The sequence below is a fragment of the Coturnix japonica genome, chromosome 4 (genome assembly GCF_001577835.2).
Source record: "Coturnix japonica isolate 7356 chromosome 4, Coturnix japonica 2.1, whole genome shotgun sequence".
NCBI lineage: Eukaryota > Metazoa > Chordata > Aves > Galliformes > Phasianidae > Coturnix > Coturnix japonica.
Genome location: NC_029519.1, coordinates 12490661 through 12779018, shown reverse-complemented (window position 1 = coordinate 12779018; position 288358 = coordinate 12490661). Strand labels below are relative to the sequence as shown.

General features: G+C 43.2%; 4 protein-coding genes across 11 annotated transcripts; 1 reads left to right on the top strand and 3 right to left on the bottom strand.

Moving 5' to 3' along the window:
- Positions 1-18628: 18628 nt before the first annotated feature.
- Positions 18629-54626, bottom strand: CHRDL1 (chordin like 1). Its single transcript, XM_015860692.2, has 12 exons — positions 54259-54626; positions 51649-51796; positions 49639-49751; positions 46368-46461; positions 31305-31450; positions 30288-30381; positions 28718-28785; positions 27303-27477; positions 24240-24434; positions 23054-23221; positions 22283-22372; positions 18629-21157 (listed from the first exon to the last, which is right to left on the bottom strand). The coding sequence occupies exons 2-12, from the start codon at positions 51743-51745 to the stop codon at positions 21027-21029; spliced, it is 1371 nt and encodes a 456-aa protein (XP_015716178.1). The 5' UTR covers positions 51746-51796; positions 54259-54626; the 3' UTR covers positions 18629-21026.
- A 15426-nt stretch (positions 54627-70052) lies between these two features.
- PAK3 (p21 (RAC1) activated kinase 3) lies at positions 70053-155082 on the top strand. 2 transcript variants are annotated; one of them, XM_015860616.2, is made up of 15 exons: positions 70053-70165; positions 123225-123421; positions 128009-128109; positions 131877-132030; positions 133361-133398; positions 135327-135458; positions 136488-136650; positions 140807-140870; positions 142385-142433; positions 143775-143887; positions 144367-144484; positions 145298-145397; positions 145770-145966; positions 146737-146874; positions 148697-148846. In XM_015860616.2, exons 2-15 carry the CDS (start codon positions 123247-123249, stop codon positions 148784-148786), a joined length of 1632 nt encoding a protein of 543 aa, XP_015716102.1. In that variant the 5' UTR covers positions 70053-70165; positions 123225-123246; the 3' UTR covers positions 148787-148846. The 2 variants fall into 2 exon arrangements, with proteins under 2 accessions (XP_015716102.1, XP_015716101.1); XM_015860615.2 differs by lacking the exon at positions 70053-70165 and adding an exon at positions 102081-102197 and having other exon boundaries at positions 148697-155082.
- A 279-nt stretch (positions 155083-155361) lies between these two features.
- On the bottom strand, positions 155362-203848 carry CAPN6 (calpain 6). 4 transcript variants are annotated; one of them, XM_015860613.2, is made up of 14 exons: positions 202743-203848; positions 194182-194266; positions 193164-193334; positions 177055-177186; positions 176485-176693; positions 175943-176135; positions 173708-173901; positions 171541-171618; positions 170139-170334; positions 168673-168795; positions 166719-166921; positions 165953-166074; positions 159534-159670; positions 155362-158977 (listed from the first exon to the last, which is right to left on the bottom strand). In XM_015860613.2, the coding sequence occupies exons 3-14, from the start codon at positions 193326-193328 to the stop codon at positions 158795-158797; spliced, it is 1935 nt and encodes a 644-aa protein (XP_015716099.1). In that variant the 5' UTR covers positions 193329-193334; positions 194182-194266; positions 202743-203848; the 3' UTR covers positions 155362-158794. The 4 variants fall into 4 exon arrangements, with proteins under 4 accessions (XP_015716099.1, XP_015716096.1, XP_015716098.1 ...); XM_015860610.2 differs by lacking the exon at positions 202743-203848 and adding an exon at positions 200884-201101; XM_015860612.2 differs by lacking the exon at positions 202743-203848 and adding an exon at positions 196256-196408.
- A 4444-nt stretch (positions 203849-208292) lies between these two features.
- DCX (doublecortin) lies at positions 208293-286728 on the bottom strand. Of its 4 annotated transcripts, none has more exons than XM_015860655.2 (7): positions 286485-286728; positions 284522-284912; positions 274951-275291; positions 234983-235085; positions 231807-231944; positions 222427-222524; positions 208293-219896 (listed from the first exon to the last, which is right to left on the bottom strand). In XM_015860655.2, exons 2-7 carry the CDS (start codon positions 284883-284885, stop codon positions 219840-219842), a joined length of 1101 nt encoding a protein of 366 aa, XP_015716141.1. In that variant the 5' UTR covers positions 284886-284912; positions 286485-286728; the 3' UTR covers positions 208293-219839. The 4 variants fall into 4 exon arrangements, with proteins under 4 accessions (XP_015716141.1, XP_015716143.1, XP_015716142.1 ...); XM_015860657.2 differs by having other exon boundaries at positions 231822-231944; positions 286485-286727; XM_015860656.2 differs by having other exon boundaries at positions 222430-222524; positions 286485-286726.
- Between the last annotated feature and the right edge of the window lie 1630 nt (positions 286729-288358).

Below are 288358 nucleotides of genomic sequence, written 5' to 3'. Positions count from 1 at the left end.
ATATGATGTAACAGACCTGAGGTCAGTGCATCTCCTCCCAGTGTGTGGTCTGTGAATAATATCTGGGCCTGTGGGTCCTAGAAGCAGTGATCTCTTTGTGAAAGAATTTCTTTAAAGAAAGAGTAGTTGTATCACAGTTAATACTCCCATTTCCTCAAAGAAGCCATTCACTGTGAAGCAGGAAGGAATATGCCTTTTCAACATCCATCTTTTAAAGAGCACTCAGCAGTGCAGGCTCTCTGAGGGCTGGAGCTGAGTACAGAACTCAAGTGGAGACAACTTAAAGTCTCTATTTGATGCGAGTGCTTGCAAAACAAAACATTTTCATTGTGATGCTTACAAGTGGGTTTAATTGTAGTCTTTGAGCAGTATTAATGACAGAATATAGAAGATTATGTTTAGAGAGAAGCTATTGTTTCATAAGTTTAAGAGTATTGTTTTAGATGTTGCAGATTTTAGGATGCCAGCCCTGGCGGCTTCTTGCCTCACTTCTTAAATGTGTTCGGTAGAAATAATGGTAGTTTTAAGGGGAACCTAGATGGAAAACTAACCTTCCTGTGTATGCTTCATTCCCCAAAATGTTGTTCAGATTTGATATGTTAAGTACCAGAGTTTAATAGGCAAGTTCTATATCTGTCCATGATACTGTCCCTACCGATGTAGAGCAGAATTTTTTCTATACTTATCTGGTGCTTTTGTTTACATGCTGTGGTTTCAAGTCATGAAGTTAATTTGTGAATTTAACACTGTAAAAATTATTCTTGACTTAGGTGGCTGAGATAAAGCTTGTGGATGGCCTCACAATAATATCAGACCTGGGATTTCAGATAGAGGTTTTTCCAGTGTCTCAAATGGGAAAACATTTTATTGAAGCTGTAGTGATCTCCTTTGCTTGTGCCATGGCTTTAAAAGCTCTGGTGGGAACTAGAGTGCTATCGTGTCAAGGCTTAATGTAAGAAAGAAGCTGTGAAACTGGCCTGCAGCATACTTCAGAGTTTCAGAATAGGTGCCATTCATACACATTCAGATAGCAAATGAAGGCATGTTACATGCCATCAACATACAACATGTAAAGTATTATCCCATAGATTATTATTTATCAGTATGTCCCTAGGAGTGACTGGCCAGGCTTTGCATTGTACCAGCCTACTGTGGTATAATTGATCCAAAAGACAGGCAGGCAGACTGGTCATTTTGGCATGATGTTATGTTTCTGTTTTGTTAGCAGAAAGACTCTTTTACCAGAGGATATTTAATCTTCTTTCGTCTCAGGTATATTCTTCCTAATGTGCCTATGAGTGCTTGTGTCTATAAGTGTATGTTTGCCCGTGCCTAGAATCTACTATACTTAAGAACAGTGTCCAGTTCTATGTATAGGAGTTGAGCATTAACCAATCTCTGCCTAGAAGAGAAGACTTAACTTTTTCCTAACCATGTTTTCTGAAATGAAGAGCATATTTTCATTTATTTTCCCTGAATCTGGTGATAAATTTGATGCACTTTAAAGTATGATGATGAAATACTAATATTCAAGCTTTTTTCCTTTGCTTTAATATTTCAAAATACAGCCTGTGACACAGGGGAAAAAAATAGCACCCCTGTATTTATGCACTTAAGATGATTTTGGCAAGCTAGATCTCTGAGGAGATAACATGTCTGAGTAAGTATGGCTTACATATCATAAAAAATAAAGTGGTGGTTCTAGGTATTGAAACTTGGCAAGCACTGAACTGGAAGTGGGAATGCACATAATTTTTTAGAGGTATGGATAGATTGGTCTGAGTTACTTTTTACTAAAATGATCCAGTAATGCTTAGTCTTACCTTAGATGCAGTTACTGAAATGAAAGTAGATTATCCTCCAGAGGTAAGAATCACCTTTATTCCATTAGTGCCTGTGCAATGAAAACCACACTGGAGGGATCAAATTGCTTTAATTCCATTGGTACAATCTTTGGACAAGGCCTTCTCTGTGTTATTGAGCAAGGAAGCCTTATCTCCTAATGGCCAAGACTATGTGCCATTTTACTGTGGGTAACCAAAATGTGCTTCTTGTAATTGTGTTCATTTATGAGTCTTAATCTGGTCAATGACTACATTTTCCAGCAGTTGTTCCTTGTGAATATGAAGAAGGGAGAACAGTCTTCCTTTTTCTCTGAGTTGAATGCAGCTCCAAACCAGAAGCTTTTGCATAGGCATCTTTCAATTATAGAGTAAAATCAAATTTTAATGAAGATCCCCAAATACACACCTGCCACCTCAGCAATGGATCCCAAACTAGAGAGGGCTTTCTTATGGGTAAATCCATGAGTCTTGAAGCAACCATTTAGAAATCCCTTGAGTGGGGAGTCTACCAGGTTCTGTGAGATTTCTGCTGTGCAGCAGCTACTGAGAGTTTGCTTGTGCCAGGCTGAAAACACAGAGCTGCCTCTCCTCCAGGATCGAACGCTATCTTGGAGGAATACGAGTCAGTGAAAGTATAAGGAGATGAATAAAAAGTATGGGCTGCAGGCAGATTCATTTTCTTGCATTTTACATTACAACCAGGCCAGTTGTATTTTCACAGAGGTTTTTTCATATTGCAGTAAGTAAAACTGACCTTAAACTGGAAACCAGTATAACTGTAAGTTTACAAGGGTTAATATGGTAAAGACTGTTAATAACCAATCAATAATTTGATTCTTTAAGCATCTTAATTTTCAACATAAATTATTGAACATCTTGTTGTGAGAAAACCTCAGAAACACAAACCTCAAAGACTTAAATCCTATTTAATAAAAAAAAAACAAAAAAACCTACATTTTGATTTGACTCCTCCTTTAAGCAGGTGGCTGATTTCTTATTTTTAAATGCTTGAGACTGACAGTCCTTAGTTTTTCTCACACTTTATTGCTGCTTAATTATGCCCCTTCTAAAGTGGTAGGACAGAGTCAAACTGTAGCAGAACTCAACCAGTTCCTACCAACACACGTTTTTATTGGCTCTGCAAAAAAATCCTTCCATATATTGTTACCAGTTGGTGCTTTCCTGGAACAGGACTGACTGATAGAACTGAAACCTGTTCTTGCAGCTACTGAATGTGAAGGCATATAGCTCCGTAATACAGCACCTCTTCTTACTGGGGTTCTTCCAGCGTGTTTACTGCCAAGAGCAATAAAGATCTCTTTCCTGGTAGACTTTAATTGAGCCAAGCTCTCTTTGATTTGAAAGTTAGTTTTGCCTCGGCAATGAGTACAGAACTAGGCCATACAAATAGTTCCTGTATAGATCAAAAGATTGTTGTATGTAGGTATTAACAGCTAGCATTATTGCTATTAATGAGATGTACCGTTCTTACCATCTGCAGATGCTGGAGTGGGTGGATTATATTTGGGTTTTAGGGAATTGGAAACAACCTGATGTTTTTTTTTTCCATTTGGCTAATTATGAAATGATTCTTAAAACAGATAAGTGTGACTGATTTAGCCAGTGAATGTAATGGGATGAAAGGCAAGTACAAAAGTGAGGCAAAGAAAGGAGGGAAAAAAAACAACACAAGGGCTTAGTGTGTGTTTAATGATGTGGAATTTCTGTAGGTACCAGAATGAATTTTTTTCCCATAACCACTCCGGTCGTTTTTTGGTTTTTAGAAGTCCAGAATTCAATTAGAATTTGAACACAGTAAGTATCAGTTGCAGAGATCACTGTTGCTGGCTTGTATATAGTCTAGGATACTTATATATCGTGTGTCAGCAAATAGATCTGTTGTTCACAGAAGGAAGTGTATGTATGGGTCTTGTTACCTGCCCTGTTATGTAACTGATTATTACGTACTTTCTGCTTGTAGGGAGCACATCTTAACTTTTTAAAATAGAAAGCAAGTCTCCATATTGTATTTAGTTTGGAGAGTTGCATGGTTTTTGCTAGTGGTTCTTTCTGCTTGCTGCTGTGAGTAAAAACCTTCATTATCTTATTTATGTGCTGACTGTGGCAATGTTGCTTTTCTGATGTTTTGCTTGTTTTAAAGAATGGAAGAGGCCACAAGCGAAGGAGTGTGCCTGTCAGCTTTGGCTGCTGCTATAGCAAGTCCTTGCTTTTAAAGAGAAAGCTGACTGTGAGTCAGTTACAGATCGTTGTTACAGATCACGTACTGTCAGCGATAGCAGATCTGTTCAAACATGAAGTAGAATACGCTAATATGCTATAAAGTAGATTAAGCTAATTTGTGGTGATTTCTGGTACAAAAGACCAATTCACCCTTATAGCCATATAAGAGGAACTTTTTGTGGGTGCAATCTACTTGTCATCTTTTCTATGATTCCTCTTCCACCATTAGTCCCCCATCTCTTATGGACAGATTCTTTCTAGCAACTTTGCCTCTTAGGCTAATTATCTGGTGTGTTCTCTTTCCTCCTTACAAGATCTTGTTGTAACTGTGCATCCTTGGACAGAAAGAACACTCTTTGTGAGTGTAAAGATTGCTTTGCTGTAATCTGCAGAGAGCCTGAAAGCTGAAGGAGAGATGCCATGCTGTGGTAACACATTCTGTGGTAACAGGGCAGCACATCACGGAGGTCTCATCTGCAAGGAGCCCTTCATGTTCCAGAAACAGTGGTACAGCATAGTGCAGTTCAACTTCAGCTAGGTTTTCCACATTCAGGGAGCTAGTGGGGGGGTTTATGGGGGAATTAGTTTTCATCTTTTAAGACTCACATTGTGTATGAGGTTTCCTCTGCTTGTGCCTAAAGATGAATTGCCACTTTACTTGTAGCTGCCCAAGTATCAGGTAGATTTATTTGATATTGCATGCAGGCCTTGACAGAACAGCAAACACAGCATGGCCAGTGCTGCTGCTGACATGCTGCTGGCGTGGCTCTGAGGAAATGGCATCTCTGCCTGTGTTTGAGGACAGCTGGGAGGAGCAGGCAAAGAGCAAGTCCCACACAGTACCCAGCCAGCAGTATGACAGAACTCCTATTTTCTTATCACAAAGAAGATGCTATAAAGTCAAAGGGGCTTGCTTGAGGCTCCACTAAAAGTCAGTGGCAGCACCAGCACTGAGTCTCCTGAGTCAAAGCCCTGCTTGGGCTCCAAACCCAAGCAGGGTTTGTGCTGCTCCGTAGGCCTCCTATCAGCGCATTACATAATGTTAGCCTGATTAACAATGATCGTTTTTATCTAACCAGAGCCAATGAACCTTAGGCTGCTTCGGAGAGGAGGGTTGCATTACATGGTAATTACAGGATGCAAGAGCTCTCCAAGAACATTTTAAGTTGAATGTATTTGATATTATGCAGATATAAAAAGGCTGCAGGTGGCTGCTCTCTCAGCTTCACCTCTTGACTTTTGGACTGTGCCTCTACAGAGGATTTTCAAACGCTTCTATGCTGGGACAACAGATGATGGAAGGCTGCCCAGATACAACTCGTATCCTACTGGGAGGAGAAGGAATGGCCATCCTCATGTTCAGCTTCTCTGTGCACGAGTATTTCTTCCTGGCCAACAGACATAGAAAAGAAATAAACAAAAGAACTGCACTTTCAGTGAAAATTCCTTCTTTAATAGTTTGGTAGAACAAAGGGCTTCAAACAGGCTTGGGAATAAGCAATCAGCTACTGATTGACTGTACAAAAGAACTTAAAATAACATGGGAGTATCTTACTGTATAGAGAAAGGCTTTTTAATTTGCTCTACTTTTAAAAAGCAGATATTGCCCTTCAGGTTTTACTTTCTTTAACATGTTAGGGACTGAGGAAAAAATGGGTTGGTGGGGTTTTTTTTGCACTGTATTAAATGATGAATCTCATCAATAGTGTATGCTCTTATCATAACTTGTTGTAGAGATAGCTGTAAGTTTCATACCCAGATATCACGTATTGGGCTCATCTTGTCCAGGCATTGATTTCAGTACATATTGGAATGTTCTTTAAAGTTTTCTAAAAAAGTTTCTTTCATTGCTACTAAACTTGGACGGCAGACAAATGAAGTGGATGAAAAATATTTGTTTGGATCATGGCATGTAAGAAAGTGATCTCAGTTCAATAGCCCGTCCCATGACATTTGCTTTTGATGTAGCTATTTTCTGGAAAATCCTTAACTTGCTGTAAAATGTATGATTAGCAAAGAGCTTCAAAGCAAAACGTTCTTCCCTCCCACTTTTGATTATTTGATAGATTCCTAACATGATCATATGGTTAAACTGATTATGCAAAACAGGTTTTTAGCAATTAATATTTGAGTGAAAGCCTGCTTTAAAGTGAAACCATAATGGATCGTTGCTACACTATCAGATTTCATAAAGAGGATGTTTAGCTAAGCTTATTCTGTACAAACAAAGAAATAAAAAACAGGCATGAAAAACTCATCAGTTTAAGACTTTTCTGCTGTGGAATATCACTGTCTTTCCTGATGCTACGGCAGCTTTGTCTGCAACTCCAAATCTTTTATCTTGGAATATTTTAACATAATCAGTGCTTTTTCACTGTGATCATAAGGTTTCATTATTTTTCTTAAAGCTGTTAAAAGAGAGAGTGGTACTTTGGCATGGATTCACAGCGAGCTTTGATGAGTTCCAGAGAGGTGACTGTTATACAAATACAAGGAATGAAAAGAACTTGTTATCTTTAACAAGACCTTGATTGGATGTAATAAAAGTTCCTTGTTAATTTACTGAAGTTAGCAGCTATGCTGGTAATGAATTTATAATCAACAACATTTGATCTTCTGCGGAAGCTTTTGCCCCTTTCTCTCCCCCTCACCCCCCCCGAAAGAAAAAGTTTCTGGAGAGAGTCCAGATAATTTTCTTTAATAGGGATTAAAACTTTAAAGGAGCACTGCTTTATGGTGACCCTTTTTGGCCGTTTATCCGAATACTTATGCAGCTGGTGAATGTAACTGCAGAATTCTGCGGAGGGATGACTATTTTTCCTTAAACAATCTGTGGTCTCCCCGCCCTGCCATGGGCAGCACATTGTTTACAGCAACACTGACAAAATAAAGAATCACAAAAATGAGTTACGTGAACAGGAAAGCTTTGATTGTGCAGGAATAGCTCCAAAAATGTCTTCTGTTTAATGCATGTTAAGTGAAGTCATTATCCTAGAGCTTTCAAGTAATCCTACCCAAATAGACATCACTTGTTATTTTAACTAATTATGTTCCATTTAGAGTTCTGAGAAATTGTCTGTATTTTTAACATAAATTAGGACTGACATTCACACGAGTGCTGCCACAAACGCCGTTCAAGTATTGTGCTGTGTTTGTAGGCAAGCTTTCCTGTTGACTCACTTGGATTTTACAGTCCTTTTTACGAACTAGCAGTGCTGGAATTCAGGCTTTTGGTGGGGAGGAGGCTGTGTAAGTGCTGTTGTTTTATTCCTTTTTTTTTTCCTTAAATGTCTCCAAATCAGTCCTAAATTCCCTCAAGTTGCAACCCCTGCTATGTACTATTCTCTTATGCTGAAATGAGCGCCAATAGCATGGTGGCAGATGGACAGGGCAGACAGGCGGCCCATATAATCCATCCTATGCTGTTTTTATAACTCCATAAAAATGCAATAAAGAAAAAGGTCTCATTAGGTAGAGGCAGGGGGCTGATTGATTTGCAGGCCACACTCAGTTTATAGCTGCCTTCTGTGTGAAAGTCCATCTTGCAGTGTGACTTTACCCTGTTTGCATGGCTTGTTTAGTCAGACTTAATTTACTTCTGGTAGCATCAAGCATTATTCATGTTTTCTGTGGTCATTTCTACCCCAATTTGGTACCTAAGTATGGACTCATTCTCAGTTTATTTTGTACAAAGGAAACCCTTAAGCTGGAGGTCAGGAGGAAAGCTGGATGACACACTTCTACAAGTGTGCTATCTGCAAAGGCAGGAGCTGGGTAATTGAAAGGGAAACAAAACCATCAGAGCTCTCATTTCAGTATGTGTGTATTTTTCTGCACTGCAACAAACAACACCTACAAATGCTGAGAGAGGCTAAAGGGAAAATGCTCTGTACGTGGCCAGTCTGGGTGATTCTCAAAGCGTTCCCCTTGGTCTTTTATCGTGCAACTGTTTCTATGGAACAGGCTTTTTGCTGGAAAAGAAATAAAAGTGTGTAACTTTAAAGTTGTACAATGAGACGGACTGAGGGAGCGGGCTGCATGCAGCTTTCTCAGGCCATGCCCGCTGTATTCGCTGTTGGCCAGTGTCACTGCCCAGGCAGGACTGAGGAGATGGAATGTCTTGCCACACTGGATGTGTTTTTGGGAATACAACCTAAAGAAATGATGGCAACTTCCTACAGTTGTACTGGTGAATCAATCTTAAGGAACTGCTGTTGCTATTATTCATTGAATTAACATTTCAGTGAATCCAGTTGAGCTCTTCTTCAGCTATCTCCTGTGTCTATGAGTTCTAGGCATTTGTATTTGGTGTTAATTATTTTCCTTTTATTTATTTTTAAATTCCTGCTTTTACATTTTATTGGATAATAGTAATACTTAATAAGAACAACAGCTGAACATTTGTAGTAATTTAAAGGAACCAACAGTCTTCAATTAAAAATATTTGTTTATTTTAGTGGAAATTATTTCAAAGTATTTGGTATTATTAATGTTCCCCAAAATTTCCAGTCTTCATTGAGTTCTGTTATTTGGTGAGTTCTGTTGGAAGTTCTCAGAACTTAATAGACGACATTTCAATCCATTTACCCTTTCTTTCTGGATATCTAAAACTTCTCTTCAACCTTAAGAGAATAAAACGAGAACACTGGCAAACTTAAATAACTTTGTTCTAGCCAATAATTACTTGCTAAATTGTATTATCATGCCAGAAGAGATTTGAGTCTTGAGTTCAAGCAAGGAATTCCAGTTATCATTGTAAAACCTTCAGGGTCCACTGGAAAAAAAAATCTGTTTGGGTATTTAGGTTAATCTCAATATCTTTTTCCTTCTTCTTATTATTATGCTCTTTCTTCATTATTGCTGTTGTTGTCTACCTCTCCTCCACTTCCTTTTTATTCAGAGAAACAAGCAAGCAAACAAATGACTCCCACTTGATACAGTTAACCTCCCAACTCATCCTTACCCTTTGATACTATACATCAACCCCCAGAGTTGGTTCTTCAAAGCCATAGACTGGATTTGAGGAGCCAATTTCTGTTAATTTTAAAGGAGATTGGACATCCATCCCCTGAGGCAGCTTTGAAAAATCTCCACCAGATTCTTTATGGCTCTTCTTAGAGGCAATAAGATGTTTACCCAGTTATGTAGCTGCATTTCCTTAAGCACTGCTGACATAAAGTTAGAATCGTCTTACCTCATCTTCCCCAAATGCAAAGTGCACCATTTTTCTCTGCAGCTAAATCTGTTGTTTTATTTCTATGGAGTCCTCTATATTAGACAGTTTCAGAAGGGGAAGGCAGTTTTGGAAAGGAACTAGCAGATCATTCTTCTTGCATGTAGGAAAATAATACCTTTTTGTTTGACATGTACCCTGTAACAACCATTTCCATTCTTTTCTCCTCTTCTGGATTCTCCATTGACAGCTTTCTTCAGAAAGCTGAATTCTTTTTGTCCTGCTCTGAATGATGTACTTCTAACATATTTTATCTTAAAAATGTCAGCTTTCAAAACAAAATTAATGAACCAGGGAAGGGAGAAGGAAGGAGAGAACTGTGTATTCTAACAGATCTGTTAAGCAATAAACTTGAGAACATTTTCTATTCCTTAACATATGTACCCGGCAGTAGTGTGGATTCACCTTCTTATGTACTGGTACTCTTCCATCTGAACTGATCAAACCTCAGCTCTTTGTTAAGCCAGTTTCCTTAGGAGTATCTGTTCTGCAAACATTTCCTTTGAAAAAGCAAAAGTTTGCCATGAATATAAACGGAAGTATCCCTAGTTATAGCAATGTGGACGGCTGCTAAATTGCATTTAAATTGTCCTTGTTTAATATATGTTCTGTGCTGTCTTCTATGTGTATATCCCTTAGTTATGTTTTTGTCAGATTTGTTTTTTAAAATGTATTATAAATCTGATTTCCCCCATAAACCAGTCTGGAAAAGGCCATCTGTACTGGAAACTGTTTTTAGTGACTTGACACTTTGGCTCTTTTATGTCGTGAAACGAGTTTTAATTTTCTTAACATAGGCCAGGCATGGTACATAAACCTCTTCCCCCCAGGGAGGCTTTTATGTTTGATTCCTTTAGTGGCAAAGCTTTTGAATTTCTCCCCTTGATTGACTTGATTATGATCTTACCAGTATATATCCTTCATGTTGACGAATTCCTGGTAGGGATCCTCAAAGGAGTTTACAAGCCTCAATGCTAGATGAAACAGAAGAATTAAATTATCCTTGCAAAAGCTGCTACTAGTGAAAATAGGAAGTTGAATATTAGTGCTGAAGATTTATTTGTTCTTTGAGTATCTAATTTGAGAGACTGGGGAAAGGCTCCTTTTTTAGAGAATCAATGCTCCAAGGTGACTCTGAAGCTGCACAAACTCAGAACTAAATTTGGAAACATGGGCCCCAAACCCTATAAATATTGTCCTGGTTTGCTCTTCTCAAAGTGACTACAGGGACTCTTACAGTGACTCCATGCTTCATCTTTCCACTTACTTATACAGAGACAGGCCAGATATCCGTTCTCTTGGAACACAGTAATACCAGGCTTGTACCAGCTTGAACACCATGGAGCACATTGCCAGACTTGGTTGGACTGTTTCATAGTGTGGATTTGACGCCTTCTGTCTTCTTTCTGTTCAGGCTGATGAAGGATGGACTGTGTGGGCAGCGTTTTCCTAGCAGTGATGGGAGCAGCTCTGAAGCAGTGGGTCACCTTCACTGGTGCTGATTTTTACAAATGCAGCATGCAGGCTCCTGTTTATCTCTGGAAAAAATGCATACCTAATGCTGGTGACTGTGTTGAGAAGTAGTGTTTTGTAGCTGATAATCTGCCCTATCAAATAATATTATTGTGGTCTTTGTATCTGTTGTAGTTTCCATGGAAACAAATGGGAGGTATTTTTTTTTGAGCCACCTACCTAAGTTGGATGCTGCTAAAAGTCTAGCAGAGGCTTAAAATCTGATAGCAAGTGATGGTAAGTCTGGATGCTGCACCTTTAAGCACAGAACGCCTGCCTGAGCAGGAAGGAGTCAAGAGGCATTTCCAGTAGGACACTGGAGCCAGACTGACCTGCTTCTTCCCCTTTTGTGCTTTCACACCCATATAAGTAAACAGTGATTGGAAAACGGAGCTAAGTGGGAAAAAGCAGGATCATCATCGTATTTTTCACATCCTATTTTTTTTCCCTCCTCACCAGACAACTGTAGCCTGAGAGTTACTGCAGACTAATTCACATAGATGGGAATTAATGGCAAAGATCTGGAAGGGTGAACAGGAGAAGCATAGGCATAAGCAGCTTGAACACAGGTTTAACTTTAGATCTGAACATTCATATATATAAATTATTTTCTAAACACATAAAACATAAATACTGAAGAAATGCAATACAGGAAAGCAGGAATGCCTCAGTGCAGAGCTTCCCATCTCTCGCCATACATTGGCTGTAAGTCTCTCAGCTGTCTTGTTGTTAAAGCTGCCTGAAAACATTCCAGATTTTATGACAACTGTCATGACCTCTTTTCCTGACTTAACAAATAAAAGGATGCTTTTTCAGGGTGGAGAGAAGTGTTATTAGCACTAGTGAAAGCAAGTTTCTTTTTTTAAGAACTGTTTTAATAGTTGTTTCTATTCTGGTAGATCTGTGTATATGGAAAGTGATGCCAGAATGCTAACAGTGCATACTGCCAGAAATCAGTTCTGATTTCCCTCTTTCTTGCTGTCCTTTTATAAAAGTGAAATGATTACTGTTTTAATTATTGCTTCTCCTATTCTTGTAAGTTTCTCATCTATTTTTAGCACTCTGGACAGTCTCCTGCAGTAGTTTTTTTTTCAACGATTCTGTTCTGGCAGAAGATAGTTTTTGATCAGGTTTGAATTTGCTGCAATTCAGTAGAGCGGAGGAGGAGGACAGCGGGGCTTTGGTAAGGGTTTGGGGTACAGCAGGTTCCCAGGGTAACTTTTTTGATCTTTAACCAATAATGCTCTTACATTCCATCCAAGCCATTTTTTCCCCAGAACCTTCTATTGACTTTTACTGTGTACTTAGACAAATCCATGCTGCAGATAATTGGAATTGTTTCTCCCAGAAACCAAAGGTTACTAATTCTGTAAATAGTTCCAAATGAAGACTGGAAAGTATTTAAGACAGAGATGCATTTTCTGATTAGAGTATTAAGAAATGAATGTGAATAGCATAGAAACAATTTCAGTCAGAGAACTCCTAAGTTAGACACAGATTTTGTAATTTGTAGTAGGGAAAAATATTTCTCCTTTTGATTTCCAATGGGGTGCTAATGTTTTCAGATCTCTGTGGATGCTTTCAGCCCAAAAGAAATCTGATTACATCAATAAGTTCTGTGATTTGCACTTTCTGAGCAAGGCTGCAAAGAAGGTTGAGATGCTGTTTGTTTCAGCGTGTACTGGGAATCATTTGCTTGGTGACACTGAGACGTGAGCTGTAAAAGATGGGGTTGGCCCAGTATGGCTCTGACAGGTCAGACCTCTTCTCAAAGAGGTCTATACCACATAGGCTGCCATTTGTGAACAATTTAAGGACATCATTTTTGTGCTGTGCCCAGGCATGTAGCTGTGAATGTTTTTATAGTCCACTCCAATGGCTGTGGTGGGGAAATACGTCTGGAAATAAGGTTTCTCCTACAGAAGTATGACAAAAATGGCAGCCAAGACCGCAGCAGAAAGGCTTGCATGCAGGCAGGAGCTGAAGAGCCGCAAGGAAGACTGCTCAAGATTCTGCAGTCAGTCAACAGTAGTTACCCAGCAATGGACAAGACAAGGCGGATGTGGTGGTTTCCTCACCCTTTCTTTTCCGTTGTACATCCTTTCCTCATGTTTGCCTTCTGCTCAAAACTCTGAAAGACCTTTTTTCTCCTCCTTTGCTTCCTTCCTGCTTACCATCTCCAGCCACAGAGCGGAGGGAAATACCAGGGCCTGTTAGCTGGAGTGAAGGGGCAGGGAGGAGGACTTGGGTATAGCTGAGCACAGCAGAGAAAGGAGCACAGAACAGGTGTTAGTGCCAGACTGGAAGAATATCTCAGAACATCGGCATATAGTGGAAGTGAAATTGTAGTAGCTGCAGTGTTGAAGTGGGGATGACATAGTGCTATAGCTTCTGCTCAGTTAGATGTATGAAATATATATTCTTGGTCTGTGTGCAAGTACAGGAGACCTCCCTGTTCTTTTAGTAAATCTGCTTCTAATGTAATAACTAGGCAGTTTCTTAGATCTTACTAAATCTTCCCTGCTAGATTTATCACCAACATTTTGGCATATTTATTTAAGGAAGAGGGAGGGAAGGCTCCATTTTCATTGAGAAAGTGGATATTTGAGGAATTACTCAGCACAGAAATATGTAAATGCCCACCATGATGTTCAGCAACTTGTGTGGTTCTCTTCCCCTTGACCCCCAGGTGAGCTGACCCACTCAGGACACAGCAGGGGTGATTCTCCATGTGCCACGGAGCAGGCTGTGCCACTGGGAGACACAAATGGGATCATGAAGTGCTTAGACTTCAGTTTCTGCAGGGTACTACTCCCTAGCTGTGATATGACTGTCAGTTTCCTTCATGAGCTTAATGTATTTTTTGTGGAATTTTAGTAAAGAAACAGTCTGCACAACTTTCTAACATTCTTGGACACTCTTCTGCCACGTACTTGGGTAGATCTGGAGTATGTGCATAGTCTGATTCCCAGGGCTCACTAGAATGGAGTGCACTTAAAAGCTCTTGGCTTCTACTGGGCAACGGAGAAATTAATGACAAATGCCTCCAAAATGTGAAAGCCTTAAACTTTCAGTCTTTTAAAACCCAGTTCCCATTGGTGCTAACTTCCTTTTCATTGCCAGATAATGAACCTTCACTTCTGTTATGTGTCCTTGCCTTCAGCGTGGTTCTCTGCATAGCTCCCGTCGCGGTCAATTAGCTGGCAGGAGAGGCCCACAACAGCAGAGACTATTGCTTAATTGTTACTGTGGGATCCTTATGAAATGTGCAATTGCTGGGGCTCATTTACAATTCTAACACATCCAGCGTACCCTGCATCAGGAGTCCTGTGAACTGGACAAAAGCTAGAAAGTGGCAGCGCTGTTCCTGGCCAAAAGCTCATTAAGATAGACGTCTCCTGCTAGTGAACATCACACAGATAACACAGGCAGCTCGCTCCAAACAAGAGACATTCTTTTGTTCTGCCATACGAGGGCTTTCAGATATAAAGAATTTGAAGCTACTCAAAGGGCCAGCTGTGATATGAAGGGAACAGGTTTAAAATAGCTCTCCAGCAGTAAATGCTTAATGATCAGATCTTTCATTGGTCTCAGAACATTTGAGGAAACTCAGCCAGCTAAAATATTTGTTGATTACTTTAACAGAGGCCCTTTGTTCGCATTATCATGCAGAGTAATTAAGCCAATGCAAGCTAGTCCCCTTAGCTATATACATAATTAAAATGTTAGACTGATTAAATAGACTGTATTGGCACAGGGAGCACCTATTTACTTCATAATAGAGTTCCATCACTATGTTAAGCTTGTTTTCACCTTATGTTATTTGTTGTTATTTTGGAAAAATCAGTTTTATACAAGACAGATTGTGGTAGCTGTGCTTCCATTGAGGAACTAATCAGATCTTAAATTGGAGATAAGGGAGTTATCCAGAGTATTTAGTCCATGGAGCAAAATGCAAGAAAACCACATTAATCTATCTAACCTTACTTCAGAGTTGATTTTGCAGAGTCTATGTCCAGTTTTCTCTTTTCCTCCTTGATTTTGGAATCTCATATGCTCTAGTCAAGCCTCCAAAGTGAAAAGTTGATGCTTATACTGCAGTTAAAGCTTTGTCTGAAAGGCAAACTCTTTGATCGTTAAAATATTTTAATTCAATGCATTTCCACCTTTGTTAATTTGTTTATTACCCTTTCTAAGTCAAAAGCTGATTGTCAAACATTACATCATCCTGAGGTCTTCCAAGCCTAAAAACCAAGTTTCTTTGGGGATTCCCCTCAGTTGACAGTTCATGATGATAAGTTACACTATTGGCAGCAGCAGACTGGCTTTTCTCATGCTTTTGCAGAAGAATATTAGGACCCTTTTTGATTTCCAGGGCAATAGAGCTGGAATTTTTCAGAATTTCTCCTAGCAAGGACAACAGAAGCTCTTAGGAGGTAGAAGTCATTTCTACTGCTTGTTTTGGTCACAAAGTCTCTTTTCAATGAAAATTTCCAAAGCAGAATAAGTACAAGAAGGTATCCTTAAGTCTAGGATTAGGAGAAAGCTGAGATGAGGAGACTCTTGATAGAAATCAGGTTATTTTGATGCAAGGGCATTGTCTGTATTGGTTTTGACTTTGTGTGTTTGTTAATATGTTTGGTAAGATAGTCCAGATCAGTAGAACAGTGACTTTAAGATATGTTGTCCATGGAAGCGATCCCAGACTGCCTGACATGTATGAGACCAGAGACATCTTCAATTACAAGTGAGTTGAAATCCTACTTGGTGCACCTTTTCTACTGCATTTCACTGAAACATTCTGAGTTTATTGTAACTATGATGCGGATTTACAGGGAAATACATCTTAAGAGAACAGCAGCAGGTACTGAGTTTCTGGTAGATCTGAGCTGTGTAACCAGAAATCTGGAGAACCCCATTTGCTTGTTACTATATTCCTGGCTTTGGGAATCTTCCAGCAGACCCATGTTACTGGAGATTCATTCTAGAGGCACTCTTCCATTGAATGCACCTTTCAACATTTTAATAATTAGCAAAAAGATTAAACATCTCTTAAGAAAAATGCTACTTGATGGAGAAGCCAGACTACAGTGCTCCAGTTTTCAGTGCTGATCAGTCAAGTGCAGTTCTACAGTTGCCACGTGTTTTTTCTGCTCCTCTGTTTCTCCATGGTTTGCTTAACTTCTTGCTTGAAAAGTGAATTATCAGTAACTATGCTTTGTTAGGCACTCCATTTATTAACATGAGCTATGATCATCATGAATGCAGCAGTTATCACAGCTTTCTCTTAATAAGAGTGATCTCATCATGGGCATAATTTTGATGGAGTAAATATTTCTCAACACATGCTGACGAGAAAGAAACTGGAAGCTTGTTGCAGGCTGATGTCATGGGAAGAGCCTGGTCTCTTCAGCAGGGACTCATCAGTGCAAAGAGCTCTGAAAAATGTCTGACTTGGATCTAAGAAGGAAATGCAGGGTGGGAAAAGCTGTTTTAAGTTCTTAAATAACTGTGTAAAAAGCAAGGCCTTGACAATTATTATCAATCGAGTCTTTCACTAATTTATGACTGCAAAGTAAAAGAGACTAGGCTGAATTTTCCTTTAATTCCTAAGTAATCTGCATTTTTTCCTCTTGCTTGTGAAAACAATCCATAATTTATAAACTAAGTCTTTCAAACAAAATAGCAGCGGGGTTTTTATTTCCAGAAATTTAGCACATTTGCTGAAGCTCAAAGTAACTTCTCTTTTTTTTTTGTAAATTTAGACTTGTTTATAGTCATGTACATGGTGCGAAGTGAGTGAGAAAGGCTACTGGTAGGATTTGCTTGCATGATTTTTCAACTGTTTTGTGTTAATGAGTGGCAAAGTTAAACTTACTGGATAATGAGTCCTGATTGTAAACATCCTCTAATGTTCTTTTTAGAGCTGTCATTGGACCATTTTTTAGAGGACTCTGCTGTCTGACTTGATCTAACTGCAAAGATTTTGTGAGACTTAGTTCATGTGTATAGATATTATGGTGCTCAAAGCAAGGAAAAGCTTTCTACTAGCACAGACTTAAGCACATGAACTCAGGCACCAAAGTACAGCTTTGGAATGTATTGTCACTTGGAGCTACACATAGATATTTTAATGGGACAGCCTGAATCTTCCCACTTAGAGATGCAGAGCAAAAATATTCTCCAATACGCAAACCATAAAGCATCACTTGACTCCTATTTATACCTCTAGAATTAAGACCCAGAATAAGGCTAAAATGATTTGACCCATCTTTTGAGTAGCAGTGTGGCTAAGAGTCTGTCTGTGAAAGGTAGAAAACGTACCTTCGGTATGCACAGATCACTAAAGCATGCAGAAATATGCTTAATGCCTGTATAGTGTGTGTCAGTATGTGTTCTTTGGGGACTGAGAATTCTTTAGGGACTTTTTCCTGCAGAGACTGAGAATTTTTCTATTTACTTCAGTGGTTGTAATTTTTCTTGACCTAAATTTTCTTGGTGTTGCAATTCTGAAATAGATGAAGAATGACACAGGAGGAGTTCATCTTTAGGAGATGAAATTGACCTTGGTGGAGAGATAAAGTTATTGCTGGTGTTGTTCGAGAAGCAGTTAGCCGCTCTTAAAGCTTGGTGTGCTGGACTATCAGTCTCTAGAGCTGAGGTCAGATGAGGACAGAGTTAGAGATTTTACTTCGAGTGGTAGTGGAATGAGGCTCATTGCTTTTTTCTTTTTTTGAACAAACTGACCTAGCAGCCGGTGTGCCTACATTAAAAGATGTTTTCTCGGGTTAAACTCAATTATTTGTTTTTGCTTTGGCTGCTTTGCATTCTTGCTCACAGTTGGGTTGGTGTTATGTGAGAAGGGCAGGGTTGTGGGTTCATATTCATCTACTCATGTTGTTACAGACATACTTTACCCAAGAAGTAAAATAGTCCAGAATCTCAGTGGAGAAGATGAAGACATTTTTCAAACCCCAAACAAAAGCAATAAATGGAAACAAGGATTAACTTTGTCAATTTTCACCCCTCCCACAATAAATCTCCCAAATCTTGGCTTTTATCTTAGATGGATAACACAATAGGCACCAGAGCACACCAATGTTACACAAATACTTCATGTGCTATCAATTATTTTGGAAGTATTCATCATCTGAATTGTGAAATGGTTTGACCTTTCTTCCGAATGGAGAGTGTATGAAGATGCGAGTCTTAGGCTGTCACATTCTTTCTCTTGTATGGGTATCCTTTAAAGTGATTTCAGAAGAGCGCGGCTCTGACTAGGCTCTCCCTCGGTACCCTGCCCCTCTCACTGCTCTGTGGAATGATGTCAGATTAGAGATGATCTGTTATGTGGCAGGGGAATAGGGGTGAAGCAAGAAGAAAAACTGTTTAGTTTGGTACTAAAAAATGGCTTAGATATTATGAAATCAAGAGGATACGCTCAGTGGGAATGCAGCTGTGAAGTCCTACCTGGTAGTGAATCCCAGCCTTCAGACAAGACCAAGTGGGAGCAGAGTGGGTGGGCATGCCTAGAATGTGTTCTCATGGAAAGGACTCTTGTAACATACCCAGCAAACATCACACACAGAACGGCTTGGTTTATTAACAACTTTAGAGTTTATTAACTTATAAAACCAGGTTGAAGTGATACAAGTACATAAATAAGTACTGTAACAGGCATACGTCCCATGAAAAGAATTGAAAGCATGATGACACTGTGTTTTTTATTTCCCTAAGTGATGAAAAAACTGTAAAAATGCAATGCTGCATTTTCCTAAATGGTGCTTATGATTTTTAAAATTTTTTTATTTTTTTGCTTTTCTTAGAAAGTGTTTATTATAAAATAAATACACAATCTGGACTCCACCAGTCCTGTCACAAATACAAAAAGCTGATTGCCACCTTTGTAAAAACACAAACACTGTATACTTTCCCCTCAGTCTGTGTTCACCAGCTCCTGCTACACACTATGCCCATGAGGTGAGAAGGCCACTGCTGCTCTTCCCACCAAATTGCTACAGTTCTCAGTCTTCCTTACAGCATCTTCACCAAAGGAAAGATCAATATAATTCATGGCTTATCAGGAGAGTTCTAGTGAGATTTAGCACTTCTACAGCACATTTGAACTCGATGCCACGTGCTGTGGGCTTTGCTAAGACAAAGCTGGTGCTTCTGCAGCTACACTTTGGGGAAAGGGGACTTCATAAAGTGTGAAACAGGGCCAGCAGTGATGGGAGAAATGTGAGGAGTGGCCCTGCAGCAGATCAGGGCAGGAGGGACCCCGGGCCTGGGCTCCCTGTGGCCTTGCTGGAAGGACTGTGGCTGTGCAGGACCCATGCTGGAGCAGCTGTCCTCACTGCAGCCTGATGAGGTTTGGTTCTTACTGACATCAGACTGAGTTTTATTATTGCAAATCCGTTTTTAGCACGTTTTCCTTACACGGTGGACTGTGTTGAGCACTCAGCAGGGAGGGAAGTGTTCCTCTATGTTAGCTACTCTGCATCCAGGCCTAGGGACAATGTGGTGATTTTATGCAGCATCCTAGAGTTACAACGTCCTGGATCACTCAGTGAGTTATTTTCCCAGTTCCCTCAAGCTTTCCCACCCCTTTCAGCCTGTTTTTCTCTTTGCTGGGAAGCCCCACGCTGCAGCCTGGCTGAGAGGAGCTGTGGGAAGGCTGTCCCAGTGTGCTCGGGGTGGTGAAGCTTTGCCTGAAACCTGCTTTTGGCATTCAGCGCTGAGTTCTCCCACACCTCCATCCCTTTAGAAATGGGTACACCCCTGCAGTGCTTTTGCTGGCAGAACAACAAACCTCAAAATCCTCGCAGTCACTGTGACTTCACTCCTGAAGCAGGCCCAGCCCCTGCTTCAGACTGTTTCCATAAAGCTTTGTTTCCTAGTGTGTGTTTGAACAGCAGTGTTCCTTCCTACTTGTGGAGCAGAAAATGAAGGCAAAGCAGGCAGAGTCATTTGCTTCTTGGGAATTCACCCAACACTGCAGCCCCCAGTGCAGCATTATGGTGACTCGTCAGAGAAAATTCTTTTTTTTTTCAAAATAGCAACCTTCTCCTTCTTTTATGGCAGATAAGAGCCATCTTTCTTGAACACTGCAGATGTGCTACACTAAATTTAACAGAGTATCTCAAAATGCTTTCTCACAAAGATAAGAGTTTTCATAGGGCTACTGTGTTCTAAAGGCTTGCTGTAGCTGTTTGGTATTTGTCACGGGAGAAATCTGTCCTTGAAGCCTGAGAACTGGGAAGTCACCATCCGAAAAAAATGCAGAAGATTAGCTTCGAAACAAACCAGAACAAATAAATTAAGCTCTGTTGCAATGAAGGAGTTATTAATTGGGAGGTGCAACCCCCTAAGAGTTCTGAAAGTGCTGCAAGTACTTCACCACCTTCTTCAGCATGGCTTTAGAAGGCAGTCTATCAGCCAAGACCATGTGTTAATCGAGCCCAGAAGGATGAAGTTATTAGGGCTGTGATTTGAGAGATAATACCTTTTTTTTTTTTTTTTTTTTTTAAGAGAAGTGGGTGGTGGAAACAGTGAAAACCACTTAAAAGCGAACATTTGCTCAAGTTGCTACAAAAATATAGTGATTGCCACTAACACCTGCTGTTCAGTTTATGGACTCTGTTTGCTCAGCTACAAGACATCATCCCAAAGGCAGGCTGCTTAGAGTTTGTTAGTTTAAATCCGTTTTTTATGCCTCCAACACAAGTATTGTAGCACTTGTATTTTTCCTCCACTACTTAAAGAGAAATCCACAAGCCATTTCAACTCCAGAAATGCTATGAGCTCGGTACAGGAAATAATGCTCTCCATACTCCTGCACATTTATTAGGTGTCCTTCTTTTCATTAGTTTGAATAACTTGCCAAATAATAAAAGCGTTCTGTTTTCTCTTTTTAACTTGTAAAGAAATGCAACTCTGGGAAAGTACAGTCTCTCTTTCTACTTCCCCCACCAGTAACACAGAGCCTCCTAGTCTTTTGGAGGAGATATTTGAACGATTGACACAGACCACTACACATAAAGCAGCAAATTTGCTGTGCATGATGTGAATAATTACTGCATTATAGTTTTGGTTTTTAGGGCAACTGTTGACTTAAGCAAAATAAGCCTGCAGTCCAGCTGCAGATCCAAGTTTTCATAAGTTTTCTTGTGTTTCTCCCTTCAGTGCTGTCTCTCTTAACAGTGACCCTTTTCAGACTTCTCAAGGTACAAAACCTTTACCAAATCCTCGAGCTCAGTCCTGCACACTCTGCTTTCACACATTTGGCTGATCTGAGCTTCTCCTTCGCTAAATATTTTCCACTGGCCTGAAAACAAAAACACAAAGGAGAAAGACACTCGCTTAGGAAGGGCATAGGGAACTTTGGCATCACTTACAAGCATTCTCCAGACAAACTGATTCACAGTGGTCAAAGAGAGGATGTCCACTCCTCCCATGGAAAACATTCAAAGTATCTTACAGTCATTTAATATATTCCATGAAAAACAATTCTGTTATAAATGATAAACAAGAACCTGAATATCCTTTTCTTTAAGCAAGTAGTACTATTTCCTTCAACCATTTATGAAGTCAGATCCTCTAACTTAAGACAGTGATATAAAAATTTAAATGTGATGGTAAATGACTGCAATTAGAAGTCAGCATTTCATGCAGTATGAACTCTAGCTACCTTCGTATTACACAAACTGTGTCAGATAATAGTATTCTGGTATAGTTTTGCTAAGGTTAATAGAGTTACTCACAGGCCTGATAACTAGGATGTGATAATAGAGGTCACAATGACAAGCACAGAGAAGGCTGAAAGGAACAAATTATGAAACCTAGATGAAAAGGTGTCTGCTTCTCACTTAGCCTGTATTATGAAGAATAGATTGTTCCTGGGCAAAATACTTCCCTGCCTACTTGGAACCTCAGAAAAAAATGGCAATTCACAGTGCAAAAGAACTAGTAACTAAAAATGCCTATACCTTAATTAAACTGTCAAATTAGGTGTCATATCCCAAGCTTGGTGAAATACAAAAAAGAAATTGAAGCAAGAGTGATAAATGAGTTGGGTACCTTTTCAAAAGACAAGTTTTAATAATAAAAAATATTACTAAGGACATAGAAAAGGCTTCTTTCAAGTACAACACGTGTATGTATATAGGCTTAAATAAAAACAAATAGTGCAGTTGCGCTGACATCAGTCATATTTCAGACTCATGGCATTATAAGCAGAAAACAGCCAGTTTGTTTTCTCAGAATGACAGGAGACTATCCCAGCATGCTATATGTACCTACATTTTAAATTGCTGTATTTTGATTATTTGATATTATACAAAGCCACATACTGGAGGAACATGAGGCTGTCTGACTGCGCTGAGTAAAATTGGCGCATTTTTCAAGGTTGTGTAGATGGAGAAAAACCTGAAGAGATCAGAATTTTACTTACTAGAGGTTGTCCTTGTTATCTGTTTGAAGTAGGGAAGCTCTTCAAATTCCCTCTTGGACATTTTCTCAATGTAGAAATGACGGAGAATCCCTTCAACAAAGGTACAAGAAGTGGCTGTTACTGGAAGCATGCGCATTGCTCTAAGCCCAGGGTGCTGCCTGGCCTTTATGTAGAATTACTGCTGTTTTGAACTACACTGTGAAATAATCCTTACTAAAGTCTCAGTATCTTGGAAAATAATAAAACAGTACAGTTTTGTTGTTAGCTGCCATTTTGCCTGTCGTGAGTTAGAAGACATCACTGACAAGTCATCACAAGGCTTTGTGGCTTCCTGAACACATGAAGTAATTATTAACCATCAGCCCTCCTGCAACTTCTCTTCTGCTCACAGCTGGGGTTTGGCTTTGTGCTTTATAGTGCATTCTGGAGATCATTTCCATGAAAAGGGCTGCACTAGATGAGGTTGTCCTAAGGGGATTGCATCCTTTTTGCTTAAATTGGATTAAGTAGATAGGATCTTTAAGGAGCTGGAGATAATATTTTTCCTGTACTAACTGTTGAGAATTTGCACTAGTGCAAATCAGAAAGCTTTTCAGTTTTCTTCTGATTTTAGCAGTTGGTCTAATAAGAGATATTGCTTTCACTCCTAATACAGTTATTGTCAGTATTCTAGGCCACCATGAATGCAGTTGCATGTCACTAAAGGAAGACATTCCTGGCATTTTAATGAGAGATGATATACTTTTAAAATACATAACTTGTTCAACTCACCTTTTCTGATTGTCCACACGTGTATTTCTATTTGTGGTGGTTTTTCAGTCTCCACTGCAATTTTCCTGATGGTTTCTCCTTCCTCTGTGAAAATGGATTCATAGACGGGAAAGGTCTCTTTCCCACAGAAGTAATCTTTGTTGTCAAAGCTTTGACTTGGCACTTCTTCTGTTTAAGAAAAAAAGCCCAAAACACATTCTACAGCTGTAAACAAGTCTTCCAGAAATTACCTGGCACTAAACCAAGCAGGTTTAGTTTAAAATTAGAGTTTTCATAGAGTCGTGGAATATCCCAGGTTGGAAGGGGCCCACAAAGATCATCTCGTCCAACTCATATGTTCACTCACGTAATCTTTGAAATCCATCTCCAGCTAAGCCGTAGGCATTTAATAGTGTTACATTCTGCTAGGTTCCCACTGCCTGGCTCTTGTGGCAAGTAGGTGTTTGTATTTATAATCCAGTTTCATGAAGCTATATTTGTCTGTGAGAATCCTCAGATTTTTCGAACCACTGTCCACTTTCCAAGCATGTTTGAAATAAGAGTGGAAGTCTCAGAGGTAATTAAACAGTAATGAAAATCCGTGGTTGGAGAGAGTGAAGAAACCCAAGCTAATGCTTTGTTCAGGGAAAGGTTGGGGGGAGAACCTACATATTCTGCATTTTGATTAAAAGCAGAGACCACGTAGGGATGTGGCCAGTCAGCAGCTCAGTGCAAGCCTGGGCTAGGCACAGGGAACGTTATCTCATGACAGCCCAACGTAGTCACAGGACATAGAAGTAGAAATTGTAATTATTCTAATGGTAAGTTGGAAGCTGGACAAGAATGGGGGAGAGAAGATGAGATGGTTTGAATGTTTCGTGAGTACTGCAGTGGGGAAAGAATGGGAGAGTCTTCTGATAGTGGTGAACTGTGTATTCTGTTTGGAAATGAGCATCAGGAAGTCATGCAAATAGTGGAGAGAAAGGCAGGGATTGATAAGAACATACGTGCCCCATGCAACAAGCCCTTCCTTGGAGGAAAACAGTTAATAGGAGGGCTAGGTAGGCAGCTCTGTGTGTCTCACATGGATTTCTCTGCACATAAATCAGAACCATGGGCACTGCTATGGCTATTTCCATCAGATCTTACGAGCAGAGCCCTTGACATGCACAGAAAGCAGTAGTTTAAGATAAACTCTTTATTTTACCTGGACAGACTTTACAGCATTTTCCTTCCACTTTCTGAGGGTATTTGCAGGGATATTGTTCTGGACAATGAATTTTCTTACACTCTTGTTTGGTGATGTTGCAGGTACACAATACACACTCTACAATTCCAAAGGCCCGGAGATTAGGATGCCAAGATTCACCGTGGGAGTATGTTTTGCCATTTGAAACACAAACTATAAAAGAAAAGGAAGAAAAAGTACAACTGGAAAAGGTACGTTCACTGGCTGCTCTGCCATGAATTTTCATTTGATTCTTGCACATTTGTTTAAAGCAGTGTCTCTATACCTAATTTGTTAGTGACTCTGGCTTACTTCACAAACTAACTCCTCCTTCCCACTGCTGATCTCAGTCCACACACAGGGCATAGCCTGCTAAATTGGCTCCGGCTTCTAGTTTTTAATCTGCAGTGGGCAAAATCACAACATTTGCTACAGGTTATCTATACAACTGTTCCTAGCGTTAGCTGAATGTGGCTTTTTGCAGGGAGAGATCCGTACTATCCACAGGATGGATTAGTGGCACCTGGGCCTTTAGAACTCCAGTCACACAGAACTTCTGCTACACAACACAGAGCAGAAGCAATAGAATGCTACAAAAAGAAGTCTGATGTCAGTTGTGGAGATATGTATGTCTATAGGTACATAGGGAGATTTGGCCTTTGCAATCATGAGAAAACATTAACTGGAAAGGATGCCTGTGGGGCTGAGATTTAATTCCAAGAGCATCTAAGCATCTCAGAGTATTATTTTCATCTGTGCCCCTGAGAGACGGAGAAATACAGCTGGCAAAAGGAGAGTGGAAAAATTCCTACCTGGTAGAAGCCAGTTTGGGTCACCCTGCATTTAATGGGGATTATATCGCTTTACACCATGTTTGCATTTGTCCTATAAACCTTACTTCTTTCTTTTTAAATATTTTATAAACACGAAGAAAAATGCAAACTAATCCTAACAAGGTGAAAGAAAGGGCATTGCCTGGATTCTAAAAGCAACTAAAGTGAAGCTAGGGTATGTTGCAAATATTTCCAATTCTTCTAATATGCCATCATTTTTATTAATGCTTTTATTTGTAAAATATGTTTCTATTTTGCCTGTAACTTTCAAAAGCAATTTAATTTTTATCTGTAATCTGAAATTTACATCTAACTGGTAACAGATGTGATCAACTGGCTTATACTTTACCAAGTTGCTGAGATTTATGGGGACTGTTCTTTGTAATGTATTGTCTTTCATGAGGTTATGTTATCATTTGGCTTTTAATTTGCTACTTTTTAACTCCTTCTTCAGACATGGCTTTATTTTAGAGATGGAAAACAGTTTTGTTTCTCACATGAAAGCAAATAATGTGTTATCTGTATACTGAAGATGAGAGAAAAAAGAATCTGTTTAGCATAGAACAGTTCAGGATAGCAGATGAAGCCTGCAGTAGATCTTAATATATGGCATATAACTTCTAGCTCTGAAATGCCCTGATTTTTTAGTGTTTTTCACACTCAGAATTATAAATCTGTATCCATACAACCTAATTTTCTCTGCATGTCAGAAGAATTGCTATGTATTTATTCTTTAGTTTGTTGTGTCATAAGGGGCTTATACATTAATTAATGCATTACCTGGTAACTGGGGAAGAACAAAAGAAAATACGTGGTCAGCATTCTGGTTTCCACCAAGGGGAACTTAGACACACTCCAGGCAGTGAAAGTATGAAGTAGTGGCAGTTAGTATACCGCATTCAGAAATATGCTATTCATCTGCATGCTTTTTATTTGCTGAAACAAATCAGTTAGAAACTGCTTTGATGATGTCTTTATGTGTGAATTACATGTCAGAGATATTGCACTGTGTGGAGATTCCTACTCCTAGATTCAGCATAAAACACTGGCATGATCTGAATGCTTTTTCATGGTTGTTCAGGTGGATAATAAAGATCCTATGGCCAACATTCCTTCTGTTAGTTAATACCTTGAAAGATTAGTTGGCCCTAATACAGGGGCTTTTAACTCTTTGTGGGTAGTTTCTGAGTGCCTACTGACTGGTGTTTGTGGATAACTGCTTTTCTGAATACACATTTTTACAGCTATATATTTTATGGCTTCTTAGACCTGTTCCTTCAGACCTCAGCTGGCTTATGTACACCCACAGCAGGAAACTGAGCATCCCGCCCTTTTGGTCATACAGCACCCACTTTCCCAAGAACTGGACAACTGATATTTTCTCTTTATTTTTGTCTTTACTACAGTGCAGCAGGAATGTCTTAGTCATGTTTGTATAAGGTCTGCAAAATCAGCTCAAAGTTCTGCTGCCCACATAATGTAATATATTATCAGAAGGCACTAAGGGATTCATTGCTTTGGTTAACTTTGCCTGGTTACAGCTCATACATCCATTCTAGGCTAATTACCTGCTCTGCATCTACTATTAGACTTGAGGGAGGAAAAGGACCCCCTGTATCTCAGACAACCATCTTAAGGTGGGGGAAGTCATGATATTTTCATGACTTATAATTTGCTAAGCCTTAGAGGCAGAAAACTTCCAATCCTACAGCAAAGTTTTACAGCCTGAGATTTGTGGAGCAGTTTAAATACATGCAGTTTGCAGCAAGTAAAGTTATAAAATAGGAGACAGTGTAGAGAACAAAACCACTGTCTATTTCCTACTGGACAAGTCACTGTGTAAACCAGTTAGCAAATCTAAGGGCATCACAGTGTCCTTTGAGGAACTTAACACTCACTTTGCTGGTTACAGCAGTATGTTTTTTCTGAATTATGTAGTATAATACCACAAAGTAATTCAGAGAGCAACACGATAATGTTGTGCCCACACAGACTGAAATGCACTGTTGCATTGGCAGGCACAACTGATCTCACTCAAGAGCTTATTTCATATCTTTACTAGTCTGTTGCTTTCACTCTCTGATTTGCTTTAGGTCTCTTGATAGCAGTGTGAATTTCCAAGATTCTGCTGTATATTTTGAGAAGACTTTTTTTTGTAGGTGTTAAATGCCTGACCCAGAGAAATACCATATGAAATGCTGTTCTTTACCTCGTCCATGCTTGTGCTTGTTGTTGATAACAATCTGTACTATTGTTCCTGAGGCTTGCTGGGGATCTGGTAGGACTCCACGGTTACTTCTGGCACTTGGAAATCGTGGAACATTGACTACCTGCCTGGTGGAGCTGGGTGACAGCTCATAGTGGGAGCGGTGGTAAGAGTGTCTCTGGAGACAGAAAGAGAGCAGGAAAATAAATGTATTATTCCAGTGAGTACGAGGAAAGAGGATGTGCTTGAAGCTCAATACAAACAATGACTTGCTACTATCAACAAACAGGCCTTAAGCATAAGGAATGGCACCAAAAGGCCATGCAGATTTTGCAGGTACTTGCAGTTAAGTCAACTACACATACACAGAACTCATCTCACCAGACTATATATTCAGTGTAGGTGTCTACATATAAATTGATTATCTGAAGTCCCTAGTCAAGTACTTCTTGAACATGATCCATCTGACCTGTTGTAGATCTCAGGAGATGAATCACAACTCGGAAGTCTCCATTTCTTTCAATTTATTATAAGCAGAATTCAGAGCTAGACACCTTCTTTACTTATGTCTGCTTTAAGAACAGGTGAGCTTGTCTAGTTTTCTTCATCAAAACTGCTTTCTGCTTGAGCTGCAGTGGCAGAATACATGTGCGGGATGACCATCCAGCTTCTTGTTTGCATGGAGCTGTTCTGAACTCCTGTGCTGGACCAGGGCTAGCCAACTTTACATAGACTGAGCAGAACCTTATTTCAATCTGTCTTGCAGACTGGAAAATCTCATTTGATTTGCAGAGGAAAGTAGTCTGTGTGTTTTCTATAGCAAAAGAGCTGGCTATTTTCAGAGAATTATTTTCCAAAATACCCATGGGCATGAAGGGATAGTGTGTACTACAGCAGATATTTTATGAGGCATGATTCTTCTCACTAATCCAAAGACCTGTTGGTTCATGTATTTGGGTAGTGTGCCTACTGCTTAAAAGCTCTTCATGTTCTCTCCAAGTGCTGTTACAGAAAGCCTCTCTTGAGTAAGTTGTTAGTGGTTACTGTTAACCCCAGAGGCAGTGAAGTCCTTAATGTAAATACACATATGCATGTGTGTCAACTAGGAAATAAGAGTTTGTAATTATGATTTTGAAGTGTTGCTTGTATAACAAACAAAATGCTGTGGAATTTTATTCTCATAGAGCACACACAGTAAAGGCCAAATCCAGAGCCTACAGGAGCTCATGTGAGTTTGTAATTCAGACTTATTCATGAATTCAGGTTGAGTTTATTAAGGGGCTTGCTGCAATAGATATTCCTATATCTCATCAGACCTGTTAATATCCTCCTTTTTCTTTCTTCTCCCCCACCCCCTCCGCCAAAGTACTGGCATGCATGGGCAGAAAATGTGTCTTTAAATCATAGGTCACACTTACGGCTTCCCTGTTGGCTGGCTGCCGGAAGATATCTCCATCAGCCTGCTCCCAGGACAACTCTCCATCTCCTGGGCATGAAGCAGAGCAATATCAGTTAGGGGAGTCATTGTGCAAGGATTTGGGAGATACCTAGGGGAAAAGTCTCATCCAGCTTTACAGCTAAATTTGCAAATCTTTAGTTTGACTTGGAGTAACAGGAGTAACATCCAGCTGTTTTCTGGTTAAAGACAAGCTCCATAAATACATACACAACTAGTATGAGCCATGTGAACATTACAGCAGGGAAAAATCAGTTTCAGGTGGCTGGAGAGAGAATGTAGCTATAAGAGTTGTTAAAGACATATTTAGAGGTGTTCCTTGACAGGACGAGCCATGGAACTTGAACTGTCTGGTTCTTGGAAAACTTGTTCAAGAGCAGGAGAAATCATTTAGTGTGGAGCTGACCTTGGAATTTATCCCAGCCTTGGAATTCAGATATAGGTACCGATAAAGTTGTTTTGCTAGTGGCTTGAAGCCTACCTCTATGTGTGCTAAGCTGGAACACAGCACAGTGCTGCCATATCACGAACCTGCTGGGTTACATGAATGGCACACAATAGTGCCAGGCACAAGTTTGGGCCCCTGTGACAGACCAGCAGTAGGATGTGATCCTGGTTTGGGAGAGCCATGGTGCTGATGCAGCTGTGTTTCTAGTTCTGCAGTTAACTTGATTTCATTCAGTCAGATCCATCATGGTTCTGCTACCTCATGGCATTTTTTTTTTGAGAACTTTAAATTTAACTTAAGGGAAGGCTGGATCCTGACATAGAAATCCTCATCCTTGCTCTGACTGGAAGGACAGTGACAGCAATGAGCTCACAGCACAAGATGGATGCAGAGCTGTTGGACTGAGACCAGATAAGTGGCATTTCTGAAAACCAGAGGCATTCTGAGAACTGGCCACAGGTGCTCAGATTCTTGAGAAGTGGCGACTCAAATGCCACAATACCAACAGTAAGATACAATGCATCTAGGAATCTTCAGATGTTTAGACAGGCTTACAGACAGGTATTTAAGTGTAGACATTCGAAAGGGCTAGTAAGGCTGGCAGTACACTTCCTCATAACCAAGTTCTCCACGCTTCCAGGATCCAGAATGGAACTGCCAATAAAATACCAGTGTTTGCTGAATGTATATAATTTAAACTGAATGGAAACTAGCTTCTGAATTGAAATTCTTATGTCTTGTATAACTTGAGCAGGTCTGACAACTTGTCTGATAGAACCTCATGTTTGAATTCAAAACCTGTCTAGCCAAAGCAACGGCAACTATTTAAATTCATCATTTGAAGCCCTGATTGTCCTCATCATTGGAATGCAACTTTATCATCAGTGCATTCTTTCCTTGTTTTAATTAAGGAAAACAAAGCTAGTAATGTTGCCCTGCTGGAATTTGATGTTTAATTTCCCAGCATGGTCTGGGTTTTGAGTAAATGAGAAACTTGCAGACAACATCCTAAGTGCCAGTGCTGGTGCACAGAGAAGGGAAGGAGTACATGTTGATCTGCATCCTGTGCATGTGTAACACTTACCTCTGCAAACTGGACAGCAGGACTCTGGAACAGAAACTGGGAAAGAGCAAGTTAATTTGGGACAGGTCTTCAGCCCACAGTACACATTTCCTTCCTGCCAGTAAAACACAAGGAGTATTTAGGAGTCATCAGTTCATATAGTACCATATATGCATTTTTATGGACATATTTAAATCTAGTATGGATGTTTACATATATGCCCCTTGAGTAGCCAAAAGCAGAATATTATATCAATGAAGAATCTGAATAGCAGTTCTTAAATGTATTGTCATGCAGAGGGAGAAAAAGTGAAGAAGTGGGGAGGGAAGGAACTGCAATTGCTATAAGCCTAAAATCTGTCTAACATTTACATCTGGTGTAAATTCTTCCCCCTGTCCTCCCTAAATCATGTCATAATGCTGATCTGGAGGAAGAACTTGGCAGTGACACCTGCAGTCACAGATTTGTTCAGTAGCTGACCTGTTCAGCTTGTCGTTAATGTTGAATATGGCAATTAATTGATCAGAAGAGATCCTGATTGGGTTGAGAAGGATGTTACAGCTCACAAAGTGCCTCCTAAGAGTCACTGGGTGACTGCACCAATATGCTGGATTTAAATTGGTGGCACCTCAGGAATGGGTCTGGGGCCTGTTGCTGTCCAGTCTCAGCTCATGGGGCTCTTATCAGCTCAGCCCAAATGAATCCAGTTTCATTCTGTGACTCAGTGCTGCATATTCCAGTCAGGCTGAAGTGAAATGTTCCATAAATGCCAAGTCGCAGTTGTTTACCTGCTGCCTTGCACTGCATGCTTACCTATGGTAGATGTCTGACAGGGTGAGAGCTTTGTCCTCTGTGTTTGAGCAGGAGGCAGCCTGGCATTTACCAGGTGCCATGGACTGGCTTGTGAGTTTCTGTGTTACCTCCCAGTTCCCAGCCTCTACTGTGTGCTACGGACTGCATGCATTTCAGTGCCATGTCTTCTGGAAAGGTGAAATGAAGCTCAGACAGAGAAGGGCTCTGACAAGCTGTGGTACTTACTGAGCAGCTGCACTGGGCGCACTGGTTTGCTTGCCTGTTTTGGAAAAGCCCCTCTGCCACAAACATTTCGCCATGATGGTAGGTGGTGCCATTGTATTCACAGGACTTCCCAGTGATTTTGCTGCTTACTGAGAACAGCGAATCTTCTGAAAGCAACGGGAAAGAAACACTTCATGCAAATTGTCCTCACAACTACCAATATCACAAGTACAGGGATAGGGAAGCTTCCCTGCTCCCCCATTTCACTTTATTATAAAAGGACAAGTTTTGTCATGCCATAAAATATGAGTGAAATTCTCACACTGCTGAACTTTCATAATTCACACTTTCGAGTTGACTGTCTCAGTTAATCTTTGGATTTTGATTTCATCACGAAGGCCAGCACAGATTGCCATCTCATGTGCTGCTGTGCTTTCTCTTGCCCTGTCTTCCACAGCATTTACAATTAGGATAAGCCGGTGCAGTTACATGCTCACTTGTTAAATTTACATTGCTCTTTTTGTTTTAATGTAGAAGGCATGAGGTCCTGTACACACACAGAATTCCACTGCCACTAACACATTTCTAGCATTATTTCCCCCTTCTTAGATCTGGTATTATTGTATTAATGATTTGCAGTGGGAGTTAGTTGCAGGTTAGTGTACCACATGGCAAGCACAGAACTGCTTCTGTGCCATTCACAGCGCAGACCTTCTGCTGTACAGGAAAACTGAAACTGATGATGGAACTCTGTTAAGAGCAAACAAGCCCAAGACTAACTGTACTATGTTCTATATAAGTGTTTGTTCCCAAGGACTTTCACACTTTGTTGCTGTTGTTGTTTTCAGAATGGCAAAACTTTTCAAAGGCAGGCTGCAAAAGCTACCCAAAAGCCACTGTTTTTCTTACATGCATTTTAAGGTGAGTTGTGCAAATCAGTGCATTTTGTTTGCAGAACTGAGTGCGTACAATGAAGCACACAAGATGTCAGTGTCCATTCAATCCTGAAACCTCTTGTTTCACTCGAGATCACATGCAGTTCTGCACCACATGGGTAAAATTTTCTTCTTAGACTCAAAATTATTTATATCTTAAGTTAAAACATTCCCTACACTGTTTAACTATCACACAGCTGACAAACTCTGCAAAGGGATTATACTTTACCTATGAAATGTAAGTCACTTGATACATATTGGGCAGCAAATCTGACACTAATACATTTACATTTGCATGAACTTAGCATCTCAGCATGGAAAGAGGCATTCTGAACAAGAGCTCTATGGAAGTAACAGTGGAGTATTTGTTCTCTGAAGCCAGAATCAGTGCAGATTTCTAGGAACGCAGCTGAAATTTCATTCAGTGGGTTTGTGCTTTTATATAAAAGAAACCTGACCTGAAAATTCAGGTCCTGCTGTAGTCCCTTTTATTATCTATCAGATGAGAAACTGTGCTGCCTCAGAGCGCAAATTTCTCAGCTGAGTTTTCTGGTGATACATACTGGCATTGTAAACACCAACATTCAGAGTTTTTGATAAAAGCGTGTATTTTGTTACATTGGCTTCATCAGGTATCAGTTATCTGGTAAGTGGTAAACGTCAAATCTGCAGTATTTGAAAATCTAGTGGGTCAGCAAAGAACCTGTGGGAGAAAAGCAGAAGTTATCCATTTAGGGGCCACTTAGGACCCCAGGCCTGATATTTGATTTCTCTTCAGAGTGAGCATTGAAGCAACAAATGTAGCATTATTTTGGCGCAACCAAAGCTGTGTAGTGGTACCTTTCCAACATGTTTCACACTCATGCTTAGCATGAAACACAATATATGTCAGTTTACTAGTAATGCACACTCTGGAACAGCACGATATAATCATAATGTACAGCCCAAAACTCTTGTATGCTTGACTATCTTTGGAACATGGGAGGCAATTCTGTTGCTATTTGGAAGTCTTATTTGATGTAATAATTATAAGAAAAATCAGTTTCAGTACCAGGCAGTAAGACCATGTTTTTGGTCCTGATGCTGCACATACCTGTGTGTGTGATTATCTTAGAGTGCATTAAATGAATGGGGCTACTTGGTTGCATAAAAGAAGGTTTAGAAGTTTTAGATCAAGATCGCATGATTCTTACTGCAGAAAAATACACCCCGTCGTATAGTGGATAGATATGTGATAGAGACCATATTGATGAGTGCAGTTGATCTCCAAACACAGCATCTGAAGCTGCAGGAAAGGTCTGTATCACATGCCTGTATGTAGCTTCTGGAGAGAGAAAGTCAGCCTGAGAGTGACTTTCTACAACTAGGGCTTGCCTTGGTTTCTTTTCTAGTGCTCTTGGAATCGTGGCTAATTAGAGGAGTTCAAACTCCCTCATATCATATTCTCTTGTAGAACGTGAAATTGTAGACGTTGTATATACTTGTAATAAGTACCAGGTTGGAACTTTGAAAAATCATGCCATTAATGCTGATATCAGCATGCTTTACTCAGTGCGTCAGTTAAGGTAAGAACTGGGTTAGCTAACTGCAAACATGCAGCATTGCTCAGAGCCTTGTCTGTAAACCTTGTTTCTTAATCACAACTGTTCCTGTAGTTTTACCTGGCATTTTAACGGTGCTGACTAATCTTGCTTCAATTAGCTGCCCCCGTAAAGTGCTGGGCAAACCATCGGTGTGAGTCCTTTTAATTATCTAGGTTCAATAGTGTCATTTTTGGCATTCATAGCATGTCAGTGGAAGCAATATAAAAACAAAGGCTAAGGATGTTACAGCAGCAATGGAAAAGGAAGTATCTTTGTTTTTGTGGCTGCCATTTATTCTCCAAGGGCACAAACTTCAAAATAGAGGTTGACAGTCCATGCTTGCATTGCCTGTGATTTTAAAAGGTTCAAGATAAGATCACGAGGTAGCCTGACTTATCATGGCTTTATCATTAGGTTACAGCAAGAAGCTAAAATGTGCAGCCAAGACTGAGCACATGACTTGCTATGGATTTGAACTGACTCTGTAGTCATCTTTAGAGGATGAGTCTGGCTGAAGGTTTCAGGGTTTACAAACAGGCAACAGAATACAACCATGATTGGGGAGATGGAAGCTTGTACAGGGAGGAACAGTTGATCTAGAAAAGAAGATTTTCTGTCTGTTCAGATCTATAGTGAAGCCTGAAATGAATGTTCACTCTGAACTAAATCTGCGTATACCCATAGCTTGCTTACTGTATGAACTGATTTCCGTTTGACAGGATGCATCAAGAAACAGTATGGGAAGAAGTTTGCCATGAAGGGACACTAACTTAACATGAAGTGCGGTGTCCATTCTTTCCTAACATCCTTTTCTCTGATGTAATGGAATTAGATATGAATTTCATAAACCATGGAAATCTTCTGGCTCAATGGAGATCTTCTGGTTCAATCACAGATTTTTCCTGGAAACATGCATCAGATAATTGGGGGTGGGGAGTGTTTGTATGCACAATGTGGCCAAGAATTCCAGGGGCTTCTTGGCTTCTGGAGCTTCCAGTCTCCTGGGAGCAACAGAACAGTGTCACATAGACCACAGACAACTTTGGAAATGGCATCATTTACCATTTACCCTTTTCTGCTTACATCTGTATTTCTTCCTGGATTGTTATAAAAGCTTGCTCCTGAGATGCTTTATCCTTACTTGGATATGAAGCAGAAGAGCATCAGTTATCTGCAGCTAATCCCTTGAATAGCTTAGACAAATTCCACTGGCAGTTCCTGCTCTTTGGATCAGTGGTAACATCACTGAAAGTATTTCTGTGTAGGCAGTGAAAAGCAGTAACTGGCTGTGGGCAAACTAATCTTATGGGAAATGTTACCAGTGGATGACTTGCTTGAGGTGAGGAAGGGCTTCAGGATCCAGTCCTTCCTACAGTCAACGAGGCTTGCAGCTTGGATCCTTCTGTACATACAGATACACTTGCTAACAAGCTGGCAAAGCAAATTTGTAGTTACTATGGACAGGGCTTGACAATCAGTGAACTATTTACATTAAGTCTGATCTGACACTAATATTAGACTGAAATGGTAACCAAGTGTGCTCCCTAAGAGGAGATGGTACAATTGAGACAAGGAAGGTGTGCAAGCAGAACTCTGGCTTCTGCATACTGCTTAGCAGGGTCTGAGAGCACCCTGCACAGCACTCAAAAATGGTCTGTGAGCTCTTTTTGCACCTCCATGAGATACTTTCTAGTACAATACTCCGGCTGTTCTTGTTGCTGCTTTCCTTAACTCTCTCACTATTGCTTATTTTAGTATCAGAACATCTGGCAAAGATCATTTTTTAAAAATCCTACAGACTCTTGGCTTGCTGACTTAGAAACTATTTTTAAACTGCAACATTCAGAGTCACCTAGTGTCATTTACTGAAAAAGATGGGCTTTTAACATCAAGCAGAAATGCTGGGCACTCAGCCTGGCTTGGTTTTTACAGTTTGTCTGTTTTATTAACCACCCTTGTAAAAACAAGCAAGTGCTAAACAATTGGAAATTAATCAGGAGGTTTAATGCCTTAAGAAACTTAACCATACTGGGAACTGTTTTGCAGATAGTCTCTCTAGTCTGTTGTAAGTGAATAGATGATAGATAATGGATTTCAATCCAGAGAGGAGTTTATGAAACATGTTTTCTGAATCAACATGGAGCAAAAGCTTGTACAGACCAAGAATATGCAATTTGTTTTGGAGCCCTATTCGCTAGACAAGAAACTGAATCCTGCTATAAGTCAGCAGCCACTGTTTGCAGTGGCATCTCTCCTGCCTAATCACTTGTACTCCCATTGCCATCTCTCCTGCACAGTCACTTGTATTCTCAGTCAACTTTAACACTTACTGAACAAAACTGGAGGAATTAGCTTAGTTGCATCAGCTACTTCAAAGTTCTCTAGGCTGTATCCCAGTGCAGGAAGCTGTCTGTGGACACCAGCTAAACAGCCAGCACACACTGTGCTTCCGTACAGAAATCATCAAGTCACCCCAAATTGCAGCATAACATCACACGAGGGCATATTACTTGCCTTGACATTTAAAACTGGCATCAGAATTGCAGCATAACTTTTCAGAAGCAACACACAAAGAGCAATTATGAAGGTTCTTAATCAAAATGAAACAATTCTTGGAAGAATGCCGACTGTGAGCATTTCTAGTGCCAAAGGCGAGCACAACTAGAGTATAAGAGTACTTCTCGCTATTTTGCTTATTGAAAAATACCTGAAACCTGACTCAGCATAGTCCACACACCGTCCAACACAGTGGGCAGCACTTACATTGACCTCAGATTTGTTTTCAGAGCATTATTTGCTTGCATAGAACTTGCACGTAGCTCTAGGTCTCCCTCATAAAAGTTTATTGTTACTTCTCCACTCTCATGGAGTCAAGGTCTGTTCCCTATAAGCAAAACCATTCTCTAGGGTAACTCACACAAGTGTCAGAAGAGACATTCAGGGCTAATTCTTGCTTATTGAGTCTTTATACTGGTGGTGTTTTACTGCAATGCTAAAGCTGATACAATGGCGATGTCAGGTTCCACTGTGAAGAACAAATCCCAAGAGGCCCCAAAATATGAACTGAAGTAGTTCAGAAAAACAGTAATGAGATCATGTATTCATGTGCAGAGAACTGTATTTCTGCATAAAATCTTGCAGGTGAAGTTGCAGATTACAAAATGAACTGACAAAAATCAGTACATGGATGGTTGGATCAGATGACCTTAGAGGTCTTTTCCAACCATGACAATTCTATGCTTGTGTGTTTTAACCTGTTGCCTACAGAATCAATGCTCTCAAGAAGTGGTAATGAGTACTTTGACCCCTGCTTGTTTGGTGTCTGTGTTCCAGTGGGTTCAGCCAAAGCACTTCCCAGTCCTGGAAAGAAGCTAAATGCTAATGATGTTCCAAGCAGAGGATGAAGAAACCTGCCTCCAGGCAGAAATCCTCTGTACTAGGCTCTTCCCTCTGCTACGCAACAAGCCAACGGAATATGGTTATTATGTATATGAAACAGCTATTCACTATGAAGCACATATTTGGAATAGAGGAATGAATATGTGTTGATAATCTGATCCTTACAAACTCAGAATAGAGACTGAGACATAAGTAAGTGAGGGAAGCATCCTGCAGAAAGGGATTATGCAGCTTGCTGGGAGGGTGACAGTCAAATAGGTTTTGACATACTTACATTAAATAAATCTGGAACAACTCTGTTGATTGGACTAACCTTGATGCCCCATCCAATCCAAACTATTTTTAATATACTCTTTTCAAAAAGATCATCATGTTTATACAGGAAAAGGGTAACACAAATAATATATGTTTGTATTTATGCATTGCATTTCATTCACAAATAGCAGTGCTTTCATGTAGCACAGAGCACTTGTCTATTTTACTGCAGTACCAGCAAAACTAAATGACAGTAGTAGGTTTGCTTTGTACACAGAGATTCAGTTAATGCTCATCTTCTGATCCAGATTCTGGGAATCAGGATTTTCTTATTCTGTCAGGGTGGTTCATTTCCCCAAAGAGGCCTTTAGTGCAGGAGATGTTTCATAGTCATGTCTTGGCCACCTTAGCATGTGTGTGCTTTTCTAGGGCTTCTTGGTAAGAGAGAGCCAAATGGGGGATAAAGAAAGCAGAGAAGGCAGGGGATTTCTTTTATAAGCAGCACAGAGCATTGTGAAAGACAAGTGTCATGGTGACCTGGGATAATGCATGCTTTCTCTTTTTTCCAGACACTTGCCAAACTTCCCTTGCTATCTGTGCATACTCTTGCCAAAGAAAAGCACGATACCTATCAGCACTACTTCTTCCTGATCTGCTGCTAGTGAACCTTCAGGGCTGCACAGCTAAACTGACAGACTGCCATTGCAAAGTGGCTGTATAAGGTCAAAACCAACAGCTGCTGAAAGAGCAAGTGTTCTTACCACTATCATGTCAAGAAGGGTAAAGAACACAAATACTGTAAAGCTATTCTATTACCAGAACTAAATCCTGATCCATCATCTCATGAGAATACAGGAACTTCAGAGAGAAAAAAGCTGCCCACTGTTTCAGTGCAGGGTTACCTATCTCACCTAGCTATTTGGTGGCTGCAGGTTCCTTGGGGGATTATAGCACAGTGTAAGACAGCAAATGGATTTCCTTTCTATAAAAAATTTCCCTACTTAATTTCTTCCCTCTACTACTATTGTTCCCACTCCACATGAATGTGACACCTCAAGGTCTGATCTGAAGTCCATTGAATGAAGTAGATTTGGAACTTGGCCCAAACACCTACTCTGTGTAGTACAGCAGAAAGGCAGTTTCCTCTTTGATCTTCTGTCTCATATTTCTAGCTTGCCTCTTAGCATTTCTAGAGAGGGGATTGTATCACAGTCGACAACCACATCTGTTCTCATAGAAGGCTTCATCAAAAAACTATCAGATCTAATGGAAACCTGTTGATTGACTACAGTAGGCCGTGGATCAGCCTTTTCCCTCAGCAATGCATCACCATCAAAATTATTATAAATCTAAGATTTAAAGAAATGTAGATGATGTGTGAATGTCCCTCTAAAAAACAACAAAAACAGTGCAGTGATATTGTTTTTAAAGCAGTGGCTGAGGCTGACAGTACATTTGGATTGGAAAGTTGTGCACTATCCCAAAACTGCAAACACAAGTTCTAAACAAAATCCATATGTGCCTCTCAGAGATGCAGGTGTCAAAGATATTAAGTCACAAAATGCTTTACATTAAAATAACTTCAAGGACTGTGTTAAGCTCTAAAAACTCCAAGGTAATTCAGAGGTAATGGCAACAGCCAGTCTTTAATACAGCCAGCCAGTAGAGAGTGTGTGAAACTCACTGCTTGAAGGAACTAGTAGCACCTTATCTAGACAGCATAAAATTTCATACAGATTCAAAGAAAAGATGCAGTTTCACTGTAAACCCTCAAAAGGCTGTTGGATGCTTTTAACTTTCTAGGGTTAAAGTCAAGCTCTTCACATTATTTTAATATATTTTCTGCAGCTTAATTTCCTGTGTTTTCTTTTATAGTGGCATAAAGAAACTGCTCAGCAAAACTCTGAAGAAGTTATAAAACACTTTCTAGGTTGCTCCATTTTAATTCCTGGTCTAAAGCTGAACTATTATATGACTCTATCTGTCATTTTCCCAGCCAAGGAAACAAATTGAATTTAGCTTTGCTGGACTTAGAACCCTCTGTGAAGCATCTTTGAAGCTCTTGGAACTTGTCTTGGAAAAATTCTGAGCAGCCCACCCTACCCTATCGTATCTGTCCAAAGAATGGTAGTTCTAGTCTGGTCATCCATGTGTGCAGATGGTTTTTTTTCAGTGCATTTTGGATGCTGGTTTACAGATAGATTTATTCTTTTTTAACTTCTAAGGTTCAAAGACACAGAATGGGAACTAATCATAATCTCAGTCTGGCTGCAATAGCAAACATTCCTTTATGAAGCCAGTAACAAAGGCAAATTACCAATCAAACAAAATTATTTGAGCCCAGGTCAATATGAAAAAATTAAATGCCTCCCAAGAATGCTTATACTGTTGTATTTCCAAATAACATTTATTTCCAAATAAGTTCTTTATTTGAACTATCTGGCAGTAGCCCACTGTTGGGACCCTGCAAAAGCCAGAACATCTCACTATTCTCTGGCACTGTGCAGCATTCTATGTGTCATTCAGATTCCAGATGTGAATATTGTTTCTCTATGTGGAGTAACCATACCTAAGCCCAGGGGAACCAAATGCCAAATGGAGAAATTATTGATTGATTGGCTCCTATTGATTGATAATAGCACTTCTGCAGTTACTACTGTCAGCTCCTGTGCATGTTAGCATAAATATTCTCTGGCCTTCTGCTCTATGGCTAATGAGAGCTTTGGTCACAGATTATTTCTGATTTCATCATCTGAAGAGTGATCTAGGTAGTGAAGGTGGTGGTGGAGCTTCAGGGCCTGCAGGAAGTGTGAAATCATGGATTGAAGGTCTTAAGGGCTTCAGATGCTGAGGTAAAGTAACAAGGGAAGGTGGAGATGAACACTAAAAGGGAGCTGAATATGCAGTGTTTCTTCCATGAACTGAAGCTTGTGTCAGACATGTGACAAGGTGCTGAGAAGCAGGCAGGATGCTGAGAATGTGGCCAGTAGTTCTAAAATTCGAGATGTGCCTGCAGCTCCAAAGAAACAGTTTTGCCTGCTGAATGTTATTCAAGTGCCAGTTGGTGTGAGGAAAACAGCTGTAGTAGGACTCACTGATAAGGTGGTGATGAACTTAAATATCCTACATATGCATCTGTTGCAGAAGAATTAGATGTTATTCTGTGGATAAATAATTCAGACAAGCATGGATAATGATTTCAAATGGTCAAAAATTTCAGGAGTCACACAGTCGACATCTCAGACTTTGGGTGGTCTGCAAGGTGCTTTTTGTTGCCATTGTCTCAAAATACAGCAGATATCCACTTTCAACAACTACAATATTTGTTGCTATCAGATTGAAATTGCATTAAAATTCATTAAAGAATGAAACGTTATCTGCATATCACTTTTCTCATGAGAATCTCCTTGTAGCCTTCTTCCTTAATCCTTTTACTATTGCACAGAGGAAAGGAGGTCACAGGCTCAGAGATTCTTTACACATCTGTGTGACCAGTGGTCTCAAGTTTCTTTACTGGATAATACAGAAAGCAAACTTCCTGGCAGAACAGTTCCTGAAGAAATTCTGCCCAAGGACTTACAGGGACAGGTTAACATAACAGATAAGGGTTTCTGTGTTTGAAACCTGTCAGAGATGAGAACCTTGAAGATCTTCTATGGTAGAGTAGAGTCTGGATTGGACAGCGGAAGGTTCCACAAGTCAAACATGAAGTCTAGATCCATCTCCAAATTCTCAAAAAGCCCTTTGGTATTTGAACCATGCATATTGGTTCAGGCAACATTAGTAGTAGAAGGATGATATGTAAGTTACTCATAAATAGTTTTGATTCTGAGTACTGCTGTAATAGTTTGTGTTTCCAACTAATTTCAGATGATATAGCATTAGTCAACAGACACACATTTCGTATGGGAGACAACAACAGTTTACTAACTGTTTTGACCACTCCTGTAAGATACCTGATTTGGTTTGTCTTTGCAGTTGGTCAACTCTTTATAGATGCCACCTGGCACTTTGTTATTTCAGTATGTAGAAAACAACGAGAAGTATATCAGAAAAGTGGTTTGAATTCGATACAGAAAAATCACAGTACCAAAGGAGCTCAAACACAAATGTGTTACTAATCATGAGCGTTCCTGGAAGCCTGTGTGTTTAGTTGGGGCAGCAAGCTTAAAAAATACTCGAGCCAGACAGTCTGATTCATACCTCAGTGTGCTGCCTTATCTGCTGAGAAATCAGACTAGCAAGTGGAATATAGAAACCCTTTCTAAATCCTGCAGTGTGTATTTTTACTTCAGATGTCAGCATTCTCCATCTTGTATTTACATCTTCCAGAGCGTAATCAATTCTTTAAATCTAAGCCTAGACTCTAAATCTCTGAGTTGCAATTGTTCCATACAGAGGTGATACAGTAAATGTTCATTTGTAAAGGCACTGTCCATAGTAGTGACAGAAGGCAGCTGCAACTGAACACTTTCAGAAGCTGTTCGTGAAGTTTACTTTCATGGCAGAGGGCAGCAGGTGTGAAATCCCCTCTAGCTCCAGAGCCCTTAGAATGGCAGTGAATTATCTCCCTGAGCCTCTAAATCACCTCTCTCCTGATGTGCCAGGAGCAATCCTGACACAGAAGGAAAGAATTCAAGCTCTGTTGCTATGATCAGATGTATGATTTTAAATCCACCTACATGGATAACTCTTCAGCTCAGCTCAGCACTCTGCCTGTGGGTTGTCAGAAGGTATACCTGAGCAGGTGATATCCTTCTGGGCCTCACTAATGTGTTAGAGGAGTCTCAGTGAATGCAAAGCTAGTTGTTTTAGTTCCACAGTGTGATAATAAAAATCTAGTTCAGACAGTAAAAGAAAATACTTTTCAGAGCTGCAGAAGGATGGAAGACACAGGGTCTGGATTTTGGCAGTATTAGTAAGATAAGTTTTGAAAAGATACAAAAAAAAGTTAGCAATGAATCTGTGGTAGAGGCTGGTAGGGTGAACCTCTGGTGAAAAGTAGAAGATGCTTCATAATATATGTCTGACAACTCCTTAAGATTCGTGGTGGCTGGTGCCAGGGAGACAGGATACAAACACTGCATCTCTTTGTGTCAGCAAGTCCAGTGTCACTATGGATGCAGGAGACATGAATTCCAAGGGGAGAGCAGTGCCAACTTTTCTCAAAGGAATCCCTTCAGCAACTCCTCTGCTTAGGTGCTTAAGAAGGTCAGTTTCCAATGAAAGTTGCTGCCTCCTGGCATTACCTCTGCTTGATTAAATAAGGAAGCAGTTATTTGTGCAGTTCCACTCTACAAGGCCAGCAGAAAGCAAGGAGGAAGAGCCCAAAGTGACTGTGACTAGTGCTACTCATTGCTGAAACGCAGCTTGAGGAACTGAGTGGAAACACAGGTGACAGAAAGTAATGAGTATTCAGGAGGGCAATTCAGATGAACTTAGGCACCTTCAGTTATAAACTAACTGGGGAACCAGAGAAGTGAAACTCTTAGGTAGCAAGGGATGCTGCACAAAAGGCATTGTGCGCTGGACACTCAGAAATGGAAAGCTGGCATGGGATGTGCAAGAATGCTTGAAATTCCTATTCAGATCAGGCATGAACATTTATGACTGAAGACAGAGCATCCAAATATGAAATGCGTAATCACTGCAGAAAGCAGAATGCAAACAATCCCTGAAATCACAAGAGATTCCTGGACATCTTTTGCTTAATTCACTGGTGCAGATTTATCTACATTACAGGTTCAATTAGGGAAAAAATAAAGCTTACTTGCACTCCTATTTTGTAGTGAGCTGCTGCCAGCTAGAAGTTTAGCAACCCATCACATGTAGCACATAGACTATAGCCAGATTCTAAGAGTGGAGATAGTAAATCACAATTCAGGAAAAACTCATCCTTACAATTTTCTGGATTTATCAATTTAAACATCTACATTACAAAACTGTAGATGAAGTCTGTGACGAGCAAGAATTTGATTGTAAAGATGTGAGAGTTTGCAGGGCCCCTTACTCTTACAAGGTTATTGAAGAATGTTTTAAAATCTTGATTGGTATCAGGTTTGCAGCCCCACAGACAGAAAAAAAAAAGACAAACAGTTCACTGCCAAAGAGCAATTGAAGCAAAAACAGTCAATCCAGAATCATTTGTGTTTCAATTCTAAATACTGTACAGATATACGTAAAAACCTCAACCAGCAGTTGCTGCCCAAAACACTAATTGCATAGCAAGAGTGGGATTTCTGGTATTTAACTTCAGTTGTCAAAAAAGTAAGCATCTAGCATACTCTAGTTGCCTGTGCTCCCTCCATAATCAGCAGAGGCAACAATCAGACAGGCGTCTCCAGGGAAAAATTCTTCTTCTGGATAACAGGATGAATCACCCTCAGGGGACAGTGTGCTTCCAACAGCTATAAAGACTATCTAGATGATTCCCTTGCCAACTGGAGGTTGAATTAGTTCGAAAAACAGACAAGGTTTTGGGCAAGCCAGTTCTGCTTTTGATCTGCAAACAGAAGCATTGTTCATGTTCCCAGCATCTTACTATTTTACCTAACTGCATTAGTTGGGCAAATAAAAGATATTATCTTACAGCTTTTCTTTCCTATGCATTAGACCATCATCACTAAAATGTCACCATCAGCTAGATGCTGAAATATTTTATCTAGAGTTGGACAGGATGAGGCTCACCCCGGAACACAAGAAGAATGAAAATACTCAAGGAATGTACAATAATTATCTCAACCCAAAATGATAATATTACATCCTAAACAAAACGTGACTGCCAGCTTGCCTGAGTAACAGTCAGCCTGCCCATAGCAAGTGCAAGTGCAACCAGTATCCCAGTAAGTCAGAAAGATGAAGTCTAGCTGCAGCCTAAGTTAATTTAAATCTCTGGGGGACCTCTAAGCTGCTCCTGAGACTTAGCTGCCCTACTCAGCTGCCAATGATAAGAACAGTACAGCAGGAGAAACAGACCAGAGGTCTCAGGCTCTCTGCTGGCGTACATCAGTGACTCAGAAGGTCGCTGTTGAAAGCCCTGTTCTAAGAACTGCTGGGAGACTGGCCTTGTGATCAGAAAGCTATTAAGGTACAGGGACTCTAATTATGATGTATGTCTAACTCTTTCCTCTGTAAAAGTGATCAGGTTGCTTTCCATGACTACACGGAGGCATAAAGGAAGACATACTGCTTGGGATTTAAATGTGAAGGAAACAGAACATGAGGAAATGTCTTAAGGGAAGCAGTTATACGCTGATGAGCAGGAATTAATCATGTTAGTTTAGGAAGCTGCTGCATCTCTTGAATGAATAACTGGCATTTAAAGGCACAGGCAGCTGCAATGTGTGTTAACACCAGCCTTGTGGGCTGACAGCTACTATTACCTCACAGTGCATGCACTCAGCACTCTGGGACAAAGGCAAGAATAAATGACAGGAAGGACAGGAGTCACCTCCCTGACTTTTATACAGTGATGGTGTAGATCTCTGTGTTCAAAGCTGCATTCTGATTATGTTTACAGTCTACGGAAAGATAGCAGCACTTCCAGGGTAGAGCTTATCCACCTGTTCTAGATTTCTGTCATGGCATACATAGAGCACAATAACACTATTTGATAGAGCAAATTCTTAGCTACGAAACACTACCTTTCAATATAGTTACCACCATTAGGTAGGCATGTTCACCAGGGATGAACAAGAGACTGCATACTGTTCTCACTCTAATCTGCACCACCAGAGGTGCCCCGCTGTCACTGTCATCACTGCTGAAAATGCACCACCCACACCTCACTGTGCTCACACCATTTGGCCTCCAGAAACAATCAGCAAGCGTCAGTGAATGGCAATGGGTGACGTTTTCCACATGAAGGACTTCAGTGACAAACTTTTGCTTCATCCTCATTTCCATGTCAGACGCCATTCTGTCAAACTGCCCCTCTGCTGCCATCTGTCACATGGGAGCAAAATGTAATGGGAAATTGGCAGGAAGGTTCAGCCTCTACTGCTGCCCCTGCACCCAGGTTTTGGTCAGAGAACAGCTGTTTTCCTCAGACAATGAAACTCTCTCTGGAGAAAGTCAAATAAAACCCCTTTCTGTGATACTGCATGAATACTTTCTTATAAGAAACGAGGGGTGCCACTAAGAAAGACGTTTAGGGAAAAGCTCCAGTTAAATCTACCAGCCATTAGGCCATGTCGGGAATGCTGTAACAGCCTCATGAAAGGTCCTGCCTAGTTTCTTTCATACAGTGGCTCTTAATAATGAGCTTATAATAAGTGTACAGTCTGGAGGAATTTACTATACAGTATCCAATTGGATTTATGTAGTCATAAACTTCCACAGCACTGCTTCTATGATTTACAACAGTCCCTAATAATGAAGCTATGCCTGAACATGAGATGTGGAACACAAATTTTACCATGCTGGTTGTACAGTGATACTATACAAATGCATGTGCATTAGTGCATGTTGCCACAGCAATTTGTAATTGTTGGTTAAGAGAGAACCACTGCAAATAACCAGGTATTTTAGCCTGGTCTTATGAAAAGCACCAAAAGCACAAACTTAGGAAATCTGTGGGATGGGGTTTTATTGTGAGAGAGCTTAGACATAATGGAAAGAGTGGGGAGCAGATAGTCCCTAGATCTCATCAATGACAATTCTGCTTCCTTCTGCCTCAGCTGTAGAGGACTGGGCTTGGTGGCTCACCCGATTCCTTCCCAAACCTTTCTCCTAACAGAAACCAGCACAGAAAATACTTCAACTTACTGTAGGATAAGCTTCTCATGATCTAAATGGTTATAGAAGGAAAAAAACTTCACAGAAGTTTTCCAGCACAGACATTTCACGTTGCTGTTACTGAGCATGATAAATAGCTATTTCAGAAAGGACTGCATGTCATTAACATAAATTACCTGGACATCGCGGGCAGCACAGCTGTGGTACATGCACAGGGGAAGGACAGTGTAGGCTTGGACATCTTATTCTGCTGCACAGTACATTTCCATTCTGCAGACAGAACATAACACAATACTTTAATGAGATGGGCTACCTTAGCAATCTGTTATCTATTCCGCATTTGGATATTTTAAAAACAAATGCCATTTTACAGCATTCTGGTTTATGTCACACCATGGTAAGCCCAGACTACTTCAGCTGCCTATGGGTTTATGCTGGGGGTCAGAATGTAGCAGAAACGCATACATACCTTAAAATCGGAATTGCCTAAAAATAGATTGCAACTACCTTCATTTCTGTCTTCTTTTGAGCAGATTGCACTTAGGAATTGCATTTCCAAAACTAAGACAAGATAATGAATGGTAGGTCTCTGAGATATCCCCTACTGAGGGTTAGTTCAAGACCACAGGAGACAATAGTGTCTGTAATTTTTCCTGAAAACTGTGGAGAGTCTTTTGTTTTCATTTTATGGGTTCCCCGGTAGACAAAGAACACCAGTTGGTAAGTAGCCATTTTTCTAAGAAATATGAGCAAGTCTTGGGAATACTGCTCATTATTCATGTCATTAACATAATATTTTATTTGACCACATCTAAGTTTGATTTATAATTAAAACACTGGGAATTTTTCTTCTCCAGTGTCTGTAACCAGAAAAGACTATCCATTTCAGATTCCCATTTCCCATCTATAACTCATCCTCCTAATTTAGCTCTGAGTTGCTCTTGTTTATAGCAAGAAGAATCTTTCAGCATGAGCATCGATACTATACTATGACAATGCTACAACTATGCAGGTTGACATGGTGTTGGGAATAAACTCATTTCATTTTCATGTGCCTCGTGGAGCACTGAAACGTTCCCAGTGGAGGTACAGACTTCCTTAGCTTTTGTATATGTAGGCATTTCTAGCCAGTTTTTGCAGGATGAGGGCTACCCTTGGTCCTTGCCCAGCAGATCATCATCTGAGAGCCTGTCCTGTGAAGAAAGGTCAGCTCCGTCTGCTGGTTGGCTCCACACTGCTTTCCTAGTCCTTTGAAATCTCCTAGATGGAATGCTTATTTCCGTGCATGATCAGCTGTGATAAAAATTCTGCAGACCTCCTTTACTGACCTTATGTTTAGACTCACAGGGACATCCAAGGGAGTCCAAGCCCCTGGATTACTCTGGGACTTCAGCTCCTTCACACCTCTGTGAGTCAGGGCCACAAAAGCATTTCTGTGTCAGACACACAAAGTAACAGGGCACGTTAGGTGTGTATTGGCTGGCTGGCTGGCTGAACTGTTGTTCAGAGATGCACCACAGGTCTGTTTCTGGTTCCTGGCTGGTGTTACTCATTCTCTGCGGAGATATATGGATCCTAATGTTTGAGGCCAGAAATGAAATGCTGGTCACTCTGGCTATGCAGACCTCTGTGGATTTTACTGCATTTCTCTGAAGAGTGCAGCAGTAAGTTGTTGCTCCAGACTGTCCATACACATACTTTACCCAACTGATTTCCTGCCTGGGAATCATAGGTGAGTGCCACTCAGGTTTCTTTTATTTGCTGTCTTTGTACACTGTAGTCTCATTTTTTAAATGCTGTAATACTGGGTTTAGGGTCTGTGCTTATGTTATGTCATAAGATGTTTCCTAATGCTTTATGTAGCTTTAATTGAGTCAAAATTACTAACTACTGAGAGTTCTGCGATGATCTGGAGCCTTTACTATAGAGGTCAGCATTCTTATGGCAGTTCTGCTGGCTGGGACAAAACCAGCAGGAATGGCTGGACACTGCAGTTGTCTGGAGTCTTCCTTCCGTGCAGCAAGAGATGTGTCCCAGAGATCCTTCAGCATCCTCACTGCTGAAATTGGGTCTACTAATGTTTTGCACCCTCACAGTACAACAGAGGGCTATACAGAGCAAACAAGCAAGTAGAGTGCAGAACTACTTGGTGAGCTGTATCTACTGATCATTATCTCAAGCACTTTTCCTTTTTACTTCCCTTGTTGCCCTGTACTGTCACTTTGGTTTTCCATGGCCATGTGAGAAGGGAAGAGATAAAGCACACCCCAATTTGTTGGAGCCTGAAAGGGTATGGGTCTGCCTGGATCAGAGCAATGCTGTTCTTTAGAGAAGCCTTCCGTGTACTTCCTCATCTCTCCAGACTAACATCTTCCTAAAAACCACTAAGCAATGACTTCCATCCAGATCTCTAGGGCTTCCAGGGAATTTCATCCCCACCCAAGGTACAGCCTTCCAGCAATTCAGTGTTTTACCACACACTGGCTACAAGGGAGTTTGCAGCTTTGCACGCAGAACAGCAAAAGTGAGTAGGAACTCCTTTTTGCTATAACCAGGGATTTTTATTCATAGTACATTGCTTTTGCTCTTACAGATGCACTCTGCTGCACAGATGTGAGATGCAGCCAAGCTTGCGGGGCTACTGTTTGTGCATCTCTGTGCAAAATTGTAGTAGCAGATCCCCCAGAGCAAATGCTGCACAGGAGCCCAGTATCTTACACTTGCAAGGGAGGAAAATAGCCAAGAAAAATGTATTCTACATTAAATACAGCAGCATCTGGAGTGTCTCATGTGTTACTCATTATGAACTACTCCAAGGGATGTATTCTGCTCCTTCTTCTGTCCCTCCCCAGCACTATGCAACATACTCAGAGGGTCTGTGACAGATGCATCCTAGTGCCAAGCACCAGCTGATGGTAAAACCAAGGGCCCGTGCTTTCATCTCCCAGCCAGTTCTCTCTCTTCCCTGTGCCCCACTCTCATTTTCCATTCTTCTTTATCCTAGAGTTTTACAAATATCATTTCTTCAACACTTTAAGGCAGGAGGTACTTTGACTATAGAAATGCCCTTTGCAAGATGTGGGCACTGTAGACATCAGAACACAATGGTTCAACATGATCTTCTACAGTGATGGGAGTGCAAGGATTAAATGTCATTAATGGCACCCAGTTATTTGTGGTGTATCATTCAGCATTGTCAAAGCCTGTGGCTTGTTAAGAATCTTTTGTGGCTACCCCATACAAGTATTTTTGCCAGCACTGGCCTCTTCTGTTAACATTTTCCATTCACAAGGATGTTTGCCCTTCACTGCCTCTATTTCCCCCAGCATGATTGCTAATCCCTAGCAAAAACAGGCTTGAGTTTTGTCAAATTGTAGATATGACATAGAGGATTCCAGTCAATTCAGCAAAGTAGAAGTTGTAGGATCAGTAACTCAATGGTCCTACCTCTGAGCAGAGACAGTTAACACAGTAAACAAGTCCGTAGGGTTCTAGGTAAGGATGCCATCTTTCTCCTACACGGTACTTCTTGTCTTGAAATACACAGTATGTATCTGAATCTGTAAAACAGTGAACAGTTGAGTTACGAATCAATGATCCCACTCCATAGATAAGAAGAGTATTTACAGGTACAATATTTTCTGTAAACTATCTTTGTGGATAGTACAGAACATTTTGTAAATAATTATTTTTTATTCTCTCCCTGGAGAATGACACTTAGGAGCAGAATGCTCTTAACTTCACACACTGCTGTTTCTTATCTCTCAAAATGAAATAAATGAAACAGCGTCCCATCATTCCCAAACTACAACTCCTGAAATAGCTGAAAATGTGGTTCATACAGGGTGGGTTTGTTGTCGCACCTACTAAGGCATAGGGTCGCATCCCACTTAGGTAACAGAACTGAAGTGCTTGATTGCTCAGGCAGGTTGATAGGCAACAAAACCTTGTCATTACAAAACCATAGCAACTGGCTGCACGCAGAACAATCTGGGGTTGTACAGTAGAGATTTGTAAATAGAGGGACTTACAGGAATATACATGCACTGAACTTACACTGTATGTTCAGAATCTCCATATTTTAAAAACCTGATAAAAAGAAGCTTGTCCTCATATTTCAAAACAAATTGAGCTGCCTTACGCGTGCATCAGCTTCCAAAGCAGTCATTAAATGCTCATCATCTTGTAGGTAGCTTTGCAGATATCCATCTGCCTATCAGCCATTACTGCCCTTCCTCTCCCTGTCACATTACAGTTGCATATTAAAACTCAAATCTCTTAAATAAAAGGATGCAGTTCTCTGTATTTCCACAAGAGAAATCCTTGCTGTTGCTTTACCGATGTTCAAATTCAGTTTAATTCATTGCCCTCTGTATGGATCATACTTCAGCATATCAAACACAATACCTTTCTTCCAAGAGATAACCTAAGCAAGAACATCCTTTACATGTGCTGGGCTAAGAGAAGGTAACAAGAGGTAGGGTAGCAACTGGGAGGTAAGAGGTAGAGTAGCATCTGGGAGGTAAGCTGTTGGAGAAGCATGATAAATGAAAGGCAAGACCCGAGAGTGGCTGTCTGAAGCAGGGGCTGGTCCTTTCTCACCCCACACTTCCCTTGAACAAGGATCCCTGCACACCGGTTTCTCTAAGTTCAGCCCTTTTGCACCGAAATCTGTTTATTTATTTATTTACTTTAATCTACATTCTTGAAAGCAGAAGCTGCTGACATTGAGGCCAAAATGGTAACAACTTCTCAAGGGCAAGCGACGCACTTTGTAAGAAGGCTGAAGCTCATTGGGGCAGATGGGCAGAGCCGCACACAGCGCATGGCACGGCACAGCAGGCCGCGGCTCCTGCACACGCGCTGCTCCCTCCAGTCACGTTTCCTGAGACGTGCTAACATCTCCTACAGATGACAGGCTTTGTAGAAATACTCCTTTGTTTTGTTTGTATACTTTTCAGTGCTTCTCATCAAGTTTCTGACTGTGCTTAGGCTCTTAGTTTTCTCAAAAGATGTATCTAATCCGGTTCATATGAGATTGTTTTTGGAACAGAGCGGAACAGCCCTGGACAAGATTTACACTAACTGAAAACCTCAGCACAATGGCCTTACACAAAGGGACAAAATCCAGATAATCTGTCAGATGTTTACAGAGGTCACTAAAATAGAATTAAGCACTCTCTCGATTCGGGGCATGTGAAATAAAACAGATTCTCCAACCGATGCGTTATGGTCTTTATAAACCTGTATGGCTTTAGGAAAATGTGCCCCAAACATGGCTGTGACCTGATTCGACTAAATGTAGGATTAGGAGGAGGAAGAACAGCACGAAGCTTTGAATGCAGCTCCATGGTTTAGGACATTCTTGCTTAGAAATCTTTTCTGAACCGCATTTGTCAAATGGAAGGAAAATGCCAGGTTTGGGGGAATGCAAAAGCTTTCTAAAAGTCTACTTACGTTTTACTTGTTCTAGTTTAGCTCCATCTATGAGCAGGAGACAGAGCACACCAAAAAAGATCAAATGAAAATCCTCCAATCTCCACTTTCTTCTCATTTTTATCAACAAAAGGGAGAGAAAGAGCCTCCAAGGTAGAGAATGTTTGAGCTGTTGGAAAGAAAAGATGAATTCAAGTCAAATCCAGCACCGCTCCTAGATTCTTCAACATGCTTTCAGCCGGCACCCAGAGATCCTGAGTTGCCCGAAGCAAACAGTCTGTCTGTACCAGAGATCTTCATTTTGGCTTCAAATCATTTCATTTTTGGGAAAGAGACCACACTCCCATTCATGAAAGCTGAAAAGTGGATACCCCATCTCATAGAGTCTTGTTCTATTCCAGAGCAGAATGCTCTGCCTTCATCGTTAGATTCCCCTTGAACAGAGCTGGTATGTTGGCTCTGCAGCGTGGAAATCCATGTGTAGGGAGAAGTGCTGGCCAGCCTGTGGGCAACAAGAGTCCTCCTCATGCAATCTCAAAGGCTCCCCCAACTGTGTGATTCACCCCTCCTCCCATCTCCCAGCTACTATTGTTCTGTGATTGGGTACAGTTAATTTTTCTAGCTTTAACCCTTTCATTGCCTTGAAATGTGAAAGTACACTGCCAACCTCATACTAACAGATCTTAGCTATCAACCCCTTGCACATGGAGCAAAGCTTAGCATGTTCTCTGAGAGGTGCAGAGACAGTATTGTACTTGCTACAAGCTCCATTCTGTTTATCTTTTTTTTTTTTTGGTGGGGCTCTGAAAAGATGAATTATTTTATAATGAAAAAAAAAATATATGGAAAAAATAATTAACTACAGTACCATTTATTTTTGATAGCCAACTTAAGATTCTAAATTAAGGAACCTGTAGATACGTTACTGCTCATCAGAGCTCATTGTATGGAGGACACTTGTCCATAATTTACAGTGCTGAAAGATTTGGGTTTGATTTCAAGAGACTTGGTAGTGGTTTCACAGTTTTATAAAAGACTGAAAAAAAAGATCCACCACTGGAAAAACAAACAATGTGCTCTGCAAACTGATTTGACCTCTTCAGATTTCATGTAAATAGCAGAACGGCACACGAACGTGCTTTAGTTTGACAGATAACCAAAGCAGAAGTAATAATTCATATATGTTTATTCAGAAGGAAGGGGTGGATGGCATAGAGAAATGGAGTAAGTTTTTATGTGAACTATGGGGAAGTCAGTGAAGTTAACAGCCACTTAAGAAGAAAAGCCTCCTATTAAAACTGCTGGTGTGATCCAGGATACTTCAACAAAGAAAGAGAAGATGACCTGCTCCTATCAGAGCTGTTTAGGGTTTCTCTACACAGTCCCAAAGCACCACCAGAGCGGACATCTTCCTTAACACATGTCACTATTTAGTGAGCTCTGTCTCTATTCAAGGGGCTCATTCAAAATAATGCAAATTGCATCTGAAAACATTCAAAAACATAATGCCTTTTTAAAAGCACACTCCCTATGGCAGTAAGAAAACAAAACTTTCCATTTATTTTGGAAGCCGAGAATAATATTCCAATTTCACAAGAAAGATCTAAGTCATTTTTTCCTTTCAACGTCTTCAAATCACATAGGGCATTTCGAGGCCAAACTGACTTCTAACAACTTGTTTAAAATGAAACCCTCGCAGCTGAGTCCCGGGACATCGTGCACGCGTGGAGCACAACAGCAGCACATCCCTGGGACCGGCAGAAAGGGCAGCGCTCAGTGCTCCGGCCTTCTCGGGGGGTGCGTGAGCAAACCGTGTTTGTAGAGGGAGCACAATCACCCTTTGTGCGGCGCTTTACCTGCCGGCCAGCTGGGCCGCCTCGGTTAGAAGGGGCTCAGAGAGCCGTCCGCTTCAATGCCACATCTTCGGAAGGAAGACTATTATAAAACTCGGGCTGCTTACGCTCAGAAAGGCTGCACGCGGTGAAATGGAGGAGTTAATAACTGTAATGGGATGGGGACTTTTGATGTCTTCCTTAATTCTCTTTAATTTCTGCATTGTTGTTACTCCAAATATAAACACATACTTTTCACTATTAGCACACTCCCTTTATTTCCCCAAAGGGCAACGTCCTAAAAATATTCCTAGATTTAAATAATCACTTAGGATTAACCTGTTAATTATTGCTGTGTTTTGTGCTTAGCAGAAACAAGGAAGGCGATCTCCTCGCTGCACCGAAGCGAGGCTGGGGTTCGGTACCGCTCTGCCCCAGCAGAACCGGCTCCGCGTGCGTTGCGCTGTGCGGGAGCGGGCTCGGCGGAGCGGCGGCTGTCCAGCAATGGGCACGCACCGCCGGGTGCCCGCTCCGCTCCCGCAGCCCCGGCCCCGCAGCCCCTCGGCCGGCCCCGTCGGGGATTTCGGACCGCGGGGCTCCGAGCCGCAGGTCCCGGCCGGCGGGGCTCGGACAGCGCACGGGTCCCGGGGTCGGCGGGGACGCGCTGGGGAGGCTGCGACCGGCAGCTCCCAGAGAGGCAGCGGCGTTCCCGGGAGCGGGACAGCGGGGCGAGCCGGGGCGAGCCGCCATCCGACGGCGGCACCGCGCCTTTTCCCCGAGGAGAGAGCGGCTCACAAACCTGAGGGGCCGGGGGCCGCTCCGAGCCGCGGCGGTGCCGGGGGAACCTCTGCGCTGCGCCGGGGCGAGGGGACTCGGGTCGGGGGCTTCGCTACCGCTCACGTCGCCATGATCTTCTCCAGCCGTTCGCCCGGGCTCTCGTCTCTTCCCTTCGCTCCCGCCGCGGAGATGGGGGCGAGCTGGGGACCGACGGCCGCCGGCAGCCCCCGGACCCGTGGAGTGCGAGGCGAAGAGGCGGCGCTCCGCTGATGCCCCTGGACTCCCTTGGGGCGGGCGCTCCGCGAGGCCCCGGGCCGCCCCGGGACACCTGCCGCCACCGGAGGCCCGAGGATGCTCGGCGGCCGGTCCTGCCGCGCGGCCCCGGCGGCACTGCGGCGGCGGAGGCGGAGTGCGGCCGTGGGCCCGGCGGTCCGCCTCCCGCCCCGGCCCCCTCCTCTCCAGCGCCCCGCTCCCCCCGCCCGGCCCCGGCCCGGGGTGGAGTTTGCTTCGCGCGGGGGGCAGCGCTCGGCGGGGCGAGAGCCGCGCCCGCCCCCGCGGTGCCCCGCTCCCCCCGCTCCGGTCCGTGCGCCCCGCCGCTCTCCTGCGGCCGCTCGCACCCCGGGAAGCGCAGTCCGAAGTGTCTGGCCGACACCCTCTGCTGATCGCCCCCGCGCCGATCCGGTGTGTTAGAAGGTTTTGGGGTCACACGGGAGATTCTGGTGGGACTAAATGAAACCCGTGACTCATGACATTATATGCTCGGTCAAACATTCTTGTTCCGTCTTGTTGTAGCCCCTGTAACTAATAAGAAGAGATCAGCGAACCCTTGACAAATGATCTGAGAAATAGGGTGAGGTATGAAAAGACACCATGTGGAGAAACAAATTACAGCCCATTTCCCCCGGTTTGAGAGCGGAGAGCCGCTGGGAGGTCACAGCTCACACCTCCGGGAGCGGCGCTGCCTTCCCGAGGGCCGAACGCTAAAGCGGAGCTTCCATCTCTCCCCCTTAGCTGGGCGGGGGGGCAGTGGTGTGAGCACAGCGGGTGGCTTTCGGACGGGTTTCTGGTGTCGTTCCGTGAGTTACCAGCGCTGCGCGATAGGGAAAAACAACTTTGTAGCTTTTGAATTACAAGAGAAAGAAAAAGAAGTTGCGTTCTGGAGTTGAGCTTTTTGAAAACACTTGTCTGCACTTAAGTCTGTGCTGCTCTGTCTCTTTTTGCCCGCTACTTATAGGAACAACCCACGTTCATAAGAAATAAAAGGAACGTTTAGAGCTCTTAGACCTGAACGTGGTGACCTCTGCCACAGGCTGGTGGCTTTGGGGGAGACACCACACGACACAGGAATGGGCAAATGGGAAAAAGAAAAGGACGCCGAATCGGAATCAAGGTTGTCATTGGCACTGGAAGGCAAATGATCCGGGCAGTGTGAGCTCTGGTCCTACAGAGGTACAGCCACGCTCAGGGACAGGTATGGGAATGCACACGTCCTTCTGAATTGCAGTAATTTTAGAAGCAGAAAACCACATACAATGTTTAAATCTGCCTAGAAAAGAGACTGCAGATCTTTGTGAGCAGGATATCATCCTCCTTGTCCATCATCCTGTATCACCATCAAGGCTGAAGAGTGTTTTCATAGCATCGGTGTGACCTCAGTATTGCAGCTTTCTGTTAGAACAGAGCTCAGTTTTCTACATGAACATCCCCAAACAGCCCACCTGCCCCAGCACCAACCTGTCACACATCCTTTGGATTCGTGTGCATTGCTTCTCTGTGCCAACACAACGCCCAGTGCATGTGGGTAAAGACAGCAAAAGTTCTTGTAGAACTCTTCATGAATATTCAGCATAGGAGTATTGAGAAATTAAATATTTTCTATAGACTGTGACCTGAATTCTTTTGCAGAGAGGTTCTTTGAAGAGAAATTCCTTATTTGGCCTGAAGTGTGCCTTGAGAGAGTTGTGTTAAGGTGCCAGTGCTTCACTTTGCATGCTGCAAGGTTGCTGCAGGAGTGGTGCTTTCTGACAGTCTGTGGAGATACTGATTCGGGTGTGAGACCTTTGATGAACACAGAAAGAGACCAAGGGGAGCCCTCCTCCCACACTTTGGCAAATCTAGGTTGGAGAGAATTGGCTGATGGAGCCTCTCCTTCGTGTTTGGATTTGGGACTCAGTGGACAACATGGTGGGAACCTTGACACTGGCAGCATGCCCTGCTCCTCCTGCTCACCCAGGGCTGTGCGTGTTTAATTGTGCACAAAGGCTGCTTCTGGATTTAGCCATACAGGGCACAGAGGCAGCAACCCCTGCTGAACCCACACCATTGAGTAATGCTGCACCCGTGCCTGAGCTCTTCTTCTTTTCCCACCTCTGCCCAAGTGCCACTGAGGAGCAGGTACAATTAAACATAGTCCTCTCTGCATCTCAACACATCCTGCTGTGCTTTGCCTCACACTGCAGCTGATGCAGCCCTGAGTTAGGGAATCTTCTCCTATAGGCTGCAGTGCTGTCATGGCTGAGGAACCACCTCTCCCTGTGCTCTTGCTCAGTGCTGTGACTGAAGCTGAGTTCTGCTGCACACATGGGACACAGAGCTCCAGAGAAGCTGGAGATGTGGCTCTTACCCATCATGTTCTCAGGCAGAGATCACTGTTTCAATGTGCTCCGTGCCCTGCTGTCTGAAAAGGAAAAAATGGCTCCCAGCAGCAGGCATTAGAAATTTGAGGGTGCCGTAAACTCTTAAGAGCACGGAAATGTAGCCATGCAAGTCTTGTTTGAGATAACAGACCTTATGCAGCTAATAAGCCGTGACACTGAGGTGAAGTGCATCTCCTTGTGCTGTGCCTCACAGCAGCCGCTCGGTACGCAGTTATCCCACTGTTACTCCTCAGCTCTTGTGAGGGGAAAAAAAAAACAAGATAAAAGATTCCTGCCAATGCTAACATGTTTATACACCATGTAAAACTCTCTTAATTGGATTAGATATGGAGTTTTGAGGGATGGCAAACACGTGACACAACTGCCATTTACCTCCCTGTCTTTTACTTTTTTTTCCCCATTCCTTTCAAGAAAAAAAAAATACTTATGGTCAACTTTTCAAGTTTAAGAAAGTGTGGAAGGAGGTTCTTTAAACTTAACGAATCTCTTCATTTTTGTGTTCTTATAAAATCTGCTATGCCCTTTGGAAAACGTATCTTAAAATGCTCCATATTCTTCCCAGGATTTTATAATAATCTCTAAATTACTTTTTGTGGTTTGGATCAGCCCTGCGACTGTCATACTGGGAATACAATCTGGATGTTCATCAAGCAGTCTTCGCATACGCTATTAAACAAAAAGGGCTTCAGATGTGCATGATTTAGTGATTATGGCATAGGATGGTCATGAGCATTCTCCACCCTCCTGCTCATCCTGTAGCACTGACTTCATCTGTGGTGGGGTTTCAGTCTTCAAACACTGGAAATTAATTATTTAGCAGAGAGACAGATGGATTTGGTAAGCTGGAAATCCTTGGGTATGGCTTGCTAGAAACAACAGCAACGTTATGTAAGAAGTCAAATTGAGGCCCAGTTCTTCCTCACCTTTATGCAAGCTTATTCATCTGAAACTGAAGAGCAGCTCAAAGTCTTTCATTGTTCTACCAAAACAATGCAACTAAATTATATACTCCTAAATCCCACTTCCAAATATGTAAGCGAACAGATGGTCCTAAGAGTTAACAGATACGAAAATGCAGGGGACCAGAATTGTCCATGTTTTATTCTGTCCTAGAGCAGGTAATGCTTTGTGAAGTGAGGTGTTGAGAACACCGCTGGATTTTGCATTGATCTCAGAGTGCTCATCTGCAGCTGTTTCTTATCAATCTAATCTAATCTAATCTAATCCAACCCGGTGTAGATATTTATTTCTATAACCACAGCAGTGTGTACAGCATTAACTCTGATCCCACAAATCTTTCTCATACCTTTAACATCAAAGAAAGTCAGCAGGACCATTGGTAGAAGAACAGGATTTGTGTCTATATAAGCTACATATAAAGCATCCTTCACTGCAGTGTGTCACAACATTCATACTCAGTGGCTTACTGACAGAGAAATAGTAATAAAGATGTATATGGTGATATCACCACAATCTGTACAAGCAATTATCACTCAGCCTTTCACGTGAGCCCAAGGAAGGGGCATAAATGACAGTGAAAATGTGAGGGTTGATCTCAGTGATATTCCCAGCATGCGTTCATGTCTGTCCTCTCTTGAAATTTCCAGTTGGGAAATTCTTGATCAGATACACGTTGCTGTCACTTATGCACTGTAGTAAGCAGTAACAAGTCCTACAGACTGTCTGTACCATGATAAAAATCCACTTGCTGATGCATTTCTCTGCAGCATTTCTCTCCACCAGAGAAGCCCTGTTCAGTCATTTTCCAAGGCATGGCAGAAGGAGTCCAGGCCAACTGGATGAAGCTCCATTCGTGATCCAAAAATACTTTTATAGAACTGTGATTAGCACTGCTAATCTCGCCTTGGTGAGCCAAAGACAATAACAGTGAGGTTACTGAACACCTCGGTTATTATGTAATACTGTTCCTCAGAAACTCGCTGGTGTGAGTGCTTTTGAAACCCATTAGTAAAACTGAATTTGCCAAATGAGCCTTCTCTGGGGGGAACAAAGTCAAATGTGTGCCAGCATGGAGTCGGCGCCTGCTGGAGGCTGAGTAGTCTTCACAAATCCAATGGCTACCAGCAAAACTTGAGGATGCCAAGTCCTTCACATAACTGACCCCAATTGTAAAATGGACCGATGGCTGTGGAGCTGCCATTCCCTTTGATAACAGCACTGAGTGCTTACTGCTAACAGGCCCTGGTGCATTGGGTTGACACCAGCCCATGACAGTGAGCTGTGGGATGGCACTGTTGTCTTCCTACAGCATCCAACAAACCATGAGGGGACTGTGGGACCCAGAGCACGGGGCTGCTCCTCTGTATGAAGCCTTTCTTTCGCAGAGGATGGTGATTCTTCCTCACAAACAAAGTTGCAGAAAGAGGGAAAAAACAGCTGAGCTTCCACAAAAAACCACAATGAGTTTTCAGCAGAGGATGGGTAGAGTGGAAATTTCCACAAGGATTCTGCTGAAATTGGAAATAACTTGTTGAGAACAATTATCTGTAGAAGTTTGAAGTAAGGAAAAGGGGGGATTTCCCTTAATTGTTAAAATAAAATCGGTATAAAACACATGGAGAAAATAAACAAACAGTGAAGACGCTGTTGCTAGTGGGCTGGCTTTGTAAGTATTACTGGAACCTCGCAGAACAAGAGTTTCTTTTATTCTTTTTATCCCAGCTCCCCACTTGCACAGTTCTTGTGTGAACATGCAGCAATTTCCAAGGCTGTGAAATTATCAGACCTGGACCAATGCCAGTACAAACCAATTTATTGGGGTCCAGCAATTAACTAAAACCTAGAAAGCCTGATTAATTGTGGCACTGCTCAGCAGGGAACATTCAGAAAAAAGAAAGAAAAAAATCAGGACTGAACTCTATGCAGTGTCTCTGTTCCATATCCCAATTTACACTATATGTAAAGAAAAGTTTCCTCTCTCTAAGTACACTTATTTTGCATCGTGCACCAAGAATAACTACGGTGCCACTTGAGATAACATGTTCGTAGCTCTCTAGATTATCATTTCGTAATAGCTTTTGCCCACTTATTATTTCCTGGTGTAAGATTCATATCTTATTCTGACCCACACAATAGGGTGTATTATTTTAAAACGTTGTTTTGTTAAGCTTCTCTCTGGAGGGACATGGGGAGCATCCAGCACTGCTCCATTTCTTTATTTTCCCCCAGCTGTTGACGTGTGTGAGAAAAGTGAGGGTTTGGTGGTTGCTTGGAATTGTTTAGGGTACAAAACCCAAGCAAACAGAACAGTTGAGCTAAGAACCGATTTACCAGGCAGAATATGTTGCTGAAATGAAGTCCTATGGACTGAGGGGACAGTCAGGAGCTTTTGCAATTGGGATGTCTAAAAGCTGAATTAGGAATGTCTTACACGCTGTAAGAAGCGGTTACAAGGTGTAATTAAGGTGTTAGCTGATTTCATTATGATAGTGTTAACAAACAGTGTCCACATAAGGTGTTTTACTGCAGGGCTTGTCATAAAACCCTATATATAAACCAGAATTTTAAATTCTCGTTTCTGTTTTCCTCACTGGTACATTAATCACTTTTAGTATAGATTTTATGAGAAGAAAGTAAATATTACGGCTCAGTGTAATGCACTGCTGCAGTGTATTATAATGGATAATACAAAACACTGGGTCTAGCAATTCATCTTAATGCTTCTTACATCAAAATAATTCAAGGACTGGTAATGGAAAAAAGCTGTCTGACGATAAAAAGTAGTAGTAAAAAACCTGTTACTCCTACCCAATGAAAAGGAAAAGAGAAATACATGCAAATGTTTTTAGCTTTTCAACATCATTTTATATCCTAATCTGCATCCAACTGTGACACTGTCACATTCTCAGATTTAAAGAGTGCAATCCACAGACAGGGCTAAATCACATTAGGCAGTGGTGATAATAGAGCCCGTGCATGCATGACATCCAGGCAAGACATCTCGCTGGGTCTGTAGGGTGATTTGGGACATCCAATGAGGTAGGAAGGGCTGTCTCCTCCAATTTCACTGTATTTATTGGGGATTTAATGTATTTTTTTCAAAGATATTTGCAGTGGAAATCGGTTTGTCGGAGGTCATCTAATTGAATCTCCAGCCCTGGCAACCCTTCACAAAGGCTGCCAGAAATGACCGAGTTGCTAATGTTTAACTGTGAATACCCAGCAGGGGTCCTCCGCAGGGCTGAATACAGTCAATTATGTTATTTTTCTAAATATTAGTGACTCAGCTGTCTCTGCTTGTGAAGAGTTGCCAGGGTCACAGATACAATCAGACAGATCCTCCCCCCCCTGCACTTCTAAGAGATGGGGAGAAGCTTTTAAATAGCGTGTTGAATCACCCCTCAGCAGAGGGAAGGGTCCTTGCAGGGCTGTGCCTATCCTGCAGCGGCTCATGCACAATCTGGAGATCATTCCCATCTTTCCAGTGGGCCAGGCAGGGTGATGGGTCATCATTTGGGGGCATTGCCCTCGGTCAGTGAGGAACCCACTGAAGTGGGGAGTGCAGCATAGGTCTGTTCTGAGCAACAGTCACTGACCAGAGGGCTCTTCATTTGAGATGTGATGATGCTCCCACAGCCCATCTCCTTTGCCCTTTACACAGAACTGCAACACAAAATCTCTTTTCAAAGCCTGGCCTTCTCTAGCAACAGCATCCTGTTTCTGTGGTCCCCAGCCCATCTCTTATCTGATCAAAAGTGTTGGTAAAAGGGAAAAACACTTCCAGAGCATTTGAGTGCCAGTGTGTCATTTTGACCCAAGTTTTGGGTGGTGCTTTGAATTTGGTGAAGTTTCCTAATTTACTGCTGCTAAATTTATCCAGCTTCAGGAATATTATAGGTTTGTGGCAAATTCCCAGCTATTCTAAATCTATTGCATATACTCTTCCAGCATGCATCCAAATATAATCTAGTTCTGACATCCTTAATGTTAATGCATACAATTTCCCTGTACCTTCAGGCATTGTATATGAACTGCTGTGGATGAGTTCAGCAACTGCCCACTGGAGTCAAGCTCCTGCAAGGTGAAACCTTTACTCCTTTGGGTCCCTATATCTCTTAGTGCTGGCAAAACAGCCTTAGTCTGTAACGACCACTGCCATTGCATTTCTGATGTGTTGAATGTATGCAGTATTGGTGTGGGATGTTGTCATTTCCTTGCAGTGAGCACAGAATTAAGAGTCACTAAGTGTATTTCACTTTTTGGTTTGACATAAGTACCTTTTGGGCCAGAGTGCTGATGTGCCAAGCGTGTTAGAAATGCAGGAGCCAAATAAAATTGCAGTGAATGCAGAAGCAAAGTTTAAGATGCAGAGAATTTGACTTTGTAGAGCTGGACATCATCGAAAGGGTGCCTCTGTAGCTTGTTCTTGCTATAAAAACAGGGAGGAAACCAAGCCACCTTCTCTTAAGGCTGGAGTTTCCCGGGCTGGAGCTCTCCTAGGGACAAAGAAAATAACCCAGCAAGGGAGAGGAGGCTTGCTGTGTTTAGACAGCCTTTCCTCTTCTGATCTGCATGTGCCTCTCAGGAGGAGGAATTCCCTAGGAAGGTTTTGATGTCTGGCTAATAACCAGCCGATATCTCTCTCCTGTAGGAGGAGGTGGTTTAGGGCAGCAGTGGTGGTACTGGAAACCACAGAGGAGATGGTTTCCTGGATGTTTTGGTTTGTTAATTCTTCATCTTCTCCCAAAATTTCTGTTGGGATGGGCAGATACACAGAGATAAACAGATACACAGTGAAAAACTCAGGCTGTACATGAGGACTCCATCATGTAAAACTGGAAGCCCGGTGTTACTAATGCTGCAAAATTGCACTTGACCTATTCTGACTGCAGAAATGATTGAGTCAACAGCCATCTCTTCTTGCACTCCAGCTCATCCAAATATTTATTAGTGAGAACTAATACGAATGATGTCTGTTACTATAGGCAGCTGAAGAGCATGCAATGGGGAAAGACAGTATTTCCAGCTTCCACCTCAGCAAATGCACCTTGTCTTTCTGTTGGCACTGGAGCCAGTACTCGTACTATTCTTTCTTTGTTATTACTGTATAACATGCAGTCACTTAAGCTCTTAGCTGAATTGTATCAATACCACATGAGTCACCAATCAGTGTGTTCATCTCACATTTTGAGGGAAGAGTTGCCTGCTGATTCCACCTCCAAAGAGCTTTATCCTCCTCTGTGCATCCAGAAGTTACCCATATTTTACTGGTGAATGGTTGTGAGAAGTTTTACATTCCAACTCTGTGGTTTGTGTTAATGGGTAGGAAAATCTTTTCTTCAGTTTACTTGAAGTCACTAATGTCAGCAGTGGATTGCTTTTTGGTTCGTCGGTGCCATGGTTTTTTACAGGCTGACAGAACTGGCTTAAGGAATATTTAAAGATATCTGATTGCATGATGTAAATAAAGAACAACACTGTCTGGCAGTAAAGTGAGGACAAAACAGTTACTTGCTGGTGTAGCATCCAGCCACATTGTGAAGAGGGAGAAGGGAGTGGGAGCTGCAGCAAGAACTAGAACTACAGTAGATCCTGTCTCCTGAGTTCCAGCTTGGTTTACTACTAACAGAGTGATGTTTCTACCCGCTCAGTATGCTCCTTCTTGTACTTATGCATTCCTTTAGATATTTCAGGTCTCAGGAGGATCCAAATCTCCTTCTTCCTGTGAAATGGGACAACCACATGTGAGCTCACAGCACTATTTATTCTTCTACCTTGAGCTTTTAAAAGAGAAAGGAGAAGGAGGCGATATTAAAACAAAACAAAACAACCAACATTCCTCCCCAAACTGAGGAACGGTTCTAAAAAGAACCAATCCACTGTTTGCTTTACTTTTACAGGCCACCTTCCAAAGCTACACAAGGGTAACTGCATTACAAGGAATGGATTAGCACAGAAAGGTTCCCTAAAGTAGACCTGTTGGAATTATCTTCAATATTAAAAGCGGAGTGTTTGTTTTCTTTAATATGGAGGGCAGCACCAATAAAAACACCAGCCAAAGAGGCCAGTATTACTAGATCACATGTCTGCTTTTATCTCAGAGTGGAGTTATAGTAGAACGATTTCTGCTTGGAAACTTTAAAGCTGAACTGCATCCTTTCATGCTGAAATCATATCTCCTGCAAGGATTACTGGAGGCTATAATGTTTCCTTCAGCTCCTTATTTTCTCCGCTCCTGAACTTGGACTCCTGACCTTAACTTTTCTCTGGTTATGACCGAGCATTGGCCTTCAGTTGAATGGCTGAGCTTTTTACAATCAGATCAGATCCCGCTCTTGTAATTTCAGACTCATTTTGTGACATCGATATTGTAGATCTTAATTAAAAAGTCAAACATTTTATATCTTGGGTAATGGCCATACAGGAACTGCTGGGTTGTGCTTCTATGCGCGTAACCATCCAAAACATTCAATGTGTGTTAGTGAAGCCAGAGGAGCTGAGCACGGTTTGTATGTGGGTGCCCCTTTCCTCTTTGTGTCCTTTCTCCAGTGCGTTTCTGCACCTGTACTTTGCTGCGTGAGGCCACAAAGGCCTCTCCATGAGTGGCAGGTAATTCAGACTTCATGTTGCCTGAGTCTGGAGCCTCTCATTAGTTGAAACAGCTAATCAGAAAGAAAGCTGAGGGGCTCTGCAGTTAATTACAGGGCAGGGTTAGATGGCGGGTAGTAAAAATATCTGTCGCTTGGCTGTATCATTGCCTCTTGCTAGCACCATTGGGGGCTAATTGCAATGGATTATCTGCGTAGATAAGATTAGATATATTGTACATTGGAGTACTGAATCTAGACATCCTTCTCTTCACGGCACTCATGATGTGCTGTAGTTTTCTTTTGTTTTAACTTTTCAGTTGCTCTGTATTAATTGGGTGTGATGTGCCTTGTGCTTTCTCTCACAGAAGAGACCTCAAGGAGGCTGAATTTTCACAGAATCACAGAATCACCAAGGTTGGAAAAGACCTACAGGATCATCCAGTCCAACCATCCACCCATCACCAATAGTTCTCACTAAACCATGTCCTTCAACACAACCTCCAAACGTTCCTTGAACACCTCCAGGGTCGGTGACTCCACCACCTCCCTGGGCAACCTCACTACCCCCAAGCAGGTTGACGCTCCCAGCCAACTTGGTATCATCTGCAAACTTGCTGAGGGTGCACTCAATGCCCTCATCCAGGTCATCAATAAAGATACTGAAGAGAACACTTTAGCTGTTCAGATACAGTATCAGCACGGTTGTACAGCTCCTGATCTTGTAGCCATCATATTTGATTGTCTTTGAGTGAGACTCCAGACAAAACGTCAGAATGTGGTCTTGAAATTGTACAGCACTGGGCTGGATCCAGTCATGTGTTGTCACTAACCACTGCTTCATGGATATTTCTCAGTTGTGTGAGTGTGAAAGGAGGGGAAACCAGGCACCTCTGCTGTATCCTCCTATAAAACCCTCACTTCCTCCCCGTCAGCCACATGATAGTAAATGCATTTCCTTCTGGTGGTGGCAGGACTTTAGCAGTATTTTTCAGAAACACGAATTCAAAAGTTACCTGATGGAGTCTGTCAAGTTGCACAGATTGTTCCCCAGAACACAAGATATGCCTGAAGGAATGGAACCAGCAGCAAAGTTTTGTCTCTGGAAATAGCAGACAATCATTGCTCTGAGTAAAGGCGATGACAGAAATGCTGTAAATGGAAGCAGAATCAGTACCTATCACAGAGCACTGGTGTGCAGTACTGATACAGATGAGGGCAGTTTGAGATTTTCACAGACACAAATCATGAAAATTAAAAAAGGAAACAAAGTGATATGTTTTGCAAAGCCATTTATGCCTTCTGATTAAAACCAGACTGAAAACCAGTTATCTTAGACTAGCCATTCTCTCAGGCTTATAATTCCTCCTCATAGGAGGAATTACTTTGACTAGTACACTTGTTTCATTTACTAGTGTAGCCTGCTGGTGGTAGTGAAAGCATGATAAATGGGCCTGTTATTTATTCACTGTCCTGAAAAAGTAACTTATTAAACAAACATAACATAGAAAATGAAACCCTTCAGGCACTGAAAGGAGGCATTAGCCATTACTAATTAAAACTGAACTTGCAGATAAGCTGCTCGTATTAGTTTAAAAGTAGGAAACACTGTCCCTTAGTGGTGGCAAGGAAGTACTGCTCAAGAACAGTACCACGATTAGACGTCATTTTATTGTGTATGTTGTGGATATCGTGGTTGCGAGCAAAGTCGTTTTCTGCTCCTCACTCTAATGGATCTTATTGCTCTGTGTTAGAGAACACTAAGACTATTTACATGCCTGTTTGTGTAACTTCTTGTAGATCTCAAAATTACATTTGTGCCACACAGTGTTTTCTGCGAATGGTTGTATTTTCTGTTTCAGCCCTGGTGTATGACAGACAGCTGGTCGTCATCAATAGAAAAGGAAGGGTGTTTGGTGGGAATGCCACCAGAGCTTGGCTACACCATGCTCCCTTTTCATACCTGCTCCCAGGAGGTCCCAAAGTCTCTGTTCTGAGTTATACTGGCACAGTATGTGGAGCTAGTGTGAGCTTAGGGCCTGGGAGACAGGGTGCCTGGATTCTGTCTGCATGACAGCAAGCTTTCTGGGGATTTGTCTTAATCCTGGATATACAGGATTCAGTGTACTGGGATGTATTTGGTATAGCTGGGTTGCCTCCTAAGATTTTTTATGCTGTACAGAACGCATGCACATAATGTTAGCAGGAACAGGCTCGGGAGGTGTAACTATAATAATCATGATTGATTTTCCTCTCTCTATAGAGAGAAGAAAAAGAAACAGAACCTTTTAGCAGTACACTGTCTGCACCTTACCGCTGCTTTCAGCCTCATTTCCTGTGCTCACAGCTTTCTCTAGGCACGATGGCTTTTTCTGTGCTCGGTGTAAATCTTGCACTCAGCTGCCTTCAGCTGCAAACTCATCTCAAGTCATCCGATGAAGCTTTTTAGGGGAAAACTTGAACCTGTTTGAACACTCACATGGATGCTTTGTCATAGTATTCTCCAGTCAAAAGTGCATCCTTACAAAGCTTTAGAGCAGGATTTCCTTTGGAAATGGCTGTGGGGATCTTTGGAAACTTGTACATTACGAACCATCAGCTTACTCTGCTAACTTAACAAGCAGATGTTTGGCTGCAGCATTGGCCAAAGTAAAAGAAGTGGCAGTGAATAAAAGCACCATTTTTCATTAAGAATATCAGTAGCATGATATAAAAATTGCCAAGTTTTGAAGAGAAACAGTCTTCTTCGTTTTTCTCTTGTAATTGCTTCAAATGCAGCAGAGTGGTTTTTACTTCAAGCTTGTGGTTTTTAAGAGCATTCCCCTCCTTAGGGAATTTGTCTCCGTTTTATTAACAGCAGACTGTTTTTTCATATTGTAACATTTATGGGGGGAAATATGTAATTTTTATACACACTGACAGCATATTACTGTTAAAATACTGATAATGAAGGTGAGACATCACTTACCAGTGTCTAGAAGACAAGGAAATAAAAGGAAAACAGAGTAGCACTTGAAATAGTAACCAAGACGTGAGTTCCAAAAGTGAACTACCACTGCCAACTTTGACTTGTGTTTATTTGCTCATGGCCATCCACGATGCCCACAGCCACCAGGCAGCCTTGTGTTCAGTAAGTGCAGTAATACCTAGTGAGGACTCTGTTTAGTGGGGGTCCAGCTCTTGGGTACTTCTTCCCAAGGAAGATTAACTGAGCACACAGAGTAGTACAGCAGACGCTTTTTCAGTTAACGCTGTTGCTGGGGCTGTTTGGTAGCTCCCTGCGGCCTGTGGGCATCTCTGTGCTTTTGCTGAGGAATGTTTCAGGACTCAGCCTGTCCAATCTCCTTTGCTGCCAGTTCCTCAGACTCTTACACTCTGGTTGCAGTGGGGCATAGAGATTTACCCAGAGGAAAAGCCGGACTGAACATGAATCGCACGCACTAAGATGTTCTGTGATAAGGGGAAGGCAGCAAGGCCTCTGGAAGCAGAACCTGCCTGCACATTCCATGGGAAGCACTACCAGGGATTCTCCACCAATCTCATACAGCTCAATAGCTAATGCATATTTGCTTTCCCACTTATTGGCTCAGCTTACACTGCTGGCAGCTCTCAGAACACAGCAGCGTGTCTGTGAGCTGGTGGCAGGTACATTGGCTGCTCAGGGAGACTCTCCTGTGTGGATTTTCCTGCTTTATGTTTCACCATATTCCCTGTTGTGCGGGATCCTTTGGCTGTTCTCCATATCTGTCCCCTGTCTGCACTGACACATGAACATCTGGAACAAACGAAAGCTGGTGTAGATTTGTGGTCTATCAATGAGCCACTGCTGTGGCTCCCCTGTGGAGAAGTGGTGTGGAGGTGTTGCACATCTTCACTTAAGCACCATCTGTGAGATGCTTTGGGATCCCTGGGAGTGAAGAAGGGTGGCAGTGCACGTGGATGCTGATGTATCATGTGCATGTATTTCGAGGAGTCTGTGTTAGATTGTTAATGGCAATCTGCATTAATTACATTGTGGATCTGTTTGCATCAGCTTCATGCTCAGTCTTGCTCCTTTTCCATTCACCTCAGGGATAGGGGGTGGTTGATTTCCTACAGTGGTGCACATTTGAGAAGAATCTGAAGCACTTGGAAGTATCAATAGCACTTCAGTGCTTTCATGAAACTGTCAATTTTTTTCTCATTGGTTTTCTGAAACTGCTAGATTACAACAGATGGATTCATTTATCTAGCTGTGTCTTCATATATATTTAGATGGCTCCCGTCTCTGTGGGACTCGTGTGCCTCCCAAGTGTTTTAAAATAGAAAAAAGCTGTTTCCTTCTCTGTCTTGCTTTCAATCCAGCCTGTAAGTGGAATAGCTTGATTGGCTTAAATGGCTTGGGGTTGTTGGACTGGCATTCCCTGCGTGTTTCTGCATGAAGAAAAACTGAAGAGAGAAATTTTGCGTTTACTTCTGAATGCTATGGGATCTGGGTTATTTATATCTCCATGGGGTAAAACCAGCTCAATAGTGGAGAAATACTGCCTGGGAAAAGCTAAACCCTCTGGTCCTACTCCTTTGCCTTTGGCTGCCGTGTTCCACTGCTTGTGGAAGGTTACTAAAGGCTCTGAATATCAGAACAGAAAACCAAAGTTCTGAGCAAGAAACTCGTGTGAGCAAAGCACCAGGCTCATCTCCATTGCTAAGCAGACATCTGCTGTGTTTTACAGCAGCTGTGCTTTATTCAAAGCATAGGGAGTTGCAGTAATTAAGCTGCAAGACACAAATTCGTGCATCAGCGTGCCCTGATGTGCACTCCTCAGGATGAGGTACAACTTTATGTCTAGTCCCAGCTGCAGGAGGGCACCTCAGATACCCTGAGGCTATGGGGCATGTACAGGTAGATGTGCTGCTCCTGTGCTGGTGGGACAGTGATGAGATGTTTAACATCACACAGAGATGGAGCTTTAGAGTCCAGAGCTGCAGTTTGGCAAGCAGACGTCAGCATCACTGACCAAAGTTTCCCTTTTCCCACATGGAAGAAAGGGGAATGCCCGAATTTTACACAGGATAAGTTCCACCACATTGCTGTTAGCAGGTCGGGATGCCTGGGACCCAAGGGAAGGGCGTCCTGGTTATCTACTGAACGTCTGCACCGCCTCTTGGGAGTTTCTTCTGCACTACAGCAGAGAACCTTTTCCAGCCCCCGTACCCCGAGCAACGACAGGGTGAGCCGATCGAGGGCCTTCCAGGCTGGCGTCCATGTCAACCCCGCTAATTGGGGCTCGGCCTCCGGGCAGTGCTGCCCCCGTGCCGCGGGATGTCACTGCGGAGCCGCCGGACACTCGTGCCTGTCTCGGCCAGGTGTGCCCGCAGCGACGGCCCGACGAACAGCGTCTTTTCGTTCTCGTCGGCGCCACCGCGGACTCCTCGCCGGGCTCGGGCCGCCGGGGCTCCGCGCTTAGGGAGCGGCCGCCCCCAGCCCCGCCGCAGCGCGGAGGGAGGAGGGGGCCGAGGACGGGTTTCACTTCCGCCGCTTGCAGGAACCACAAGCCCCCAGAATATATTACAATAAATCAGAATAGCAGGGTCCCGCCGGCCCACGTTTGTCCCCCCCTGGAAAGGGAGGGCGGAGGGGCAGAGGAGGCAGGGCGGCGGGCAGAGCCATGCGGAGCGGCTGAGGGCGGCACCGCCGGCCGGCAGGAGCAGCGCGGCCTCCGGCGCGGGAGAGGCCGGAGAGCAGGTCTGTGCTTTGCTTTGTTCCGTCCCGGCCGGCAGCGGGAACGGCTCGGCCTGCGGCCCGCGGGGCTGCGGCCGGGAGGAGCGGCAGCGCCCCGTTGTCCCGGTGCTTCCCGGCCCGGAGCCTCGCGCCGCCCGCGTCCTCCCGTGCCGGGCCGTGAGAAGGGCTGGCGGGGAGCTCACAGCCCGCTGCGGGTGTCTGGAGCCGCTGGACACGCGGCTGGCTGCCGGCCCGGCGCTGGGCTGGAAGCTCCATGCGATGATGGGTCGGCTGCCTCACCGGGAGGCGCTCCCGGCCACCGCGGTGGGCTGCATCTACGGCCCGTGACGGCACGGAGCTCCTCCTGCCTCCCCAGCCGTCTGCCTGCCCAGCCGGGCTGCGGTGGGTGCGGGAGCTGGGCCTCAGCTGGAGGGTACAGCGCCCAACACGAGCGGCAGTTTGAGATGCTGAGAACACAATGGTAGAAAGGGAGGTGGGCTGCGGATTTCTGCTGCGGTGAACCCTAAAGTTCACCAGCTGCGGCTGGGTGCAGAGCTGGCCTTTACCCTTGGTGCTGGACCTCCAGTGCAGCACGGGGCTTTGTCAGACTGTGTGTGCTGTGCAACTGAGCGGGACAGCGCTGACAGCAGGTGAATCTTTGCTGCACGAGGTCATTAGTGCTGGGAGCTCCGGCAAGGATCACTTGTTGGCTGCTGGAGCGCATCCCAGCTGCCACCCCTTGTTTCCTTTTAAGAAGTAGCTACACTATTGTGCCCATACAAATTGTATCACTGTGTCATACGCGTACTGATTCTGGTGGTATTTGCCCTTGTTTGCCTCATACGATTTGATGTCTAGGAATGCCGAGCACCTTGAATTCCAGAGTGCCTGAAGCCTATGTACTGCTCACTGAGCCTTCTGTTTTGGAGGTCTTTCCAGAAGCTTGCTCCACTTAATATTACGTGGATGTCTAGCAACGTGTAAGGGAAGGGATGTGCTTGAGTTTGTGGTGAAGACCTTGGCTTGGCATTGCCATTTAGCCATACTTCCCATTCCTTTCCAGTTGACCCTTTGTGCCAGCCCCACATGCAGTGCTGGAGCACATACCCTCCTGCCCTTTCACAGAAACCAGTTGCAAGAGGGAAGAGAAAGTGCAAGTTGTTGTGTCTGCATGGTCTAGAGAAGTGAAAATACGACACAGCGTGCTCAGTTCTGGAAACAGGACAGGAGGAATAAGAAGCAGTGAGGTAATGCGAACTGAGCACTATCAAACTGAGTAAAAAAACCTGGCATGTCCCCATGCCATGAGCAAGAGTCTTCCTGGCTCCATTGGGAAGTGTGACTCCTGGGTCCTCCTAAAGTGGACATGTAAATTCCACCACTTTCAATGCAGCGCTTTGAAAGTGAGGATAGCAGCCCCCAACCCCCCAGAGCAGCAATGTTGTTCGAATGGTATTATATAGATTTTTCTTTTTAACTGGGTTTAGTCTGTGGAGGCCAGGGGAAATGTGAATATATATCTGCATCAGCAGAATGGCATTAAGTCCCAAATCCTCAGCTGACATGAGTTTTTATTTGCATCTTGGCTGGTTCCAAACTGCATCGCTGGCTGATGGCCGTTCCCAGGGGTTATTTCCGCAGTGCTCACACACCGATGCACCTCTAGATTTTGTGCTCCCTGATATTTCCAAACAGATTGTCATTGCTTGGCAAAACCACTGTACAAAACAGACGCTCTGCAAAGAAAGCTTGGACCTGAAAATACCTCTGGGCATCAATAGACATCACTTTAAATCATCAGATCATAGCTATTGCAGTTAATGTAAGTACTCAGTCTCACACAGTGCTCTCTGAGGTAAGGCTCTAAAAGTTGTCCTTGTAGTTGAAGCCTTTGCCCCTTCAGATAGAATGAACTTAATTTTGAGAATCTGTGGGATTTTTTCTTCCTGTTGATCTCCCCAGTAAAGTTTCTTCCAGCACATCACGTTCCAGAAACTTTCCCTGTGACTGAGATGAAGGAACCCCCAGCAGGGTGTCTGGAGAACCTCCCTGAAGGTGGCGATACCAGGAGGGATGTAGTTTTGGCAGGGTGCAGAGAGAAGGTTTCTGAGTGTAAAGCTCCCCAGTGCAGGTGCTGATCACTGGGGATGTTCCAAGGGGAGAGCTGTTGTTTGTGCTGGCTGAGCACCAGCACTCTGCTTCCATTCTTTACCAGTGCACTGAGTCCGCTTGAGGATTATAATAGTGTCTTATCATTGACTAAGGTCCTGTGGTATGGTTCCAGATACAGCCAGGACTGATCATAGAGGAATGTAGGATGGAAGGGTCTCTGGAAGTCACCCAGCACAGCCTCCTGTGCTGATTTATAACTGGTCACTCAGGACTTTGTTCAGTTAATTAAGAACATTAAAAAAAGATAAAAGGAAATCCCACAGCCTCTTTGATCCCATTTCGCTGTTTGATTGTCCTCATGAAAAAGCCGATATCTAATCAGAATTTCCCATGTTTCAGCTTATGTCTGTGGCTATTATCTTCCATTGTGCACCTCTCCCAAGAATCTGTCTCCACTTTTTCCAATGCCATCTTGTTAGATAAAGGCATAGAGAGAGTGAGACTGGGAGAGACGTGAAAGGTTTTTGTTTCATAGCTGCTGCTGGTTGCAGGCTCATTTTTGGAGCCAGTGTTAGCAGTGTGAGATCATATGAAGTACTCTGAGGCTCAAATGGGGTTTGCTCTGAGGTGAAGATGAGCAGGGAGGACATGTTTCTGCAGGAGAGGTGTTGTTAGGTTGAGTAGTGTGTTAATGACATCTTTTTCTATAGGCTTCAAGCAGGTTAACACACTTTGACCTACATGTGATGATGTGTTATAAATCAGTTAACAGTGATTGAATTTTCAGTAATAATTTCTGTTCTAGTCCTTAATGTCTAATTTATGCAGAGGTTAGCAGAGGGCAGTAATCAAACAGTGTATCTTACATAATAAGACAGAGGATCAGCTGGAAAGACTGACCTGCTGGCTGGCATTTGGTGCAGACTGTTTTATTTTAGTGGAAGCCTAAGAACTGCCATACTAGGGGAGGTCTGAAGGTCACCTCCTCTGCTGCCTCAGTCTGGTACCACTGGTCCTGTATGGAACGGGGGACAGCATAGGAACCGTGCTGCAGGACCTTGGGAGTTAGTCCGATCTTCATGCCACAGCTCCTTTTTGCCTTCAGAGATCAGCATGAAGTTTGTTTTGCTGAAATTTATCGTTAGAAAGCAGTGATATTAAGTCCTGGGACAGGCTGCCCGAGGAAGCTGCAGCATCTCCACTGCTGAAGATTTTTAAGGAGTAAGAAGTCAAGTATTTCTTAGGACAGAGGTGCTGAATCGAGGTACTCGGGTCTGCACCATCAGCTGAATGTTGCTGAGAACTTTCATTTCTTGCATGCAGAGCTGCTGCTGCTTGCAGGACCACCTCTCTTCCTCACCCTTCTCCTAACTCTTGCCATCAAAACCATCCCTTCCACCCCACCTGTGGGTTCATGCACAACATGGGCAGAGCTGGGCTGGGGCACAGCAGCCCTTCTGCTGATTGACAGAGCTGAGCAGCACAGTACAGGAAGGTTGGCATGGGCTGAGCTGGCTGACAGCTTGCTGGGATTCCTTGGTGGACAATCTTTGTATGCACTTCTGATCCCCTCCTTTAATCTTGTTGGGTTCTTGATCCAGCTTCAGGATGACTGGCTGGTTGATGAGTTCTGGGTTTTAGTTATGTAGGCAGAAGATACATCTTATTTACTTCAGTCTGCCCATTTATTTTTGTGAGCTCTGGTTTTGTAGGATGTTGAAGCACCAATGTGAGGGCACAGTGCCGCAGCCAGAAAAATGTTTCACGGCGATACTAGCAAACAAAGAGAAGCTAAGGAAAGCATGGGAGGGGTTACCATTTCCCTCTGCCAAATGTAGTTACACAAATACACTAAAATACAAGCTAGAGCAATGGGAAAAGATATGCATAAAAACAACAGTAATCATTCCATTGAACTCAGTGGGAGTTTTTGCCCTCATGTTCACTTTTGCTCCACACCTACCCTTTAATATATCTCATCAGTCTTTCCATTGCACAAGGGTCTCATCAAACTTTAGTCAGTCCTTTTAAGAAAAGCAGTTTATTGCTAAGAAACAATGAGCCCAATCTTTCAGATTCAATTAAAAGCCAGGAAGAGCCTAAAGCAAAGTGGGCCGTGAGACAGCTGCCTCTGGAAGCAGCCCTTTGCAGAAGGCTGGGACTGAAGCAACCCCTCTGCCCTTCCAGCTCCGCAGAAGGAGCTCACAGAGCCGCGTGGCCCCTCCATCACATCGTGTGGACAAGGAACGCTTCTCCAAGAGAACACTGTGAGTGCTGGAGGGTCACAGGACTGCAATCAGCTGATTTGGATTCTGTCCCCAGCTCTCCCATTGCCTTGCTGTGAGAGGCCGGATTGTTCAATTAACCTCTTTGCTCTTGGCCTTTTCCAGATAGAAACTTATTTTTATTTATCTCTTTGAGATCTTCATAAAAACGATGCTAAACGTCTCACTCTGTGCGGAGACATCCGGAGGCAAATAACATAAAAGCTCCTTAAGTGCAGCACATTTTGGCTCCACAGATCTTTAACTACCGTTTCACTGGAACCCCTTAATAACTACAGGGCCTGAAGGGGGAACGTCCTTCTCTTTCATATTCAGCAAGGCGCTTTGGGCAGGCCCTCGCTCTGCTGGTTGTCCACCACAGCATGCGCTGGGCGAGCACATGCCTGTGACAGATGACTTGAGGTTTTGTCGCAGCGTGGGGTTTCATTTCTGCCATACCACCCGCAAATCGTGGCAACCATGTGACAAACGGGATGGAAGCCTCCTGCCTGTATCCTTGGGTTTTCCCATTAGGTCAGAGAAACTGTCAGGTTTTGTTTTCAGCCTGCCGTATATGTTATTAATTAATGAAGGGAGGAGATAAGGATTTTACTGTGTTGTATTGTTTTGTTTTTCTTTTTTGTTGGGATATTTTTTCCCCCTTCTTTAATATTAATCTTTAATTTTTATTAAAACTCGTTTAAGATTTTTCCACTGCTAACAGCTAACAAGGTTTGCCACTGATCTCAGCTGTGATTGGAGTATCTTTGGCTCTGAGCCTGCATGGGAAAAATAAGGGAGGAATAAGCTGAAGGGCTGTTTTTAGGGGATTTTTGTCTGTTGTTTGCTTTCTTCATAGCACATTTGGTGCTTGTTTCTGTCAGAAGGCTCCAGGTAACCACAGAACTAAGGAAATTCTGGGATCTTGGGAACGGAGGGGTGAAAGATGAGACATCTGAGGGAAAGAGGAGATTTGCAGGCAAGAAACTGTTTATGTTTTAACAGAACATTCAACGCTTGCCTGCAGTGCTTCAGCTACAGTTCTGCTTTGTGTTTTTTTCCCCTGTAGACCACCCCTGCTTGGCTACTAAGTGGAATCTGAGAAGAGTAAATTAAACTTTAGAGATAATTGTTAAATAATGCTTTTAGGACATCATCCCAAATCTGCACAATAAATATCCATCTCAAATGCAGGATAATATCTTCAAACACAGTGCTTTACTGGAATGTTTGTGTTTGTCCTCTTCCTTTCTCTCATTCTCTCTCTGCAATGGGTGTGAGAATCTTAGCACTGACTGCAGAGGTTGACAGTTCCCCTCATACGAGTGTTACCACCCCTCTGCATCTGCTCACCTTCTGGAACCACTCCCAAGGAGATAACTGCAAGGATGGAAGGTTCTTTCCCCAAAGGTATTGTCAAGACACACTGCTAGATACATGCTTCCCCTCCTTTAAACAGTGCTGAGTGTTGTGTTCTTTTCAGTAGGCTGCATTCCACCGGCATGGTTGTGAACTATCGTTTGTTATTGTGTCTTGAACCTCCATTCCTGTAAGTACCTGACTGGCAGGAAATAGAATGAGATTTGATATTCTTGAAGATCAACAGTTCTGAAAAGTAAGCCCCGTGCAGCTTAGTAAGCTCTCAGCCTTCCTTCCAACTCCTCAACCAAGGGAGGACACTCATAATTCAGCAGAGCCCAGTGACTTGAAGCATCCTCCAGTTTGTGTAGTTGTTCCCAATTCTAAAATGCTTCCAGAGATCTCATAATTTTCAAACAATTTGTTTAAAAAGGGTTGTGCTGAACAACATACAGAAATCATTGTGTTTTCACTGCCCAGGTATGACTTCTTGAATATTCCAGTCGTGCTCAAGAGCTCTTGGTATTTTTTCAAGTGAAATGATTATATGACTTATTTTCAGTTGGCAATTAGTGCCTTGGCTTTAGGGAACAAAAACCATGTTACACGAGAAACAGCAACATCAGCAAGGGATTTTTTGTCTGTTCCTGCTGCCAGTTTGTGTTGTGTGTAAATGTGTAATTCTCAGCTGCCTCACCATCACCCATGTCTGGAATCTGGGGTGTGCCTGTGGTGTGGAGCGACTTGCCTTTGCTAGCTCTGTGTCAGGGGCAGGCTTGTTTGAGGAGCACCTTGGGGGGCTCAGGGCTCAGGCTGCCTGCTGGCATCCATTCTGGCTAAATCCACAGCATGGTGATCCCTGGATGTTTGCACTTTTTCCTTGGGATGAGGTTAACCATCTATTTGCAGTCCTACCAGTTTTTAACACCCGTCTTCACTTCAGAATTTCCCATGGTGGAGATCTCAAGAGCCACCCAAGGAAGCGAAGCCATGATTGCAATTTTGCAGTGGTAAAGAAGAGCTGCATGGGCACAAGATTTCCACGTGGATTGGTTTGGCTCTTCTTCTTAACCCCTTCTGTGGGAGAGTCGAACTTACAGCCTTCCTCTTTTCTTCTTCCTGATTCTTGGATGAGGAAAGAAGAAGTGAGCTGTGCCCCTCTGTGCCTTTCATGCAGAGCGCCCGTGAGGTGTAGGCAAGCTCTGAGTTAATTCACTTCCCTTTTTGGATAGACTGACTTCTCACATAGAATTTATCAGTTTTGATGTGGCTGATGAGTGAGGTTGAAACGTTCTCTTGATGTTTAATAGCCAGCTAGGAAATTAAACTGGCTTAGCAGCCCTGTCCAAGGGGCACCAAGTGTGAACTGCAATATTGTATTTTCAGAAATTAGAAATTAATTATTAATTAATTGCTCCGGAAACCCAAATTAACTCACCTTGGAAGACATCTAAACACACAAAGCTCTGTCCGTTATTAGTAGTAAGGTAGCAAGCACAAGATAGCAATATCTCAGGAGGGGTGGCACAGGATGCTCCGACTGCTGGTCTGAGCTTCTGCCTGCAGCATCCTGGCCTTGCTGCTTTTTACTTAAAGCTGAGGCTGCAATCAGGAGTGGGATGAAGCTTTGCCTTTTTTGCGATCTGGGAGTTGTATTTTTAAGTTCAGGTAAGCACATGGATTTCATTCCGTTTTAAGGAATGTGAAGCACAGCTTCCAATTTTGTATTTGGAGTGTATACTGGTATCTCTAAATGCTGCCATTTGTGCTTACAAGCAATTACAGCTGCGACTGATTGCACACAAAATAAAAGGCGATTTAAGGGGAAAAAAGAAAAACAACCCTCTAATTTTAAGAGCTCTAAGCCATTTGACCAGATATGTTTTCACGGATCTGAGCAAGAACTGCTCCTTTCCTTTTGTTGTGTGTCTGAAGTTAGAATGAGGTGCATGAGGAGTGCACTTGTTACAAAGGAGGTGGATTTCCTTCTTGCTCGGCTCGCCTCTGAAATACATTTTACGTAATGAGGCACTGATTACCTAAATTAGAAAAGCAAAACAATGCTGTTGTCTCATTTGGTAGGAGGCAGAGGTTGTGTGGACAACTGAAAGCTTGCTTAAAGGCAGTCTGTGACCCACTCCATGCTATTCTTATGCTAATGTGAGAATGGGTATCCTGGGCACCATCTGCTGTCCCTGAAGTCCCGGCCTTGGGCATTCAAAATTGGTTTGCTTTATTAATGCTAGGCCATCCAGAACAGCAGCAGTGCATTTGTTTGTGCCTATGAAATCAGAAGTTCCAGTTGTAAGCATACAGAGATAATTGTCACTTTTAATAATACACTCTAATGTGATAGCTACCCATTTTTCCACGCCCTTAGACAAAGATGCCATCTTTCAGGCTGTGGTTAGCTGCAGCAAAGCCAACAAAGGCCTCTCTGGCTTCTTGGGGAGGTGGGTTTTGCATCCAAGGAAAGTCATTTCCTTACACGCGGGATGGATTTATTGGCTGGCTCTGCATTTTAAGTTTTGTAAATGCCCCCTAGAGAAATTGAGGCAAGTCTTGGTATAAATCAAAGTTAATAAATAGGACATACCATGTGGTTATTTTTAGAAATGCCAAAGTGATGGGGTATCAAATATCCCCAACTAGTCTAATTAAGCCAGTCAGGGTTGAAAGCATACAAGGCTTATTGGCAGAACAAATGTCTGCAGTCTCAGTTGTATCTTAATAAAGTCTCCTCTAATGATGATTCTCTTTGTGCTTATTAGCTGTATAGTTCTTTTGGTGTCTGTGGCTTTAATTAGAAAGCAGTTCCTTTTGTTCAAGTATCTGAGTACTTAAAACTGCTGGTTCTTAGCACCTGTGAGGAACAGGGCAGGATGGTCTAAAGGTAGCCAGCAAACTGGATCCATCCGAGCTGTGGCCTTTGCTCTGTGGCCTCAAAGGAGGCTGAGCCTATGGAGCAGAGTCCTGTTCCATGCTCATGACTGTACCGGGCAGGTCCCAAGCTGGCACCCAGCCCCCAGCAGGGACCAGTGTGCTTCTGCATTGAGCAGGCAGGGTATAAGGTACTGTGTTGGGGTCCCCAGGCCCAAAGGCACTGCGGCTTGCCTGCTCTGGACCCACACTGCTTGCAGGGGAAGCAGAGCGGGATGGAAGAATGAACAGGAGGCAGTGGGGAAGCAGTGTGTTGGGCTGCAGTCTCTGCTGAAGGCAGGTTTGTAGTATCCTGGTGAGAGAGCATTTTGTGGCAGAGTGGGAAAGGATAGGAACTGATTGCCCAGGGCTATTGGTGGTCCGGGGAGAACATAGTTTGAGGTTTGTGAGTCTGAGTGTCCTTATCTCCTCATTTCAGCACAATGTGTGGACAGAATTTGTTTCCAGTGACCTCTGTGATGAAAAAGAATTAGCAGCAGACAAACCATCTCCAGTTACCTAAACAAGCAGCACACAGCCAACAGGGAGAGCAGCTTTCATAGCTGCTTTTATCCCCTCCCTTGCCCCTAGAGCTTTCTGTTTTTGTTTTCAGTTATGGGTGAAGGAGACAAGCACTCCAGGGCCAAGGAAAATGAGAGTTAATTACACCGTGGATGGGGATTGTTGCACAATGCTGTTCTTTCCCATCCTTGTCTCAGATGCTTGAGAGAACAGCAGAGCTAGCACAGGTGTTCTTCAGTCCTGTGTGTTCTTTGCGGAGGAGCAGATATGGAGTCGGCCTCTTTCACTGCAGTGAAGACAAAGAGGAGAGAGGCTTTCAGAGCTCAGTGCTTTGTGCCATTTGTTCCAAGGACGAGTAAAATGTAATAGAATTGAAGTTAATATTTTAATGACTTCTTTTTAGCAGGGGGGAAATGTGTGCACGCTCATTAATGTTCTGGGTATATTTGCATTTATTTATTATTATTTTAATCTAAAAGATAGCTGGTTTTGCTTTGGGCTCCTTGTTGTAAGAAGCAGAAGGAAGTCCCTGGGACGTGCACAGAGGAGAAAATATTTGTTATCCAGAGCTTTGAGTTGAACAGTGGGAAATGAAGGGCAGTTTTAGAAATCAGCCCAAGTAATATTCACCCTTGGATCCCTCATCATCGCTCTCTGGGGTTACTCCTATGTCGCTCCTGCATTTGGCACAGGAAGAGTCCTTGTTTCAGAAGCCCCCTGTCAATGGAGTGCTGGTCTAAGACAGAGGTGAGCACGGGGAAGGTGTGACTTTCTGCAAAAGAATGGAAGGGATGTAGATGGGAATGTTGTCTTTTGATCCTGTAAGCCAAGGTGTTGAAGTTGTGTTGAGGTCTGAATTCATAAGAGAAGCTTATGGGTTGCTGATAGCCTGTGGATTTCTCATGGATGGAGGAGGCTCAGCAGCTGCTAAAGTAGGGCACTGCCTGACTGGAGGTGCAGCCTGCTGGCAGTGGTACAGTCAAGAGGCACATTGAAGTTGTTCGGTGTGTAGGTGCACCTCCTTGTGAATGTGACACTGCAGATGCATATGCAGACCTAATGCAAGCGCTGAACCAGGTATTACAGGTTCAAGGTCTCTCATCTGTCAGGGCAATTTTGTCTCACATCAGGGCTGATACTTGAACCTGTCACATTTCAGCTCACTACAATAATCACTGGGTTTGCATGCCCTGATTGGAAAGGCTCCCATTTAAATGTGGATGATGCTTCAGAATGATTTTTCTACATTAAAAGGCTGGAGTATGTTTCATCTCATTGTAGAAGGCACTGAAATACTGAAAGCTCAAAAAGTGCCATCAAGTGAGACTGTTGTCTTACCAGAGCTTAGAGTCATGGCATTGTAGAGTGTCCCAAGTTGGAAAGAATCTACCAGGATCAGCAGGGAAGTCAGGAGCAGCCAGAACCAAGTAGTGATAGAAGGTCTGAATTGGTGACATTAGAGTTGTGTGCCTTATGTTTTTCATTGCTGACTGGTTAGGAAAAATAGTACTGTTAGCTTGCTGGTGCTCACGTGAGATGTAGGGATTCCTGCTGTAACCTACTGAGATGCTTTGGGAAGTTGTTTCTATGAAGGATGCCGAAGCTCTTGAAGAATCAGCAGGGTGCTGGGCAGCCTTGTGAGCCTTCCATTGCAGCCTGGCAGGCTCTGTCTTCGAGAAAGTCACACACATGCACAGACAGTAATAAGAGGAAGTGTGTATCTAAAGAAGCTAAAAGGAAATTGTGAAGAGATGGCAGGACTGCCATGGGTAAGTCCTGGTTTTTATGTGCAAAGCTCTGTCAAGTGACAGCTTTAGTTAAATGTTGTGTAGCAACTTGGTTTTGGAATGCCTAATGCAGTTTCCTTCAAGCTGCAGTAGTTTTCATTCGGCAGCACAACGTATTTCCTTCGTCCCCTGTCAGCAGCTACTGGATATTTTCTGCTATGGTTCTAGGGAGGCCAGAGGATGGGGTGGCTCCTGCTGTCTGCTGCTGCTGGTCCAGTGTCTGTGCCTCCGACTTGATCTGATCTCAGTCAGGTTCTTGGTTCCTGGGCAGGCATTTTAAGGAGCTGAGATGTGTTAAATGAGTGCTTTGGAAAGCAAACCTCTGCTCCTTCCCCCTGCACATGGTGGTGTTACTGCTACTTGGTGCTACACCCGAGCTGGGTCACCTGTTCTTACAGACCCCACTATATGCACCAGCAATGGCTGCTTCTCAGCTTCTGCGTGTACATGAGACAAGCCATTTGCAAGGCCTAATTTAAACTGGTAGATCAAAATGCTTGCAACTCTGCATACGCTTCCTCAGGAGAAAGGAATGTTTTCTCATTCCTGTCTTATTTCATATTTCACAGCTGCAGTTTGTCTTGTTTTTCCCCCGCCTCAGGCCCAGCAAGTGCTGCAGTGCATAGGGGTTTAAAGGATTATTTACTTTAGGGCATTGATGCCGCCTTTGAAAATTTATGTATGTTTAGTTTGTTATACCAGAGACTCTTATTAGAGCAGCATGGGGAGTTTGTGGGGAGAAATGAAAGGCAGTCAGTATGCATATTTCTTCCAAAAATGTGTTGTACAAAGATAGGCCTCTCCAGTTATTTCTTAAGCAGGACAGCTTATGATGATCTTTGCTCCTGCATTCATTTTTCCTTCTCATTGTCTGTGCATCCCACTCTGTACCCTTTCTAAGTCCGTCTCTGATGGCACTGATAGCTGAGTGTCCTGATGTTACCCAGTGCAGGTGGGATCGGTAGGAAAGTTAACTCCTGTTATCTTCTGTAGGAGTACGATTGGTCCTTAGCTGTGCCATCTCTGGCCAAAACTGATTCTGATTACAGTGCAAGGTGTGAAGCATCTGTGAACAGCTACCAAGTCCTGCTCCCTGTCCTGTGATTCCCTCTGTCGTTATGACAATGGTGGATTTCTTCTCTGCCTCTAAGAAAACACCTTGGCAGAGGAGGTAGGCTTATATGTTGGAAGAGTATCTTGAGAAAACTCATTCTGGCTCTGGAGAGCTTTCAGGCTGTTGACTTGAGAGTCTGACACGTTGTGTCCCAGGGTGATGGCAGCATCAGAGCTTTTGGGTTACTCAGGCTGCTGCTGAGTAGTGTTGACTTACAGTTGCTGATGCCAGCAAGACTGTAGGTACATGGCTTTCCTCCTTAAATGGGAGCTGGAGTGTTTCTTCTCAGTCAGTGAGGGAGGAGATGGACATGTCACCTTCTTACCAGTCTGAGGTCATGAGAGGATGGGCTGTTTTTTCATGCCAAACTTTTACTTGATTATTCCCACCAGTAAGCATGTTGTATTGTCATCCCCCTTCTTCTACCAGGAAAGAGGTCAGCAATAGAACTCAGAGTGTTGCAAATACACTGATACAAGCAAAAGCTCACTCTCTAATTCAAACGGGGAACAGAGAAACCCATTTCTGTTGTGCCACGTATCAACCTGCTTGATGTCTTTTACCAACTTAAGGCTCAGAAATATACTGCCACTGGTTTGCTCTGTGGTGTATGGGGATGCTGGAGGGTTAGGTTGATTTCAATATAATATGAGATATATATTTAGTATTTCGCCCTCCCCTGTCTGCCACTCTTAGAAGAGTAAGATTCAAAGCTAAGTCTTGCCTTGAGCTTTCCCCAGAGCTTTGGCTTGAGGCCTCCCAAAGTGCCAGACCTGAGGCTGCTTACTTACCTTGTGCTGAATGTGGGGAAGATATTATGGGGTTGATAGAGCCTTGAGGTCTCTCATGCAGCCAGCAGGGAAGAAGTCTCCTGCAGTATCAGAGGCTGCATGAAATGGGTGCAACACAACTTAAGAGTTTCCTTCTAAAATATATTTCATAGAAGTAAGTCTGAAAATTCAAGCAAAAATCTGTTTGGTTTTTTAGATGTAGGTGTCCACATTGGGTTAATTGGGAGAGACTGACTGACAAATCTATCCAATAGCATCTGCAAGGAGAGGAAAGATATCCATACCTTTTTTTTTTCCTACAAGAAACTCATACAACAGAGCCTATTTCTAATGGGGATGTGCATCCTCACTCATTTCTGTGTATTATCACAGATCTGATGATATTTGTCCTGAAATCCCAGTGTCCAGCCTCAGATGGTTTAGGGAAGGATTCTTCTCATGTAAAGAGTGCTTCTGGTTGACCTTACTGTGAAGGGAAAAAAAAGGGGAGACTTGAGCACATAGCAGCAAAATGCAGAAACACCATAAGGCAAATAAAGCGTGTCGTTTCTAAAAACATCTTGTTTTCTAAGCCAAACTCATTATTTTTTAGGATCTGACTAATGGTTTTTGAACACTCAGGTTGGCTTTGGAAACAAGGCTTGATTTTCACAAGTGCTAAGTACTGCAGTACTGCACTCCAGCTGTCACACCTATAAAAAATCACCCATTAAAATCATGCCTGGCATCCAGTAGTCAGACACACACACAGCTGGGGGGTGGAGGGAAGACATGCAGACACCATGGCATGCCCAGAGCTTTGCTTTCCCTGCAGTGTGCCATGGCAGGCATGGGCTATATTAAGTAGTGACAAAAACTAACAGCGGGGGCTTCTTCATCCAGTCTTATAATGTCAAATATTAAAATAAGAAATGTTATGAACTAGTTGGGAAATCCACCAAGCTGAGATGTACATCTAAAGAACAAATCAGGTTAAAGGGAGGGGGCAGCAGAGAGAGAACACATGGTAGCAGTGGAAGCCAGAAGGGACCTTTCTCTAAGGAGGATCTCGGACTGAAATGTGAATCTGTTTGAGCTGCTGGCAACAAGTTCATACATCGCATGCTCAGTCTTTACATTGAAATACCTTTTATGCTTAAAAGATGGTATAAAATAAATATGCTTTCCATCAGGTTCTCGGGGCTGCGTAGATCTTTTGATGAGAGAAGATGACGGCTTTTGAGTGGAGACGGGAGAAAGCTGAGTGTGTGAATAGCAGTGGAGGAAAGAGAGCCCTTAACATGGTTGCAGGAGATACATTCTACCCATTTGTTTTTCCAATAAATATATTTACACACCAAAACCAAAAGTCTCTATGTGAACAGTGCAGAGCCAAGCCTCCCTAACAGAGCGCTCTCAATGAGCTCCTTGCTCTCCACACTTCTGCTTTCACTTTTCAGTGACATAAGCTGCTATTTCCACCTATCTGTTCTCCCGTTGTATGAAGCCTCTCTCTGTCTCTTGGGGTTGTTCCTGAGTGTGGAGGGTTCACAAAATCCCCTTCCCTGAAAATAGGAGATTGCAGTTTGTACAGCACTGTGGTAAATGGGCAGATGAAGCTGTGTACACAGAGAAAAGTATTCTTTCTTTCTTCTGTATAAAGGGGCTTAAAGTGGGTTAATTAACGCTGACCCCATTTAAAGGATGGCTTATGCGGCTGCTTGATGGAGGGGAAGTCAGATTCTCCATGTGTTGGTGGGAGCCTGTGTGTGCAGCAGGGTGCTGGGCTGAGCAGGCAGCGAAGCCTGACAAATTGGGCAGCTGCTGGCCCCACAATGAGCCAGCTGGTTGGGAAGCTGGGCTGTGTCACCGAGCCTTGCATATTCAAAACCAGGGCAGATTTGCTCCTTTAATTACAGTGTTCCCCCTGGCCCTTGGAAGATGGGTTTGTGACGGGGGGCTCGTTAAGATCAGGGAAGATCTCCTGCTTCTGCCAGCCACCAAGGGGACAAGGAGGTGGAGAAGGACAGCTGGGAGCTGCTCGCTGCATGGAGGCTTAGAGCTGGGGTTGCACACGGTTGCTCTCTGTGTTGGGCAGGAGGATGGAGGTGATGGCTCTGGCTCATGGAGGGCAGGGTTTGTGCCAGGCTGGTGCTGCACATGTTGAGCTGATCCTCAGAAATGTTAAAAACCAAGGGAGGATTCTGGTGTGGAAAATGCGGCCTTTAATTTTTTAGGCTTTTCCTTGGGCCCATCTCATCCGGTGCACAGAGAAGAAGCTACAAAGTACAGTTGCCATGGTGGTGATGTCTGTGCTGCAGGGGAAGCAAAAGTTCCAAAAGTTCCATCCCGTGCAGCCACAGCAGCGAACCCACACAGATGTGTGCTCCAGGAGCAGGGGAGCTCTCCCTGTGACTGGTGGACCATAATCAGGAAAGCATCTGCAGAGTGGCTTTCATAGCAGAACTCTTCCTCTGCTGTCTTTTGGCCCTGTGGCTCTGAGTGTTTGTTTCCCAACAGGGTGATGTGATCCTCCAGCCTTGTTGGTAAGCCCTGAGCACTTCAGAGCACGAAGGAACTTACCTGGTGTGCCCAGTCTCCCCAAGATGTATTGCCTCTTTGTGTCCTTTATCAGGTACCGTTTAGGCAAACCACCCAGCAGGATATGAAACAGTAGTAAAACGTTTGCGGCGCTGGCAGCTCTGAAGTTGGTGAGCAGGGCAGATGCTTGTGAGGATCTTAGGCTGCAGCATTCACTCCTGAGAGAGGATCTCCCTTTGCATGGATTCTTTTTTCCTTCTGGGTCCTGGACCTGGCCAACAAACAATGGTTAACCAGAACCAAAGACAGGATTGCAGGCATTGTTTAACTAAAGGAGAAACAAGGTGAATCTAATTTGACTGGATAGGTAATCACAAGGAATATTTTTCAAACTCTTTCTGAATCGTTACCTGGAGGAGGGGTGTAAGAGTTGGGAGAGGAGCTCCTATTAGAAGAGAAGCCCCTGCTGCTCAGGAGTGCTTGTTGGCTGGTGCAGGGAGTTGAAACCAGGTAGGATCTTGATCTCATTTTGAGCTGGTGCTCAAGATGCAACCAGATTTTGGGTGATAAAAAGATGATCTCGATGTTCAGCTTCCCAGCAGACTTTTGTTCCTCAGTCTTGTGCTGAGACAGCTGCTGTTCTGCAGCTCAAAAGCACTCCTCCTCCAAGGTCTTTGTTTCATGAGGCAATCTACACCCTGAGTTGTTAAGGATTTCCTTATAATGTCTCTTGGGACTCTCCTGGGCCTTTGCAGTAAATAGCAGGAAGAGCTGGGGCAGGAAGGGCAGCTCCCTGCTGAGCTGTCTGCCCGGCACTTTTTTGGTTTAGTTACTTTGTGAAAGGTAAATCCACCCTGAGAAGGGAGAAGAGGGATTGGTGGAGGTTCTGTCCCACCTCTTTTCCACGGGATTTGCCTATCAAAGTACCAGGTTGTGGTGCTGGGAGAAAGCAGAACCACTCTTAGGGAGCTCTTGTTTCAGGAGTGGGTTCTCCATTCTGCTTCTGTGTGACAAGTGATTTCCTCAGTCTGGTTTTGTTTTGGGAATGTGGTGGAGCTGATGAACCCTGAAGGATTTTAAATCCCATCTGTATTGCATTCAACAAAACCCATTTCGTTTTTGGGAAGCAGGTTTTGCTCTGTGATCTGGCTGACTGTGACTGTCCAGCTGTGCTGCTGGGTAGCGTGGATAGTGATGGGTGCCATCCTGGTGGTTGTGATCCTTGAGAGGTTATTTCTCGTTCAGTGTGACTGATTTCAGGGAAGGGATTAGTACAGCCAACTTCTTGTAGTGGAAGCTGCGGCAGCAACAACCAAGTAGATTGGCTCAGCAAATTGCTTAGGCCTAGCAACAGTTTGTTTTGCTTCGTTAATTGGATGAAAATAACTTCTGGAACCAGTTCTGCAGGGAAATAGTCATCTCTGCAGATGCAGCACTTACTCTCCAGTACCATTATGATCTAGGTTTGTTTAGTTGTTGTTTTTCTTCCCAGGAATATCATGTGTGCAGGAGATGCAGGCAAGGGGAAGGCAAAAGAGGCATCTGCACCATCCAAAAGATTGTGTCGCTGTGGGCATTTGTGTACAGCGTTCTCTTCTGGCATAGATAACAAAACCAGGGCCTGGATTCAGCATTGCTCTTGTGATACCAGTTATGCTGGTGTCTGCTTTGGTTTGAGGTGATGTACTGTGTGGTGCATCTGGAAGAAGCAAGATGTGCCAAAATTAGATCCATTTATCTGCCTGCCTCAAGGATACAGCTTTCAGCTAGAACAGGGCCCTGATCTAAACCAGTTCTTCTGTTCTTTTCTGGTAAGAAAGGTAAAAGTGTAGGATGAACCGTAGCTCCTTCCCATCTTTTACCACTCTTTGGGGTTGCTTTGTGTTGCAGACTGAAACGTGCAGGACAGACTTGATTGTTCTGTCCCAAGGACTGTCCTTCCAGCCCCAGGATCCTGGCCTTGTGATGCACGTGGCTGCAGAAGACTGCTCCATGGCTATGGGACCGGCTGGGGGCATGGCTGGGCAGGGTGGGCTCAGGCATGAGGGTGGTGTAGAATCAGTTGGGGTTATTTTGTCCTGATGGAAAAAAAAATAACAAAAAGTGGGAAGAGGCAAAGTAGAAACCCTTCTCATGCCACAGTGAAGTGCTGCGGTGACGTGTTGTCCTGCTTGGTTGCACTGCACACGACTGCAGCTTGAAGCCAGCCTTGTCAGGGGACTGTGTGTGCGCCTCACTAACTCACAGTGTATTTAGCCTGGCAGGGTTTTCCCAGTTTGTTAGAGTCATCTGAGGAGGAAGCTGGACGCATTTTGCTAGAGCATCATTTTGGATGCCCTGGTGGTCCTCAGCTACGCTCTTAAATCTTCGAGTAAGTTCTCTTTACTTGTAGGGCTTCATTTTCCTTTCACAAGTGAGCAAGCACAGGGCCAGGGGCAGAGGACATCCTACCCTCATGGACTTGGGGGCTGGCTTCTCGTGGCCCCGATGTAAGTTCTGCCCAGCATGCTCTTCCTTCAGTGCCCCAATAGCATCCCCTACTTCTCCTTAACCTGGTGTACCATGAGCCAGCATGGGAGCTGCTCACCATCCTGTTCTGCAGGGTGAGGGGTGCCACAAAGCAAGGAGTGGAGATGTGCTGATGAGTCCAAGAAGGCAGCCTGGCTGTGCCTGGAGTGAGCCCCAGCTGGTGCAAAAGATGGTGTGCTCCTCAGGGAAAGGTTTTTATCGCATCCACAGGGATAGGATTCCTGCTCTTGGACACTACCGCTACGCAGGTGGTAAAATATGCACTACTTCTTGCCTTAGGCTTAGGCGTGGGGCACATAGGTGGCTGCTGCTCTGAGGGCATGGGTGTGGAGTGGGTCTCACACCTCTGCTCTACCAGCTGCAGCATGGCAGCAGTGGTGGGACCTTGAATTCTGGCAGTGCGGTTCCCAGAGCCAAGGTGGGTTATTTGAACTGCTTGCGTGCTGTGTCTGCAGCTTGGCTTACCTAAATAGATCAATCCAGACACTTCTGGAGGTTCTCTTTCCCTGGGTATGCCATGCACAGTTCTTAGTTTGGCTGTTCGCAGCTGACTAAATCCTTTTAAGAATGAGTCACTCCCGAATGAGAGGTGACAACGGATATGCAGGCAGCGAGAAGTCAGGAGTGAGATAATGAATATTAGAGAAAGGCTAAACTAAAAAGGGAAAGAGCAGTGTGAACTGCAGCCCTTATAAATAGCACTGCACTAAAAAGATGGGTTTTATGCAGTTCTTGGGGAGGATTTAGGTTTCCAGTCCCATAAGTTTGTCTGTGGGCTTGTCCTCACCTGCTCTGGGAAAAGAAACTGCTCAGCATAGGTACTGCTAGAGGGTGGTTCCCAAGGCATCGTCCTGCTCCGGGTTGGGTTGCGATGGCATGGTGGTGCCTCATGAATTGGTTTTCCACGGGGGTTGGGGCTGGACATTGGCACGAGGTTATTGCCTAGGGCAGAGATTTTCAAGGAGCTGAAGGGAGGTAATTGTCCAAGTCTCATTAAAATCACAGAATCACAGAATCACAGAATCACAGAATTACCCGGGTTGGAAGGGACCTCAAGGATCATGTAATATAATAAATGCAATATAATAAAATCCCAGCAAAAGGCAATATAATTGTATAGCTTTGTTTTAGTTTTATTTATATTTTGTGTAACACACAGTGGTTTTTTTTGTGTTAAAAGCATTCAGCAAGGCTAATGTCTTTCCTGATGCTGACAATTAACCAAGTTACTTTTTCTAAGCAAATGACCTCTGCTGATTATTTGGACTAAAGATCATCCCAGGGCATAGTCTGAATCCATGGTGAAATGCTTTCCAGTTGTTCCCCAACAGGACCTGGGAGTGCTGCAGTCCATCCTCGTCCCTCGGCAGCTCCCCCTCGGAGGGTGATGCATTGTGACAACTTGTCAGGGGATGCCAGCAGTGCAAACAGTCTCAGGAGCTGGAATTCTCTTTCTGATGGTTTTTAGGGATATTTTTACCCCCATTTTAACTCAATTGAGCAAAACTCACTGCTGGTGAAGAGGGTAAGGGGAACGGGGGAGGGTGTTTATCCTCGTTACAATAGTGATGGTTTGGGCTGTGATGATTTATTTCCATAGGAAAATGTAAGGGATTAAAATGAGGAACAAGAACTCTGTTTCTTCACACATTCCGATCTCACTGACCTCAGAGCAAATTGCGTCACTTTTCTTTGCTCGTGGTGTTCTGTCTCGATGAGTGTGGCCCTTTGGAGTTACCTGATCTGTTGATGCCGGCTTTGACTCCATTACGGTCTGTGCTTGGGCCATCTGCAGGCATTTTTGTTCAGTTTGATGTTTTTGCCAAATGCATACGGAGCACATGGGGAGGATGCTGCTGCTTATCTACTTTCAAACCTGGGTATAAATAAACCTCTTCCACCCAGGTCCTCTCCATCTTCTGTCAGCACCACACATCACCCTTCCCCGAGCAAGTTGTCAGGTCTCATTTCAGCTCACTTCTCTTGACACTGCTAAAGTCGCAGCTCCAACCTGCATTTCCTGCTCTCTGAAGATCTCCCCAGTGCCCTTCATTTTGTCCCTCCTATCCAATGCCAGCTGCCCACTATCCCTGTCCTGCTCCTTGCTGCCTGCCCTGCAGCACTTCCACCTGGCAAGGGAGGAGCAGCCTTCTCTAAAGCAGCAACTAGCAAAAAACTGTTGGAATGTAGCCGTGCATCCTTCAGTCTAGATTTCCTTGTTTTTCTTAATGGAGAAATGCAGGTTTTTGGAATATTTATGCTCAGGCAGCAGCTGGCACTGCATCTCAGACTTGTCTCATCTCCCACACGTGGTGCAGAGCAAAGCCCCAGAGCCTTGCTGACCGGTGCTTCATGAGGTCCTGCGCTGCTTGGAGGTGATGGAGAGCTGCTGCCAGGCTGCTTGACCAGTCAATAACTAATGCTTATTCATCTGTTTTCTGCTCCTTGATGACAGCTGTGTGATAGCCTGATCAATGTTATCATTGCCATTCATGTGATGGCCTCCTGCTGCTTTACTCCATCCTTTTGTTTTAAGAAAAAGGAGAGCAAAAATCAGGGAGCCTCTCTTTGCTTTCCCCAGCCTGGGGATGAGGTGGAAATGCCACAGATGTTTGGATTTATTGTGGCTTTTTTTTATATCTTGCATCAGTTTCCAAGGTCAAAATCTCTTGTATTATTTTGTGTGACAGCCCTGCAAGTATAAATAGAGAAATCACAGACAGTTCCCTGGTGACTGAGGGCTAATATGTGAATAATCTCACCTCCTACTTCATAACTATTCTATAGGAAGCAAGCTGTATTATGCGCACCCACAGCCTTCCTTCACCGTGTCTGGTCTGGTGCATGAAGTGTGCATGTCAGTATTTTTAGGGTAGATCTCCAGTCACCACTGTGGGAGAGATGGTTTGAGGAAGGTGATGGGACCTTCTGCTGGCACCTGGTGTGGTTTGAAGCTGCCTGCATGCACAAGCACTGGGGCTGGGCTCATGGGCATGGTGCTTGTTATGTGCTGATGGTTCTGGAGAATACTTAATATCCCAAGCTATCTGATCCAGTTGTTTGAAAACTCTGCCCTCGGGTTCTGCTCTGCCCTTAGCAAACATCTCTGGACAGTGAAGTGGCAAAATCCAGGTAGGCTGCCAAATCATTAGGGGAATTAGGGGATTGAAGGGGCTCCAAACTGCAGAGGCTGAGGCTTTTGCTCACTGGTTTATTTTGCTTAAATACACCTTAACATTAGGTGTTTAATGGTAAATAACATTAGTTTAGCAGAAAAGCCTACCTGCTTGCTGCTGCTGCTGCTGGGGAGGAAGCCATGTCCGAAGAACAAATCACTCCTCTGGTGTGCAGCTAACTGGCACATTCCAAAGTGCTTCAGTGAGGTTGCTTTCCTCATTTTCCCTTTACAGCTGAGGACACTGGCACTGTGCGTGATGTGGGGAGTTGGTGGATGGACCAGCGTGCAGCTGGGACCAGAACTCATCCATGCAGGATGAGCTGGAGGTGGCAGGCTGTCCCTGAGGCCTCCTGTCGCTGAGTCCTGTTCTGAAGCTATGGCTGTGGCCTGGGGAAGGTGCTGGGGAAGTGGCTGTGGCATGTCCCCACGTGCTGTCTCCCTGCAACCCCTCTGCTCACAGTCCCGGGCCCAGGGCTGTGGGCAGCTTTGCCAGTGTAGCTCTTTTGGTGCTCTACATGCTGTGCCTTTCTGAAGACTTTTCCTCAGGGGGACGTGCTCTGGTTTCAGGGGACCACATCACTTTGGAACTGTGAATGGGACAGGAGAGCAGATGTGTGCTGAATTTGGCTTCCATGTTGCATTAGGAGTCCCTGGCAAAGCAAGGACCCAACCCAGCGTGGGCTCACTGCCCAGCTTGACCCAGTCACGGCTGCACTGGCAGCCTGCTCAGTTCTGCCCCCAAGCCCTGAGCCTGCCCCCCACGTCTGGGATTTAGTGATTGCATTTCAAAAAGTTCTGATTGATGTCAAACCAGAAGAAGATGAGAAGATCCTTCAGCACATTCACAAATCACCCAGTTGATTTATTTACCATGAAAATCACCCTAACCGAAATGCTCTGATTTATCCAACTTTACTTCATACTTGTAATGGGGGGGACTGATTTAGTGATGCTGAGCCCAGCCATTAATGTACCATGTCCATAAATTGTGGTGCGCATATGTTAAATGGGGATTTGTAAACCTCGGTCAGACTTTCTGATTTCATCCCACTGCTGTGATCCTGAGCACCTTGAAAGTTTTCCCAGCTGAACAAAGCATTTCCAAGCAGAGGAATACTACCAGCGTAGCCTTCTGGGGATCTCCTCTCTTAGAACCTGGGGATGCTCTGTGCTTTGGGGTCTGGAGATAACACCGATCACCTGCTGTTCCCCTTTCTCATTCACAAGTCAGCAGAAAGAAGAGAGGATGGATGTGAGGAATCACCAGGTGGGGGAGAGAGGAGCTCTGGGCTGTATGCTGCCCTCTGCAATAGCTGGTTCTTTTATGGCTTGCTGCTTTGTGTGTAGTGGACTCACAGGAGATCAGCATGGGGAAGAGGGAGACAGAATTTAAAGCGAGAAGGCCTTGCAATAGTTCTTCAGTCTGACTTCCTGAATTATTCAGGATGTGGTGTGTTGCCTTGCACTCTCACAATGGGGCTAATTACTTTGTAACTGAGCTAGGCAAGTGTGAAGGGATTTCAGCATCTTCTCATCCCACCCCCAAAATTTGCTTTCAGGTCTGCACTGCACAGAATGAGTTCTGTCAGTATGAAATACAGCTGTGCCTTTGCCCTGCAAAGCTTTCCACCTGCGTCATTTTTTATCTTACAGCAGTACTGGGCTGTAAGGAGGCAGAATTGGCAAGCTGTGTGTGAGAGATGTCAGTAATGTTTTTGTCCATCAGGACATCTGAGGGGCAGGAGTTTCAGCTATGCGGCAGGTACTCAGTTCACAATTGCAAGTGGGCACTTGGTATATGTGACCTGTGGAGGCACTGTGACCTGGGCTGGTACCTGGAAGGAGTGGGTAGCTGAGAGCACATCACCCTGCCCTACAGTTTGCAGAGACCCTGGCACTGGGCTGAGGGATGAGAGACATGTCAGCCCTGTTGGAAAGCTGAGGGAGAGAGGGAAGAGAGAGAAGGGACAGGAAGGTCCTGAAGGGCTTTCTTCAGCCTGGCTGGATTTGGAGGTGACACTTCATGTGTCAGCTTGGGTTAACCTGTTTCACACAGGGCCCATCCCAGAGCCTCTGATGCACTCTGAGGACAGTGACTGTGGGGCACGTGGTGGCTGATACGGATGGAGACAGCAGGATTGGGGCTGCTTTGTGGCAGGGCTGCTTTGTCCCTTGCTGTGTGACTGCATGCAGCCACCAGCTCACCTGCTTTCCCTAGCATGATTGTGCTCAGTGTGCCAGTGCATCAGCTCTGGTGTCGTGTACTTAAACCGTGCTCCTAAGCTGAGCTAGGTTTAAATGGGAATCTTATCTGGAAGCTGAATGGTTAACAGAAAGCCATAGCACCTGTCTGCAGCCCTGCTCCCTCCAATGCTACTGAACAGCATTTCATGATGGCAGAGAAATAATTCAGTACAGCCAGGCCCTGCTCTGTGGGAGATGAATGGAGCACAAGTGGAGTGGAGGTCACTTGTGTTAATCTGAAGCAAATAGGATTGTGGGACAAGGGGAAGGGGGTGAACCTCCTTTTATGTACAAATTCTATAGCTCTGAGGCTTAGGAAACACTTTATAGTAAACATTTGCAAAGTAGCCGTGCCATTAACCTTTTCTGGCAGGAGAGACAAATGGTTTTCCTGCTTCATTTTGTGCAGATCTCACGTTTTGGTATGTATGCAAATCCTGCTGGGTGGCGGCGTCTCATACAAATAAGGCTGAGATGCAGAGGCAGCTGTGCAGGCAGGATGGCTTGTGTTTCCCTGCAGCTGCAGCTGGACCTCTAGCATAGGAGGGGCAGAGAGAGCCTGGTGTGTAAGGAAGTGTCAGGGAGAGAGGAATAAACAGAAAGCCTCCTGAAATGCTGCACAGTAACAGCAAGCACTGCATCATTTGTTTTTGGGAACCCAATGAGCATCCAGCAATTCCACTATTTTTCTGTCTGTATCCTAACTTCTCAATGCCCGGAAATATCTCAGCCAGGCGGTGGGGAGGTGACTTTTGGGGAGAAGGGATGGTCAGCACCTTTTTGAGATCAGAACTAAATGAATGAGGAAGATGATACTGCGGTGGAACACAGGCAGGCAGTTTTGTAGGGACATGGGCTGTGTGTTGTAAAGATACCCTGTAATGCTGCTGGTGTTCCCTGTCCGATAGGCAGGGTGGGGCTGCAAGTCAGTTTCCTCGTGCTGTTTCACATCAGTGACTGGTATGCCTGTATAGCACTGCCCTACTTACAAGCCTTCAGTGTTTCTGATCCCTTTGCGGTGTTTCTTCCATGAGCAGGCAGGCGTCAGGCACTTGCACTTTCAGGATTAAGTCCCCAGTTCTCTCTAGCTTTGGCTTGGCTTCAGGTAAGCTGCTGGATGCTCACTGCTGGCATATTGGAAGGTGAAGTCCTTGTAGTAAAAGCTACAAATGTGCGCTGTTCCTTGGTTAACTCATGTCTCAGTATTATCTAATAGTATCCTCCAAGCAGGAGAAGAGGCTGTGTGGTTACTTCTGCCTCTCCGTGGTGCACACACAGGCTCCCTGCTGTCAGCCTCTGAGCCAAAAGAAGCAGAGAGTGCAGCTGCAGGGCTCACACATGCCTCGCTGGCTCTGTTCCCTCTCACTCTGTGGTCCCTCTGTCACACCAAGCAGCATGGCTGCATGGGGTGCTGCGGCTGCAGACTGCACTGTATTTGAGAGCGAATTGCCTCAGAGCCTTCAGTCTCTCCAGGGCTGTTTCCTGCGCAAACAAGGGAAGCTGGGATTTCCACATGCTTTTGAAACTCAGTTCTGGTGAATATATCTATAAATCCTGTTTCTCTCTGTTCATTCCTTACCACTAAAACGCTTTGGGAAACTCCATCTTCAAAGCGATATGCCATCTCACGGGCCACTGCTCACTCAGGTTTGCTTGTTTGGGCATCACTGTTTAGCAGGAAACATGACATTGGTTTGACATGCTTGGCAGACGAGACAGGGAGAAATACATCTGTGAGTTGTTAACTGAGAGTAATGCTTCTTACCTTTAGAGCACGTAGAGATTTTTCCCCTTCTCCTCTGCCAAACACTTGGGCATTTCAGCATTGCCTGCACCCAGAGGGGATGTGACTGGGCAGGGAATGACCTGGGCTGTGCATGTGCTGTACTGTGCTGTGCTGGGCACCTTCTGCATACTCTGCCTCTGTGGCTCAGCCCCTCTGCACATGTGGGCTTGCATCAGTTCTAGCACCTCACCTCAGGCCACCAGTGACCTGTGTTGTGAGAGACTGGTATTGCACCTTCATGTGAACCCAGGGCTCAGGAGAAACCTGGGTTGGTCCCTTTGGTAGCAGGAAGCCCTTTCCCCAGAGCTTTCTTGTTAAGTTTTGTGTATGGAGGTCAAATTGTTATTTAATGTGATGTTTCTCCTGAGCTTATTATGTGCCATGCTAAAACCTCTGGGATTCCTGCCCCCTTGTGGGGCAGTTCCCCTCTCTTTGTGGTTAGAAGCAGTACAGTTTGAACTTGTGGGCAAACTCTACCGAATGGCCACATCATCAAGAAAGAAAGACAAGTTGAAAAGGCTGTATTTTAATTAGACCATGATCTAATTAACACAGCTGTGAGTACAGCCAGGCTGCACACTGATGTTCTTGCTCATTCCCACACCTTTGGGGATTTGCTGCCAACCTTCCTCTCTCTATGGGAAGAACCTGGAAGCCAGGGGTTCTGTGCTCTGTTTCTGGCAGTGCCATTGATTCGCTTGTGACCTTGTGTGAGTCCCTTTGGGTTTCGCTTGTAGGGCTTTCGTTAGTAGGAGAGAGATGAAAACGCATCCCTTGTTTTTCAGCACTTACTGTGAACCCTAACCCCTGCTGGGGATGAAGGATCTAGGCCTCCTATTGAGGTGGCTTTCTGCAGGGTGAGCTCTTGCTTCACACACCAAGTGTAAGGTTGCTTCCTGTGACAGGTTGAAAGAGCAAACAAGAGGAGGTGACCAGACAGGGAGAGGAGGGAAGGCTGAGAGGCACTGGGAGCTGTGGTCTCAGGTGAGGTTGATGTCTGTCTGTGCTAGGAAATAGGGAGAGCTTGCCCTACAGGGCATTAGCTGCAAGTGTGGAAGGATGAGCTTGGCTCACAATGGGAGGAGAACACATATTCTGAGCCCCCGTGGCACAGCATTGAAGTGGCTCTGCTCTTCCCACAGTGTGTGTCCAGGAGACTTCTCCATCTGAGTGTGTTTCTGGTGTGCTTTTGGATGTGTTTCATTCCCTGTGCTCCAGTCCTTTGCTCTTCATCTCCCAGCAGCCTTTGTCTGACAGCCCTGTCAGTTAGATTGGCATGTTCCTGCAGCTGCCAGCTTCTCTCTTTTTGCCAGGCTTCTCTCATAAATTCCCCATGAGTGTAATTACTGTCCTGATGAGGTTAGGTGCTGCAGGGCTCTCCTTCAGTGGGCTGAGCTTATGAGTCCCCCTGGGCTCTGCTCATCTCCTTGCCATTCAGAGACTGTTGTGTCCAGCAAATGCTTCTGACTTGTGCCTCTTTATCCTGCTGTGCAGGCTCTGCAGATCTGAGATCCCCTTGCTGCTCTCTCCTAGGAAAATCCAGGTAGCAGAAGCATCATGAAGAATCCATTATCTCATTTACTTACTGTTATCATCTGGCAGGAGCCAGCATGCCTGCATGTGTACATCTGGAGAGCTCTGCACCCCTCCAGGTGGCTCTGTGAGGTTAAGTAATGGAGAAGGTGCCAGCAGATGGCATTCCTGAATACACAGCATTGTCTCAGCATTTCTTGGGGCCTCAGTCAGTACTTTTGGATGCATGTAGCAAGAAGTGCAACACAGTACAGCATTCCCACACTGTATACACAGCCATGGCTGCAAGCCATTAGGGGCCAGCAAGCCCAGGTAGCAGGGAGCAGCAGGGGCTGTGTCAGAAAGGCTGGGCTGAGGTGCACCTGGGTATGAGGCCATCCCCACTCCCTGGGTCCATTCAGAGCAGATCGCCTCCCAGGCCTGGGTATGCAAGGACCCAGGAGAGAGGTGCAGTAACTCAGGCTCTGCTTTGGCGGTGGCAATTTTGAGTGTGCAGTTTACTGCAGAGACGAAATGATTTTTGCTCGGAAAATTACAAAGTGGAACAGTCATTACAGGGAGTCCAAAGTACAGCAGGTTATTCTGCAATGCTGACGCATCTGTGAGACTGATGGTGCGTCCCCATTTCCCATGTGCTGCTAAGATGGAGCTCTTCTCTTTCCCTTTGTCTTATTTACAGGAGGGCTGGGCAGCCTGTGGCTCAGGGGTACTGCAGGCTGACTGCTGCCCTGAGCCAGCATCCCCAGGGGAGGTGTGGTGGGATGGGACAGATTTTGTCCTGCAGCCTGTCTGGGGTAGACCTTGCTTTCATATTTTTGGAGTCAAACGAGAGGGAAATTCACACTCTGTGAGAGCTCTTTTGGTTTGGGGTTTGCCTTTTTGCACCCCAACCAACAGAATTCTAAAGACCCTGAGGTGCTGTCCCTCCTGACAGTCATTCAGCTCTGCCTGGCACAGCACACGACCAGGGCTCCCCTCTGCCAGCATGCAGCCCTGCTGGGAGAGCAGTGACATTCAGCTCCCGTTAGAAGACAAAAATGGCATCACAGGGCCATCTGAGGGCACATTTGCAGCAGTCAGGGTGAAGGCAAGGTATGGGCTCTATTTCTGAGCCAGGAGAGCAATCTGTTCGCAGTCCCTGGGACTTGTCAGCCCAGGAATGATTAGTGAGGCAAAACAGAAAGCCACAGAGCTCCTCCTGCCCAGCTATGGTGAGAGATGGAGATAAGAGCTGTGTACCCAGGAGATAGCTGGCAGCAGCAGGGCAGAGCAGTGCCAGGCCCTCTCATCATAGCAGTTGTCCGGGTGCTGTGCTCACAGCTGTAACTCACCTGGTGTGCAGTCCTGCACCATGTGCTGCTGTGAAGGGAGCATAGCTGCTCCTTAAGATCGGGTGGGATGGCACAAAGGCAGCGTGCCATCGGGTCTATGATGGGTGGAATCATGAACAGCGAGCTGTTAGCTTGGATAAAGCCACACCACCTGGGACTTCACATCATCTGTGCTACATCCCGCAGCCTGCTCTCACTGCATGTGCCCTGCGAATGAGGAGTGGGTGTGGGGCTGCCTGCTGCTGCTCTCCCCCGATGATGAGGAAAACATCTGGCATTTCCTCACCTGCTTTTCTGAGACTCTGTGAACTTGTGGCATTTTCTGCCCTTGCTGTGGGGCAGCAGTTCCTCCTGCTGGGGTGGGCACCCATCGCCTCCAGAGCAGGGCTCTCCCTGGGGCTGAGCGAGGTAATTGGCCCGTTTCCCTGGTGTGAACCAACGGCTGTGCAAGGCAGCTAATGAGGAGCAGCCAGGGTAGCAACGAGATTAAAAATATGTATGAACAAACGTCTCGTTTTGACTGCAAGGATGCGCTGAAGCATAAGAGTCTGGGTCCCGCAGTAAGCCAGAGGCACATTGGGATGGCATGCAGACTGGCGGCTGCAGCACAGGCAGCAAGGAAAAAGGGAGGGCGGGAGTCTGCTGTACGCTGGTGTCATTTGGGGTAATGCCATGCTGTCACCTATTACATTTAGCTGTGCCCCTGGAGATGGCACCTTTCTGTTGTGAAGGTGGTTTGCATAGGGCCTTTATCCGCTCACCAGATGCTGAGAGCAGGGAGCTGGGTGCTGAGCAGAAGCTCATCCCCATGATGAAGACTCAATTCCCTGGCCCTGTTGGAGTGTCTTGGCTGCCCGATGCCAGCAGAACTGAGGTGAAGGGCCTCTGACCTGGCACTGCAGCACTAAGCTGTCCCCAATGGCACTGAAGTCATGTGTTTATCTTGGAAGTCAGACCTGCCAGCCCCATCCTGTATATTAGCAATTCCAATAAAAATAATAATTGGATTCAGTCCATTGAATTTAACATTTAAATGTCAGCTGGGAGTTTCTTCCTGATCCCGGCTCTTGCCTAGGTGACATCAGATTAATAAGCCTGATTGCATTCTCTGAACGCCTGACTTCCACGGTCAGAGATGAAGGCTGAAATGCAGTGCTTTCTGCACAGCTGTGCCTTATGGACTTGACTGAAGCTGGTCAAAAGGTCATGCCCGTGATTCCTGGAATATCATTCCTTTTTACATTTGATTTTGATCTGAACTGGATGGAGAGTAAAACTTTCTTAAATTTGCCTTGAATTAAGTGCTCCTGTAAATGCAAGTGAAAATAGTACTTTGTTAAGTGTTTTAATGAAGCTAATTGCTGGAGCTGACATTAAAAAGGTCCTCTAATTCATGACAGATCTCACCCTCTCCCTGTGGACCAATTTGGGTTCAGGGTCTTATGAATGTCTCTTTCCTTAGTCTGGTTCAAAGTTCTTTCTCATTCTGTCTCCAAACCAGTGCTTGGGACTGTGTGCTACATTGGAACAGATCACAACTTCTTCAGTAACATGAAAGATAAATCTGTGCAACAAACTTATCCATTGTGCTTGTACATTTGTTTGGTCGGACTGCCATCCTTGGCAGTTCCTTAGGGAGTTCTCTTCTGTGAACAGGTCTCCCATCTTACTGGCTGTGTCCTCATGTACTAAGAACCTGATATGAAAGCGCTCCAGAACCACAGACAACCTTGTCTCTGGTCTTCCAGCTGTTAGAGGACACTGCCCTGAGCAGCGCAGTCAGAACATCTGGCTGTCATGGGATGCTTTTTGGGAAATTGAGTCTTTGTTTGTGGTTAGGGAACCACGTAAAGATGTCTCTCATCTCCAGGCCCTCTGAGCTGATGTTATCGGGAAGCCTGGAGTACCTTTGCCTTGCAACATGTTGGTAATCAGATCTTTATGCTCACAAGCTGTCGTGCAGTGCCCTGTGTTTGCTGTTCATAGCACCTTTCTTTTGAGCTACCCGTGGTGGAGTTCCATTGCCAGCAGTAAACACACCATAGCTGTGAAATAGAGCTCAGTGACACTATTGCATACATGCTGCTCCTTTTCTCTTTCTGAGGCACAGCTGAAGAACAGTTGCCAAAAGAGAAACCAAGTTATTGGTTTTGGCCCTGATTTTCATTGGTATTAAACAGCAGTGACTACCAACTGTATGTGAACAAACCGTGGGTGAATGTGCCCAAAATCAGGCCTGTGTGCTCTTCTGTTGAGGGCCTGAGCCAACAGTGATGTCTTATTTTGAGCTAAGGAAGATAGATAAGTGCAGAATGATCTCTATATGGAACCACTATAACCACATCACCAGCAACAGCTCCGTATTGTGCTCCTAGGAAAATGGATCTTAGTCTGCAGCAGGCACTGGCCCAGTATGAGATTAGTTCTCAGAGGCACAACAGTTGTAGGAAAAGTAGATCTTTGAGAGAGCTGAATGAGCAGGAGGAGCCATTTGGAAAACAAGGATCTGGTTTCATTTGTGGGGACAGGAGAAGGAACCATCAGAATGAAAGCAGTTCAAGCTGCTTGGAAGGAGGAATTCGGACACTCCTGTGTGGAGGCTCTGGTAGAGGGCTGAGGGTCTGGGATTTCTTCAGGAAGCAAACCAATGTAAGCTTCTGTGTGCTGGTTGTTTGCAATGGTTGTGAGCATCCGGCAACATTTTAACGAGGCATTGCAATGGTATGTTGAGAAATGTATCTACCGGCCTTTAGTCACTGATCCGTAGGGTGTGTTAATGTTCTTATTACATGCCAGTTCAATCCATGGCTGAAATTTTGAGTAGGAAAACGATTTGATGCAAAGATATAAATTAAAAGTACAGCTGCTTTTATTAATAAATTTGTACACTGACTTCTGCAAATGTCCATAGCACTTATTTTTAGATGAAGATGACACAAAGGGAGCCTTCTGTCAGTTACTTGCTCTAAGGCCAGCTACCTGCAGAGGTGACTTGCGCCTCCTCTCAGGAAGGATTCAGCCTCTTCCAGGAAGCTCTTCATTGCAGAGGCCCCATCCCCGTGGCTGGGAGCTGTGCTGGCATCGTGCCGCTCCGTGTGTTGTTCCGTGCCGGCTCCCAGCAGCCCAGCTCCTCCCAAAGGAGCCCGTGTCCCCTCTCTGTCAGTATCGCCGAGGGTCCCCAGCACCGCTGTGTTACGAGACAGCCCCGTTGTCAGGACAACGCTCCGTGCCGAGCTGCTGATGAGGGCTGAGCCTGCCCAGCGCCAGCCCCGGCGCCGCAGATGCTCGTCTGCAGCCAATCGGCAGGCGATGGAGAACCATGACATCATGGCCGAGCAGGGCCCGGCGTTCAGCCTTTAGCTTTCAGCATCCATCCCACCGTGTCCCTTCTCGCCCCAGTCGGGGCAGCGCAGAGAGATGCTGAGCCACGTGCCTTTGCTGAGCGCACCCGGGTCCCCTCGCACCTCACTGAGCTCTGCCCAGCCTTAGCACGTGGCCTCCGGGATCGGGGTCCGGGAGCTGTTAGAGCTCTGAGTTCCTCCTATTGCTCAGGAACACTCTCCTTATCCCCTGCCCATCCGAGCTCACTGTGCGTTTTGTTCCTCTCCTACTGAGCCTCACACCCTCATTCTGCACAACGCGGTGTATGGAGGGATGCAGAGCCGACACTTTGCTGGTGCTGTGCCGTGATGCGGAGGCAGCACAGCGCTCACACGCCAACCCAAGGTGCAGCAGAGCGGGGCCAACCCAGCGCAGCCCGGTGCTGTGCTCCGCAGCCGGTGTTGGGTGGCTCCGCAGCCGGTGCTGGGTGGCTCCGCAGCCGGTGTTGGGTGGCTCCGCAGCCGGTGTGGCGCAGCCAATGGGCGCGTAGGGCGGCGGGCTGACGCCAGGCCCGGGGCGCGGCGGCACGTCCCGGCGGCGGGCGGCGATTGGAGCGCGGTGGCGGCGGCGCGAGGGGCCGGGCGGGCGGCAGATGGGCTGCGGCGGGAGGGAAGGAAGGGAAGGGGGGCGGCGGCAGCGGGGCCGCGGCGGGGGACGGCGGAGCAGCATGACAGCGCCGGGAGCAGGTAACGGGGCGAGGAGGGGAGCGGCACCCGCTGAGCCCGGGGGTGGCGGCCGCGGAAGGACGCCGGGTCCGTAGGGCCGCGACGGGGCCGAGTTCTGTCGTTCTGGGGCCGCCGAGCGCTGCCCGCCGCCCAACAATGCCGGCCGCGCGGCGGGGGCTCGGCGCTATAAATAACCGCGGGGCTTCGATGCCGTCATTGACAGCACGGGCCCGGTACCCGCGGAGACACCCGGGGCTGCGCCTTTGTCCCGGGCTGCGGCCGCCCGCGGGGCTCCCTCACGGCTCGGCGCGGCCTGCGGGCTCGTGGAGCCGAGGGCTGGGGCTGCCGCGGCCTTGGAGCGGGGAGGAGAGGATTGAGTTTCCAGGCTCGTTAGGCCGCAGCTGCGGGGAGCAGCGCCCGGGGCGCGATGCTTCGGCGGCGGCGTCGCTGCGGCCCGGCCTCGTGCCCTCGTAGCGCCGGCTGCCAGGTGAGGCCGGGCCGCGAGCTGCTACCGCTGCGCTTGGCTGGGGGATGTAGCAAAGAAGGTTTTTCCTCCGTGCCCGGGCTGTTCTCCGTAAGGGTCTGGCCAAAAGGCGGTATTTAAAAGCATCGGGAAGTCAGAATCCTAATGATATTTTTGTGTCCTGAGCCAGTCACATGATACAGAGGAATGAAATCTGCCGTGAGGTCGTTGTCTCGGTGCCCCTCGTGTTTCTTTGTAGCTCGTGTGCGCAGCTGCAGGACAGGTGAGCGCTGATATGCTGCTCGCTGTTAGGAGCCTGGCAGCATCGCTCCCATAGAGCTGCTTTGTTGTGCCAGTCCTTCAGCTCTGCCTTCTGCTCCTTCGTTTCCACTGTACACAGGGCTACTTGTGAGGGGCACGTTGCTGCTCTTGGCTACCAGCCCTGCTCTGGCCGAGCTCCCCATGGCTATGGGATGTTAACGCTGCTGTCAGTCTGTGCCTCGCTGGGATGAACGTTGGTTTTTGTTCCTCGCCTTTCTGCACAGGGCACTAGGAGCCTCTTGTCACCTTTCCCTTTCATTACTTTCCATAGCAACTGCAGAAGGTGCTTGAAGCTTTATATTTTTTTTCCAGGAATTTAATGGACAAGGGGAACAGAGTGAGTGGGTGGAGAGGGCAGTGGGAAAATAGAAAGAAAGACATAAATTTATGTTCACCTGCAGAAATAGGCCTTTCTACTTGTCAGTGCTGTTTTATGTTAGTTTTTTACCTGCACCTGTCCTTTGCTTTTTACCTTTCAGACAGGGATAGTTGAGCTTACAAGGGATGAAGCCTGTTACTTCTGTGCCTCTTACTGCTCCTCCAGCTGCCATTCTCATTTAAGTGATTGCTTGCTGTCACTGGGGCTGGGCAAGCACAGGTGATGCTGAGCCTTGTTGCTCTGCTGGATGGTGCCTCTCCTTGAACCAGGGCTCATTCTTTATGGAGAAACATGAGGAAGTATCTGTGGTTCGTTAACACTTGGAGTTTTGAAGATCTTTTCCAGGTGTGATTGGTGATGGGGTGTGAACATCAGCTGTGACTCCTGTGCAGTTGATAGCAAATGTGTGTATGCTCTGTTGGGCATAGCAAAGATGTTTGATTTTGTGTGGTAGATTGGACGGGTACACCTTAGCGATACACTCAGATATCATCACTGTGTTAAGGGCATTGGGGGGATTCTAAGGTTAAAGATGTGCTTTCTCTGATAAATAGAAGCAAAGTTGTTGGCTTCTGAAAGGGATAGATTGTGTGTGGGCCAGTGGTAGGTGTGCTTGGATTCAGCTTGCTGCACACCTGTGTTTTGTTTAACTATGAAACCATATATTACAGCACAGGATTTGTCCAGCTCTGGGGTACCAACCCACCACTTCAGCACCATGCAGATCCCACAGCTTGGATGTTCTCGTTTGCTTTCTAATCCAAAGCATTACAAGTTTTCTGGCCCCTCAGTGGGCTCACCACTGCACTGAGGTACCAGGTGGGTGCTGCAGTGCTGCCTTGCCACATCGTATGTATTCAGGCTCCATGAGTATTGCTGGAGGATGGGTGGCAGCAGTAGGCCCCCTTTATTCCTATCCTGGAGTAGATCAGCGCTCTTGCTTTATTTGATAAGGCCATTCAAAAGTAATTCCAGTCAAAGAGAGTGGAAGGCCTTATGGTTTCCTTCCTCTGTTCCCAATGGTGAAGGAGAAAACCCTCCAGATGAGAAGTCTCTCAGTGCTTCCCTGCAGAGCGTGTTGGTGTGACCTGCAGCACCCACATGTCGGCTCCCATCTGTCAGGTGCACCCAGCACTGCCAGCTGCAGCACGGGGTGCTAAGCCAGGGAAGGAAGAATAAAAGTAGCATGATTAAAATCCCTTTTTTTTAATGACTTTTGCTTCCACAGGCGAGAGATTATGGACTTGGATTTGGGATGTGCTTATAGTGTCACTAGAAAAGCCGTCAACTGTGTGTTTGCAGAAATGGAGGCTTGGAAAGTGTCTTTAATTGCAATTCTGCTCTGCACAACACAGATTGTCATGCTTTGAGCTCAGGTTTGTTTGTATCAGGGACAGACATTGATACCACAGCTCCTATTGGGGCATGAATATTTCAGCGACTGAAACGATGCCTGCCTGCTCCAGAAAAGAGCTGCTTACATCTGTGTTTGATCTTCTAGTCAGCCTTGCCGCCTCAGCTTGGCACCCTGGTTATTTATTTCCTGCAGATGTGGTCCCTGTCACCATACTGTTACTTGCCCCTCTTTGTTGCAGAGCCGAGATGGGAAGAGGTGAGATTTCCAGCAAGAAAAAAACACTGTAGCAGCCAGAATTTGCTCCTTGTTACATTGCTGAGAAAGCACCTTGCGCTTTGTAGGATGCACAGACCAGAATGAAGTGGGTTAACATTTCTGCAGTAGCAATCTGAGAGAGCAGTTCTCTTCTGCCCCACATCCCGCACTACACCAGCCCTCTGTGCCTTTCCACGTTCTGTCAGTTTCTCCCTACTTCTTCCTGCTCTGCAGGAATGCACAGTCCTCCTTGCCAGAGACATTAATAATGAAAAATGACTCCAAAGCACCTAATTAGGGGCACTGCCTTCCATGATCTGTGATGCGGGCAGTGACAGCTTTGAATAGCTTCTTCTCCAGGCCATGCTCTGTCCTCTCCAATGGTCCTGGAGCACTCTGCACTGGTCTGGTAGTGGGGGAAAAACAACAGGGATCTGGATATGGGGTGGTATTCTGAGAAGGAAAAAGGTTAGTTACCTGCTGTTGTTTCTTTTGATTTTTTTCTAAGTTGTATTTGATGTTTGCATTGCTGTTCTCCAGCAGATTGGCAGAGCTTGGCCTTTTGTGCAGCAGCTCCTGTGAGCAACTTAGTGTGTCCTTTCTGAAAGCAGAGCTGTGGTGCTTCCCTCTGGCAGTGCCTGCTGGCCTGAGCCCCACTGCTTGTCTGGGACACGTAGCTGAGGAGTTGTGCTGGGTGATGGACTGCTGCTTGTGATGGACTGGGTGTTAAACGTGTCCCATATGAGGAGCTTGTTGGAAGGGGGTTGTGCTCGTGTGTAGCAGGAGTCTTGTGTTTTGTGACTCCCACTTGCTCCTGCTCCTGCAGGCCGCTGAGATCGCTTAGTGAGGTGGTTGTGGGGTTTGTAGGGAGAGATATGGGGGATCTTTCAGCACTGGGGATTTGAGGGCTTTTTAGATGCTCTGTGTTGCATTTCACTTGCACATGTCTGGGAGAGGTGTCCCTGTATGCGTGTGTCTCATATGCAAATGCATTTCAAGATGCTGTGCCTTTTATCTGTATTTAGAAAAGGAACAATTTGGAGAAAGAATCGTGCAGGAAATGTTGATTTTTGCAGGCACACAGGGCTCCTGGCAGCGAATGGGGGGGAGGAAGGGGTGGGAATGAGGGGGCGGTTCACTGAGGTTTTTCTCTTGTAGCATTTTGGGAAAACTCCAGCCAAGACCCACATACAGTCAAATGAATCAGCCTTCCATTTTGCTATAAGTAATTGGCAGCTCTAGCTGCAATGCAGTTTTGATGTACGTCTAATACACTTTTTCTAGGTTGATGGAGGGGAAAGCCTGCAGTAGCTGCTTGATACCGAGCTGGCCTTTGTATGAAGCCTCTGAGCTGGTAGGGAGACACTGTGGGCTCCTTGAAAGGCAAGCATTTGCTGCTCTGGTCTTAAGGCTGTCATTGATGTTCGTCAGCTATAGAAAAGACATTTCTTGTTGCATGCAGGCACAGTGGGCAGTCTAAGCTGGCGCACGGTACTGTTGCTTGGCACAGGGTTTCTGTAGAAGAGTCTCATTTTATAACAACTTCAACAGAATATTCATGTTCTTAGAGGAGTGACTGTTCCTGCGCTGACAAATGAAGCCTTTTGGCCTTCTCATATTCCTATAGCAAAATGAAATTCACTTGTTTTCTAAAGCATCTGGTGCCAATTCAGACTCAGAGCCCTCTGTGTCTGCTGCGGGATTTCCAGTGGGCTGGGGAAGCTCACCAGACAAGCTCTGCATTCACCGCTGGAAGTATCTGGGGTAACTGGAGGGCTTTCTTGTCCTGGAAGCAGGACATGTACGAGCTGCCCTTGGCAGTGTAAGACTTGCCAAATGCCTTTTATTTCCTGTTGGGAGCATGGTTTTACATGGAAAGATTGTATTGCTTACATGACCTGAGTGTCTGTTGGTAAATATTGACTTTAATAGCATACGCTATCCCTTAACAGGATAACAGCAGTGAGGGATGAATGCCCAGCAGTGGAACTTTTGCATTCTTTACAGTATTTTAAATGGTAAATACCATATGTATTTTTGTGTTGCTGTTGCATTTGAAAGTCCATTAGAAAGAAGTTACTTTGAGGAAGCTGTAGTCATCCATGTGATTAGTTCAGCCCTGGGGTTTTAGTCATGGCCAGAGCTTTGCTGAGCTAAATGCTGGCTAAACAGGGGAAAAACAAGGCTAGCCTGGAGGAGCTCTTCCATGGGATCGTCTCATGTGGGCAGCATGTGGCCTTCCTCCCTCCATCCTTCTGTGGGGGAGGAGACATCCACAGACACAGTCCTCATAGGGAGCAAATAACACGGTTGTCTTCACAGTGTTTTCACCTGAAATGAAACACAGAAATGATGTTTTACCCTGTGCCTTCATAGGGGAGGGAAGAGTCTCTTGGATCCATAGAGATGCTAACACAGAACAGTGTCTCTTTTTGGCTACACTGCTTGTTTGGGTCAGTGTTTTTTGTGTAGCTGGAGAGAGACTGTAGCCAGGCCAGTTGGGCTAAAGCTTGATCTTTCTCTCCCCGGTTCACTGGACAAGTGTTTTATGTTTTCTTCAGCATAACTTTAAATGGGCATTGCTTTACCCTGTTCTGGAAGGGAACTGGTATTTCTACCACTCATGCTGTCATGTAAGTAACCTTTTTCTTTTCTGAACGAGGTCATTACATCACGATGCAGTAATCCTCTGCCTGTGGGATAAACCATCCTCTGTCTGTGTCTCTGTCTCCTGCACTTATCTCTGTTTGTTCTCTCTTAAAGTGTTATGTAGGGAGGAGAAATGAGGGGAGAGCAGAAGTTCTGATTCTGCCCTGTTAAACTACATTTAGAGAGGATAATGCATGGGTTGTGTTGTCTCACAGAACTATTGCTTTGATACTCTATCCACAAAGTGAAGCTCCAGAGCCTCAAGTCAGAAGAGCCTGGGGATGAAATTACACCTTGGCCGGGCTCTGACAGGTTAAACTTTACAGAGATGCCGGTAGCAAATTATCCACAGGCTGAATTGCAAAGGAGGGCTTTCAAATGGGCTTTAAAAACCTGTTGAGGAGATTGAGTGGATAAAAATAGTAAGTTCTCATGTCCCTCTTTTCATTTGTTGAGCTGAAAGCAATCTCCAAAGAGAGGACCGTATCATTATTGTGCTGTCGGCCAGGAGGAACTGGGGCTGGAGCAGTGGGGCAGGTCAGCATGCAGACGGCGGCCTGACCCACTGTCTGGCCATCAGACCAGCTTTCCTCCCTGCTCACTATGGTTTCTAATTTATTTGGGTGCGCCTGTGTACTTCTTCCAGAGTCCGCTTATACCCACCGTGCTGTAGCATTCACAGTCAGCCTGGGGTGTGCCCAATGAGGTACGGTTCATAACTTACTTTCAGTTCATTTATGAAGGGATTAGGTCATGTGGTTGCCTGGACAGCAGGGACTGTGCTTGGTGACCTCACAGGTCTCTCCCAGGTCTGTGTTTCTGTGTAACTGGAGGAGATGCCATCTAAGCTGCATCAGTATTATGCTGGTGATGTAATTTCAGCCTGTCTGGCCTGAGCACCACAGAAGACAGGGAGGCTGCACACACGCTGGGAGGGACTGAGTTTTATCTTCTCTTTTGATAGAGAATAGCAGGGTTTGGTTCAAAATGAAACTGGTTAACTAAGCGGAGAAGGGATGGATGTGCAAGTGATTGATTCCATCTTTTACCTGCTCCAAGAGGAAGTAGCCCCTCATAATTTTCAGTGTAGCTGCGAGGTCTGTTGGAGATTATGGTGAATAAGTAAGTTGAGAGCTCAGGCAGTAGTGGCTCTACAGATGGCTTTAAAAGGTGTTAGGCCCTCGTTGTGAGTAGATGTTACAGTGACAGAGCTGTGGAGGTAACGCATCTCAAATCTTGTGAAGACTCTGTGGTTACTGGCGTGCTGTTCTATAGCAGTTCTGGGCATTGTGGTGATAGAGCACATAGCCAGAAGCTGGAATTCATAGATGTCCTGAGCTATCAGCAGGACCAGGCTCTGCTGGATGCCGTGTTGGTGTGGGAGTGGTTCTGTGCTCACGTGCCTTTGCAGCCATCAGAATGGTTGCTTGAAGTGTGAGCAGAGGAGCCTGGGTTGCACTGTGCCCATCTGTGGCTGAGCAGCCCCATCTCCAGACCATGGAGACACCGGTAACAGCGTCTGTATCCCCATGGTAACGTTTCTGTGCTTTGTCATTGTCCCCAAAGTGTTCTGTCCACAAATCCAGGAGCCTTCCCATAGACATTGTGCTGCTGACGTCGCCTTTGTCCATGTTTCAGCTGTGCCGCCCCTGTTGGTGACAGCAGGCTCGATGGCTTTGTCCAACGTCTGAATGTTTGGGTGGAGGAGGGGAAATTTCCAAATTAGATTAATTCATTATCTTCTTCAATCGCTGCCTGTTATTAGAAAGATGAGAGCAAATCGGTTTGTTCTGCTTCTTTTGCACTATTGCTTTGCTTCTTTTGAATTCTGGCAGAATGGTTGGATCCACATTCCAAGGAGATGGCCACGTTGTTTAAGGAAAAAATGTGGTCACGGTAGGACTTTCCAGCCATCAATTATTACAGTGTTGTCTTTTCTAACAGGGAACATTTCAGAGAAGCATTGATTTTTATTTCTTAGTGTAATTTGTGATTTGCTGAGTTATAGCTGTGACAGCAGCTTCTCCCTGTCCTTAAGGGTCATTCTCTATATGCCTGTGTTTGAAAACTGCAGAATCACAGCTTAAAGTCCTCCAAACATGCTTAGCCGAGTGCGATACCTTTCCTTTTGCATGCAGTTTTAAAGCCAGATGTCATGAAAAACAACTTCTGGCTCTTCTGATGTGGGCTCATAATTTTCTCATTGCTGCTATTCATATTGCATGCCCACTGCTTTGTGATGGGTGTGGGTGTTTGCTAACTGCAGCCAGCTGGGGGAGAGGAGCAGCTTCCTGGTGCAAAGTGATATCTTGGCCAGCTGTGGGTGCCGGAACCACATCTTGGGCACCGTCCCTCTGGGCTTTCCCTTCCTGGTGCTTTGCCTCAGACAGCACTGAGCAGGGCTCATATCATCATCCTGGGAATTCAGTATCCCTCAGTTCGAAGGACTCTTGTAGTTAGGGCTGTTTGACTGTGAAGCAGTTATCAAGTGATGTGCTTGCGTCCACTTGGGCTATAGCTGAGACTTGGTATATCTTTCTGTACCCTTTCGGTACAAATGGTGCTTTATAGCTGTGCTGAAACCGGTGAGCCTGGAGCTGCAGCTCTTGTCTGACAGTTTAAAGGAAAGCAGTTTTTCTGCATTTGCTCTTGTAACATTGGAAAAATGTCATTGCTTTGCCCAATAGCTTTTGTTCCTGGAAGTTTGAATGGGTTAAAATTGAGACAGGTGAAAACAAAGCCAACTCCACACAGCAACTTTAGTTCTGACAGTAACCCAGCAGTCAGTGGTGAGTTCTGCTGAGCTGGGAATGGTGCAAGATGAGAAAGCTGTCCCAGAATCTGCTTGGCTGACCTGTCACCTTCTAGCACAAATAGACCTGTGGGATCAGGGGCAGATGATGTTAGAACTGGGTTTGTGCTTCTCTTTCTTCTCCTTCAGAGAAACCAATGGAACTAGTCAAAAGGTGTAGAGCAAGAGAAACCTCCCTTTTCAGCCCATGAGGCATCAGAGGTCATGCGGTGTGATAAGAATCCTGTTTCAGACTTGAGGGAATGCAGCACCTGATGCTGCTGCTGGAAATACCAGAACCACAGCTTAGCTCTTGCTGCACTGACCATTGAGGAGTTGGATGGGCTGGAGAAGTGCTGGTACCCTCCTTACTCACAGAGGCGGCTTCTTGGTACTGAAGATGTCAGCTTTGGCAATGCCCAGTAGCTACTTGAATATGTGCTGGGTAAATCTGAGGAACTCCTGTTTGGCAGATGAGGTATTTGCTCTTTGTGAGGCCAGTGGGAGCTGAGCTCTGCTTTCTGCATGCACCTGCAGCAGCTGCTGCCTTCTCTGCTGCATTACCACATCCTATCTATTCTCTGAAAGCAAAGGAGTGATGTTACAGTCATAGCTGTCAGGAAACTGGAGGAAAAGATGTTAAGCACAGGCATTTTGTTTCAAGGATGTCTAGGCAGTAAATGCGGGAATGGTTTGGCTGCAGGTGGAGGCCTTGCACGAGCAGTGATGTTCGGTAGTGCTGACGTTTCAGGTTGTTATTCCTTTCTGTGTGAAGATTGATGTGAACTTTGTTTTGCCTGAGAGAACTTGGAGGACCTCTGTTTCTCTGATTGATGCTGTTTGTTGTCTCTCTAAAGACTTTGACAGAGAAGGAATTAATATGGTGAAAAGTGTATGTGCTGAGTAAAACACGAAGAGATGGAGGCTCGAAATAGAGTTGAATATTTCTATGAGAAGCATTCTGTTTTCAGTGTGTGTTTTAATGCCACATCTTAGATTTTCCTTGATAGCATTCCTGCTTGATAGTGTTTGTGATCACCAGGCCCTTATCTGCTCCTTACCAGTATTAGTTGCAGCTTTATGACATGTTACTATATTGGTTTGTTATCACTCAACTTGCCAAGTCATTTATCTCTTGGAAGGAGGGACAGAGAGGAGAATGCATTGCATCTCTGTCTCTTGTTCTGTAGTGCACGTGTGTATTTTGCCACAGCCTTAGGGAGGAGTGTAATCTGGCACTGTGGGTGATGCACACCTGAGAAGGCAGCACAGGCCGGGGGCTCACTGCAGGGAGCTGTGTCTGAGAGCTGCAGGGACAGCTGGGGCTGCAGAGCAGGAGCAGGCGTTTGTTTGGTCTTTTGACTTACAAAGAAATGAAGGCAATTCATCCTGTCAGTCTGGGAGGAGTAAGCTCTGAGCTTGTCAGGAAAGTGGCAGTGGCTTAACCGATTCGGTTGTAAATCACCTACTCCAATGGTCTAGATGACTAGACATAGACTGGGTCTAAACACGCTCGTGCAAATCCCAGCCTTTGCTTCAATCCACGTTGTGCATTTGGGTTGTCAATTTAAGTAATGCTGACTGCTGAAAGAGTTAGGCCTGCCTTAAATGTGTCAGCCGTGAAGCTTAGATTGTAATTGAATGTTTTCTAAGGAGAGTCTGACTGGTGTCCTCCGTGGTGTCAGGTTGAGTGTGGAAGCTGAGGGAAGGCAGGCGAGCAGATCCCAATCCTGGTGGCCCTCAGAGGAGTTACCATGCTTAGGGCCAGACTGGGTGAGTGTCACAGCCCAAATCCCATCCTTGGAGCTTCAGGGTTAGTCACTGAGTGCTGCACATAAGTGGTCTGGTACAGACACACTGCCAAGCTGGCAGGAGGGAAGGTAACTTCGGTGGAGATGTTTGCATGGGATGGAGCTGTGTAACGTGGTTGTGTCTGTGTGCTCAGAGCGTGTGGCTCTGTGCCCTCCATTTCCAGAGTGCTTCTAAAAGGTTCTAGGCCAGGGCTATTGCTCATGCTGTGCTTGGAAGAGCTGATTTGTGTTGAGTCCAGCGTCGCAGATTCTCTGGAAGGACAGATCCAAGTTGCCTGTGGCATATTTGTCAGAGAGCCACAGTAATAATAGGAAATAGTGGCAATAGCACCTTTTACCTCCTCCAAGCACTCCCCAGCCATTAGCTAATTAATAATCTGCAGGAGATCCCTGGGAGAAGGCCATGGACTGCAGTCCATTGGTTGGAGAGAGGCTGAGCCAGCTTCTATGGGCTCCTTTGGAGCTCAGCATGTGGTACCGTGCTCACCGTGTGGCCTGAGCTCTTCACAGGAGATGGTTTTCTCTGCTGTCTCCATGGCTATAGGACACTCTAAAGCTTCTCAGACAAGAGTGAATGAAATTCTATTATGAAGCTTACACAAAGGACTGAGGAAACTATTCCTCGGGAACCTGGAGGCTCTGTGACAGGTAGGAGCCTTGAATCCAGCTTTCCTGTGTTTATGGGAACTCATTCTCTTCTAAGGGAGCAGAAACTTGAGTTCCTCTGTTGCACCCTTCTGACAGAGCCTTCCTGAGCAGTAGCTTGTTCCCACGAAAACTTTCTCTTCTGAGCTGCTGACATGTAACTGCCTGAAAAATTGATGACCAGCTCCAGTTGGAGACCTTGGTGCTTCCAAGAACACAGCCTGTGCCTGCTGGAGTATGATGTGTCTGCAGGGAGGCGGTAGCACAGCATTGCTCCCAGGTGGCTTGGGATTTGTTACAGTGTAATTGTAGCCAGTGAGAAATGATGGAATTGAGGCGCATTGTAGTTATGCAGTTGGGTGGAACTCCCCTGTTTAGTTGCTTTCCGATTGGAAGAGGGCTTCCAATTCCTAATGTTTCCTCTTGTGCCCTTACACAGGGACACAGGATGGGAAAAGCCCTTCTCATTTTGGATCAATTTGAATATTGAAGGCTGTATTTTTTTTAAAAGACCTCAGCTCCCTTTGAGAAGAGCAAAAATTATGGGAATGCCAATAGCAGAATGAATCTGTGATTTGAAAGTAGTGAGCCTCTGGGTGATAGAGAGATAAAGGGGACCGGGGTCTGCAAACACACACAGGGGATGCGGTCAGTGCCTCTAGCAAAGGAGTGTTCAGTGGGTGATATGAAGCTTCACCTCTCTCTATGGATAGAGGCAGGGTGCTTGAATACCAGGGTATCCAGGTGATGTAGCAGGGAGGATGTGCCTGTATAATATTGTACGTACAATTTATGGAAGCTGGGAACTTGACTGGACAGCTCACAACAACTTGTGGTCAGTGCTGGACAGCAAGAGGAGAGCTGGGCTGCTGGGGCATGTGGCAGGGACAGGTGGTGGCTTGTGCTTGTTAATTTATCTTGGTTTTACATCCACACATTTATTAGGCTGTTTTGGGCTGTAATTTAATCTCTGTGCTTTGATTTCCTACTTTGCAAGCTGTGCGCAGACTGGTGGCTGTGTTCTGAAGGACACACCAATCGCTCCAGGAATGCACGGGGGTTATTGGAGGTAGGGATGGGCCTTACTGAAGTATCTGTGTGATGGCAATGGGTTTAATTAGTTATTGCTGGTGTATGGCTTCATAAACCTGAGATCAATGGCTCACCAAGTTCACAGAATGTTATCATTCTGTATAAATGTTTTGTAGATAGTAGAATAAAAATATTTTAGAACACAGAAGATAATACAGAAACAAGTCTCATAAGGTGCTGCATTTATTGTGGAGCTACTGCAGACTGGACTGAATTGGAAGGTAATGAGATAGCCATAAACCATGGTGTGATGGCCCCGTTTCCCACCTGAGGCCCATTCAACATATGTGCTGTTCTGCACAGGCCCAGTTGGGGCTCATGGGCCCTGGTCTGAGCTGAACAGTGCCCAGTGGAGCGGCAGGACATGCCCAGTGCACACAGATGTGATGCTGGGCTGCCTGTCTGGGGGCCTGGGCTCGGCCTCATGTTTGCTTTCCTCCCAGGGTTTGTGCATTTACTAACTGGCATCCTGGCACTTGGCCCTACTGTGGCAGGCAGCCTGCTTTCAGCACGCCGAGCCTTAGAGGTGCCCTTGACTTCGGTGGGAGCAGGGGGAGCACAGTCCTTGCAGGGTTGGGCCAAGTGTCTGAGTCAGAGAAAGGGCAGGCGGCCAGGGCCTTCCCCACAAAGGCAAGGAAGAGGAATTCAGTTAGTTCTTAAAGGAGCGTTTAGCTCCCCGGCTTGGAAGGGCCCATAGGAACCCAATCCAGCATTGCCAGTCTATTCTGTAACTTCATTTGAATTGAATAAGACTCTAAATGTGTTAAGTCTTTGCACTTTTAGCCATAAAGATGATGCTGATAAGCAGAACTGAATTAAACGATGTACTGTTATCTGGTTTCTCCTGATAGGAAAGTCTGCATTGAGATTATTTTGGGTTTGGTTTGGTTTGGTTTTGTTTTCCCGTGGTATCATACTCCCTTTAATAAATAATTTGTGGTTCTTTGTGGCAATTTTCTTTACTCCTGAAGAGAACAGATCCAGTTTCGTATCCTTTCTGGCTTTGAGGTGTGTCATTGCAAATAGCTTCTGCCCTTTCTTTTCCCCTTACCATTGCCTCCTGTTTACAGTTGTGCCTGTACCTTGGGAGGTTTGCTTACTGTAAGGTAAATATTTGCTCTTTTCTGTTATACCAACATTTTATTGCCTTATTTGTTTCTGGTGGCAGATAAACATTTGAGCAGCCGGGAATGATTAATTTTGCAAAAGAACCTGCATCTCTGATAGGTGAGGGGATGCTTATTTCAGGGATGGAGTCTGAACAAGCAGCATGAATAGTCACTGCCCCTCTGCAGAGGCTGCTCTTGGGTTTCCCTCTGAAATTCACTGCAAGAGGGGGAAAGAATAGTCCTGGACGTTGGCTTTTGTACATCCTTGGCCAGTCTTCCCCTGAGGCACTCTCCCAACTCAGGTGCACACACTGTGCTGCAGTGAGGCAGAGCCCCATCCTGCTGAGCGGGGCTGGCAGGGGCTGGGGCTGAGCAAATCTTTGTTGTTGCTGGAACTTGTTTCACCTGCGGCAGTGGCACACTAATGAGAACAGCAAGCAGTGGTGCATATTATCAACATAAGTTCTGAGGACTTTGCTGTCTGCTATATCATGACATGCAGTCTTGCAAAGGGAAGATAGTATTTTCTGCCTGTGATCTGGCCCGTCATGGAGCCAGTGCTTTATGACTGCCCGCAGCACTCTGAAATCGCCTGGAGTCTCCAGTTAGAGCGAGGCAGTAATTTGGTGAGTTCATCTGCTGTCTTCTTTTCCACTGAGACATGAGTGTTTGTGTTCTGTTCGGGCTCTCATTTCTGTGTGTTTGCTGCTGTTAGTGACCATCTGGGCAGTGCCCTGTGCTGGTGCACTGTGAGAATAGGGGCAGTTTTCCTGTGGATGCACTCTTCAGGATGCTGGTGTTGTCACTTCTGGTGTGAGACCCAGACAGTGCTGGTGACTCCAGGGTATGGATGGGAATGTCTTACTCCAGGGGGGAATAGGTGGTGGCACCTTTGCTGTCTGAGCAGGTGTCCTTTGTGACCTGTCAGCATCAGCAGGTAATGGAGGTGGCTCACTGGTTTCCATAGCTCTGTTCTCAGGTTTGGTTCTGGAGGCACCTCACTGCTTGGAACTTCTATGTAGGACTCGGGTACCTCAGGACTGGGCAGGGAAAAGCAGGCACTTGCCTTGGGCTGCAGATCAGGGAGGAGCTGACACATTACACTGGTGGCAGAGCAATTTCTCATTCAGCAGCGCCTCATGGCAAAGAGCTGGATGTGCAGCCCTTAGCAGCATGCCCTGTGTCCCTGGCTGCTGCCTTTAGGCTCACCTGCATCACGGTGCCAGCGGCTGGGCCTGGGATGTGGGCTGGCCCTGCTGGCTGAGCTGCACTTTGTCCCTCAACACTGTGGGTACCAGAACTGTGGAGGGGTAGTGCTGGGTCTGTAGGGCTTTGCCTGCTCAATACTGCACGGTACCCATCGTGTCTTTTGCTCTGAGAATGCCTTTATTGGCCTCAGGGTAAGCACAGGTCTGGGGATTACACTCCTTAGAGATGGGCTCACTCACTGGTGACTCGTGTTCTTTGAGACCTGATAGTTAGTGTGGTTTTTAATTATTTTCGTGTGATCTGTGGTCTTCCTTTGGCTGTTCATCTCTTAATCAAAGCCTTTTTTTCTTCTGAGGCCTCAGGAATCTTCCCTATGACAATGACATTATTTCTACCTCAAGTAATTCCACGCTCACATGGCCTTGCTGTCAAGCAGTGGATGGCTCTGTGTGTCGGTGCCTGTCAGACTGGAGCAATGACACCACTGGTTTTGTGGGGTTTTATCAGCAGCTCCTATTTGCCACTGACCTCAGAACAGCCCTTGTTCTACATTTCCAACACTTGGTGGCATTTCTCTAGTCTCGGATTGCCTTTCATCTCTGCAGCTGGCTCTGCAGTCCAGCTGGAATCAAATTGAGCTTTGGTTTAATGGCACAACAGCACACGTAACCTGGCAGCTCGTGCAGAACTTAGAGGAGCCTGTCCTGCTTTCGCAGGAGCACCCGCAGTCACTGCATGCAGCCTGAGGACCTGCGTTCTAAGATGCTCTGTTTCCTGTGTGCATTATGTTGTCGCACTGAGTTGAGCATTTTTCTTTTTGTACTGCATTCTGTACCGTGCTCTGGACCACAAAGCCTGTGTGCTCTGTCTGTGTTTCCCAGATTGCTCTCCCCATGTTCTCACCACATGCAGATGCCGCTGCCCTCAGCTCTGGCCCCGTTCTGCCCCCCAGCTCACTGCAGTGCTGCTCTCATTTTCTCTGGAGCCCCCCATGCCCCCATTGTCAGGACAGGACATCTCAGGCAGTCGTCTGTTTCTCTGGGAGACCTCAGACTTGTCTAGAGTTACACACAGACGCTGTGACGCACAGCTCTGTAACCAAAGCGTTCATTCTTCTCTCTGCTTTGTGATTTTCCCTAAACAATAGTGCCTTTAGACAGGTTCATTTTGTCTGAGACCAAACAATTTATCAGCTGTTCTTGTGAGGCTTTTTTAGCCACTGTCCTTGGCAACAGTGTCTTGCTCATTCCTCATAGTTTGCTGGCACTTAATAAAATAATTCCTCCTCCATTTTTCTTGTCTTTTCCTCCTCAAGGACAGCACAGCGAGCAGTTTCCCTTTGTGCTACCACTGACTGTCCTTCCAGCCCAGCAGTTCCAGAGGGCTGAGCCTCCCGCTGGCTCCCATTTGTTCTGTGCCCAGCTGGCACCTTGTGGGCCTCTTTCCTCTTTCCTGCTGGCTGCCTGGGCTGCAGACGCTGTGTTGCATGTACCGTGTGCTGTGACCAGCATAGCTGACAGGTTCCTGAAACTAAACCAGCTCATTCTTAGGTTCCTTGAAGTCTGATAGACCTGGAGGTACGGAAACCATCTCTGTGCTAGCAGCAGGGAGAGAGCTGAATTCTCTGTGAGGAAGAGCGGACGTGGTGTGCAGCTGTGTGATACCTGTAGTCAGTGCCTGGTGTTTGCAGCCTTGATCCCACCCTATCTGTGTCCTGCAGGGAGAGGGCAGAGCAGCTCTGGGATTCTGTCCTTTCACACTGCTGCTCTGCTTCCTTGCCTCATAAAACCCTCAATTAATTTACTTCTTTTAAGGCCTGAAGTTGGTGTAAATGGGAAGCAGAGTGTGTCAAGAGGTAATGCGCTCCGGCCAGCAGTGGGGTAAATGTTGATGGCTGTTTGAAGAACAAGTCTCTTTGCTGAGCTTTTATTCTGTAAATCTTGATGCGTGCCTGGCACCAGGAATCTATTTTGGGTCCTGCTGTTGTCCTCTTTCCTGGCTGATCGTGTTTGTTTACTCATTTCCATGCTTTTTGATGGTTCCTTATTTTTGGTAGTTTCTTTGACTTAACGCAGGATTGCGTTGGTGTCAGTGCTGCTCTGGAGTTGGTGCTTTTGCAGGGGTTTGTGTGAGGAGCTCAGGCTGCTTTAGGAGCACATACTGAGCACAGGAAGTTCTCCCTTGTAGAGGCAGCAGTTGCGGATGTTTCTGCATGGCCTGGGCAGGTGTGTTGTGAGCAGATGTGCCTTGGCTCTCGTCTGCTTACAGCAGTAGATTTTGTGTTCCCTTATTCTGGTGACTTGTATTCATGTTCCCATGTTCTCCAGTCAAGGCTTCTTTGGCTGTAGGAGCAGCAAAGTAGTTTGTTCTGCTGAGAAGTTGTGGGAAGCAGGAATGTTACACAGAAGTGTGAAATGCTTGCCTGCCTGCCGTGGTTTCCAGCACGGACACTGCCATTTCCAAAACCAGAGCCCTGCTGGCTTGAGCACTCTGGTGCAGTGCCTGGTGCTGGCATGTCCTTACTGTGGAGTGCCACCACCTCCTGTGGTCATACTTCCCTGCTCCAGTGTGGAGTGGTAGCTGAGAGAGCTGCAGATTCACTGTGAGTGCCCTGTTTTGCTCTCTGAATGCAGGTTTATCTCTCCGCAGCCTATTCAGGAATGGCATTTGTATATTGCTCTCTGGGCTCCCTGCCCTTTTGCTCCGAACCAGGGTCCAGCAGGTGCTGGAGACATGCACGTAACCGTTGCAGGCCTGCAGTGCCCTGCGGCAGACATGCCATTACCCACGATAAGATCACTAACAGAGCAGGCAAATATTAGATATATGAAGCTAGTCAGCTGTAAATAAAAGGCCTGGCAAAGAATAAAAGGCAAAATGCTGTCCCTGGGGAAGTGAAGGGGATATGAATGCCTTCCTGCCCTAGTGCCCTATAGAGATGATGCAGAATCTGGAACACATCCATCTCCTGGTGAGCAGCATGTGACAGCTGGGGCTTTAGCACCTCCTCACCTGCAGGCAGGCACTGGATCCTTGCACTGTGCATTGCTGGGGCAGCTCAGAGCAGTCTGCACTGGTGGGGTTTGGAGGCCTCTGAGTCTGCCCTGTGCCCCCTGAGGAGGGATCCTGCCCTGGTACAGGGGAGCAGAGATCTCCCATTGTGTATTTCTCTGCCTTGCCCTTAGGTATGCCTTTCAGATGTGGCTTTATTCTCTTCTTTTGGCACAGAGGCTTAAATAGCGTTGTTTACTACAGCAAGGCAGACTGGAGATTGCAAAGGCAAAACAAGCCGAAAGGTGACTTGGGAGGTGCTGGGAAAGGGCAAGAGGTGATCGCTTTCACTGGCATTACATTGCTGCTTCCCAGTCCCTCTGTCACACAGTGCCCTGCTGGTGCCTGGCAGGGGCAGCCCAGTGCATAGAGCTGTGTTCTGCACAGAGCAGAGGGGTGTATGTATGTCACAGAATCACAGAATTATCAAGGTTGGAAAAGACCTAGAAGATCATCTAGTCCAACCATTCCCAATACTTCTAGGCTAAATCATATTCCTCAGCACCACATCCAAGCGTTTCTTGAACACTCCCGTGGTTGGTGACTCCACCACGTCCCTGGGCAGTGCATTCCAATGCCTGACTACTCTTTCCGAGAAGTAATACTTCCTAATGTTCAGCCTGAATCTCCCCTGACGCAGCTTAAAACCATTCCCTCTAGTTCTATCACTGATTACACGAGAATTGTCCCTGCCACTGTAGGAATACAGGCAAATACTACTTGTATGCCTGCTCCATCAACTAACTTCCCCAGCCTCCTAAAATCATGTTTTATAATCCTCAGGCTTCTATCAGCAATCCCATTGCTGCCAGCCTGAACTATCAATAAAGGGTAATAATCAGAGGGGCAGATTAGACTGGGGAGTTTTCTAGAAATATCCCTGACCCGGGCCCCAGGGAGGCAGCACAGCTCCCTGTGGGTAGGGTCAGGCCGACATATTGGGCCCTCTGTTCCTCTCAGAAGGGAGTTGCCCACAACAATTACCCTTCTTTCCTTCTTGGAGGAAGCAGTCCAAACGTGGAGCCAACCGCCTCACCTAGGGCAAGCTTGGCGGCAGCACTGCCACGTCATCATCATTCACCTCTCCCTCTGGTTTCAGAGCTTCATATCTGTTACAAAGAGGGACCAGGGGAACCGAGGAAGGTCGGGTCACATTGCTTGGTGGGACCGTGTCCTTTTGAAGGGGCCAAGGCTGTTTTTTGGCACGAGGTGTTTGCATGGGGCTGGGCTGGGGGTCAGCAGGGCCCTGTTGTGCTTATCATGATGCATCTGCTGTGAGAACGTCATGCAGAGAGCAGAGTGGAAGAGCAGAGAAAGCACCAACCCCTGCAGAGAACATGAGAAGCAGGAAAATGGAGCCTTGTGTCTTCTTTTTTCCCCTCGCTTTCTTCAAAATTGTGAGCATCCCACTTCGGTAAAGCACAGTTCTAGGTGTCGGGGTGGCCCTGGTTGGGTACAGCCTGAGCTCAAAGCAGCACCTGCAGGCAGAAAGCAGCTTATGGCTGCTGCTACGTGGGCCAGGAGTCACTTGCAGCAAGATTTGGAGGTAACTTCTGTGTAAGTGACTATGCTGGAGGAAATTGTAAGCTGCTTACAGGGTGTTTGCAAACAGAAACAGAGAGTGCATTCATCGAAGAAATGACTGTTTGAATAATTGCTCAGCTCGGCGCTTGTTTACCTGGCTGTAGGGGGAACAGGAGGATAATTGGAGAGCAGTTGTGCTGTGAAGCTGTGTGAGAGGCAGGGTGAAGGTGAGGTGTTGTTGCCTTGGTTGCTGGCTTTTAGCTCCTGCTGCGGTTGGTGTGAATGCTGATGTTTCAGGGTGGCAGGTGGAAGCAGTGAGGGCTGTCCTGCAGCACAGGGATGTGGAGGGGCCCCTAAAGTGCCCCTGTTCTCCACAGCACTGGGGCCTGCACCCTGGTCTGCTTTGCTTCTGCATGATCTTTCTTAATGAAGAGATTCAGGGACAGTCCTGTTACTTAGCCAGGCTTAGCTGAGAAGACAGCAAACCCTGGTGCACGTAGTGCTGTTGTGACTGCGTTCATTCTGTGCAGCTAACCAGCTGCACTTCCATGTGAATGTTAAAAAGACTGCAAATGAACATGCAGCTGTAGAGAAACATACAGTCCTCCAGCAACTGTGCTGGAGAATACTGTGTGAGTTTCTCAGCCAGTTTGTAACCGAGCATCTCAGTGCTCTGTACCTCGAAAGAATTCTGCTCAGTTACAGCACCGCTGGTTTCTGGGGCATGGATCAGTATTGTTGGTAGCAGGATGAGGCCCATAGAGCTCAGTGATATTTTGCAGGAAGTATATTTATAAACAAAGAGCTCTGGGGAAGAAAGAGCATTGCATCTTCAATTACATTTGCAAAACTGCTGCGTGGAAATTGGCACGGCTCCGTCCATTCAAGGGATCTTAGAAATGATTTTGCTGCATCACAAGCTGCAGCCCTATCTCTGAGGTTTTGAAAGTGAACACCAGTGCCTCTACGAACAGGATGCTCTTTGTGAGTTCTAATTGGAACCAGCCCTGTCTGAATGCTGCTCCCTTTGACACAATGTGGCTAACCTAGGGAAGCGATTCCAGACCTGTCTGTGAGCAGTGCTCCTCCAAGGGCTGGCTGGGATAAAGGTGCAGCAGGAGGCTGCTCTGAGCTTGGAACTGACTCCAGACAGTTGAGGGGTGTGTGTGTGGAGAGAGGTTTTGAAGACACTTGGGTGCTCTAGGTATCATTCTCTCCTTTTCCTAGCTTAGCTAGAGCTAGATGCAAAACATATTAAACTGCAGGCTGTTCAGAGGGGGACTGAGTCATGGAGAAGCTGGGTGCTGTTTACTTCAGGTCTATGGTGTATGGAAATCCTCCAAATTAGAATGGAAAGCAGATAGGCTCCAATCAGGAAAACCATCAATTGTTGGTCTCAGTGTGTGTGTGCTGCCTCGTGGTTTGCTGTCGTTTTCCTTCAGACTGGCTCTGGGAAGTTAATATCAGCCGTTACAGCTTTGAGGCTGTCTTCCCCCCTTTTCTCTTCTGGTTCAGAAGTGAATAAAGGAGCTTTGTACGGTTCTTGAAACTGAGCCTGAAACAGCTCTGAACAAAATATAGTGTTCCTTTCAAGATCTTGGAAATAATTACATCATAGGCAAATTGGGCCAGAAACCGTTAACAGTATTCTTTGTGGAGTGCAACCCCACGGGAGGACCTATTGCAGCAGAGCACCATTGTTTACAAACAGATACAGTGACAGGGGCGCTTGTCCCGCTCTGAGGGACAGCTGGGGTTGGTGCCATGTAATAGACTGTGCAGAACGACTGCCAGCTCCTGCCTGCAGGATGGGGTGTGCAGGTACTGGAGAAGTCCATGGAGATGGGCTGCAGGGCAGACAGAGCCCGTGCTGCTGTCAGCTCCTGGCCTGCCAGGGCTGTGTGTGTAGGGGAAAGCATGGCTGTGGGGTGTTTGTCTGCTTAGAGCACCTCTGTGTGTGTGCAGGGATGTGCTGCTGGGCCTCGCTGTGTCAGCAACAGCCGTCACCTTTGGACGGCGCTTCCGAAAACAGAACATCACTTCCTTCACCTCAGCTTTAAGAGAGTGACTGCAGGAACGTGTGTTATCTGTGAATCAGTGCAGGGAAGGCGCTGCCAGACGCTCACCGTGGGTCTGCATGTGCCAACCATAAAAGGAGCTGCTGGAAGGCAAGGTGCTTGTCGAGCTGTAACCTTTATCAACATGCAGCGGAGCCCACGTCACATCTGATCTGTTTGAAATCATGCTCTATTTTCAGGTCCTAAAACAGTCGCAGTTTGTTTTACTGAGTATTGCTTGTTTGTGAAACCAGCTGGTTCGTCCAGCTTGAATTTCAGTGTTGAAGAAAAATGCACCTCACCTGACGGGCATGCTTTGTGTTCTGCTTTTGCAGGAGGCTGTGAGGGCTGCTGAAGATGTCCGATAGTCTGGATGTTGAAGAGAAACCTCCAGCCCCGCCGTTGAGAATGAACAGCAACAACCGTGATTCTTCAGCACTAAACCACAGCTCCAAACCGCTCCCCATGGCCCCTGAGGAGAAGAACAAGAAAGCCAGGCTGCGCTCCATCTTCCCGGGTGGAGGGGATAAAAGTAAAGTATCAACATTGGGTGGCTGTGTCTTTCTCTCACTCTCTGTTGGTTGCTGTGTTTACTTTGTGCCCGTTTTCTTTGTTTCAGTTGCAGAACATGATAATTCAAGTCCTTTTAAGGCCTTCTGTTGCAATTCCTCTAGTAACATGTTTCAAAGGAGGAGGAGGTATTCAGTCAGTTCCTGGTTTATCTATGCGAAGGCAGTGGAACACGCACACACATCGTGCCTCTTGCCTTTTAAAAATACCCCTACGGTTCAGTTGGGGGAATCCTTTTCTTTGGATTTTGCTTTGGGTTTGCAGTAAAGCCAGAGATGAGGTCGTATGCTTTGCAAAACACATTTGCTGAAGTGAGAAGGCAATACGCCTGACACTTTATTTCAGTGCTCTTGAATCTCGTGGATGGGAGCAAAGCTGTTCTTGCTTGTTCCTATTGCAGCGATAGTGGATGCAGAATGACTTGTTTTAAAACCTGCTGGATGTGTTCACAGTGTCTCTTAAAAATGCAGGAAACAGCATTTCAATTATGTTCTCTGAGCTGCATTTGCAGAAGGAAGTGAGTCCTGAGTTAGTGTATTTGCAGAATCAAGGAGGTAAACTGACCCTTTTAATGCTGTCAACCTGATGGGTGCTGAGGGAGCTGATTAATGTTTCTTCAGGGCCGCTCTGGATTATCTTTGAAAGGTGACCAGGCACGTTTCCCAGCAACTGGAGAAAAGGTGAATGTCGCTTCTGTCTTCAAGGAGAAGGTCTAAGGAACTACACACCAGTCAGCCTCTGTGGGTGCCTGGGAAGCCAGTGGAGCAGTGGTTCCCTGGGGACCATTTGCAAACATCTGAGGGACAAGAATGTGACCAGGCATGCTGAGAGAACCTTGTGAAATGCAACCAGAGGAGATCGTGCCTGGGGGCAAATGGCCCCGTGTACCTGTGCACATTGGGGTCATCCTGCTGGAAAGCTGTTCTGCAGAAGCTGTGGGGGTCCTCACAGGCAAGAAGCCAGCCCTGCCAGCAGTGTGTGCCTGTGACAAAAAGAGGCCACGAGCATTCTGGGCTGCATGTGGAAGAGCTGTCAGCAGGTGGAGGGATATGATCGTCCACTCTATGCCTTGTGGAGGATGTGAAGAAGAGGGGGCCAGACTTCTCTGCGCGGTGTCCAGTGCCTGTACAAGAGGCAGCGTGACCAGTACAAGACCCAGTGACCTCGTCTTGAGTGCTCATCTCTCATAATGTCTGTGGTGGGACAGACCCAGGCCTCAAGCAGAGCTGGCTGTGTCGCATCCCAAACCACTGGGAACAACGGGAATTTTCAGATGGTTCTTTTTAAAGGCCAAAATGAAGCAAGCTGGGGGAGATTTTAATTCCCAGAATGACGTGGGTCAATTCTTCCTCTGACTGCTGGCGAGTCGACGTGCCACCGCTCTGAGGGAACATCTATAAAGCAAGAGGTGCTGAGCATGTCATACAGATATGGGAGATCTGGAAACGGCCCCTCCTGGAAATGCTCAGTGACATTAAAAAATAGACATAATTAACTATCAGTCAGAGTAGTCTTAAGAAACATGCAAGTATCATGATTTTAAATGTTACTGGAGGTAACATTTAAGTAAGCTAAGATTTATTGCTTAATTTTGATGGGTGAAATAATAAATGGAGGAAATTTAACTTGGCTGGCCAAGGCCCTGGAGGAGGTTCTGTGTCGTGCTTGGCTGGTGGCTCAGGGCATCAGCTGCCCAGAGCATGCTCTGCACACTCAGTGACATTTTTTTCACAGTCATCCTGCTTAAAAAACAGAAGATTATTAATATTGCTGCTCTCATGGGTGCTGTTCTTTGCAGCCTCATGGATTTATAGTGATAGTCCAGCACTTGTGCACAGACGTGAAGGAGGTGCTGTGGCAGGGTGTATGTGACCAATGTGCAGGACCTCACTGGCCCACCAGGCAAGGGTGGCTGTGCAGGGAGGCCAGCACTGTTTCTCAGCACTATCCTGGCAATGCAGTATCTTGGTTTTCACTTATGGTTTGAGCACTTCTGCATTTAAGGCCTTGCTTTGGTAAGCTGCTGATGTCTGTGGGGCCCTCTGTCCTTCTGTAGGCACATCCCAGAGCACCTGACCTCTGTGCCTTGGCCCAGATCCTTTTGTCCCATCCTGGGGAACGTGCCCTCAGGAAATGGGGGCCTAGGAAGCCAAGGCAGAGATGCTGAAACACCTTTCCTATGTCTCATGGGCATGAAATCCACTCCCCATAAGCCTACTGAAGCTGTGAAGTTGGCTCTTCTTCCCTGTAATGACAGTGGTTGGAGTTGCAGCAGAGTTCACTGCGTTAGCGTTTCCTTTCAGCTGGGAGCTGTTTCCTCAGGAGAACTGTGAGCAGGAAGAGCTGACTTGTGCTCTTCCAGCTCTTTGGGTACATCCTTGCTTTTTGTTGGTTAAGCTACCTGCAGTTACTGTGCTGTACAATAAATCAACATGGTGCCTGAACCGATGGCTACAGGATATTCAAGCTAAAGAGCGGAGTGGGCAGATCACAGCCTCCTTGCAGCTCAAGGGCTGTGGCCATGGCTGTTGGGTGAATGCTGTCACTCCTGCTGCTTACCTGCAGATGGAAATGGAGTCAGACTTCAAGTCTTCTGGATGCTCCCGGATGGTTAAAAAGAAAGAGGGAGGAAAAAACAAGAAGGTGAAATAACAGGATAAAGTTCTGGACTTGGACATGAGGAGAGCAGCAAGCAGGAGAAGGGAAAAGGAGCAAGTTTGCAGGAGTGGAGGTGAAAGAAGGAGCAGGGCAAGATGAGGAGGCGAGCAAACAGGATGGCACAGCATGAGGTCAGTCTTGTCCTCTGTGGAGGAAGGCTGCTGCTCAGCTGACTCACACTTCTCTGCCAAACAACTGTTCTTTTAGAGTAATAATAATAATACAGATGATGATGCAGCCTGTGGAAGACAGCACTCTTTGCTTGTTCTCTTTCCATCTAATAGTTGCTGAGGCAGTGTGGGCGGGCCCTTGTGGCTAACTGCTGTACATCAGGAGTGTAGTGTGGGGGGCAATTACAAGAAAATACAATCCAGTATAGATCCCTTGAATCCAAACAGTCCCTGCTCCAAAGTATTCATACCTTTTTGGATTGTTTTCGTAGAATCATAGAATCACAAGGTTGGAAAGGACCTACAAGATCGTCTAGTCCAACCATGCTATTACCACTGCTACAGCAAACCACTAAGGTATATCTCAGAGCTCCTCATCCAGACGCCTCTTGAACACTGCCAGGGACAGCGACTCCACCACCTCCCTCCTGTTGCTTTAAACTGAGTTTGATGGCCCTTTAAATCCAGATTTCCCTGAATTTGTTTGCTAGTGGATGAGGTAGGAGTAGCCAATTTTGTTATCTACAGTAACAAATTTTATGTGCTGAACAAAAGTGACATCTTCCAACTGGCAACATTTATCCTGAAAATTAAAGCAACAACACCTTTGAGATAAAAGAAGGTAAAAAGCCTTTGTGTTATATGTGATGTATTGCTGCCATCGTTATTGGATACCCAATGAAAATAATTCATCAGTTAACATTGTGGAGGAGCTTGCAGTACAGATGAAAGGTGACATTTAATTATTTAATGAGGATAAATGCCATAGTGCAGAGGAAGGGTTAGAAACATCCGAAGTACTCAGGACTTTAATTAGGAAGAGTGGAGCATCTTCCTCTAAATGGGGCTGTAAGGTGGAAGAAGAAAAATGTGCAAAGAGAGCTTTCCTTTCTTGTTAGATCAAACATAACTTACACTGATTTGCTCTGTGGAGCTGTGCTATCTGTGAGCAAAGGCAGATGTGAGGGGTGGAGGAAGCTCTGTCCTGGCTGATGTTGGTAGAAAGGGAAGTTTGTGTCTGAGGTAAGGAACAAACTCTTCCTGCAGCTGTCTTTAATGTGTGTAGCATGGCTGCCAGTGATGCTGCAGTGAGGAGTGTGAAAGGTAAAGATGGGAGCTGAGCCAGCTTCTCCTTTCTGTCCTACAGTATGTGTTCTGTTGCTGTGCAGATTCTGTGGGTCCTTATGCAGGAAGAACTGCTGTGTCAGTCTTCTGCTTAAGTGAGGAGCAGGAAGAGGACCTTTATCTTCTGAGCTGCCTGCTTTCATCGAACCTATAGGAACCTCGTTATCTTCACACCGTCTCCTCTCTGATTTGGCTGATTGTGATGGATTCACTGCATGCTGGACAAGACACTCATGCAAACAGGCACTTGTTAGGAAGAACTCTCAAGTTCTTCACTTCTGCGGGAGCCCAGAGGGCAGGAATGTAATGGCTAGAGATGAAAACTCAATGAAGAACTGATAATAGAAGCCATAGTGCTCAAAGATGACCTAAGAAGGTGACTCTTGGAAGAAAACCAGTGTCAGATCACCTTCTAGACCTTCATAAGACAAGGGCTGACAGGCTGGTATTGCATTAACTTGGGTCTCATGGTCGAGTAAGATAAACTCTCAGCTGTTTTTCATATATAAAATACTGTTTTGAGTGCACAAGATTGTGAAACGTCTTGAGTGGAAAGCTGTGCAGAAAATAAATGTTTGTTAACGCTTTGCTTCTAGCCAATAAGAAGAAAGAGAAAGAACGCCCTGAGATCTCTCTTCCTTCTGACTTTGAACACACGATTCATGTGGGGTTTGATGCCGTCACTGGAGAATTCACAGTAAGTAACTGCTGTGTTGCATATTTAGCTAAAACTTCCAGTTCCTTTATGGTAAAATAGCTGCCTGTTGCCTGAAACTACAGATGACAGCAGCCGGGCTGTGAACAGAGACCTTGGCTGGTTGAGCTCAGGGCTTGGAGTGTTCTGCTTCTGGTTCAGGCTGCTTTATTTCTCCAAGGATTATCGGCAATGTCTGTGGAAAATGAAAGCCAGGAAGAATGTAGGGGTTCACTTCTATCAGTCCCACCAGCTGCTACAGGAGTTGGATATTCAGTCCTTAGAAAAGCATTGGAGAACCGCACGCATGTGCATAGTGTATCTGTCTGCAGTCAGCCCCGAAGTGCCAAGTCCAGCTGCTCTGCAGACAGCTCTCAGAGGTGCTCAGGAAGTGGCAGTGTTGTTCATTCATTTTAATCCAGTAATCTTCAAAATACATCCATGGGTTAGGTGCTCAGATGCGTTTCTGTGCTAATAAAGTAGCACTCGGCTTGCTCTACTTACATCAGAAAGTAAATGAAGCACTGGGAAAAATGAGTCTAAGAGAAGCTCCTTGAAGTCTGCAGGGGACTTCAAAGCGTTTTCTCTCGCACTGTTGCCTGGTGCTGGAATCGCTTGTCAGTGTAGTGAGGATGGCAGTGAGTTTATATTTGATCGAGCTGTGGAGGTGAGAGGGGAGAGCAGTTCTGTGTACTATCAGTAGTACCCTGTGAGCTGAGTGGTCGGACTGCGTTGTCACTGTACGTCACACTGCAGTGTGTGCTGCATACACCACGCGGGATGGGACAAATCATCTTCACAGACAAAGTACAGCTGATTTGTGGAACTTTATCACTGTTTTTTTACTTTTACTGCTCCTTCTGTTTCCCAGAAACATTCCAGAAGGCCGGAAGGTTGCTGTATGCTGCCGCAGTATTAGCAGCAGTTAAAGAAAAAAGACACTTAACGGCAGCTTGTCTTCAAAGGAGTGAAACTGAATTCCTCCTAGTAATTAAGAAATACAGTTACACTTAAAATATGTAGACTAGTTAATTAGCTTCTTTAAAACAGATGTCACTTCTTACAGCCAAAGGAATAGATGACTCCTCCCATGCAGCTTGCCAGCACAGGTCTCATCCTGCAGTCCTAGTGGAGCAAAGTGTCAGCCAACAAGGGGACAGCTCTGATAGCAGCTTGTCAGCCCCCACAGGGTGTCTGTATGCAAGCACTGCATTTTGTGTCACACAGGGCATGTTTGATTTGTCCCAGCCTGTGTACAACTGGTGTATCTGCTGGGCAGTTCTTCCAACGGTGCTGCCATGAGCCGTGTCATCTAAAGTGTCTCGCTGTCTGGTAATCACATTGTCTCCTTCTAAAGTTTGGAAGTGCCACGGGAATGTGCAGTAAACATGTGACTGTATGGTTTCTTTGTGTTCCTTTGCTTTTGTGTTTCTGTTTGTTTGTTTCAAGTGATGACAGTTGTCATGCCATGTGTGTTTGCTCTGCTGGTTATGTGCAGTGTGTTGAGCTGCTTCCTAACAACCAGCAGTCACCCCTCCACTGCATTCCCTGATTCCCCAAGGCTGCATCTCCAGTCAAAGCTGGGAACACCTGCATGGGCTCTTAAGCTTTGGCTTTCAGGCTTGAGCATCAAGCTGTGTCACTGCTCCTGAACATATGTTGTATGTCCATTTTGCCGTGCTTGGAGCAGCCACATTTGCTAAGAAATAGGACTGAAAGCCCAAAATTACATTGGCTTGAAGCTGTTGGGTGGGAGCATGTTTCTAGAGCATCTTATTCATCTATTTTGAAGAAGCATTTGCATTCTCTGAATGGGGGAAGAAATGTGGTTTGCAAGATGTTGTGTGAGTTCTGTGAGGCATTTGTTTTTGAAAGTCTCCTGATCCCCATTCTAAAGCAAAACGTGCTCCAGCTGAGCTGTCAAAGTTTCGAGATTATGGCATTAGCAAGTGGGAGAAAGGTGTGGTATAGACCCAAAGAAGCTGCACGTTATTCTTCTGTCTATTCTTTCTTTTGAATTGCCTTGATTTTCTGTCTGGCTCTTGTCGATCATTTGGGTTATGACAGCACCCAGCCTCCTGGTGTGAAATCCAGGTGTGACCTGCTGCTTTCTCCATGGCTCTCTGTTGACTCACACACCGGCCAGTTGTGGTCTTGGGGCTGGAGAACCATTTTGGATGCGTAAAGCCATTCAGAATTGCTAACCTGGCTTTAAGAACTGGGCAATAAGCAGAAGTCTGGATACTGATCTTTTTGCTTCATAAAATTTTTAAGAAATCAATCCTGAGTAGTTTTTCCAGTCACTTGCTGTTAATCCTCAGCAATGTGTTTTTTATAGGGAGAGAAAAACTGGTCTGAAAAAGAAAGGAGGGGAAATAATGCTTCCAAACTTTGGAATGATTGTGATTTTTCTGTTTTCCTAAGCCTGTCTTCCTGTAGTCTGTCCACCACTCAGTCTGTTTGGTATCTACCTCATAGCTCCCATTTTAGATGGGACTTTCCCCATTTTGGCCCATTGGTTTCACCTCCTACCACCTTCTAAGTTGTCCCACATTCTGTTTTAACTTTCTTTTCTTTCTTTATTTACATCCATTACAGCCAGATCTCTATGGCTCACAGATGTGCACAGGGAAGCTCCCAGAGGTGCGTCACAGGTCCAAAAGAAGCTTGCATCAAAGTGCTTCTTTGAGATGTCATAGCACTGCAGCAGCAGGTCGATGTGTGTGCAGTAGATTTGTTGCTTGGCTTATCCCACTTCTTTCATTAATCCCAGACTCTGGAGGCCCATGTCACACATTGTTTTGCAGAGAACTTGGGAAGAAGCTATATTGAAATGTCTGTCTCTGTTGGGGTGGCACTAAGGGTTAAGCTTAAATGCATTTCAGGTGTAGTGTTCCGTTCTGTAGGCCCTACAATTCGCTGGTAGATGGTAGCCGAGCAGTAAATGGGGAAAATTACAGGCTCTCAAATTTAGGAAATTATACTGGATATTTAAAGCAATTTTTTGTTAATCCGATTCCAATGCAGAGTTGCAGCTTTCAGCACTTGGATCAGTTTTCAAACGCCACCCTTCCTCAGTAGCTGTTTGAGGTTTGATACGAGGCGCTGGCACTCAGCCCGTTTCCTGCATCCTCAATTTCTGCATTTCTACAGTGGAGAACTTAAAACGCTGCAGGAGCTCAAAAAAAAAGAGACGTCCTTACAGCAGCAGCTGCGGTACAACTCAGTGTTGCAATCGTGAGAATGTAATTGCAGAGGCTTAGCCCCTCCGTGGTATCTGATGTGCTGAAAACTCTTGTGTCAGGGTGGTGTTTACCTTTTGATCAGACAACAGTGATCATTTCAGCCACGTGTTCGCATTGTTAAGCATTAAAAATCCAGTGTAAAGCTCCTAAAGTACATGGTGTTGTCCACAAGTATAGAATAGTCTTGTCATGTCTGCACTGAATCACCAGGAAAACAAGTTAATCCTCAGGGCATTATTCCATGGAAGAGCGATGTTGATTGAAAGATGAGATTCATGCACTTTTTTTCCTATCACAATCATAACTTTCTTTTCTTTTTAAAGTTGGATCCTGGTTTTCAGCTCTGTATTTTTATAGAGAAGAGAATGATTGCATCTACCGTATATGCTTCTAATTTTAATTGTAAAGCATCAATCAGAATTTCTGAAAGCAATCTTACAGGTAGCACAGGATCTTGGTGAAGATCTGTACAGCTGCAGCTGTTGTATGCTCTTTATTCACTTTCTTTCTACTTGACATCTGCAGGGCATTCCAGAGCAGTGGGCCAGGCTACTACAGACCTCCAACATAACAAAACTAGAGCAGAAGAAGAATCCTCAAGCAGTTCTAGATGTCCTCAAGTTTTATGATTCCAAAGAAACAGTTAACAACCAGAAATACATGAGCTTTACGTCGGGAGGTAAGTAACATCTTGCTGCAAAAAATGGGATGTGCAAAATGAAGTTCTAGAATGTCCAGTGGTCAACAGTCAACCTTAGAAAACTGCATGCTGTGGGATGCTCCACGTGTGAGATGAGTTGATGTCCCCTTTTGTCCTCTGACTGCCATTGATACTCTGACTTCTCTTCATCTTATTTTCAGAACTAAATAAGATACTAGATGGAGCAGTCACTGTCATTTATATTCAGAAGCATTTGTGGCCAAAAATCATGTTTACTTTTGTTTCTTCTTTGCATCCTTCTTTCTTCTCAGTGTTCAGTTTGGGGTATGAAGTGTGTCTTGTTTGGTCCATCTTGGGAGTTGCTTTTGGCTCCTAAGAACAGCGGACTCAGCAATTTTTTGTGTTGTTTTATGAAGAGTTTTAAAGGCTTTTTATATGAGCTATAGAGAAGATCAGGCCGCTATGTCTAAATGTGCAAAGGAACTCCAAATGGCTGCTTTGGTGTAGCCCCAAATGGGCTCTGGCTACAGAGGAAGAGAATGAAGGCAGGAATGTTCAAAGCAGCCTGTGCAGCATTCCAGGGAGATCCTCATGGGCTCGGCATTACCTTGCTCGAGCCTGCAGACCTGAAGGTGGTGTCATTTTTTCCCTTGGTTGTATACAGTCTGCAAAACTGTATTGCAGCATTGCAAAAACAAGAAAGCAAGAGCAGGTCTGTGCTGTAGTTTGCTCTTTTTTTTTGTTTCCTTTGGCCTGTTTTTTTTCTCATTTTGCTTAACAAGCACTGGGTTGCTATAAATCCAGCAAAAAAAAAAAAAAAAAAAAAAGCAGAGGGCTTTTAAAAGCAGCGTATCTGGGTTCTGTGTTGATGTGTTCTGCTGTTTCTTAATAAGACATTCAAAATGAAAATACCAGCAAGGTACGTGTACTTTGGTAAAGCCCATGTCGACGTGTTCAGCTAATGAGGCGCTGTCTGCCTCTAACAGCATTTCAGACTTAACCTGCAGCAGTTCAATTCCTACTTGTGCAAGTCTGGCAGCCAGGTCCCTCATTGCTTCCATTTGCTGGTTCAACCCATGCAACCTCCAATACGCAGAGTGGATTTCACTTTTTTTTTAAAGCGTTTTTCTTTGTATTTTGTTTACTGGCAGAGCAGGGATAACAGTAGACTCAAGGAACAGAGAAAAAGAGCACCCTGCTATATTGTTACCTTGCTTTCTATGTGCAATAACCCTTGCTAGGGGAAGGATGTTGCGAAAGAAAAATGGTATCAGCTTGGATATACTGTGTGGGATTCCCCACAGCAGATACTGCTTTTTAACAGCATTGCTTTCCCTATACGTTGCAGATAAAAGCGCCCATGGATACATAGAAGCCCATCCTTCGGTGAGTGTGAACATCACCTTTTCCTTCTGTAGTGCTTGGTTGCAGAGCAAGCAGTGAGCCTTGGCTTCTGTGCTGTAGTGCTGGCCTGGTGGGCTGCAGGGAGGTGCATCTTAGTGTCTCCCAGCAGCACCAAACTAACTAATTTTCCCTCTAAGAACCTTCCTACACATGAAAGTCTGGTTTTGCAGCCAGAATATTGCTTACTGTTCTTAGCCATGGTGGAATATATCATTCACAACAATATGCAGTGCTGTCTAATTAGCCTGTTTTAATATAGCTTTAACAACCTAGCATTCGTTTCTCTTAAATTTCATAATCTATCCTTAGTACAGCTGGTTATGTAGCTGAATATAAATAAGGTTATAATTGATACATAACTCACCGGAGCCATTGAAAGAAAGTTTTAAATAATGATTCACTCTAATTAATACTGAATTGCCATAGCAATCCCAGAGATGTACTCAGGACATTCGCATTAATATTGACCAGATTTATTAGTGTTAATGTTGCTGCATTAAATAGCGAATGATTGAGTGGGGATTTGGCCTTTATTTTCAAGTGCTAAGCAACGTCATTTTAGATCTGCGATTACACAGCCGAGACTGTGGAGGATGAAATGAAAATCATCATTGTTTACTTTTTGTTGTTGTTGCTTTTCAGTTGATGCCCCTTTCATTATCTTTCATAGAACAAACCTTATAAAGGCAGTTTGGGCACCATGGGGCATTCCAGGTATCTCAAGTATCTGTCCCATCTGCACTGGGGATTGGCCCTGGGGAGGCTGATGCTGTCCTGCAGAGCAAACTGCTCTGACAGGAGCAAGCAGTCCTCGCAGTCACTGTAATTTCATTTCACTCTTTAATGGGGATCTGGCATTAAGTAATATGACATTGTATATGTTCTAGCTGCACAATTCAGACCAAACATGGAGCCCGGTGGAAAAAGTAGTTAATAAGAGTTGAACAGAACAGAAATGTGATTATTCCCTTCCTTATTTTTTCCTTAATCATCTTTTCCCCATGTAAGCAAAGTGCTTGCCTTGTATAGAAAGAGATACATGGATTTAACATATGACAGTGCCATACACCTTTAACGTTGCTCTTTAAACCAGTGTTTGGAATGTCTTGTGTATCAGTCTCTACTTCTACAGGCCGTATTCGTGGCCTTTTTCTCCCTTTACCATTAAGAGGTTGGTGCTAGAGCAGGGTCTCACGGAGCACAGTGTGTGTGTTGCCAGGCATAGCTGAGGTACAGCAAGGGGCTCCTGCTGCCTGTGGGGTGAAGTGAGGCAGATGTAGTGGGGGATCTGTGTGCTGCCTCATGGTCAGGTGAAGAGGACAATAGTGAAAAAGGAGCTGCTGAACGGGGAGATGCAGCTCTGTGAAAGCGTGCAATAAGAGCACCCCGGGGGTGGAATAACAGAGAAACAATCAGCCTTTCCCTGCAAAATACAGTTCTTGGCAACACAATGCGGGAGGCTTTGCGTGTTGAAGTGTGTTAATTAACCTAGCCAGCAGACACCTGTTAACTTAATTAACTGCTACCATTTCTGCAAAGCCAGAGCAATTATCTAGCAGCCAGGTGGGGTTTCTAGTGATATATTCAAACATTACTTTTGGTGAAATCAGACTTTGAGAAAACATGGGAATGATTTTTATTTAATTTATTGCTCCAATGGTGTATGGGACACAGTTCAGGAGCCCACGTGTAGTTCACTATGAGTAAGTAAAGAGCAAAAGTGACAAACACTGAGCAGAGCTAACAAAGCGTGGTAACCTCTAGCCTTGAAGTGGTGGTGGTGGACTGAAGGCTGTGGGCCTTGCTGTAGGGATGCAGGGGCTGTTGGTGATGTCTGAGCAGACAAAAGTTGTTCCTACTTAGTAGACCTTCCATTGGTGGCCCTCACCCATGGTACTGTCTGTCCACAGAGCACAAAAACAGCATCAGAACCCCCGTTAGCACCGTCAGTCTCTGAAGAAGAGGATGAAGAAGATGAGGAAGAAGAAGATGACAACGAACCTCCGCCTGTTATTGCACCACGGCCTGAACACACAAAATCAGTAGGTCATGGCTTTGGGCAGCACTGCTGCAGTGCCGTTCTGAGCTGTGTATTTCCAGCCAGACAGCATGCGCTGTTTGTGTGTGAGGGCTGCAGTACAGCCGTGGGCTATTGCTTCACCCAACCTACTGACGCCAGGAGATCTGCTTTGAGCTTAATTGTTTAGTTGAGAGCTTCCTGTGATGCTGATTAAAACAGTGAATTGTATTTTAGTGTCATAACAGATAGCAGCACGGTGTCATTCAGTGCTAGTGGTGTAACAGTGCACAAGTTGGTCCACAGGACCTGTGTAGGGAGAGTTGCCATCAGGTGCTTTTCACACTCCTGTGGGATGTGTAGGACTATCCCCTGGAGGTGCCCATCCCTCTCCACAAGGCTCCATATGGAAGGAGCTAAGCAAACTGCTTAGGGTTGCGCTCTTATATGATGTAAGTTTGGTGAGAAGCATTCTACCCAGAATGTTGTAAAGAGCAGGTAGGGGTCTGAAGGACTGGAATGCAGTTCCTAGTGGAGCTTAAATCTTGAGATCACCAATGAGAAGTTAATATAGCAGTTGTGATCAGAAAAGGGAAACGCTCTCTGTTTCTGTTCTGGCACCTGTCTTAACTGATCAAACCACTCCTAATGCACAGCATTTCTGTTACAAAACTGTTGCCTTCAGTGCTACGTTGGTGCCATCCCTGAAATTTTTAAGAGTTCCATTAGAGGAGTAATTTTGTTTCCCACATAAACAGATGAGCAGAAGGGAACAAGGCTCTCAGACCCCAGTGCATCTTTTTCTGTAGTCTGTCAACACAGTAAATTGACCATTTGTCACCTTCCAGGAAATAAATGAATATTGAGACCTGACCCTGAACTTGTATAACGCTAGCCTTTGTTTTCCTTATCCACTTTGAGAAGCGGAGAGTGAATATGAATGTTTTAAGCCCTGGATGTGGCAGGTAGCATCTTCTTAGCAGCTCTGTTTGAAATACGGTTTCGGGGCACCTCTGCAGGCCGCCTTTTTGACATGAACTATTTATTGTCACAGATCTACACGCGCTCCGTAATCGAACCTGTCGCTGCACCAGCACCGGCTAAAGAAGCCACCACTCCCCAGCCTGAAAACTCCAACACAAACACTTTGTACAGAAACACAGACCGGCAGCGGAAAAAATCCAAGATGACAGATGAGGAAATCCTAGAGAAACTGAGTATGTATTCTGTATTTCTTGTCTGATAAAGCAGTGTCCTGAGTGCGTATCTCAAGTACAGGGAGAAGTGTTCATCTTCAGTTTAGTGTCACTAGATCTTACAACTCCTTACACAAACTGTTACTGTGCCTGTAGGGAATGGGAGAACACTGTGGGTATTCCTTCCACCCCTAGGGGCAGCTCTGACCGAGTTGGTTTTGCCTGAGCTTCTGTCTGTGCTAAAGGCTAAAGAGAAGATTATTTCTGCTTCAGCAGAAGGCTGCAGCCCAGTGAATGGCCTAGTGAACTCCAGTGTGCTGATGTCCAGAGTTAAAAGAATGTTTGGCTTCCTAAATTATCTTAAGTTCCTGACTTCTCACTAATCATCAGAGCCAACATACTTTGCAGAAATTTCTGGGATTCACTGGGTTTTTGAGTTATTTCTTTGTTAACCTGTAGACAGCTACAGAATGAAGCAGATTCCTTCAGCCTCCATTGGATGTTCTGGTGATGTAGTTACTGGAGTTACTACCACTTCTACCAATGTATCTGAGCTTGTTGTTAGAAGAACTCCCTGTTTAGTCAGAGAACTCCTCTGAAACAACATCATCTGAGACCATGGATGGAGAACGGATGTTTTCAGTGTATCCCAAAAGAAAAATACATTCTCTAGCAATCCTTATTTTATTCCTTAGCTTTATACTTATGAAGATGCTTCAGTGAGACACAGGTGTATGACCTGACCAGCTGAAACTGTGCTGCAGGTGTTTCTCAGGAGCTGTACCCTCCTGTATATACTCACTGCATGTTCCTCAATTTTTGTGGCACTCTGACATGGCTAATTCCCAGTGAGTTACTACTGGAATCCTAACTGTTGACCCTAAAGTCCTCCATGGGTCATACAAACACATCAAACTCTTAGTGATGCTCTAGCACAACCTGTTTAATCAGCTTCTTGCATGTACTAGCTTGCAGCTCTGTGTTATCACATAGTAACCTGCTGGGTTCATAAGATTAATTCATTCTGGGTCTCCTGCTACCCGGTAGGGCAGTCAGCAGATGGACCTCCCACCCCTTGTGTCTGATCCCAAAGCTGATAATATTACATCTTTAGTGGGGGACAGCCATTTGGAAAGAGCCTGATGTGGTTGTGGCTTCTTCACAGTAGTCCTTCAGAGGCTAATTCCCGTGAAAGCCAATCATGGTGTCACTCATTCTTTCCCTTGCCACCCAATGGTGCATGTCACTGCAGAGGCTGAAGCCTTTTGTAGCCGTGAGATTGCTGCTGCTGGTGTGGGGTGTTCTGTGCCCTGATGGATGGATGGGACTATATAGAACTGGATGTCACTGCCGTTAGGGGGCATAGGCGGGACAAGTTCCATGGCATTGGCTGAGGAGATAACGAAATAATTAAGGTGTTTATTCCAGTGCAGGCAGTTCACCTGCAGGTATGTCAGCTTATAGAGGGAGGATTACAGCTCCTTCACCCGGGGCTAACTGTTTGAGGCAGGCTTCTGCAGTGAGATCTGCAGGCACATGTGTACTTGAATGTAAGCATGCATATTATTTATTGACACTTGTGGACCTCAAATGGAGACTGAGCCCTTAAGTTACTGCAGGTTATGCCTTTGAAGTGTTATGTGCTTTCATGGTTTGGTTTTTTTCTGAAGAATTGGATACTTGTTGAACAAGGTCTGAAGATCTGCCTTGGGCAATTTGAGACATGGGCAGTGAAAATCTTCCTTTGCTTTTTTGAAGCTATCTCAAATTGTGGCCAGTGCTCGTTTGTAATAGTCCTGGGCTGGTTACATCCATGTACGTGTGTTGTGTTGCCTTTCGTTTGCTTCTGAACTCACAGCACTTCTTCACCTTGCCGACTTCCTCTGCAGCTGATTTTGTGCTTCTTTTATGAAGGTGTCCCCTGCCTTCTTTTATCTTAATTTGCTCTCATAATTCTTCTCTGCTTGAAATAACTTGGGCTTTTTTAGAGACACTTTCATTACACGTTTTCCTAGGGAGTAAAGCCTGTAATACTGAGATAAGATCAAACAAAACTCTGTCTGTAATGAAATCATGAATTTGTTCCGCTGCAATTATAAAACAGAAGTGGCTCAATTGTGCTTTCTTATCCATTTAATTTAGGACTTGATAAAAGAAAGTGCTTAAGGACCTCACAGTAGCCAGTGTGTCTGTCTTGGTCCAGCGCAGGGGGTGCTCCTCTCAGCTGGAGCTGCATACCAGTGTAAATAGCAGTGAGCTGCTTTCAGTGTTGTGCTGTTGGACAGGTGTTGGCTCAGTCACAGGAAATCAGCCACAGACCATTAACAGGCAGAAGCAGCCACTCAGGTTTTCAGCTACTGAAGTTTGAATCCCGCTTTGGCTGAGGTGCAGACCATGCAGGTGGCACTGGGTGAGCTCTCACCATGTGGGTTGCCTGTACTGTATGTAGGTGTTGTGCCATTCTCATATTGCTGTGGATGCAGAGGTGACAAAACAAAGTGTGCATTTGTGTTAGTGATGGAGCAGTATGGATCAGTCAGTCAGAGCACACTGTGAAATGCTGAAATGTTTCCTCCTGAGCTGATGTTCTCAATGTATTTCAGTGACGTGCATTCCAAGATAAATCATCGGAAGTCATTTTAATTGCTGTTTAGTCATCAGCTTAGGTGTTGCCATTTGTATTTTTGGCAACTACTGGACCAGAAAAAACAATACTGTTTTTGAATTACTCCTTCGGATTTGTTAGAATTTATCAGATTCTGGCTCTTTCACTTGGTACAAACATAGTATCCTGATGACTGCGTTCTCTCCTTCCCATTCAGACTGCCCACATCTCTGAGTGGGCAGGAAACCAGCAAGCTGTGCATGTTGTCATTGTAGCTGCAGTGGCACACGTGTTCCAGACTGCTTCTGAACCTCGGCTGCCCCATGCCCATGGCAGCAGCCCACCTGCCCTGCTTCGTGTGTCCTTCACTGGTGGAACCACGGCATCTCAGTGGCGCAGCTGTCCTTGTAGTGCCAGCTCGAGGTGCACTGCTGGTCTCCTTACGCACCATGGTTCTCCTAATGGTGAAAGTCAGCATCTGCTGGGAGTCAGGTTGGATGCTTGTTGCTGCCCTGGGTCAGAGTGAAGGCAAGGAGTGCAGTTAGAGTGGCATAAGCAAGGTCTCCTTTGTAGCTTTACTCAATAATCAATGATAAGGACAGTAGTTCCTAAAAAATAATGTTTTGGGATGTACTTTTTTAAAAGGGTGAAACCAAAATTTAGGCAAATGACTGAAAAGCAGAGCAGATTTCTACCTGGAAACATGGCACTGTAATCTTCCTGTTCTGACGATGACATCTGTTCATAAAATTGGTTTCAGAACCCTATGGACATTTAATCTTTGAAAGTATTAAACCTTCTGTAGAATCAGAGTGTTTATCTATAAGGAAATAAGGCTCTGTTATTCCAGATCTCATCAGTGTTTGTGAACAGAGAAACACTTGCACTGATACTTGCTCATTTCTGATTTCCATCTCGTATCAGTTATCTTCTGCGCTGTCAGTTCCCTGTCACACAGAGCAATCTCCAAACGACTGTTGGAAGCCACTCTCTGTGGGGCTGCTTGTGCTGCTGCCTGCTTTGATGGTGTTACCCGACAGCCCACATGCAGCTGGCAGCCCTGCGCAGTGTGGTTGCATTTCTGATCTGTCCGAAAGTGGTATCTCGATTCTTAAGTGAACTTCTTGTCTCGCTCCAATTCATAGGAGGGAGAAGAGGTTATTTGGTATATGTATACCCGGTGTGAAATTAAGAAACAATGGTTCAGATGTTGGTCTGATCAGTTGATTACAAATCTTAATCAGGGAGGTGGGGAGTGAATCTGATGTCAGAAAACCTTACTTCATGGTTCCTCCCTTTGTTCCTGCCTATGTGACATCCCTGGGTGCACCCCTGGAGATGGCCATCTTCCTTGAGATAAGCCCACACAAAAGACTGCTTCCCGGCCATTCATCTGCAGCTTATCTCTCTCTCCTTTCCCCTGGCCTTGTCCATCTGTGTCCCTCAGACAAAGGATTTCTCAGCCCTTGACCAGGACTTGCTTGGACTTGTTCACCTGTGTCCTTCAGCAAGCTTTCAGTCAGTGGTATGAAAGAATAATCTCTTACACATCTCTTATTGTCTTTCTTTCAGGGAGCATTGTGAGTGTGGGAGACCCTAAGAAGAAATACACTCGATTTGAAAAAATTGGCCAAGGGTAAGTCCAGTCATGGTAACTCATATACAGACATGGGCTGGGTGTTTTGCTGCTCTGACAGTGAAGTGGGAACCTGGGCAAGTTCCAGCACACTCACACCCTGGGTTTGGATTCTCCAGCCTCTTGCTTCTTACCAGTATTCTAATATCAAAGTATTTTACTATCAAGTCTTGTCAGACTCCCTGCTTGGTCCAGGTTTTCCTCCTTGGCTGTGTTGTAATTCCAGGAGGGCTGATACCATTTCTGTCAGACCAGGAGCATGCTGCTGTCTGTGCATGGCAGAATGCTGCTTGCTGACATCAGGAGATACCTTTCTGCCTTAACAGTGAGGTTTGATCTCAGGGTAGTGTGTTGCTGACCTACAGCTGATACTGAAGAAAGCCAGGCACACTCGTGCTCTTTTTCTGGCAGGCTTTTGGGTAGATAAGTCAGATTTAAAGGGACACTTGTGGGGAGATGTCTCTTCTCCATTCACTATATAAAACCCTTTCTGAGACTCTGGATTGCTTTCTACCTGCAGCTTTGGTTCTTACTGCCTTTTGTAAAATGTCACTGGACACTCAGAGCCATACCAGTCTTATGGAGATAAGTGTCAGTTGAAGAAGTGAGATTCAGAATAAACATGTGTGAATGGGCTCTTCTTGTCAGTCACAAAATGACCATCATCCTCACTCACTATCTTTTGTTCTGACACTGCTAGGAGTGAGATTGTGCAAAGGTGCCTCAGCAACTGGTAGAAAGGCAAGTGGCCCTGGAAGGATATGGAAATAGGTTTCATCTGGGATGTTGTGCAGCCAGAAAGTCACATACCGTTGTTGCAGGGGGGCTGGTGTGCTGTCGTAGTGCTATGGGTTGAATTAGATGGGAACAGCAGTCCTTAAATTCCTTGCCTTTATCTGAGCTCTTCACAGATGTCCTGCAGCATACCAAAGGGCATCCTCAGTGCAGTAGCTGTTTTTCAGTAAATCCTGACAGGACTGTACTCAGGAGGCACAGCACAGTGTTAGGAGATCTAAATAAATGGTGCTGGCTTTTTGTGAAAACAAATTGGATTAATCTCAACAATTAGTCATAGAAAAACACATTTGCATTTATATTAAAAGAGTACATAGCATGTCCAATGATTGCATTGTTCCCAGCACCGCTGGTGCAGTGCTGCTGGTTGAAGTAAGGTTTTCAGAAGCATTTCAGCCAGAGATAAACAGAAACAAAGCAGGTGATGGGGCAAAAATGGGAAAACTGGGGGGGGGGGGGAGTAAAAACAACTCCCTCCTTACATTTTGAACTAAGCTAATTCGGAAAATATACCAGATGTGCACCTGCCTTTTCTCGTCACGTTGGACATTGATCTCAGATTCCCCACAGCTGGGTGGCTGTGCTCTGTGCTGCTGGAGGCCTGAAAGAGCAAGGGAGAGGTGGGACCACTGCAGGCAGCGGAGATGTTCTGTAAGGGCTTGTTCTCACTCAAAAGCACAAAACCACTTCTCATTCTTTGGTTGCTGTTTTGTTTCTAGGGCATCAGGAACTGTTTATACAGCAATAGACATCGCCACAGGACAAGAGGTAAGCCCCAGCCTCCCCAGCTGATGTTGCTGCACTCAGTGTTTTCCCCTCTGGCAGGAGCTGGGGATGGGTTCTCAGGGTGCCTGTAGGTCTGTAGCGCACAGGCTCTTCCTCCTCAGCATGGACTGGTGTCAGCCTGCAAAGCGCATCAGCTGCTGTCTTCAGCTTCTCAGAGAAAGCCTTTTATTAGCATTGTGGTTTTCTGTCCCTGTAACTGAACACTTCCTGGGCTGTCTGTTCTCCTGCAACCATTAAGTGGAGGTGCTGATGAGTTCCTGGGCAAGGGTAGTCCTGGTCCCCCTGGGCACTGTCTGTGCCTGAGCTGATGCTTCACCTTTAGCGTCTAAGGGCAGTCCTACGTGATGTGTTTTCTTTTGTCTTCAGGACAGGTCAGTGCTCTCGGTGGTGGTGTTGGTCCCATCCCAGTACTGTTAGTCTGTCATCCCTCAGTGGATGTTTTAGACATCTCTAAGGTTTTCAGGCCTGATTAAAAAATGTTTTTGTTACCCATGTGAATGCATTAGGTTAGAAATATTCCGAATTTCTTTGTTCCCAAACACAGCTGATGAATGAGAATGTGTTGAGTGTGATTTAACTCTGTACTAAAGACTGCCTCTGGGCCTGGCCATAAGTTGGTTAGCAATACCAATTGTAAAACCCAAAGATCTGTGACCACGGGCCTCAGGGAACCCAAGTGGTGGTCACGGTTTCCCCTATTGCTGTGAGGAATAAATAGCTGCGTTGCATTGCTTGCTTTTGGGCACAATTTGTAAGAACAGCCAGAAATAACACAGAGAAGAAAGCGCCGTCCTTCAGAGAAGGGCACCCTGTTTTCATTGCCCAGTACTTGGATGCAACAACAGCTAATGGACGTTGCTCTCATTCGTTCCCAATTTATCCGGAGTATATATAATTATTAAAAATTTCTAACAGTTTTTACGTACTTTCATGGTATTAAAATCATGTGTAGCTTGCAGAAGGTGCACAAAGAATAACGATGGGGTTAACAAGTTAAGGCCATCTTAGAGGAACATAAGCATGGAGAGTGTTAGAGATTTGTGGTTGATAGTCTAAAGATGGTTTTTACAGATTTTATAAGGCAAGGTATACCTATATATCATATGCATTATATATATATATATATATATATAATGACTGTGTGTCCAAAGTGTTACCCAAGCAAGCACAGAAATAGGGTGTTTTGCCTTACTGACTTCCAGTGCCTAATAACAAGACCCCTTGCCACAGCTCTGATACATTGTTCCAAGAACACTCCATGTTGGTTCTGATCTTGTGCAACAGACTATTTGAGCTGATGCATTGTTTCCACTGTCATTTTAGGTGGCCATAAAGCAAATGAATCTCCAACAACAACCCAAAAAGGAACTAATTATTAATGAAATCCTGGTCATGAGGGAAAATAAGAACCCCAATATTGTGAACTATTTAGACAGGTAAGTGATTCTGGTCTTGTCACCAGTGCAGTGTTCTGTGCTTATTTAGGTGGAATATGTTGTTCTGAGAGTATTTTTAAATATTCTGACCAGCCCTACCTTACTAAAACAACTGCTTGGAGCTCCATGACCTCCCTGTTTCTAAGTTGGTCATATTTTGTGCATATAATGCAAATATATCACCATAGAAATTATTCTCTTTGGCTTTTATGGCTGTTTTCCATTGCTGTGGATGCCAGACAGACAAGATTCTTGTTTCCAGACACATGTAATTTGCCAGTTTTTAAGCTGTTTTCCCTATTTCTGGATGTATTTATGTAAGGTTTTCCAAACTGTTGACCATGACTTAGAAGGAACATCCATTCTTGTTATTCTGTCTTCATTTAAAAATGAACTGTTAAGAAAAATAACTGCGGTAATTTTCCTAAGATGATTTAGTTACATTCATCTTAATGAAATCTGCTGTTGTCTTCTTTCAGCTACTTAGTAGGTGATGAGCTCTGGGTGGTTATGGAGTACTTGGCTGGAGGCTCGCTAACTGATGTTGTTACAGAGACATGTATGGATGAAGGACAGATAGCAGCTGTCTGTAGGGAGGTAAGGGATCCCAACTGCACTTCTGATTACCGGGACAGAATGGTACTTCTAAGCAGGTGCGAAGAACGTGAGTGGTGTGTCCAGATCTTTGTTTCTATGTTGCTTTTTTAATATGGGAGAAGAAAAGTGTGTTTAGTGAAACCGCCTGCCAGGATCACCGCCCCATGCTTTGGAATTACACTCTTCTCTCTTTCTAAGTTCTACTGTTCTCAGCTTTGCCTCTTCCAGCGTTGATCTGGAGCATGTCTGCACTGCATCCCTCGCCTGTAAAAGCAGACGTGCTGGAGGCAGAATTTTAAAATAATAAGGAAAATAAGAGACTCATTTATCACAGTCCTCAGCTTAAAAGGGGAGTATTCCACCCAAGGTGGTATTTGCTTCTGAAAAGTGACTAACATGTTATTTCCAAATATGCTGCAGGACGTAACAGTAACATCTTTGTCGTGCAGCCTTCCACCCAAAAGTGATCCGCTTCCTTCTGAAAATGACGTTTTCTTTTTGGCAAATAACAGTTTGTCAAATGGACACGAATGGCACATCCATTTTAACAGCGCTCATTCGGTCTGTGCTTCCAGGGGACAGGCAGTAACAATAACTGGCGTTTCTGTTCCCAAAGTTAATGTGCCTTCATTTAGAAGGTTATTATTCTGGTGGTGTTGAAGCAGCAAGCTATTTCTTCTGACAACGCACTATTCTGCCATTACTGTCAATTCTTCTAGAAATTAAATCTTTTATAGCCATTTCCTCTCTTGTGTGATGAAATCAGGTCATTAATTTTTACCCTTGTGTGTGTGTTTTTTTTATATCTATCAGTGCCTGCAAGCGCTGGATTTCCTTCATTCAAACCAAGTGATTCACAGAGACATAAAAAGCGACAATATTCTTCTCGGAATGGATGGATCTGTCAAATTGAGTAGGTATTCCTGGCCAAGCACAGCTTTCTCGGGATGGGGTGCAGGGCTGCATCTGACTGACTGCCAGTTACACACAGGAGTGCCTGTGATAGCGTACTGAGCACTGCTACAAGCTAGGAGCACAATCCCCACATGTGGAGGAATATGAAAAGGAGGAAGGTGTAATATCTGGCCTTTTTTTGTGCATGCCCTTTGCAGAGACCAGAGTTTATCATCTGAAGTCTTGAGTGTGTAAAAGTCACCGCAGAGCAAACAGCCGTGACCCCTTTTCCAGCTGGGTTCAACAAGACGTTCTTAGGCATAACGTGGGGATCTCTTTTCTTGGTTTTGTAATTCTAGATGGCTTTAACAACACTTGTTTTTGTCCTCAGCTGATTTTGGCTTCTGTGCTCAGATCACTCCCGAGCAGAGTAAAAGGAGCACAATGGTCGGCACTCCTTACTGGATGGCACCCGAAGTAGTGACAAGAAAAGCATATGGCCCCAAGGTTGACATCTGGTCACTTGGGATCATGGCAATAGAAATGGTGGAAGGAGAACCTCCTTACCTTAATGAAAATCCTCTCAGGGTAAGGTACAAATAGAATCAGACACCGCTGTCTTTTTAAGCTGTCCCATGTTTAGAGACGAAATCCCAGTTACATCAGCTTGAACTGGTTCCAGCAAGGACAGCTGGTACAAATGTCACTGGAGCACATCAACATGGCAGAGCACTAACAGAGCGGTAGCATGGAGCCAGTTCAGCAATGTGTTGGTTTTGTGTTAATGATGCAGAATTCCTCAGGCGGTTTGTGAAATCCCTGTTAGCTCCATCTCTGACAGGGATTTTCCTGTGGCAAATTTCTCCAGCTGATGAATCTGTATGAAAAAAGTTTCGGCTCTCTCAGCAGGCAGAAGTATTTCCAAACACAAGTCAGCGTAGATGGGTTACCTTGATTTATACCAACTCTTAAACTGTAAGAGGGGAGGAATGTATACTAAGGGAAACACTCGTAATGGATAAACAGATAAGTGCTACACAGGTATCTCCTGATAGGAGACAGGGATCTGAGGAAATTAATCTTGCATCTATGTACAGACAGGATTTTTGTGAAGGCTGGAACTGATGTACAGCGTGACCCTTAGTTCCTCTCACAGTGGCAAGGCTGCACTCCATCTGGCACCCAGACTCTGTGATGCAGACTGAAAGAGCAAACAACAGCTACAAACAAGTACCTGGCCATGCTATTTAAGAAATGCAGATGGCAAATATACAGACTTTGGTCTTGTATTCTTTCTGAATAAATGCTCCTGGGGCTTCTTGGAAACAGGTGGAGTCTTGCATTTCTGTTTTTCCCAGGCACTGTATCTGATAGCTACAAATGGGACACCAGAGCTGCAGAACCCTGAGAGACTCTCTGCTGTGTTTCGTGACTTTCTCAACTGTTGCCTGGAGATGGATGTGGACAGGAGAGGGTCTGCCAAGGAGCTTTTGCAGGTAAAAGGGGAAGTGGCTGCAGTTATATAATGGCATTCTCATCAGTTAATCATAGAATGACAGCATCGTTTGAGTTGGAAAGGCCATTTAAACATCATCTAGACTAACTACCCTTTAGTGAACAGGGATGTCTACAGCTCAGTCAAAGTGCACAGAGCTCAGTTCAGCCTAACCTTGAATGTCTCCAGGACAGGGCATCCATCACCTCACTGGGCAACCTGTTCTAATGCTTCACTGCCCTTGTACCCTTTGTGGAAAACTTCCTTATATCTAGTCTAAGTTTTTCTCTCTTTCAGCTTGAAACCAGTTTCCTTTGTCCTATCACAACAGACCCTACTAAAGAGTTTGTTCTTTCTTTCTTACAGCCTTCCCATTAGATACTGAAAGACAGGTGTCAGATCTCCCCGGGCCTTCCCTTCTCCGGGCTGTAGGGCCTCAGCTCTCTCGGGCTGTCTCTGTAGATGTTCCATCTCTCAGGTCATTTTTGTAGCCCTCATCTGGACTTGCTCTCACAGGTCCATTTCTCTCCAGTACCGACTGAGGACTCCAGATCTGGTTAGAGATTTGGCAGTGTGAAGGAAGGAGCTTTGGTGTGCTCATTGTGAATATCAGAGGGGCCAGCAAGGAAAGTAGCCAGCCTTATCTATCCTGCCCCACTTCTGAGGGCTTCTGCCACTGAAATAAGGACAGCTGAGTGGGACTTGTTGCAGCACGGTCTGCTGCCTGCCATAGCTGAGTAGATGAGAACTGCTACAGTTTCATTGCCAGGTTTTGTGGCAGGCATAAACTGGCAGATAGTTTTGCAGCATGTGGCGCTTGTCTGTCTGTGCCGAGTGTCAGCTGGCACGAGGAGGGGCAGGTTGCCTCCTTACTCCAATCCTGGTGTCTAAAAGTTGGACCTCATGTACTGGACATGAAGACATGGAATCATAGAATGGCTTGGACTGGAAGGGACCTTAAAGCCCATCCAGTTCCAAGTCCCCTGCTGTGGGCATGGATGCCACCCCCTCATCAGACTGCCCCATACACCATCCCATTTGGGCCTTGAGCACCTCTGGGGATGGGGCATCCTGCAACTCTGTTGTAGGAGTTAGGGACCTTTCTCTGAGTAAAGAATTTCCTCCTAACATCTGGCTTAAATCTCCCCTGTTTAATTTAAATAATTCTTCCCTGTCCTATCACTATCAGACCATGTATGAAGTCAATTTCCATCCTGTTTATAAGCTCCCTTTGAGTACTGGAAGGCTGCAATAAGGTCTCCCTTGGAGCCTTCTCTTCTTCAGGCTGAACAAGCCCAGACTGCTCGATCTTTCTTCACAGGAGAGGTCCAGCCTTCTGATCATCTTCACAGCCCTCCTCTGGAGCCACTCCAATAACTTCACGTGTTTCTTGTGTTGGGGGACCTTGTCTCATATGTGCCTTAACATAGCTTCCAGGGGGGTCTGTTGCATGGCCTCCCCTGGCAAACAGGTGATACTCACCAGCCTGTAGTTTCCCAGATCTTCCTTTCCACCATTTCTAAAATGGGAGGGATGTTTTCCTTTTTGCAGCTCCCCGGGAACTTCACCTGCCAGCCATGACTTTCCAAGTATGGTGGAAAGTAGCCTGGCAACCACAGCAATCAGGTCCTTTGGGACCCTGGGAAGCATTTTATCAGGCCCTGTAGACTTGTACAAATTCTTTCTCATCAGGTGGTCTCGAAATTGCCCTTGCTATGGAGGCCCCCACAGTCCCGTGTATCCCTAGTAAATAGAAGAATACTGCTTGAGCCTGTAACTGACTTTGGAAGGTAACATTTTGTTTCTTTCTTTCCTTTGTGCAGCATCCATTTTTAAAATTAGCCAAGCCTCTCTCCAGCCTGACTCCTCTGATCATTGCAGCAAAGGAAGCGATTAAGAACAGCAGCCGCTAGTGCTTTGGGCTGGCATTCTCCCATGCCAGCTCACTCCAGAGCAGGACTGAGAAAAAAAAACTCTATAGAACCTCAACTCTTCTGCTGCAGGACAGACGGATGGATGGATGGACGGACAGACCAACAGTCGCAGTCATGGTGGTAGGAGGGGAGAACAACTGTTCTCCAGTCCCTCGAGGAGTAAAAACTTACGTCTTCTTCCTGCTTTCTGGCTCCTTAATTTATTTTTAAGATGAAACAGGGCTTAAGACAGAGAGGTAATGACAGAAAATGCTTTGCTGCCTCAGCCATTTCCAAGGTAAAGCAAATTCAGTTGGAAGTTTCCCTTCCTTCTCACCCTGTGAATAAGCTGTACATTCACTTTTAAATTGTCAGTTGTTTCTTAAAGATGCAAAGTCCTTTTATGTTTGGGGGTTTTTCTTGTATGGTTTGGAATTGGAGAAGGGTCTTCGTTTATAACTCCAGACTATACTGCCTTTAGAATACAACCCACTGACTGGTACTTGCCTAGTCATTACACTTCTCAATGAGGAAGAAAGTGAAATTGCATTTCCAATCAAAGACAAATCAGGAGTGGAGCAGTCAAAACATCCTGTTGAGATACAGGCTCAGCTGTGAATATATAGTTTCTGTTCTTGACATTTTCATTTGTAAAACTAGTTGTAATATGGGTGAGAGTCTTACTAAATCGAGAAAGCAGAAAGATGTGTTTGCTCAGAAAGGGCTTGTCTGATGCAAAGCTGTAAGAGAAATGTGAAGTGAGAGCAGGCCCAGCCTTGCCCGGTGCTGAGCCTCATGGACCCCTTTGCAGAGCACAGAGCAGCCTCAGTGTCAGTGACCTCACATTAGAGGAAGGTGCTTGCAGCAGCAGCAGGCCATCGCTGGGCGATCACCTCTTCCTGGTACTGCACTGATCATAGTGTCAGCTCCAAACTGGCAATGGGCAGCTCTCAAGGTTAATTGTAGCTGTGCCCCAAAATGTGCAGAGTGGTGGGAGTAGCCCTCTTCAGTTTGAGCAGGAGTCGAAGAGAGGATAAAAGCCTGGGTGTTGCTGACACTTCTGAGGATGTCTGCTCTCCTGCTCCTCTTACAGCTCCCAGGAAGGGTTAGTAGCATCTGTGCTCCTCTTAGCACAGGGAACGGTGGCCAGGCTCCTCTGCAGGCTTTTGGCAGGTGAGTGTCCTTTCCATGGCAGAATTTGCGTGCCTAAACTGGGACACTGATGGAAATGAATGATGGCTTCCAGGATCTGGTTCTGCCTGAGCCTGTCCAGCAGACAACTTTGGAAGAAAGTGCATTTAAGCCTGGAGCTCTGCAGTGAGCAAGAAGTACAGAGCAGATTGCAGAGCTAGACAGAGCCATAAAACCAGCCTGCTATATGTTCTCCTCCGTACAGCAAGCACTGCAGCAAGCAGTTCTGAGTCGCTGGGGGAGAGTGAGCCCTGGATGTGAGAGGATTGTGCTTGACTAGTCTGCTGATTGGTAAGAGAGCAGAACACTTCTTGTATGCCATCGGTGTTTTATTTATTTTATTTTTTTTTCTGAAAGAAAGGAGTGTGGCTTCACTCAGAAGAAGCATTTGTATGGAGTATTTGTTACTGTATTTTAGTAGTGCAACTAATCAAAGACCTTCAAAGGAGTGACTGAATCAACACCTATATCCAATGAGCAAAAAAAAAGGAGTAAAGCAGCTTTTTGCTGCAGTTTGTCATGTTTTAGGCCTGCTCCCGCAAAGGGCTGAGCAGCCTTTGAGGTACTACAGACCTTCACGTTTTGCCGGTACAAATGAAGGATGCTTGGGCTATTCTTGAATTAGGCCGTTAGGTTGTTTGGTTTTGTCTTCTTATTTAGTTACTGTCTTTGTGTTGAAAATGTCATTAATACCGCTAACTACCCCACCCTCGCTCACTGTGTCTGTCCCAGTGTCTTCGCTGAGGCAACCGACAGAGGCAATGCTCATTGAAGTTCACAGAATCATAGCATGGCTTGGGTTGGAAGGGACCGTAGAGCCCATCCAGCTCCAATTCCTTGCCATAGGCTGGATTTCCCACCCCAGATCAGGCTGCCCAGGGCCCCATCGTCCAGCCTGGCCTTGAGCACCTCCAGGGATGGGGCACCCATGGCTCTGGGCAGCTGTGCCAGGGCCTCAGCCCTCTCTGAGTAAAGAATTTCCTCCTAACATCTAATCTAAATCTCTCCTCTTTAGGTTTAAAACTGTTCACTCTTGTTCTGTCGCTGTCAGACCATGTAAGAAGTCAATCTCCCCTGTTTATAAGCTACCTTTAAGTATTGAAAGGCCTCAAGTTCTCACCTTCCTGGGGAGCACAGCAGGTTTGATTTTCAGTAGTCGAGTAGGAAAAGCTGTTTGTTTCTTTTGCAAGCCTGTGTTCTTCTCTGTCAGCTCAATATGTCTACTGGGAGATGGGCTTCCCTGAGGGGAAAGAGACATTTAGACTTGAGAAGAGCTGCCCTTCATTTATAGAGCATGAATCTGAATCAAATGTTTGTATTCCGTGTAAGTAATGAAGAAACCAGTGGCAGTTTCTCCTTCCAGTATAGCACTGAGTTTTTTCCTACCCACAAAGGAACAGATGGCCATCATTTAGAAGGAAAGCACTTTTTTACGGCACATTTGCTGGACATACGATACACTTCTGTTAACAGATCACACTGCTTGTGCTTTTTCTTTCTATTTATTTTCTTTAGAAAATAATATTTCAGCATCCCTACTTTTCAGCTCGGTTTCACAAAGGGTAACATATAAATATAGGAAAATGGGATGATAGCGTTAGTCTTTTCCTGGTCAGTGTATGTTCCAGCGTACAGAACATTGTTGGCGCTGGCTTTTTAAATACAACTTCTTTAATAAGAGGCCTTACTTTTTATGTTATTAAATGCTGTATTTATTTTTCATTTCATTTGCAAATCCAGAGGTTTTTCTGCTGAAGAAACAAATGGTGTGAGGCAGACAGCATCCAACGGGAACCATCTCTGCTAGTGGCTTTCTTTCAGCATGGCTGTAATGGCTGAGCCGGGACTGCTTTACATTCAGGGCAGTGCACCTCCAGCATCCCTGTGCTTGAGGCAGCCTTTGGCACACAATCTCAGCTGCCCTTCGGATACTGAAGGGCAGCAGCTGCTTTTGTAGTTTCCCAGCTCTGATAGGAAACATGGAAGAAGCGTGTTAGTAATAAAGTCTGTCCAGAAAGGGGCAGCTCTTGGATGTTATTTCCAAGCTCAAGTAGGAAGTTTTAGGATTGACAACAGCAGAAACTTTCCAGGAAGAAACAAAGCAAACAAAATCTCTGCAGTCATCTCGGGTGTTTCTGGACGGCTGTCTTCAGGTGAAACTATTCGTTATATCTATTTTTGAAAGCATTAGGAATAGGCCGTTTTGTTGCCAAATGCGTAGATAGATGTTGTATGTTTCAGATACTTTCATTCCAAGGTTCTAAAGGACTGGTTGATTGTCTTTATTTTTAAATGCATTAAGTGGTAGAAAAAAAAAACCCCAACAACTATCTAGAACTTGACTATGATTCCCATGCCTGCAGTGAAGGTGTGTGGAAAGGACTCGTTAGCGTGCTGTGGTTTTAATGAGTTGTGGGACAGAAGAATGACAGCAGTAAAGTCAGGGAAGCGCGAGAAGCACAGAAAATATTATTTATTTAACAAAAAAAAAAAAAAAAAGAAAGAAAAAGAGGAGGAAAAAAACCCCAAACCCAAATGTATCTATTAGGAATTCCACACACACTCGTAGGAGGCTGCACGGGGGTGGATCTCACTCACAGCGCTCTCAGGGTTTGTTCACAAACTGGGGCCAGGGTCGCATTCTTACTTCTGTAAACTGTCTGTCCTCCATCTTTGGATGCCGTTTGGCTGATTTACGCTGCACAGAAATGAGCTCAAATGTTGTTTTTTTTTTTTAGCTGCTTGTGTTGGATTTCTCTGATGCCAGCGGCAGCACCTCAGCAGGTCTTCAGTTTGTTCCCCCCCATACCCTGCCACCAAAAAGAAAGCATGGTCCAGTCACCACAAGAAGGAAAGTACGTTCTTCTCTCCTCTCTGCTAGTTGTAGGAAGTGTCATCGTATCCTATTAGCTCTGGTTCCAATTTAGTCACTGTGTTTGCCACGGAGCGTTCCTCACACTGAGCTTGTACACGTATGCATTTGTTTGCTCAGTGGCGTTGGTCACAGCTGGACAAGGATTCACTTGGTGATGGAGCAAGTTGAGGAAGACCCATAAATAGAAACAGATTTTGGTTTTTTTTAACTGAGCGGATGGATAGCCTTAATTTTAAAGCCCCGGTTTTCAGGAAGTGGGCAAAGAACTACCTTTATTTCAAGGGAAAGCATTTGAGGTTTATTTGGATGCCATCTGCAATTTGGGGGATGGGGAGGCGGTCTTTAAAACCTTTCCTTACTTGTGTCTGTCCTTGAGCTGACAGGGTAATTCCTTTTTCTGGCCGAAGCTTGCAAAAATCTTGCTTATACATGTGTTAGAGTTGACTGCCGTAATCCTAGGCATGTGTCATGTATATAAACAGTCACTTTCCTGAGCCTGCCAATGGTTGCATGCATCTTTGATGATACATCATCTCAGAAGGAAAAACAGTACAGGAAAGAAGGAAGGAGTCTTGCATGCTCTTTGCAGATTCCCTTTGGTCTGCCATGAAGGTAGGAGCCTGCAAACTTTGTTCTCAATGCTTACCTCTTCTTCCAAGCAAGTACTCATGTTCTGCTAAAACGTGACTAAGAAAAGTAGGGAGCAATACAATTTGTTAAAGATTGTTAGATGGAAAATTGCACTGGGCATCTTCCCAGCAGGATTGCACATAAGCTACAGCATATCTGTGTCAGATGCCTTGTGCTGTAATTGAGTGGGCACCACATTCGTAACTGCTTGGGGATCCTGCTTGGTTTCTGTGAGGCTCACTAATTTCTGGCCCAGCTTATGTGTCAGATGGAATCAAAGCTGCAAGGACCACAGCTGGATGCAGCGGTTGAAGGGGGCAGTTGTGAATGTGGGTCAGAAGAGCCAGCAGCCACATGCACTTGTTTGAGTCACAGCGCTCTAAGGGGGGAAGTGTGCAAACTGAGAACATGAGTGTTTGTGTGCCGCCTCTCCTCTGTCCTTCAGTCCTTTCAGGGGCTTGAAACTGCTTGTCTTCTGAGGAGAGAAATGGAAAAGATCCTTCAAAAGTCCTGTTCTTTCTAATCTCTGTGACTGAGTGTTGTCTCTTTATGTGCCTCTTCCTATGCTCAGTGACTGCTAACCAAGATTGTGTAACTGGCCCAGATAAAGTGCTTGAGATACTCGTTTTTCTGCCCTTTGAACTGCCTGTTTACAGCAACATTTAAAGTCTTTGAGCCTGGTCTGGACAGAGTTACCTTCCACTTTGTGCATAACCTGTGGCCAGCCATCTCCAGTCAGTGCTTGCACCGAGGGCTCCCAGTTGTCACAAAACACTACTGCAAACATGGCTGAGTAGTGGCAGGTGGTTGTTTTTAAAAGCCAGATCCTTTTGCTGCTGAATATTGTGTTTCATTTGATATCTAAGAAGTCTGTCACGCTGGCTAGATACAGGTACTGCTTCTGTTCCCACTGAAGCTGGTGAGAATTTGGTTGCTGGATTCCTTGCAGTAGAACATTGCTGCTTTAATAAGCAAGTGCTGATACAGCCCTTGGTGCTGAGGTGGGTCCCCAGAGGTGTGAAGGGAGCAGGTGGGTAGTAGGGAGCTGCTCTTGTTCCTTTGCTCCATCGTGCAAAGCTATTCATGTCAGAAGTGAGTCAACAGAAAATCTGAAGCATGCAATTCTCTTACATCCATATCTGCTGAGATTTTTTTGTTACCTTTGAGCTAAAGATGCACAGAGGCGATTGCTTTTTTGTCACACTGTTTATATTAGTGTTAAACAATGCTGCTAAATCAGTCTGTAGAACAGCAACAAGAAAAAAAGCCTCTCAGCTCTTCGGGCGTGACACCCATAAGCTGCTATTTGCCGTAGCAGGAGAGCTGCTTAGATGGGAACCAGTAGCAAAGCACTGCAGGTGCTGCGCATACAGACATAAGAAGATGTGCAAAAGAATTCTGCGACTCTTGACTGGATCAGGACGTAACAAACTCTAAACTCCAGTTTAGATTTAGACTGGGGTCTGCGAGATTTTTTTATTCAGGGTATCCAGACAAAAGGAAAGGGAGGAGGAGCCGACATTTTCACTATCAGAAATGTATCTCATTTTGCTGTACATTCCTTTTTTAGGACATGTTATCTGTTAAAAAAAGAAAAAAAGAAAAAACGAAAAAAAAAAAAAAGATAAAAAGCAAAAAGAAATGTGTAGTGAAAATCTTCTGTAACTTTGGATTAAGAGGTAATTATGATCTTTTTCAAAGGAGAACTAAGTTATTTACGTTGTACATGTGCTGATGGCATGGATCCATCTGACTGACCTCAGCATCTTTTTTTGGGGGGGGGGGGGGGGGGGTTTTTTTTTTTTTTTTTTTTTTTTTTTTTTTTTTTTTTTTTTTTTTTGGGGGGGGGTGTTGTTTTTTTTTTTTTTTTTTTTTTTTGGTTTTTTTTTTTCTTTTTTAAGACTTTGGGTTTTGTTTCCAACATTAAGTTATTTTAAATTGTGGTTGAAGCAATAGAAAATTGAAATATGGATTGTGCATGACTGTGTCTTGAGTGTAAAAATATTGCAGTTTGAAACTTGGACCTAAAGTATTGCAAATAAAAGTTATAAATACCAACCGAGTGGTGTGAACTGCAGCTGTGCCTTGTCTGCACTTACCGCCAGGCACTCAAATGCCTCCAGCTGCCCACTGCTATCTGCACATACCTGCACATACAGCCTCTACACAAACAGATAAGGTCCCATCTAACCCAAAGCTTTTCATGAGTTTATGATAATATACATTGAATACATACTGTATAGTTACACAGAGTGAGAGTGCACATCTGTAACTAGATGACTCCAGTCTTTCACATATTTATGTATAGACAAAATGCACATGCTCTCTACATATCATGTTGTGTGTGTGTGTAATACCTGAAACCACATGCACATCTGTGTGTGTGTATATATATATATATATAATGTGTGTGTATGTATACACACATTTAAAGCCCCTTGAACAGATACTTATACTGTAAGCATGTGTAGAGCTATACATACGTGCACAACTATACATACATAATCATACATAGCATTCTCAGTCCATCACTATACATGTATCAGTGTGTACATACATATGTTAAAGATAAATTGGACGAGATCTCTGTAACAAAAACCTAACACTATCCATGTGTATTATCTGTGTATACCTATGTATGTAAGCCAGGCAAAGGAAGCATTGTAATGCATTCTATGTACATTAAATAGGACACAGTGTATATATTTGTGTCTATGGGTACATACATATGTATAGACACAAACACACACTCGTAATTCTCTCTGCAGTCACCTACATGGAGCTGTAGCATGTATTGTATGTATTTACTGGTGTATACATACACAAACTGCTTTTAATGTATAACCCTACCTCATACCCTACCTCAGCCGTACCCACATACGACCCCAAGCCGCCAGGTAAGATGGCGGCCGCAGCGCCGCCTGCGGGAGACGGCGCGTAATGGCGGCGCGAGGGATCCCCTCAGCAGGGCCTGAGGCTCGAGCGCCACCCTGCGGCCAAGCACGAGGAGCTTCGTGTTGAAAAATAAAGGCTGGAATTCGAAATGAATTCGAAATGAATTCGAAATGATACATTTTTCAGACTGTTTCCCGTCTGTTTTAATTTGTGCTCTCACCGCAGTTGGCACACACAGATACAAGAGCTGGGTGCTGTCTGACAGGAGCCTTCTCCAGGCTAAGCACTGACCCCAATCCATCAGCCAGTAGGGCCCATCCTTCCTTACTGCACCCATCTCAGAAGAAAGAGTTCTAAAAAACCATCTGAAAAGGGGGTTATACAACACAACTCTGCTCTCCCCAGCTGCTCACCTTTGCTGCCGGTGATCCTCAACAACTCTGCAGCCCTGGTGCTCTGCCTGTATGTGCAAGGTGTGTCTGATGGGCTGTTGGAAGCAGAGCTATTGTGGAATAAAATAGTGTGTGAAGAAAAGTAACATAAACAGGTCTTAATTCAGAGGAAGGGCAGCCCAGACTGAGTTGCAGACTCTGTGTGCATTGCCTGAGCTCTGGTCTGTAGGAGAAGTTTATGCTTTTTTTAACAGAAATGCAGTTTACAATCGTATCTGAGAGTAAGCAACTCTAAAGCCATGAGTTTACAGAGAAGTCTCATACTTGGCTGTGGGGCTGCCAACTGCATGTAGCTCAGATCTGACAAATGCTCGGCGTGCAAAATGGCTTGAGCCCAAGCTATTTAAAAAAGAGTTGGATTTAGGTACTCGGTACATGCAGCTAAGCTGATGGCAGCATAATATCCTTTATGGCTTTATATTCAAGACCTAACATGTCAGACAAATCATTTTCCTCCCACAGCACAGATCCTTTTGGAGCCCTGAGCAGACTTACTTATAAACCTTTTCTGAAAACATTAACTCCACCAAGGGCCATTTTATAAGTAATAAATATTGCACAAAATGGCTGAAGTAGTTATGAGGGACACAGAAATGCAAGCTTCCTGCCTGTACAAGAGGCAGGATCGTAAGCCTTTAGCTTCACTTTCAAGACCAAAATTTGCAACCATACAAAATCCATTTCTGAGGGCTCGTTTCAGTGAGCCTCTTCTGCACTGCCAGAATCACTGCATAGCCTGACAACTCAGAAATGACTGCTGTGAAGGAGCCCTATTGACAGGCTATATGCAAATGTTACAAGGAAGTTTGTACCCAAACCCTGCTTTGAAAAAATCTGAACAATACCTGTCCTCCATCATACCAAAGTTAAAGTTTCTCAGAGCTGTGAGTTCTATCAGCAATAAACTATTGCAAAATTTCCAAAGAGAAAACCTGGTACCTGCTATGTCACGGCATCTTTGCTGTACAGACCCATTCCTGTCATAAGCTAATTTCCTCCTCTTCCATTCTGATGTTGCTCATCACATCTAATGAGGCAAAGGGAGAATTATTCCATTCTACCATCAAGTAGATTAAACAACACCTCCTTAGGAAGGTGGCTTCCATAACTGAATTTGTCCTCCAGGCAAAGCCACAGCTGAACTGTGAGATGCCCATCTCTTGGCCAAAGATATCAACTTGTGAATCATCAGCTTGGGGAAGAAAACAGGAAAATACAAAGAGAGCCTTCATGTAGGCAAATCTGTCACTCCAAGATGTGCCCCTCTATTTTAATATTGCCATAGCACATCTGGTCCTAAGTCCTATAACTGAAATCCTTGAGTAATGGTGTTTTAGCCAAGGAACAGAAATATCTGATCTTCATCACTAACAGTGAAATTAAATGTATTTAATGTATATACATATATACATATGTATATATATCAGTATAGAGGAAAAGAATTCCAATCAAAGCTCAAAAAGATCCCTCTCCCAGGGGGAGTCTAGCAGTGCACAAGGACATCAGGCACGTGAGTCCATCTTGTCCTTGCCAGCCTGCTGGCATGCGGCTGTGGAGATGCAGCTATTCCTACCTGCCTGCTGGGAACATGTGTAATGAAGTGCTAGGACCTGTGAGAACAGTCATGTCTGCTTCCAACTTACATGTCACGAGCTCACGATCTGCTGGGGAAGATGGTTATGAGCTCATGTCTTAATGAGCTCATCTGCTGACAGTTTGGCACCCCTTCTACTGCTTGCTGTATGATGAACATATACATATATATGATTTTTATTTTTTTTTTTCCTTTAGAAGCCTCCCTCCCCTTATCTTGGATAATGGGGAATTTCAGAGAGCTTTTTCTTTTTAAAGCAATTGTAAGTATGTATGTGAAACCTTTGCTTACAAGTCATTCACACAGAAAGCACAGACAAGCTCTCCTGCTGCGAGGTGACAGCTCTGTCTGGCTCTGCAGGGCTTTGGTATTCATAGCTCCACGAGGTCATCACTGGAAAAAACCTTGATGGTGATGTGACCTGGCACCTCCTCGGCTTCTTGGCTGCCTCTCCCTCGAAGTTGCAGAGTCTGCTGTTCTCCGGGGTCACTGGGTGAAGCTGCCAGCAGCGCCTGTCCAAGGAACTGGTCACACAAGATGTTGCTGTTCCAGACCTAGAGACAAAGGGACAGAAATAACCCCAGATGAAACACTGCTTCTCTTTCACACTCTGCTCAAAAAGGCTGTGCTGGATGAGGGTCATTCCCATTAACCCCTCAGAAGAGCAGTGAGGAGGGGGCGTACATCTAAATTTAGCTAATTGTCTAGTGAGCATGTGGGAGATGGTGGATTTGCATGCTCATTTACATACGTTATGCAAATAAGGAGCTAAATGCAGCTTTTTAGGTCAAAGCCTGCCTAGAAGAGGAATGAAAAATGAGTTTATCAGCAGTAAAAATCTACGTGCAATCAGCGTGTCTGTGCCACTGCCTGCTTGTGCTCACCTCCTGCTTTCCAACAGTGCTTTTCCTGTGGCTGTTAGAGCCAGATCTGCTCTGAGTGCTCCCTATATAACAGTGGTTGCTGTTCAATGGAAAAGGTCTGGGCTAGAGTGGAGCAGCTGAACAGCATCAAGCATGGCCCAGTAAGGGAGGCAGTTCTTGCACTTCTGTCCTGTGGTTTTTTTCTATCCCCTGTCATTGGCCGCCCACCCAGTGTGGTTTATCTCACCTGGACAATGATGGGACTGTCGATGCTCTTCCTGTAGAAAATGACTTGTGTGTTGAAAATCGCACTGGTAGTGTTGTGCTGTACAGGGGAGCGCACTTGCTGGTTCTCGCACTTGATGAGCACGTAGGGATCTGCTCCTAAAACACAGCCATGAGAACACAGAATGGTAGCTGAGACCTGCCCCAAAACCCATCAGGATCAACGTCCTCCTTTGCCTGGCAGCACCACTGCTAGTGAGCACGGGAACAGGACAACAGATTACACCACATCCACTGCTAGTTCCCTATAGCAGAAGTGAAATACCTGAACAACTGAATGCTCAGATCTAGAAGCTGAACAACAACTGCCATGAAACAAGCCAGCTCCTTGACTGGGTTTATCACCTTCCCATATCCCATTACTGTACACATCCTCATTTAACACAAAGTCTACGAAGTGAAACACTACACTTCCCAGCACTGCTCAAGACACGAGAGCCAAAATGCATCCACGTGTATGTAACATGATATGTGGTTCTGGGCTACCGGGCCAAAATGGAAGGTCAAAACTGTTCATCTCCCACAGTTCAGTGAACACACATCTCAGTGCCCAGCTTTACAGTGCCTAGGTTGAAAATGCTGTCTGCCACATTCTGATTTGAGTTTCATGTTACTGTTTGGAGGTAATTTTCATCAAGCAGCTTCCCTTGTAGAACACAAAATATTGTCAAAGCACATAGAAACACGCTGCTTTCAACAGGATCTCCTGCAGGAAGCTGTCAAAGCAAGTCCTCCACAGCTTCTGATTTCATTCCTATGAATCTGACAGAATTTCTTTGGCTCTACTATTTTGATCTATGTTACTTTGAAGTTTATATTATTGTCATAGACTTGTGTCCCAGTTAATAGTTTAAATTGCACTTTAATCATACATAACCCACTGAGATGATCAACATTTGAGAAATACATTATAGTTTTTACATTTAACATTTTCTGTTTGTTATAAACATTGATATTTTCTTCCCAATAGGGAGCAAGAATTGCTTTGGAAAACAAACTAACAAACAGTCTTTATCCTGGGATGGGACAGACCACTCCACTTTACTTTTAATTAAACACAAGCGCTACATTTTTCTGTATTTCAATGCAAGTATTTCTATCTATTCCTAGTGTTAATTGCAGCATATCTATTTTTTTTCACCCCATTCTACTTTTGCAATACATATTTTATGTATTTATATTACGTATTTTCAATAAGCCCACTGAATGTGCCTGAGAGTAAGTCAGATTCATGGTCATTTCTTACAGACGTTTTGTCATCTACCTGAAAGTGCCACCCCTGGAATGACAGTCATAGGGCAGCAGCACTTTAAGGCAGCTTTCATTTTTAAATAATCCATCCCTGATTTAATTTGCCTCAAACACCCTGCACAAACAAACCACGCAGCAGCTACATCCAAAACAGACGGAGCTCCTTACATTGATGAGAAAGAAAGATTTTTCCGTATGCTGCACTGCAATTACATCTGGCCAGACATGTGGCAGCCTGTTACCCTGACAACATATCACACTTCCCACAGCAGGTACCCGTGTATTGGCTTTTCTAGGAGGCAATTACTTTCTGTGTCACTGAGGGTGTGGATTTAGCTCTGGGGCACAAGGCAGCACCATGATGTGCACCCAGTGATGGGGGGACTCCACCACTCGCAGATACATTTGGAAAATGGACCTGAATAAAATGGGCTCTTGCATGAAACAGCCATAGGCCACAAGCAAAGCAACATCCGATCATTAAATGTAATCAAGAGATACAGGGCATAAGAAGTGGTGGGGAAAGAACATAGAGCTATTAACAATTAACAGGTGAATTTGCTATAACAGATGAATATTAGCTATTAACAGGTGAATTTGCTGGATTGCAGAACTGTTAGCGAAGGGACTTGCTAAGTCAAAGGAAAAGGAAAGTCAACATTTAAAAGAAACAGATTAGAATTCTCAGAATGAGCTAGAAAAGAAAGGGGAAGGCTGAGGACAGGCATGAAAAGTACCTGCACATCATGACCTCATGATCGCATTGCTGAACTGCCAGTTACATCATAGACTGGGACAGGGTTGCCCCCAACCAAATCAGGCTGCCAAGTCCAAGGCAACCTGGCCTTGAATACCTTGAGGAATGGGGCTAGAAGAAAAGTAAGAACTGGGAGAGCTGCGTATGTGGAATGAAACTAGAAATGTTCTCAGCTACAGCTGGCCCGGTTACCTGCAGCACTAGGCTTGGCTTACGTGCAGTACAGTGATAATGCAGGAAGGGCTACTAATGTGGAAAAGCAATATCCCAGCACTCACTACAAGTTGGGAAGGAGAGTAACTTGAGCTTCCACTCTGGCAACCATTCTGGCAGTGGAATAGGTTCACTTCTCAGTCATATATATGATTCAAGCTTTCCTGTGCTTTGCCTGGATATCTATCAGCTGTGTTTGCCCTCCCTTCCATTTCTCAAACTGCTCCCAGGGCATCTGCTATTAAAGACACCAGATGCACTCCTTACCAGCAATGTCATAGAAAAGAAATGGTGAAAGGCCATTCAGCATGTGAATTCAGCACAGAATTCCAGTGCAAAGGCTTAATGTTGAGTTTTTCTAGAAGATAAGCTGTTAAGAAAGGAGTGCAACAGACAGTAGGGAGAGCAATTTTTAAAACAGACTTGGGAATGACAGGCAGACGAAAATCCAAGCACACAGCATTCCCCAGCTTCCTGCAGACCTGCCACTATACTTGGCTCCCAAATAGCTGGATCAGTTTCAGCACAAGCTAACTCAGAATGAGGTACATCCAAGAGAAGCAGCCAATATGTGTTCAAAATTGAGTCTAGGCAGCTGGATTCATCTGCTAATCTAGCAGCAAACCATCCATTACTTTTTCCTGACAGGACAATGGATTAAAGACAGCAGCAAGGAAGAGCTTTTAAATAAACACTCATAGCAGAGATTAAACAACCTTCTTCTGTCAGGGGGCAGGGATCTGATGACAAGCAGCTTATGAGCCAGGCTGGGAGTGCACTTGCTATGTCATTTTCATTCTCTTCCAGTTTCATTTAGGTAGTTTCTCAGAAATTTGTGCTAAACCCAACTCTCACATGACAGTGAGGGGCTGATGTGATAATATAGTGCATTCAAGTCTAAAATCACTCTAAGCAAAGTGTATCAAAAAAATGTACCTCTGTACAGAGTCCTCTTAGTTTCCACATCCCCATGCACCAGTTCAGAGTATAGAGATATTCTGATGTTTTCAGGACACAGTTTGTCACAGAGAAGTAATAAAATGCCTCAGTTCTCAGAAGATTCAGAGAGAATAATGTAATACCTCATGATCTACCATATAGATATATGGTATAATATATACCTTATAAAATATGGTATATATAGTAATACCCAGTTCTACCTTCTGTCTCTGCTAAGGGCTGGTAGTGATGCTTTACTCAAACCAGGAAGGCAAACTGGGCAAGGGGTATACAGTTAACTGATGACAAAGTCTGAGCATGAGAAAACAGCAGATTGAGAGCTGAGATGCAAGTACACAGGTAGATGAAGAAGTCAGGAATCCCTTGTAAAATGCAATGGGATAATCAGACAGCAGCTCACATCAAAACAAGTTGCCATCAATCTCTGCACTAGAAAATGAGTAACAGTAACCTGTGTGTGAGGCTCTCTTAGCAGCAAACACAATCACTTAATTTACCTGTTTCTTATGTGAATAAACACTGACTGTGTCTAATCTGAAGGGACACCTCCACTTGTCTCTCCAGAAGGAATCTGCCATGTGGCATTTTGTCTCAGCTCGCAATATTGATTATACAGGAGGTTGCTGCTGACTTTTAACTCTAGTTAAATTTTCTAGGAAATGGAAATGCTCCAGGAGTGGAAGGTAAGACTTACTTTGGTAACCACCCACGTGGCTAAGGTCTAAACTCAATTCTGAGACATATGATTTGAATTTACTTATTTTTTTTGATTGCCTGGCTGCTATTTCTCCTTGAGATACAGGAAACAGAGCAGACATGAATCCAGAGAAGCTACAGAGGGGTGGAAGATGCCAAAGAGATGAAAGACAACAGTAAGTTGAATTCCTCTGCGGCAGTACTAGGAAACAATCTCAGAATACATTAACACGTTACTTTCTAGTGTTTATTTACAATTCACATGTATGCTGTGCTTCGGGGAATTTCTATATTTCTATTTCTACAAGCATTTTAACATACCAAAAAAACCCAAACCAAACCAAACACCAAAAACCCAAAGGGTAGAAATGTGTGCCATATTCTACTTCTTGTCTTACCAGAAATGGAATCCAGTATCAGTCAGAAACTTTACAAACTTCCCTGCAAGACACCCTCAGAAATCAGAGTGCAGTTGTTGGTGTTATCCTTGCCACTGCACAGCTTGTTTTAATGCGTAATACAAATGTGCATGTTTGACTTCATGATTTTTTATTTATGCACTCTACGTATTCCATTTCTTTAAAGCTGCTATAAGATGCGGTGATCTGTAAGATAATCTATGAATGTATCTTGTGAGTTAGAGATACTTAAAGGAAAAACTGTGCTGATAAAGAACAATTCAAATAGATTTCACAGCAGAATCCAAGGTAAGGGGGAATGCTGCTGGAAAGAATGATCTCAGCCTTCCTTCAGTGCCTTATGAATGGTACTGCAGGCTGAAAAAAGGACAAAGGGTTTTGCTAAAATCTTTGTGTTGACACAAAAGGAAAATATTTTAACTTTTCGGGTGAAGTTTTATTCAGAAGCAAACAGTAAGATTCATTTTGGCTTCTGTGTCCAAATTTTGCTTAAGTTTAAACAAATTCTGTGAGCCCATTTCCTATACACAGTCCTTCCCACAATGGTGTTCATTCTCTTTTGTCAGGGCAGTTAGAAGTCCAGCCCTGGGTGCTGAAATCAGAATGGGAGATATTTCTGCTCAACCTGAACATGTGTGGTAGCACTGGGTTCTAGCAGTATTTTGGGCTGTGCTATCTGAGTATCTATTAAACATCAGTTTTAAGTTCCATTTGTATATTCCAGAGGTCTGTGTCACAATGCACCTAATCTGGCAATGCTCTCTGAGCTGAAGCCTTGTCATTGGCAGCTGCAGGCAATTGTTTTTAATGATCTTGTCAAGACTGTAATTGTGCTAAGGATTGTAAAATGCTAAGGGTGAAGAATTGGCTTTCATTACTTCATTGCAGGGAATGTTGGAGAAAAATGTTTAAGGAATTTTAAATGGAGGGGCAAATAAAGCCTTAAAAATGGAAATGTCCTTCATAGGGCAAGCACAAGAACATACTCCCTCTTTAAAAAGTACTGCTTTGCTATTTCTGTCACATGTAGCGATACATTCATTTATCCCATCCATCCTGCCTTTCTGAGAACATGGGGCCATACTGCTTGCTTGACTGAGGTGTCTGTAGTTCATATTTTTCAAGAGAAGTAACAAGTGAAATGAACTGAAGCAATGCCCTACATTTCTTCCCTCCAACACTCCTGTCCCCTGAAGAGACAACCACAGTTAACAGAAAAGGACTTGCACAGCGAAAAGTAGATCAGTGGGTACAAGGAACAGCTATAAAAAGGGAACAAAACTGTAGCCAGCTAGTGGGAGAAATTTTACAGTTAATTCACAAGTCTCAGGATGAATTGCACTGAATGTCAAGGTCTAATGATTTCTTTACCACAAACTGTTAATGAAATCGAGTTTCATTTGCTTTCTCTCCTCCCAAGACTTAGTGCTGGTCTTTTATTCCACTGGTCATGAGAAATGAAGGATGACAGACAGCAGGAGTAGAAAATGAGGAAGTAAATGATAACTGGACATGCTTCCTAACTAACTTACAACATCAGGTACCAGAAAGACGTTAAGCACTCTTGTTTCAAGACACTTCCCTCAATGTGCAGGCACACAGTCTTGTACAAGTAATTTAACCTCTGCCTCTCATAGTGTACCTAGCAAAACACCATATTTCTGCCCCTGAAGTGTTATTTAAACCTACAGTAATGAAGAGCAAAGTGTTCTGACAGCTATGAATGATATCACTGAGATAAGTCAGTCTGTGTTATTCAACAGCCTCCCTAGATTTTTCCATTCAGAAAACAGATACCCCTGAAAAGTTAATTTCTTACTAATCCCAACAAAAAGCTTCTCAGGAGGGTCTGGCTACTACAGTCCATCTGCACCAGGACAGATGACTGATGACTCTTGCCAGTTTACATTATCTTATTTACCTGAGCTCTCCTTTAGAACAGATTTTACAATGTGTTGAAAAAAAAAATCCTACAAACCTTCAATTTGTTCGGATAATTTCTGTCTGCTTACCTACCATCTTAGCTCAGCTCTGGAGGACTGATGAAGTCCTTTCTACTCTGTTCCAGGCTTGCTTTACACTTACCACCTGATCCATCTTGCTCCTGTAAGCCTTCTGCAGCGTGGATTTTGATTTGGGTGATTCTGCGTGGATAGCCACAAAGAAGACTCCAACACGTCATTTCAGGCTTATCTGCTGTCAGCTCTCTGAAAAATCAAGGCAGAGCAACTGAAACAAATAATTTCAAGCAGTCTATCAATGATTTTGTATTTTTGGCCTTTTCTGAACTTGAAATTTGTTGCAAATTTATGGTACAGGAATACCAGACTTGCAAAAATAAAAACAAAGCCAACCATGCTGAATGTATTTCATCTCTTGTAAGACAGCCACACAAAAATGGCAGGATTTTATTTTTTTTAGAAAACACACAAACAAAAGTAATATCAAAACAGGACAGAAATCCACTGGGACTAGTTCTACTAAGAACTAGTTCTGCCCTCACAGATAACCACTAGTTTTGAATGTTTGGTTAAAGACAGTATCAGCTGTACCAGCAAGAACCAACACGCACAGTTCTGTACCAAAACTTGAGGCAACTACAAAAGCCAGACCAAAAGATCAAGAGTTCCAGTTGTTCTTAAGTCACCAAACAAAAATGTCCTGAGCACACACAAAAGCCAGTAGACCATCTGGTGGTGACCCAGGCCATCTGGAAGGACACCTTCTAGAGTTCTGAAGGGATGTATGTTAGTGAGTCAACAATATTTGAGGGCAACCAGGCAACTATTTTTGAGAAGGTGCCACCAATACAGGCAAGGGAAGGTCTCATGCAACTGTGAGTGCAAAGTACCTGAGCTTTGATGGCACATCGGTGAAGAGTCTCAGGATGAACTTTGTAGTGATGCCAGGAAGATACGTAGTTGGGATAAGGATGTAACGGCCTTGCTTAAGGATCTTCTTCAAGAACACATTGCGTGTGTTAATGTATGGAGATGTAGCCACTCTCTCCTGCACAGTCAACTTGTGTAGTCTATAGCTTCTGTTATCTTCTACCTGCAACCACGGAGCAATATAAAGATCAGTGCAAGGAGAGCTATCAGAGACAGCAGGCATGATTTTCATATATCATGCAGCCTTTCAGAGGCAGAAAAAACAACGTGGTTTGTCACAGTTCACTCACTGAAGCTGTGGCACAGACAGACTCCTGACAGTCAACTCAATGCTCCCACTTCTAGATCACATCGGCTCCCAAGCAGCGCAGTTTTGCACTTCACTGCATTGGTATAGACATGTACTGGTACATCCCTCGGTGGAGGTGATAGTTTGGGACTGGCAAAGACATTTGTCCACTAACAGGCATTATGCTGCTGCAGAATTCTGAACATTTGCAGAGATGTGTGCACACTCCAAGGACTTTAGCAGCTAAGCTACGCTGCCATCTTAGATGAGGATGAGATTTATCTGCCTGCTTTTTATAGCATGCTGTACTACACGTGTGAGATACAGCCCTCCAGTCTTATATTGCAGACTCTCAGTCAAGGGTATATGAACAGATGCACACAGTCATATTCACATCGTCCTCCCATGAAAAATTTTAAAAAAATAATAAAATTAAAAGCTACAGAATTATTGTTTATTTTTGTTCTGTGAAGCTGTGCTTAAATATTAACACCATTCAGGCAACTAAGGCTTGCCACAGCACAGTTAAAATATAAACCTATTCTCCTGTGAGCCATCATAGCCCTGCCTTTTTTTTTTCTGGTATTTCTCTTTCAACTTCTGATAATTTACAGCATGGTCTTCTGAAGGCCTGTAGCCACGTTAACTAATCTGATGGTTTACAACTTTACTGAAACAGAAAATTATTGAGCAGAAATAAAAGACAGAGCACTGGCATCTTCCTGAAGGTGCAATTTCTTTCCCAAGCCTTCCTAGCAATTAGATACACACTAGACATGAGCAAGGCATGGGGAGATCATGCTACTTTCTAGATTGGCACTTTTCAATACATTTGGTGAGCAAGTGATTGTCAAACACACAGGTGTGATATAGATGCCAACAGCTGTGACTGACTGTTAGAAAATGGACTATTTTTGAGGTAGGGCCGTAGCCTGAGCACAGCCCCATTAGTTACAGCAAGGGATTACAAAATAATCCCTCGCCTCAGTGAAAAAGCAGATGTGTAGCTGTTTCTCTTGCTTTCCTCCTTCTGCTTTTGGTCCTTGTGTTTTCATTTTACACAACTTGCCTTAGGAGTGTAATTAAATTACTGTTTGGGATCCCTTTGGCTTCTTTTCACATGTTCTCATTTCCTACTCACTACTCCAGCTTTTGAAATCGCTCTTGACGCTTCTGACTTGTCTAAGTGGGAAAAGAAAATCTGCAGACTTTCAGAATTCATTCATTTGGCTGTATTTGCTGGTGGAATGGAGGTAAGAGCCTCCAGTGAGAAGGAGAAATAAAACCTCCTTGTTTCAAGCATTAGTACTTTTTTCTGTGAAAATACATTCTGTCTCTTCAAAGCTTGGAATAATGAAAAACATTTAGAATTCTTTTGCAGTAGGTAATAATGACTTACACTCCTCCGGTTCAAATAGAGTTTGCATTGAACTAAATTCAGTGCAGTTCAAATGGTCTGTCTAATGTCAGCTGCGGAGGCTGAATGCAGTATACACACAGAACTTATGGAGAGGAGAGCCAGGTCCCTCTGTGATAATTATGCCTCTATCTATCAAAGATTTCATTTGCCAGAATGAAGCAAGATTTCAGAACAAACCAAACCAGTTGTGCAGATGGCTGCCTACCTTGAAGATTTCAAAACCAATGATGATGTTGTCTCCTTTCCCTACTTTTTTGCTCCTGCGCCGATCCTCCTGTTGTAATGAGATCAACACTTTGTCTTCTGTCTTCTTAACGTCAAAGATGTACTAGAATAAGAGAGTGAAGACTAAGCTGATAAAAAAGCCTTATTAGACAGAGGATACAGCTATCACCAAGGAAATGGATGCATAAAAAGGAGGGAACTGAAAATACATTTGAGGGTAGGAGGAAAGTTCTGTTCCTATCTATCTAAATGCAATTTTCATCCTCAGAGACCTTTGAATGTGAATCAAACAAATAAAACCATACATAAAACTGCAGTGGTGCAAAGCTGAACGCTGTGATTTCAGCTGAAACTCTGTGACTAGCATGGGGAGAATATCTGTCAGCATTCCATCCCTTTGGTGTTGGGAAACACCAAACACTGGCTGAGTTGCCTGGAGCACAGCAGTAGTACTGGAAACAAACAAAAAAAATCAATACCTTCCCATGCCTCTGGCATCTATTAGTCATTTCTAGTATTTATTGACCAGATCAGACTCCTCCACAGCTACCACCTATTATTCTGAGCTGGCTGTTACATGGTACCAATTTGGTATTTTTTTGTACTATTAGTTGTGTAATAAATCAGCTTTGAGCCAGACAAAACACAGGACCCTGTTGAAAAAATCCCAGGGGTTTCTGGAAGCCTCTGCAGAGGAATTCAAAAAGTGAAATGAAAATATGCAGAGGCATGCAGACACAGTTTTATTCTCATCCCTTCTGAACTGTAGGCAACATTACACTGTCAGACAGCCTATGATGTCCTAGAGCAAATAAAGGTGTGGAAGGGAAGCCTTAAGAGTGCAAGAGAGCTCTCTTGGACTGATGAGAGGTGTGCAGCTGTGGTGATCTCTGAACTAATGGCATTTCAGCTGTCCTAATAGGTAACAACCTGAAAATCAGCAGGTGGCTGTAGGTATATCTACATACCTGGCTTAAATTCACTTACTTTAATGGAACTGGAAGTGTCAAAACCCCCCTCAATACAGATGAACTTCACAAGAGGCTTCAGTGTCAAGCAGTGAGAGGGAGAACAGAGCGTCTCTCTAGACTGCTGTAGTACATGCCATAGAAACTTATGACGGCCCTAAGCTAACATAAATGTGTTTCAGCACTGCCATTAAGAGACTTTTAATTAACTATCCTAGAGACAACTGGGATAAGAACTTCCACCACATCAGGCATTGCACTCAACCGTAACTCTTACACTTCATTCTCTGCAATAGCTAAATACTTACAAGCGAGGCCCAGACAAGAACATAGAATACATTCAGGAACATCTGTATAAAATCACCTTCTAGAAAGGAGGTACTAACACTAAGTCAGAGGAGTGAAAAATTGCTTCTCTACTTCACAAACTCCAGTTAAGTGGATATACTTCAAAACTGTGTGAAGTAGAGATTCTCACCTGGGGATTCTGAAGGAAGGTCTCGATGTTATCAAAGCAGCCACCACAGCGATTTAGCAGGGGCTCTGAATTCTTTGTCCAAGCCCCATGCATCATTTTTGCCTCCCAGGTCTTGTGGATACTGAAGACGGAGGTATTCACAATCCGGCAGATGTCCACATCAGTGAAATTCTTGCACCAGTCCTCAAATGTCATCCTATTCCACAGGACACCAGGAAAATCATGGTTTATTTAAAAGTAAACAGTGCTATTCACCCAAAGAGCCACAATAACACTACATCTTCCAGTAATTTAACAGCAGGCATTGTTCAGCTTTCCACAGGACAGATTCACCAGAAACCTCCCCATGTGGAAATACTCATGAAGCCGCAATCGCACTACCTTAGAATTTCACTTAAAAACTATCACCTCAGAGTATTAAGCCAAAACGACAGGTGGTATCTACCAGGCTAGATTTGATAACTTCAATTTTTGCAAGGAGAAAGGAGATCACCTGCAACCAAAGAACTGTCCACTCCTCAAGAACATTATTAGGGTCCTTGTTACATCTGTCCATGAACAAGAATGAAACTTTATTGGTCTAGACATAGTTTTTTATAGTATCTCAATGCTATTACCTCCAACTGCCATGGTGACAGGCTGGATTTCAGGACAGTTGGAAAGTATTTGCTCCTTCTTTGTAAAAGAGAACAGATTGGTATCTCTGGACTACCAAAGTGTACAGGCCCATTAATGCTCCAGGACCAAACCCTATAGGTGGCTTCTGTTTGCCAGTTCTGACAAAGTAGAACAGAAGATTGTCCATACTGAGCCCTACTAGCACATCTGATGCAGTACTGATGACCCACTGAAGAAGCTGCTAGACTGCCTTGTTGGATTAAAGTTTTAAGCAGGATGGGAGTGATCTGGGTTCTACAGATTGCATAGAAAATGGACACTTCCTGTCTTTGTGCTGGAAAAAAACTGACAAACAGAAAAAATTCATTTGCTGCGATTGTATTTACTGGCACCTTGGTCCTGGTTGACCTAGAAATCCTAAAAACAGACACAGTGGTCACTAAACAAACCTGACAGTGTGTTCAGTATTTGGTGTTCTGTCATGTAAACCAATACATGTGTACATCTCAGGTTGTAAGTAACTGTCATAAATGTAGATAATATATTTTGAAGGCGTTTGAAGCTTGTATTTACTGAGAAGTACTTATTCTGTTCTACTAGTTTTTAATCTGTTTTCTTTCTTTTCTTTCTGTTTTCTCTGTCATCTTTTGGGAGTTTAAAAGAAACACACCTTGTGCTATTATTCATATTGGAAAGTTGTTTTTGAAGCTGTTGAATTGCAGAGATAACTGTGATTACTCAATGTAACCATTAATTCCAACCCCTCCACCTGACTCCCACTCACCAGAACTCCCCATCATTCTCAACAGTGAGTCCCAGACTTTTACGCTCTGCACTGCTGACTTTCTTCCACTCTTCAGAACTAGAAAAAAAAAAAGACTTACTAAATGAAATTAAATATTCTTAACTGGAAAAACAATTGAAATTCTCTCATGGTCCTTCTTATAAAAGTAACTTTGGAATATAAAATGGTAGATTATAATCAAGAAAAAGGTATGTGGCCTACAGAAGGAGTTCAACATCATTAACTGATTTGAAAGATACTAGAAACAGAAAAGGTGAATAGCAAATTGCACAATTAAAGCAGTACTTCATTGATTTCCTTTGTTACACTCTATTTTAGAACAGTTAAAAGAGTTATTTTGGAAGGTTATATGAGATTGATTCAGTTTCTTAAAGGATCTTCAAAGAAAGGTGGATTTCCTAATCAGGAGCGTATTGAATACTTCCTAAACCAGAGTATTATCTTTGTCTTTCAATCTCCTTAAGAGGTAGGAGAGCTCCACAGATTTCCCAGAGGCTTTGAAAATAAACTGTTACAGTTTAAGACTAGCTTCCAGTTTTCAGAGTAATTCTACACTACATTTAAAATGCATTTATATGTTCTGCATTGATCCCAAGGGGGCTTCTCTACATGGGACCCAAGGATTCTACACACAAGCATTCTAATGCTTAGATCAGGTAACATGATACAGCACAAGTCCCTTCCCTTATGTGTTAACAGGAAAAAAATACTGCCACTATTCCTCATTCCCTTTCCATATGTATTTGGAAGATGAGGCTGAAGGAAAGAGGTTGCTAGTCATAAGAGACATTTTCTTTACCAATTTGGAAATTTTCAAGTCTTTGTTAGGCTAAAAAACAATGGGCCAACATCATAGTCCTGTGGAATGAGTAGCAGCTCAGACAAGACCTAGCAGAGAACCACAAGGGCTTCAGTTATAAAAGACATACTAAGTCTTTTCATAGAATCATAGAATTTCTCAGGTTGGAAAGACCTTCAAGATCATCAAGTCCAACCACAACCCAGCCATAGTACCCTAACAGCCCTCAGCTGAATCATGTCCCTGAGTACGGAGGTTTCTAAACACATCTGGGGATGGTGACTCAACCACCTCCCTGGGGAGCCCATTCCAATGCTTAACAACCCTTACCATAATGAAATTTTCCCCAACATTCAACCTAAATCTCCCCTGGTGCCATTTCCTCTCATCCCATCACCAATCACCAGTTGAGAAGAGACCAACCTCAATCTCACTGCAATCACTTTTCAGGTATTTGAATAGAGCAGTAAGGTCTGCCCTCAGCCTCCTCTTCCCCAGACTAAAAAGCCCCAGTTCCTTCAGTAGCTTCTCATGCTGCATATTCTCCAGCCTTGTTGCCCTTTGCTGGACCTGCTCCAGCACCTCAGGGTCCTTTTGGTACCGAGGTGCCCAAAACTGAACACAGTACTAGAGGTGAGGTCTTACCAGTGCCAAGTACAGGCACTTCTTTTTTGTTGTTGTTCGCATTCTATCAGCTTAGTATTTCATCTGAACCAAACTCTTGTTTAAAACTGGAAGATAAGAAGTTATTATACTGTTAATAGCATTGCATTATTGAATACTAACAGTGGCTGGTAAGCACAGTGTTGAACTCTAACATTCTAATTAAATGTTTTTCATGTACTAGTTGCCAGCAATGGAATCACCTCCAGCAATCACTGCCAACTCAGTAGGGGTGCCTGCTAAGCTCATGGCCCATATAAAAATTCGGTATAAAATAGCTCAAGAAACTGTGGATATAGTAATTATACAGCATTTTTCACCAGCTGCTTGAATTTGTTAAGAATGAAAGATTCGTATCATCCCCAGCAGCCAGCAATTACAGATGAGAAATTGAGTCACAAACAAACTCAGTGGTGAAGCTGGGAACAAACCTTGTATTCATGACTCATCACCTTAATCATAGGCTGTTTGTCTACTCAAGATCCAGTGGGCCAGAAGAACAATGTATACAAAGGTCCAGAAATTTATAACCTCCTGGATGTGCTCATGGAATGAGAAGAGATGACAGAACATTTCAGATCTCATTGAGTACTGCAGGGTCATTGTGTCTTTGTGTTTAATAACATGTACAGCTTCTAGTGTCCCTAAACACAATTTTGTTGACACTGGATTGTCAGCACTTACTTGTCACTCCAGGCACCGTTCCACTCTCTATTTCCCCAGGGATTCCTCAGCCTGACCATGAAGAGCTTTTCTGCCTTAAAGGAGAATGTCAGCCTTTCTCCAAGGTGCAGCTTCCGAACTGCAGTCACTGAGTAGGCATGACCAGCGACGAGACCCGTCTTTGCCTGCACCTCATTGGCACTTCCAGAGGATAACTTCAGTACCAAAAATGAAAAAAAAGAGAACTCATGTCATTGAGGACATCTGACATCTACACATTCAGGGCAGGACAGGGAAAGCTAATTTTCTTGAACAGAGCTGTAGGCTTTCTTAGAAACTGGGTTTGCATCTCATAGACTTCAACAAAAAGACTGTCTTGCAGGATGACCTAGGTTCATCGAAACGCAAATGTAAGCATGTATAATGTTTGCCAAGTTACCAAAAAAGAACACAATTTCATTTAATGTATCCAAAACAAAATCTTTTAAGTACACCTAAAACCAGAAAAACAGTATCAAATACCGATGCTGGAACTGATGTGAATTACAAAGTCAGGGCAGTGTCGTTCTTGAGCAGCACATAGACCAGGCAGGAGAGTGGGAAAAGTAAAAAGGCAAAAGAGAAATTGATATCAAATCAGAAAAGACAGATGCTCTTGCAAGTGTGAGACTCTCTCCCAGACCTCTTCACCTTTCACCATCAACAGCTCCTAAAGAATCAGCACAAGTGTTACATCCAGACTGGCAGACATTTCCAAAGGGTTTGGGCTTCCTCCAGTGTAACACTTTCACTTGCGTTTTTCACAACTAAAAGCAAACAAGACTCTTTCACAGCACAGGAGTCTGTACATTCTCTGCTGTTTTTATTATCCTTCAGGTCTTTCTCAGATGCTGGGCTGTCTTTCTTCTAGTGCCATTTATTTATTCATTTAGCTGAGACATTTAAACATCAGAGATATTTTTTGTAATATGAGGAAAATGATGACGTGTTTAAGTTAGCAAGGAAGTCACTCCAGGATTAAATATTCCATATCTAGCAAGCTTCATTGTGTGTATAATATATCTATCAAAAAGTGATGAATGTAGATGAGTCGATCCAAACCAATAGGAACAACCCCTGCATAATAATGCTTAGAGACATCTGCATTTAATTTGACAGGCAGAAATACAATGCCAGGAAGACATGAAGGGATTACAGCTGCCTAATTAATTGATTTCTAAAATACAACTACCTACATTTTGTCTACCCCTTCGCCAGATCCATGGTAGGAAACTGAACTGACTCAGCCTTTTGGACCAATGAATTCTTTTGTAAACACAGTTAATAACAATCACACTGCTAAGTCTGATCTGCCAGCCTGGTCCAAGTAAATCAGACCTGTATTTTTAAATACAAATTCTGTCCTCATGACAAAGGTAAAACAAACACCAAAGACACAGAAATTTGTTTCTGAGCTGTTGTCTTATGCTGCTGGGACAAATCCTAGCTGAGTTCCCAGGTTCAACTTAACTTCCCACAGGGGACCAGGTAGTTTGTCACTCTTTGGTAGCATGGCACTGGTTCAGGGCAGTGTGTGGCAAGGCACAGCTAGACGTATAAGATCCTCAAGCATCTCCAAACGCGGCTGATTTCCTGCTATTCTAGATAACTGCACAACAGCCATGACATTCATACAAGTTTCAGAATGAATCAGCACTTTAGGGTCCATTTAGCACTCACACTACAGACGGACACTGAAAATGGATTACAAGCTTTGCTTTACAGATGGGGAAGTTCAAGCAGATCTCAGCCTTTCAGCCCAACTCTGGTATTACACCTGCAAGATGACTCTGTCTTCACAACCAAAGTCGAGAAGACTCAGCAACTTAGTGCCACGAGAACAGTTTTCTTCAAATGAATGTCCCTAAGCAGTAAAGAAATAGAACGCTGCCAACTGGCCTGTAAATTAGGGCATTCTAAGTGCATTAACCTTGGGTCAATACATAACTGTGACCATTCACAAAGATTGGTATTTCAGATCCAGAGTAAAGTGGCCAACAGCACAAATAGCTTTGTGATTTTATGACTGTATTTGGTGACTCCTGTAATCATACTTGGCTGAGAGCACTGGCAACGTGATAGCCTTTTCCAAACAAAGCTTTTCCAAAGCATACAAATGAAGGTCACACTGAATATACTTTTACCTAGTAGTAACATTTTTTCCCGGTATGAAAGTTCATTGAAATAAGCTCCAAAAATCCAGCTCTCCATACGTACCGCGATGAAACAGCTGATCAGCCCGCCTCTTTTATGCACTTTCAGCAAATCTTCAAACAGCTTCATCTGCTCCGAAATAGTCTCGCTGTATTTTCCCTGTACCAAATCAATAGATTCTGCCACTGCCCCAGTGAAATCCACTATTGCATCTGCAGCGCTGCCTCCATCCAGGGCTTCATAAGATCCAGCCAACCTTCAGGTAACACACAACATTTTAATTCACTTTATTCTGTGCTTGTATGCTTGTAGAAGTGCTCTAATTCAGTTTGAATTTAGGTAATGTATTTGTGGCTCACCAGGGAAAACAAAACTAAGTGAAACTGCAGACTGTAGATATACCCTTGCTAAGAAAGGAGTGGAAAAGTCCTCAAGGCTTTGGGCTGCTAAAGTAAAGTGCATAGACATTTTCAACCTCTTAGGTTCTCTACTGGGAGCAAACCTGAAATCCTTGTAAGTATGATAAAGGTGAGAGAGAAAATAAGCAGACAGACAGAAGGGACAGCACTGAGGTCCAAAAGGAAGGACAATGAACTGGCTCATACTTTGCATAAGCTTTCTCCAATAATGCACTCCAGAATTCATTTTCCACATTGGAATGGCAGTAGATCAACGTCCCATCAATTGTTGGCAGCAGATCATCAATAACCACCTCTGTCCATATTCCAAAGCACCAAAAACGGAAACGGAAAATCCCAGCATATTTCTCTGGTCTTTTAGGGTCCCATTCTTGCTCTTGAAAGTCTGGAATCACCTAAGAAACCAGGTAAGGGGAAAGTTCACTAAATGTATTACGTTAAGATTTATTCAGAGAGCTGAAAGCACGTGCTGCCCTCACACCATTGTGGTTCAACTCATACTTTGGGTACTCTCATCTCTCTCATTTTGTTTGATTTGGTTACACTCAATAAATTCCCATTCCTGCTCAGCAATCTGCAGTGAATAACCATTGCTTTGCTGCATCTTTTCTTTGGTGCTCAATTAACCGTGCGGTAGGGAGGTCTCATAACTGAAAAAATAAACTTTTGATGACAGGGAGGATTCAAATCCACCAACATTCACTATTCATCCACTCATATTAGCTTCTTCATGCAGCAAGCATGCTGGCCACCTACCTGCTGCCAGAGTGTCTTCCTCAGTGCCAAACAGGAGCATGCAGCCACAAACCAGCAGTTCCCCAAGCTGCCTTGGTGCAAGTCATGAGAGCTGATTCCATTCACAAACAGATAGGGGTCTTGACAGAGATCCTAACAATGCAAATCAGAGATTACTGGGGATGATCACAGCATCCTTCTAACAGCTACCCCCTCCACATTTCTTCCACACGTTCATGTGTGCTGTTCTCCCTTGTCAAAACACCAAGTTTCTGTAACAAGAAACTCAAAAGCATTCTGACACAGAGTGCATTTACAAGTCAGGGTATACAGGATTATTAAACATTTTATGTGTAGTCTATATAGCCTTATCTAAAGTTCAGAATTCAGCTGTTGTTCTTTTCCGGCTTAATTAAAGTTCCTATTTCTGCTCTCAGTTGCAATGATCTTTGAGGACCAGCATGCATTCAGTAGTTAGCAGAACTATTTGACATTAGGTCAAGCTGATGAGCAGCTGAAAATAAGGGAAAGGAGAAGAAGGAAGCATTACAGGGAAAGGTTCTGACAAAGAAAAAATAAACATCAAGATAAGTAGCAGGAAATGAAGCTACTGACACCAGAAAAGCCTATTTTCTGTCATCGCCATTCCCTTGGCTGTTGTATTGGCAGCACTCCTCCACAGACAGCATAAGCTTCTGCAGTGACCCCTCCACCCAGCACTGAAAAATGTAGAAAATACATCTTTGAAGAGTGCGTTACAGTCTCTGAGTCTCCTTTCTCTCATTGGTTTGGCTCTTATTTGAACCACTTTGCCTCCTCTCCCATTGCTTTCCTGTCTCCGTTTCGGTTTATGGGCAGACAGTTGACTCCTGCTGTAATGACTCCCCGCTCCTCCCTAGCTTTCCCCTTCCTGTGTCTTTCTCAAGGGGAGCAATGATGGCCTGCAGATCAAGGCACCAGAAGGAACACTTCTAAGTATCATCAAACAGGAAAGCCATAAGGGTGCATTCTGCAGTAATACTGTCTTGATTACACTTGATAGAAGGGGTTCTTCTAAACTGATGCACATAAGGCCTCGCAGTTTCAGACTGGGTCAAGTGAAACTTAAAAAAAAGCAGCCAATCTTAACATCCCATCATTGATACAGAGCCAGCTCTAAGATTGCTCATGATGCTCTCTATCTGAATCACTGTTTTTCCTGACTGCTTTAGATGATGGAAGAGCAGTAAGAAATTCTGTTCTTTCACAGTAAAAGAATAATCCTAAATTCCAACACTGTTGGAAGGAAATTATCTCATGCTTAGGCATGCAGAGAAAATAACTCCATCTCACCTCAACATTGTAGGAGACTCCACATTTACAGCAGTCTCTGCAGTTTGTTACTAGTGGTGGAATGAGAAGCTGTGCTCTTCACCTGTTGGGGTCTCATGCTCCTTTGGTAATTACAGATAATGATCCCAAAATACAGGGCATGTCAAAACTTCTCAGCCTTCCCTTTGAAGGGACTGTGACAAAACAATGGCATCTGAACAAAAGGAACGTCAGTGCTGAGCTGAAAGCCTGTTTCCTGAAGAGGTTTAACAGATGGCAGTCTGTGGTGGCTCACTGTACACAGTGCATGGAGCTGACGCTGTTTTCTCTAAGAATATGTGCCTGTCTTTTTTGGTTGGTTTTCTCTTTTTTTCTTTTTCCTTTTTTTTTGCACGAGGCATTTCTTATTAAATAACAGTAGGTAAAAATTCTAAATGCCGCCTGGTAAACAAATGACTGATCGTTATATGGCATTCTTGTTCTGTTCTTGGAAGCAGTTAGAGACAGTTTCAAAGCCTACTAACAAATCTTGCTAGAAACAAAATTGTGAGTACGATGAAATCTGACTATGTATGACACATCTACAGAAAGGACAGGTTTGTTCACCTGCCTTGGTGCCAATATGGAACGGTAATTTCAGCTGATGTAAAGAAACAGTTTCCTACTGCAGAGGTTGGCATCGGTTTATCAGTTGGCCTTGACTTCATGGTGGGAGTAAAAATTCCAAATTCATTGTCTGGTAGTGATGATTTCTAGTTTGTTTTTCCTTTCAAAATGTTATTTTATTATCATAACAAACAAGGGATAAATTGATCCCTCCTGGATTAAAATTGTTCAAAATTTGCTTTCGCTGTAGGAAGCCAAAGCTTTCATCAGTTTTGCAAGAAATTAAGTACTACCATGTATTACAAATATCTTATCTTATTTGGTTTTCTTTGCCAAAAATAACTACATTAAACTATCTCTTTTTCTAATTGAAATATGTCTCATATCTTGCATAGTCCTCAGATTAAAAACAGAGAGCAGTTAAGTGTTGATTGCCAGACATATGGGTGAGATTAGCATGCACAATCCACTGCAGACCAAAGTAAACATGGAACAGCAGAACATAGAGACAGCACCTCACCATTTCCACCACAGTCCCTAAATTCTACAGGATCCTGCTTGGTAAACACATGATTATTAAACTACATAGACAAAAGCCTACAAAAGCCAAACTATGTCAGATGTACTGCTTCTGTCTTAGTCAAAAGATCAGTCCCATCCCATGCTAAAAAGAAGTCAAGCTGGTCTCAAGTGTATCTGAAACGATACCCTTTTTACAATACAGTTTATACTATGAGAATTACAGTGCTTGACATCTGCTTGGGTATGATAGATTGAGGTCTGGAATTTCACTAAAACTCAAAAATGTTTGGACTATAGTACAAGCCTGAAAGATGGCAACTTTGCTATTCTATATCTTTCTTATGAAATTTCAGAACAATGTCAGCTGTGAGAGACAATGAACTCCCATTTCACCAGATCTATGAAATGAAGTGCAGGAGAAAACTGAATAACTTCATGCAGTCAATTCATTTTGCTGTGGCTACTTTGAATCTTCAGGAATCCAGATAAAGGAAAAAGTTACCCTTAGCTCTGATAAAGCATCTGTTGGCATAAGTCTGTGAACTAATTAATAAGCCATACTGGATATAAACAGGGAGAAGGATATTCAGGAGGTTAATTAATTCACTGTGTATCTTCACAGACTGAACCTGCACTGTAAAGCATTACAAAAAACCTATAGGTGAAGTAAGGGAAAGATCAGTTTGTAATGGATGAGATTCTGTCAATTGTCTTGGACAAAAAATAACATTTGTCAAAAGGGAAGAAGAAAAAAAGCAGTAACAACATTTGCAGAGAAGATTTTCAAAGGATTCAGTAGCATTTAGAGCTTACTTTCTTCAGAACCATTTAAAAAATTCACTCCTAACATCATAAAAATAAACCAGCATTGCTTATACAGAGACAGGATCTTTCCTTGATGAAAACACACTGATCTGCTTGAGCTGGGTAGACCACTGCCTTCATTTTTTTAAAAGCAGTTTGATTTATGTCAGCAATGATAATCTTTCCCATTTTGTTTTCTCCTGTCCTCATATCATACTGAACCAGCTCTTGCAAAGAGTGAGTTTGGTATAGAAAAGTAAGGAAAAAGAAGTGTGAAGGGCAATTCTTCCAGAATACAGAGGCACAAATTCAGCTTGTCTACTGCTAACTATGAACCAGCCACACCTAAAGGAGGGTAGCAAAGAGAACACTTATTTTGAAGCTGCATATCTTTAGAGGTAGGAGAGATGGTTTATCTCATAATAAATCCCAGATGTGCAGGGATGTTTATAGAAATTCTTTGCCAATGCAATAGCAGTTAGCCCTAGGAAGAAAAATAATTGAGTTCTACTGTGCTACATATTTCAACATACACAAAAAGGCTTTTGCAACCTTGTTTTGCCTGAGAAGACTGTTTAGGGAATGAAAAAAAGAGAATCCTTGAGTTACAGTCATGCTCAGCGGTACAGCTTTACCCTCATAAAGGACAGCTCTCAGAGAAACCTCCTTCAAAAGGAAACAGATCAGGTATGACATCAGTTGAAACAGCTCTTACTGAGTCTGGAAGTAGCAATTACAATCTGTCCTGCTACAGCTTGTAAATCTACAAAAGGCAGACTTGGTCCTTCAGTTTCTGTCTGTACAGCCTGAGCTCACACTGCATAACGCTTCTGTCAACTTCATGCTCATTCTCCAGCAACATCTGTTCCTGAAAGCAAGATAATGCCAATACAGCTTAAAAAGAGAAACCCACCCATACACAAGCAAGGGGAAGAGTATACCAGTTTGCTCCAGCTACATGTAAAATATGTTATCTGGGAATTGGGAAATAGTTACTCCCCACACTCCCTCTTCAATAAATCTTGTTATAAAACTAAATGCATTACAAACATTTTTATGGCATTCTTCTTTTCCATGTTCAATGTGGGGCTAGTTGTGACTAATACTAAGTAAAGGCCATGAGTTTGAGCCTCGTCCAGTCTACAAGACACACGTATTTAGGGAAGGTTGGAATCAGTGTTTGTGAAGAAAAAAACAAATGCTGGGCAACATGGTGTGTATTTTGGCTGCCACTAGATTTCACCTGACCCTTGGAACACTGGAGCTGCTCTCACCCAGAATGATGACAGTTGCTGGAATGGGTACGACTGATTTGCCGTAGGACTGACCTCATTCTGAACCTCATGTGTTTACTGAAGATCTGAAGGCTCTCTGCCATTTCACTGTAGAAATAACTCAATGTGTGATGGAGGACTGACTGGTCTCCACGCATCCCCCTACAAGTATATTACAGTATCTCTTGCTGCACCATCTTACTTTGTGATGCTTTAGACCATGATACAGAACTGCAGCACATTCATACTACTTAGCTTTTAGAGTAAAGCCACTTTTGCTTGAGGATAATGCTTTTTCCTCATCGAACTTACAAGACAACAGCCTTATTCCCTGCCTTTCTTCCTTAGCACCTTCTTCCTTCTCTACATCCAATACTACAACCTGTGTTACTTTTCACTTATGAACTGTAATCAGAGGATCCATTCTTAGGACCAGATTCACCTCAGGAAACAGTCACATCCTCTCAGCCAAGTGTCTAAACTCTGCTGTATCCAAAACAGAAGTTCTTTGAAAAGAAGATTACAGTCATTACCTTATCAGCTCTCGCAGTGTGAAGATTGGAGAGAGATCTCTATTGACAATATAAAAGATAAATGCTTCCTAAGACACATACCTTTTAATCTGTTGCTACAGGAAATTCTGACCCACTGTCATTGATGAGGATTTTATCGAATAACCTCAGTAGTACACATTACAAAGCAGTCCCAGCTAGCTATAAGAAAAGCATCCAAAGAAATATCATAAATCAAAACCCACAGTACAACCATTTCATTGCTTATTTCCCCTGACATTTATACATACACACACACACACACATATATATATATGTATATAAAACTGGTGGTCTTGGATTAAAACCCCCAAAGACTATTGTTGGTATAGTGAAGGTGGACATTGAGTAGACATTCATTACTGAGATCCCTTTGGATTGATTAACGTTGCCATCTGTTCTGAAATAACTTACTTCCTCCATGTTTCACTCATCAACAACTACATTTTCTATGGAACTTCACACTATGCCATTTCACAGTTGCAACTTGTTTGACATAATCTAGGGAAAAGAATGTAGTTAAAGTGCCATGTTAATCAACTAAAATTTTATATATTTTAATTTCTGGAGAAACACCATTTACTATTAGAAAATAAATCATTTTCTGGCCACTAAGCCAATATTTGCTTGTAAAATGCTCTCTCTGCTGCTGTTGAGACAGTGATGTTCCACGAGAAGAAGTGTTGTCTTAAGGTAGTAGACATTAGTTGTGTTGCCATATGCTTTTGGCCCTGGCAGGGAACAACACTAGAATCTAGGGCAGGGGGGTGGTTGAACCATGGAAGTACAAGGCAACAAGTTGAGGCTGGAGGATGCTCAACACTTTTACAGGCATAAGTAGGGTGGCTGAGGTTAGACCTGGGCTGTAAGTCAATCTCTTGGTTCACCAGTCTAAAAGGCCACCCATCGTTTTGCTGTGCATTCTTAGTGCTTCCTCAAAACATGTTTTTCAGACAAGTTCGTCAACTAGTTTCCTAATAGGGGAAATAAAAACAATGAGAAAAAAAGGTTGGAAAACTTCAGTAATTTTTTTACAACACTGAAATATTCAGCACTGGACCAGTGCAGAAACAAGAATTCCCAGGTCTGTATGCCTGACCGCTCGTCTCTGGCAGCAGCTATTTTCTTTGCCTGATAATAAGCACCATTAACAAGCTCAGTGGCCAGGACCTTTCTGGGCTTGTCCAATCTGACCTAATGCTGTGCCTCAAGGGACCAGTAATGAATGCAGACTGAACTCTTGATCGTGGCATTTATAAGAAAGAGAATATGCTATTTACAAAACAGCATTACATGTCAGTAGATTTCAGCAAAATCACCCTGTTACACTGTCTTACTTCTATGTTCAGTCTGGGAGCATCCTATGTACTTTGATGCCAAACACAAATGATTCCAACTTTACAATCACTGTCAAGGTGTTTCCTATCATGAACCAGGATTTCCTGGTTTCCATACCAAAAAAAAAAAAAACCACCAAAAACTAGTGCAGATTCAGTCAGACATGAATGAACGCAGGCCTTTGGCTCACTAGGAACAGTCAGTCAGAGGTTTCTTTAGAGTGTTTACTCAGTTGTGGTCTTACCCCTGTTGAACTACAGCCAGTTTTATCTCTGTTTAAAATATTTACGTTTTTAAGAGATCTCTTGCTTAGAAAAACATAGCAAGAAATTTTTCTAATTTATATCATGCAGCTTCTTCATGTAGTGCTTTCACTGTATTTATCAATCTTATTTTTTATTTTCCCAACTTGATAAAGATATACTGATTTGAGTTTACTACTTCATTTCATCACATTCCATCAGTAAACACTAATATTACATCTTTCTGACACCAAACTAACACAGAGAATGTTATTCAACTGTCAGAAAGCAGAGAACTGCAATACAGCGGACAAGGAGACACGGAATAATTTTATCATAAAATTCACTAATAGCCCTGTATCTTCATCAGACTTCCTATCCCTATTAAAATGTTTTCAAGCCACTTTAAATGGTCCATTAAAGTTGAAGGTTCTCCATGAACTTCTAGGAAGTTTTAGAATTTTGAGCCTTTCACCATCCGAGAAGACAGAAACCTCCCAAGGTCCTCTATTGTGGGAAACAGTCTGCTTGCCACCTAAGAGCAGTCTGAGAAGTGCTAATAACTCAAACATGAATTAGAGTAGACATCAAATCCATCTTGACTTACGCACTGTTCCACCTCTACATGCTGGAGAACATCCCAGAACTGTTCCTCTTCTGTCAGGCTGAATTTCCTTACGACATGCCAGGAAAAACATCTCATGCCGAGCCCCAGCAGGGACACTGAAATCATTCTGGCACATTTGTGTCTCCAAATAACCTCACTGCTAGTGCTCAACTTCCAAGAGAAAGTAATGAATCACCTTTTAACTTCAGTCTCACACTATCAATCAGTGACTTTATCCAATCATGGTGCAACAGTCAAAGTCAGTGGAAAACCTATAGAAACATAACAACTCTCAAAAGGTAAAGTTAGGGGAAAGCCTGTTTTAAATGAAGTTTGACAATATTGTTTTATTCTTGCCTTACTATTTAAATATTTGCAGTGCAATCATTATTTTCACTAGAGGATAATAATGTTTTTAATTCTTTTGCAGGTTTTTGGAACATCTGCAGAAAGTAACCTGGCATGGCCCCTATCTATTCCAAGAACACCATTCCCTCTTAGTGTCTAGAGTTTTTATTCATATGCAGAGATACAGATTCTCAGCTGTAAATCGCATCCCTCTAGCTAAGTCAGGCACATCCAACCTGCAGCCTGCATGTGGCTCAGCACAGCTGGCAATGCAGCCCACTCTCCTTGACCACAGAAGATGTGGATGCTTTTCACACTTGAAGAAAGGTATTGACAGAACAGTACCTTAATTTTCTTTGGCACTGGCATGTTTAGGCTGCAATTTTTCCTTCACAGACGCCAGACATTTAATTCTTTGGGAAGACTAAATCAATGAACTAACAATTACTGTAAGAAGACTTACCCTATCTGAGGATTTGAACCTCAGGCTTTTTGTTTTACAGGCTCCAAATAAATTTTACCACGTCACTATTTCCATCATCACATTGCCTCAGGACAAACAGAAGCTGACTTTCTGAGAGGCCAATTTTCATTTAATGACAATTGAACCAACTAAACAAAACCTGACACTTTAGAAAAGCATTCAGAACCTTGGAATTGAAGTGTTTATACTCTGGAGGTGACACTGAGGTCATCCTGCATTTTTTCTTTAGAGAAAAATACAGCAGCAATGTAAGAAAGCCTCCATCCAGTCTGAAGGAGGGAAACATAAACTGGAAAAACTGCCAAGAGAGAAGATAACAAAACACGGGCATCTGGAGAGCTGTCTGCTTGGCAAGCGTGCATGTCATTTACAAATGTTTGTTCATAATTATATCCCTGGAAGACTTGGGTGAATAATACCATTGAGAAAGACACTGCTTGTAGAACACTCCCTCTTCATCACATGTAAATAAATAAGTGCAATAGGCACTGAAGGTTGAATATATCTAAGGATATTGTCACAAAAAAAGGGAATGCACGCTGCCTTTATTTGTAGGAAGGAGGAGTAAGGATGGAGCTGTGTGTTAGGACATGCACTTAACTGTACAACAAGGTTTCCAGAGGAGTGAGGGCAGGAATGCAGGCAGAGTGCTGCTGTGCTTCTGCTTCCTGTAAGGACACGGCCAGCACAAAAGGGCATAAGTAAGAACAAGGAATTTTATGAAGCTACACAAGATTGAGCCATCAAGTTTATGTCACACAGGGTCCACCCAGTCAGCAGACTGCAATGGAGAGGTCAGACATGGGGAACTGCTGACGGCTGAAGGCTTTCCTAATTCTTTGCTCGTCTCTTCTCATGGGTAAGCTCCATCTTAGCAATATTTTCCAGGGAAAATAAAATTATGGAAATAACGTAATATTTATATTATATCAGGGATGGGAAGGAGTAAATTAAACTAAGTTCATAAATTCCTTGTCTTTGGAAAAATATGTTTTCTAAAATAACATCTTCAGGAGAATAAAATCATACCTGTTTCAGTTCCTATAGCACTTCTCAAACACTCATTTCTCCCCAACCCCAGGTCTGGAGCACAGGGTTCTCCCATGCAGAGTTTTCACACTTCTTAACCTCCAGAAGCACAACAAAGGCCTCCTCAGGGCTATGTACACCATGAGAGCCAGGCATCTGGCTGATGCAGAATGGTTAGAAGAACCATGGGAGCCCTGAACAGAGCAAAGCTCCTCTTCTTATTTCTGATGAACTTTCTCAAACACAGAAACAGACAGTGTCTGAATGAAGTACTATAATGTTTTCAAGGTTTCTTATTTAGAGCATGGCTGAGCTACAACACATTGAACTCCCCAGCAACATCTCCCAGTGGCAGTGTGTAGGATGAATTTCAGCCTTGATTTGAACCTCAGATTCTGGTCTAGGAAAATGGGACTTGGACAAGGGTCATATCGCTGGATGCACTCCTCTAAGACTTGAACTCTGACTGCTGCCAGCAATAACTGCCGGAAGGGATTAAGGTGGTTAAGAGATCCTTGCTTGTTTGTTTGGCTCTGTTAAGAAGAGTCCTCAGGGCACCACACACAGCTCTGCTCACTTCCTCACTACAGGAATCAAACAATTGCAAAAGAAATCACATAAAAACACATCTGCAATAGTCCTTTGCATTTGAGCACTGCTTTACCCCATAACTCTTCTGTGTTTCTTGGACCCACCACCTAGAAAAGCAGATGGTTATACTGTCCACCAGGAATACTACTGTTTTTTTCATATCACCCTTAGCAGGTGCAAATGCTGACTCACCTTGGAAATACATGTTTCTTTTAAACAGCACCCTCCTATTCTGATGTTCTGGTGACAGAAGAAACCTCAGAAGAATAGCAGGACAAACTTGCAGACAACATGAACACACTTTCCAATCCAAACCTCTGATAATAAACTGCAATTAAAGCAGCTGCTGGGACATAAGACAGGCCTTGTGTCACATCAAAGACACAGAGAGGATCACTGTCCTGTGAATATGAACTAATACACTGCCTAAGCTCTGGCCCTTTGACCCAGGATAGCCTCCTATCCAAGCTACCTCCAAGTACCACAGTCAGCTTTTTGTGCCCTCAGGTTGGGGGGGACACCCTGTAACCACTCTTTTCTGCTCAGGCAATAAAGGTCCTTAACTTCTCTATTCAGAAGAGTTGTCTCCTTGAGAGATTGGCTACCAAGAGCATACAAGTAATAATGTTAATCTTAAACGGAAGAGACTCAATTATTTGCTCTTTGGTGTTGCTTTGGAATCTCCCCCTCCTCTCCCAGCTGCATTCAGATGCTGTGAACTGTCAGACATTATTTACATGGCTAATGCGAGATATGCCCTCTTAAATGATGTTTTGAAGTGGCTGCATTTGTAAATATCTCATCACAGCTCCATGTGTGAATTCCTCACGGACCTAGAAGCAGAATGAGATGGGGAGAGACTCACAGAGGGCTGAATCTGCCTTAGTAGATAGAAATCCTATTTTCTGTTGTTCTCATTATTCTATAAATAAACACGAATACATGAAATGTGACCGTCTAAAGAGAAGCAGGAAAACACCTCGCAAACTGTCACATCAGTGTAACTATAAACTTGTCCTGATACTCAACCTCATTTTAAAAATACTGAAGATGTAAAGTAGGAATTTGTTACTCTTCTTGGCAAGCACACAATATCTACCTGGACAAGATACAAAAGTAATACTGCTTCCATAACACAAAAAAAATACCTTCTAGTGGCTCTAAGCTTGGCTGTCTTTCTCACCATGCTATTAAAGAGCATCAACCATCAACGCTGGGCTACTCAGTCCCTACTTCCAAGTATTCTCTGAGAACACAAACTGTAAAGCAGTTCATTATATGCAGCCACAAACCTCAACTGCAAAGACACATTTCTGTCCCAAATTGATCTCAGGGTCTGACCTGCTCCTTTCCTCAGCCTCCAGAAAAAGGCAAAACCTCTCCTGCTTATTTTTTACCTCTTTTGGCCAGTGTGCATGCGCACACACAACCTTCCCAGATATGAAACACACAATGAAACACAGAAACACATGTTCCCTCAAAACCTACCTCTGCCTATCCCAGATAGGGGAAAGGGCAACAGGCTGCATAAAACAGTTGCACATAGCTCACCATCTGCCAAGGTACTAAAGGGTATGACTCATTTTGGTTGTCATCTGCCTGATTTTGGAGTCAGTGGGACACACACAGCACATAGACACAGCAGCAACAAGCATCTTCCACGATCCACTGAGATGATACAAGTCATAGGCACCCAGAGTATAAGCATCTTTCAATCAGAAGATACACTCATTTGTTTTTTTCATCTTTGTCCTCCCCAGGGAAACATCTCTCCCCTCCAAAATCAAAGCAAATCACCATTAGAGGAGCTAGAAACAAACATGCACGTACTCTAGTACCTTCACCGTGTCAGACATATTTGCCGTGCAAGGCATTATACTGATACATAATGGCACATTATTTATTTATTTAGCTTGTTATCACCATTAGCATCAACACTGTAAGAGGATAGGACAGTGAATTGTAGATTAATCTTTCACTTCTTTCTTCACATGCTTGAATCAGTTTATATTCTTCTACAATCATACAAGCCTTGAGGCATTTTTTCCAAATAAGTTATTCACAAATAAGCAAAAATAATAAAATAATTAAGAAATAAGCTAATCATTATTTCTGTGCTCTCTACCCATGTCAGTAAGCTGCCCACGTATGATCACTGCGAGAGCCTGGTTTTCCAAGTCATCACCTCTTTGGTAAAGCTCCAGAGGCAGATTTTTAGTCTCTCCAATAAGAAAACAAGGCTCCAAAGCCAAGTGCCAGTTCTAATTTTAGCGTTAAAGCAGTACACAACACGATACAATCCTGCCTACCCCAGAATCTCAGATGTATGGCACTTCATTGTTAATATCAATAACGTTCACCCATCATCGCAACCCTTTCCCCCCAGCTCAAAATTAAATCTAACAACTTGAACATGATGTGCCTTAATTGCAGCTGTATCACTGTTTGCAGGGCAGGCTGACAATCCCTGCCTAGAATGTACAGTTGCTGGGGCAACGCGTGCTAAGAGCATGCCTTTGTGTTGCCACATGCATCTTTGGGAGCTGCGCCAACAGCCAACACCAGAGCCCCCACAGCTGGGGGGATTCAACACCTTCCTCCCCAGGAGCAGCCTCTTGCCTTCAGCATGGGGGCCCTGGCAGGCAGCCCACAGCCAGCACTGCTTCTCTACACACTGACAGCTGGCCAAGCTCGGCACAGTCACATAGAAAGGACACCGCAACACCTTACCACATCAAACATTCAACAGAGCTGGGTTTCATTTGCAGAAGTAAATAGCTCATTGTGCACATAGCTAACGAGGGAAAAAAGAGTTCAGCATCATCAAAAAACAATTTTCCTCTGAGGATGTCCTGTCTAGCTGTTGTCTCCCTGCCTGCCCTGTCCAAACTCCATAATTCTAACCTAGAATTACAGAATCATTAAAGTTGGAAAAGACCACTAAGATAACCTAGTACAACCATCAACTCAACACCACCACATCACTAACCGCATCCCTCAGTGCCACATCGACCCTTTTCTTGACCACCTCGGGGAAAGTGACCCCACACCTGCCTGGGCAGCTTGTGCCAGTGCAGCACCACTATGAGCAGGTTTTACTAATATCCAACCTGAACTTCCCCTGGTGCAACTTAAAACCATTCTCTCTTGCCCAAACTAAGAGCCACGTGCATACAAACATTCCTATCAGCCTCTCCCGTTATCGCCCAGGGCAGACTTTTTCCCAGATTTTACCTCCCAGTTTCTATCATATTTCTCTGAGACAAATGCTTTAAAGTCACACTGGTTTGCTTTGCCTTCAAGCACTTATATCTTTCCTAGGAAAGCCTTCCACCCACAAGGCTTACAAACTACTATTAAAAAAATACCCTTAGCTTTATAAATTTATACGTATTTATTAAAGAAACATCTGTAAATTTTTTTAAATACTAGGAACAAGAAAATCTTTTCTGGAGGTCAAGATTTCAAGATGAACCTGCTGTTAATAGCAAATAAAACTGCTGTAACAATTATGAATGCAATAACAAGGAGGCCATTCACATGTAAACACAGCTAATTACAGCATACATAACTGCCAGTTAAAATGCTAAACACTGTAATTGATGATGTTCTGTACTCCTTGAGTAACCCCATGCCTACTCACTCCACTCTCCCACTCGGGAAGGGAAGGATTCCCCTTTAATCTGCACTGTTCCTCCAGCTCTGGGTTTCTCCAGGCACCATCCTGGCAGATAGCCCAGGCTGAGAAGCTGCCACTGCTCTGTGCTATGAAGATGTTCCTGCAGTGCAATGTGGGACAACCCAGATACAGACGCAGCATTCCCAGATGCTTTCCTTTCCATTGCCTCTACTGCTACAGTGTCCCAAAAATCAAGTAAGTTCCTGGTCTTATTCATGCTCTAACTGGAAAACAGCTTACAGAAGATACAGAGGAATCAAAAGATAAAGCCACACATTACCCTGAGGGACATTTAACCCAGGTGTGCACTGTGCTGGGCAGTACCACCCAAGTATTTCATGATACTTATTCTGATATAGAGGTCTGAGATTCTATTAAACCCGCTGGAGGTCACTTTCTTAATACAGGGATGCCTATACAGAAGACAGGAGGAGAGAAAACCCATTTAGGAAAGCAACTCCTGTTCTGCTCACTAAAATTTCAGTACTGAACCTGCTTTGAAAAATCAACACCATCAAGAAAAAAAGCAAACAATCTTATGCTATCCTGGCAAATACAGCCAGGCTTCATCAGCCTCATCTGTCATCCCCTGTCACAAAGGACAAGAAACAGTACCAGATATGCAGAAAAGCAGATCATGCTGTCATTGTCATTTTCCAAGAAAAGCCACAGCTTATGCCTCCAGAAGATAAATCCTAATCCCAACAGTGAACATGAGTAAAGTTAAGGAAAAATTCATCATACTTCAGGTTAAAAATGTTTTGTTCATCCAGCTACAAGCTTCCAGTGCTCTTCATTACACTTGAAAGAGTGTGAGAACAGATTACACTCTCTGATGGAAAGCCACGTGGTCAGAACTGAAAACGATACTATGTTCCTTGAATTATATGTTCACAACCATGAACTGCTTTGTAAAAACGAGATATGTGAAGCATGTGACTTCAGAGCGAACCAATTACCAGATCCCAAATATAAGTATTATTAATAGCTTCGACCTGCAGTACATTCATCACAATCAGATGGGACTCGTGATATTTAGCTCCTGCTAAGATGCAAGCTGAAGAAGCAAACAGACATAAGCACTGCAGGCAGAGAGCAGACAGATAATAGTTTTTCATTCTGAAGATGAAGTCCAGGTTTTATAGAAGCCAAGGTCAAAATTCAGTCACTTCAACAAAGTTGTGCCAAGACCAGCAAGTATATCAGTCAATAAAGGAAAACTCTCCATTTAAGCTAGACAAGAAGTTCTGCAAAGGTTTCACTAGAACCTTTGAAGCACAGCAGAGGAAGAAGGCATTGAATTCAGTATAGAAAGAAAGGTTTACACACACCTTTGAGAACATACCTTCTCTGCATCAGCTAGATATCGGTGTAGTTCAGTATTCCCTGGGAGCAGCTCAAAAGTGTCCTGCCTTATTATACTGCAGGACTCAACCAAACCTCCTAAGACCTGCACATAGCTGGGCTTTTTGGTTCCATTACAGTTAATACAAAAGGTAAATTTGAGAACAAACCATACACACATGATTTTCTCTTATTTTTGGCTCTTCCCTTTCCTACTCTCCAAGAAAAATTACGAATCATTCATTTATAGACATAAACAACTTAGCTACTTGAGAATAGACCAATATCCCCTTGCTACTGTGAGTTTTACTTTTCCCACGTGCTAGTTACAAATCACTCTGAAAACATGCAGAGAGGTATAATGATGAACAGTTGATTGAGCTGCATGATTAATTTACTTCTAGCATTCCAGGCACAAATATTTATCTATTCTGTTCATAAGTCCTTATTTCCCATAAAGTTTTTACAAGAATTGTATTTTCCTTAAGAAAAAAAATAAAATAAAAAAGAGAAACAAACAAAACATCTGATGTCCTGGTGAGGACACTAGATTTAATAGCTACAGCTTAGATTTTATATTGCCATCACTCTGCCTACACACTAGGCCCCCCAGAAGTGACAGGTTTTAAATTCAATTAAGAAATCTCAACATTTTCTGAAATGCTCTTGTCAACAGAGCAACCCGTACAGTTCCTGTAAGGTGGAAAGGTACAAAGATGGTAACAGATATTCAAAAGGTTATTTATCAGAAAAACTCACCAATATGGATGCCTTCACTGGGAAATGCTGAGGCAATATCCACCAGGGAGTGATCTCCAAGAGATGCTGCCTTAGTGGTGGTCAGCCCTTAAATGAGGTCTAGAGGAGATGGAGTCAAGCTCCACCCCTACTGGGAGCGCAGCTAAATTACTCTCACCTGTGCTCCCATAGCTGACCCAACACTTGCCTCAGCTGATTAATCAGAGGTTCAGACTGTGATTACAAGTTTCCCATACAGTTCCATACCCACAGACAGATCCAGAAAATGAGGAATATAGTCTCAGAATATATTTCTGTATTGACTGATCTACTACAGAGAGGTATTCTTAATTAAACAAACAGATAATCTAAATAGCACTTCAGCTGGAGTTACCTCAAGTTGTTTGTTATTAGAAAGTCATCAGCAGTAAAAGCATGATCAGGCTGTATAGAAGGCTTATTTTTCATCTTCATAAGGTAAGGCATGACTTGTTTTGGACAGCAAAGTGACACAGATAGACTTCTGTCTGGATTGCACACTGACAAGAAATGAATAGAAAAAGAGAGGAAGAATAGACTAACAATTGTTTCTGCACAGAGAAGATAGTGGGAGTAGAACAGTACAAACAGCATCTGATCACTGGAGAGTGAGTGCTCATTACCTTTGGGCGCTTCCATTCAACTTTCCCTTGTGGGGCTTTTTGATAGAAAAGGGACTCATCTGAGGCTGGAAACTCAGGATCTTCAAACAGCCGTCCCTGATGGATACACTGCCTTTTCAGCTCGTGGTACTTCTGATCTCTGAAGGGCTGAACTGATGAAGACATATCTTTCTGTATAGGTAAGATGAATATTGACTTACGTAAATTATAAAGTCTCTTTAAAGTAGTCCAAAACATGGTCCGAAGCCCTCACAAGCATTTGACAACAGAGCATGTAATTCGTTCTAAACAAAATTAATTACTGATTTCCTGCTTTAAGAAAACAGATTAATAAATCCAGATCTGTCTATAGTATAGACGAGAAAGGTATACAGAACAGTATTCATGAAGATAGTATATAGGATTCCGACTGATATTGAACTGAGGAGAACTTCACTAGGAAAGAAATTAAAGGTTCCAGGTAAGAAACAAATAAAGCACTTTGCTTTGTCCAATGGATTGGATAAAAATGTTGACAACAGAATGGACTCTGGCTGAAGAAAAGCGGCCATTTTACCCGCATTTTATTGGCCACTAACACTTCAGTTATCTATTGCAACTCTTATGCCTACTGAGAATGGAAAACAGATTTCCACAGTTATCCATCTTAATTTAAGTGACAATACTTTAGCTAGCAGTGATGTCCTTGATTTCTGTGCTATGTTCCAGGGACCTGAATTCCCAGAAGTAGCAAACATTTGCAAATAGTGTTGAGAATACTAATAAACACTAGCAACAAGAGATTAAAAAAAACAACTTGCTTCCAGACCTTGGTTCCAAGAATCACGACTGTCTAACTTTGGAAGTTTAGTCATAGTTAACAGAGTTCAAATAAGTTGCTTAAGATAATTCTAAAAACTAAAAATTGACCACACAAATCACTTAGGACAGTCTGAAGCCTCGGGAACACGAGGGATGGAGATGCTCCCATCTCTGTAGGGTGCTATTCAAAGAAAGTGGAGAGAGTATTTGAACTTACTCCGTACAGAACACTTCTTTGGTACAGCAGTTTCCTCTTCCTTCCCAGTATAGGTTAAGGATGTATCTTCCTTACCTTTAAGTACCTATAGCAATAAAGATAAACACAGGTTACCTCAAGCCAGCTATAAGAGCTAAAGACACACACTTGCAACAGAGAATGGTGTTATGTTGTCCTACTTGCTGTGTCCTGGTGCAGTGATCTCAGCCTGCGATCCCTGAGCAACTTGCATTACAAATTGCACAAGATTGCACAGATTTGCAGAAAACCAAACTAAGCACAAGCATTTCCCAGCAGGCAAGTGAACACAACAGGGGAAATACAGAGAAGTAATGAGAAATACTTGGAAACATCACATTTGTGATGACCACTTTTGTGCATGAAGGAAAGCTACTAAGGCCAAAATAATAACATAGGAATGGTTTTGAAACCCTCCCTCCCTTCTTCTCCCACTCCTCTCACTCCTTTCCTTCTCCTGCCCCAAACTAAATTAGATAGCGTTTCAAGTATGTGAAGTGCTGCTCTACTGCCTTCATTCATGGGAATGGGTGAACTCTCTGCTATTCTTGCATCCATTCCAAAGCCTCCTAAACACACTCAAACTAATTCTCCTGTAAGTACAATCTTGTTTCTACCAGCAGAATCTTACACAGCAAATTGACAGAACAAGAAACAAGTCTATATATGATATCTGCATGAAATAAATACTGAATGCCTATCTAGGCATTTAAATCTTATCTTAGGTCAAAACTCCAGAAATAATGTTTGCATACATCAGGACTGTAACAACTTGGAGTCAAATCCTAATATCGCTGGGATAGAAAAACTTACTTCAGCCAGTCCGAGGCTTCCCCTTTTGGAACTGGACCTTATATTCTCTGATTATGTCATCCAGCTTCAATGAAAGAAAACTGTATGCAATCAACTGTTCAAAAACAAATACCTCACTAACACTCTGCCATTTGTAATAATGTCCTTTTTTTCTATGGTTTATTTTCTTGTTAATTATCCCCCGAAAATGTCACAAGGCACCTCACTTATCAGATGGTTTCCCAAGACAAGATTAAATAGACTTGCTTCCCCTCACCAGACTGTTCTTCAAAGTCAAATTACCCATTATAAAACGACAGCTCAGGGACAAAAGAAAAGAATTAGTTTGGCTAATCTGAGTAGAATACAGATTATCTCACGATAACTGGCAGTCTTGCTTATTAAAAATTCCCCACAAGCTAAGTAAGAATCTAATCTGAGCCTATCTGCAAGACATGCTTGTTATTAGAATAGCCCCAGGGTGATAAGGTTTTCAGCTGCTATTGCCTAACTCATCGAGATTGGTCTTTAATGACTTGGCTCCCCCACCCTTTCTCCCTTTCTATCTTCTGGATTGGAACAGGAGACCTTCCAGGATTGACACTCCCACACTCACTGCACCACAGCCACTCCACTGACTTGCTTTAAGCAGGTCCCAACTGCTGCCCCTCAGCTGAGCATTGAATTACCTGAATTACCCAGCTGTGCTCTATACCCAATCTCAAGTTTACAGTATGCATTAAGGTAGCCTTTGCGCTTCAACAGATTTATCTTTGGTTATGATGGCACTCACAATGTGCAGCCACACTTGAGGAAAACACAAAGGCAGGCTTGGCAGCTGCTCTGTCCAGGATTCCCTACACTGTCATGTGCCACAGTGTGAGCTGTGTACAGCATAGCAAAGGCTCAGCAGCGCAGTCCTAAAAATATCGTGCCACATTTTGGAGGCTCTCTGCCACTCTGTCAAGGAAAAGAGATCACCCCAGAAGAAGGACAGAAGACAAAGAAGAAAAGAGAAAAAAAAAAAAAAAAAAAACCTACCAAAAAATCCCCAGCTCTATAGCTTAGAAGTCATGCTTTTGCTGTTTCTTTCTTTGACTGTAAGTAACAGCTTAGTTCTTTTCTGGTCTCTGAGCTGAGCAGTTCAGCACAACTGACCCCAGGGTTTCCCTGGAGCCATGATTAACCCCTTAAGCCAGCAGGAGTACAAAGGTCCTGCATCTCTTGACTTTCAAACACCAAACTTTAAGCTCTTTCCTCTTACCCTCTCTTTTCCAGTGAAATTCTTATTCCAATGAAGCCAAGTCACTGCAGGTCCCCTTTTCCATAGGGCTCCATCCAGCATTCACCCCTCAGCCAGGCAGTACAAGCACTATGTTCTTACAGTTCATACTCAGAGATGCTTGCCCAAAGTAAGCAAGGCTCTGTATTAATCACATTCAACACAGCTGCAAATACCAGCTCCTGGCGTTATAAGCAGCCTTAAATTAAAGGGACATCTACTTGAAATGCAGTTCTTCACAAGATCATTAAGTATGATTCCCAGTCTGGAGAGCCCCAATCAAACAGTGTTTCTTTACACTCACATTTTCCCATCTTAAATGTTCTCTTCCCAGCTGCTATGTACACGGTCCACAACAAACAGGGCTGACTAACTGTCCAGGCAGGCTGAGTGAAAATTACACCCTAGCTACCATTAAAGCCATGCAATGAGCACACAAGAACCAACACAAAAAGTCATCTCTTTTAAGCCTATTTGTGTTGCTGTGTGTAACTAAGCACCATGCAGGATAAAAAGCCAGAGCAGAGTAGCTGAAGCTGTGGAGCCAGCTGCCCCATACATGCTGCCCTCTCACTGTCAGAGGGGTGCAGGGACAGCACTGAGCTGGTTTTGCCTTACAGAAAGCAATACTTTCCCTTCCAAAGATGAACGCTGCCAAGCAGCTGCAGCAAGACCTCTGTTCTAGACGGAACTCCTCTGCAAGGAAGAGACTTGGCATGCTATGATACATTAATTCTACCACATACCCCGCTTCTCTGTTCTAACTGAAGGATTCAAAGGAGTTTTCATGCATAGCAGCAGGACTGAAAGGGCAAAGTAAACTTCTAGTTGATATTTAACTCCAGAGTGGAGCAAGGCGCTGGTCCATCCAACAGGCAGAAGCCCCAGCCTCAGGACTGCACTCCCACTGTTCCAGGAGCCCCTGCCTGGGCTGAGCAGGGTGATGCCAGCAGGGACACACACAGCATGCACTGTGCTCTATATCATCCCTTTGCTAGCAGCGAGATTGCTTTTCTTTTGTGCAAATGGTAATATTAACAATAATAACCAGTATTTGGTCCTCAGGTTCCACTTCTGGAATTGGAGTTGTGAGCTGCCTCTACATTGTGCAAAAAAAACCCTCCAATTCTAAGTTGTACTCTTTCAGAACTGATCTATCACTCAGCATCAGAGCCACTGTTTGGCTTATAACAGCAACACAGGGACTCAAGTACTTAACTGTTCACAAACAAAGCTGTTTAGTGTTTTTGCAAATATCTCTTCTTCAGAACTCAAAGCTTGCTGTCAGCGAGTGCCTCCAGAAGAGCAGCCAAAAGCTTTAAATTACTTTGAACTGTTTTCCTATAAAACTCCTCATTGAAAATGCTTTCAGGGCTCCAGCTGGAAAAGGTTATTTCCTCCTCCTTCTGTGCAGAATGACTGCAGGTCCTTACAAAACAGTGACTTTGCAGATTTGCATTATGTGTTGGGGAATTTAAAGCAGTTGCAAAACTTCTGCTTCACATACACTGTGGCTTCATGATCTTGACCATTACTTTCCTACTAATGCATCGGAAGCATCACTGCCCATTACATCAAACATTCTGACTGGAAAAATTTACTCATTTGTATTCTTTAAACATTTCAGTACACCAACTGCACTGGGAGTCTGTATGCTATAATGTGTATTCTCTGCTCTTCAGCATCAACTAATTTGAAGCACAAAGTCAGTGTTAAATTCATATTTTGTGGATAAGCAATTGCATTCATAAGTGCACGCTCAATTCAGATCAAATTTGCTGCACATGGTATTTCATAGCACTGAGGTCCCGTGTTAATGACCATGGTCCTTCTCAGTGTGGCACAGCTACACTCTCTGCACAGGATGAAATACCAAGTGTTATTGCGAGCTTTGAACAGCATGGTGGTACCATGTTAGCTCTCCTCTCATCCAGCTTTTGAATTTTCAACAAAATAAGGTTAATTTGACCATTTATGGCACTCGGTACTTCAACAGGTATATAAAGGTTTCCCTATCTCAGCTCAAGAATTCACTGCAGGAAAGAAACACAAGCATTTTTCTTCTCATATAAACAGAAAGATGCCAACATTGTGCTGCTGCTCGGTTTTGCCATACTTTGCATTCAAATTGATAGATCAAAGGTCACATATTTTCAGCTGAGAACAGCTGCTTCCAAGCAGAAATTCAAGGCTAACTAGATAGCAGGAGGAGGGCTGGCCACAACTGTTTGTTTTCATGGATGGTATCAAGGAGCAGCAGAATCTCCTGGCTACAAACCAAAGCTTTGCTATGATAACATTAATCACATGCTCCTTTTCTTCTACTGCAACATGATAGTGCTTAACAAAGGTTTTTTTAAGGCCTCACCTGGACAGAAGGATTTAATATAGCAGTAGCTGGGAGACTGCATACAGCTTCTAAGGCAAAGCCCACATCCAGCAGAGTGGCTTGAGAGGAGTTTCAAGATCGAGTGCACCCTTGCAGTGAGCCCAAGAGCTCAACAGGAGCCCTACCAGGAATCCTGTTATTAATTTTGTTTGCAGTCCTCACACCGATTCCTCTATCCTCATGAAACACAAGCTGCACACAGAGCTACCTGTCCCACTGCTAGCAAGCCTGCATGGTGGTGAGGGAACAGAACTCAGCTGTAAGTCACTGAGTGCTGACACATGGCAGCAGTAATTCAAGGCAGTAGCCTAGTAATCTCTCAGGTGCAGAGAAATAAGAGAGAAGCTACAAATACATTGAGGAAGCATCACCCCTTTCTTCCAACATTTCTTCTAGTTGGGTTACAGTCAGAAAAAATGCAAATCCTGTTCTTACCTTCCAGAAAGGCAGTGCTATATCCACAACTCTAGCAAAGCAAATCCTTTGGTGTGTGAAGTTCTGGCTAATTGCAAGCTGCAGCCACCTCTCCCACAGCTACAAGTGCAGCTTGAGGGCACGAGTTGTGGGTGCTGGGGCTGCAAGGCTGGAGCAAACAGCAGCTGAGAATAGCCACACTTACAGGTGATTATGCCAAAGAAGGAAGATTCCATCTGGTATGAGCAGAGATTGCCCCACAGCCTTCATCCCAACTGAAAAAAATGCCATGTTCTGTCTGACTCCCCAGCCCTGTCCAAATGTAAGAAGCAAACTCCTGGGGGACCTCTTGCACCAATGCACCAGCAGCTTGGCCAGAGGGGCAGTTTAATTGGCAGCCACTATTGGAAATCCACACTGCACCAAGCAGCTCTGAGTAACATGAGGCAGTTAAGTTTCTCTGAGTACAGCTTAGCCCCAAGACAGCGGTGTTTTGCCTGTGCTTCACTGCAGATGCAGAAATCCCTTGCTAGATCTCAGTCAGCATTCAGAAATTCAAAACACTCCGCACATCTGGACTCAAAGGGGCTCTGTAGAGCTGGCAGGGTGATAGCACAAAATTGAATACAGAGCACTACAGCAGAACAGCAGGAAATGCTGTTCTAAACAGACATGCACCAACACTGCCAATGTGCATTAAAAGTGCGTGCCCAGGGATGCTGCTTCTGTTTCAGGATAGAGATTGCCACATGCATTATTTTGGTTCAGCTCTGCTTCCCTCATGGAAGGAAACCTTTTTGGGCCTGTGTACATTGCAGGGCCTCCAATCTTCATCCATCTTGATTCTAAGCTAACATAGTATCTTCTCTTGTTACCAACAAGCAAGTGAAGACACAAAGTGGCCAAAGGGCACATTTCAATATCCAGGCAGACCAGTCTTCCCAATCCGCACAGGCCCCAGCGTGTTTTTTAATAACGTGGCCCTCAGTGCCTTCTGCTATAGCCCCGATCCCAGGGAGATTTACCGCTAATTACACAGAGGTACCATTCCAGTTTTGAATTCAGAAGAAAGTAATTTAATATGATGGATGCTGGTTGTTACAATTAACATTACTGGAAGCAAAAAGATCCGTAGCAAGCTGTAAAGAAAATGCTAACAGCAATGTCAGCCAATTTGTTCCAGCCATGCCTTTGTACTGAAACCACGGGAAACAACTCTCTTTAGGATTCCAATATCTCTCCATTCTGTCTTTTCATAAAAGCTAGTTCAAAAAAGGTCTATGATCACAAATTAATGGGTAACTCTATCAGGCTACTCTGTTATTGTATGCATCCACTTATTCTAGACACAGTATAAAAGGCTTTGGAAAAAAATATGACAGATGAAAATGCCCACCTGAATTTACACAGTGAAAGAATCCACAGTGAGAACTGGCCTAACTTCAGAAGATCAGAAACAGTATGGGAAAATGGAATTATATGAGAACTGAGAGATTAAATCACACTTCATCATTCCAGCCCCCTTATCTGGTATAACTGCTAATGATGGCTGTGTTGGTGTTTGGCTGGTTGTTCCAGCAGTAATGAGTGCAGCCACGCTTTGTAATAAATCACAGTGACTGCTTGGCTCAGTGTTATCATACGACTGTGATGCCACATTCTGTAAGAAGTGTATCTTAAAGCAGTATAGAAAAGCATTTTGTCACTGTGCTTGCTGAAGTGCTGGTTGCTAGTAACAAATGTCCACTGTGCTCCTGAAGCTGCATATCAAGTCAATAAAAGTTTCCTTAAAACCTTCTGCACTTACCTGGCTGACACGGGTCCTGCTCCGAGGCACATCAAACTCCAAACTGACTCCTGCAAACAAAAATCCCCTCAGCTTCTTAACCTGAAACTCTTTGGATTGTACCAAGAGCACATTAGTAGAGGGGTGTGTTTAAGGATGACCCTTCCAGTGACGATGAGTCACAAGGGACACCAAGAAACAATCCGAGCTGACCCAAAATGCAGAGTCTTGTTTATTCCTGGTAAACTGTTATCTGTAGTTGTGGCTGTAACTGGGAATGCATTTTTAAAGGAGGAGATGAGGCAAGGCTGCTTGGCAGGAGTTGCAGGCATTTTTTAATACAGAAAACAGGGCAGTTTAATGTGCATCATGAAAGAAATGATGTTCCTTTTTAGGCTGCGCACTGTTCCTCAGTTGCATAAAGCCAGTGTCCATGCCTTGGCCTCAGCAGGCCCTTCTGATAACAGCCTGTCCAGGCTGTGGGGAAGAGTCACACAGTATTTCTGTGGGACCTGCAGTTGGGTGGCAATTGGCAGACCAAGAGATGCAGCAAAACACAACAGGTGGCTTTGTGCTCTCAATCATGAGTGTTATGGCAAGCCCAGAGCAGTTCTGGGGCTGGCTCTTGCACACTGCTAAGTTCTTTCTCCTAGTTTGACTGCAAGCAGTCTAGCATGTGCCTTAAAGATGCCATTCCCTTTTCCCTTGCAGAAGGGAAAACAGCCTGAATGGGGAAGCTGTCCTGGGAGACCCTCAGAACAGACTCCACAGGTCCAAAGCTGTCCACGAAGCTGAGTTGAGGTCAAAAATAAATTCCCCTTAAAAATGGGATTTGGTAAAACAAACTTCTCTACGTGTTCCACTTCGCCACAATTTCATTCTGGTAAATCCTGAACATTTGGGTTAACTTGTCATGGAAGTTTTCTCATTTGTGGACTATAAACAATTCACTTTTACCTTTGGGCAGCTTTTACTTACATTTCTGTAGATGCAGCCCAGTTCTTAAACAAGTGTCACTAAAGATAACATTACAAATTGACATTTGTACTCTTAAATGTTTTCCCTGATTTGCTTCCTCCATTTCATTCTTCCTATTCTAGCATAGCTGGCCTGAGTTTGCAAACAGACCTACTCCTCCCAAACCTTGCTATTCAGCCAATCCACTTGCCTAAAGGAATGTGATCTCGGGGGACAAGTTACATTCAGAAAACACTATGAAGACAAAGTGTTAAATAAGAGCATAAATCTCTGTTCTACAAGGCGCACTGTAGGACTGTTTGCTTTCTTATAAGGCGCTTACCCAACTTCCTTTTGAAGGCATGCTGAAGTTTGGACAGAAAGTCCCTGGAAGCTGCCACTACAGCTCCAGCATGTAATGCGTAAAAAAGGCCCTGCACAGTAAAGCCATGTGTTTTCAATTTGTGATTGAGTAAGCAGACTTGAGTTTAAATCGTAATAAAAAACCAATGTCCTCCTATAGACATCATTGCACGCTGTGATTCACTTGCATGGTTGAGGGAAGTAAGTGAAAAATCACCAGTACAACAAAATTCTGCCATTTTCTGAGGTGATAATTTTCACAGCTTTTATAGACATGTTCTCATGTAGCTGCCTTTGATCCACCATGGAACTAAACTATGAGAACTTTTTATGTACTAAATCTGGTGCCATAATCCAAGAATTACGTGTAATTTGTCTGGCCTGAGGAGGGGTTTCTCCTAAACTCTCATCAGAAATCCTCTTAGAAAGGAAGCAAGATGAGCCCCACAGGCCGGCAATCAAGGCAGACAGCTGTGCTCTCACTGCAGAACCATGACCAAATAAAGCCCACCAGGTAATTCAGTAGGATTGCATCAAAGTATTAAGAAAGACATACTCACACACACTGCTGTGGTCTAGAAGGGTCTTCTAGTGTTGATGCATTGTTTCAGAACATCTCGGTTTGCCAGCACAGACGCAGGACTTGCTCCTCATCCCTGCAGCACACTGTGCCCCAGCAGCACGGCCCAGACTGCAGCACATGGCTGGACTGGTCTCACCCAAGGCCCCTCACAGCTGCAGACAGGACACAGCTGTGTTGTAGCTTTGCTAATGACATGGCTGCCAATGACTACAAGGGATTGCTAGCTAGAAGCAAGCACTGATTTTCTCTTCTCCACCCAACCTGACCCAGGAGAGTTCCTCGTAGGGAAGGATTCCCTTCACAAAGGATGTGACAGCACGATCATCTTCACCCCAGATTTGGACTGTTTTGCACTGAGGCTGTTCTCATGCGTGTCAGAGCTGCTACTACTGCAAGGTGTCAGGGCAGCTCTGTCCCACTCACAACCTCGTACCACAGCTGCCTGTCACCTCGCAGACACATTGCACTGCCAGCTCACTCCCTGAATTCCCTGTTGGGAATAGGAGATGAGACAGGTTATCCCTTGGGTCGGTCCATCGTGGAGGACAAGGAGCCTGAAGCAGAGCAGAGCAAAATGGCTTCAGGTGTATCGGGCGCTGGGCTCGCTCCTCCATCCCCGTCCCTCTGTCGGAGCCGCGGGTCCCTCCGTCTCCACTCACTAGATGGCGGCCTCGCACAACGCTCGCAGTCGTTCCTCACATCCCGGTGCTCTCCTCCTCGCCTCGGGCGCTGCCCGTCGCCATCTTCATGTGAAGAACAAGCACCTTCCAGCCCGTGTTGCAGAGCTGGGTGCCCGCCTGCAGCTTTGTGTTAAGGGAGAAGAACGTGCCGCACACCGCACTGACACAGCTGTGCTTCCGAGCACGTGTCACAAACTGCACGCAGCCCTTTGCTGCTCGTGCATGCTGCAAAATGCAGATGAAGAGGAAAACCCCTGAGGCTGGCAGTGCAGACGGGAGTTCCCTTCTCTTTGTCGGTGTTCTGAGTGTTGTGTAGACATTAAATATTGAACGCATTGCCTGTAGCACTCTTGTTTCTGTCAGGGATTTGGATGGAGCCGTTGCTGACTCAGGGTCATGAGAAAATCGCTCAGATTGAACCGTTTCCTGTTCTCTGTGCAGCTGAGACCTGTAGCAGTGTACCTCTGCAATGGGCTTCATTCATAACCTCGTTTAACACCAGCAGTTGCAAGGGGCTTTGGTCGGTTCCCACATCACTTGTGGTCTATGGGATGCTGCTGCAGAAGCACCATTTGAGCCATATAAAGGTTACGTCACATCATCCGCAACTACAGGTAAACTATTTTACAAGGCATCGTGTTAAGGTGGAGCCTAACAACAGGTGGAATAAGCTGGAAATGGCTCCAAGCCTGTGCTCATCAGATCCCAGCTCTGCAGCTCATCTCAGGCACCGATAGCTCAGCAGCTACCTAAGTCTCACATGTAAAACTCTTGGTTATTCTTCCCACCAGCACCTGCAGTAAGAAATATCAAGTCCACTTTAGGCATCTTGCCCCATGTTTTGGTTCTGGCCCTACATGATTCTGCAGGTCACACAGAACCCTGTGGCTGTGTCAGAAGTTGAAAGCAGGTCTTCTGAGTCACAGCCCGGTGCTCCGATTACTCTTATCCTAGTGAAATTGCCCATCAGTTTTACTGACAACTGATCGAATGTTCTGATCAGCGGCACAGCATCTTGAGTCATTTAGATTTCAAGACTGAGGATATTCCAAGCAGGAATTTGTATCTAAATCTCCATTTCTAGTTTCATGGAATAAGCAGTGACAGGGATGCTGTTCTTGTCTACATGTGCATCAGAGTCTGTCCCATAGTGCCTTGTCATGAGGTGGTAGCATCCTTCAGAAGGAGCTGTGAGAAGGGCACAGGAGGACACGGTTTCCCTCATTTTTCCAGCACGTAACTACACTGCCTCCCCTTTCAGTTCCACTTCCCACCCAAAGGACAGCCCATTCATTTGCAGAGCTATAAAAGCTTGGCCTCATCTCGCTGCATTTGGCTCATCTTCCTGTTGTATGTGCACAGTAGTACGTGGGTGGGCGACCTCATTTGAGAGTTGATTTCATTATAGATCGAGTGTGTTCCTCCCCTCACATATCTCATAGTTATCTTCTTCGCTGATGAGGACTTTTTAATTAAAGCATGAGCAAAATCACTGATTGCTCCAGTGCTCTCTACCAAACCTTGGCAGTCTTACAGTGTCCCAAGAGCACCCAGCCATGCAATGTCCCCATGCTGCCTTTGGGATCCAAGCTAACACTGCAGACCTTTGCAACTCAGTTCTCTGCACCACGTCCCACTGTCTGGTGTTCACTGTAGGCTCTTAGTCATGCTTCCTACATCCACATTATGAGCTTCTAGAGCTGCAGGTCATCCTCATGGGACTGATAACACACTGACATAATTGAAGACTCCACACTTTCTGAGAAGCAGTGAAGCTGTTGTGAAAAATTAGTGGTATGTGAGTGGCAGCCTGTGCCACTGGATGGATGTGTTGTCAGGGACCTTCAGGAATAACGTCTCTCTCCAGAGCTCCAGTTGCATTCCTAGCTGTCATTCTTGTGGTAACTATTAGAAGAGAGGTTTAATGATCTTAATGGCACTTCCCATGGCTATATGTGGGTGCTAAAAGCACATTCTTATCACTAAAGTAAGAGATGACACACACACCAGGGATAGAGCACAGTCGTCAGAAGAAACCACTCAAATCTGTTTCAACCAGCCGTTCAGCTGCCAACATCCATTTGGACGCTCAGATTGGGAAGACCTATGCTTAATATATATGAGCTTCCAGCAAAAGTGACTTTTTTTTTACCCATTTAGCATCCTTTACTGGCTCTTGCGTTTTCACTGCTTTATACCACACTGGTGGTCCAGCTAGACACTGTCCTGAGCAAAACAGGAGAGCGTCCTTGGACGAAGGTGCTTCTTTGCAATGACAAACCACTCCAGTAAAACCCAGCTGTAGCTGGTGGCCTAGAAACTGGAGTTTGGATAAAGTGGGATTCTTCTGGGATCTGAGGGGAACAGTTTTCTGTAAAACATTGATGAGAACTTTGAAATTTGGTATTATTTCTGAATAAAAATACAGATTAAAGATGAGTGATTATTGTTATTTTCAATGTCAAGTGTACGTATATGGTGATTAAAACCATACAGCGTATAACATTACTTCTCTCTTAGGCACAGTTGGTGTTGTAAGACTTGACACGAGGGGTGCAACTGTAATTCAGAGCATCACACAGAGACTGAGTGGCTGTTACTCATGTTCATAATATTGCAGATACAGGGCTGAAAGCCGACAGATTTCAAACCATTGGAGTTCTCTTACTTATTTTGGAACTGTAACATTCAATATTGCTGACCTGGTGCCTTAAAGAAAAAGAAAACTGAAAACTATACAGACTCGTTTTCTGGGTGTTTTGCATCTGTTTGCACACGTGTAAGACCTGCATGGTTGTAAAAGTGATGCTTGCATGGAAAATGATGCTTTTGAAGTTTAGGTGCACTTGGGAGAAAGATTGGGGCAGCAGAGCAGATGGAAAACAAGGGACAGATCTGGGACTACCAAAGGAACTGTGTAGAGGATTTAGATTTGTCAACTCTTTTAAAGGTGTTTTATTTACAGAAGAGATAAGATTAAACTTCACCACATGACAGCGGAGCCAGAGAGCTGATGCTACAACCCTGTTCAGCATTTCACAGAGCTGAGCTGCCAGAGCCCAGTTCTAGTCCTCTTGGTCTGGCTGCCATATTTTGGGCTGGAATTTAAGGCCAGCAACCACAGAAAACTTGGATCGTGTGCAGCTGGCAGGCCTGACAGGCAAAAAGTGTGTTCTTTTTGATTAGAACCATACTGTAGAGCAAGCAATGGCTGAGTATCAAGTAGTAGGGATTAAGTCTAGAGACCAGCCAGAGGTTTTCCAGCTGGGCCAATCCAGCCAATCCATCTGATTCTGCCCAAACAACTGACACCGTGTAGGGCCAACGTGCTTAGACCTAGAGCTCTTGGAAACAAACACAGTTTTGCTGCTCTGATGAAACATTACATTCAGAAATACCTGACATGCATTTCTATATAAATCTGGGCTGATGTCACAGGAAGGCCAGACATCGGAAACTTAATTTTGTTCTTATTTACATGGCTGTAAATCTGGAATAATTCATATGTGTTGGTAGGATTTATGTTCAGACAGAAGCAGCATTTCCACGGGTTTCCAGCGCCAGCTGTTGGTACCATGCTATGCCCATCTGGGTTTCCAATGACTATGTAGAGTTTCTGGAATAGCTGTGATAGATGCACACAGTGGCGTGAGGGTTTAAAACCTGTCATTTCTGGAATATTTTCCATATGCAGATACACTAACTCTTACATTTTTTTATTGATCTCATCTAATATGCAGCTCCTCAAAAAGACAACAGAGTGTTTTGTTTGCTCTTGGTATGCAAAAAGACAGAAGCAGAATATTTTCTTCAGCACTTGTTCTGCCTTTCTGTTAACATTTGCATCAGTTTCAATTCACGCACATTCAAATAAAGGCTGTTTTTCTTCTATTGGTTTTATTCTGGGAGCTTTTTTGAGCGTGGTCTTTCACTGCAAACAGTACTGTACTGTATGTGCTTTTTCTGGCCTGTTCAAGCACGCCAAGATAATGACAAATGGGTGCCAGTAACTAGCCAAGTGGAGCAACATATTGGTAGCCCCAGTGCTGTTTGCCACTTGGCATAGGGTCTCCTCTGATCCAGGGGGCAAAAAGCACAGCCCTCTTTGGACTGAAGTGTGGAAAAGAAAGGATAAAGGGCTCCATCTCAGCATGTCTCTTTGGGAGGAATACGAGCCCTTTCATGGCTACCTCATCTACAGCAGGTCTGAGCAGAGGTGACTCACCGCCTTTGCTTTTAATCCTGCAGATGTCAAGTAGATACAAACACAAAGTGGCTAGCACTATATAAATAAATGGGAAGGTCTAAGCCTTATTTCTTCGATTTACAAAGAAAAATGCCATTGTCTTAACTGTAGTTCTGATGAGGTAGCTGTGAGAGCAGAACTTGAGATATTTTTCAAGCCTGTCTGGAAAAGCAGAACAAACACAGCATCTCATATCTTACCAAGCCTCCCAAAGCAAATGTGGGACCAACATTCCCATGCTGTGGAAACCTTGTTGCTAAGGAAGAGACTGGGTTAAGGGCCAGATCCTGCTGGTTTGAATCCTCAGTTTTGACTGAAGTGCTGCACATAGGGAAGAAGTTGCCCTTGGCTTCTCCAGGTCTCCTACTGCGGGTCCCTTTAGTCAGAAGGATGGGTCCTTTACAGGTCAAGGCTGTTTCAGACAGGCAGATGTAGGTCATAATTAATTCAAGATAGTCATATTTTGCTGGTCTTTTTTCTGCATTAGTGCAAGTACAACCGGGATTGATTTAGGAAGGTCGACAAAGAAAAATGAACAAGTACCGCTGTAATTTATAAGACGCAGCAAACACACGCTTGGCAAATAAAAGCATCAAAAAGGTTTTATCGGCCTAAATATTGAAACCAAATTTTATTTTTTGAAAATGACATTACACACATCTTGCAAATGTACATTTAGATGAGAAAACGATGAGTAACAAATACTGAGAGCAAAGCTATAAAGTGGACAGGTTCTCTGCTGCATGGCATTGCATTACAAGAATACTCAGACCTGGGATGGTTATTACAAGTGGTAAAAACAGTTCACAACACCTCACAAAAATGGATTTTTTTTTTTCTAGAAAGTCAAATCTTCTAACAAAAGGAAACTCTGCTAAGGGAGAAGAGGCATAGGGAATAAATGCATGGATCAAGGTAGACTGTGGTTTTGAGGCAGGGTTTGGGGGTGATTTTTAAGTCCATTTCTTACAAAATCCACCTTTATGTGACCCCCTGTCTTTTCCTAGCCTTTATTTCCTGTCCTCCTTTGCCAACAGAACCACGGCTATACAATAATAAGCCCTGTGTACTCAACCCAGAGCTTGGGAGTGTGGAGGAGGAGCTGCCTGCAGAACCCATAACAATGTAATTCCTATATATCATCCACTATCTCCCCTCTGCTGCGTATCCAGGAAAATCAAAAAGTGTGTGCAAACTCTGCAAATCAGGGGCCGTGGGACTTGTCCCATGTCCAACAACCAAGTGTGGAAGCCACGGCCAGTAGCCCACGTGCCACATACCTCAGCTGCAATGGATCAGCAAGATCTCATCGTTTACTAGTGGTGCAAACTTCCAAAGATTAACTTGTTCCCCAGTTCAAGCAGAGGCAACAGGTGATTGTTCTCCATCTGTTTTATCTTGAAAGAGTCTAATCGAAGTGCCAAGGCAGGGCGCAGTGAGAAGTAAGTTCCCCAAGAGAATCTGTTGAGAACTGCTTTTCAAACCTCATTGTATATCATTTTATTTATGCCCAAATCTGTACTTTACAACCACGAGAGAGACAAAGATAGAATAGAGAGAGAGGGGGACAATCTTTCCAGGAGGAAAGGAAAAGCTAATTAAGAGAAGTACGAGACCATGCATTTACTCTCAAAAGCTTGTTCACGAGCAAGCTAACATTTCTAACACTACAACCACTCATCTACATCTGTTTGCTAAGTAACCGAGTTCTACCTACAACTAGGGAGCAGAAGGGTTTTTTCTTTTCTTCCCCCTCCCTTTAAAACGTCGATAAAAATGTTTTCTGTACAAGTTGAATGGCACAAAAGGTGGTTAAAATGCTAAATAACTCACCACAAATGGAGAATGCAAAATTAGTTCAAAACATGCATGGACTGTGTACAGGTAAGCAAGGAATCATTGGCATAAGCTGCAATATATTACAAGATGATACAATTGAGATCTTTTGGCATAACCTCTGCTTGTTCTGTCCGTCAGAGAACTTCACATGAAAATTTGGAGTAAAAGGAACTCAAGTTATATACCCAAGCAGAAAGTTAACTATGGGCAACACTGTCTGAAGAGGAAAGCATTTCCCATCCCCTTCCATGTACTCCCCCAAAGTACAAAAGTCAACATAATGCTACGTGTAGCATTGCTGCAGGCTTGCCAAAAAGAAAGTTTAGATCTGTTTTAGGAGAACAAATGCATCGTTTAAACTAATAGCTCTTTGTACAATGACATTAATTAAATACCTTACAATTTAAATGAAACCAAAATGAAATTTACCAGTCCAACAAAACAGTAACTCAACCCTCACCACCCATGTGTCCTCCAAGGTTATGTACACAGAGTTTAAAGTATACCAGCTAAACTTTAAACCCAGCTGCCCCTCCAACCCCCACCCACTGAATGGCAATAGAAAATACATTGTGGTCTCTCAGTTATACTATATTGCAGCTTGGTTATTAATGATGAAATCATACAAACTTGATGAATGACCTAAGACAGTAATCCGTGATCAGGTTCCAGTTCAGCTGCATATCTCCCTCCCTCAAAACCACTTCCGGGCAGACTGACAGCTCACAGAGAGCTGCAGAGTGCAGGGCTATGAGCGAAGGCAGGTCACGCTCTTCAGAGCAGAGTGGCACAAAGAACTTGGGCTTATGTGATGAGAGCCACATACCTTAGCTTGAAATTTTATTTGTGATTAAGAAAATAGGCAAAGGCTGGTAACAGCAAAGTCAACAAGCTGATACTCCTGTCCTGTACCTCTAGACTAGACAGTGTCATAGAATACAGAATATCAAGGAGGGGAATTTGCTCAAAGAATAGGTTTGTCTACACAGGCTTCCTTCTAGAAGACACTGGATGTCTTCTAAATTGATAATCACAGCTGTACTAGTACTGCCACGGTGGTAAAACTGCTTGGATCACACGTAATTTAAATAAGAAGCAAACTAACAACAATTTTACATGTCAGAATTCAGCATGTAATTATAACTCACAGGCTTTCTTGTTCTTACATTCAATACTTCTGCTTCACCTTATCTATAAACACCAATTAACAGTGCAATTAGTTCCCTAGACATTCTTCTTAAGGAGACACATTGTTAGATATCACACTAAATCTGGAAAAAGCTCTTCTGATGTAAAGAAGGAAAAAAAAAAAAAAAAGAAAAAACCCATCAGTGACTGTGTGGTCACCATGACAGGGAGACAGAACATCACTCCATTTCAACTGCCACCTGCAAAGGGAAGAGAACTAAAGACCCACCTATACCTCCTGTGCAGACATTGGAAGCCGATGCAGAAAAGCAGCCATGCTGGAATTTTCCAAAATGAAACAAAACCACAAAAACACTGAATGTTTCATAGGAATTCTCTGAAGGTAAAATTCTTCAGTTCAAGAACTGGGCCTGGACCCCAGCTAGGGATCCATTTGGCTCATTGCAGACATTTCTTCAGTATGACTCTACACGTGGGTTCCTCAGAAAACTGGGGATTCAGAATGTGAATTTGGTTTGGGTCCACTCTGACCAAGTGCCACAAACATGTTTCACCCTGACTGCATGTATCCGCAAAATCCCTTTGCTTCATAACTACCTCACTGTTCCAATGTGACTCACGTTAATATAGATTTCTTATAGGTAACTTAGGAATGTGTTAATTGCAAATAGAGATGGAAGAACCAGCTTGAATAAAATCAAAAGCAGCCTTGAGCTTTGATAAGTCACCTAAAAAAACCCTGAACCTTCCTTTTATGTTCAGAGACATTTGGTAATACTTTTCTCTAAAAACTGAGCCAACCACAAACCTCTGTTCTGCTTGGCACTAGATGGGATTAGGGCAGAAAAATATCGAAAGAAATAGAAACGCTATTTTCAATAAGCCTGTTGGGCTTAGGGCATGTCTTGGTGGACTGAGGTGAGAGATGGCAAGATAAAGGCTCTCTGGGACCAGAAAACGTAGAAGATACTTTGATTTGCCGTGCTGCTTGCTTAATTTTCAGTCTTAAATGTTTTAAGATATTTCGACATGTGAAATTATTTTAGCTTTATCATTAATTACAATAAAATTATAGAAAATATCTCCTATGTATAACTTTCTGTTAGAGGTTTATAAAAGAGATCACTTCTAGCTGGGGTCAATGTGATTTTTTCTGCAAAGACTGCAGTTGTCAGCCAGGAAACTGAATCTGCTCTTACCTAATCAATCACACAGTAATTACTAACAGTAATCAATCTTTGACGTGGGAGACCAACCTTGGACCAGATGGATTCAGCTCCCATAATTACAGAGGAGCTTCTGCCTGTTTTAAACAATGAAGATTTAGGAGCTTTGGGTTTCGCTTGTGTTACGTGGAGTGTCAGAGAATCTACAGAAACAAGGAGCTGCAATCCTCACAGACAAAGAAAAAAGAATCAAAATTCTGAGAGCAAATAGAAAAAAAAAAGTATTCAAGTAAATCACTGTTTTGCCTTCTAGTATTAAATTCACACATATTGTGACTCCACTGAATTTAAAAGAAAGATCACTAGAAAACTGGTGTTAAATCTTCTTGTTCACCATGGCCTTTCCATTGATTTATCGAATGCAACAGCTTTCACATGTGTGGTTAGGGATTTCATGGACAAGATCATCATTTGCCCTTCTTCCTGCACAGCAATTCACAGTAACCTCTTCCAGAAGCCTGTCAGGACTTATCACCTTGGTGCAACAGGGTTGATAGTTCTTCCAGTTTGCTGCACCCCATGGGAAAAGCCAGGAGGTTCAGAGTTGCCTTCATTATCCTCTCATACATGTCTTGCAATTCCCCAGTGTGACAGACCTGTACTTTTCTGAGCCAATGCATGCTGATGAAGTTCTATTTCTGATCTAATAGGAAGGAATAAAAATAAAACCAAACTGTAGCGTGCTGCTGTCATTCAGCAAAGAGCTGGATTTTCCCTTCACCCTTTTAGAGATGACACACACATCCATATGCCAGCAGGAGAGAAAAAAAGGGGCAGACGAAGAATTTCAAACCAAGTTCTTCAGCCTGCGGCCAAGTGTGACCTTATTTCTGCCAGTGGGAGCAGGACACATGCTGTTGTGGCAGATAGCCTGCATCCTAACTTGATACCTGCAGGGGTAATAACACTCTCAACATGCAGCCAGAAACCCCTGCTGCTTTTCCATGCAAACCCAAGCTGTAGATCCACAGCTTGCACTACCCCCTTTGTTTCTCCTTGGAGTTTCTTGGCTCTCATCTTCCTTTGTTCCCACACATCAATGCTGTTGATGTTTCCAGTGCACTGCCTCACGCTCTCCCTTCCATACGATTTTCTGTGACATTCAAGTTCATTACATCACTCAGTAAAGATCTTGCAACAAATACCCCCTACCATTCCTCTTGAAAACAAGTCTTCTTTCTTTGTTTACTGTGGCAATAGCCATCATGGCATCTTTCTCTAGCAGCACAGCTTTCTTTTTTTCAGTTGACAGACTCTAATTGCTGCAAAGATTTGTTAATTCCCTTGGGGAATCCTCCTGCTTCAATTGTTTGAGTGGCAAACTGTCAGACCTAGGCAAGCTCTAAACTGGCTTCAGAGCCAGTGAGTTACAGTTCACTGAGTGATAGAGCAAGAGCCAGAATAAGTGTCTGAAACAATGAAGACTGAAATGCAATTCTTTCCCGTGAACACTTTCTGAACAAGCAAGCTTTCAACAAGAGGCCCGCTGTTTTCTTGGTAGAAGGCCTCTGAAATCATTAGACTTATTCATTGTTTAAAAATACATGGCCTGAATTTCAGATGGTAACATGCTTTACTCCCAATACGTAGATGTACGTGTAACAAAAAGAGGGTCAGCTGGGGTCTGTGTTCAGGCCAGATATGGAAGCTCCAGATGAGAGAACTGGGTTGTTGGATGTGGCCTTGCACTTAGAGGCACTGGTTTGAGTGCTGTGGTCAGTTCTTTACGCACTGGGACAGCGTGGCATCAGGAGAACTGATCTACTCATAGTTATGCCAAAGACCAATAGCTCTGAACTCCTGCTGTTATATTCACGAGGTCTGGTTGTCATTTGCTCAGAAATTCATCCACTGGATGAACATTGATATCAGTGTTTTTGACCTTCTTTAAACAGTGTCTTGATGAAGGGAGAGTGGTCTGTGACACTAAACCTCTGCATCTTCCCCTGAAGAAATAGTACTCCTACTCTGCCCTACAATTAGGATTCTGTTAGAGCTGCTATGCAATGACATTGCTGGAAAAAAAGCCTTTCCATCCATCCACTTATTATCTCCGAGTATCTCCCAAACAATAAGGATATTAACTTGTTTTTGTGGTGTTTTTTTCTGTTTTGGTTTGGTGTTTTTTTTGTCAGCTTAGTCCCAGATCTGTGAACATCAAATGACTCAAACCTTTCGAAAGGGAAGAAAAACAAAACAAGAGCAAAGTAACACAGGGGTCTATGGACATGCTGGCCTCAGGCTTCAAGCTGGAGGCACCTAGGAGAGATGCCAGATCTCAAGTCAGGGCAAAGAGGGAGGGTGAAGAATAGCTAAATAACAGTGTTTATAGCTGATGCAGCAGAAATCAGCCCAGCCCAATCTATCAATGTTTAGCGGCTGCACTGTGAGACATAGAACTCAAACATTTCTTGAGATACTGCAGACAGGCCTGCTCAGGTTCATAGGGATGGGACAAAGGCATCAGCCAGAAGATGTCTGTGATCCTGGAGACAGTCACTTTCTAGAGCTGACTGCATAAAAGCAAGATGGGCTAATCATTTCAAGAGGCTCAAGACTTAACCTGTCCTGTCCACTTTTGTCAAGGCCATTTAACCTAGGCCTTGTTGGATATGTGTAGTCCTGCTACTGAAGCCCAACGCATGTTGGAAGGCACTTAAGTCTTAACCTGCTTTGCCTCAAATACACCAAGGTTATGATGATTCAGATGGATCTCCTCTAGAATCTTGTATAACATGCTAATCCTGTTGCCTGAGCTACAGCATACTTAACCTACATTAGTAGAAAAAGATATTTATTCTGTGCCATCCACTTGCTTCTACAAACATCACCAGTCCCAAATAGCATTCTAATTTGCTTCTGTCAGTAATCAGAAAAATATTTTTGCACCTAAATCACCATTAGAGAAAAGAAAATGTTTTGTTCTGTCTTGGTTGCGATCAGCACCTTCTGTGCGGTAAATACACCTCTATATACCTTTTCTCTAGTTGTGTATTGCCTTATCTTGTGGAGACACTTTCTTGACAAACTTTACACATGTTTTACTTGGCTATCTTTTCTTCCTTTAAGTAAAAAAAAATCACACTTTACTGTAGTCAAAGATATCTCTCCAATTGCTTTGAATAGATGTGGGATGCCATTGAAGTCACAGTTATGCTTTTACTATGATAAAAAAGGCTCACACTTGTAAAATGCACACCATACCTCTGTAGAGAGGGTGGAACTTCCAGGGATGGCTGTCACTGGAATGATGTTTCTTTTGGGATTCAGCTTAGTGTTGCAGAGCAATTTCAAAACATTTTCTTTCAGTTTGCTGTATGATCAGCAGTCAGTGCAAAGGCAACGAGAAGCAAACACAAGGCAGCCTAGAAAATGTCATCAGTATGCATACCAATAAGGGGGAACGAACACATTTATACCAGTATTTCCTATTAAAAATGCCTGGGTGTAACACTGTTTTGCTGTTAGCCAAAATTATTGGTCCTACCTCTTTATTTTCTTTACAAGAGCACCATTCAAAGAAATGAGAGAAGTAAGAGCTAGACCATGTGTGATTCTTTGCATGCATATGTGTATGGTAGCTAAATGAGAAAGATGTGAACGTTCTTTTCTAAGCAGAATTATTCCTCTGTTGCCTATGAAAATAGACTTTTCAGATTCTGATAATACTGTAAATAATACACAGATATAGGAAACACAGACAACAGAAGGCAAAATCTATTACCATCTCCCACTGTAGAGCGGACCAAGGTAGAATTCCATTACCAAACTCTTTCAAAATTACTGCAAGCAGTAGAGGCTTGGTTGGCTATATAGAAGGTGGAAATAAACTAATTCCAAATCTGACATCAGATGGAGATTTAACTCAGAAACTTCAGAATATAAATGCTTTACAAGTGACAAAAATCCTAAAGCTCAAGAACTTTGCTGCACTGCCCTGATAGTCTACAGCTGAGACCGTCACAGGAAGGTATGAAAACTAAATACATTGGTCTTTTATGGTTGAAGGATATTGCTCCAATTCCTTACTAATGATTATACATGGAAATAATTTCTTTTTAAATAATATTAAATGCAGATTTGCTAAAATATACTGGATTCTGAATAAATAAAGGTAGATTTCAAAGAAACAAAGCTCTGTAACAGCTTAAGAATCTCTCAAATTTGCTTTTAAATACTGCATTGTTTTAAGTCAATATAGTCTTAATGATTCAATTAGTTTCTGAAAACACTAAGGGCAGCCTCATGGGGGAAATTAGATAGGGTTTTTACAGCAGAATTAATATGGCAAATCCTCACATCCTGTAGCGGTTTTTTATGTGCCTGCAAACGTAGAAAATACATAAAATGTAAACTCTGGAGTATATAACAGAACTGCAGTCATTTGCTCCAGGATCTCATAAGGTCCAGAATTATTACAGTGCAGTGAATGTAATTCCTAATTCATTCTAGTTCAGGAAAGCTTTCTGACCAAACCCAAGCTTACATCTCGTGAAAAATCAACAGGAGTAAAGCACGTGCTAAAATTTGAGCATGTCTTTAACTTCTTTGCTGAATCAAGGCTGTTCCTCTATTTAAATGACTAAGATATGATACCTGTGCATTATTACTCTTCATAATCAAATCTATGTTAGGGATCCTACAAAGCCAAAAATACCTAGAGTTGAATGTACAGTACATTCCACATCCATTTCTGTACAAGACCTCATGCAATAATGGCGTTAATGCAGACTTAACAATATGCTACAGCTGAAATGCTCACCAACTTCTACTGCCTAAGCAGTTCTACCTAGAAAACTGATTTTAACACTTTGAGTTGGACCTCACACCCTGTTTTCTTTGTGGCTTTTGCAGGTTTGAATGGCTATTTTTCCCACTCAAGATTTTTTCTTCTTCTTTTAGTCCTTTTCAGGTTCCCTTAGTAGTGTCCTGAAGAAATCACTGGGCTCAGCTCCACCCCAGGATGATCCTAGTGCAAAACAAATCTCCTAAGGGAGAACTTGCAGGATGAGGTTTTAGATACATCTCTAGGTACAGCACAGGAAGAAGGCCTAACTGAATTATTAGCATGCTCTGCAAGGAGGAGCATATTCAAATAACCAGTACTTGTGGCAGGAAGGAAAGGAATCACCTCTCAACAACCTTCACCACCATCCATCCAAAGGCTTATTTGACCTTTGGCATCCTGCTTTATCTTACACAAACTGAATTCATGGGTACAGGATGGAAGCATATCTCTGACTCCTTTAATACCATCATCAACTCAAGCACTTTAGTCTGCTTATGGGCATCAAAGAATTAGGTTTTCCTGGTGGAAAGGTGGTGAGAGTTTCAGGCTGAATAGCAGGAGAACCTAGATCTAATTTAATAACTGGTTTCCTTGGTTGAACAGGGACTCACAGAAGGTGGCAGGACATGCTAACTTGGGCTGTGAAGGAAACAGCCTGTGCCACTAAGTGACAGTGCCTCTGCCTAGAGTCAAAGTCCCTTAACAGGCTGAGTCATGGCTAGTAGTCACAGTCCCTGGAAAGGCAAATCCTGGAGAGGGATTTTCAGATTTCCTTCAACAAAACAGATAAGAGGGTAAAAGCATGCCAAATATCTATCTTGCTACAGCATTTACTAAGATAAATGTTCTAATTAACAACATTGTTGGCAGAAACATCGCCTTTGCTATCCTGATGCTTTAGAAAGCCCTGTTTTCTCAATACTAGTGTCTACAGTAGCACCTAGTGGATTAAACAGCCAAAAACTAGCATCCATAGCCAAATCTGAACAGTTCAGTACCTTCTTTTAGAGGATCTGAAAGCACTTTACAAATGCTAACCAACATTTGGATTCACAACCCCCAGTGAGGTAGAATAGTATTACCCACACAGGGATGGGTAGACCTATTGAGGCACAGTGTTATTAGCAGACCTGCTCCCCTTTAGACACTAAATCTAGCAGTGCCAAAAGATTGAATGAAGGTTTCCTGACTACTGCACCTATGCTTTGTCCACAGTACTTTCACCCATACTTCAAAGCTTTCAATGTAAGCCTCTAGCCTTCTGAACTGAAACCAGGTTTCTATATACAATAGGTGAAATGCTCATCTAGCAGTCACATACTCAACAAATTACTCAATTAAATGAAGTTATTTGTGGGCACAAATGATTTCTTTCACAATGGTCTGTGTGTAAAAGATCATGCACTAAGACTACAGGGTGCAAAATCGGTGCATAACTCTGACCCCTTGGGAATTCCCAATTCTGTCTTCTCTCAAATGCATCTTTTTAAAGTTGCATTATATGTATCATCACGCGAACCTCTAAAGACATAGCCTGCACAGGTTGTTTCATATCAACAATGCAAGCAAACAAAATATGGAATGGCTTTGGGAACAACCCAGCATTCATATAGCATCAAACATCACCTTATAATAATTCATTCTAATCACAAGGGGTTGCAAGAGAATAAGGAATAGGTGTATATGTTGGAACAAAGGCAAGTAGAGCAAGAAAGAAACATTTGATTGCACAGATTTCCTTTAGGTAAAGTTCCGTAATAATCAGTTTCATCAAAAGCTTATTCCATGAGAAAGAGAGGCAATGCCAGCTAGCCTATAACAAAACTTCAGCGTAGTAAAAACCACCAGCCCTGCGCGAATAGATGAACTTTGCATTCCATAGGAGTCGTTACTGATTAATAAAAGCAAAAGGCTTCTCTAAATACAATAAGTTTGTTTTTGTCAGATAGAAGAGTTTCTTAAAATACGGGTTTTCAAACACACAAAGTTCCATTTGTTATACAAGTAGAGAATCTGGCCAAAGTTATGAATACAGAAGTGTAAAAAAACAAATACATAGTCTTAAACATTACAAAAACTATCAAAACATTCAATATTTTGAGCTGAATTATTCCCCCCCTACAAGTGTCTGTTCTGGCAGTGATGAAAAGATTTCTAACCTGATCTGTCGTTGTTACTGTGGGGTTTTTTTTGTTCTTTTTTCTGAATGTATTTTTTTTTAAACAAAACAAAATTACCAGCTTTTATAAAAAAGGAGCTTGAATCTTTACTCCAAAACACAGATACGAGGTTTTCCTTTATAAAAAGTGTATTGATTTTTTTTGCTATAAAAAGGATGTCAGACCTGAAAACAAATTCTCACAGTGTTTTCAGTGTTGGCTGTTCACAAGGCATTACTTTTAAAAACAGAGATAGAGAGATACCATAGGGTTGTTATACAAGTTTGTTGCCAGCTAGCAGTGGCTTTGGACCATATGTGAAGCTGTTCAACTCAGATGACTTACATTATTTTGCTTAATTATTTAACAAATCCCAGTATTTGAAAAATCACTGTTGCACTGACCTTACTCAGCATCTCATGTAATCATTCCTAATTTTGCCCAAAGCTTCTGCTGGCATATTAAGCATTGAACTAATAAGTCATTTCCCTTTCTGCCCTGTAACAACAAAAACAGTACTAGTTAGTATGCAGGTACTAAAATCAGGGCTACAAACAAAGAACAAGCAAGCGTTGGCAGTTTGGACAGGTAGAGAGTTGTCAGAATTTGTCAACAACAGACTGATTCACACGCTTCTGGGGGAGCTTTCCATTACTACGTCACTAGGAAGTTACGTATTTGCTGAAGAAGAAATAGTAAAAGAAAATGGGAAGTGCACAGGATCAGTGGCATAATGGCCCCAAATTGCTGGTGGTGTCCATTTTGCATCCCTAAAATTCTGCTTAAAAGAATGGTATCCCTCTATCTCTATAGACTGGTAGGTGTTGATTTGTGGTACAGAGGATAAATCACAGAAAAAAAATGACATATAACTGTGTGTCCTTTGTCTGATTTGAAAGCACCAGTCACCTATCTGCTTAGTTTGGCAGAAGTACTCTACTGTATCTTAAACATAGCTTGCAGTACAGACTTAACGTCATGTCGCTTTACATGGAATCTCCAAGGGAATCAGAGTCATCCAAAGACAGAGGCAGATACAAGTCCTGTAGGAAGAAAGAAAAAAATGTTAACTCACACAATCAGTTTTCACCTTGGGTTGAACAAAAGGAGACAGCTGGATGGCCCAGTTCTGTGCACTTCATAGGGACAGGGTGGAATTCTCATGTACCAGATGGTTGCCTGGTTACTTTAAGGCTAAAATATAGTTAATTGCAGAGTGGAGGAATGTGCACCTTGGTACCAAAAGAAAGATGACTGTTCGGTGACAAGGGAAGAAATTTTTTATCACTTCTGGATCAATGCATCCATTGCAGTACATGCATGAAAGAGCAGAACCTTTCCTTAAAGAGAACTCTCTGAACTTAAGTCTAATGAGTATTACCTTTATTTGACAGCTACCCTTAGGACAGATCTCTAGGAAAAACTCACCTCCCATGATGTATTCTTTATTTCAAGCTTTTTTTGATCATTCAGAAAGCTGTTCAGAAGTTAAAAGCATAATGCCAAGTTCATTTATTTTTTTAATTCAAATACTGAATATAAAGCTCTCCCAGGGCCTCTTTCTGAGTAACCATTTTATTTTTCTTCTTTGAAGTTCCGCATGGATCTAGGTATACAAACCTTCTTAAGGACTAAAGCTATCTTTGGACTTTTTTGAACTCTCACCCCCATGTGGAATAAATGAGCAACATGAAGCAAAGCACAAATATACAGAAAGGGAATTCACAACCATCTTGACAAAAGATGAGTAGGGAAAAAAGAAAAGTGATTTCACTGTAAGTGGGAAATTGCTCCTGGGAGGAAAACAGTGGTGCATGAATAATTGGGAAACCTGAAATGCTACATTCATGTTTTCTGATTGGCTTAAATTAGTGGAGAAGCTCATAACTGCCTTTAGCAGTCATCATCTATTATAAATGCTCTAGGGCCTTCACTGCGAAGGTAATGAGTCAGCCAGCTGAAAACATATATAAAACATAACAGAAGGTGAGTTTTACTTGTCTTTACCAGTCAACCAATCCTCAGCTCCAAAGTCCTAAATGAGATCATGTTTGGAAAGTATTTTAGGTCCCTGGCTGCTGAAGAATTGAATACAGTTTGTAGCATTACTTTCATAGAAATACATACAAGCAATTGCTGAGAGCAGACTATGGGCCAGATCCTGTTCTCAAATAAAAATCAATAATAAATTTGGAACCACTGTGTTACGTTTGTGCTTCTCCTTAGACTGAGCTGCTGAGACCAGAGAAAAACAGCGATTTCACCTGGATTTAGCTATACCTCTGTTAAAGGACATGACAAAGATGAATGACTACAGGCTTTCCATATCTTGAAAATATTTTTAAAGATCTGATTTTTGAGAAGCCAAATTCCACCCCAAGCTTCCCCAGTACCATTCAGTCCCATGTCCAATGTGGTTCAAAGTCTTACACGCTAGAGTTATGATCCAAAGCCCATTGGACTTTCAGGGATACTTCACAGAGACTTTGCAATGCTTTATTCCACCAACTAACAACAGCAGTCCAGCATCTGCTACCACTCTTTTCTTTGAGATAAACCATAATCCTGCAGCAAAATCAGTTCCACTTGTGTAATCTAGTCCACAGGAGATGAAATGTGGCTAGCTGACTGCAAAACCTCACCACCATTAGAATTGTTTAATGAAGCTTCCAGTCTTCCACAATTTCAAGGAAATGCTTTCAAAATCATACTTGGGCTGAAGTACATCCTGATTACTAAAGCAGAAATCCCACTGACCTTCACTCATACTTAAATTTACATGCAATTTCCACTTTTTAAATCAAGCAAAAGCTGTTCAAGGAAGAGAACAGCAACACTATAGCTATTAGAGAAATGAGAAAGCCCACAGAAATGACAAAGTGGATTCAGTTTAATAATAACAGAACCATGAAAAGCTCTGCTACTTCTATGTATTTTAAATAAATCAGTAAATGAATAAGCTATGAGACACCACAAGCTTACTCATCTCTACTAGGATACCAGGCTATGTGTTAGATGCTCTGGATATTACCTGGCAAACAGTTACTGTATCAGAATACAATTACTACACTGGGAATTAAAAAAAAAACAAAACACATTTCCTGAAAAACAGAGCATTGACTCCAATCATTTTAAGTATCCCCAAGAAGCAGCATTAAGGTGACGTCTTAGAGCTTCAGTCACAGTCACATTTGCATTTCTCCTCTGTTTCATTAACTAGACTTGCCAATACCTAAGGCTTTTCAAGAGATGAGCACTGATATGAAGTTATGTCTATCCGTGACTTGTGAGCTTTTCCAAATGATACAAATTTAGGCCTACATTATCTTTTCTGATCCATACAGATAATTTTCAGCACACATTAATAACTCCAACAGGAGAAACAGCTCAATGACTTACTATTCTTATCTTGCTGTAGGCCAAAGTGATGATTCTTTTAGGTAATGAGAAAAATTCTCCACTGTTTCACTTGAATGAAATGTGCATCAAAAAATATAAAGACTTTTTTAAACTGCCTTGCGCATCTGAGTGGACCAAGGAAAAAACAGATGTAGTAAGGTATAAGAAACGTAATACCTTGTGCTTACGGAGGCTCCCTGGGCTGGTAGGTGTGGAGATTGGGGACTGCTTGGATTTGGGCGTAGACAGCTGACTGCTCGAGGTCCCATTTGCTGTCAGAAAACAAGACAGAAGCTAGCAGTCAGACAAGAAAAAAGATCATTTCTCTTCTTTGGGGAGATGGAAGGTATCCAAACAGTCAATATAGAAACATGATAGTTTATTCATGTGAGAAAGGAGGGGGGAAGAAAAAAAAACAACAAATGAACAACATAACTATTCATCCAACTTAAGACTTTCAGCTGTTCAGAATAGTTGGCTGTAAAAGGCAGTGAAATACAAAATACATTGAAGAAGCAATATTTTACACTGCAAATATTTATCAAATTGATCCATGATATACATCAACAGAAAAGCAGAATGACAATTTCTGTGTTCTCAAAAAGTTTAACACAATTGAAACCACATGGAAAAAGTGTGAGAGGAAGCCAGAGGCTGCAGATATCCTGGATCCTACATGAGAAATGTTAAATGTCAAAGACACATATTAGAAATTAGACAAACAGCTGCCTGGAATGCCCTGGATGGAGTTAGCTATGGCAGAGATTAAGTGACTAGGAGATCCCTTCTGAAGCCCTGGTGTAAGCACAGGGTAGGACATGCCTCTTCACCTTGGAACCAGGTGACACCTACAAGAAGCCAGAGCTGACCCTGCCACTCCTCTGCTGTTTGTGCCAGCTTGTGAAGAAGTGAGCACGGTCCATCAGGGGACGAACAGGAAAATTGCATCAAGGGAAGATCCTCTTTCAAAGACCAAAATCTGGCCTTTAGGGGTGCTCTGTTCGTTCACTTTGTTTTGAAGGAAGCATAGTTGCCCCCTGTGGTTCTATTAAAGAACCAGTCTATTTAAGCTAAGAAGCTCTACGAAGGGTTATTCTACAGGGCCTAGAAGTCAAAGTGAGGAAGCTGAGGTCTGTATCAGTCAGCTGTTATCTATGTGTTGCGCTACAAAGGAACCAAAGTAAATTGCATATTTCACAGAAAAGCGAAGACAAAACGTTATCAAGATAAATGATTATTTTCCTACCATTGATGTCCTCTGAAGAAAGCTATTGTCTTTGATAATTTCAAAGTGTTATGCTACATATTTCATAGAGACAGTCCTGTTCCTAGAGAACTTCATATGTTGTGTATCAACTCCAGGGGTACAGACCCTGCTCTTATTACCAGGGGCTGTAAACATATAGCTCCCTTGGCACAAGCATTATTTCCTAAGGGAGCGAAATGCCGACTCGTGCTGTCTGTGTCTAAGTATATCATTTTCTCTGGTCTTTTCTTTTTGCAATCCAATCTGCAGCAAGCTGGAGGCCTTACGAGCATTAAACTACACATCTCAGTCAAGTGTACAGAAAGTGACATTTGGAAAACCTACTCCAGATGTTAACATATTCAGCACAAGCCACAAAACTGAACACCAAATACTTTGTCATTTCCTTAAACGGCAATAATGTTGCCTACCCTCCAGATAAGTATACATGTCCCAACCCCTTTAAAGAAAGTATTTTTTAATAGTGAAGAGTTCACACAAAAAGACTAGATTATAATGGTCCCAGCTTACTGTACTTATTTCTAATTCCCATTACTTCTCTCTATCATTACTCCAGCTGCAAATGCACGTGCACAGGAAGACAGATGATTTCCATGTATAGGACTCACACTTCCAAATGTAATCACTGGATGTGCAATTAGATACTTGCAATTAAACAAGCATTTGAGTGTCTGGAGGAAGCCTAAGAAATGTATAAATATCATACAGTAACAATGACTGTGTGCAAGTGGTGTATTTCAAAGAGCGAGGTCAGGAAGAACAGATAAAAGTATAACATCAGAAAGCAGGGCAGCAATATGTACCTGCACCCACCTTACAGCATCTCATCACATCCACTGACACAGAAAGTGGACACAAGAATTAGTACATTGCTGAAGTCTCAGCTGGGAAGCCAGCCTGGGTAGAGAAAGGTGATCTAAGTCTCAGTGTGCAGTCCTGGCCTTAGTGATTCTGGGCTAAATTGAATTTAATAATTAAATACAAAAGCATATCCTCTACCTCCAGATCTACAGATGTGCATAGCAGCCAGCAGGGCTAAAACATGTCTGGCCTTTATATCAGGGCTTTTTTCTGAGTCTGATCCCAACCAAGCAGACATATGCTTAACCTCAAGTGCATTACTTTGGAGAACTGCTGTATGGACACAGTTAAGCATAAGCTCTATTAATCACCTCCAGCACCCAATGACAGAACCTGGCCTTGGCCTCTCGTCTGCAGGATACTCTACTCAAGAGCTTGGCCTATGAGTTCAGTCTCAGCTGGAGGTTCTCAGCCTGCTTGCTGTTCCTATAGGAGAAGCTCCATCTTTGGTAAACCATTCAGTATGTAAAAAACAAATAAACTACCAGAGCCAAACTGGTATTTCCTATATATCATATGTTACGTTCCTTCTTCCTTCTCCAGTGATGAGCAGTTACACATTGGAACTGAGATATCTTTGTCATGACAGCCATAGACTTCCTGCAAAAACTTTTGGCTTCATTACATCAAGTTGCTTTTTTGTTTTTGTTTCTTTTCCCCCCTCATTATAAAAATATTCCTGAGGAACTAAAATCTATAATTTGCCTTTTTACAACTCATTTGTGGCTGGCACTTATGTCCTTGGTATCTATCTCATCATTCTCTGGGGCAGCAGCATAAGTCTTGCTTTAATGCTCTGCTATCTTCCTGTGAGAAGGAGGGAGGCAAATGTAGAAGTCATACATCTGATTTTAAGTAAGTGTAAAGAAACGTGCTGTAAGCCAAGGGACAAAGGAAGAGCTACAGGTGTGTTAACGCAGCTCAGACTTAACTGATGCTTAGTGAAGTGAGACCTCTGTCTTCATATCCTCTGTGTTTTAGGCACCAACAGGAAGAAACCGTTTTTTCCCCCATTACAAATGCACCTCACCAAGAAAATAGATATTCCTTAAAAGATGTTTGAAATAATGACTTAGAGATAATTGGTTTATAGATTGACCTTTCACCTACCTGTTCTACCCAGACCATCCTTTATTGGCAGGAAGAAAAACTAATAGAGCCCCAGAAACTGTTACACATTGTGCCTTGAATGTCTGCATGCCACTTTTCACTTTGCTCCAGTTCCCTACATTGAATTGTCCTTGAGCTTGTTGGGGGAAAAAAGTCGAGTTCACTATTTGTCATATAATGAAAGCAAATCAGAAAAAAGGCAAATGACTGTAGGTTTTCTGCTGAATATAATGTGGGTTATAATAGTACTAATACAATCTGTATTAGCTGGAATCCATCTTTGCATTCTAAAATCCCTTACTTTATCTCCAGTTGTCTCTGAACCCAAGGCAGGAAATAATCCTTTCTAAGATGAAAAATGGCACAATTCTACAAAGAACCCAGATTTCCCCATCCAAAAACAGGATGGCTGGGATAACAGCTAACAGTCACCATGCAGCAAAAGGATGTAATTGCTGCAGGGAAGGACAGAAATTCTCTAATACAACGAGACTTTCAAGTGCTACAGCAGGGATTATTAATATTTTATAAGTACCAACAAAGAGGCAAATGTGACATCCAAATCAGAAATCCAAGAAGACAGATGTATGAAGGCTGCTCTGAAAGTAATGCCTCCTAATTTATTATGTTGGCTCATGACAACAGAGGTGTATGTTGGTGGTATGGCAGCACAGGCTGAACCTTCCCACCAATATCCTGTTACGTTTTGTTGTCATATGTGTGTCACTGAATTCCTCCATGCAGAAAAAAAATGGCACTCGCTGATATTCACTGCTGAATGAATTTATGAAGACACTTGCTGAACATTTATGGAGACCAAGCAATGGATGTGAGCACAGTGAGTGGTGCATTTCAGCAGTAGCAGCAGTGACAGTAGGGCACCTCTGCTGGTGCAGATTCTTACAATTCGCAGCATGCAGGTGCTTGTTCATGGCTGGCAAAAATGCAGAGCTAATATTGGTGACTATGTGAAAAGGAGTGTTTCATAGTTAGGAATTTGCTCTATCAAATAGTGCTATTGTACACTTTGTATCTGCTGTAGTTTCCATGGAAATAAATAGGCGTTACTTTCAGAGTGACCTATGTATATCTCTACAAATATTCACATGGAATTTTACAGCAGGAGGAGTAACAATTAAGAACCTGGTTTAATTTTCTTCCAATGTAGAAATAACAGTGCATTTAGCAAGCACAAGCCGTCCTGCCCTGCAAGGCAGAAGTGTGCGGGAAACTTTCTAAAGACACCATTGCAGCATTTGTTTAGGAGTAGAAGAGTTTAGACTGCATAGGCATCCTTTACTCAGGCACCTCCTAACAGCACACTCTGCTCTGCACTGTTGGCACCCATTTTTAATCATGTTTGGTGAGGGTGATCTGTCCACTGGATGCATACTGCAGATTGTCAGCTAGCAGAAAGTAAGCGCAAGTGGGATTACAAGCTGCTCTATCTTACATGCGATCCAAAAGACATCTGCTGCCTTTTTAACATATTTATAGGTAATGACCCCGGGGAGCCAGATCTGTTCTCAGGACAGACTGGCATCCTGTATCTGTTTTGTTGACTGCTGTTGCATTGTGAATATGTTTTTGTCCCCCGTCTAAACTCTCCTGTTAGAGAAGTGAAACCTTAGTACTAATATTCCCAAATGCTATTCTGGCAGTACCTCATTTAAATTCCATGGATCATATACAATACCTTTGTCCATCTTCCTACACAGTTCTAGGGGCCTGCCCCAGATCCACTATACCTTAGGGTTTTCTCAATTACACCAGCACATGAAATCTGTGAGCTGCTGCAGGACACAGTTGCATGAACACAGAGCTGTATCTCCTCATAACAGTCATTCCATCTTCACTCATTTATTTAGATGACCATATAGCAAATAAAGAGATAAAAGTACTACGCCAAGAAAAGAGTGTTTAACTCATTTCTGTGGATTGGCTATCTCATTTTTTAAAGTATCACTGGGGCTGAAGGGCTCTGACTGCCTAGAGAGAATTGAGCTTTTCACAGCAAGGCAATGACATGTCTAGGCAGAAGGCAAATCGCCTCCAGCAGAAGGTAGCAACTCAACCAGTGAACGTGCATCAGTGCAGCTGGAGCTGGTACTCAGTGTAGCTGCACACTTCTGTTCATAGCTTTTTGTCTTGATTATTTTAAACAAATGTTTTGCTTGTTTCCTGTTACTCCATGTTAATCTTTGTTATTATGGATCACTTACCTACTTGGGTGGCTTGCTACCAGGACTGATGTAATGATGCTACCTAAGAATATGTAAGAATTCATACCTAGCTTGCAATAGGAGCAATTTTATGTCTTATAAACTGCTTCCTTTTTAGTGCTGGATTTACAGACTTGTTACATACATCTCTTTTTGCATACTGCTATCATTCTGACTCAGAAGTGTCCCCAGACACCACAGTCAGGAACCAAGTTTTGGGTGTCATCAGGGCAAACTGAGCTCTGGCCAACAGTACTCTCTGGCTCTCAGAAATTTATTTGTAGCAGGTCCTTTGTTTCTCATTGAGAATTAGAACACTGAATCCATAGCCAGAACCAAAAGGAGGTAAGTCTATCAAAGATGAACAGAGTAGAAGGCAGATCCCTAACACAAAATACTCCCAGGCTGGAAACAAGTCAGCTTACATAGGAATCCATGCAGCCTATGACAACAGCTAACACAACATCAGGCCACACAGTGGTATTAATTCATCCACATAAGCTGACACTTTGTTGCAGCAGAACAGAACAAATGGAATATATGTGTTAGAGTGCAGGTTACTGAAACAGTCCAAGGTCAACTGGATGGCAGACAGTAGCCTTGCTACTATGTGAGTTACCTCTGCTGTCACTTTGCTGATAGATGCATCTTGTCTCAGGCAGACTGAGAGCTGACAGCTTTGTTTTTAGCAATATCATATATAAAAGTGTTCAGAATATATATATATATAAAGCCCAAAACGAAGATCCTCAAAGCCATGAGTAGGTTACACAGCTTTGTATATGGATTGGCAGCACTGCCTTGGAAAACCCATTGGTAAAGAAGGCTTGAACAACTTAAAGAATGTACTCAAAGCTGTGGAGTGAGTCAGTGGAAGAAACTGGAGTCAAACAAGTGCCAAAACACCTTGGCCTATGTGAAGGATAGCTGCTGTGACTTGGCCACAAAACATCTTCATAGCTTTGAATGAGGTTTTATTTGCACTGACACAGGAAGATCAGACATGCTCCTACAGTGAATGGCAAGGTAAATGTCTGCAAGGCTTTTGTGCTGTTAGGATTAGCACCACTAACAAGCTGTTGAAAAGGAGTGTTTTCTGTTCTCTGTGCTGTAAAAGTGACTTGGTACTTTTGTCCACTACCTATTTGCAGCATAGGAGCTGCTGCCAAAGAGTGTGGCACATCTATGCATGCACAATCTCAGCCTTAGCTGCCTATGCAAACAAGGCAAATGCACTGGCAAGTGCAACTGACCGCTGTCTAAATGTACATGTACTGTATTCTCATTTTCACCAATGATAAATTATGTACCATTTCCCCCTACATTTTGGAAGAGAAATGGAATAATTATGTAGGGGTTTTTTGTTTTTGTTTTTTTTTTTTTTTTTTAAAGTAATACCTCCTATTTATTTCCATGAAAACTACAATAGTTACAAAGAGCACAAAACAGTATTTGATAGAGAAATTCCCTGCTACAAAACACTCTTTTCCAGCACAGTTAGCACCACACATTACTCACTTTCACCAGCCGTTAACAAGAGCCTGCATGCTGCACTTGTAAAAATCTGCACTAGCAGAGGCAACCACACATCTCAGTGTTTCACCACCCATCAGCTCGCTGTGCTCACACCAACTGTTTGGTCTCCAGAAACATTCATCAAGCATCAAGGAACATCAGTGGATGCAGTTTTTTTTCCACACAGTGGAATTCAATTCCACCCCTTTGCTTCATCTGCACTTCAGTATCAGACACCATGCTGTCAGACTGCCCCTCTGCTGCCATCTGTCACATGGCTGCAAAATATCATGGGATATTGGTGGGAAGGTTCAAACTCTACTGTCATATCGTCACCATCTGCCTCTGAAGTTGCAAGCCAATGTTATAAAACAGGAGGCATTACTTTCAGAGCAGCCTTTGTAGAATGATAAATTAAATAAAAAAACACTTTTTCCTGTCACTATAACATAATTTGTAATAAGGAATGTTCAGACTTCTTCCGCTCAAGTGCCTTGGAGACTCACCTCAGAATCTGTGTTTACATCATTAACGATTATACAGTTATGCAATGTACAGTTACACAGTCAATAGGTAAACAGAGGTTAAATCAGATGCTTCATATGAAAGATTATTGTGACAGATATAGGGAAAATACTTACCAGTGTCGAAGGTTCAGAGTAAACTCCAATAAGGAGCAATCTCCAGAGAAAGAGACCCTGCCTTAGTGGTGGTCAGCCCTTAAATGAGATCTGGGAGAGGTGGAGTCAAGCTCCATCCCTTCCGGTAGCTCAGCTGAATTACCTTCACCTGTGCTCCCACAGCTGACTCATTGCTTGCCTCAGGTGGTTATTCAGAGGTTCAGGCTGTGATCAACAGCTTCCCTAACACTGATAGATTTCTCAAGGGATAATAAAATACTAAAGAGATAAGAGCTGAAAATAACAGTCTAATTATTAAAAACTAAGAAACTCCAAGTTCTGATATGGCAATCACCACAGAGTAAAAGACAGCGAAGACAAAAAGTACAGATGTGTGGGAGATCCAACACACAGGAAATATACTGAACACACTTGAAATAAAACTGCTTCCAAATCCTTTTACAAAAGAAATAGGTAAGAGTTTTGAAGGAAAAAAAAGGGGGGGGATCAGATCATCTTTTACTAATCAGGCTTCATTCAGTATTCCCTGTCTTTTTCAGTGTGATAACTTTAAAACTCAGCTAAGCCTGTTGTTTCTTTACATAAATATTGACTCTTGGATAATGTGCACACCTACTTTCTTTATTATAAATTCAAGAGAAAAAACATAAGATGGTAGTATTCTTTTTGTCACTCTGTCCCAAAAAAACAACTATCTTTGGTCAACCTTCCAGCACAGGAGGAGTTCAGTCATTTTCTATTCTCACTAAAAAAGACAGGCTGACATTTCTGTACTGAAATCACAGAAAAGTATGAAAGAACCTCATCTAGATGAGTTAAAGAAACCTGATTTGTCCTTCACTACAGGCCTTCATTCCAGGAGCTGGCTACTGTTTGACATTTCTGGTTATTTTAATCAGTCTCCCTTGGAAAGGCTCAAACTGTTCATTAAACTGCATCAGATGAATCACTGTTTTGTTCCGTGAGTCAAAATCAGGAACACAGTGGTTGTCATTTCACGTAAGGCTGTACACTCACGTGTCTTGTTCTGGTAGCAATTAGAACCTGGTGCTTATGGAGTTTAAATGGTGTCTCAACTTATGCATGGCTTGACTCCCAGATTGCTGAATGGGAGATTCTAAAAAAAAATCTACAACAGATTTTCAGCCGCATTACTTGAATTTTGAATTCAATCTCCTAGAATCTTGCAATGCTTAGTTGTTGATTTGGCCTTTTTAATGAAAATCCATGTCTGGCTCTTTTGGAAAGAATAGCAGAACAGAAGACACTACCTAGAGTCCCACTCTCTTCATTGCACAAGTCTAAAATCTACCAGTTACCAGCCAGCTCTCTAATCTACAGGCTCTGCAGCTCACCATGTGTGCTACACTGTCAGTCCAGTTGAGACTGAAGAGGGAGGGCAGCATTTCACATGGTGAAAGCTGCTGCAGCAAATGAGGATTACCGTTTTCTTTCTCTCCTATTACTGATTGAATGTCTCTATCGCATCAATAAGCTCATCACCAGATCTTCAAATACAAGGTCACTGGTCTTCTTTAAATGGTGATTAAGAGAGGACACTACTGACTCCTGCAGTAATTAACATTTGCATTACACAAGAGGCTATTCCAAATCAGTCTGTAGCTATGCGGAACGTACAAGAGCACTGTAGACCTCAATTTCCTGCCTGTAAAATGGAAACCTTTCCTCTTAAATTGTTTTTTAGGGCAAGAGGTTGTGAGACTGTGGGTGGTATGTTCCCAAAGCCACTACTGCACTTAACTAACCAGAGATTTCCTTTCCAATATTTATTTAGCGATCCTGTAGGCTAACAACATCGTCTTGTGTTTAAAATATGCCAGAGTCTCAAATGCAAACATCCAAGGACAGTGTTTTCAAAGTCACACACTATGTGTTTTCATCTTGAGCAGAGTTAAGATTCAGAAAACAATCACTCACCGTCTTGATGGTTACCTGAATCAGCTGGAGACTTGCTCCGGCGCATAGGGGCTGGACTCTTTGCTGAGCTCTTCTGAGGGGTGGGAGATGACTTACTGCCCGTGGCAGCTGCAGGGCTCCCTTTCATCACCCGGCACTCTAAGGAAAGAGACAGTAACCATGGTTATGTCCCTCCCTACTCTCACAGCCTATGGGCACTAGCTGTGAAACACGCATGGGTGGCCCAGTTGCTTTCTGTTTCCAAAGAGCTGTAGAAAACTTCAACACTAGGGAAAACTGGCATTTCCATATTGTCTTCAGGCTAGAAACAAGACATTTTAGGGACAGGGAAAAAAAGGAGAGCTTTGCTCCTCTGGAAGAGGCACTGAGACTGTACATTAAAATCAGGATTCTCTCCCTGGCAGGGAACATCTTAGTACCTGTGTCCTGCCAAGTGTTTTCTACCCTTCCCCTTGCCTTGATGCCCACCAGCTAGAGACCAAAATGAAAATGGTCAGAATTTAGTGAGCAAAGAACAGGTCAAAAACCAATTAATCTGCAAAACTCTCCCATGAAGACATAGCAGTAGGAACAATGAGTACTGTTTATGCAGGTGCATAAAACCAGCAAACAGCTCATAGCATGACTTAAAGATAAGAGGTGAATGGGACCCGTGACCTAAGAGGCTTTTAACCTGTTCATGCTCTCTTTCTGTGTTTTCACCAAGTTGTCCTTTACAGATGTGGAAAGCAAAGACAACAAAATGGTTTTATAAAATACACCCTCTGTTCTAGTCAGCCATCTCTTTCAGAAAGGTTTACATAAACAAATGCAGTAGATTCATGTACTTAATGCATGAGCAGATGAGAGCCCCAACTGTGTTTTGTTAAAAAAAAATAAACCAGGCAGGAGGAGGGGAAAATGTAAACATGATCTACAGTGCTGTGCAGAAGGGAACTGAAATGCTAACAAATCTGTATGTGTTCCAGGAGTTCAGGCATATCAGGTCTTCAAAACCAGGGTTTATTTACATTAAGAATGGATAGAAAAAGCACTTTGCCTTCCCAAAGTTAACATCTCAGATAAGAAGTTGGCAATAAAAAAGAAATTCCCTCTCTGTCCAATTCTAACTGGTCTCATCTCCTATAACCAATTGTCCTCACATGAAAAACAGGTCCTTTTTAAAGACGTGAATTAGATGTTTCCTGTACAGGCAAGTTTTTATAGAAAAGCTCAGCTCAGCATGCATGGGCTGCACTGAGAATTCCCTTGACTGGCTTTCTTAATGGGAATTAACTGAAGCAGAATACGGTAGATGGATACATAATTGGTCAATTGAAAACAAGTTGTCTGACCTAAATGTATTTTAGTGTTATTTTATTTATATATCAGAATATATATGAAAATGTAATTGCCCTAAATCTTTTCCCCAGGCTTTCCTTACTCTCAGACAGTCAAGAGTCGGTCTCTTCTTCCAGATGGGATGATTCCCTGTGCTCCAGGGATGTCGCATGGTAATAATTAAACCCACATTAAGTTTATTCTCTCTCCTACTACATAGATTCTGGAAACTGTAAATTAGGGATGTAAATTGTTTTGTTTTGTTTTCTTAAGGTACTTGGCTTCTCATAGATGATGCCACAGAAGGTCTTGTAGAGCTTCAGAAAAGAAATATACCCAATTTTTTTATCTCCTTGGTTCTAAATAAAAATGTTTGATGAGGCACTCTGATAGCCACCTGAAAGAGTGTGCAAATAACTGCTCCTGGTGTTAATCAGCCTAATGAAAACATGGGGGACAATCATCTTCAGGCACTACAGAAGTAATATTTATCAAGGCTTTTGCATGTAGCTGTTTATCAGAAACAGTGTAACGTTTGGATCAGCAATGTCAGTGCACCAGATACGGCTTTCTCAGAAACCAAGGGACTTTAAAACAGTGAGTTACATCAGTATTTAGTCATCTGAATTGATCCTTAAAATATAAAATCAAAAAAGTGAAAATATTTTGTTGCTTTTTTTCAAGAGCTTATTCAATTATTTTTTTTCTCCCCAAAGGATAATTCCTCACAGAGAAGCTCAGCTCTGCATTTACCAGCATAGAAATGCTGACTCTGATGAATTTCTCCAGCTCAGCCATCAGCAAGTGTCAGCACACCAAAGGCAATTACTGAGCATTTGTATGCTTTGCAACGAGGTAATAAATGTGGACATCTGATTGTGCTGACGTCAGTATAAGCAGACCTCTTAGCATTGTGGGGTGTGACATTTCAGTGTGCTGATGCTGAAACCAGCCAGTATGAATGCGACAGAGCAGCAACATCTGGAAGGTGCTTAGCAACAGGGATTATAGGGCAGAAGCTGTGGTGGGCAGTCAGAAAGAAAAAGATGACATAATCCTCTCATGGTATTTCTCTTTTTGTTTCCTGATGTCCTGCCAGAATGAACATAATAGCCAGCAATTCAAGTACATGTCATCCCAATAGGCAAGAGAAAGTATCCATGACAGAAGAGATTTTAATAAGTGACATTCATCCGAAAGACCTCAGGTTCTCTTTGCAGCATCTGATTCATAACAAGGAAGAATGATGGGTGGATAATGGGAAAACGCTGCTGGCTAATAGCTCCTCATCTGTTTCTTGGGAAGTGCAGGGTACCCTTACTCTCATGAAAATACAATGGGGAGCTGTAGATGCTCAGTACCTGCCCAACAGCAAGCTTGACTTATTTTTGTTAGAGAAATCTAAGCTGAAAAATGTAGTAGAAACCAGGAGTGTAGGCAGAGAGCTGAGCTTCCCATGAAGTTGTTCTGCTAGGATTACATGCAATTTGTTTTATATGTGGAGCTCCCTGTGGAGCTGACTCAACTGCAGACTGTTAAAATAAAATATGAAGCTCACATTACAGATTGCTTCACCAGCCTGATGCAGGCTTTATTCTCTGTCTGCAAAGTTTCAGCTGACCCCTGGAATCTTTGAAACACCCTAGACCACCAAACGGGTTCATCTGGAGTACACAGGTCACAAGTATCAGCATCAAATAAATTTAGCCTTGCTAAGGAGTCATAAAAATGCAGTTTAGAGGTTGCTTTGCCTACTGATATACAGCAGAATATACAGTAGAAAAATAGAGATTAGTCTTCTACTGCTTAGTTCTTAAATAAGAACAGATTGAAGAACAGAGTGTGTTCAACATTACCGCTTTCATCCAGAGAAAAGTCATCCTGTGCATAGCGGAATTTCTCAGGGCCACAGGCGATAAACACATCATCATCCCCAAAGAAATCGTGGAGACAGGTCACCTATAGAGAGAGCAAAGTCATTCATTTTAGTTTTAATTGGCAACGTTCTGACATGGCTCAGTGTAAATTTAAGCAGGAAGGCATTGCCTCTCTGCTACCCCTGAGTCGCACACTTACATGGTCCTGCTTCCTACAAGTCAAGCAGAACAGTGTAATTAAAAAGAAAGAAGAAGAAAAAGAGAAAAAAATGCATCCACCCTGCAAAGTCCAATGAAGTATGGAATTTCCAATCCTTCAGGAGCCGACAGCCTATTAACATATCCTATATCCATCCTAATGAATGACACAGGCATTCCTGAACTGATTCAGAAATAATAAGCAGGGTGCCCCCACGCTGGGTTAGTAAGCACGGCTGTCACCATTGCCCACGCTGATGAACATTCCAGTACCAACAGAGTCTAGAAACTCAAGGACTGCTAAGAAGAGTGGCTGGGCACAGCATGTTCCCACAGAAGGTGTCTCCAAGACCATTAGCAGGTAATCCTGGTCTAGTGGTTGGCAACACTGCCCATGGCGGGGGGGGGGGGGTGAAACTAGATGGTCTTTGAGGTCCTTTTCAACCCAGGCCATTCCATGATTCTACAAATCTTTTTGGACCTGCAGAGCTGGACAGGAAACCTTCATCCCACCCCCCCTCCCTCCTTTCCCATGTCCCTCCAGCACTTGTGCAGCAATTGGGCCTGAAAAAGTGGGAACGCAGCTGGGCACTGTTTGTATCAACAAGGACAGCACTGCTGGTGGCCATTCAACATTCATTTCTCTAGGTGCTACACTGTGAATAACAACATATTCTGATATTTACACAGTCACAGTCATGGCAATTTGCACAGTTACCAGTGAAATAATGAATGCAATTACACAACAGCAGCAGGATAACTGTGCTGAGGGTAATTCCACTGGAACCAGTGGTAATTACACATTAACTCATGATCATGCTATTGTGCTGTCTCCAGTACCTAAAGTTAATTCCAGTCATCTCAGCGCAAGGACATGTGGAGAATGTGCACATCATTGCTCTTCAGGGAGAACCTTAAACACCCAGATTTGTAACCAGTATATTGCAGAAAATTAATCAGACTCCTGGCAAGCTGACAGGTGCTCTTTCGAGGCAAAAAAAGATGATGCTTTTCCATCTTCACAGAATGCTCTGAAAACTTTCATGAGATGCAAAGTAACACTTGTTTCTAAGAGGGATAAAACACTTTGGAAAATCCAACATCAAAACTTCTGTGTTCAAGATGCAGGTGTTCAATAGAGAAACAGCCTCTGTAGGCTCAAGGGACATCAAATTGTGTGTACACAACTGACTGCATGGAGTTTAGCCCAAGGTCCTGGTCTCCCAGCCACCTACTGATTAAGTACAGTGTCAGGAGGAGAAAAATGTGCTAGTACATGAGCATGGGGCATCTCCAGCATCAGCCCACTGACAGCACAGCTGTGCACCTGGGTGAGCCCAGAAGCACAGACCTGCACCTGCTAGAAATAAGTAAACAAAACAAAACAAAAATGCAGCCTTTTCACAAGACCACTGCAAGTGCCTGCAGTACTGGCACCAACATCTATAATAGAGGTCTCAGATGGTTGAGGTCCAGTGTTTTGCCATGTCTGGCCACTGGGGCCTTCACAGAGGTCATATACATCCCAAACAACTGGAGAGAGCCCTGGAGACAGCAGTGGAGAAACTTACTGTAGACAGCTGAATTTCCGTATCTATGGATCTATTGGAGCTGGACTGTGAAAAGTTAATTTCAAGCTCTAATAAATAAAATATAAAGAAGGCTTTTGGCTATCCTAAGAGGGCTCAGTATTTCACACTGGTTAATATAATGCATAATTAAAGCACTGACTAAGAGTGCCAGCTCTGTTTACAATGCCAAACATTAGTGAAAAGCCTCCTTTTCATATGTGCACAACTTTCAAAATGGAGCAAGATGAAATCTGCAGTGGCATTGATCAAAGGCAGAATTTTCTTTACAAACTCAGCGAACTGCAATCTCTATTTGCCTGAAATTAGGATGAAAATAGTTAACACATCACGTATTGAGAACTCCCCCACAGAATGATGACATTTCAAACGAGCACTTGGTATTACAGTCCTCCCTGAGGGTGCATGCCACTGATTCATTTGCAAATAATTGGGTTTGGCTCAATACCCGCACTCCCATCTGAATTCTAAGTACTATACGTATGCCACAGACACTCGCGGTTTGCTTAGCTCACTCTTCTGTATGGAAACTGCTGTGCAAAGCTAAATCACAACATAAGGGTTCAAAAAATCCACAGCCTTTTAGATGAAATCAGAAAGAACCCAGAGGGGCTTTCACCCTCTCCAGGTCACAAGTCAAAGGGTATTCTTTGTCCTTGAACTCCCCATTACCGCAAGCAAAAAGAAAATTCAGGCAGCCAAGGAGGCCCTCAGATCAAGTGTCTTAAGTGTGACAGATGCACTAAGACAAATATGATGACATGTCAAGCAGAGATACTTGCAATTCACCTTCTTGAATTCTTGCCTCTTCAGCTAGTAGGTTAATATGTATGTTTTATACTTGTGAACAACTGGCAGGCTAAGCACTGGAGGCTGATAGTTAAATTGCATAACTCATTTGTTTTGTTCCTGATACTGAGGAAACAATAACTTTTGTATTTGTTTTATTCATTCCCTTTTGTTTCCTGTTGTAAGGAAAGAAAGACAAAATCCAACCTCTTTCTCATCAAACAATGCAAAACATTGAAAATTCAGAAAACAACGTCACTTCATGTAGTTCTAAGTTAGGCACTTTGCTTCTGTTCACTGTACATAGTATTTGCTATTTACCGGTTGTTTATTAAACTTAAATCCTTGATATTACTGTATGTCTCTGGAGCACACCCCGTATGCATCGCTGTCTATATAAAGTTGCTAGAGTAGACTTGCTTTGTGAAAACATGCAACTTAAGTGCTTGGTCTTACTGCAAGGTCTTACTGCTCCCAAGCCAGCCTGCCTAAATGTGGGCAGAAGAAGGAAAACACCAGGAGAGCAGCCCCAGATATACACATCCCTGCAGGGCATGGAGCCAGGAAGAGGGACTGTGAGCTGCTCTGCTGGGACAGCTGCTTGGAAACCTCATCAGCCAGTATGGAACACACCAGGGGTGTCCTTGCCCAGCAGTACTGAACCTTTACCTTGCATTAACTGGCTCAGGGGGTTTTCATGACTCCAGAATAACCTTAAGAATCGTCTGATCTTTACTCTTTGAAAGCCTTTTTTCTCACATTTTCTCAGGAAGAAAAAAAAAAAGGAATTCTACAAGCCTCTCCCCAGGCACTGTAGACTATTTTAAAAGTACATGTTCTGCTTTAGCTTACCCTAATCAACTGCTCTAATTATATCCAATAATTAGTCTGGAACACCATGAAAACCCTGGAAAAAAAATTACCCCAATGGGTAACCTGAATATCATTGTTTTAAATGCTTCCTTTTGCTGTTAGCTATCATTTCATTGAAGCACAGGGCAGAAAAAATGATAGCAGTCTGCTAGTGCATACACCTGTGCTGCTACCTGACAATGGCCACTGTGTGGATGGTTCTTATCCTGCACGATTTGCAATGGCACTGGCATTGCAAAATTAGTAAGATGTTGTCTTCTTGAATCTGCAAATTTTGTTATTAATTTGATCTATAGTGGAAAATTAAACCTGTGTATATAATTACAGTAGAGAGAATAAATAACATTGGTTTACAAGCCTTTGTTTAAAGAAAGATAATATTTAATTTGAAATTCAAGACTGAAACGATAATATTGACATAGAAAGGATCACATTGCATGAAGTGTTTTCTCTCCATTTCCTGCAGCTTAAGCAATGCCAATAAAGGAAGTTAAATCTTCATGCTCCAGTAGATGAAGTGCAAATTTATGTCTCACAAAGTCATTCTTTCTAATAGATTTGCTGGTAACATTTTTCTTTGTGTCAGGTTTTGATGTTTTTTTAAACTTTACAGTACACTTTAGGGAAGGAGCAGAAGTCGGTAGAGATCAAGAAGTTTTAGGGAGCACCAGACCATTCGCAGTTCCTTGGGTTTGTTTCCTCATTAAATGAAATCCTTCTCTGTGTATATTAGAAAAACCTTCCCTGAGAGAACAATGTCATTAGGATTTCCAGGAGGCGATTTCCGCAGTGACTCTTCATTAGTGTCTGCTGCAGCCATTTTAATTGTGGAAAGGAAAGATACGACCTTTGCAGTGATGCTGAGCCTTCCAGTTCATTTTAACACAGCAGCTGTAGAACAAACCATTCCACAAAATGGAGCTCGCTGTGAGCTTATGGTTGGCTGAAACGGTTTTGGTGTAGATAGTCTTAGTTCGCCTGGAAAGGGAGCAGTCAATATGCAGGATATAGGCGTGCAACTGTGAATAACCAGCTCTCCCTACCATCCTCCATGAGGCAGCAGGAGTATTTCAAAATTCTAATTCGGTAATAAACGAAATAACTGAAAAGAATTACAGATCAAAAGACTGAAGGCTTAGTCTATGTCACCTACCGGTGCAGAACCTCCTGAGCTTTATAAGGGTGTTATGCTTAACAAGCACTTTTTGTTCCCTTTCATAACCTGCAGAATGACAGCTTGCAGAGTATGCATGGCTAATGTGTTTCCTCACTGTCACTCTAGTACTGGCAGAGCAAAGGCTGTCACTGCAGTAACAGGCTCCAGCAGCACTGTGGGCACTGCCACTGCTGGACTGAGCTCTGCCACTTATGCAGGAGATCTCCAGTAGCCTGGACTGGCCATCACCATTTGCCAAGAACACAGAGGGTGTCTCCGAAGAGTGATACATCACAAGGAGGGTTAACTGAACTGTCTCTTTCATCTTTCTGAGAAATGCCTTTATTAGAGGTTCCTATTTTTAGCTTGACAGAGCCAGGTCAGGCTGAAAGATAAATGGTCAGATTCTGTAGCTGGTGATTATTCAGAACAGTGATTTATGTACGTACTCCTGCCCTCAGATTTTCCATCTCTTCCTTATGTTGTGGAATGACTGAAGACCTCTGTTTAAATGGCTAGCAGAGATCTGGCAAAGGTTATTTGGAATGACATAATCACAGCTCTGACTTGGGGGCTGAACATACCCCATCTCAGGACTTCCATCTTTAACCAGCTGCTTGCTTCTGTATAAGTCTTATGGTACGAGAGCCAGGGCAAGATTTCTTCTGTTCCTTTCTCCCTTAGTCATAATTATTATTATTATTTTTTAAATTCTTCCCTCTGTAATAACTTTCTTGTTAGGAATTTAGATGGCAGAACAGAAAATGATAGCCATGTTCAAACTGTTCCTTAATTTTCAGCAGATCTTATAGTTGTGCTCAAAGAAAATAGATGTCTATTTCATTTCTTAAAATCATCATACTGGTTGAGCTTAGATGCCTCCAGAGTTGAGTGTGGGAAAATTGTCTTCAGAAGCAGTTTCTTTTAAGGCCAGAAAGGCTGTAGAAACTGATTTGCATGCTATGCACACATAAAGCCTATTAAGAGCAGAATAAAGGGAAGAAATGCATTTTCTAAGGCATACATTTTCAAAGGTACTTTTGTAACTGCTATAAAATTGAATACACCTGACCGTCTGTCAGCTGAAGACAATGCACTTCAGGTGCTTGCAAATGTCCTTTCAACAATCAAGTGCTGGGTGGGGATGAAGTAGGACAAGCAACTGAACAGGCCCCGGGAGTTTACTAAGCTGAGAACATAAGTAAACTGTGCTTTAGCTCAGTTTAAACTCAAATAGGAAATCCAATGGACTTACTTATACTCCAACACCTGCACTCAAAGTCAAATTGGCAGTGGTATGTTTATTTCATGTCTGAATAACCACAGCCCTAAATAATAAAGGCAGCCCTACTGTATAATTAATCAGTTGTGCACTTGCAATCAAAAAAGCATGGTACAGCAACCAAACATACACAGGCTTGTCCACAAGAAGACTCAGCAAGGTCATGTGTCAGAGTGAATATCAGGAATGAATGGACATGCTGAATGGATTTTAAATGAATTGCTTTCTATTCTCTGGCAAGCTTTTCACCACATTTCCCGAAAAAAAGAAATAGATTTCAGACTTAATGGTTAAACAGACATAATGGAAAATAAAGATGTTAATGCTGGAATGCACTGTTCTTTATACCGTTGGGTTTTTTGTTGTTGCATTGTGGAGGATTTTTTTTTGTTACAGTCTGAAGAATGCAAGCCCAAAGTAGGTACTGAATTGATTTACATTTTATTAGATTCTGGTTTCCTGCATTTAAAATAAGGGATGCTTGGATTCAATTACTTCTTTAAAGCATTCACACGCCCACTCAATAGATTCCACATTTGCATTCACAGAAAGAAAATTACTTATCTGTTTTTAGAAAAAAAAATGCTGCTTACAATGAGTAAGCAATAGAAAGATGAGTAGAAAAAGCGTGGATGTTGGTATCCACAAATGGATTGGGAGCACTCCAGCATGCCAGCCCAAACCAGGGATGCAAGTGCAGTTATAGTGCCTTGGGGGACCCTCTCTGAGATACCCTGCAGTAAGGGAAGGGGACTTTGTCATCTGCTCCTCCATCTCTGCTCTGTGCCAGACATCGTTGTAGAAGCTTGTGACAAGCAGGGTCATGCTGGCCCTTCACAATGCAGCACACATTGTGAGGGGGAGGAAAAATCATCTCTACCGTCTACATTTTGCTCACTCTGTAAAAGCCTGCAGTGAGAGTTCCATCCTTTAAAATGATGGAAATCAGAGACCTCAGCTTTCTCTTGTATGCATGGAGACCCACGGCTCACATTCAAACCTACATTTGTTTCAATAAAACTATCAGCTTCACTCTTTTGTACAAGTGTTTTTTTTTCCTTTTTCACCTTCAGTAGAGAAAATTCTGCACAAAACAGCCAGACGGATGCTTTCTTTGATGCATGAGGGAATTTTTACACCACTTTCCATCATTTTTCCTACTTATCATTTTTTTATCGATAAAAAATGCAGATATTCTCCATTAGGCTGCATGGTACAGAATGTTGATTTTAAGAGCTTTACGGCCAATCAGAATATTTTATTATATTGTGACTGAAGCAGAGTAGGGACACCAACTTCTATATGCATTATTTGAATTCATTTTGTGATGCTTATTCAAATGGAATAAGAAATATTCATGCATGTATATACAAGCAACTTGCAATGCTTCAAGCAAGAAGAATTGCTGCTCTCAAAAGGACTGCAGCTCGAAGTACCTATTTATTTAGGTATTGGGAATAGGGCAGTTCAAAATAGAACAGAATAAAAAGTAGAGACGGGAAGGACAATAGGCAGACAAGCTACCCAGTAGGAATATTAAAACTGAATTTAATATATCTGGTGAATCAGTGGTGCTTCCAAACCATGTGAAATCCAATTAGCCCCTGTAGAAAGGTTAGTTTATTATCCTCATTCTCTATACATATGGAGCAGACTATGAGACAGAAATTCAGGCTGTTGATTCTTTTTACCTAGAAGAAAGGCTTTCTCTTGCATTCATAATGGTATTATATGAAGGACAAATGTGCTGTGCAGTGCAGGGGCTTGAGCAACTCACCCATCAACATCAATATATTAAAAAATTACTCTTTCTCCACCCAGAGAACCATAAAATCAGACATCCTTGTTAGCAGATGAAGATAAAGATTTCTAAGGGAGGTTGCCCCCACGCAGAGAGCACTTAATAATCCAGAGAATTCTGAGATCATTATTGCTAAACACTCCCTCTCATCACTTTTGAGAGGAAACTATACTTCTGGACTTAGAAAAGAGCATCAGAGATTTTGGAAGTAGCCTGACTATATGGTGAAAATGAAGCAATGCTGCTCAAAATGGCATCCTTGAGAGAAGGGGCACAGAGTCTGTCAGCCGAGTCAAGGTCAGGCTGAAAAAACAATGGGCTGAAATTTCCAGCTAATGAGATTTGCAGCAACAAGCTCCTAAAAACCTATAGCTGTTGCTGATCCTATTGTGCATATCTTCATGAAAGAGAAAGGCTGTTGTTCAGCTTTGTGCAAGATTTCCTTTAACCATAACAATGGTACTGATTGTGGTAGAGAGATATTGGCAAATAGATCCTCACCCTGATTAAAAAACAAAAGACACACAAACCCCAACAACATAAACCCATGTACCAGGACTGAATGGGTTGGATGCATGCCCACAAGCAACTGCACCATCTACAGAGAGCACAGAAATAATACTACCCTTAACCAATCAACAGGCCCAACGGAGTGAAAAGCTTCACTAAGCACTTATCACTTGTAAACAAGCTCTGAGGGGCTGGAGATCAAAAGCCAAGATTTTAATTCGTCTTGCAGCTGAGCTCTTCCCCAAGGAGCTCTTTTCTCCATACACTCCCTTATCTCCATGCCTACCTACATCTACCTCTCTGCCTGCAGACTCAGGTGGGAAGCTGCTGGGGCACAGAGGAAGCACAACCATTTTTGCTGTTAAAGCTGTTCCCACATGCACATGCAGTGCACACTGACTCCTTAAAAGACCAGGATGGCATCTCAGCTTTCCTTACCTGCCAGATGGTTGCCCCAGGAAGGGTGTCTTTGCTGCCCCTCAATGTCATATAAATGTCCTTGCTCTTTCTCCTTTCTCTTTCCAGCAAGCACTACATAAAATTACTTCCACCAGTTAATTATTTCATGGTTACAAGCATCAAGAACTTAATTCTCAGCTCGAACATTTCAAAGTATAGTACACTGGCCAAATACAAAAGAAAGATTACTTTGTCAAGTTTTACTCACCTGGATATAGTGATGGACTTCAGTCCATCATTGCAGCTATAGTGACTGCAGATGAACTTTCACAAGGGGACAGAACTGATTTATTCATGCATTTCCAGTTTCTGGGGATATGTCCATTGCTCTTGCAACCCCATTCTGCCTAACTATTGCCTACTTTATAGCCATGGAAGCAGGGATGGCATCTCTGCACAGTGCCTTCAGGCAGAATAAAGTTCTGGCAAAATGAAGGATTACACAGGTGTACAAAATAGCAGGATTTGTTCCTACAGCCCCTCTGTGATGTGGTTTAAGATGACATAAGATAGGAAATTCTTCTTTGACAATCACTCAGAGTGACAAGGGGAATCATATTTAATACAAACAGATTTGGTTTCCATGCAACAAGTGGATGTGCTCTTCTCACTGAGGCAGTCTCTCTGAGAACTGCAGCTATTCAACACTGTCATGTGTCCTGCTGACATCAGTAACCTCCTTCCAAAATAAGCACTAAAGTAAAATCAGCATCAGACTTGCCATTATTACTGGTGTGTCAGGAGAGCTTGAGGACACTTCAGTTCAAGTCAGGCACCACCACTGACTTTGAAGGTAACAGGTATCAAGCTGGCTGCCCTTTCCCCAGCACAGTGGCAGAAGCACACTAACACACTTCACTGCAGATAACCTTGTCCTCCCTGGCATGTCGAGTAGAAAGCATACGTTGATTAGGACTATGGAAATGTGTTACCACCGTTTTTTGTTTTTTTTCCAGGGGAAGATGAACTTTAACTCAGTCACAATTAAAAATCTTTTCTGAACATACGAGACTATTCTGTCAATTTACCTCGTGCACACACTTGTGTATCAGCCTCTCCTCCAAGCTGCTTGCTCTAGGTCTCCAACTACAGTCTTTCAAAAGCATGTCTGCTGTTTCCATTGTATCTAAAAATACTCTGTCTATTAACTAATTTTTGTATATGTCACCGAGCTCATATTTTGTACAGGCCCTTCTCTGTTTTGTTCAGCATTTGCAAAATCCTAAATACCTTTTCCCCAGAGGAGATATAAAAGAGCTAATATTTTCACTGTCGACTACGTTAACAAAAAGAAGACACGAGTAAGAAGTATTGGACCTTCAAGCCACCCTTCCTAATACAAACCTCCAAAACCTGATAATAAATGAACCGTCCTGTCCTGCAGCTGCAGCTCTGTTTGCAGGCTATGGATCCAAGTCAGCCCAATTCTTGAAGGGGATCAGAAGATGCAGCTGGTTCTGTATCTAGCAAAAACTGGCTTTGCGTTTCACCACACTTACAAACACTGAAGTTTTACTCAGTAGTTAAATTTTTTTTTTAAAGTTCCTTAAGACATTTTGACTTGTTAAAATCCAGTGCTTGCAAGGATCTTTATTACACTGCTCATTTTAGAGATTAATGGGAATTAAAAGTGCCGCCCTTTAAAAGCGAAATTGTAACACGCTACATTCAAGCTAATGGAAATTAACAATTGCCATCAGGCTGTTCTTTCAGGGAGTTAGAATTTCTTCCTTAATTATAATTCTAAACATGTTCTTTGCATTTTGGGAGATTTCCTGAATTTAATGCAAATGCATATGCCCCCTCTATCAGAACAATTTTGTTTTCACTCTAATTTCTGTTAATCTTTGGATAAAGCTATTATTTTTTTCTAATTAAACAGGTCTTTTCAATTCAGCTGACAGCTAAGAGAGTCATGGAAAATTCAGTATTATGTCCTGAATTAAACCATATTAGGGTAGAAATTAAAAATGTTAAGCAGGCTGAAAGATAAAAAGTACTTTGCAAAGAACATACAGAAAGGCTGCTGAAATGAGTGTCCCAAAGCCTCTCAAATGAAAGTGCTTATTTTTCTTTTATTTGAAATATGCCCCATCCCTTACAATTCTATAGACCTGTGGCAAGTTCCAGCTTAGCATGCAGTAACGTTAAAGGAATAATTGATGCAGGAACACTGAAATAGATGGTGTGTAAAATGGCAGTCTGCATAATTGTCTGGAGTGAGTTCAAGCATTTCTGCAGTGAAAAAACAGTCCTGCTTTATAATCCTATCACGTCTCCTGGCTGCTGTGTAGCAGGCAAATTTCATTTGGAGATGATCCCAAGATGCCGTTAATTTACCAAGGGGATTCCTAAAGGCAGAAGGTTAAAGCCGTCTTGCCCCAGCTGAACAGCACCTGAGAGAGGTATTAAAGGATCCACACTAATTTTGGCAGTGATGTTCAAATTGCATCAGTATAGTAAAGATATTGCACATCAAGCTGTTCCTTAGCATTCGACAGTGTCAGGACACTGAGTGATAAAACACCTTCCTTTGTAATGTTCTGTCTTTCTTTTCAAAATATAAAGTGTTATGTGATGGAGGAAAGGGGAGCAGGAAGAGGAGGGGGGTTAAAAGTATTATGCAATTAATTTCTGCTCTGAAACATGCAAAAGCCATTACATTCAGAAGGTATTTCTCATAGAATGAGCTGTAAGCTACTGAAGCAATTAGAAACTAATTGCTGGAAGATTCCCCCAAGGGACACATGACAAGAGAAGCTGGAGATGGCCAGAGACTTAGGAGCAAAACTACATCTGTTTCCTTCACAATCTGTAAGAAATAGCAAGTTCCTCTTCTGCAGGTGCTGGGTGACTGTATGAGCTCACACATCAGCTGGTTGCAGATGGTTATGCACATTTACATTCCCTTTGTGCACTGCCTCTGGGATAACTGGGTACTACTCTTCTCATCTGAACTGCAGAAACACATCTGGACTTCTTCCTCTCTTCTCCTTTGCTGCATGAACTCATCAGCTCTTCACATATCATCCACTCTCTATCTCTTCCCCACCCCTCTAGTCTGACTGTGTAATTTCCACAACAAATTGATCTTTCCTGCTGAGGAAAGAACATGGGCCCAGTATCCACACACTCAGGGCTTCTCCCTGCTGCCACTGCCTCTAATAGGGACTGTATGGGGCTATTTCTTCTCCGCAGCACTGTGGTGTGAGACAGTCCAGAGAGCACCTTGCCTTCATACTTCCAGGGACAGATGTTGCAAATATTTCCTCCTGGCAAGACCTTTGCCCCATCTCTCTGAAAAATAAAGCATTTCTTGTTTCTTACAGATGTTAAGTCAGACGCTGATGTCATGTGTGCCCCAAGAGCCCTGGGTCAAAGCACCAGTTCTTAATCCTCATTGCCACACTGCGGATCAGTAACTTTGCAACTACTAACTAAACAAAAGGACATTATCTTCTGTAGAGCTGATGATACCTTATATCAGTTAAAAGATGCAGATAGGTTTGTCATTTGCTTGTTTTGTTTTTGATTACTGCAGATGCCAAGAAAGAAGGAAGGTTTGCTGCATGTTTATGGTGGACATGCTGCTCATAAATAAACTCACATATAGACAATGCAAAAAACCTCGAGATGCAAAGGGCCAAATCTGTACTGCCAGAAAAGCCTCTTGGTTAAAATCTACCAAAGTCAGAAGAATTATACAAGGCATCCATCTGACTTTATTCCTTGATTAAATGTACTGACAGCACCTCCAGAACTTTGCATTTTATTTTCCTTTTTCCTCACCTCACATGCTTTATAGCTTCCCTTTGCTCCCTTCTCCTTTCATCTCAGATCATTTCTGACAGGTAATCCAGCAATATCAGCCTCTCCTGAGGAGATCTCTATACTCAGAGTGGTGTGCTTTCCATTTGCTCCAGCACTCTAACACATCCCGTTCAGACAGCATGGGCTGGGCTTTTTTAAGAAACATCAAATGTCTGTAATTCCAGTCGGTTTCAAAATGAGCTGCAGACACACAGCCTCTCAGACTCACGAGAGCAGAAATAAATGGAGAGGTAATTATAACAAGACCCCTTCTCTGAGCTCTCCTATATTTCCATTGGCATCTCTGAAGAAATACTGCTCAGGCCAGAAGATACACTTCTATAAAGAATGTGGTGCCAGCTCACTAAGATGTCACAAACTTCTTTTGTTGGAAGCAGACCCAGACTTTATCAATGTACAATTATTTAAGGACTACCAAATGATCAAACAACAAAGCATTTTTTTTCACAAAATGTCATTGACTTCTAAGAAAGAAGTGGGTTTTGGTGTTATTCTAGCTTTCAGATGTAAAATTTAGGCCAGCTGTTGGTAAATGAAGGTTCCGATATTTTCCTGAACAGACTTTTATTCTTTTCAGAATGTAAATGGAAAAGGGAGAAGTTAAATCTTATGGACCAAGTCATTATTCCTGCAATCCTCTCTAAGGTATCTTGCTTATCTATATCAAATGAAAAACAAGGCATCAACACTGCAAGCCTTTCCACCTTGCCCTAGTAATATATATTGATTCTGCCTTAGAAGTGTCTGTAGAAACCCTAGCAGTGCTTATCCAGTCTTTTGCATCTCCTGTAATAGTGATGATGGATGTCTCATCCATTGTAGTGTCAGAATTTGTTCTTTGAACTTACCTTTGATAATAGTAGGCTCCATGAGATCAGCAGGTCTGAGTCCCAGGTATCATGCTATCAGTGCTTGATAGCTGCTGCAATAACTGCGCACAGTTTAAACAACGTGAAATGTGCTTTTAAATGAATAAGACAATGAGCTGCCAGGAGCAGTATAATTACATACTGTGGTTCCTGGGGTACAGTATTGTATACTGCTATAAGCATTATTAAGTATAATGTCATTCACTACAAACTTCCTTTGCACCAGATCTAATTTTGCATATGCTGATGAGAACCTGGCCCTTTTCCAGCAGGTAGCATACAAACTCACATGAAGAGGTATTGTATTTACATTGCATATATGTTCATTTTATTGTTATTTTCCATTCACAGCTATGGCCACCATGAAGATGAGTATAACTTTCTATTTTACGTATTCAGACCAACTTGCCATTTGAGGGTTAATGAATGACACCAAATGGAAGCATGACAATAAAATTAGCAATGCCCTGAGCAACTTACTTTATCAAAATCATGAGTTTATATGATTAGCAATGGATTCAGTGCAAATCTCTGCTATGCTAATTAGAAGAAACAGTACAGATTATTTGGGAAGAGCATTCTAACAACTAGAAGTTTCTACTTTTAAACAGTAGTACTGGACATCCGTTTCAAATATTCATGCCCCCTTAAGACTATTTTTTACTCATCTCCCAAGTATTTATTTCCTATAATGTGTTTGTGCTATTTTGTGTCCTGAGGTAGTGGAGTAAATCATTCCTTTTTTAAACTAAGTCTTACAGTAGCTGCTCTCAGACTCTTTAGATTCAGGTCAGGTTGCTCTCAGCAGCATCCAACATGTACCACATTCTTCACTCCTCTGCAGCAGGTATGATTCTGATCACACAGAGGTCAATGGGAAAATTCCCCACTGACTTCAATATTCATTGGATCAGACCCAAAATCCCCACAGCAATCAAGAGATCTGAAGGAAAGAATTACAGTAATTTATTGGTTGACACCACTTGACCATTGGAAGACATCATCCTGTCTCCACCAGAGAACTGCTGACAGGGTATAGCTCCAGGCTTCTGCAACATGCAGTTTTCCTATGGGCATCACAACAAAGTCCACGCACAAATTTCATAGGTAACCTGATTAGAAAATGAAAACTGTATGAAACCTAGACTTTTCCCATATATGCTCACATTATACGACAGGTATAAGGCTGAAACGGGTGCCATTTGGGACTAAAATATTCCCGTCCCTTGGAAATTCAACTCTGATCCATTTTGTGGGGCAAACATTTGGTTCTGGTTCTCTACAACCAAATTGTCGTGAGCTACTGAACTTCAAGACAGTATCCACTCATCTCTGCATAAGGAATTACTTGGAGCCATGGGGTATGTCTGAGCTGGTGCCTCTCTATAGGCTATATGGGGTCAAGGACAGCAAGTTCCATCTAATTAATCCATGCACATGTTACAGATACACAAATAGACACTCTCTGCTTTTGCTCTGCAACAGTTGATAATCTCTTGGACAGTTTGTCCCTGACAAAAAGCTGGTTAATAACTAAATAACTAGTTACTTACAGCTGTGACAATCACACTAAAGCAATTTGTATGTGGACATAATGATGTTCCTAATGATGATTAACTTAAATTAAATGCTTTTAATTACAATTTACACTGCCTTTAGCTGTTTTACAGACAGTATTCTGACCTTCATGCCTTACCAGATATGAGATTTATACTTTGCTTTGTCAAAGCTGACCATAATCTTTTGCTGAATAATTCATGTCAGATGCTGACACTGTAAAATGTTTCGGAGCAGTAAACTGACATGCAGAATGATGAGGGATCAAATCTCTGTCAGTCACTCTCAAGCCATTTGTGTGAGTGTCTGAGGCAACAGCCTGTCTGACTTGCAAGTACTTCTACCTCTTTGCTTCAGCTTCCTCCAAAAGCAGAGAATCTTGCTTTTTATTTCAGTAGGTGCATGCAGAATCCTGCAGACCAATTCAGTTTGTCAAAGTGTCTTCTTCTCAGTGTTCTATTAGGAGAAAGACAACTACAGGAGCCCGGAATACATACTGAACACATGCTTAAAACATTAACTCCAAAGGATCCTTAGAGGCAGCATCTTCATTATTCAGAAAATCTTGGCATGTAAACTCCACCTACCAGCACTCAAAAGGAATGAGTGATCAAAGCCAGATTATAGATTCATTAGTGATTATTCTGTCTGGAAAATCATCCCTGATGCTTTGCAGTATGAGTATGACTAATTAGTAATAGTTACAATAGGATTATGACCAGAATTGTAAACAGCTACTGAGAAACACGACAACAGCAGCCTCATAATTTTACTCTCCGAGAGACCTTTTTGGTAGAGGTGGATTCAGAGCTCTATCTTCTGAATCACTAAAGCCTGTTGTGCCATAGACCAGATGAAGAGCTGATAACAAGGGCCTCTGGACTGGACTTTCATTGCATACACAGAATTGCAGTGTCTTGAATGATCCAAAGATATTGCCTCAGTTATGTCCTAAGCAACTCTAATGGCTTTGGTGAAACTAAAGGTTTTAAATCTGTCCCTCTCATCAGTCAGTGGAAAACATTAAAGTGCTGTTCCACGATGTCTGGGGGTTGGCCTCTCTTCCCAGTTAGTTAGCAATGGGACAAGGGACAAAATCCTTAAGCCACACCAGGGGAGGTTCAGGTTGAATATTAGGAAAAATTTATTTTCAGAAAGAGTGGTGAGGAACTGGAACAGGCTGCCCAGGGAGGTGGCTGAGTCACCATCCTTGGAGGTGTTAAAAAAGAGTAAATATGGCACTGAAGGACATGGGCTAGAGCGGTCACAGGCATAGGATGATGGTTTGACTGTCTTTCCAACCTTAATGATTCTATGATTCTATGGTATAAGTCAGAGTAGAGCACAGCACCGAGCCCTTATGAGCAGGACAGGTTCTGGGCATGCCTTATTTTTTCTGCAGTTTCCTCTCAATGTGCGGGAATGGGAATGAGTTACAGAAAATATTTCTCCTTTCTTTCTGAACAGACTGCCATAGTAAAGGCCACCACAATGTGCAGCATATTTCATGTCAAGGCCATTCGCCATTATGGCTTAGAGTGTGCATGAGCACTTCCCCAGGAGACCAAGACAGCTCACTGTCTGCTTTCCTTTTGAAGAAGAAATCAAAGGTTGCTAAATTTCCCTTTGAAGCACAGTGTCAACATACAGAAAGACTGCTTTGTGTAGCCTTTCCAGCGTGGAAGCTCTCCAACATCTGCACAAGGCTAACATGCAGTGGGTTTTCTTTCGAAGTTGAAGTTAGAGCCTGCCAGATTTGTTTCACTTAAGAGTCACACTTATCCCACTTAGCATTCGTTCCAATACATATTTCATCATGTTAATACATATTTTATTGCACTTTTTGTACCAGCTCCTCTAGCATTTCGCTTTTGCAATGGTGCCTAATAACCCATGATTGCATATAGCCCTGAGTGCATGTTCGTGACTTGTGTAATTCCCTCCTGCCCCTAGGAGGGAGTGATTCTCCCAGACTCCTGTTGTGGCTATGAACTGCTTTCAATTTCACTCTGTCTTCTCAGGTTTCTTAGCTCACGTATCTCTGCCTCCACATAAGGGGAAAAGTTACCATCTTTGCAGTCACTACACAACCATGCCCAGGGAAACACAACAGACAGAACAGAAACAGAAAGCTATTGACATTTCTTCAACATCAAGTGATCCAGGCATTACTAGGCTACATGGGAAAGCAGCCTGTAAATGTGAGGGCCCTTGGTGCGAGGCTATCACAAATGTTAGACCAAAGCAGCTCTTGGGACACCTAGCTGATCTCAGCCAGTGCCTCAGCACTTAAAGTAGAAGACCACCTCTTAGGAACTATCTGCAGTTTTGCACTTCCAAGCCAATACCTCAAATTTGCATTCCAAAGGAGAAAAAGGGGAAAAAAAGAAAAAAAAGGGGGAAAAAACCCCACAAACCTGTGCAGTGGTGCTGCAAGTGGTGCTGCTGTTTGCACAAGCAACACTCTTACATTTTTTTCTTTTCTAATTCCTGACATTCCCTAAGCAGAACACAAGACAACAAAGGTCAAAGTCATAGGTTACAGAAGGATGGATTAGCAGAAGCAGATGGCCACAAAAGTCCCTTGGGACCATGAATCACAGACTCTGAACCTCATGGGCAAAGTGAAGAATGAAGCCCATCCCACAGTCATAAGTGCACACTGAGAACAGGCTCGAGAGCCCTTCCACAGTCCTACTAGTAACCAGGATCATGTCTGGATGAGCTCCAGCTCTCTGGCTGGAAGAGCACAAATACTAAACTGACTGAGTTTAACTAAGATAAAGCATTTCAGTATCTTACTGAAGATAAGACCAGCTTGTTCCCTTCCATCCACTGCTATGGCCGTACACGGCTAAGGAAGACAGACACAAAGTTCCAGAGACCCACCATGAAGATGCCAAGATACAGATATCCTCTCCCCACTGATTATGGGTGAGCAAACAGTGGCTCAGAAGACCAGCCAGGGCCATATGAACTGCAGACATCCAACCACTCTCACTGGTAGGAAGGCCAGGTTATTCCCCTTGATTCAGATGCCCTAAGAATCAGTCAAGGCCGTCAACCTTACCAATAAAAAAACGCTTGAAAAATGTCTTCCATGACTGCCATGTAATAGTTAAGAAGCAGCTATGTTTGCAAAGGGTACTGAAAAAGCAGTAGTGTCTCTCCATTTTAGCCCATTTCCTTCTCTTTCTGCTGGTCTCTCAAACTTTGACAGACTGATGATGCAGAAAAGAGGCTCTCCTACCTCACCACAGTAGGGCAAATAACAACTCCAGCTTTGAGGTCACCAGCCCATTTGCTCTTCTCTTCTTTCCTCTTGTATTATTTTCCATGCATGCCTCTTTTCCATAAGGAATGCTTTGTTCATTTCAGAGCGGTGAAAAAATTAAGTTATTTCAGCTATTCACCCCTTTAAACTTGCTTCCACCTCATAGCTCTCCAGGGATAAACTGAGATTAATTGTTCTCTCCCCAAAGTCCTTACATGATAAATGAAGTTTGCTTATATGCTTTATCCAGGAAGGACAATTTTGAAAATGTATGGAATTCACATACTGTAGGAGTTTGACACAGTGCAGTTGGGAGTTTAACTTAATTGACAAGGAAAAATGGAAATAAACCTTCCGTGTACTGTAGGGAACCACTCTGAATTAGCAGGAAAAGAGAGAAAGATATGGGAAAGAATCACCAAACAGAGAGTGGAGGATACTGAAGTCATCTCTTAGCTGTTTTACCTGCTGTGTGACCTCAACAAGGCAAATAGACTGAGGGTGCGAGGCAAGGAGATCAATGAGAGAAGAGCACTTGGACAACCTGAGAATCCATGTAAGCACTTCCTATCTGCAAAGGAGACCAGCTGTTCTCCAAATGTACTTGCTTTCCCTTGATTTTCAACTCACTTTCTGTTGAATAGCTTAACCAACCATGAGGTGCCTGAAATCCTCTTGTGCCTGACTAATTATTTATTCTGGAAGGTGCTATTTTTTTTTCCCTGAATTAAAAAGTCCATTTATCCAAAGCAATTCTATTTTGTTGAGGCATAAATCCACTTATGGCAGTAAGCACCCATTTCTTGAGGACTAGAAAACTTGAGTGTCCTATATTGAACAGGGAGTACTTCCCATTTCATCAACATTTTGTTAACTGCCCGTTCTAGACTTCTTGCAGCAGAGAATGTCTTTCTCTATCACCATCCCTATATTGAAATGTTTAATCTTTTATGCCGCCTGCTGGGACAATCTGAACAAGGAACCCAGAATAACCACAGTAATCAAAACAATTCTTAACTTTTAATGTAGATTCACCCACTTGGCACCCGTGAATACTAAATTTGAGTTCAGCTCCACACCACTCTTATTTTGATGCAAATTTGCCTCAACTCTTCTTTTGCCATATGCCACTTCCATTACAAAGACTTTCCCTCTGCACTGCTGCCTTCCAGATGCACTGAACTTCCTCCTGTAGTCTACAAGGAAACCACCTGACTCATCTTCCACTGTTTTCTCTCTATTCCATTGCTGTAATCAAGTAATTTGCATTAAGTTAGTGTATCACTTACAACTTCCCTACACACCTTTCCTTTCTTGTGTAAATATAAAAATAAAAGTCAAGTCTCAAGCTCTGGTAGACTGCATACTTACATATCCCTATCTTTTGTTATTCCCTGGGAAAAAGGGATGGATAGAAAGCAAGAGGAATCATTGTAGCATCTTCCCACAAAGCAAATATTTATTGTTTGATACAGATTAATATTATTTTATGAATAATATAGTGTAATATATATATTACTGCTGTTCAAGGGCCAAATACTGTTTCAGCTTACTCTTGAGCCTACCAATCTTATACAAATGCTGAGGTAAGAAGGAAGGAAAAGTGGCTGACTGCAGTGAACTAGGTGAATACAGCACTGGATGTTTGCTTCCTAAAGGTTTTTTCATAATAGTTTCCAAGATCCATCACATTTGTTGTGATTCATCCTGTGATAATTCTTAGAGTTGCACAGCTGTGGCTGCCAAGCAAAAAGGCACCATTTACTTTCACTACTCCTCTGTGAGTAAACCTCTGGCAAAGCAAGGGCAAGCTACCTCACATAAGTCTCTTCAGACTCAGGATCAACTCTAGTAAACAAAGGTTGAAAAAATTAAATTAAATGTCTCTTACAACAAAGCAAACAAACTCGAGTCTTGCTGATAAAACCTGTGCAAAATAATAAGATAAACTTTTCTAAGTTAGAATACTGGCTTCAGGATTTGGCCATTTATTGCAGTTTTCTAAAACCCTTTTAACCACATCGGATATGTTTCTAAGCGTAGCTACCTATTATAGAAGAAGTCTCAAAAGCATCTAGATTTACAAGAGGGAGGCAGCATACCCCTCAGGCTCCTCTTTGCTCACCTGTGCTGAGATATGTTTTACTTCTATGAGACTGACTTTCCTGCCCACTGGGTATGTAAACACATGTCCTTCCTTACCAGATCCTATGTCTGCACATGGGCACTGCTGTTCATCACCTCTCAGGCAGCTGTACTAAAATGAGCCAGTGAAGCACTCTGAGAACAGCCTGTAAGAACTAAAGCCACCTCCAGTCATGCTATCAAAGAAATGAGCCCTACGTTCCCTTCTGATGTAGCTCTGGGCAACACACAACATCCAGTCTCTCTGTAGACCACACTGCCTACAGCCACAGGCTCCACCCAAAAACTTACATCAATAAAAAGTAAGTACAAACCACAGATGAAGACAGAACATCAGGATCTTTATGCCAAATCACAGGTTTGCTGTGTGTACAGTGTGATCTCACTGGGGCCAGGCACTTGATCTGTAGCACCTGATGCTCTGAGGTCAGCATACAAAGTATTTTGGTACAAGCATATTCATGGTCTGAAGTTCAAGACAGGACATTTATCTTCTCTGGTCAACCATTCCCCCTTTTGCCTTTCATCATGTGAAGCAGATTTCTACTTCACCCTTCTCAGACCAAGTCTGATTTCCTCATCACTTGCTACCGTACTGAAGACACGTTCTTGTTAATGGTCTCTGCAGAGCAGAAAAGCAGAGTGCAACATGGAGCAGATGCATTCTTAGTAACCAAAAGTCTATGAATTACCTCCATAGGAATGAAAGAAAGCCAAATCTCTTAATCAGAAGACTATTTTGTCTCCTGTTGAGAAAAACAATGAAAAGTCCAGTTTTGCATACCAGATTCTCTGCTGAGATTTGGAGACACTGGTACCAGACACTGGTACCACCTCACTGATCTGGACAATCTGTTTACTACATTTCCATACACACCGAGCAAATTACTGAGCCAGAGTCATTTCTTTAAAGCTACTTCTTCTAAGCCTCGCTAATATAGTGGAGGAGAAAGCTTCTATCCTTGGCTTTGTCCTGTAAAACTTTCAGCAACAGGATGGTTAACACAGCATCGGATGTATGTGAACAGTACACAAATTAATAAACAAAGAACCAAGATAACTGGGAAAGCACCTCAGAGGAAAACTGCCCTTCCAAGGCAAACGGGCGAGCTATTTTTCGAAGCTCCTTTCTTTCCTGTTCGATGCAGCTCTTTTTGCCGCAGCCCAAGAGGCTCAGAGCAGAAGCAATCGCTTAAACAAAGGATTTGCTGGGAGCTCGGTTACATCATTGCTGCTGGTTCTAGCAGGCTGCTGAGGAGGATGTGATTAACATATCAACGGAGATGCTGAATGGGCAGTATTAGGCAAGCTGGCTGCATTAGCTCTGTTAAAAAAATAAGAGTGCGACACGAATGCGGTTACTTAAAATCTATTCTGACCTCTTCAGGTCATAGAAGTCAGGAAAGATTTTTCCACTGCACATGTATTTTCCCCCTTGCCTGCAATGAAGCAGACAAATGCCCAACCTGCCCGGAGTACCCTCAGATGCTGGGTGGGATTTGGCAGAGAGGAAATAGCGACGCTGTTTCACAAGGTGGTAATCTAGTGCCTAAGTGGATAAAACGGCAGATTTGCCCTGCAGAGGAAATGGAGTAATTGCCGACACTGATAGAACAATGCTCTTGTTAATGGTATCGTGTTCAAAATCCACTGAACTCTCCTTTCAAATACATTTTTAAATTGTCAGCACTTGAGTAAGTGAAGAAGTAAAAGGTGAGAAAGGACAAGGGCAAGCAATAAGAACCATGTTGGTTTAAAAAGCAGCTTTAGGAACACATTATCAGCTAGCATAAAACAGTAATTCTGCACTGCTTTTAATAGTGCTTTCCAAGCTTTTATCAGTCTTGTTCTGCAAATAACACCTCAGATCTTCCTGTTTACAACATCTTAAAATCCTGCTTTGAGGTTACTCTAATTGTCAAAAAGGATCTATTTTTCTAACAGGATTCTTGCAAACACAACCCATGTGACAGCCAGGCAACTCCCATACCAGCCCTGCTAATGGATTTCTGCAAGTTCAAGACCCACACACATTGTGCTTTGGGAATATGTTCACTCAGAGAGGCTTCTGAAATAGCATCTCTGCCACTGTGCCAGCTCAGGGCACACTATATGGGTGTGACCCACAAGTAACCCTTCTCCATTGAGAGCTGGGATTCTTTTTCACAACTGCCCAGCTAAAAGCAACATAAAAACCTTGTGTATCATGCCTTGCTGTTACAAATCCACTTAACTGGTAATTAATGTGAGGATATAGCTTCCTGTGCTTCACATGGAGCCTAGCCCTGACAGCAGCACACAAACAGCTGGCACTCTCAGGAAGGTTTTCAAGTACTTGAGGCGTGGTGCCCAAAGGACACCAGAGCCCAGTGCAACCTGACATTAACTCTCCTGATGTGCAAGGACCAAGGGAATTAAGTCTCCCCCAAGCTGCAAGTAGCAGCTGGAACAGACAAGACAGAGCAGTGAGGGCAAAGCCAAGGCCTCTCTGCACCATCTGGCACACATGCAGAGAGGTGCACTCTGGGCCCCACAGAATGGTGCAGCAGTGGCTATTTGAGTATCTGCTCCCCCTGAGGTACAGCAGCACAGCACCTGCCTCAGGCATAATGCCCTGGGGAGCTGCTGTCAGCACACACCATTGCCAACCCCAGCAAGGATGGTGCTTCAAAGTGCTTTATATTGAGCGAGGACAACAGCACTGGGAACCAGGTCCACCTCCCTCAGCCCCTTTGCTTTCTTTACTCAGCATAGCCTGATGGAAACAATAAAAACTTGTAGGATATTTTTGCTTGCTGTGTTCATTTCCCACATTTCTTTCTGAAAAAGCAATGTAATGCATTAGTGAGCTGCTGCTTCAATTGGGTTTGTGCAGGTACACTCACAAATGCACAAATTCCATCATGCATTACCTGCTGTCTCCTCCATATTCATCAGGACTTGAAGCTGGTGTAAATCCCCCTTTGCTGGGCAAGGTATGAGACCCCAGCCTGGATGTAACAAACCTTAGCTATTTGTTATGTGAGTTTAAGAAAGCCTGGCCTATGGTACAGTTGACATTCTGCCTTTGTGAACAGTGCAGCTGTCACAGCTGCAGCAGTAGGGATGCTCTCAGTCTTGGTTTGCAAAGCTTCATGGAACTTAGTCTCAAAGCTTAAAGGCACTACACAGTATATCCTCTCTTGCAGATACCATCTTAAATATGGTACAATGTTATAGGGAAGACAATAGTCATACAATTTTTTGCAATCAAAAAGATACACTACGTTTAAGTATGAACAAGTAGAAATAGCTGAGATTGATAGCACAAAGCAATGCAGGACAACATCTGTGAAGTGCTTAGTGGGGAATCAGGGCTGGAAAGGCCTGAAGGGAGCTAACATTGCTCTGTTTTCTCTCCTTCCTTGTGCTGGCAGGTTGGACACAGGTGCTGAATTTCTGTTCAAGACATGATCTAGTGAGGCTGGGAGAAATTTCTGGGTTTTGTAATTTCTGGCCTGAGCAGCAGTGAGATACTTTTTCCTCCCTTATACTCTTTATAATAAATTACTTTAAATTCTTGGCTGAGGCATTTGTTAAGCACATAAGTGCAGTCAGCTTTGGCACTTTTGGGACTCTTGAGTACAAGAAAATGCTGGCGAAGGTCATCAAAACAGGAAATATAGAAATTGCTGTAGCCAGGCTGCAAAAATGACATACAACTACCAAAACCATTACAAAAGCCCTGGAAAGGTTGCATTTGCAGAGGATCCACACACAGACTTGATAATTGTCTCAGTTTCCTCCAGATTTCTCAGGGCTTCCTCAGTGTCACAAACCGAACCCAGCCAGAACAGGGACAGCTGCACGAGGGGACAGCCCTTCTGTGGGGCAGAACACACACAGGTCACTTCAACTCCATGCTAGACATGAGTAAAAAAAAGAACTTTTGGGGATGCTTTGGCCTTTGTTGTTACAGATGAGTTTATCCTGAATGACAGAAGAATTTAAATAACTGGGTAACAGCTACCCTCAAAACTGCATTTCTTGCAATATGAGGCACTGCTGACTCTAAAATTATAGTTTTTCATGAAGTGGCTTTTCCAATCCTTGCTCCACAGGATCTGGCTGGGACAGTGATAACATTCCAAAGGAAAAGCCACAAATGTTTAAACGAACTACAGTCAAATATCACTGAAAACAACACAAGTATTTCGAGTTGCATAGAACAAAAGTTTCCACAGTCAGCTGGCCTGCAAAAAATCAAGGCTTAGTTTGTTCAGGCACTCTTGTGTAGTGGCAGATTTGACTCAGTGCACTGGTATTTTGCATGTAAATGCTCAAAGGGTGGCACTAGTAGAACAGACTCTACAGAGAATAGATATAAAGGCCTGCCTTGTGGAGAGCCTCAGTTGCGCACCGGTGAGAAGCAAGTCCAAACTGCAGTGCAGTAACAGCAGAGCAAACAAAGAACAGCCAAGTAGGACTGGTGCTGCAACAAGAGAGCGGGACAAAGAATAAAAAGCTTCTGCAGTGAGAAATAAACTAAAAGGCTGGTTTGGAAAAGCTTTGCCAGTGCAAATTACAGGACACGTGTACGCAGATTTCTTTCAAATGGCCAGCAAACCACAGTTGCTTGTAAAGCTGTGCACATGTTGTGTTCTGTGTTAGTGGTTAATGCACAGCTGATTAAGATCCACCCCATCTGTGCGTGAAGAAAAGGCATCTAGCAAAGAGATTGGGGGAACTGTGCTTAATACAATGCTTAATAACAGCACATCCAGTTGCTTGATTTGCACCCACAATTATCTTTGTAACCAAGAATGTAAGAGGCACAACCATGGTCCTTCTGAGGCTGAGTGCAAAACAGGTACTTCTCAGCTGTGATATGAAATGCACTGTTGCATCCTTTTCAGAGGTGACAATTTGGGAAGAGTGCTGGTCTTCCCATCTGGTTAAGAAATAAGTCTTTATGCCTGAGAGATTAACACATATCTACACAGACAAAGATGGGTTCAAGGCACTACCTAGCCCCACTGTGGGCTACACTTCAGCCTTTGAAATACTTCTCTGAGGTTACATAATAAAGTCACCTACAGGTTTATTCAGAGTGACACCACACGCACTGACTGACACTTCTTTCAATGTGAGCAGTGCAAGCCCAGCACACCATGAGCAGTGCCAAGCTGTGAGGTATAACCTGGATTGCTGCAGGGGTCAGGAGAGAATTCTTTTCCTCCCCCCTCCTTGTAGACTCAGCTGTATCACCCAGGGAGCATTTCCAGCTGAAGCAAAAAAAGACAGCCAGGGGCAAAATGAAGGACATGGCAGGCTAATGGGTAGCAAATCCTCTGGAATCCATCAACAATTTAGGAATATAATCCCCTCACTTTTATTAGAATGACATGCTTCAGTCTTCTGTGCAAATAGGAGAATACAGTTTGCCTAATGCCACAAACTTATATACAGCAATTTTTCTCTAAGTGCATCAGACTGCATTGTAGGAATGCCCTTGCCCCTGTCCATAGTGAGGATTAAGGTGTGAAATTCCTATTAGGACAGGGGGATTAAGCCATTGCATTTACATAAGATTTGACACAGAAGATCAGCTCGTTGGTGTATGCAGGTTGACGTAGAGCCCCTGTGATGGGGTAATAGCTGATGTTGCAGAGGGGGAAAGCTCCCTCTTCACAAATAATGCACTCTATCTTTTTGCATGTTTTTACGTGGAGTGGCAGGTCCAAATAAGCCCAGAGTATCTGCTCTAACACCTGCTTACAGCTCCCTGAATGGGTGGCACTGAAATGGAGTCCTTATTTTCACAATTGGAGCAGAAGATTTCACAAAACTTTGCTTTTCCCTCAGCAATTCTGTATGGTAGATTTAGCACTGTTAAGCAGGTACGTTCCCACTTCAGTTCATATTACTCGGTCTTCCTTGACTTTAGCCCTAGGAACAGAACAGCCCAAACTCTCCAAAGGTAGCTTTATTTCTTTGAACCTCAGGGCTTTTGATCAGGGAAGAAAATGCATGAACCTATAGTGCTCTCTGCTCTGAGGAGTTTAAAGGCAAATCCTTTAGCATGTGCGGTAAATTCTTTATTCACTTTATTAAGTTTTATCAGTGAACTGTAAATATTCAGTGTCAGAGTTTACTTGCTTAGCTTTTGTACAGTAATTTGCATAATCAAATTACCCCAAAGCATAAAATTAACAACTGACTGGAATCAACTTATTATGATTTACAATCAAAACAACAACAACCAAAAAAAAGTCTTGCAAAAGTAGAGCTACAAAAATCAGTAATTTAGGAATACACACAGTGGGTTTTATTAAATATAATAGTAGAAGTAAGAAGACACCAGCTTTAGCCATGGTGGGTTTCCTTACTTTTCCCCTCTAAGTGCTGCATAGTGCTTCTCAGACCCTGCAGTGCACCTCCTCACAAGCTGACTTTCTGGAATTTCTTCACATGCCTAACTGCTCTGATATATCTAAGCTGATGCCTCAGCTCTTGGAAGCACTTAGACCCAACAACCCATGCCTGAGAGGTCCTGCTACCACATAAGCACCAGCTGAGCAGCACTGATGTCCCCTTGTCACTTCTCCCTCTGTACTTCCTTTTGTCTACATCCAGCCAGTCTGGCCTAAGTAGAAAGCCATCGGTCCCCTCCACATTTCTTCAGAGACCATAGTATATCTTACTATGTCAATGAAACAGCTGTTATATCAAAAAACTTGGGATGATATCATCTGTGTAGAAGCAAATTAAGAAACCAATGCTCATAATATCAAGGTCTTTTCCTAAGTCATTAAATCACAACACTGAACTCTTGGAGTTTTGTTTTTATCTGGCATGAAATCTGAGGGTCAGTATATCCTTCTGAGGTGGAAGCAAGTAATTAACAGCTGTTTCATGACGCTGACCCACACAGTGTACAGTTTGTGTGAAGAATGAATGGGCACTCACACATCAAATTAAGGAATGATTCATAAATCCAATACCCAATATAACAACTTGATTTAAATGCTGTCTGGTAAAAACTCACCTGAACCAGAAGTGTAAATCATGCCTTTTGACTTTATTTCTACATCTCTTTAATAACAGACCACTACTGGCATACACTGCCACTTTTCTGACTCAGGGAGAAAAAGAGGGTTGTTAAAAAAGCCATAAATAGTGTCTTCTGGTACTCCCATTTATATTATAAGTTGACTTTGATTCAGCTCCCTGCAATTAACAGGAACAAGAGGAAGACAAATAAAAATACCCCAGCTGTTTGTGGCCGACAGACCTGGCCTCCCAGCTGAGAGCTCTTTGTGCTGCTGAGCGTGTCACCAAGCAACCAGCCCTTGCAGCTGCCAGACTGCAAAAAAGAAGTGAAAGCATGACTTGTGGAAAGGAAGCACATGTGAAGGGGATAAAGGTTGGGACTGAATCAATCTCTGCTTTGTCTCCTGGCCTAAATGCAGTATTAGATATGAAAAAAGAGATCACTGTCAATGGGTTTTACCTGCTGAGGGGGCAAAAGCCAGACACTTATTTTGTCTTAGAAGACAGACCTTTGGAGTATGAAACCCAGGTATCCCATACGTGACATCTGGATGCAACAAAAAGAAGAGATTGAATCTGTTACAATGCTATTGAGACTTAACATTCTTCACCAGTCTTAGATGGTGGCCCAAAAACCAGCACAAAGGTGGTCTGCAAAACATCTGCCAAAATGACTATATTGTCCCAGTTGTAAGTCAAACCCACGTATCAGTCAAGTGGAAGTGAAAAAAGATTGTTTGATAATTGAAACAATATGGGAAGGAAAGCAAAGCAAACAGGCAAATCCCCATGCACGAAGGCAGGGAAGAAATATAATGGGAGGAAAAAAGAGAGCAAGAAATGAAAATTCAAACCATGATCTATGTTTTACCAATTGCTAGAGTGATGTTAGCTGTAAGAAATACATGGTGGATTTTCTTATACAATCTGGGAAGTCTTTAGATGAAAGAAAAAAATATAAGGGACTTGAGTAAGAAAGTAAGAAAGTCTTTGGTGAGCTATGTTTATTTAAAAAAAAAGAAGAAGAAAAAAAAGTTGGTTTTCACCAATGTTAAATATTATGAGATCTGTAGAGTAGTTTTTCTTGTATCCACTTTTGGGCTCAACTTTTATTTTTTGTTGTTTGCTGCCCATTTTACATGAAGCTGAATGCTTCACAGATACAACTGGAATCAACCCAAATAATGAACGTCAGGATCAGATGGAATCGTTTGTTACCAGCATCTGCTTTCTGGGAGAAAAAAACATTCTGCAGAAACAGTGTAAGATAGAGTAATTCTGCACGGCTTGGCACTAAATCACTACCTGCTGCCAACAGCAATGTAAAACCTTTATGGAGATGTTCGTGAGGTGGATAAAAATTCAAGGAAAAGCAGACATTTCAGAAACTGCTCTCCATTTTAAAACTGCAAGAAACACCAAGGATGTAAAGATCTCTGTTGCTATAGAGAGCTAAAAATAACATTCACCAACAGTCTCTGTCGAGACTCTCACACAAAATCCAGGCAGCCTTATGGCTTTAATTTTGTGGGACACATTCTGCAACCCGCCAACTAGGGTTGTCTAAAATGACAGAAATTCCCAGTATCATTTACTCTAAAAGTATTAAAATTCACTAGAAGCAGAAAGATGCTTCAATTTTTCACTGGTATTAAGAGATGTAAGTTCTTGTTTCTAATCCATTATGAAGGGCTTTCAACTAGGCAAGAATAGCATTCTTAGCTCCTAATGTTGGCTATCTATCCCGACTCTTTGATACACTTAATTTACATGTAATCCTGCAGTCTGCCAGCTATTGATAAGGTTTCTGATACTTGCATGTTTGAGGAAGAGAAGTTTAGTCCTCCTCCTGCCTATCTAGAAAGCTGAGCTTCGTGATGGAAGGCCTCTCAGGTTTAATGTTTCAAACAGATTTTTTCTTCTCAGCTTGATGCATTTGTCTCCCAAATAGTTCATCTTCTAGCTTTAAAATCATTATAATGTTGAAATCACCGCATTGCGGTTTTGCTTCTGCTTCCGCTGTTAAAATACTTCACACTATTAAAATACCATGAGGTAGGGGACCAGGATGAAGAGTGTAATTTCTCTCCATTCCAATGAAAATTAGGCATATCAAAGAAACAGCTGAGTTAATGGCTATACAACTCACTTCTGAAGAATGGACCGAAGAATGTGTTAAGAGCAAAACTTACACAAGCACTCTATCTTTGTGCCCCAAATGTAAAGAGTAGAATCACTCCACACAGTTTTTACAAAACCGTTTCAAATGCTTCAATCATGCAGACATCACCTCTGTCTATAGAAAATGAGAGTATTTCCCATCTGTAGGGATGGAAAAGTGCACACATTTTGAGCATTTGTAACTTACTTCACATTTCACCAAGATTCTGGTCTTACTATGACACATTAACAAACAAGCTTCCAAGCATCTGTGTAAGCTATTCCATCCTTTGTAGTGCAGGTGGGAGTGTTGCAGAGGTCAGCCTACATTGGAGAAATGTACAGCCCAGACATTGGGTCAGCCCAGACACTGGAGAAATTCTTTGTTTTCTTATCTTCCAAGATTCACTTGTGAACGTGGAGAGATGAAGCGGAGAGTTAAAGTGGAAGGGTAAAAGAGCTACAGCAACATTTAAAACTGCTCCTTTCTAAATTTTGTATGTATACCATATGCTCCAGCATGTTATTTTGTTCTGAATCTGTGCTAAGACATTCATACTAGCCTGCCTCATCAAGACCAATCCTCTCAGCTGAACAGGCATATTTAATTTTAAAAAGCTAAGAATGAGAGTAATTTATACCATTGTGCATTATATTGCATTTATGATCTTCCATTATTCTGCCTATTCATCTTGGTATCCCAATATTAGCATGGCTAGGGGTTTTGCATGGTGGCTTGAAGAGCTCCATCACAACCAGGGAGTGATGTTCACATGAGGCAGTGGCAGAAGCAGAGCTGTGGCCCCTCATAGCTGTAGGGGGCCGAGTACTAGAGACACAGCACAGAGCAGATGGTGAGGGCAGGAGAGCACAGGGAAAGAGGCTCACAGTCCTGCTTCTCCCCTGCTGCACAGCAGGCTACATAATTATTCCAGAAGAGCCAATAAAGCACGTTGTGTTTGTTGTGTTTGTTGTCCTTTTGATAACAGGGCTCAGACCTGGAGAACTGGAATGACTGATCTCTCACATAACTTGTGACTAAAGCAAAATCACCCCGAAAAATCCTTATAGTGAACGATGCAGATTGTCTTCCCATATTGTCTTCCCCCCTAGTTTTTGTTCATAACTAGTTCCTCCCTCTGCAGAAGAAAAAAATTACTGAAAAAGATTACAACTTCCTAGTTGAAAAATCCCACGCGTTTTTCAATCCATTTTTCAAGACAGTAAATAATAGTAAAGCATCGTGAACCAACACATAAAAGTTTCCCTTGCATTTTAAAACATGTGGATAAATTTGAAACTGTTAATGAAAATGAGATTTGCATTTATCTCAAATCATAATGTAGAAGTAATCGAATATACATTCAAAATAATGTTAAGGAGTCCAGTAAAACATCCTTGGGTTTATTAAAGGGAAGGAAGGAAAAAGAATAACTAACATGACTCGAGGATCACATTTTCAGAGGACAGTAGTATCTTCTTTACTGTAAGGGGAGAATTTAGGTTACCCGGACAGCAAGCTGAGCTGCACAGCTATGTCTGTAATACGTAGTAAAACACATTTATCCAGATAAGTACACATGCATGGACTCACACACACCCTGTTTGCTGTTAACAAGAAAACTAGAACTGTATCTTAATTCAGAAAAGAGTGACTGTATGTTCACAGGGGAGAGGGTGTGTCTTTTGACTTGGAGCAGCACACGCTCAGTTTATTAGCCTTGCTAATTTTTCCTTATTCAGTTTAAATTCAGAGCTAAATACATTTCCAGGAGCAGTCCTGCAATTCCAGCTCTGTGTTCTAATCGATTTGCTGCAGCCTGGGAAGCCCTGAGCACAAACTGGAATAGCCCTTAGCTTTCGTGGCTTGTCTTTGCACTTCCCCACATATGCAGGCCTAACTTAGCCAATTCTGAAAATCTGGATGGATTGGGTCCAGCTTTTTTTCTTCTAAACTCCTTTTAGACATGCATTTATTACATTTCTGTGCCAATATTTTTCATCACCTCTGGCAGACCTGGGGGTGGATAGAAGCTGTTATCCTCTGCACATAAGTAAAGCTATCACTTGTCCCATACAGACACGTTTGAATGACACCAGCATTATGTACAAAACACATGGCTGAAAGGCTTTGGACAATCTCTCCTGCTCGGTACAGGCCCTTTGCAACATGGATTCATTTCCTAATGCTTTGTTTGCATCAAAATGCACATACATACAGAAAATAAAAATCCCTGGTTCCATTCTGTGTGTAGTTTCAGGGACAAGAAAGAAAGAAAATACTGTTGTGTTGGATGATTGCACTATCACACATTCTACCAGCCTCAATTATTTGGCTGTGTGCTCCTAGCAATATCTAGTGCAAGCTCTTCGTAAAGCTAAGCATGAGCTGCCTGTCATACCACTCCACCACTGAGTGAAAACAGCCTATTGATCAAAGGCCAAGAAGAGTTGTGAAGGGTATGGAAGGGAAGCACTGGATTCAGACAAGAAGGATGTGGAATACAGATTCTTGAGGTCTCTCATGCTAGGTAAGGTCAGGAGAGTATTTCCTTGCTTGATGCACTAGAGCAGGTAGATAAACATGAGCAAATATGCCAAATATGACACCATTCAGAGCATAAGAACTGAGGATGCAGGCTTGCCAGAATAAACAAGACATTCCCTCAGTACATAGAGGGAAAAAAAAAAACACATGTAATTTGCGTTTCTACTATGTCATCGAAATAAGTCATCTACTGAATTCCAAGCATTGAGGTAGATGTTTGTTCAGAATATATTCCAGATACCTGCTCCCTCTCAGAGCAGGTGGGACTTCCATTCACGATTCTGGGATTTCTACTTGAGAACTATAAGGAACCAGAAACTTCTGTTTCATATGATAATATCATTAGTAGTTGGAAAATAAAATGGAAGGCTTCTTCAGCCTGTCTCAGCTCCTGATATTCAGCCTAATTTTCCCTTGCTCATTTTCAGCCAATTTATTCCTAGATAAACCCTCTGGCACTACAGTGAATAATCCTCTTCTCTCCTGGGATTCAGAGTGAAAAGGGAACATGTCACTCTCTATGACAGAAAGAACTGCCAAAATAAAGATGCTGGTGAGGACTGAATTTTTAACATCTATCTCTTTCGGGGTGTGAATAGCACCAGGATTCAGTGATAGGGGCCATGTACTTCTAGGTCAGCAGGTCAGACCTGACTGTGTCCTCCAATAATTTTGACAGCCTGCCATCTGTGATATAAGTAGCAGATGTTCATGCGAATCTTGGTCAATACATGTCTGCTAGGAAGGCTTGTATTTCCAGAAGACCAACAATTTTCAGCAAGCAGCACTACAGCCTGCTTCTGGACTTTGATCCTTACTTCTTTAAGAAGACAATAGATGCATTAGACATTTAGCCAGTGTTTATGGAACAACAAAATGCCAACAAATAATGCCAGAGACCTGCTGGATGCCAAGTGTGAGCACAGCACCTTCCACAACTGGAGGCTGAGCTAAAGTAATGGCAAAATATCTTCCAGACCTTGCAAGATGATAGGCTTCTTCACTGTCTCCCTCTGCCTCTGCACATGGCCTAGGGAGCTTTTTGGAGACAACACCAATTGCAACCATATCAGCTCCAATGCTTACATGAGAACAGAAGTGATCAAATCTTAAGCTGCTGAGATCAAACTGCTTTTGCTTTAATAAAGACAGGAATTAGGACTCAGAGGCTGCACACAGGACAGCTTCTCAGAAAACAAGTCACCTCCTCCCACCATTAAGCTGCACACAACAAAGAAGGATAATGAAAACAAAAATATGTGAAACTGGAAAACTGACTAGAGTCTGTCCATACCCTCCTGCACTTCAGTCTGTCCTTGGAGGGGAAAGATATACTTAATTCAACACTTAATTTAACACTACTCCAGAAACAGCTTCCTCAGAGAACTCCAGCCATGGACAGCGGGTCTAAGGCAAAATTTTGTTTATTCCCAGAGCCACCTCTGGCAAGGACTGATCCAAGGCCATATATGTCAGCTGGTATTTGTCAAAACCCTTGTGACACTATGATCAACCAAATCCCTGAAGCTGGACATTCTTCAGTCATTTATTTTTAAACAGGCCACTATGCAAATCAATTGATCACCTATGAGAAATAGAGCTAGAAAATAACAGCTTTTGTAGGTATTCAGTAAATGTGTTTAAGTCTGTAATTCTTTATGCTCACAAGGGGTGGAGGGCACCATTCTCAGCTTGGTTGTTGGCAGAAGTTATAATAGCATCACTACTACAGCTTTAGAGCATTTTTCACTACTGTCCATAGTTTGCACAGTACTGAAGACACTACCTAGGTACAGTTTCAGCAACAGTGTCTGATGGGAACACTCTGGGGAAGCCATTAGTATCCTAGACAGGCTCTTTTATCCCTGATTCTGCAGCCCATAGACCAATGTAAACAGAAATTAAGAAGCATAAGGTTTCTGAATAATACCCCAGAAAATCTTCTGAATATTTCATCATTAGTACTTAGATATGCGTTTGTGGAAGCCTGGCTTATTCACTCTAGCATATAATAAAATCCTTTGAGGGATACCTGAGGCCAAATTGGTTTTGTCTGCGTTAGCGTCTAGTCGTCACATGAATCAGGCAAAGCTGAATTTCTAGCTTAGACTAAGAGCTCCCTAAAGATAGGGAACCAGGCTGCCTTGTCTGGCCACGTAAGTGGCTTGGGTTCAGAAGTTCTTCAGCCCATACATTATTACTTACCCCTCTGTGCATGACATGCACTTGCTAGTCATCTCACATAAGCAAGCTGATTCGGAGCAGTCTGCAGATGCAATGAGAAGGAATGGAGCACAGAATTAATCCTAGAATGAAGTGACCTATCACAGGGAGGTGCTATGGGCAGAGTCTCCCTGTATTATTTCTCTGGTAGTCCTGAGCCAGACCTGTCCTCTTGATATCAAAATAGGAGATTTATGAAAGGGCTGCAAAATCTCAGCTGCTAACAAGAAGCCCTAAAAAAGGTCTAGGAAAAAGATGCAGAACAGATAAAGTCTCATTGATTTTAGGCAGCAGGAAGGGAAGACAGGACTCACCTGTCCCCATTAAAACCAGATCCCACAGAGGCTTTTGCAGGATGCAGGATAAAAAAGTACACTCATCTCCTGTTCGTACCTCCCACAAGTTCTGAGGGTAAATCTTCCCCAGCTTTTCACAAGTGAATTCAACTACTTTGTTCTGGGGTTACTTGAATGGAGCCTTTCAGAATCCAAATGGGCAGTTACAAAGTCTCATAAGGACAAGATATTTCACATTCTGCTTCTCAACATGACTATACCTCAACACCTTTACATGTTCCAATATGCAAACCAATTTGTTTGCTTTGTAGCCTTGAACCTCATGCCTCAGGGCATAAATTAACTAACTCCAGGGTTCTAGGGGGATTTCTTTTACCCCTGATCTTTAAGCAATGTCAGATGCTACTAGATATGCTATGGGGCTATTCACCTTCTTGAACATCAATTACAAATCACAGCAGTTGGAAGTGTTTGTATATTTTGGTACAAACCTTATTCTAAGTCATATTAATTAAAGTTCATTAATACAATCAATACAACTACATTAACCTGGCAATAGAGACTGGTCCATTGCTAGCAATGGTACTGGATGGTGAAATTTTTACTGCTTTGTTTCCAAATACCAGCTTAAAATCTGCGCAGCAACTACAAAGTTTGTTTGGCTTCTTCCATGCAACATGCATGGATTCATCCAGGGTACATTTTTACTAGTAGTACAGCACCAGATGCTGCTTTACCAACTACTTTGTTAGCTCTTATCTGAAAGTATCAACTTTTAACATGTTGTGAGCTTAGTCATCCTGCTCCTTCCTCCTTGCAGCTGCTGCCCTTCCTCAATGCAAATCATCTAAAATGAAATGGCAATTTCTCCTCTGGACAGGAAAGGTGGGCTGTGCATTTGCATCAGGTAGATAAACTCCACTCATCGCTGCCGCAAGAAATCCTTATCAGAGAAAAGATTGCCAGAAGGGTTCATTTTATTAAGACTAGAAATTATTTTGAGAGCATGGTCACAAGTACCGTGACATATAAATGTATATAATTTCATTCGGTGTGACAGCTAACACTCAGATGGAATAGAAGCACTTTGTCTGGGCTAGATAAAAGTGAATAAATAGCATATGCACGACCTCTCCCTGTGCTTGAAGATTTTAAAATCCAAAGGAGGTGACTGTACGTGACTATGGCAAAAAAGGCGTTCAGTTGTCCTGCTTGTTGGTCAGAACATCTATGGGGAACTGGAGCCGACAAGCTCTCTCCCACCTGAACAGTACATTTTTTTCTGCTTATTCAATGATGCTAATTCATGGAATGGGGTATTTTGTTAATTAAGAGATGACGATACATCTGCTAAAGAAAAACAGAAGGAATTCGCATTAAAAAATAAATAATGAAAAACAGATTAATTTCTTTTGCTAGATCCCTTTGTATGTATTCTGAATTACTAAGACTTTGGAATGCAAGACAGCTTAGTTAAAGAGAAGTTCAATATGGACAAAAGATATTAACTTTTTCACAGTTAATTTCTTAAAGCAGGAATAAATGCTGATAGACATTGCCTTCAAAACAAGATACAGAAGGCAGAAGATGGGCACTGGGCAGTCAGTCATGAAATGCTTCCTCTCTCCTGAACAGCTATTTATTGTACAGCACAGTAAAAGAAGCTCAAGCACAAATGGGATAGTATGTCTATACAACATTTGCAAGGTCTACTTCAGACTGCTGCATTCAAAATATTTGAATGCAACTTCATCCACAGTGTCAAATTCTGCTTTCTAATTCAGTTTAACTACATGAGGCAGAAACTGTCATCGTGTGTTTATAAAACAGTCGGTGCTCCCAGGAATCCAGCCTTGTTTGGGACACTGGATATAACTGTAGCAGTTTAAAAAAGAGAAAGAATCTGCCAATACAACTCGTTTAGGACATGACCCACAAATCAGATCAAATTCAGTCCTGCACACACCCGTATATACATACACACAGATTACATTATATGTATCTCAGCACAATAGGAGCTGCAGTCATGAAACAAAGAGCTGGATTTGATCTACTGTTTCTTGTTTAATGCACTGAGTTCTTTGGCAGATATTACATTCTATGTAGCTGTGACAGTTGAAAAGGTAAATCTGTATTGTGATCCTGTCGTGACTCTTCCTTGGTCAACACTTTGAAGCTCCTTTGGAGTTCTAGGGTTTTTGAAAATAAGGTGGTGATATACTCCAAAGAGAAAAGGAGCAGAAAGAGAAAGCACGAAAGCACTAAAACTGTATGCAAGAGTAAGTAAAGTAATCTACTTAAACACAGAGTGTTTATTTTGCAGTTTCAATATGGTAATAGTATTCAAAAGGGCAACAACCTGAGACATAACAAGAAGCAAACTTCCTTAAAATAAATCTAACCCACTGCTGTTTTAAGTGCTACATTCATTCAAATGTACCTCATCCCATCTAGCTCTCAATTAACCGCTTTCTCATTCCAAATGCAGGTCTGCAGTGCATAGAAATATGATTATCTACACACCAGTCTATCACTGCCACTACTGCCTGTATTTCTAAAGCATCTTGATTACTCTACTGATGAGCACCATGGAAGTGCCTATAAATAAAATAATCATCTCTCCTCATTAAGTTACAGTTCATGGAGTGGGGAAAGATGATTTTCCTTTGTACGTTCCTTTTGTAAATTGTATCATTTCACAGCAGAGGGTGTAATGTGCCTCTGATGACACTCAAAGAGATGGACTGTCAGGATTCTTGTCAGTATTTCAGCTTTGAGCAGCTTGCACTTTCATATGAATATTTTCTCCTGAAAATAAAATACTATTCACGAGAATTAGGCATTCAAGAATCTTTTTTTCTAATGCCAGAATCAGACATGCAAAAACCTTTAATATCACACCAGAAGGTCAGACTTTATGGGGCAGTACGTCATGGAAACCCTAACAGCAAACACTGCTCAAAGCAGAAGCTTCTGGCTTTAGCTTGCAACACTGAGAACATATATAGGTAGGAGATTCAAATAAGCTTAGATTAAAATATAAGCATTGAAGGAAACATTCCAGTAAGAACAAAGCACTGGTAAACCAGATTTGCTCCTCAGGGACCTCCAACATTAATTGATGCCACAAATATCAAACATTGCATGACTGTCAAATTACAAAATCTCATTGCTCTCATTAGCTGCAATACAAAATGTACATTTGCATGCAGTAAAGCTGCTGGTGGTACCTAATACATAATGTAATATCACATTTCATAAAATGGTACATTTAAAGCTAGTAAAACTAGTTAGATGTGGTATTTTCCATTAGACTTTACTAAAATCAGATTTCTGTAGCAAAACATGATGAATTTTCAGGTTGCCCCAAGGACTGAAGTACAAAATTTAGGCACCATTCTCTATGCATCTGTGAGGCTGACATGAGGAAAGCGAGGCTGCTTTCCTCCAAGAGCCATATATTGTGGCTTCTATGTATCTGCAGTTGTAATTGCTAAATTATGTAGATCTTACTGCTGTATGCTCAGACATGCCTCCATGAAAGGCAGCCACTCCAGCACTGGATTGCACTCTGCCCCACAGCAGCACTACTCTAGGCAATCTGTAACTTAAGAGAAAGCAGCACTTCCCAAATTTCTGCTTAAGAATTAACAGAATTTCCCAAGGTGGTACAGCCAACAGCCCATAAATGCATTCCAGCTTATGAGCTAATTCAGTCTTGCTTATCACCAGAAGCGGAAGGGAAAACACTGTTTATTCCTGCAAATAGTTTAAAGTCAGAGAAGGAGATAGTTTCCCAATGGAGCATGCTCCAAGAATTTCCATGCTTCATTCAAAGATGCATCTAATCTCCAAATTTTCAGCTGTTCTCAAAGAATAGAGGCAAACTACTCAACCAGTTAAGATTGTCATCCTCACAACCGTGAGTGCAACAAGACAGCATAAGGAGACAACTGGTTTTGGGTCAGACCCATCCACTAAGCCTTTTTTAAAGCTTCTGTGATTTAAGATGCATGGTCCTGTGCCCACATACAATTTTCCTCAGCGCAAAAATATCATTTGTCCCCCTTCTCCCTCTTCTCACAGCCACTTCCAGTGTTCCCAGTACATCACACATCCTGTATCACTACAGCATGCTACTGTACAGTCAGCTTAGCTGGAAAGTTGCCCACCATGTATGTCGTGTAAGCTGTATGACTTACAATGAAACAAGTGCCAGGCTGAGGCAAGTGGAAACAAAACCTTTGATGGGCAGTTGAGATTTTTTATGTTTGAAACTATAAGCAGCCACTAACTGATGTACAGGATGCAAAGACACTAACATGCACACGCTGGGACAAAGCAAGAGCTACATTCAGCTCACAGACACTGTATTTGGACTTGGACATTTTATGAACCAATGTTGGGTGCTGAATGGATGAACATTTTCATTTGTAAAGGCTGTATGTTGGTTGGACTCACTGCTTAGTGTTGGCAAGGTATTTGAATAATTTTCTCCAAAGATAGGAGAGCTAATTTAAAACAATAGCATAAAACCCTAGAATAGACAGTGTCCAACTTTAACAAAAGAGCAGGAGTAAGAAAAAAGATAGAAAAATAAGATTATCTCTTAATTACGGCAGACTCACAACCATTAAATCAATATCAGAATTTTCCTTGAAGAAGAATCTAGTTCTTCCCAGTCCCCAAAGCTATCCTCCACATTCCTTTAAGAGTTTTCATAGATATAGTAACATGCCTTGCCTCATTGCTGTGTAGCTGCTAACAAGAGACAGATGTTTATTTCAGTTCCAGGAAAATGTAGACACGAAGCACATTATGATGACCATCTAAATATTTTTGACCCAACACCCATTCTGCATGTTATTTGTTCACGTATTTAGTCAAGAAGATGCAACTCAGTTCCATACTTTTACTCCTAATTATTGAGAGCATACATAATTAACTGCTTCATCTTAGCAAGGCCACAATGGAAAGCAAGGCAAGTCAAGCAACACATTTTCATTTAGTGAATCCAAAGCCTGAGAGCTCTTGTAATTACTTCAGAGCCAAATCAACTGGTGGCCATAAACCAAACTCCCCATGTTATTTATTTAGCTAGTCCAGAAGACACACTGCATGTTGGCGTGCAGAATGGAGCATCTGTTTCACTCAGACGGTTGGCTGCATTCTTCACTTGATATTAATATCAGTGAAAATTTAGTAACTTAACCACTGGCATGGGAAGTCTGACTTCTAAGAGAACAGATGGCAGTGATCATCTCAGGTTAATTTTAGGCTTCAGCAATTGTTCTGAGTCAGCAAAGCATCAAGATAAGAGGAAAAGAAAAAGGCAACATCTGTAAAATCTCCTACCTGTTTTCCATCCAGAGTATACAGCTTTTTGACCACGCCTGTCTCCAGCTTTATAGCTTCAGTGATATCAGTGAGAACTTGCTCAAACGAATGGGCGGTCTTCTTGTTCAAGAGCACACGAACTGCCTTCCGGGGCTTCACCCCACTACGGATGATGGTTACCAGCTTGGGACGCACAAAATCTTTGTTCTCCTTTGCCTGGGCGCTGTTGCTGCTGGCCAGAGACTGAGGTGCTTTCTGGTTAGCAGATGTCTTCACATTGACAGACCAGTTGGGATTGACATTTTTTGTGTATTCCACCTTCTTGAAGAAGTTGTCAGATGAGCACACGTAACTCTCCCCTTTCAAAAGAAATGAACACCAGTATAATGCATTTCTTACCCTAAGACTGCTGAGAAACAGACAATGCCCATTTTTCCCCCATTAGCTATGTAAAACATTCATCACAGTTTTCATTATAACTTCAGTGACATCTTATTATTAAAACATCGCATGAATTTTATATTTCATATTTATGTTTATTTAAAATATGATTTAGCATTTCCCCAAAGTAAGCAGGTCAGACAACTTACATCAGCAAATACACACTGTCACCTAGTCACATAAACCTAGGATTAAATAAGATGGAGATTTGTAAAGGTATTTGTTACCTGAAGATGCAACTAAGCTGCCTAAATGTTCATAAAAATCTAATTCATTTAATCATCTAAACTATTTTGCAAATCTGTGAGCTTCTTCTCTATCTTTCCAGACAGCCTATCATCCCCTCCCAAGAGGATATCAACATCCATCCACAAAGTACCAGTTTTGTAAAGGCTGAAGAATTATGAAAATCCACTACTGAACAATCTTTGTCAAAAAGCAGCTTTGATAAATCTAGCAGGCGTAACAAATACTCTTCATTTAGTGTGATTTATTAGTCAGAACTAGTGGTAGATGAGATAGAACACTATACCAAATACCGCTGTTTGCTCTAAAATGGCTGGTACCAACCAAAAATATATTAAGTTCAAATATAGACATAGTAGAGAAGGGTGAAATGTTACACAGTCCTATTAGTAACTCATTGGGAAAAAAAAAGAAAAAGAAAAAATGCCCTACCCTATCCCATCCAAAATTAACTTTGAGCTTCATCTGTAGGATGAAGGATTCTATCTACCTAAGGTTTTAAAATCACCTTAAAGAAGGATTTGTAGGAGCTTCTTTGGGGCCTACAAGTCTGATGGATCCTAGAGGATTTATTCCTAGAATGAGACTGTAAAACAATCTCCCTAAGGGAATGTAGCTGTCTGGTCTGAAATGACTCAGGCTGCTGAGCATTTGAGGATGCACAGAAACAAATACAAACAAACAAACAAAAAAACCCCACAGTGCTGGAGGAAAAAGCCTTTGTCCTTTGTCTCACCATTAGATAAAACTTTAATAGGAACTGAAGAGATAAAATGGGCACCTGTAGGATCTTGTGAAGTTTCTTTTGGTGTTTTGTTGGACTGATCCTACAGTTCTTTAAGTATTGTGATAATTAAATCTACATTTTGATATCAAGGCCATTTTGAGTAAGAAAAAAATATTTATTCATATACATAGAGTGGTTGCATTTCCTTATCTGTTACTTCCTGCAAACTCTATGGCCTGGATATCTTTGAAAAGCCTGCCCAGCATCTGAATCTGGCTTTTCAATATGGAATCTTTCCATACAGGATTTCACATCTATTTGGTAAAGGTGTAAATATGGATTTCCAAAGAGTCCACTGATTTCCACAGAAAAAAATTATGATCCAAGCATGAAACATATACCTTGTACACAGTTCTCACATAGCTATCCATCCTTCTGATGACTAAATGGCATTTTTTGGTGAATGTACTGAGATGATTCCCTCACAAAACATACAGAGAGACCATTAACATATACATAGAGGCCTTACTAAAGGCATAAAACAGAGGTGTGTATATGACTTATGTCCTCACTACTGTTGGTGATTGAATTCACAAGAATCCATTGAAAAGCTGCAGAATGTTTGGTTGTTCAGTTATTTGGATTTCTTTTTGCCATGACTTTGTATTTCACTTGCCAGAAAGTGGTGTGTGCTCTCTGGTGGTTACACCCCCCACCATCAGCTTTTGTCTCCTGAGCTGCAGAGCACAGAAGTCATTTACCACCAAGAAATTGTTGTCCCTTCTGAAGTAATAACAGAAATACAGAAGGAAGAAATCTAACAAGTCTCATGCTGGATACTATTTATCAACTAGCCTACTCCAGACTAAAGTAACCCCAGCGGGAGGCTCTGTTGGCTTGAACAATCTATGGCTGGAATACCCACGCTATCAGCAGAACTCTGATAACTGCCCATATAGTACCCATGGCTGAAGCTCCTTAGTGCTTCACTTTTCTTGGATTGGACTCAATAGAAGCAAAAATACCCCACAAATTTCCATACATTATGAAAAATGTCCACTGGAGTTACTGATTGTTTTCCAGGAACACTGTATTTGTTAAATCTTTCTGATTAATAAGTGATAAGCCATTGTTTATTTATCTGCTTCAGCCAGGCAACATCTGGTGCAGAGCAGGCCCATGCTTCTCAACACTCTCATAACTGAGTACGAAGCACAGCAATGAGTTTGAGATGCTCAAACTGGGGAATTAGCCCTCCTAAGAACCTGAGCCTCCTCAAGCCAATAATTCCCAGGCAGCAGAGCCTTTGGGAGCATGCTGAACAGAACAGTAACATTATGCTTTGAGAAAAGGGATTTCTGCACATAAATGCAAGGTGAGGAATAAGTGATTTGAATCCCATTCTGCCCTTCTGTGAAAGGTTCTGACCTGTGCCTCTGCTTCCCTACCTGAAAAATAGTATCAATCAGCTCCAACGGGGTGCCAAGCTTGAGTATAAGTTTTTTTTACATAGTATTCTGGGAGACCACAACTAAATGAAGTGAGTATATATATATATATATATATATATTCATAGAATCATAGAATTACTCAGGTTGGAAAAGACCTCAAAGATCATCAAGTCCAACCACAGCCCAACCATAGTACCCTAACTCTAACAACCCTCTGCTAAATCATATCTCTGAGCACCACATCCAAAATGCTCTTAAATATATCCACAGATGGTGACTATGCTGAGTTCTATAAAAACATTTGAGCTTAGTTTTAGTTTTAGTGCATTTCCCATAAAGAAGTTCCACATTTTAAAGTGAGTTTAAGAGATGATTGGTCTGTTTAGGAGCATGCTATTAGTCTTAATTCCAGATGAATCCTTTCAAATTCTTCACTGCACTGTGTAGTTGCTTAGTGTACTTAGAACAGCAGACACCAAAGGCAATAATGGCATAACGCAATATAGCTAAACTTTGCTTCCATAAATGCAGTGTTAGGTACTTGTGGATAAAACTTTCAGATTATGCTCACAGTCCTTTCTCACTTTGTTTTAATTAGCCTGATCCCTAGCAGATATTTTACTGAATTCTAAAACTGACCAGAAATTTGCTTAGAGTGGCACTGCTCCACCCTTCAGAACAGTGGCTCTTCTAGCATCATTTCCATAGTTATAGCTGTATAGCTCCCAGGAAAAAGCATTTCCATCTTCCTGGACCCACAAATATAACCTAAAGTGTTAATTTCAATTTAAATTAACTACAATTTATGCCTTTCCAAACTCAGTTTTTGGCTGTCAAATCATAACCATGCCAATGAAGTTACTCAGTAAGACACATCCCTTTTACCATCTGCCAGCCAGGAACATTTGCAATTTCATTTTATGCAGCTGAGTTTTACCCACATTTTACCATAAGACAGTAGCATAATCAAGCAAGAACGGTCTGAAGTTATCTGAACTTTCCAGTTTGAATATGCGTACTGTGGCCATAGGTTCACCAAGGAGAGAAATCATCTGGGGGAATATTTCTAGCAGAAAGTATTGGTTTCTCTGCTACATCAATCTGCAGATGAGTCTGTAAAGAGAATTCAAGGTGTGCAATTGTGCCAGAAATACAACTGATAAGCAGAGTATGGTTGTAAAAGTGCATAACAAAGAAAGGGGAAGAAATATACAAAATTCAGACAAGGGCAAAAGAAATAACTCCAAGAAATACATTACTGCCTGGCCCTGAACATAAAACCTGTGCACAAATATTTTCAGGAACATATCTTCAGACAACAAGCAGCTGTGTGCATGTGCAGAAACACAGCTGGAACCATGAGAGAGTACAATGAACAGCCATTTTGCTGCTTCCAAACAAAAACCCAAAAAGAGAATTTCACACAGGGGTGGAGGCTTTGGTAAAGATGAGAAGTATCATCCTGGGCAACATCCAAACTGCTGCTGAATATGGCACTACAGGCATGAGAGCAGTGGTGCTAATAACAGCATTTTTCTAGTGCAGTGCCAGGTCAGCGCAAGACGCCCTCTCTGGACTGCAAAGCCAAAGCCCTGCAGGATGCTGTGCACTTTCCATCATGGCAGTGTGCTCAAGTGGTGTCACTGTTTCCTACTGTTCCATCAGACCAGCTAGGGCATTTATTTATTCTTTCTATCCTACTATTAGCAATAGATTGACTGACTGCAGAGCTTTTACCATAAGTCAGCATATTTGCCAATTGAAGCCATGGTTTGTATCATACAACTGTACTGGCTATATATGCATTACACATCACTTTGCTACTAATTTGGTAGAAGCACAAGGCGATTAGATTCTTCAGCTCCTAAAGAAGGGATGATCTCAGCAAAGATAAGGTTAGCCTTAGAGAAGGTTTCTTAGAGATTCTAAACTCAAGACGAGTGCTAAGCCTTCAACCCTCTTAGAACAGCTTCTTTTGACAACACTAAAAATGACAGGCTGTACTTTTCGGGGGGGGAATTATCCTTTCTCAGCATGCACCAGCAAGTTTTGCATGCACCAGCAAGTTTTCAGGTATAATGAATTCTGTGAAGAAGTTAAGAAAAATTGGAAAAGCTGGATTGAGGCCATTTTGAAAGTCTATCTGCTAACAGTTATTCCAAAAACAGTCTCTGTAGACTGCAGTCAATTATTTTGGTTATTAGCTCTACTGCCTCTAAGTTGAAACTTTGCTACTGTGCCCAGCTTTCATGTTTCATGGGATTTACTATGACTTCAGTAGGAATTAAGTGGACTTAACTCATCGCAGAGTTCATTATATATTGTGTTAAAATAGGCCCTTGAATTCAAATGCATGACTTTCCTGCTACTTTATGCACTGAAAATTATCTTCTGCCTCAAGACCTACTTCACCATGGCAAAAGGAATAGTGGAAGAGCATGACTGCCAAGCTGCCTTCACAACTACATGATAAAGAATTCACCATGCCAGGTTATCTACAGGGACCGAGCTAGTCCTAATGTCGTACCTCAGATGAGCAAGGAAATAAAACAGAACAATAATATGTGTTGTTATACAGTATACAATTAACCAGGCTCTCAGGATAACAGTCACAGAAAACAATGTCAAGTTACCAAGGTTTCAGTATTGGACTATATAGGAGCTTCAGCATTCCACACAAACTGGAACATGCATACATTGGGTGGAGACTTCAATGTGCTTCCTACCAAACCCTCAGTCCCAACACACACCAGGCTCTGTACAGCTCCAAGGCAGAGCCTCTCCTGTGACTACTTTAAACATTCCTGGACAAGATTTTAGAAGAGACTCTCCAGGGTGTGACAGGATATAAAAGCTTGGAAATGCTTCCTCAAATATCTTAACATAACCCAAGAACATTTGCAATGAAACCTCACTGAACAAAACCTAATCCCATTCAGATTTTTCTGATGATTAAAATAAGGCAAGAGCTCATTTCAGACCAGAACAGCCCAGCACAGGACAAGAGTATAAGTCCACTACATAATGGGCCCTCTGACCCTGGCACACCAGGAGCTCACAAAGGAGAAGCTCTACAGCTTGAGAGACATACTGTCTCTCAAATATTAATTTCAATCCATAGTTTGCATTTTTGCCTTTACCTATCATGCCTCATCTATACTATATTTGTATTCAGTATAGGTTTATTTCATATTTATTTTTGACCCTCACCATATGCTACAAAGAAGACTTTATTCACAGAAAAAAAAAAATCAGCCTCTACAAACAGGACTAAGTCAACTTTACAATTAAATACATGGTAGAAGTATGTACCTCCAGACCCCTGACCAGGCCCTGAAAAAGACTGAGGGAGGGAACAAACTTAAACAAGAAAGCTCAAAATCTGACTTTCTTCTTCTTCTGTCCTATGGAATTAGGACAAGAAAACAGGCTGCTTTATTACCATTGAGGAACTGAGATGGAGCATCACCTTCCTGAATCTTGACATATTCAGACTACAACATCTCCGGCAGGGAGTTTCCTAAGCCTTGGTCACTAGAACTCATTATAAATGAAAGGAATAAAGTTCACCTGGTGTTCTTTTCCAAAGCTCGTTTATTGACTAGAACAACTATGATAGATAGAAGCACTTGGGCACAATATTCACTCCTGACTCAAAGAGCATGCAACCGGAGGATACTGTCAGCAATTCATGTATAGTCAGGATGAGGTGAACAGTGAATAGGATGCTCTACTGTATTAAGTCAACATCTAGATAAAGGAAGAGTACAGTTCTAAACAGCGGCAGTATGTACTAATGCATATTTACAGATACATTAAAACTGATGATGAAAGCAAGGAGTTGAGATTAAGACAATGAATGCAGTGAATGAAGAATGGATGGTCTTTATTAGTGATGGTTAGAGAAAAAAAAAAATTATCAGAGAACATTTTGAAAGTCACTGGGAGACATGAACATAGAGAACTCTGGCAGAGGAGGCAATACAGAACAAGCAGACAGTGAAAGGTTCAGTACAGGAAAGGATCAAAAGCCACAACCCAGCTGATAGAAAATGCAACCAGAAGAGTAGAAGAGACTTCATTTGTTCCACCTTAGACAGACTGGAAAGGAAAGCATTCATCTAGAACCTTAAGAGGATGGCCCCTAATACCAGGACAGTCTACCAAGTCTGGCGCTAGAGATCCAAGGGGTTACTTCCAAGAACCATTAGTTAGTAGCTCACCAAGTATTTTTGTTCATGTGAAACATCTACTGTCTTGCAGTTATTGGTATTATGCAGTACCATTCTCTACCCTACAGGAGCCATATCAACATATTTTTAATCATGCAGAATAATCAAGTACCTAGCACATGGTGTGAAAGTCTATTGGTAATTTATGAGCTACTGAAAATCAAACTGAAATTAGCCTCCCTCCAATGACTTCATTTCCTAGGTTCTACTTATCTATTGGAAATTACAGTAATAAATGAGCCACCTTTTAGCAACTAAAACTCCTTCAGTTGCTCTGCTGGGGATACTGCAACACAGACAATCCCATTTTTCTTTCAGTGTCACATCTTCAGTGCTGTTTTCAGACCCTGGTCTGGTAGAACAAAGCCAGAACCCAAATGTCAGTGTCTCCTGCCTATACCTCAACCAGTAGAACAATGTATTCTGAAGAACTAGGCACTTCCTTATCTGCAGCACAAATTTTGTTGTAAAGCAAGTGTAATTATTTAAGTCTTGTTAACTTCTGACACACACACACACACAAAAAAAAAAAAAAAAAAAAAAGAAAAGAAAAGAAAACAACAAAAAAAGGAAGGGCTGAGAGCTGTCATTAGAGATAGGCTGTGGCCATATTAAAAGAGATGAGAAAAAGATGGCAGAATCTCTGCCATAAGGGGAGGCCACACCCCCGTTTGACAGCTGTATTGTAACTCAGCTGAGAATAACTCTACTAGGATTGCATCATCTCCGTGAAAAGCATTAACTTGTTCCAAGTGAAACTCTTCTATGAATAATGTTATTTTTCCATTGTGTGCTTTTCCCCACAAACTATTTTGGGGAAATAAGATCCCCCTTGACAGATAAGGAAAAGAGACTAAAGTCAAGGTCACATGGCAGTTCCCTGCTGAGGTTACCCCAGCAGTTCAGGGGCTTACATTACTGTCGTATTAAAGCAGAAGCCTTGTGGTTTTTCTGAAGTCACCACATCTCCCAGTTTATCTACTTGGAAGAAAACAAAGAAGAGAGGAAAACACCTCTCCTGCAATAAGATAATCAGGGTATTCCAGGCCCAAACAAAGGATGGAGTGTCTGAATTGGTCCAGGAAGAGAAAAGTAGAGTAACTATGGGTATTCTCCATGTGCCCTGCTCAAGCTATGCCACCAGCAGAGCTCACCTGTGGCTGTGCCTCAGGCAAGGATGCAGGAATGGCCATACAGTGCTTTTTGCCCTGGGCATCCTCCTGGCAGCACCCACTGCAGCAGCCCACTGCTGCAGAGGCTGATCCCCATGGTAACTCCTTCATCCCACAGCCCAGGTGAAGCTCAAAGGAACAGGCGCACTGCCAGCCCCTCTAAAAACAGAGAAGCACCAAGCATCTCCTGTACACTCATGCCTTTTTTTCCATCCATCTTTTCCATGCCTTTTTCCTTCCATCTCATGAGATGCCCTCCCACACTTTCCCACAAAACTACCACAGCAGCCTGGCCCACAGCAGCACACAGTCTCTGTAGAAACACTCCTGAAATACATTTCCTTGCACACGCACACTCCATTTGGACATTCCAATATATCTACCTTCTATACATGCCCCACATGAACCCTACTCATACACAGCATGTGAACCCCCCCCTCCCCCCAACACTCCTTCCTTACACATCACTATGCAGGAATCCTCCAGCACCACCTCTTACACACAAAGCCCATCATCCCTCTACAACATTCTCTGAGTGTAATCCCTCCAACACACCCCCTGAGCACGAACTCGCTCTAGGAACCTTCCTTACAACTTCTTCTGCATATGTCTATGTATAAAAGCTCAAATTTCACCAAGTGAAACCCCTTTCAATGCTCCCTTTTCTTGTACACATGTTGATCTTTAATTGCCCCCCAAACACAATGCACAAGCTCCTGACACACCCCTCAACCCTTCTCAAATGCTGTCTGAGACACTAATATACCCCCTTAAACACACTCACTCCCCAATCCCAACGTTCCATAATCCCCTGCACATCTCAGCCGATGCTCCCATACACATTGTTCACGAGCCCTACACACTGCACACCCTTACTACACACTGTGCATAAATCCCTCCTACCCCCATCATACATTGTGCAGAAATCCTGTTACATACATACTGCACGAACCCACCACACATACAATCATAGCACTTTCTACTTTCATGCATCCAATCCCTGTGGGACCCTAGCCCAGTCCAGACAGACATAGGGATGCCCTCAGACAGCCCCTTGAGCCATGCATGCAGCCATGTCTAGTCCAGAGTAAGACACACCCCTCAAGCTCTGCATCTGCACTAGAGTGAGCATGCCGGCGGCACCCTGAGGGCTGCCACACTGCTCTGCATCTCTGTGCAAAGAAGAAGACAGGGCAAGTTCAGCACAGAGGGGCAGAAGCATCCCCATGCCTGCAGTAAATGTGACCTTAAGAACAGGGAAGTGGTGTAGCCCCCTTCCCACCCCGCCTCCTCACTGCACCAGCCAGCAATGGCAATTACCTTCCTCCAGCTCATCCATGCTTCCAATCTTCCGCGATCCATCAATGGTGTAAATGTAACGGACTCCCTGAGGCAGATTAATGTTGTCAGACAGGGACCGGGTCAGGTCAGCCAGGAGAGCATCAAAACTTCGGAAGCGGTCGGAAGACACAGCATATACAATTCCCTTGAAGTAGCGGTCCCCGTTGCGATAGAAACGAACTTTCTTGGCTTTCTTCTCAGAACTCAGGGTCTGTAGAGTACTGGTTCTGTAGAAGCTACAATGAGCGCTGTGAGTGGGGCTGGGCAACCCATTCATACGTGAGCCTCGCATGTTTCTGGACGCCTTGTCTCGTTCGTCAAAGTGTCCAAAATCAAGTTCCATAGTTTGGTGAACCCTAAAGATCTGAAGCTGAGCAGTAAGATGGGGAGAAAAGGAGTGTGAAAAGGACAGGTTAGAGCCAATCAGAGCCACAGTCCAGCAAGAAAAATGACACTAATGTGAGAGCTGCATCTGGAGCAGGCCAGATTTATTTGGGAAGCATCCCCTCCCCTGACCCAGATTTGTATTGATTCTGGGGACTGAGGGTAGGAGGGGTCCTCGCTGTGAAAGGGATCCAATTACTAGGGCCAGGGAACATATTGCTAGACAGCAGTCTGCTCCTGCACCTGGGAGTTTTCAAAGTGTAGTAAATGGGGACTTGAGGCCAAAGGGAGCTGCATCTCAGCCTCCAAAAACTCATCCAAACACCAGTTGGCAGTGAATTAAACCTCTGAGCCCTGTGAGGTTTCCTTTGGCAACAGAAAACAAGGAGATCCCAGTGAGTCAGCCCTTCAATCTGTCGAATCACGGAAGGAATCAGAGCATCTGAATATTTAACATTAGAATAAACTGGTATTTATGAAGGAATGGTCGCAGGGGACTAAGCAGTTTCTTTGTGACAGCCTGTTCAATAAGGGTTAACAATGAGATCCATCCCACCCCTCCCCCTATCCGCAGCCCCCTCCTAGCCCATCAATCAATTCCCAGGACCAGCCTACATCTCTAAGAAGAAATGACTGCAAAGAAAAATCTGTCATTGAAATGAGGCTTCTATGAGCTCTTTTCAGCAGCCTGAGCCTCCTCTGAATTGCATTTCTGCTCCCATTTAATGAGGAAGAGAAAATAAAGAAGCTATTTCAAACTCTTCCAATCCCACCCCCCCCTCCTGGTCTTAAGTGATTTAATTGCTGGAAGTGCCCCCTGCCCAAGGGACACACCGCCCCTGCCAGCTCACCTTTCATTGTTCTGAGCACAGGGGGGCTCCTAGCGCAAAGGAAGAGCTCAGAAAAGCAGACTTGAGCTGACAGACAGTAATCAGGAATTTCTGCATGGTCTTTATTTTATGCTTAAGAACAATCTCCCCCCCCCCCCCCCCCCTGCATTTCCCCCCCCCCCCCCCCTGCACCAAACCCCAACACAAAAGGAGTAGAAATCCCCCCAGTCCAGCTCTTTAATTCCCTCTGTAAACTAGGAACATGCAACTCACGTATGTTGCTTGCATGTTAACACAAGGCAGAAATAGGATTTACATCCCACACTTGGCAGCCAGGTACAAATCTAGGAAAAGCTGTTGCTATCAGTTCCCCACCCCTCACATTTGCCAGAACCGCTGCTTCGCTGTGTTTTACAATGTCACCGTGACCCGCACGGGAAAAATCATTGTCCTCAGCCTGCAGTAAAGCAGATGACAATGCAGGCAATCTGCAGAGAAACCCCAAGTTAGGAACGTTTTCTGCACAATGCCAGCTGGGGTATATTCAGTCGGGTGACATGTACTGAACAATGAAACATCCAAGCAACTTCGGGAATGAAACGGAGGATTCGGGGGTTTTGTTTAAAAATGAACTGCAGATGCTGTAAGGTACTAAAAGAAAGATTCCTCCTTCCATCTGACATCTGCTACTTTTCTGCATGCAAGTCACTCGAAAGAGCTCTACTCACCGGTTTTCAGCGCGCAGGGTGGAGATGCTGAGAGAAAGAAAACCAGGCTCGCTCTGCCTTTGTTGTCTGAGCTCCAAGCAAGAAATTCCTGCCAGGGTGGATGAGACGCCTCCTAGGTCCTAGTGCCTTGTTCGATCCCTTCATGGTAACTTTGCCTCAACGGCTTTTACTCTAATCATCATTCATCTTATTGTAGTCTTCTCTGTATCTGAGAGGGGAAAAAAAAGGGTGTGTTCATTCCAGCTCTGGATATGTTAATAGATGGTTAAGCAAAAAAAAGTTTAAAGGGGCAAGTTTGGGGCTTGTGTTCTGAAGGAAGTAAATTTCTCCTTGGCTTTAACTTCACCAAGAAAGCATCTGGCCCCACTGAAAATAGAGCATAATTAGACACACTAATTTTATAGGATTACAGTATGGGGAGGTCATGGCTACTAGCTTACTATGTCCTACAGTTGCTGGCACAAGGCTTTAGTGTACTAGTAAAGCAACTTAAGAAAAAGTTAACCAGTGGCACTGGGCCCAGTTCTGCTGCCGTACTGGTTTCACACGGCATTCATGGTTTATACTGGCAAGCTGGAAGGGACAATTGACTTGGTGGTTACATATGCAGTGCACTTGAATAATTTTTCTCTGTTAACACTGGACATAAGTCAAAACCAAAGCTCTGAATTCAAGTACCCAAGGGGTTCGGGATGGAGTCAATCAACACAAACCTAACCCAACAGATTCAATTTGGCTTAAATCCCAAACAAACAACAAAAAAAATTGGACTCAACTGCAGGAGAATTCAGCTGTTCCAAAATTGCACTAACCTCTTTCCCTGAGACAACAAAATCTTCCACCTGCTTTGTAAGAGAGATTTCCATCCCATATGTAGAGGAGCAGCACTGCAAACCCCACTCCTAACCCTGTTGGAGCTGATATTATCTTTATTTTAAATAAGGCTTGGAAATGGGAGGGTCTTCCCATGTGTAGAAAGAAATCTTTCCTAACAAAGCTCTGTCTGTTTCGAATGAAATTTTTTCTTCATTCTGGCACATTATGCATTTAAACAGGAAATATATATATATGTGTGTGTGTGTGTGTGTGTATAAAATAGTACTTATTCCAGCTTTGTCTGCCCTGTAGATGATTGGCCAGGCAGTGCTGACAAATCCACTCAAAGCACCTCTTCCCAGCAATTTTCACACATAACAGTTGTGAAAAAGTTTTCTTCTTCCCTGAAACCCTCTTTTCATTCATATAAGGTTCCCTCGCATCCTCTGCAAAAGCTGTCATCTGCTCCCTTTGTGCTTTGTGGAATCACTATAGAGGAAACCACAGACCTACTCTCCCTCCTCAAGAATTAGTACTCAAGAGGACCACAGCAAAGAGCAAGATCTGGGTGTGTTTCAGCCTCTGCATGTAGACACAGGCAGCAGGAGGCACTTCAAGGATTCTCCTTCTCATTCCCAAATTAGATATATAGACATTCATCACCGTGCGCTTAATCTGTCCACGATAAACAATTCTTCCCTATACTATATATGACACTGTACTAAGTTCTCATCTTTTTAAAATGCAAAGATATGAATTATTATACATGTGCTCAGCACAGTAACAGCAAAAACAGAGGAAAGGAAATAAAATTTAGTCTTCAGTGGTGCATGCCTAAGGCATTTGGATACTGGTTAGGGGCAATGGGGAAGGGTGATGTAAATTCACGCAGTCTGTGGAACTGCACAACTTATCTCCCAAGTTTGACTTCTATGGAGTTTATGAAGACAGCAAATAGTCTCAAACAGTATTAAAATACAGCTCTTCTTTCTAACCCTGAAACCTCATCCACCAATGAGAAAATGAAATGTGTATATATATGGACATGCTTGCTCAGG

What these genes read in the sequence shown, in the direction of transcription:
- DCX (XM_015860655.2), bottom strand. Translation starts at nt 284,885, where the DNA reads ATGGAACTTGATTTTGGACACTTTGACGAACGAGACAAGGCGTCCAGA. An exon ending in CTTTTCTCTGGATGAAAGCG is followed by an intron (nt 231,945 to 234,982) that starts GTAATGTTGAAC and finishes CTCTTTCCTTAG; the next exon opens with AGTGCCGGGTGATGAAAGGG. An exon ending in TTCAGGTAACCATCAAGACG is followed by an intron (nt 222,525 to 231,806) that starts GTGAGTGATTGT and finishes GTTTTCTGACAG; the next exon opens with CAAATGGGACCTCGAGCAGT.
- PAK3 (XM_015860615.2), top strand. Translation starts at nt 123,247, where the DNA reads ATGTCCGATAGTCTGGATGTTGAAGAGAAACCTCCAGCCCCGCCGTTG. An exon ending in CCCGGGTGGAGGGGATAAAA is followed by an intron (nt 123,422 to 128,008) that starts GTAAAGTATCAA and finishes CTTTGCTTCTAG; the next exon opens with CCAATAAGAAGAAAGAGAAA. An exon ending in TAGCAGCTGTCTGTAGGGAG is followed by an intron (nt 144,485 to 145,297) that starts GTAAGGGATCCC and finishes TATATCTATCAG; the next exon opens with TGCCTGCAAGCGCTGGATTT.
- CAPN6 (XM_015860613.2), bottom strand. Translation starts at nt 193,328, where the DNA reads ATGTCTTCATCAGTTCAGCCCTTCAGAGATCAGAAGTACCACGAGCTG. An exon ending in TTGGAGAAAGCTTATGCAAA is followed by an intron (nt 176,136 to 176,484) that starts GTATGAGCCAGT and finishes TGTTACCTGAAG; the next exon opens with GTTGGCTGGATCTTATGAAG. An exon ending in GAGAATGATGGGGAGTTCTG is followed by an intron (nt 170,335 to 171,540) that starts GTGAGTGGGAGT and finishes CCTGTGGAATAG; the next exon opens with GATGACATTTGAGGACTGGT.
- CHRDL1 (XM_015860692.2), bottom strand. Translation starts at nt 51,745, where the DNA reads ATGAGAAGAAAGTGGAGATTGGAGGATTTTCATTTGATCTTTTTTGGT. An exon ending in TAAACTAGAACAAGTAAAAC is followed by an intron (nt 49,752 to 51,648) that starts GTAAGTAGACTT and finishes ACTGTTTTACAG; the next exon opens with ATTCAGATACATACTGTGTA. An exon ending in GCGCCCAGTGCAGCTGCTCA is followed by an intron (nt 30,382 to 31,304) that starts GTAAGTACCACA and finishes TTTTACTGGCAG; the next exon opens with GAAGGAAATGTGTACTGTGG.